Below are 288,358 nucleotides of genomic sequence, written 5' to 3'. Positions count from 1 at the left end.
CTGTGATTGCCTTTTTGCAGCACATCCATGGTTTAATTGTCTCTGCCTCTCCCACCCAGCTGCAAATTGTTTATCATCTCTTCAACACTTTATAGATGCCTCAGACTTGACAGCATGTGCTGCAGTGTTATTGCATGAGTCCTTGCATGAAGACACATGTCGCAGTTGCTCCTGCTGTTCCTGTGTTTCCAGTTGGTGCTTAGTCTTCTGTTTGTTTGGTACTTCCAGATTAGACCTGAACTTGCGTGCTCACTCCTTGATTCTTCAGATGGCGTGGTGTTATCCAGTTCCTGGCATCCTGGTGACTAGTCCTGACAGGGTTAAACAGCACCCAGGTTCCTGTGCAGGGCCACCCTTGTCAGGGTGAATTCTCTGCTGTTTATAGGCAGGGACTTTCCACCACCTGCTACCAGCAGAGGGCTAGATTCCCTGGTCACCGTCACATTCCAAGTCATGTTTTCAGCTGTGAGCATCCGGGCTTCCAGAGTCAGCTGTCTCCCCTGCCGGTCTGATCCATCTACTGGTTGGGCAACACAATGGATCCACATCCACTCACATAACATTTATGTTCATAGAGTTGAATATCTATACAAACCGTCTGATCACTTTCCACTGTATTTGGTGTTGATTTTGATGGTGGGGGTTTTGGTTTGCATAATATTTAGAGGTTAAATCCCTTTTGGTTGAACTTGTTTGATGGCTATGCTACAATGGAGGAGGCTCTAGTTGGATTGCAGTATGGAGAAATTGAGGAACATATCTTACTATATGCGGAGTATCTGATGTATATGGAGGGTGTGAGTAGATCAATGAGTCCTATTATGTCCATTTTGACTATATTTGGTAAGATGTCGGGTCTCACCATTAATTGGGGGAAATCTGTGATACGTTCTTTAGATCCCCTGCCAGTGGACTATTCACTGAAACATATGCAATTACAAATAGTGAAGAAATTCAAATGTTTTGGTATCTTCTAAGCCTCAAGACTACATTTTTGCCATAGGTAGGAAAGTTTAAGGGTAAAGTCAAGGTTTGACACAAATCCTTTAACCCTTTCCAATCCAATTTTGGATTCAGGGTTTCCTAAAAGGCTTTTTTCTTATTGCTGTTATACAACAGTGCCATCTGCTCGCTAAAGCCAGTGTGTGTGCGCCAGAGAGGCTCCGATAGCGGAGTGACTGACAATAGACGGTAAGAATACCCTGTCGGACGTCTTCTGACATTGGAGCTGTACAAGCTTCAATCAGAATGTAGAAAGACATCAGACAGTGGATTGGTAATGGTTAAATACGTCAAAATTCTTCTGTTTGAATTTGATAACAATACTTTTTTGGATATGTAATTTATTGTGGGATAAGAAATCCGCTAGAATTAAATTGGAGACCCTTTAAATGGATAAATGGTGTAGAGTGTTGAAAATCCTAAATGCTTGGATATATTTTCTGGCATCTCAATTAAAACAGATAAAGGGATGGGGAGAATAAATGGGGTGGGGTTGAATCACAAATTCAGTTCTAAAATTACAGGTTGTAGCCCTCCTGTAGTGGTATGTGGGAGAGGAATAAAAGGAGAACAAAAGAGACTATATCTAACAATTATTTTAAAAGTAAAACTATGCAATAAATGTAAGCAGATTTTGCAATTAGATGGACTTACTATAACAACCCCCCTCTGGAGGAACCCTAGATTGCAACCGTTTTTTTAGATTGGAAGGCTTTTTACTATACAAGAAAAGAAGGGTGATCTTTTTGAAACAGGTATATTCTGGGGGTCTTTTTTTTTACAGTTTTAACAATTTATTGAGCTTTTTGATGTTTCCCATAGTTATTTTTTTTTCAGTTACGACATGTATTTGCTGCTCTGATTGGCTGGCACCCGATCCAATCACAGCGCTCACTTTGCTAGAGGCGGGGTATTCAAAGCCCCGTCACCAGAAAGAAGAGGATTTCTCCGCGCAGAAGACACGGCAGCTTGCCGCAGTGCCGTGCCCGAGACCATCGTGAGGGACTCCGTGGGCCAGGTGTATATTGATTTTTTTTTTCATATACTTCAGCTAGGGCTTATTTTTTGGGGAGGGCTTATTTTTCAAGCCTCCCCCAAAAACCGGGGTAGGGCTTACTTACATGGTAAACCGGTAGATAATGCAGATTTAATGCATATAGTCTGGGATTGTGTAAGATTGCTTGAATTTTGGACTGGAGTACTAGAGATAATTTATATATATATATATATATATATATATATATATATATATATATATATATATATCTTGATGATATTGGTCTCCAAACTACCATCAAGGCTGGGGACTCTGCTAGGGTTTCATTTGATTTATTTTCTTTTTGGTTCTCTTATAAACAAACCTGGGCTTGGGTATTGAACAGGCAGTGGATGCAGACTATAGAGCAGCTACTATCAGGCAGCTTTAACCTATTTAGATGTGGTTTGCTTTTCCGCGGCCTTAGATGAGCTCAGGGATATCTGATTAGTTTGAGGCCAGTTGCATGCATTACATAGGTGTTAATCTGGGCATCCAAACCAGGGACACCTATTTTTGCACTAGAATTGAATCTGCATCATAGCACGTACAGGCATTATCCTCACTATAAGGAGACCTTTTTTAAAAAAAATCTTTTTGGTCCTCTACTTTCTACTCATAAGGCTCCTGATGAGTCGCCTTCGCGACAGAAACGTGTTGAGCCCTTTACCAGCCATAGAATGAACCACTTTCGAGCTAATTGATACTTGGAAAGTTGATTTGAGCGACCATAATTTTTTAACCTACTATAGGTCTATTTTTGGGTATTTCCATATGTATAACTAGACCCTATATAAGGAAACCAGATTAAGGACTACCCTCCTGACCTATTTTTGGTTCTTTTCTGGGAACTATCCAATAAACCAGTATATACTAAGATCTGACAAGCCTATTTGGTTTGGACATAGTACGCACCCTTTTCATTTTGTCGATAGGAGGCTTGAATCCACTGGTATTTATTGTTCCGGTGAATGACCTCCCGTGGATGGAACAGTCACAATGGGCCCTGAGATGAGCTAGTGAGCAAAAAAAGTATATAAATCACTGACATACTGCTCCCTATGTCCTCACGCAGGAATATGTATGGGCTCATTATCTGACTGACCACGGTGCCTATTATAATATTTTTAATATAAAAAGTTTTTCTGTTCATAAGGCCTTTTCTATTTTTTATTAAAAGTTATGTTTTAAGGAGTCAAGTCAGTGAAGGAGTTTTTTTTTTTTCAGTTACGACATGTATTTGCTGCTCTGATTGACTTGCACTCGATCCAATCACCGCGCTCGCTTTGCTGGAGGCGGGGTATTCAAAGCCCCGTCACCAGAAAGAAGAGGATTTCTCCACGCAGAGGACACGGCAGCTTGCCGCAGTGCCGGGGACCATCGTGAGAGACTCAGACGCCGTGGGCCAGGTGAGTATTGATGTTTTTTCATGTACTTTAGCTAGAGCTTATTTTTTGGGGAGGGCTTATTTTTCAAGCCTCCCAAAAACCGGGGTAGGGCTTACTTATGGGGTAAACCGGTAGATGGTGCAGATTTAATGCATATAGTCTGGGATTGTGTAAGATTGCTTGAATTTTGGACTGGAGTACTAGAGATAATTAAAATACATATATATATATATATATATATATATATATATATATCTTGATGATATTGGTGTCAATCCCAGTATCTGTGTATTGGATATTGTTGATGGGCTTGATGGACATATCCTTTTGGGAATTCAGAGAGCATTGAATCAGGTGAGGAAGCTGATTACTGCCCGTTGCATGCAGCATGCCCCGGGCAGTAGGTGATTTTGTCACAAAGATAAGAAAGGTTATATCTTTGAAAAGGGGGGCATATAAAAAAGAGGCTGTTTGACTAAGCTTGAGGAAATTTGAGGAAGATGATCTGATATATATATATATATAATGGATAGTTGATATTGATTGCTGGTTGCCTTGAAATATTATAGGAAAGCTCAGATTGTATATGTAAGGGCTGAGGGAGAGAGGTGAGAAGGTGGAGAAGAGTTAGGGTTTTATTTTTTTGTAGGTGCCTAAATATTTTTTTTTAGTGGGATGGCTGTGATTAGAGATGAGCGAGCACCAAAATGCTCGGATCCTCGTTATTCGAATCGAGCTTTCCGTAAAATTCAAGAGCTCTATTCAAGTAACGAACCCCATTGACTTCAATGGGACACTCGAGCATTTTTGTATGGGACCCGCCGGGTGCCGAGCTCTTCTTTTTTCTTTCTTCTTCTTCCTCTCTCTCTCTCTGTCTCTCTCTCGGGGGGCGGGGTGGAGCGGGGGGTGGGGGGGGGTAACGGGGGGGGGGGGAGAGTGAGAGAGAGATCACTCTCTCTCTCCCCCCACCACCTCCCCCCGAGCCTGCTCGGACGAGAATGCAGTTACTCGAGAAGAGCGATGCTCGCTCGCGTAACTACCTTATCTGAGCGTGCTCGCTCATCTCTAGTTATGATTGGTTGAATTGTTTGGGTGGTGGGGTAATGTTAAATTCTATGTATATTATAATTATGCATGTAAAGATGTCTTGAAATTAAGGGGTAATTGTATTCAAAAATATAATTTCAATAAAAATAATCTGATTGAAAAAAAAGAATTCTAACTTAGACCAAAAGGAAAGGGATGAGGTAGAGCTAGCAATCTTTGGGTCCTGAGATGTAATATCCTGCCAATGCTTGTAGTCAATAAGATTTCTATCCTATGCCAAAGCAAAGGGGTGGAGTAGACCTGGAAATCTTGGTTTCTTGAGAATTTAATATCGTGGTGAAGCTTGTGGTCAGTAAGATTTCTAACTTATGCCAAGGAGGAGGAGGAGACAAAGGTCTGGAGATCCTGGACACTTGAGATGTTTTTTATGATAACCCTTGTAAAAGTTTCTTTGGAAAAACTATAATTTGAGATAATTTGGGGTTTAATATATCAAAAAATGATGGTTTGTCCTTTTTCAAAACCTGTGAGATGTATGTCCACCTGCTTTTATAAAATGCCAAGTGCCAGATTGTCTTCTTCCAGTTTCTCCAATGCATATTTTGAATGATTACCATACTATACAAGAACTATAATACTATGTCTCAAGTGGCCAACCATCCACTTTTTATTGAAAGTAATTGGAACATAAGGGCTTGCTGGTGGCATCCAGCTCCAAACCTTACGTTCTTCTCAAAATGTTGTATTGATCCGTGGAAAAAAATGCCAAATATTAGACTAATACACCCCTGCTCATGGGTCATTATGGCTAGTTTTGGAAGAACTATAAGTAGCATTATGAGGGCTCTATAGCAGATATTACATGGACACTATGAATGGCATGGCATAGTCACTATGGCGGATATTACATATGTGTCTGGTATTATATGTACACTATGGTTGATATACAGTATATGCAGTATGGTTGGCATTTTACATATACTATAGCTGGCTAAAATAATATATACACTATCCCTGGCTTTGTTTGGGCACTATGGTCCATATTATACTACTAGAACATAAGCTGATAACATAAATAGAGCACCAGAATGAAGCTCAGTACATAAATACAATACCAGAACCAACCCTTATAACCTAAATAGAGCACCGGAACTAAGCTCAGAACATTAATTTAACACCAGAACCCAGCTCAGTGTATACATATAGCACCAAAACTATGCTCAGTACATAAATACAGCACCAGAACCAAGCTCAGTCCATAAATATGGCAACCAAACCAATCTCATAACATAAATACAGCACCAACTGAGTTCAGTATATAGAGTAGATACAATTCCAGAACCAAGCTCATAATATAAATACAGCACCAGAACCAAGCTCATAACATAAATACAGCACAGAAGCAAGCTTCTAAAATAAATACAATAGCAGAACTAAGCAATTGTGTTGTGAGGGCACCATGGGCTAACAGCAGTTCAGAACATCAGAAGGGAGGAGAATGATTTATGTAGCTCCATAGGATCCAGGCAGACCTAAGGTCGATTACTTTCCCTAACCTACATCTGCTTGTTGCCCCACCCCCTACAAGCTAGTGATAAGCGCCCTGTGTGACCACATGGATAGCAGCTAGCTAAGGCCCGACCATGGCTTTGGTATCTGAGGGGGCACAAATTTGTCATATGAGATGTCAGCTGTAAAAATGCATGTGACAACTGGGTTGCCCTGGTGCCAATTTTTTTTTTATATCCTGGCCCAGGAGCTTCCAGATATGCCTCTGCTTCATTATTATTCAAAATCCCTTACCAGCTGATGGTGCATATCTGTAGTGCAGGTGTATATGGGCACCAATTGCAGCTCAGAAAGTGACTTTTCATATAATGTTACTAATGGCATTAAGCTGAATGACAATGAGCCTAGTATTTACAAGTAATGCAGGGTCACAATTCTTGTACTTCAACTGACTGTGGATAATCAATCCAGCTGGAACCAGCCGATCACATTATAGATCTACAGGTCAGAGGACACATGACCTACAGGGAAGGAGTGCAACACTGGCAGAACTGGCCCGGTGACATGCTTGTGCACATTCAGTAAACACAGTTGTATGGTCTTGGTGGTGTCTTGTCAACATTGTGCTTCTTTTTGTGATGTCCCTTCCACTAGCTGACACATAGCATGTCCATTTCTATGAGAAATTCTTGCAATACTTTGTCACTAGAAGAGCAGCCTGATGTTCCTGGGCTCCTTAGCCCAAACTGATGGTGACGCAACACCTATTCGAAATGAAATCACCCATCTATATATTTCATGACGTCATGCTCCATGGCCTTTATCGGTACTAAGCCATAACATGGATAAAAGGGACATTGACCTCCACCCTTTAGGGGCCTCCCTACCACATGCTGCCCAATCAAAAGTCCTATAGCGTTTCCCCTTTCTCCACCTATGTGCTTAGTTGTAATAATTTTTTTAGGCATTGTAGAGGGCATTGTTATTTGGACTCTTATGTGTATTATTGTATATTACTATTATATGGGTACTGTATGTCACATTTATGTAGCAATTATATGGTTCTGTCATGTAGGAACTGTATGGCAGTACTATTTGGACACTGTAGAGCACTACTATATTTCCACTATGTGACACGATTATATACCATAAGCACTCTATGGTAGCATGATTTTTGCACCATATGGTACTTTTATGTGCTTGTGTATGACACTGTTATGTAGCCACTCCATTTCAGTATCAGGAGAGAAAAATATTTTGGTATTGTATGATGGTAGTATTTAAGCAAAAAGTCGGTATTATTATTTTGACAGTGTTGGTCTCTGTTTTCTTCAGTCAAAATATTAAAAGGGCGTGACGGGTCACCACAAACCTAAACAGCTATATGCATCGAAATGAAATATTCATTTTCATAGTAGGAACGTCCTATATAGAATGGTTTCATGATTGAAATACTGCAATATTCTATCCCACCACTCAAGAGTCCCAAACATCAGGACCCTTCCATCCCTACAGCTATTTAATCAACTACACCACTGATCTACTAATAGTAAAATTATATATATGTGGCAGTGAATAATTGCTAATTTATCTGTTTGTTTTATACCAGTCCCATTGGAAAATGTATGGATAGGTGACCACTTATGTATGCGGCTGTCTCCATTCTGTTCTATGGGGCTTATGCTAAAAGGCGAGCCAGCGTGTCCCTCTCCAATCAATCGCTCCCCGGAGGGAGCTGTATGTACAAGACATTTATCGCATAAATTATAGATACAGTATGCCATAAGTGTCTGGGATGAAAATACTCCTTTAAGACAGGTTCACCAACTCAGTTCAGCTGCATCTACTGGGATCTATGTAGTTCCATCACCGGCAGCTTAAGGAGGACTGGAAAACATCAGGAATTGTCTAGATGACCCTCAGAACTACCTTAGAAGAAGGTCATGTAGAGCCCTGGGGGTGGGGGGAACACGCGGCCAAACTACATGTTCTCCAAGTATGGTTTCCATTTTTTTTTCACTGACTTTGATATTTTTGCACATTTTTTTGAAGGATGAACTTTTACCCAATCCTTTTGGATCTGTTATAAAAGAAAAAATGAAATCACTACAAGCCTGAACTTTACTAATATCTAGGAGATTTTAGCTTTCGTAAGCTTTGGAACTAACCCAAAGCTGACATCTTCCTTACAGTATGACGAGATGTTTCCAGGATATCCCTTGGATTTGCACTTGACCCCGTGTACTGTACATTGAATGCTGAATGTTTACTCATAAACCAATCCAATGGATTAGTAAACACTAAAACTCGTGCTTTAATCAATTCAAGGGAGTGTCGGGGAATTTTCCACGCACCTAAAATACAAAAACAGTTTTCGAAATGCCTAGTGGAAAAAAAATATCATGTCCCAGGGGCATAGTTATAGGGGAACAGAAGTAGTAGTTACACTTGGGTTCAATGCCTGAAAAGGTTCAAAGGCCCCCTCTGCCACACACACAGGAAACACCAGTATTATAAATGACGCATGGTAGGTTGAGGGTTCAATTGTATTGGGGTCTAGGAGCTTCAAGTTATGCCACTGTCTGTTCCAAAAATTCACACCCATATACTGCGTACATATACAGATGCATTGGAAAAAAGCGCTTGACTTACTTATGTTGACCCATACCATTTCCATTATCTTTTAGAGCAGCGGCAAGCATAGAAGAGATGAGGCCTGGACTCATTATGGAACTGGGTTTTGCCCCATTAAAGAAAAGTCTTGTGTTTATTTTCCCCCTCAAATATCTTTCAGTTCATCAATATTTCTGGAATGCCTTGTGTGAATGTCCCTCTTCAGGTTTGCCACAGGATCTCTTTAGGGTTCAGTTCAGGACTCTCACTTGGCCATTCTTAAACACAAAGCTTCCTTTTTAACCATTTTTAGTTGATTTACCAAGTGTCTTTTCAGCTTGAGGTCATGGACTGCTTTTACATTCTCCCGTGAAATGCTTTCCTACACCTTAGAATTCATTGTTTTTTCAATGAAGGCAAGATGTCCAGGATCTGAGGCACCAAACAGCCCTAAACCATGATGTACCCTCCACCATGTTCGCAGTTGGAGTAAGGTTTTGGTGTTAGTGTGCAGTTCCTTTTCCTCCAAACATAGTGTAGTGCATTTGTGCTAAAAAGTTTCATTTTTGTCTCATCTGTCCATAGAACATTTTCCCAGAAGCATTGAGGACCATCCATGCGGTCTTGGGCAAACTTGCAACAGGCTGCAATAGTTTTTGGGGGGACAGCAGTGGCTTCCTTCATTGTGTCTTTCTATAAACACCATTTCTCAGTGTTTTTCTAATAGTGGACAGAAGGAGAACAGTTTTGTAGTTTGTGAAGCCTTCAGTAGGTATTTTGGTGTTTCTCTTCAGTTCTTTCTCACGTCTTTCAGGGTTTCCTGTTGTGTTCTTAAAGTGATTTTAACAGGACACCTGCTGCTAGCGAGAGTGGTAACAGTCCTGAATTGTCTGCATTTGTAGATAACTTGTCTAACTGTGGATTGATGCACCCTTAGTTCCTTAGCAATCCTTTGAAGCATCATGCATATATAACACATTTTCTGAGACATTCTGAAAGCTGTTTGCATCCAAGCATGTTTCACACAAACCAAACTTTCTTGAGAAGAACAGATCTGTCAATAACCAGGTTTTTTATACCTTTATTCAATTGTAAAGCACCTGAGAGACCAACCCTTCCAATCTCATCTCCTTAATTGAAACACATTTTACCAGTTAGTTCTTGGAGGCGTCACTAACACAGAGGTTCACTTACCTTTTCTCCCTGTATTGTGGATGTTTTCTAAATGTGCTCAATAAAAGACATGAACGGTACAGTTTTTTGTATATCATTAGTTTCCCAAATTGTGTTCCTCTATAATTGTGACTACATATTATTACTGATCAATGCAGAAATCCAAGGTACTTATTAAGGGTTCACTTACATTTTATTGCAGCTGTAGCACCAACCAGGATGGGACCAACCAAGGCTGAAACTCCTTTAGCTGAAGGGCTCATAACAGCCACATAGTCTGCTTCTCAACTGCACCACAACTTCATCAGATCAAAGGCTTTACCACCATTTCTTCCTGCAACCAGAGGTAAAACTTGAAGCTTCTGGTCCCCAATAAAAAACCTGTACCTAGGCCTTCCATATATTCACATTTTCAGTACTGTCCTCCTCTTTAGCAGAAGGGTCTGTTGGCCAACCCCTGCACCTCAATAGCTACAATAATTGGGAAAGGAAAAGGATGAACCAGAACAGATTCCTCAGGACATTATATGGTGAAGAGATAATGCTACATTTGCATTTTTGTTATGCTTTGCTCCCAGTTAAGATGTTACTTGAAGGCAGATTTTTTGGGAAAAATAAGATCGTCCAGCAGACAGCTATCTAGCGGTGTATGGCCATCTTATCAGCCAAGAATATCTACAATCTCCACAGGTTCTCCTGAAGATGGATTGTAATGCTGTGTAACCCACCAACATCTGTTTTGTTACATACTTACCTAGCCGTGTTCCAGCACCGCCTCTTCCTGTCAAGTGTTCCCACATTGAGTCTCAAGGCAAAACCGGCCCATTTGCAACACATACCCAGAAGGTATGGCCATCAAGCCAGTCAGAGAAGATTGGCACCGTATTTAAACATGTCTATGTGGTGTCCAGTTTGCTCTTTCCCTGCTATATTGTCTATTGCCTCCTGATTGGCTTGGGACTTCTCACACTACTGTCTACAGCAACTACATCGACATTCCCTTACTTTTGGTCTGGTTCCCCATCAGCTGATATTATCCAGAGTATAAACTACCGGACCAGCTACAGCCATTTAACCCTTTCATGACCATAAATGATTCAATGAAATTTGTGAGCAGTCTAAAACTATGGAACAAATACGGTATGTCCTTTGGTCCTCAAAGGAGTCAGCTGGGTACCTCTACCCTAACCAAAGTTGTGGGAAAGTTGGTGCCATTGACAAATTGTGGCACCTGGTTGGTTCTTCCTGGGGGTATCATAGCAATCAAATCATTACATGTTGCATATTCTGACCACAACAGAATCTAAGGGATAGTCACTCGGTGAATGGAGCTGGAGCGGGACGGAGATCTCTTCTTCCATTCATTGTAAAAAGGCAGTTGTCCTTGGATGAACCACTGCCTGTTTATAATGAGCGAGGATTTGCTCACTAGTTGTTTCACTTCGTTGAGCTGAAACGGAACGACTGGCAACTACCGAATGACTTCTTGCTCGCTACCCTGTCGGGGGCCGGTTTACACGGGCCGACGGTTGTCCGTAATCACTTGTTTGAGTGACTATTTGGGCAACTATCAACCCAAGTAAAAATACCCTAAATGGATTTGGACCATTTGTCAGTCCTGTGAACTGTGGTGTGGATGACCAGGCCAGCATTTTCTTAGCGGATAGAAGACTATGATTGTGTTTTAAAGGCATATGATTGATCATTTGGCTTGTACAGAACAGATGCAGCAGGGTGGAAGAGCACAGAGTAGCATAACGGCTCAGTCTGTTCCATACATGCTGCATCCTAACCCCTGATACTTTCCAGTGCTCTCTGTGTTTGTTTCTCTGTTTGAAGTTTTATCCTAAAATTGTCTCTTTTCATCAGGGTTGTGTTGCTTTGTCATGTGGCAATCATTGCGGGAGGAACAGCTGCAGAGCAGGCACACATTGCTGCAAATCTGCTCACACACAGATGCAGGGCAGGAAATCACTTCCCTAGACACAACAGAGAATTGAAGTAGCACTTAAAATACAAACAGAAAGTTACGTCTGTAGCAAAAATGCTCGGACCTCAAACAGCAAGAAAGGAAAGTGAAGGCATAAAAAAGGCAAAATTGCTCATATGTTTCCGACTGTTGTAATAAAACAGTGCTGTAATACTCATAGACTGAGCATACACGGCTTAATGATAGCTCAAACGTCTGGCATGGATTATATTATATTGTTATAGTGTACATTATATTGTTACAGGACATATACAGCCACGCTCTGAAGCTTTGCAGACTCTAGCACCCAACAAACAGAATGTAGGGGGTCACATACTTGGACTCTTCAGTATTAGGTTAACTCTGTAGGCAGTATTATTTGGCCATTCTTTGCGTTATTTCAGCACTGTATGGTTGTAATATTTAGTAACTATATAACTATAGTATTTGGTCATGTGTGGTGGTACCCGGTTTCCCCAAAAATAAAACCTACCCCGAAAATAAGATTTTTCAAGCTTTTTGAGGATGCAGAATGACTTTTCAGGATTTTTGAGAATGCCTAAAATATAAGTCCTACTCCAAAATTGAGCCCTAGTTACCATTAATAAAAAAGTCAATTTAAATAGTGTCCAGGCAGCTATACATGTAAAAAAGCATAATCATTTGGAGCAAAAATTAATATAAGACCCTGTCTTATTTTCAGGGAAACTGTACTATTTGGGTACTTTTTGCTATCATTTTTTGGGCTTGGTACAATGGTATCATTTGTGAACCATATGGCACTGTATTGAAATTATATGGCAAGGTTATTCAGTTGTGGTGTGGAATTATGGTTTAGGAACTGTGTGGTGGTATGCTGCACATACCATGGACAGAGATGTCACAAATAAGGCGATCCTAGGCCGTGTCAGACCAAAAGTATCACTAGAAAGCAAAATCACAAAACAACGGCCATGTCATACAAGCCAATTCTCAGGAAATAACATTAATGCTCGGCACTGTCAGTGGGTCCAGAAGAAGAGGACGCCAAAGAACACGATGGCTAGACACAATCAAGATTGACATGAACATGACTGTGTAAAATCTGAAGGAAGCGGCCAAAGACAGGGAAGCATGGGGTATGCTGATCCGCAAAGTGACCGAAAGTCGGCAACAACTGAACGGGTAATTGATCATCATCATGTTGGTATTATTTGGGGAGTGTATGGTGATATTATTCTGTTACTGCACAGTGGTATTATGTGAACTCTGTAGGCAGTATTATTTGGCTATTCTTTGGCGGTATTATTTGATCACGGTATGGTTGTATTGCTGCAGCTGATGGTATAACAGCGAAGGATTCAAGATACGATGCAACAGATGGAGTAACCAAAGTTTACAATATTTATTTATAAACACAGGAATACAAATGAGCAATAATATTATGGCTGTACTGGTTAGGCAATTAAACTTTTACTTCAGAAATCAGAACACATTGTCACTAACTACGGCTAACTAAATCCGAGGAATGATACTACTTTGTGCACAATACAAAATAATGCAAGAAGCACAGTATCAATAATGCTGTACAAAATCAGTGCTATAGAACAAAAAGACAAATCACTTAACACACAGTTCTTCTTTAAAGAGTTAACACTTTACGAGTATCAATACAGTATTTTGGAAACACAGCATTTGCACTCCAGTATATTATGTAGGCTCGCACCCCTGTAACACTGTCGCAGTTCATAACTGCAAGCATTGGCAATTTGCAAAATAGTCCAAGTCCCTTAGTGCGGTACCCACTATACAACAATCCTGTTGCTTGACGACTCACATCCCTAGAGGTGTGCACACCTAATGTTTGTATTGAGGCCGGCCTCACTTATAGTTTAGTTGTACAGGAAACGCCACTATGACTGACTCGGGTATATCACAAGTCAGAAATGCAACTCTACTGCACTGTTCTTGGTGCAAGCAGTTGTACCTAACAGGTTGTGGCTGTTATATGGCTACTTTCTCCCTCTTTCAAGCAGGCAGTCTCTGGTTCCTCTGGTCTGCCCACTTTATCGTCTTTGAACAGCCCTCTCACATTTAAGCTCTTTGTTCCTTCTGCTCTTCCTCTCACCAGCAGCAGCTACTCTGCATTCTATTGCGCCTTTCTTGGCAGTTGCCCAGCAGCACCCTAATTTACTGCCATAGTCTCTACACTCTCTCCTGTTGTGCAGCAAATATTGTCCTTTATATAACCAGTGCTCCAGCCACCAGAAGGTTCCCAGTGAGCATGCTCAGTTCTGCTTTCCCAAAATTCAGCACATGCTAGAGTCGATCATCATAGCAGCTGTTTAATCCTTTAGAGTGAGTCCCTTACAGCATTACTTAGTAACTACCAGTATATAATAGTTCTATTTGGTCATGTATTATTTGAGTTTAGCATAGAGTTAGTATTTGATAACTGTATGGTGGTATCATTTGAAAACCTAGTACATAGTTTTGCTGCGACACAGAAGCAGAGCATTTCCAACCCATAAAAAAGTCGCAATGGTGACCATAGCATTTCCAAGAACACCTATAACTAATATATATATATATATATATATATATATATATATATATATATATGGATATAACTTAACTTAACTAAACTAAAATAATCCATGTAGTCCCAAAATGGTCCATTCATCACTCTGTGATTGATATAATCCAGTGGGCTTCCCTTCCTCTTCTCGTTTTCTTCTGCAAAACAATCCCATTCCCTCGGGGAAGCATAGAAACATTTCCCTTTTCTCTTTTTAGGATACAATATGCATATGAATTCCTAACAAACAACGATGAGTTCTAATAAAGGTGGAACAGTCTGGTAACTGGGAGTACCGTGTATGTACTACTCCATGTCCCAATGAGAAAAACTTACATCTAAGGGCCATTGTGGACCCTAAATGGCATGTCATCTTCTCTTCACATTACTATGTTGTATTTTCCCTTGTAGATGTAGATTTCCATAAGTAATGCATTGCCTCTGGGCAGTCTGCAAGACAAGGACCCACTTTTCTGGGTGCTTCCAAATGATCCTTTATGGAATCCCATCTGGAAGCATTTGCATCATGCAGTTTAACAGCTCTCCACAGGCTGGTAACTGGGCTCCCAAAATACATTTCTCCCAACTATATCTTATCCCTAAGGCTTTGTTGTCAGACTATGGGACATGGATTTCAGTATTTGCTATGCAAACATACATTTTTCTGAAGGCATATTCTTCTATTGAGGATTTCCAACTCAAATCCTTAAGTAAATATAAAACATTGAAGTCACAACTTCTTAAAACCTCAAAGTATTATCTCTTTTTGGAAAGCTGGGTGACTGCCAATATAACTTACCTTTAAAGGCTACGTACACCTTCGCACACTTTTTTAAATCAATGTGTTTTTGGAAATGAAGAATTTTTGTAATTGTTTTTCCAAAAAATGTTTGATTTTTATGCTTGTGTTTAGAGATGAGCGAGTATACTCGCTAAGGCACATTACTCGAGTGAATAGTGCCTTAGCCGAGTATCTCCCCGCTCGTCTCTAAAGATTCAAGGGCCGACGGGTGCGGGGAGCGGCGGGGGAGAGCGGGGAGATCTCTCTATCCCTCTCTCTCCCCCGCTCCCCACCGCAACTCACCTGTCACCCGCGCCGGCCCCTGAATCTTTAGAGACGAGCTGGGAGATACTCGGCTAAGGCGCTACTCGCTCGAGTAATGTGCCTTAGCGGGTATACTCGCTCATCTCTACTTGTGTTGTTTTCCAAGTCACTGCAGATTGGAGGACTGAAATCTTGACAAATTCTGTGAGTCAGAGAAAAATGACTGATTCCTCCCCTAGCCTGCCCCCTGCTGTGAATATGCATTTGCTGCTTTCCACTGAGCTATTACAATGGTGGAGAAGATGGTGGAGGAGATCAAGAGGGCAGAGCAAAGAAAGCTACTATTACAGAGGGCTGCAATTCACTTCAGCTGAATTTCCTGCTGTTATCAGCAGTAAAAGGAACAACCACCAGCTACTCAGAGAGAGGATGAGAGATAGCTGTGTAGCATTGAGTGGGTTTGGTTATGCTACATAGCCTCTGAAAGAGGAAAGGGGAGGAGGAGCTGAGCTTGTGCAGATTGATGGGAGAGACCAGCTGATGAGTGTTAGGAATGTTTCTGAGCCAGACACTTGAATGTAGTAGGAGAGCCTGCAAACCACGTTTGAGACTTTCTAAATTCATAAGAAGAAAAACTCAATGCAGACAAACAGATAAAAGCATCCTTTTTTCCTGCAGAAACCTAGATTTTTTTTTTATGCGCAAAGGTTTCCATAGCCTTTAAAGACATCTAATAGCAGAGATTTCCTTATTATTGTTTCTGAACAATTAATAGAATGTAGAAGGGTTGACTTTTTCATTGGACTGTTGATTTTTTTGTGCATACCAGAGCAGGGAAAAGCTCTTTTTGGGGTCAAAGAGGCACAGTTTCCTCCCCTCACACAGTGCTCCCCATAATGCCATCTATTACATTAGAGCTTTATCTCCATTGCCTCATAATAGTGTCCACGGGGCCAAATTATAGGATACATGTTCAAGGTGCATTCACACTTTTGGGAACCTAGGGGGTCTGTAATACCTAGGATCCTCCAGATTTTTCAGATACTTCCAACAGTAAGACTGCTGATAACATCTGAAAACATTTAAAGCATACCCCAAGCTTGATTAAACCCAACGTGATAGCCACAGTGTCTTCATTATAGTGCACTGCACTCCTAGGAACCTAAGTAAAATGTTAACCATTATGTCCACATAACAGTGTCAGTAACAGGGCTCACATAGAAGTGCTGTGTCATGTTTTCCTCATAACAATGGTGTAACAATACCCCCCCCCCCCCTTTCCAATACCATTCCAATGGTAAGGGGCAGCCATATCTGCATGAGTGCTACTGTTGATCAAGCTTTTGCCTTAGGCTGCTGACAATCTTGCCTCTCCTGCTCACCCATCGACCTCTTTCTCGTGATGAAAGTGAGATCATAGACAGGCAGCAAGTTGCACTGGTCAACTACTAAGGCTTCAATAATGTACCTATTGGCATGCAGATGCACTCCATGCAACATTTGAATCCCCATTCACTGGAAATTTTAAGGCCCCTTTTGGAAATTTTACTTTTGATGACCTGTCCTCGGGATAGGTCATTAATAGTTGATCGGCAGGGTTGTGTTGCTTGGGATCCCCGCTGATCAGGTGATCCATATTGCAGCATAAATTAAATTCAATGGAAGCTGTGCCTGTACTACCAAATCGAACCTCAGCAATATGGACAATGCTATCTGCTTCTAGCACTGTCCATACTCACAGTGGGCCCAGGAATCAATGGATTGGTAGGGATCCCAAGGGTTTGATCCCCACCAATCAACTATTGATGACTTATCCTGTGGATAGGTCATCATTAGGAAAATTCTGAAAAGTTCTAGACAACTTCTTTGACTATTTTTTATCTATTTAGATTGTAAACTCCTATGAGCTCAGAGCAGATATCAAATTATAATATCACAGCATGTTGTGTCAAACTGCAATCTTAGTTCTGCTACATCTGCATGAGTGCACAACCCAGATAGTGTGTATTGAGTTGTTAATATTATTGCTACATGTCATCAAACCATTGACTCCTATCTATGTACATATAAGGCTGGGTTCACACGGGACTGAAATCCCACGGAACGACCGCACAGAAATGCCGTGAGATTTCTGCGAGAGAAATGCAAGGCCACTGGTTTTGGAGCGGCTTCACCGCCTGCATTTAGCTGTGGCCATCTCTCCCCACAGAGAAGAGAGATGCCGCCGCGAAAAGGGAAGTAATCAACATGCCGCGTCTTTGAATCCCGCATGGGATGTCAATTTCAGTGCGGCTTGGCCGCAACAGGTCGGCCGCAGTGTGTGGACGAGATTTTTGCTAATTTCGGCCACTTTGCTGGCTAATCCCAGGATTAAAGTCACAGGCGGAATTTCCATGCAGAAAGTCTACACAGAAATGTCATGGCAATTATGCCCCATGTGAACCCAGCCTAAAGGCGAAAGCCCTCACTTACTGACGCACTGACTGATTGACTGACTGACTAACTGACTCACTGACTGACTGACTGACTCGCCACTAATTCTCTAACTTCCCAGAACCATACAAACATGAAATTTGGCACGACCAATCTTTAAGTCCTAAATAGAAAAAGTAAAGGGGTCACAACTCGATTATTCAATGCTAAGTGCAAAAGTATTGGCATCCCTGTGTAATGTAACTTCCCGGTGTCGTACAAACATGAAATTTGGCATGACCAACCTTTAGGTCCTAAATAGAAAAAGTAAAGGGGTCACAGCTAGATTATTCAATGCTAATTGCAAAAGTATTGGCAGCCCTATGCAATGTACCTAATCTAATTCTCTAACTTCCCGGTATTGTACAAACATGAAATTTGGCATGTCCATTCTTTAGGTCCTACATAAGAAAAATAAAAGGAGTAACAACAAGATTATTCAATGCTAATTGTAAAAGTATTGGCTCCCCTATGTAATGTATCTAATTCTCTAACTTCTCATACAAATATAAAATTTGGCACAACCATTCTTTAGGTGCTACATAGAAAAAGTAACTCAATTATTCAATGCTAATTGCAAAAGTAAGTGCACCTTTATGTAATGTAACTTTCTGGTGTCGTATAAGTGTGAAATTTAATGCGAGTATTCTTTAGGTCCTAATTGAGGAGAGTTGGAGGGGTGGCAGATTCTGCAGAAGGACATTGGTACATGCAGCCTGAGAGAAATCTAGCACTCCTCTATGTGTATACATATTTTATTCCTCGGTTTCTCCAAAGTAACCACAACTTCATAAAAAATGTTTGTGCCAACAACACGTAAACAACTGAAGCCAGGTATATCAGTCAGTTTTCTATATGAATAGTAATTCGCCAATTCTTTTTTTGAGCTGTTATTCTTCTCAATGTTGCCTTAAAGGGGTTATCCAGTTGATGGGGGACCCTCTACCATCGCTCAAGACCCATGCCAATCAACTGTTTGCTGGGCTGGTACAGTTATACACTGAGCTGATTGCTGCAGAAAGCAGACAGCTGCATTCCTACTGCAGTGGCCAGGTTTAGTATTGCAGGCATTGGAATATATGGGAACTTGCCTTGCAACACCAAGCTGAGTCACTGAAACAAGAAAGGAGCTGTCTGCTTCCTGCAGAAATCGGCTCAGTGTATGTGTTCCTTTGGCCCAGACAATAGTTGGTCATGGAGGTTACCTGCCATTCCTATTAATGAACTATCCTAAGGATAGGCCATCAATGGTTTTCAGCTGATCAGCCCTCAAATTATTTCTAATATCTTCATCCATTTTTCTCTGATCATCATCTTCTACCATCCAAATTGTCCTTTTTCCAATGAGAGTTTTTTTTTTAAATAGGTTTTTTAAAATAAATTTCTAATTGTTCACATGCTATTCACAGACAATCCAAAAAACAAGAAAAAGTCAAATCCTGAGAACAGAGCTAGATGTGTCTCCAGCCAATGATCAGTGGTAGGTTTGACATCAGTTTGGTGATATTGGTGACCTCTCTGATGATGTTCTCATGCCAATTAATGCCCTTAAAATCCCAGTGGCCTCTATATTTAGCCTTGCTTTACTATTTCCATGTGATAGGAATTAGTATGTTTCCTGTGGACACAATGGTAGGATGCGGAGCCACCTCCACCGCTAATGGCAGAGCTATTTTTAGATAAAATATTTGGTTCAGCCAAACTAATAGTCTATGTGTTAATTACCACAACAATCAACTGGGAACAGAAATTTAACTCCAGTCTATAGGTACTAGATGTCTTCTGGTCACAAGATGGGTTTTGCATTTGTAATTTGAATGTAAACCTTTATAACCTTCATGAAATCTGGCCAATCATATTCTGATGTGTTTAGTATAAATAGTCCGACTGTCATGAAGTTAAAATAAGTCCTATAATAACATTTCAGTTAGGGCAAGAGTAATTTTACGGATCATAGAAATTAAAAAAAAAATCACACATTGTATGAGAGGGCACAATATCGCAACACATGCCTAGAGCACAACAGGGCAAAAATTGTGTGATACACTGGGTTTACAGGCTGAAATCTTGTATGGTGTAATGTAACTCAATGCAACATAATACAACAAAGTATGATCTATTCTGGGGGTTGTCCACTATTTATCCTAATTTTGCAGTAAATATATGCATAAAATCTGACTAAAAAGGTCAATAATTTTGTAAATCTTGTATTATACTCCAGAGCCGCACTCACTATTCTGCTGGTGGAGTCACTGTGTACATATATTACATTACTGATCCTGTACTGATCCTGAGTTACATCCTGTATTATACTCCAGAGCTGCACTCGCTATTCTACTGGTGGAGTCACTGTGTACATACATTACATTACTTATCCTGTACTGATCCTAAGTTACATCTTGTATTATACTCCAGAGCCGCACTCACTATTCTGCTGGTGGAGTCACTGTGTACATACATTACATTACTTATCCTGTACTGATCCTGAGTTACATCCTGTATTATACTCCAGAGCTGCACTCACTATTCTGCTGGTGGAGTCACTGTGTACATACATTACATTACTTATCCTGTACTGATCCTGAGTTACATCCTGTATTATACTCCAGAGCTGCACTCACTATTCTGCTGGTGGAGTCACTGTGTACATACATTACATTACTGATCCTGTACTGATTCTGAGTTACATCCTGTATTATACTCCAGAGCTGCACTCACTATTCTACTGGTGGAGTCACTGTGTACATACATTACATTACTTATCCTGTACTGATTCTGAGTTACATCCTGTATTATACTCCAGAGCTGCACTCACTATTCTGCTGGTGGAGTCACTGTGTACATACATTACATTACTTATCCTGTACTGATCCTGAGTTACATCCTGTATTATACTCCAGAGCTGCACTCACTATTCTGCTGCTGGAGTCACTGTGTACATACATTACATTACTTATCCTGTACTGATCCTGAGTTACATCCTGTACTATACTCCACAGCTGCACTCACTATTCTGCTGGTGGAGTCACTGTGTACATACATTGCATTAACATTGCATTACTTATCCTGTACTAATCCTGAGTTACATCCTGTATTATACTCCAGAGTTGCACTCACTATTCTGCCGCTGTAATCATTGTGTACATACTGTACATAACATTTTTTATCTTACATTCTTCCTCACAGGCTGTATTATACTCCAGAGCTGCATTCACAATTCTGCTAGTCATCACTGGTAAAAAATCAGCAAGCATATTAACAGACACACCCCTGAGCATTTGATCTGCGTTCCCATATGCTAATGGCTTTGGGTATTAAATAGATGTTCTTTGAATATTCAAGTAGTAGGTACAATTTTGCCTTTTATAAAGACAGAACCCTACTAAGTTTTCCTTCACTTAGGGCTTAGTATGCTGCCTTAGCCCTCTAACATATGTCACTGATACATAGCGTATGATGAACATGCCACAGTAGTTGCCTATACTGTATTCCTGACAAGGACCAAATGGAAGTTCCACATCACACACTTCTGTGTTCCGCCCCACTGTTAGGCAGTTGTACAAAGGCAATCCACCATTGTTTTTGGAGGACTTTACTAGGATGAATCCAGGTCAAGCACCCATTTAATGCACGCAGTCAGTTATTTCAGCCATTACTACAATTGACTGTGTCTAGTGCCCTGCTGGGGACAAGTAATATATAGTATGATACGTTACACTATTCATTGGAGTCAGAATACTGATTTTTGTATCCATTTTAAACATTTCTAAACTAATTTTCCTCTAGCAGATACTTTGTGTTGTACTCTACAGCATCCCAGCACCACAATATTATCTTTCATACATAATTGACCCCGCATTTAATTTAATTTCAAAATTAAATCAAGATTGAGCGTGTTCACAAATTCCCATTTAGAAAATCCAATTATTTCATTTCTGCTCGCAGACAAGTGGAGACACCTTGTTACAATTCTCCAATAAAAAAACGTACCTGCCTCCACATTCATTATTTGCTAATTGGATACAACATGATGTCATTGCAAAACCTGTTTGCTGTAAGCGACAATCTCCCCGACGGAAAGTTCTGTTGCAAAGAAAGAAAAAAAAATAAAATCAACAGAACTTTGAACTTTTTGAATTGTTTTTGATTTCCATCTACTATTTACAACTATTTTTAGGAGTACCTACCTCCCAGAAAAAAGAGCAAATTTTTGTAAAAAAAAAAAAAATTAATTGTGCGTCTCAAATTGTGTATTTCTTTGTTTTTGGCTTTTTTTTATATCTAGGAAGCAATTTAGGACCTTTCTTTAGGGACCTTTAACACAGGACGGAATATTCCACAACAGCGTAGCAGAATACAGAACATTCAGACCCCAAATCCGCACTGCTGGCGTGCGGAATTGAAAATAGCAGAACCCTGCCGGCAGTGCGTCATCAAAATCGGCAGTCAGCAGTGCAGATTTTGGTGCGGAATTGAGGGACAGCATATTACTAGAGATGAATGAGTGTACTTGCTAAGGCAAACTACTCGAGCGAGTAGTGCCTTATGCGAGTACCTGACCACTTGTCTCTAAAGATTGGGAGAGAGTGGTGAGTTGCGGCAGTGAGCAGCGGGGGGGGGGGGGGGGGGGGGTGAGAGTGAGAAAGAGATCTCCCCCTCCCCCTGTTCCTCCCCGCTCTCCCTTGTCGCTCCCTGCCCCCCGCCGGCACCCGAATCTTTTGAGACGAGCGGGCAGATACTCGCATAAGGCACTACTCGCTCGAGTAGCTTGCCTTAGCGACTGCGCTTGCTCATCTCTACATATTACACAAGGCTATTGCGGAATTTTTCATCCCGTGTGAAAGGTTCCTTAAAAGAAAAAACAAAAGAGAGAGAGAGAGAAAAAAGAATTAGAAACCAAGTCAATCGAAACTTTTTTAAGAAAGGTTTTTTGCTTTTTTCACCTTCTAAATATTTATGACTTTTTTGTGCGGAGGAGTTATGAAATTGCATGTCAAGATTTTTTTTTTAATATGTTTGTTTCCTTTTTGTTCATCTCCTAAATATTTGTAAAACCTTTTCTTGTTTTCTGATGGGAGCAGTTATGAAAGTACTGTAATAGCCAGAATTTTCTTTCTTTTTTTAGAATTCTTTTGACTTTTCTGCAATTTTACTTCTACTTAACATTTAAGAGCTTTTAGTGGGGGTTCTGGAACACAGCAGTTAAGAAATCAAATTCCATTTCTCTAATTCTTTTGAATTTTTTTTCTACTAAATATTTATACTTTTTTTTTGCAGTTTCGGACCAAAGCAATTATGCAAGTCTGTGCCAGAATTTGTTTCTGTTTTGTTTTTGTTTTTTAACTTTTTTTGTGCTTTTTTTTTTTGCCTCCTAAATATTTACAGCCTTTTTTTGTGTTTTCTGATCAGAACAGTTATCTTCTAGAGAAAAGGCAGATCTTAAAAGAAAAAAAAAAAAGCAAAAAGGGAAAAAAAAAATCAAATTATGTGCTTCACAATGAGCTCTGGTGCATCTCTTGGTGAAATGGTTTTAAACACAGAGTGCAGCTGCCTCCATAATGGGATTAATTGCATAGTGGAGCATGGAACAAAGTGCGGTGGGTAAAAGGAGCAGGATCATTGGCCACCGTTCAACAGTCTACACCTGCATCTTGTGAATGGTCATTTTCTAACAAGGAGTAATTACACCAAATATATTCAGCAGAGCAAACGTAATAACCGAGTCATTTTGACAGAAATTATTACATCTTTCATTAGGAGATGGACACGACGACACTTTTAATCTTCCTCTCTCTCTCATTTTCACCTTTCAGAGGTTTTTTTTTTGTCCATTCCTGCATTATTGCAATAATTGGTTCGCCTGGGTCGTGTCTTCATAATCACCCCTGTTTTTAAGTTCTTGAAATTACTATTCCAAACCACTGAATTTAAAAAAAAACCCTTTTCTGGGTAATATACAACCTGCTGCCTGCTTTGCCACTGTGAAGTTAACCCTTGCTTGCAGGGCAGCCACTTGTAAAATTTGCGGCTTTAAATAGCCATTCAAGGTGTATTATGTATGTAGCATATGCTTTCACAAGACTTGTCAAATTTTTGTATTATATAACATATTGTGCCCAGTGTTCTATAATAGCTGCAGAAGGGTAGGCCTGGGCAGTCTCAAGGTGGCCTACACATTAGATGAATGTTGGCCAATTTTTAGTAGGACCAGCCAACCATCTAGTGTGTATGGTGGTGTTCCGACTCTGCCCTGACAGTAGATGCCAGGTAAAAGGGTGATACAGTGGTATCATTGCATGCTGCTTATACTAACACATTAAAGGGGTTTTTCGGGTTCGTAATATTGAGGGCCTATTCCCCTCATCAGTGGAGTTTGGATTCTCAGCAGTACCATACATATCTACAACCAAAATGTACAGCATTGTGCTTGTGTAACTATTGAAAGGGATCATTATAACTGATCCATGAGGGGTGCCGAAGTTGGACCTTCACCAACCAGATAATTGGCCTAGTCCAAAAATATCTAAACAGTATTAAGTCTTTGTTGTTCATATTAGGGGTAGATTGTCCCATGTATGGGCAACTTGGCCCAAAATCTGAAATGTTTCACTCGTTGCTCAGGAAATGTGTAATTTTGTAAGCGCAGGTGCCCGGGCAGGTGGAAGTGTTCAGTATATATTAGATAATTCTATTTATTTTTATTTAAAGGGGCCTTGTGTAAATCAAATATAAATTCCCAACACTTGGGAATGGCTGCCAAGTTTAACTCAACAGCACTCTGGAACGCCGCCCAGAGCACATGTTACTGCAGAATCTGATCAGTCTGGCGGCTGTCACGCTTAACGCTCTCTCTAATGCTGGCAGCTTATTCTTGGGCCCTCATTAAAATGTTGTTTGCATCTCCCTTTACTGTGTTATTACTATAGAAAGTGAGTTTTCCAGGCAATTTATCGAGTTTTTTTTTTCAAATGTGGCCTAGAAATATCTAGTTTCCTATAGGTTTTATAGCACTTTATTTAAAGGGGTTGTACCAAGATAGACTTTTACCACCTATCCATTGGATAGGTGATAAAAGTCTGATCGGTGGAGGTCTCACCATTTTGATCCCCATCATTGCCAAGAATGGGGGGCCTATTTTTCCCATCCTCATTACTACAGGCTTACTGCATCACCTGCAGTGAGAAGGAGACTTGAATGGAGCTAAGGCCACGTATGCTCAGTACTGCTCCATTCATTTCTATAGGGCTTATGGAGATAGCAGAGTGTTTTATAGTTAGCTGTTTCTGTTAGCTTTATTGAAATGAATGGAGCAGTGGCTGCACATGCTCAGCCAGTGCTCTGTTCAGTCTGACAGCACTGCAGGTGGGAGAAGTGACCCCACAGTGGTGAGAAGAAGGGGACATGGGACTCCACTTCTTGAGATAGGTTGACGTTTCTAGAGTTGAAGCCCCCACCAATCAGACTTTTATCACCTATCCTATTGTGCATTTTGGATGATCCTGTCTGATACTGTTAGTTCAATTTCAGAAGGCTCCTCCCCTACATGCCAATTACGTTAAAAGGGTTCTTCACTTTGGATAAGCCCTTTTTGTTAAACGGCTACTCTGACAATAAACCAGACAAAGTTTGTTTCTTTCTTGGGCCCCCAGTGATCAGCTGTAATTTGTAGTGGAGAACAGAACAGAGTGTTCAATTTCCATGCAGTGCCACTTGTGGTAAAATAAAGCATTGCACAGTGTACACTGAAATCATTGGGTTGTCCATGTAATGCACATGGTTGGATTGGATCTGCAGAATCCGGGGCTGTCCCCGGATTCAACAGCAAATACCGCTAATTGAAACCTGAAACCTACTTGATATGTTCATTTTATGAGTCAAGAAATATGCCTTTCTCTATAACTCCCCAGAGGGGCTGCCACCCAAGTCCCGTTCCCAGTCCAGCTCATGTCTCCCACTCCCCTCTCTCACCTCCACTTGGCAAAGTTGTAGATATTGGTACCACGCTCCGGACAGGGAATCTCCTGCCCCCGATATATTTTCTGCAGAGACTTAATTCTTGAGCTTGCCAGCAAATCTCGAACCCAGGAGACCAGATCCGCCATCCTGGCTGTCAGGGACATACCCCCAAGAGAACTTCTCCTGCTCCTGCCCTGGCTGACCCGCACCCCACAGGCAAACAGATCTAACCATTATCCCTTTTGGGACCCACCAATTGTTTGTATGTTTTAAACATCAGCTGAACTGACGCAGGGGTTATTGCGTTTTCATAAGCTGATCACGTACTTTATTAAATAAAAGGAGAAGTTTCCCAAATGAACATCTATCAGCGTCCAAGATCTTATCCAGAGAGCAAGAAATTATCCCTTCCCTAGTTCTCCTCCTGCACCCCCACCCCCACCTCCATCCCACCCGTTTCTCTGCAAGGTTGTACAACCCATAGTAATATGTCTATCATTTTAGCATTGGTATGCACCAGCCCCTGTTTCCAAGATTGGATGGAAAAAAACATAGGTTTGTGGGGATCTTGGGTTAAGAACACTCGCCAGCCCCCTACTACACTTATTACCATACTCGTAAAAGCTCCCTCTTGCCTTATCTCTCTGGCAAAGCGAAGCCTGACCTTGTAAGAGAAGGATCTTATTATGAATGTCCGAGATCTCTGCTGCTTTGTGATCTGAGGGTGTGGCTTTTTTAGAAGTCTACAGGAGCCCCAGCCGGCAAAGGAGTCCCTCCAGGGTGTTGATTCTTCTTTTAGACGTGCCCCATGAAAAACAAAGATCCCCCTCAACATGCACTTAAGGATCTCCTATTTGATGGGTGCTGGGGCATTATCCAATGTGTGGTCTGCCTTAAAATGTTCTATCGTTTACTGGGCATCCTGCAAGCATAATGCGTCAAAGTTGTCGTTTAGCCTCCAGCTGTGACTAACTGCCTCTCTCCACCCACCTTTAGTGACCCCAAAACCAAAGTATGGTCCAACCATGAGAAAGACCCAATGAAGCACCTGGGGCCGCGATCGAGCAGCCTATGCAAGATAAAAAAGTAGTTTAGGCAGTGGCAACTGTTGTGGGCCAGTGAGTGGAAATTGTAATCTTTCTCCCCGGGATGCAAGATTCGCCACAAATCTACCAAGTGCAAACCAGTAAATACAAAGAGAAAAAAAGGTCTCAGCGCTCTGGCAGTATCCATAGTTGGAATTGAAAACATGATATGAAGTTGTATATCACTTACTTCACGGAGGTGCCTGTGCTCAGGCACCACCAATCCCGACAGGTGTATAGAAGAGAATCAGCAGCAGTAATGGTTCCACAGTTTAATAGAGTACAACGCGTTTCGGCCTTGGCAATATTAGGCCTTTTTCAAGTGCAAACCAGTGAGCTCCCTCTGCAATCTATGCAGGGCTGTGGGGGAGACCCCCGACTTACCCCTCTCCCTGCCGAGTCGAGGCCAGGATTTACTCCCAGATTGAAGTCGCCTCCCAGGATTATATCAGATCCGTCAGTGAAGGTTGCCAGAGCCCCCAGCATCCAGATCACAAACTGGACCTGTGCCTGGTTTGGAAACTAAGCATTTGCAATGGTGAGTATCTCTGTACTCAGCTGTATCTTCAAAAATATATAGCACCCTTCTGTATTTACTTCCGACGAGAGGAGATTATGCTGGAGTTGCTTATGGATGGCTATAGATGTACCTCCTGCTTGTTTCTGTGGATGGGGACTATTGCGCCAGATGGTATAGTGACGGTGCGTGCACTTGGGAACTAACTCAGCCTGAAAGTACATTTCCTGAAAGAGAGCTATCGTTATCTTTTGCTTGTGCATGTGATCTAGAATCTGCCCTCTCTTGGCCGGTGTATTCATGCCGCTTACATTGAAGGTGGTAAAAGAGAGACTAGCCATCATGTAACTGCTGTAGAATGATCCTTGGCAGCTGAACCAGGGGTGGGGAACAAATAAACAGAAAGAACAGAAGAGAAAAACTAAGAAAAATACACCGAAAAATGTCCAGCGCCATATAGCAGCCGTTGTTGCTCTCATGGTGAGTCTTAGGCTCTGGGGACTCACCAGAAGCCACACTCGCTCATGCGGCAGATCACCCCACAGAGAGTGGGAGTGCACAGCAGGCCCAAACACGGCCCCCGCTTGCACCCCCCCCCAACCATAAGGAAAACACTGCGACCTCTAGAAGGTCTCATATTTTAAACTAAGAAACTCCGGGCACCAGCAGCCCAAATGATTCAAGCTATAACTATATGGAAAGTCCCCCTGCAACCAGGAGACCCCTCAAACAAAAGCTGACATATGAAACTCAAACCCGCATAGCTCTCTGTGGGCCCCTCCCCCAACCTCCCCTTCCCCGGCAAGTGGCAGAAGAGGGGAAGGCAGAACAAAGACAACCCACTTCACGCCCACCCAAATAATAGCCCGATACCCATCCGGGCTCAGAGTCGGATAATGAAGATTCTTTTAACCCCCTCAGCTTCAGAAGTTCAAGTATTTTGTATGCTTTTCTTTTAGTTCTCCCATTGACACCTGGGCTGGGCCATCCACCACTGATCCTGTGTCATAGGGGTAAGCAGAGATGGGCCTTTAGGGTCAGTCAGACAGTGCGATCATCGGGAGCTCAGACACTCCCAGAAATATGGGGAGATCCCCCAATATGCGAAGAACAGCTGATCTGCCATCTTTTTTGATGCCCCATCTATACTGTATCCCCTGATCTTTGAGAGCGACCAGGAGAGGCCTTAGGGCTTTTCTAAACCAGAGCGTGTGGCATGCCAAGTCCTGCAATACGATGATAGGTTTGCCTTCATTGACAAGGATATTAGGTGCATCTGTGGCTTTGCAGAGTATAGTGTCTTTGCCCGTGTAAAAATGTATGCTACAAATTACATCTCTGGGACGATTGGCGTCGGACCTTCTGGGACTCAGTGTCCTATGAATTATATCAATCTCTATTGGGCGATCAGTCGGACGGCCCAATAGACATAAAAATAAAGTTTGTGCTCAGGTCTCCAGCTGACTTCCCTCAATCTCTTCAGAGAAGCCCCTAATACGCAACTTATTTCTTCTGTGCCTATTTTCTTGGTCATCCAGATACATTGTCAGACCTGCGATTCAGACCTGCGCTTGTATGGCTTACTTGTAGGACTCTAAAATGGCCTTCCCCTCCTGTGCTTCCTTAACCTGAAGGAGCCTGTGACTGATCTGGTGCACTTCCATATGGATCAAGTCAAGTGCCTGCTTGTTAGATGTTTCAAATCTCGCATAAAGAGTACTCAGTTCGTCCTTTGTAGGAATGGCCATTATGTGTGCCTTCTACACTTCCTCTCCTTCATCAATGTGGGCTGTCATGTTCCTCAAATATCCTGCCTAGTGGCTAACTGTGCCAGTCAAGGGCGAGGGTGCCGTGTCCCAGATGGGACTACTACTCCTTTCAGGAGTCTGGGGTTGAATCTCCTGTGCCTGGGGAGGGGATGATGTATTGCTCTGAACGGGATCTCCCTGTGTAAAGGAACCTTGTGCTGAAGAGCCCTCTTCCATCCCCTCACTGGCTGCACTCACCGCGGAGCCTCCTGGCTCTCTGCCCCCAGCTCTCTCCCTTGTAGTTTCAGAGGAGCGGGCGCCATATTGGCCGCATGTTCCAGCAAGCGCGGCGTGCTGAGGAAGCGCTCCATCCCTCCGCTAGTCCCCTTTTCAGCCGCCACTTCTGTCTTGCCTGTCCTCTGCATCCCCATTGTTTGCTGTTGGTGAATATTCAGGCTGTCTGCCGTTGCCCAGGGACTTCAAACAGGTGAGCACAGCGGGAGCTCACTGTAACAGTGTTTTACCCCACCATGCGCAGGCCACGCCGCCACGTGCCTTCCACATGAGATTAAAGCAGGAAGTTACTCCAATGTTTTTATAGTGAGCCTATATAATAGGAGCCGATATACCAAGAATGGGCTTGAAAGGGGAATTCACTTTTGTGACACAGAAATGTGCTCAGCGGGGGTAGGACTAGCTCTCTTGGTGCCCAATATTCATCTTTGGAGAAGATCCTGTATGGTGAATCCTCTAGACTAAGAACTAAAGAAATGTTCTGGATATATCAATTGGACACATTAGGGTCAAGAAGTTTCAATTTAACTTTCGAACAACTTTGCGGTCGATACCCCTCCCACTTCTGCCGATACTCTTCATCGCCCATGTCAGTTTTATACCTCAGTAGATTTTTCATCCGCTATTAATTTGAGTGTCATTTTTTTTCATTATTGCCTTATTTTATTTCAGGCTAGCACTATGGAGGGCTCTCTATTAACTTTTAATATGTCCATAAACTTTTACTGTGTTTCACATATTCTTAAATTTCATATATGTAATTCATTTTTTATCAAGTTTTAAGCCACTGTTTTACATTTTAAATACATTTTTAGGTTTTATTCGGTAGTTTTGTTGATTTTAGATCTGATTATTTTAATATTTCCCCTTGGAATACTATTTTATATGAACATTTTACTCACATTTACATTAATGTGAATTAATTTTCAGTCTACTAAAGCGATGGCTAGTTTCTGTATATATTCACTAGAACTAATGCATTTTCCTCTGGGTGTGCGCTTATGCGAATGCAGGCTGAGATTTGGTCTGTTCAGCACATGTCCACTTCCTATTATGCCACTTCCAGGCATTTTGGCGCTAATTCAGGGAGAGGCGTACCCATTGGCTGCAATGTGCTGGGAATGTATCCTATTTATTCTAGTTTTTACTTAACATTTGCAAATGTGGCAACTTGCTGTCAAAGTCCTCCAAAACCCATTGCTTTCCTGACTATGTCCAAATAAAATCCAGGCTCTTTCACCCTGAGAAAGTGTGGGTCTTATGTTCCACCCTCCAGATTTGAATGGCTATATGATGAGCAAACTTGGATATGGGGGGGGGGGGGGGTTGAGTGAACTATCACCCTCCACGAAGTAAGTGATATAATCTAACCTTTTCTATTTTCCCTCTAACCATTACTGTGATCGGTTTCACCCCTGAGCGCTGGTTTATATTTCCTCCTCCCATATACTATCTGTTGGTGCCCAAGACAAGGGTTGTTAGAATGCCCCCTCCACCACAATCAGTTCCTAATGTTCCGTATGTTGGATAGACAATTGTTCCAACTCCCTATGTTCCTCCAATGTCATCCACCGCTGGTGGGTTCCTCGGCTCCTGCAGTTTGTCCTGCCACTCCATCCTTCACCTCTTTTCTATAATATACAGTATTTATATATTCTGCATATACATACATTACAGCCTGGAGCTTACTCTCTTCATTAAACAGTTGGTTGTACAGAAAAATGTAGAGTATTGCCCTTCCTCTAGATGGCGTATTAAGTAGCTGGCTTCTTTGTACTTTCTTATATTTATACTTTTTTTTACATACAGTCTTTTACATATCCCTTGCCCTGTTTAAGGGAAATACTTAAGTGACTGTCTGTTTGTAGATGTCTGTATACATTTCTACTATCTATGTTGGATGTGACGTAAACTACATTACATGAAAAACCATAACCAAACTTCTTGTCAATTTTCATCTCTAAGGCACTTTTTCCCACGAGATAGGAGATCTATCTCACCACTGAGACCCCCGCCGATCTTGAGCACAGTGGTTCCATGTCTCCCGTCCTCCTCATTGCGGGATTACTGCACCCTCCACAGTAAGAAGGAGACTGAATGGAGCACTAGTCGCGCAAGCGCACTAGTGCTCCATTCATTTGCAATTTGACTGCAGAGATAATTGGGCAGCACCCATTTGGCTATTTCTGTCAGCCCCACTGAAATGAATGGAGTACTAACCACACATGCTCGGCCAGCACTCCATTCACAGTTATGTCCCTGAGTTGGGAGAAGCAACCCCCACAGTGACAGGCAGAGGGGGACACTGAAGTTCCATTCTAGAAATCGGAGGGGGCCTCAATAGTGAGACCCCCAGGATCAGCAAGTTATCCTTTATCCTGTGGATGCAAGAATTCTGATAATTAAGCCCCTCCGTGTCTTAAAATTTAGACCAAAACATGGGATAAACATGTTCATTTGTTTGGTGAACTTCAAAGGCAGAACACTGGGTTTTTTTTGTTTTAATCATAGCAACATACATATAAGGCTGAAACAAGACAAATGTCCATCCAGTTCAGCCTTTAACCCCTCAATGTTGATCGAGAGGAAGGCAAAAGAAACAATGAGCCATAAATTGCACCTCCTCTAAGGCTGCCTTCTTTGCCTACCCTTCCTTACAGCCAAGAGAACATTACATCTTTGTAAAGGGCATACGTTTGTACATTGATGTTTGTTTTGATAGGACTGTCACTCTAAGAGGAGGTGGGATCAAGGTTTCGGGACTCCGAGTGGGAAGTGCTTGGAAGTAGTTTTGGTGTGGCACAGCTGTGCTTCAGACGGAGGCAGAGTTAGAGGAGTCTGCTGGAGTTAGACTTCAGGGCTGAAGTACTCTACTTTGGTAGACATAAATGAAAGGACTCAGAGGTTCTTCTATTCCCCCTCCCAACAATGTTGGCTTGACTGCTTCACAGTAATGCCAGTAACCAAAATCTGACAATTTGTTCTAATACCGCTAACATGGAACTTCCAAGGCTGTCTGAGTTGTTATATGTGAGAACCCGAGTTATCTCAGTGATCGAGACACAGATTTACAGAGTTTCTTAGCATTTTTAATAAAGTTACTGTTTAAAACAACAAAGATGTCTCCAGAGTCCTACGTGAGTCACCCACAAAGCCTCGGGAAGTGGCCGTCCTGGCAGCGGGGTACTTCCCGCAACAGGGCATAAACGTACGTCCTGGGGATAGCACGAGATCACTTATCGGAGATGCGCTCCCCCCACTGTTAACTCCTTCCCTGCCGCGATCTATGTAGATCGCGGCATGGGAAGGGTTCACAGAGGGAGCGCGCTCCGTCTGTGCCATCACCAGGCTCTCGCGATATAATCGCAGAGAGCCTGGCTTGTTGCCCTGCCATGCCTTATCACAGCGATTTTCAGTGCTGTGCTGCAAGTCCCTCAGAGGGACTCAAATTGTGTGAAAAAAAGATTTAAAAAAACCCTTTTTTATGCTTTTTCTCATATTAGCATAAAAAAGGTTAAAAAAAATTAAAACCCCACATGTTTGGTATTTTCGCATCTGTAACGATGCGTACAATAAGTTGCACATGCTTTTGACTGTGCATGGAGAAAAGCGTTAAAAAAAAAAACGCTAAAAAACTGAGGCAAAATGCTAATTTTAGTATTTTGCCTCCCTAAAGACGCGACAAAAGTGATCAAAATGGTACCAATAAAAACTACAGCTTGTCTCGCAAAAAATAAGCCCTCATAGAGCTCCGTACATAAAAAATAAAAAAGTTACAGGACTTTGAATGCAGCGATTTAGAAAAAAAAAAGATTTCCAAAAAAAGGGTTTTTATTAGAGATGAGCGAACGTACTCGTCCGAGCTTGATGCTCGGGCAAATATTAGGGTGTTCGGGATGTTCGTTATTCGTAACGAACACCACACGATGTTCGGATGTTCGGGTTACTTTAACTTTCTTCCCTGAGAAATCTTTTCTATATGCGCTCAATGGGGCCGGCGGCAGCAGCGCCAACCCCATTGAGAACATATAGAAGACAAATCCTTCTTTTCTGCCACAGCTGTAACAGCTGTGACAGAGAAGAACGATGTTTGCCCATTGAATTCAATGGAACCGGCAATACAGCCGACTCCACTGAATGCAATGGGCTGCCGGCGATCGCGGGATGAATTGTCGGAAAGGGGTTAAATATATAAGCCCTTTCCTGCAATTCATCCAGAAATGTGTAAAAATAAAAAATATATATATACTCACCTGGTGCCGGCAGACGGAGTTCAGCGCGGCAGGCTGCAGTTCTCCTGAACTGCTCTGAACAGCTGTGAGTAGTATTCAGCAGCCGGGGATTTAAAATCCCCGCCTGCTGAATAAGATGCCTCTGATTGGTCACAGCCTGACCAATCAGAAGCCAGCCCTCACTCACACCCATTCATGAATTCATGAATGGGTGAGTGAGGGCTGCCTCTGATTGGCTCAGGGGCAGCTCTCCTGCTAACATCGTTCTTCTCTGCCACAGCTGTTACAGCTGTGGCAGAGGAGAACGATCGTTATGCTGACAGTGCGGGGGGGGGGGGAAGGGGGGGGTCTCACTCTTGCCGCTATTGTGGCTTAATAGTGGGACCTGTGAACTTGAGATGCAGCCCAACATGTAGCCCCTCGCCTGCCCTATCCGTTGCTGTGTCGTTCCCATCATTTTCTTGAATTGCCAAGATTTTCACACATGAAAACCTTAGCGAGCATCGGCGAAATACAAAAATGTTCCGGTCGCCCATTGACTTCAATGGGGTTCGTTATTCGAAACGAACACCCGAACATCGCGGGAAGTTCGTTTCGAATAACGCGAACCCGAACATTTTGGTGTTCGCTCATCTTTAGTTTTTATTGCAGAAAAGTGAAAAAACCTAAAGAAAATGTAAGAATTTTGGTGTCGTTGTAACCGTACCGACCCACAGAAAAAATGGATTGTCATTTATGCTGCATGATTAACGCTGTAAAAAAAAAAAAAAAGATCTATGGCAGAATTGATGTGTTTTCTCTCCCTGCTATCATAAAAAAATAATAAAAGTTTTACAATATAGTCTATGTACCCAAAAGTGGCACCGATAAAAACTACAGTTCGCCGCGCAAAAAACAAGCCCTTATACGGCCGCGTCAATGGAAAAATAAAAAAGTTACGAAAAAGGGAGAAGAAAATCCGCCAAAAATCGTTGCGTCCTTAAGCCCAAAATAGGCCATGTCATTAAGAGGTTAAGGACCAGACACTTTTTAACGATTTTACCTATGTGGTGGTTTTACTGCCCTATTTTGTTTCCTTTAGCTACCAAAATTATTTTTGCAGCAATTTTTTTTCCGTGACATACAGGGCGATTTTTTAAATATCTCTTTTTCACTGACTTTTTTTTCTTTTTCTAGTTTTATTGGGACTAAAATGCTAAAAAAAGATTTTTTTAACATTTATAGTTATTTTTTTAAATTTAGTATATTTATGCTAAAATAAGTATGGGAACGGGTTCCTCTATTTGTTTCAGATATTTTGATATATAATATGTATGGTTTGGGTTTACAGGGCGCATACGGCGATGGTTTGGGGTTATTTTCTTTCTTCTGTATATATTGTTGTTTTATTCTGTCATTTTTATTTACTTGTGTATGTAATATTTTTTTTACTATCTATGTCCCCCATGACGTCTTTTAAGACCTCTGGGGAACATTCTTTTTTTTTTTTATTTGACACTTTCCCACTGTAGCTGGGGCATCTATAGAAGCCCCAGTTACAGGGGAAAACAACCCCTGCAGTGACATTAGTCACTGGCAGAGCTGGCCAGGGTCTAGTATAACCTTCCAGCTCTGCTGTAGCAGGGAACCTCGGTGGTCACATGAGCCCCCGACTCCTGTAGTGGAAGACACCCTTCCACTTTCAGTTTCTAGTGCACAGCGCTCATTGTGCATTGTGTACTCGGAGAAGGAAAAGGCAGAAAGGGTTAAAAAAAAAAACCTCCTGCCTTCTCCTCCGGGTTATCAGCTCTTACTAACAGCTGATAACCTGTCCTTCCTCTGATTGAATGCAGAGGCAGGAGGCTTAAAGCGCCGCCGTAATTTTACTATCGGCAGGGTTTTAAGCCCAGGACCAGGCATCGTATATTTACCGTGTTTGGTCCTTAATGGGTTAAGACCTAGCTCTTTTCTGAACTGGTGTGATTCGAACCGGCCCATGAATCTTTAATGTTCCTTCTGCCCACACAGAAGAACAAGGAAACAATGACTTCCCTCAGGGTGCTTGGTGTGGCTCCTCCAATCTGGGAGCTAGACCCTTTAACTACCTGTCAGACTGTCACTGCTTACCATGAGGCCTAGGGGAAATCCCAAGCCTGCTATCTTACCCTTCATACATTGTTATCATATGGAAATGAACTGCTTTGCTCACTAGGGGGAACTCTTATAAATGTTTCCATTAGGATATCCTCATGTGCAACACAACTCAACATAAACCGTATGACAAGATACACAACTATCTCATTATAGCCTGAATAATAGTACATTATCACAATTACTTAAAAGTTCAAGAGTTCTGTGATGATCAGCCTAGGGTCGTCTAGGGCGAGGTTCAGGAATGAGGTCGTCCTTCTCAGGGTGTTTACCCCGTGTACGTAGGAAATTAATTGATATTTGATAGGGTCCCTATTTGCTGCTTTTAAAGTGTTAAAAGTTAAGTTCTATCTTCTAAAAGAGTGTCCGTTTTCGTAGTTAATTTTGAATAGACCCTTGTTTTGACTATTTGGTCGCAAACTCCAGTATTCAGTTTGTATTCATGTCTTGTAAGTTCAAGAACACGCCAACAGCATTTTACACCATCGTAAGTTCTCAGAGCCGAGCGCGCCCTCTAAAGAACACATCTTGCCATTGATTGATTGAGCCCTTCAGCCTCTGACTTATAATAAAAATGTGTCAAACTATCAACACCCCGGGTCTGACTTAAATGAAGACACATTGTGTGTTTGATATGCGGATTTGCTGCATTGCACTTAATCATGGCAGATGTTATTCATTAATATTTTCCAGGATTTTGTCCATATGTAAAAAAAAAACGAAGCTGGAAAGGATTTAAAGGAATATTTTTCTGGGTTTGTTTGAGCGTACATGTAGAAGTAGCCAGATCTGGCGTGTTCTGGAGCGCGCTCAGAAAGTAACATTATCAGCCTCCAGTTGGCCGTGCGTTGAGGTTACAGCTCGAACAAGACATCTTTTATTTCAGCATTATATTCACACCCCGGGGATGAATATTTCCTAGTGAAATGGCAATATTTTACAAAGTTGTTGATTTTCTTCACTGTATTTTAACTCCATGAGGGACTAACACAAGGCAGGCTCTTACCGTGTATCATAAATATGGGGTAATAATGAGAACAGGCCTTACAGAATACAAACGCTGAACCCAACACTGAAAAGGTTGTGATTACTTTTAGATTTCCTGATTTATAAGATGTTGGATCAGATATGAACATAATAGACCAGAGTGAAAACAGCATAGGGAGGAAGGATATAGTCAAAAATATCAAAATGTCTGATGGGTGGGGATCTCTCCTTAGGAACCCCAGCTTTCATGAGAACATTACAGTCTATAAGTTATGGAAATGGAAATGCCACAGTGAATTAGAAGGAGGCCGCGTGGGAAGAAGAAATACCTTCAAAAATATTTTAAAAAATTCTAAAGAAGTATTCCAAAACCAGGCATGGATTAGTCATTAATGTCCGATAAGTTGGTGTCTCAGCGTTTGGGAGAATAAAAGTCCCCCAGTGCTGTAATAGCTTGATGGTCACTGTAAATGAGAGTTGAAAGCAGCATAAGGAAGATGGATAAACTCAAAAATATTTAGAAAAATCTTAACCCCTCTGGTGAAAAAACATTTATTCATCTCTGCCCTCCTTACCTGTTTGCTTGCTACACTCTGAATGTCTCCTCTGCAGTGCAGCCTCCTTTCTGATGCTTTCCAGACACCATCTTGGTATTGAGAGTTGTCCCTGCTTTCTCTTTCACTATTTTGTTCCATCAATCCCATGATGCATCAGCACAACATCACATGAGCAGTAAGAGGCTGTACCATCTCTGCCTGCTGAGAGGACAGTGTGATTATCATAAGGCCTTAGTCACACGGGCATTTTTTCACGCGATTTGCGCATCGCATGACGGATGCGCATGCGCAAATCGCGTGACCGGCGCCGAAAAATCGCCCGAAAATCTGCTCCTAGCCGCGTTTCATTAGAAACGGGCCGGAGCTGTCCAGCGCATTGCATTCAATGGAGCCGGCAATACAGCCGGCTCCATTGAATGCAAGCGCTGCGGGCGAGTGTGGGATGAATTGTCGGGAAGGGGTTAAATATATAACCCCTTCCCTGCAATGCATCCTGAAAAGTGAAAAAATAAAAAAAATGTATGTACTTACCTTGCTCCTGGCAGCCGGAGATCCCCGCGGCCGTCCTGCAGTGGGTGTGAAGGGGGTGTGACTCAGGCTTGCCCCTGATTGGCTCAGCGCTGAGCCAATCAGAGGCAAGTCTCAGTCACACCCATTCATGAATTCATGAATCCACGTGTTCCTCACTGAACGAGACAGTACTGCAATCTTTTCTGTTGCGTCACAGTCATCCACACCTCAGCACCGTATTATATAGGTTGTAATTCTGGCGCTTGTATTTTATTCATCTAAACCTTGGCACATTCTGAGCAGAACAGTCCAATGGGTGGTCCTACCAGTGATTGACAGCTACTTCTGTATGTACAGTCATACTCAGCGGTCAATCACTGATAGGACCGCCCATTGGACTGTTCAGTTCAGAATGAGCAAAGGTTTAAATAAATAAAATACAACTTTTACAGAATATTTCCCCATAAACTATATATCAAAGTGCTCAGCATTTCCCGCAGAATGAATAGTATGTCCGTGCTGACAGATTCCCTTTAAATAGTCTATGGGAAACAGGTGAGTCAGCAATGCATGTGAAAGCAACATAGGAAAAAAGGATAAATTCAAAAATATAGAAACACCTGAAAGTGGTATTCAAAATACCGACATGAATATGCCATAAATGTCTGATAGGTGGGTGTCCTACCTATTGGGAGGACAGAGGTCCAGTGCCCCCTTCCCCTTTTTGGGCTGTATAAGCTTAATAGAAGCCATTGCAAAGGAGTGGTGAAGCAGAGAAAAGACATCCATGTGGTCGGAGCAAAGTTACCAAAACCTCTTTAACATGCCCAACAAGAAGCACTATCTTGGATGGAATGGAAGTGACGCATTACACTTTTGGCCATATACTTTACAAAGTTGTTGCTGGCAGATATCTCTTCCATCCCCCCATACACATGCACACTCGGCTCAGTGGAGCATAGATGTTCTGAATGTAGGGAGAGGAGTAAGCTGCTGTCAGACACGTCGGGGGGGGGGGGGGGTTGACTCCAAAAACAAAAGGATTGTGCATGCTGAAATCCAACTGTCCGATTCTTTTCTCTCCCGCCATCTGTTGCTGAGAAAGAGTCATGAGGCCACCATACTCATTAGATGGTCAGCTAAACCTGTTGAAATCGTCTAAATTAAAGCAACTCTCTGGTCCGGGAACAAAACTTGTTTAGGCATCGGAGGGAAGATTTATATTAACGGGTGTCACTCTTTTACCGGTTTGGTAGCCAATCCATCTGTTACTGGGACCATCTCCATTCTTCCCACATGGTCATGGTGCTCCTATCACTACTTGAAGCACACTGTTCGTCAGTGGACAGACACTGCATGCTGCTTCCTAATTGACCAGTGCTGCTTTTGTGACCAGCGCTGGCAAATCAGAGGTCCTGGAGTATCCGTGTACCCCCAGTGCTTAGTGTGCATCAGGTAATCTAAGTCTTTGGTAGTCTAAGAATCACCACAGCCATCCTGAAAGTATGAAGAAAGGCCCCAAAAACAGGCGGATTGGCAGCCAAACCTGAAAAAAGAAGGCACCAGGTAATATAACTTCCCCCCTTTGGCCCCAGAAGAAATTTTGTCAAGGGGCAATTCTCTATGATCTAATATATATAGCCAGATTTAGGCTTCCTCACAACATATCCCTCTATCCACGGAGAAGAGGACTCCATAGAAACCCCATTTTTTACTTTATATGCAGAAGGTAACACGTTATATCCAGGTTCGGAACAAACAGGTAGACAAGAGACGGTCATCATCTACATAGCTGTGCTCATATAATAGCAACAGCCTTACCAATACTAGTACCAATATTATAGCACCGGTCATATTTTCCACCCAGCACTTTATATAAATGTCTCCCATGGTTATATAACTTTTTGATGGTTTTTTTTTCTACTGGCAAGGATAGCCCCTTAAAATGTTTTTTTCCTTTTTCTTAATTAATTTATATCATTATGCTTTTATATTATAATTAGATTTCGTAAGTGATAATTTGCAGCAGAAAAAAATTCAAAAATTTTCAAAAAATGTCACCTTTCATTTCAACCTCTTTCAGTAAAGAGACAAAGCATATAACTTGTTATGCAGGACATTAACCCTTCTAGACGTGGTATTTGCATATCTCAATCTTTTCCTTGTCATAACAGTTTATTCTGGCGCCTTTATAGAAAACATAGTGACACCGCAAATTAAAATACAATATAATTATGTTCCACTGCACTTCTTCAATCCTGCGCTGTGCACGGTAGGAGTGATTACACAGACCCCTTATCTGTGCCGCCTCTATCCAAAGTTTGTTTTACCCAACATATTAAATTAACGCTAAATGGAAACAGATGAAGCTGAAAAACAACAAAAAATGTTCTTTTTTTTTTTTATGAGTGGAGGCGCTGCGTCACTCCCACACACAATAAGGGGGTGTTTGTTTCAGGGGTTGGTTCTGCACTAGATCAGTGCAATCTGCAATATCATGGATGACACAGTAGCCCCTGGGGTATATGCTGAGAAGGATTGAGGCGAGGATCCGTGTAGACGTTACACCATAGCATGTTACAGTCCTGCCATGTGCTGGAGAAAGTATTACAGATATAGGCTTGTTCAATTATAATACTGTAGGCTGCAATAAAAAAAACTGCTGTATCTAAGCCTAGTATGTGTGATACTATCTGCTGAGATGGTGTATCTAAGCCCAGCTTCTAGGCCCCGATGCAAAATTTGTCAAAAAGACCACAACCACCATGTGCCATTTATGATACTAAGATCTTCTTAAAGGAGATGTCCCGCGCCGAAACGGGTTTTTTTTTTTTTTAAACCCCCCCCCCCGTTCGGCGCGAGACAACCCCGATGCAGGGGTTAAAAAACCCACCCGCACAGCGCTTACCTGAATCCCGGCGGTCCGGCGTCTTCATACTCACCTGCTGAAGATGGCCGCCGGGATCCTCTGCCTTCGTGGACCGCAGCTCTTCTGTGCGGTCCACTGCCGATTCCAGCCTCCTGATTGGCTGGAATCGGCACGTGACGGGGCGGAGCTACACGGAGCCGCTCTCTGGCACGAGCGGCTCCATAGAAGACTACAGAAGACCCGGACTGCGCAAGCGCGGCTAATTTGGCCATCGGAGGCCGAAAATTAGTCGGCACCATGGAGACGAGGACGCCAGCAACGGAGCAGGTAAGTATAAAACTTTTTATAACTTCTGTATGGCTCATAATTAATGCACAATGTATATTACAAAGTGCATTATTATGGCCATACAGAAGTGTATAGACCCACTTGCTGCCTCGGGACATCTCCTTTAAGTAGCATGGGGGCCTTTGGGCCCCCCTAGACAACACTACACCCGCTATAGCTACATCTCCGACTAAGCCTATTACATGTAATGCTGTGGTGCTGATTCAGTGTATCCAAGCCCATCCTATGTGATACTGTCTGCTGAGTCAGTCTATTTGTGTTGCTTTGCTGCTGTGCCAGCTATTTAAGCCAATCGTGTGATACTGTGGCACTGAGCTGGTGTATCTAAGTCTATCATGTGTGCCACTGTAGTGCTGAGCTGGTGTATACGCTTATCACGTTTGAGTTGTGTATCTAAACCTACCATCTGTGATATAATATATGTGATACTGTCTTCTGAACTGCCGTATCTAAGCCATCATATATGATACTGTCTGTTGAACTAATGTATCTAAGCCAAGAAGGTGCGATACTGTCTGTTGAGCCAGTGGTTCTACATCTGTTATATGTGGCATTCTCTGCTAATCCAGTGTATCTAAACCTACCAGATATAATTCTGCGCTGCTGAGCCTTGTATCTAGTCCTATTATGTATCATGCTCCCTGTTGAGTCAGCGTTTCAAAGGCTAGCATGATCCAATGTATCTAAGCTTATCATGTGTGTTGTTGTCTGCCGGGCTATTTTATCTAAGCCAGTCATATGTGATACTGTGGAGCTAAACTGATGTATATAAGTTTATGGTGTGTGCTACTCTAGTGCTGAGCTGGTGTATATGTCTATTATGTGTGATACTGTCTGTTGCACCAATATACCTAAGCCTAAAATGTGTGATACCGTCCGTTGAGCTAATGCATCTATCATATGCCATACTGTCTGCTAGTTTAGTGTATCTAAGCTTATTACAATATATGATTCTGTGCTGCCGAGCCTTGTATCTTATCCTATCATGTGCCATGCTCTGTGTTGACTCACTGTTTTAAAGCCTATCATGTGTGATACTATCTGGTGCAACAGTGTATCTAAGCCTATCATGTGTGACACTATAGTTATTAGCTGGTGTCAATACATCCATTATTTGTGATATTCTCTGCTGTGTATCTAGGCTTACAATGTTTGATACTGTCTGCTGAGCTGCTGTACCTAAGGCCATCATGAGTAATACTGCCTATTGAGACAGTGCATCTATGCCTATCATATGTGATTCTGTGACGCCAAGCCTTGTATCTAATCTTATCATGTCCCCATCTGTCCTACTTTCTACAGAGTCGTTGTATCTAAGCCTATAATGTGTGATACAACTCCTCTGGACTGTTTTATCTAACTGATTTCGGGGTGTATAAACTCGATATGCATGATACTGTCTACTGAAATGCTGTATCTAAGCCCAATATGTGTGACACTGTCTGCCGAGCTGCTCTTTCTAAACCTAGATAGCATCTACTGAGCTGGTATATCCATCATAGGTGATGCTCCCTTGGAGACATCGCACCACATTCCTCTTACGATGGATTCGGAATTCCGGGATAAATTACAAACCCTGGGAAGAATTCCAGGACAAATCTGTAAAACCTTGGGCCATTTGGCAGCTTCGCCCGTGATGGACACATCCATTATAATAGGTAATTTACCACAGGACGTTGATCTTCCATTCCATAGATGATCAATTCCGAAGAGTTCGCCCGTCTTCCAGCGCAGTGACATCATGAGAAATACGGTTTAGATTGGACTGCAATGAATGGAGTTGAGATGTCTCCCTGATAACAAGAACTGTCAAGGTCTTCAACGTTAGACGTGCCCCAGGGACTTGGAGGAACAAAGATCCTCAGAGACGTCGAGAGAAAGCTGCATCCGTTCCCTTCTATCGGTGGAACCAACACTTATAGGGAACTTGGGATGGGATTTTTCCTTCCTTTTAACCCTTCATCTCATAGGTTCCTTACATCACAAGGGTTAAAGTAAACACGACTATGCAAGTGGTGAATTTGTGTTGTTCTATACGGTATGAAATCAACTTCCTTCCTCAAACAATCTATTCCAGCTCTACTTGCGTGCTTTACACATACAGGACACATATTGGGACCACATGGCCTTACTTGTAGATTCGCCTGCAGATTTGCTTATTCATAGACTGTTTGTTTCCAAATATTTTAGCTGTTTTTGACTAGCCTCCCATTCTGGTTTGGTGTTCTTCATCATGAAAGTTAGAAGAATTGCAAGAAGGGCAATTACGCAATAAGATGCCAGAAAAAATGCAGTGAAATTAGGTTTTTAAGAGGGTGGATCTCTCAGAGGGCCAATATATTTGAAATAGTAGGCCCTTTGGCGGTACTGCATTAAAAACAGGCATGATTCCGTAATGCGAATCATCGCATAGGCTCAGGAATACTTCCAGAAATCATTGTCTGTGGATGCAGTTCACCGTGTGATCCACTAATGCTGTATCATGCAAAGAAGAAGCCATATATCAACACAATCAATCCAGAAACTCCAGCGTCTTTTCTGGGCCAAAGATCTTTTAAAATGGACTGAGAAAAATGAAAAACTGTTCTGTTTGAAGCACTTTTTGGAAACCACAGACGTTGTGTTCTGTGGACACCAATGTTCTAACCAGAGATGAGCCAGCACGCTCAGATAAGACAGTTACTCGCAGGTTACATCGCTCTTCTTGAGTAACTGCATTCTCATCTGAGCAGGCTCGGAGGGGCAGCGGGGGGGGGGGGGGGGGAGAGAGATCTCACTCTCTAGTGAGAACACTGGCTAGCATGCTCATGGCAAGGCAACATGACTTGTCAAAGTTGAAACAAGGCATGATAGTAGGTGCCAGATGGATGGAACATTTCATTTCTGAGGTTGTGGTTCACCTAGACAGATCATTGACCAGTGCCCACAGGGTTTTACTGCTTGGTGGCTATATGCAGCGCTTCATGAACTTCATGCACCCCCACAATGATGGGATATTCCAGCAGGATAATGCACCGTGTCATCAGGCCCAGGTTGTTCAGAACTGGTTTGAGAAGCATTCTGGAGAGTTCCTAAAAATGGTGTTCGCCCATCATAAGCCCAATTGAGCATTTATGGGAGGTGGTGGAGAGGTCCATTCAGACCTGAGATCCTGCACCAACAAATACCACAGAACTGTGGGTATCTATCCAGATGGCATGGCTCAACATCCCTCCAGACATCTTCTATCGACTTGTAGAATCAATGCCATGTTGAGTTGCTGTAATTTACCGGGATAGAAGGGTCCTACATGATATTAGCTTCTGTCCGATGACTTTTGGCATGTCAGTGTAATATGAACACTGAAATCTGGCCATGTTCCCTCATCTTCCCATGCTTTTTAACCGTTTCCTTCCACACTTTACAATTTATGATGACACAAAGAGGAGGAGTTTGCTTTCCTACTTCCCAGGATGGATGTCGGCTATCACGAGTTTGTCCCTACCTACAGTAAGTATGAGAATGCCTTCACCTTGTATACTATTTCAAGCAGACAAAGAAGGTACAACAGCTTTGGAGAACAAACTGCCAAGTGAAATACTGAGCAGACCAAGAGGAGAGGGATATTCATGCCCATACAGTATGGGACTCTTGGGTGGAGAGTTGCGAGATCATATTCTACAGCTTAATTTTATAGGAAGCCAATGACCTGTGTTTTCAGAGTAAACCTATGCAGAAATAAGACACAAACTACATGAAGACATTGCATTGGTTGGATTGGCACCATTAAGGGGCTTTCCCAATGGGAACCAGTTGAAACTGTAGTCAGCCATTTTGAAGGTTATGAAGAACTATCTTTGGTATCTTAGTCACCAAATACAGTATATACAACTGCACACAGATGCCTGCTGCTGTTTCTTGCCCTTCCCCTTTAGTCTTTCCATGTTGGCCAATATAGTGTTGACTACCCCAGTGCTGGAAAGCAGGCTTGTTAATCATTGAGCACCCATGCATCAGAAGGTTAGCTTTTTTAGCTGACAACACAAGGTCTGTAAGAAGCTGCACAGTCAAGGAAGCATTTCTAAAATATATATGTAAATATCCTTTATTTTGATAGACGTATAAGTCTACAAATCTACATTTTTGTCTCCTGATTTGCATCCCTTCCAAAGTTCTGTAAATGGAATTTAGGTCACAAAGAGGCATCACTTCTAAATCAACTGAGAAGGTCCATTTCTTTTGTCCAGATGGTTGCCAGGTATTATATTTTTATAGTTTGGAGACAACATGTGGAAATCATTTTCTTGTGTTTTCTATGTGTCAAGAAAGAATGGTCTAAGCTATTTCTAGTCTCTGCAATGGGTTGTTGCCGCACACTCAGCCCCCTTGGCAGCTTAAAGAAGAATGCATCTTATGGCCAGAGTTTGAGTTGATGAGGGTGGGTCCTATAGGGTACAGTTCGGTGTTGTAATATTAGGCTGGTTAGCATACTCTTTCTAAAAGCCTGTCATGGCATCCTTCCTTCACGGCTCACCTGCTCCTGCAGCCACGAGGGGTCACCGCCATGCTCTTTCCTCTGCTCACTCCGAGATCTGCCCATAGGGATAGTGCATGCTCCTGCCCAGTCTCTTGAAGGGTCGGTGCACACTCCTATAATTCATCTCCCTTCAATCCTGTTCCTGCACTTCCCATACTAGCCACATCCTAGGGTTGATGCTTAAGCAATTGGTCTCATTAGCCATTGGGACAAAGCCCCCAGTGCATGTGTATTCCTGGTTCTGACCCTTGTCTGATTATTGACCATTCTGACTTCTGTGCTCCCTGACTTTGGCTCTGTATTCTAGACTCTGCTTTGTCTGCTGTCTACCCTGACCTACAGCCTGGACCTATTATATACCTGTGCTGCTAGACCAGCACAGGTACATAAACTGGGTCCCTGTGCTGCTAGCCCTGACTCAAACCTGTTTCCTGCACTTTGCTCCTGTTCACACCATCGGGTACTGTGCCTTGGCCTAGTGCAGCATCAGCAGCCACCCAAGCAGGGCTATCTGTGTATATAATGGCTTGGGGACCACACAGCAAAACCAATATTTCACCTGGAGGGGTTAAGCGTGACAACCAGGGATCCCCAGGTGCTGCCACCTCAGTTAGTCCACAGCCAAACAAATGTGTGGCAAGGTGGATCCACATCCTTCTGGTATATTCATCTAATGAAGAGGAAGTAATACTATTTTTTAGTTATTACTTATTTCAGATATTTGTAAACTGTTTGTATGAACTATTAACCCTTTGCAATCCAATTTTGGATTCAGGGTTTCCTAGGGGGCTTTCTCTTTCTACCATTATATAATGGCACCATCTGCTGGCTAGAGCCAGTACTGTGGTATGGGACATGCTGGAGAGGTCCCTGAAAACAGAGCGGCCAGTAATATACAGTAAGAATACCCTGCCGGACGTCTTCTGACATCAGAGCTGTACAGCATTGAGGGCTTAGTCACACGGGCGTTTATTGCCGCGATTTGCGCATGCGCATGCGTCCGGCGATTTTTTAAAACCATTGCTTTGCAATGGTATCGGACACATGAGCGCTTTTTATGCGCTCGTCCGATAAATTAGAGAACAGAAATCGCAGATCGCACCTATCTGCGATCTGCGATTCCTGTTCTCTTCTCTATATGCGCTCAATGGGGCCGGCAGCAGCAGCGCCGACCCCATTGAGAACATATAGAAGACAAATCATTCTTCTCTGCCACAGCTGTAACAGCTGTGACAGAGAAGAACGATGTTTGCCCATTGAATTCAATGGAGTGGCAATACAGCCGCTCCATTGAAAGCAATGGGCTGCCGGCGTGCGCGGGGTTAATTGTCGGGAAGGGGTTAAATATATAACCCCTTTCCTGCAATGCATCCTGAAAAGTGAAAAAATTAAAAAAATGTATGTACTTACCTGCTCCCGGCAGCTGGAGATCCCGGCCGGCCTGCAGTGGGTGTGAAGGGGGTGTGACTCAGGCTTGCCCCTGATTGGCTCAGCCTGAGCCAATCAGAGGCTGATCTCAGTCACACCCATTCATGAATTCATGAATGGGTGTGACTGAGACTTGCTTCTGATTGGCTCAGCGCTGAGCCAATCAGGGGCAAGCCTGAGTCACACCCACTGCAGGCCGGCCGCTGGGATCTCCAGCTGCCGGGAGCTGGTAAGTACATACATTTTTTTTATTTTTTCACTTTTCAGGATGCATTGCAGGAAAGGGGTTATATATTTAACCCCTTCCCGACAATTCATCCCACACTCGCCCGCAGCGCTTGCATTCAATGGAGCCGCTGTATTGCCGTCTCCATTGAATGCAATGCGCTGGACAGCTCCGGCCCGTTTCTAATGAAACGCGGCTAGGAGCAGATTTTCGGGCGATTTTTGGGCCGATTTTTCGGCGCCGGTCACGCGATTTGCGCATGCGCATCCGTCATGCGATGCGCAAATCGCGTGAAAAAACGCCCGTGTGACTAAGGCCTCAGGGCTTAGTCAGACGGGCGTTTTTTGCCGCGATTTGCGCATGCGCATGCGTCCGGCGATTTTTTAAAACCATTGCTTCGCAATGGTATCGGACACATGAGCGCTTTTTATGCGCTCGTCCGAAAAATTATAGAACAAAAAATCGCAGATCGCACCTATCTGCGATCTGCGATTCCTGTTCGCTTCTGTGTATGCGCTCAATGGGGCCGGCGGCAGCAGCGCCGACCCCATTGAGAACATATAGAAGACAAATCATTCTTCTCTGCCACAGCTGTAACAGCTGTGGCAGAGAAGAACGATGTTTGCCCATTGAATTCAATGGAGCGGCAATACAGCCGCTCCATTGAAAGCAATGGGGTGCCGGCGTGCGCGGGGTTAATTGTCGGGAAGGGGTTAAATATATAAACCCTTCCCTGCAATTCATGCTAAAATGTGTTAAAATAAAAAAAAATTGTATACTCACCTTTCCGCTGCAGCCGGAGTCCAGCCGCGGCCGCTGTCAGTTCTCCTGAACTGCTTCTCGGCACTATTCAGCCGGCGGGGCTTTAAAATCCCCGGCTGCTGAATGATCTGCTCTGATTGGTCACAGCCTGACCAATCAGAGGCCGGTTTCACTCACACACCCATTCATGAATTCATGAATGGGTGAGTGACTGCTGCCTCTCAGCGCTGAGCCAATCAGGGGCAGGTCTGACTCACATCCATTCATGAATTCATGAATGGGTGTGAGTGAGGCATGCCTCTGATTGGCTCAGCCCTGAGCCAATCAGGGGGCAGGTCTGACTCACACCCCCTTCACACCCACTGCAGGACGGCTGCCCGGAGCTGCAGGCAGAAGGTGAGAATGCAATTTTTTTTTATTTTAACACATTTTAGGATGGATTGCAGGTAAGGGCTTATATATTTAAGCCCTTACCGACAATTCATCCCGGGCTCGCCCGCAGCGCATTGCTTTCAATGGAGACGGCTGTATTGCCGTCTCCATTGAATGCAATGCGCTGGACAGCTCCGGCCCGTTTCTAATGAAACGCGGCTAGGAGCAGATTTTCGGGCGATTTGCGGGCGACTTGCGCGCACCGGTCACGCGATTTGCGGATGCGCATCCGTCATGCGATCCGCAAATCGCGGCAAAAAACGCCCGTCTGACTAAGGCCTCAATCAGAATATCTTCAGATGTCAGACAGTGGATTGGAGAGGGTTAAATTGCTTTAATTTACCCTAAAATTTCATATCACCGTAGCTCTACCTGTCTGATCCTTTCATTAAACAAAGTAGAAATCCTAAGAGTAGAATTTTGCATTGTACTCTTGTAAAGTGTATGTGGACTGTCATGTGGGTGTTTATACAGTACTTCGAGGCTATTTCTGATTGTTTGATTCCCATTCTTCTATTGTTTTCCAAGGCAGTGTAGACTGGAGGACTGAAGTCTTAGCAAATTCTGTCAGAGTAAACTGACAGCTCCTTCCCTAGCCTGCTCCCCTGTTGTGAATGTGCATTCCCTGCCTTTCTATCCAGCTATTACAGAGGGCTGTAGGACAGTGCCAGCGAATGGTGGGAGAGATCAGAAGGACAGAGAGCAGAACAGAGAAAGCTACTATTACAGAAGGCTGTAATTCACTCTGGGTGAATTTTCTGCTCTTATAAGCAGTGAGGGAGAACCACAAGCAGCTATCCAAAGAGATGGTAAGATAGCTGTGTAGTGTTGAGAGGGCAGGTTATGTTACACAGCCTCTGAAAGAGGAGAGAGGAGGGGGAGCTGAGCTTGTGCTCCTTCATGAGAGAGATCAGCTGATCAGTGCCTGAAAACCGATTATGAGGCTTTCTAAATGCATGACAAAGAAAACTCAGTGCAAGAAATTCAGATAGGTGCATCATTTTTTTGCAGGGACTTAGGGCGTCTTTACACGGCATGACTATCGTTGTAATTGCGGGAATCTGAACAATATCTGAATTGGCCTCCATTCACTAAGGAATCATCACTCCTGTGTAAAAGCACAAGATCGATTATTGCAAGGATGACTGTTGGGCACAGAAACGCCCAACAATCATCCCATGTAAAGGGCCCTAAGTAAAAAAATTTGTGTAGTGATTTTTTTTATGCACAAAGCCTTTCATTACAAAACCTAGATGGTAATTTAAGTAGGTACAGAAGACATAAAGCTGACTTATAGGATCAAAGAAGAGGGAAAGAACAGAGGACCAGGAAGTGGCTGTATATATAGCTATACACGTGTGTGACTGGATAACCGAAAGCAGCTCTCCTTAGCCGCCAAAAATGGTTGACAGTGGTTACAGCTTTCTTAGCAAGAGTATTAATCACATGTAATAGGTTTATAAGCTCAGGCATATAATTATATGCACAGGACATATCACTGATAAGGTTTAATAGGGTATTTGTGAATCATCCAATAAGAAATAAACTCTATTAACATTTTGGCTCCAGACTCACCTCCAAATGGGGCTGTCTCCAGCTGGACCCACCAAAAGATCCTGCAAGTAAGAACCCAGAGAGCCACATATGACCCTATGACTTGGGCACCAAGCTATTAGGGAGCCTTTTTGGCTTTTTTAGGACTTCATAAAAAGACAAAAATACAGGAAAACCTCCCACCCCCCAGTTAGCATATGCACATATATATCATACTATAATATAAAATATACTCAACTCACCAGCTTCATCCACAGCGGAACACTTCCATTAAAAATGTATTTCCATTCTATGTTTCACGTGTGAGCATGAGAAACGTTAAGCCTTGTTACTCGTTGATTAATTGTCACATCCTGCAATAAAGATGTTATCATGCATCCAATCAACTACTTTAAGTCCAAACATAGCAAACACTCCATCTTCCAGCTGCTTGTAGGAAGTCCCTCTGATCGACTGCCTAAGGGAAAGAGCTTGCTAGGAAGTAACTCATTAAGGATTGAATAGAAGCATTCCTCGCCATAGACTTGGATACCGTAGTGAAATATAATATTAATAGCAGTACAGTGTACACAAGCTATTATACAAGGCAGCATGCTCTGCGCTAATTACACCATCACAAGCAGAAATTTACTGTACTTTCTAAGTCCCAGTAAACATATGTAGCCTGTGGCATCTTTAATGTAGGAACAGCAAAAATTTCTGTAAGACATTATAATGAAATATTAATTAGATCCACAAATTCTGATTAATTTCAAAACATATCTTTATAAGGGATGAATCTCTGCTTTTCTGATACAGAGCTCCAAAACCCCTAACGTAATAGTAATATTCAGGCTGCATGTAGCCACCACTAGAGGGAGCTTAAGGGTCTACTGTATACGGTTTAGAATGCAGTCAACTCCCTCTAGTGGTGACTGCGGGCAGCAAGAATATTTTCCTTTAATACTTTGTGCAGGACATTTGGAGCGCTGATTGATTCCTTCAATGCCTGTCTGCACCCCTCTCTATAGATGACCCTTAGAGACATCGCTGTGAGCTGGAGATGCAGAACTTGCAGCACATGTCTCGGTGATCCTTCTCCAGCTGGGCTGTTTGTTTTAGCAATGGTTGTGTCAGACAGCCATCTGTGGAGTGTTTGTGCAGAGACGTGAAATGGGAAAGAGTCACAGGTGCACATATGGCAATAGTATATAATCATTTATGTGTTTTCACATCATTTTTCTCCCTCAAAATGCCTTGTCCTGAGCTAGTAATAGCCTTGACCAGTGCAAATTCCCTTAAATACAAAGAAAATGCAGTCTGACTATTATTAATGTATTTACTATTGTAGTATGGAACAGACGCACATCAATGTTTGGAGCACAAATTCCAGACAGGTTAAAGTTGGTATGGTGCATATCTATCTATCTATCTATCTATCTATCTATCTATCTATCTATCTATCTATGTATCTATCTATTTATCTATCTATCTATCTATCTATCTATCTATCTATCTATCTCATATCTATCTATCTATCTATCTATCTATCTCATATCTATCTATCTATCTCATATCTATCTATCTATCTATCTATCTCATATCTATCTATCTATCTATCCATCTCATATCTATCTATCTATCTATCTATCTATTTATTTATCTATCTATCTATCTATCTCATATCTATCTATCTCATATCTATCTATCTATCTATCTATCTATCTATCCATCTCATATCTATCTATCTCACTCATATCTATCTATCTATCTATTGTATGTCTATCTATCTCATATCTATCTATCTCACTCATATCTATCTATCTATCTATCTATCGTATATCTATCTATCTCATATCTATCTATCTATATATATGTCTATCTATCTATCTCATATCTATCTATCTCATATCTATCTATCTCACTCATATCTATCTCATATCTATCTATCTATCGTATATCTATCTATCTCATATCTATCTATATATCTGTCTATCTATCTATCTAATATCTATCTATCTCATATCTATCTATCTATCTCATATCTATCTATCTATCTATCTATCGTATATCTATCTCATATCTATCTATCTATATATCTGTCTATCGTATATCTAGCTATCGTATATCTATCTATCTATCTATCTCATATCTATCTATATATCTATCTCATATCTATCTATCTATCTATCTCATATCTATCTATCTCATATCTATCTATTTATCTATCTATTTATTGCATATCTATCTCTCATATCTATCTATCTATCTATCTCATATCTATCTCACTCATATCTATCTATCTCTCATATCTATCTATCTATCTCATATCTATCTATCTATCTATCTATCTATTGTATATCTTTCTATCTATCTATCTCATATCTATCTATCCATCCATCCATTTATACAGAGTATCCCTTTAAATTAAGTGCCTGTGACATTCCGTAGCTGAGAAGCACTTGGTGCTTATAATATGTAATATTTGTATAATGGGTGTATTAATTAAATTTAGAAAATCCACTTTTGGAAAAAGCAATAAGATTTATTTCTGAAAGTTCTTACAGGATATTTGTACTCGTGAAAATAGCCAACAAACATTGTCAGTACAACATGAGGCTTGTGTCATAGTGTTGGCTACAGAAACCCTATTCCGATATCCACAAATGCTGTCAGACTCTAAATATACTAGTACGGTAATATCCTTTACACCAGAATTAACCGGACCTTGTTGGTACCAGATCAGGAATTTTCTGGATTATTGAACTGCCACAGAAAACTATATAAATGTTACTCGTTAGTACAGGTAGAGAACCACCTGGATAGCCTTTAATAAAATACTAATATGAAGATTTTTTAAAGAAGTTTTAAGAATTTTTTAGGCTATCAGATATAAAACCATGAAGCTGCTATGGGGACCTTGAAGAGAGGAGGCCCAGTCCAGGATGGCTGCAGCTATTATTTTGAAAGGTATTAGGAACCAATGCAGGGATCGCCTCTTCATAGGCCCTACAGCATGTGTTAAAGTTAAGGTCTTCCACGTCATTTTATGTTGCCCGCAATGACCCGACGCAGAAGGACCGGCTCTATATTTTGCCCAGAGTGCACAGCCAGAGCTTGGCAGAGAGGGTGGCGCCAGGACATGGAGCAGGTGCCATCTTGGATTCTGAGGTCTGGCGTGCACCTCCACACCACTTTGTTCAGAAGCTCACAGTTGGTTGCACAGCTCTGCCCAACCTACCCAGCATTCTAACCACTCTCCAAGGTTGGAAGCTCAATGCTAGAGAGGTGGAAGGCGCTGGCTATTACTAACCTGGTTTTAAAGGACATCTTGGCCTCCTACTGACCAAGTGGCGCACCATTACATCTCGGGTGGAATGATTTGGACCGCTATATCAGCAACCTAGAAAAAAGGTACATACACCACAGAAAGCTTGTTAGGCCACTTCAGTTGGCCATATCTGGGCTGCCAAAATTGAAGAAATGTTTCTTGAAATGGCCTGCTCTAAGAACTAATAAATTATTTAAAATTATTTATGGACATTGTGTCCTTCATCTCTGCTGGAACCCAGGAGCGCGGGGGAAATTTTTCTATTTAAATACAATTTCTTGAAATGGCGTCATTTAAGACAAAAGTTTCAAATAAATGCAATCTCCTTTCAATGGCAAAAATAGAAGTTTTGTAACCGTTCCTATTAAACGGACCGTTCGATAGCATGGGTTCCAGGTCTACTTCACAGTCTTTGCAAATGCTTCAAGTTACTGATGTTCACTTAACTGCAGGTTCTCTGGAGCAAACCCAAGTCAGGAGGACCCAAAAGCACAACAGACTCTGGCATAGTGCAGAATTGGCAAATCGTAACAGTGCCAATCTGGTCATGGGTTGTGTCTTGCATTGCAGCTCATGCTGCTTTGAAGGAAATAGGGCTGAATTGCAGTGCCACATACAACTTCTGAACATATGTAGTGCTGTTTTTGGAAGAAAGTTGCCATACTTTTATAAATCTCTACAACCCCTTTAAGGCTTGGGGAGAAGAATCCAAAATTCTAGACAATAGTTTTCTATAAAGAGCCAAGTCCTTCTGGTGTGACAGATTCTCTTGTCCGATTTAGATAATCGCTTTTAGCTATAAAAGTCTTCCAATGATTATGCAATCACAGGGTGATCAGCAATCAAATATAATCTGTGCTGGAATTCTACAGAAGGTGTTTTATTCTCCTACAGCACCACCGCAGGGGAAGTGAAGCATTGCATGATTCCCGTTGAACTAAATGGGATGTCTGTGTAATCCACAGATGTGTCAGGTCCTCCAGAGCTAAGGGTCTTTTTCTCGAACCGATAATCGCTCATATTCCCACAATCCAATGGGAATCTGAAAGATTATTGTTTAATGTAAATGCATGCCCCAATTGAACAACGAATGAGAATTTATCCGCTTCTTGGTCGCTATTCAGTTTGAGCATACAGAAAACTGAATGATGGATCGCTCCATGTAAACAGGCAGTAATAAACTTATGAACGACTGCCTGTTTGCTGTTAATGGAAGTGGGCGGGCCAGAATGGTCCTACTCCGCCTCCATTCACTAGCCATGATCGTTCCTGTATAAAAGCACAGGAATGATTATCGCTGAGATGGCCTGCCAGGTATCATCCCAAGTAAAAGTACCCTTAAGCCTCAAGCACACAAGCGCTGTTTCGGCGCATTAGAGGCGCGCAAAGAAAACGCTTCAATTAGAACCAATGGTTTCCAATAGAAGCGTTCAGATAAAGGAATTTTAGCTGCGCAAAAAACTTGCACATAACAAAGATAGGACATGCGACTCCAAACTTGCATCTAAGGTCTGTGGTGCAAGAAAAGATAGGACCTGACCTATCTTTGGTGCGTGCTTACCATAGACATCTATGGGAGCTGGATACCACGCACCTCGGATCTTGTGAACAGGCTAACCTGGAAATCACTTGTTCCTGCGATCATTAGTGCAGTGTAGCCGCAATCTTTTCACGTGCCTATACTGCGCTAAAACAGCGCTTGTGTGAACAAGCCCTTAGAGATGCTCTTTGGCTGCTCTGATCGTGAACTGCAGATCCTACGTTAATAACTCACAATTTACTAATATCCGAACATTTATAATTGGATTTTCTAAATTAAGCGTCTCCTTTAGTTTCTTACGATTCTCAATTTCATCTTCTTTTAATCAATAGAAGACTCAATAGATTTCTCCCAACCTCTTTTATTCGCATTTAATTCATGTTTTATATATACCTCCATAAATCTTTTAAAATATATATACTGTATATATATGCTTTTTAAACTTTTTTTGTGCCTACTATATTGGGCCGCTAAGTAAATTTTGCCTTTACGCTCTTTGCAAATACTTAGCCCTGTGCTTTTTATCAAAATTCCTAACCTGACATGTTCTCAGTACTAACATTTATGTTTGCGTTGGCCAATTTGCTGCCTTCACACAAGAATTTCACCGATCAAACATCCTGTGTTACATAGAGACTAAGAAAGAGAAGCTTATTTTAATTACTGAGCGGCAATTGTTTTTTTTTTTTTTCAAAGCATGTACTGAAGGGAGGACATCGGTGTTATAAAATGAACTAGTTTGCCAACAAAAAAAAAGAAAACATATTTTTAGCTAAGTCAACTTTTGTAGCCTAAATTTCTGTGATGCGTCAGTGACATTTTCCAAAAGGAAGTGGATAAATGCCCAAATGGGAGTGATCTGAGATTAAGAAACAACACAGACATCTTGAAGGCAACTGAGTTGTAAGATCAAGACGACAGAGAACGTATAGCCCCCCGGGGCATTTTTCCAAAATGTCTACTCTTTTTCTGTGCCAGCCATCTGTGTTCATTTAATGTCTTTCTGCTTGTGTATTAATGTGGAAGAAGGGCAGCAAACAAATGTTCTCATATTGCAAGACAAAGTGTGGCTTCTATTGTACAGTAAACCTTCTTCCTGGACCTTCTCAAGTCAGACATAATAATCCAATGGTCCCAGAAGACCGGCAATTTCAACAACACCAGCTGTAGGGGAGATGTTCTGGGCAGATTTTATTCAAATAAAGACGTAGCAGAAAGTTTTCAGAAATTCACACTTTTTCTGTAGTAAAAGTATAAACAAAACAGATTGATGGAGGACAAAAAGACGGAAAAGGAAGAAAGCTTTAAAAGGTTGTTTGATTGTTTCCAATTGGGCAGATATTTTTTTCATTTTTTTTAAATTGAACAACAAATTAGATTTTCAATCCAGTCATAACGATAAATCTATCCTAATGAAGGTCAGTTGTGGAAAATAATGCACTAGATGTTTTTGAAAAATCCAAAAAGTTGTCTATTGATATATTAGTACATCGAGGGACTAAGGTACAGTAGTATTGACACATTGATGTATTATTCATGATCAAATATGGCTGCAGAACTGTACAAGAGTGGGACCCTTTCCTTCTTGTGGTGGCAGTCATCGGCCCTGTTGGCATGATCACTAGGGCTGATGGTTATATGGAGACTTGACGGTTCCCTGAGGTTGTCTCCAGTGGTATGTCCTAACAGGTGCCTGCACATATTCCTGTGCACAACTATAATTTACTGTTAGTTTATGCCAGTGTGAAAGACAGTGTTAAGGTAAAGGAGTTGTCTGGGTCACAAAGAACATATTGATATATCATATTAATAAAATCAAGGGTTAAAAGAAGAAGGTTACCTATTCAGGACTCTCAATTATTATCCAGATTTGAGAGCAGCTACAAAGAGTTTCTACCTCTGGAGGACCCAACATCTCCATATATTACACCAATAGATGTTTTCAATGACAACAATGTCATGCTTAATTTCTCCTGAGGTGGCGCTGCAGGGAAACTGAATACTTGCTGCCAGATTCCAGATTACATCTGATCACTGGAGATCTGAGCATAAGGGAAACGGATAGCCATGCACAAAGAGGCTGTTTTGGAGGTTCTGCCCCTCATCTGTACAGTAAGTTTCTAGCTGGCTAGGTGAAAAGTTATATTTTATCTGAAGAAGACTCTGGCTTTGGCTTATATTCCCAGTCGTGTTACAAGGCTTGTTAAGAGGTTGAACATTGACTTGTAGGAATGCACGTTAAGAGGAGCATTATGTGGCATTTTAAGTCTCCTCTCGTCTACTAGGTGGTCCTCACAAGCAGAAACTGTTCCATCCCGACCCACATCATACACCTCCCACCCAGCCAGCTAAAAACCTACTCTACACTGATGAGGGGTAAAAATCCCAATAGAGCTTTCTCTATATGGTTATGTTTTCCTTCTTGAGAAGGTTTTGGCTTATATTTCCAGTCATGTGACTGTCGCAAGGCCTGTTAAGAAGTTGAACATTGACTTCTAGGAATGTTACACACCACCGAGGCATTGTAACATATCCTATTTGCATACCAGCTTTCCCAGAGGAGTATTGTATGGCCTTTTAAGTCTTCACATGCGTGGTTGGCAGTCTCCACAAGGGCAAACTATACCCCTCCATCCACTGTAATACAATGCACAAAAAGGTTTTTCCCTACAATATATAATCTTTAGAGATGAGCGAACGTACTCGTTTCGAGTAATTACTCGATCAAGCACCGCGATTTTCGAGTACTTCCGTATTCGGGTGAAAAGATTCGGGGGGCGCCGAGGGGCGGGGGAGGCATGGCAGAGCGGGGGGTAGCAGCGGGGAACAGGGGGGAGCCCTCTCTCTCTCCCTCTCCCCCCCCCACTCCCCGCTGCAACCCCCCACTCACCCACAGCGCCCCCCGAATCTTTTCGCCCGAGTACGGAAGTACTCGAAAATCGCGGCGCTCGGGCGAAAAAGGGGCGTGGCCGAGTAGGCTCGCTCATCTCTAATAATCTTTAATGTCTATATATGCTCACGTACCGTCTTACATAGTGACATTAGTACCGTTCAATTCCGATGGTAGCGGGTGGTTTTGCAACAGCAGTGGATTAGTGCTCTTGTAATGGATTGTCTCGTAGGCCATTGTAAGCGGTCATAGCTGTATTAATTCATCTCTTCATGGATAGATTGTATAGTGCTGACTGACACATGCTATGGCCATGGGCCACCATCAGATATGATGCCACTATGTGCCAACGTCACTTAAAGTGCCATACAAGTTGCAGTGAAGCCCAATGTTGAAAATACAAAGAATGACAAGGTAAAAATAGAGTAGGGGTGTTGAAAGACTCTGAAGATGCCTGGGAATTTAATATATTGGCATGAGGGCTCTGAGACGAATAGGAGATCTTTGGTACCAAGAGACCTGGAGCACCCGGCAAAAACCATCTGCTCCTGGTACCATTTACTAGCAAGGGCACTGATTTGAAGCCTGGGGAAATTTTTTAATCAAAAATGTGCATAATATACACAGATTTTAGCTGAATTTTCACATTATCAATTTTTTTAGCTTATTTTTACACCCATGCAAATCCTAGTGAAGATTTTACAAGTGTCACCTCAGCATAGGGATTCCTCACCTGCATTTAAATATCGTATATGTCAGTCTTGTTGAGTCTTGGGTCAGCTAATGTGTGTACAGCCAGGTAGAGAGGCGAACCCACTTCGGTCAGTCAGGCGGTTCACTTAATAAGTCCCTAGAAGATCAAAGCTCCCCTAATACCTCTGTGATAATGAATCCCAAATCATCCCAATAACATGGAAGGCTCTGGGCTTTTGATGTGATGAGAGTGCCATGTTTGAACCTTCTATTAATTCAAGGAGCAGCAAGTCATCAATTCCTATGATGTGCTCAGTAAATGAAGAATACACAACTTAGACTACAAATGATGGGTCACCTCTACTGTTATTGATGTCCCATACACATCAACAACAGAGGGCCCCTGTGAAGTATATGGGCCCTTTACTTTTAACAACTCATTTGATGACAGTGGGATTCTAGCCATAGACCACTGGCTGAAGTGCCATTGCCAGGGGAATTGTTTGGAACTAGTACTTAGCTGATGTACATTGTACTATTTTCCCAGTTTATGGTGGTGGCAGCACTGTATGCTATTGTTATTGAGCCTTGTGTGGTGCAGTGTGTTAAGGCAGCAGTCCTAAGTTCTCACTCACGACCTGAAAGTTGCAAGTTCAATCCCCGCTAGGTTCAGGTAGCTGGCTCAAGGTTGACTCAGTCTTCCATCCTTCTCGGGTCAGTAAAATAAGTAGGGGGAGGGCAGTAATAAATAAAATTATTTGAAAGCGCCAACTTATTCTGCAATGCTTTCAAGTAACAAGATTATTACAATTCAGTGTAAATGCAGCCCCTTGCTTTTAGCGTGTGGGATGGGCCTCAACAGTGCGAGTTCCAGCGCTAGTGCCATTACCTCTGCCATTCTACGACTCCATTGAAACATGAGAACATATCTATCCTCTGTCCCTGGAGACAGATTGCTACAGCTGTTTGAAGTAGCTACCTTATTTGACTTGTAGTAACATGGTGTGTCAGACCTGACCTGTGATCCTTGTACCCAATAGGGTCTACTCTTTGCTTCATATGGACCACCTTTACTAGGAACCTTGTTGTAGCATGTAAAATAACTTACTCTAACTTCGTTTGGTACATGCCGATCACGAACAACATCCGATGGACCCAATTCACATTTTCCTGGGAGAAATAACTGCGCTATTTTGTTTGGGATTTTGTGCCGAATCTGCACTGGAGGCTGTGAATGGAGCCTCCTACAAGTATGTGAACATGATTTAAACCTGAGGGTATTCTGAGGACAGAGTGACATTAGAATACACTTTATATAACTTGCATTCTGTAGACATGGTGTTTATGCCTTTTATGACCAAGGACGTGCATGTTTTGGTTGCTGGGGGATGTATGAAGCTGAGAACCCACCCATCCCCCCACAAATGCTGTGATAGGAGCTACCGTAGCTCCAGTTGTGGCCATCTAACCACTTAGATGTTGTGGTCAATGCTGTTATTGAAGATCTATCCTCATGTTGGGTCATCAATGGCTGATTGGCTGAAGCTCTGATCCCTGTGTAATGGCCTGCGTTTGTGGAATAACACTGCCATTGATTTCAATGGGTCCTCGCAAATATGTTCTTGATCGTGGCGCAGGAAGGCGCTTTCCAGCACCACGATTTTTGAACGCTGTCTGTTCTATTTTTCCACGTTTACCACACCTCATCACCCCTCACAATGTGTTGTGTGGCGCTGACAGTGGGCGCCGGAATAGCTGTTCAGCCTGAGTCCTAAGCAGTGGACCCCAGCCAGGCAGCTATTAATTAACTATCCTGAGGATAGATCTTCAATAACAATTGCCTGAAAACCTCTTTTATATGGGTAAAACAACGACAGGTACTACAGTACAGAAGAACTGCAATATATTGAAAAAGTGATTCCCTAGCGGGACTGAAAATGCATAAAAATAAATAATACAATTTTTTAAAATATAAAATAAATATTGAAAGTAAAAAAAAACCTTTTACCATTTTTCAGAGAATAAATCTAAACAGAAAAAATTTTAACATATTTGTTATTTCCGCATCCATAAAAGTTGTAACTATTAAAATATCACATTATTTATCCTGCACAGTGAATGCTGCAAAAATAAAAATAAAAAAGAGTGCCAGAATGATATTTTTTCATGTTTCAAAATATTTTATTGAATTATTTGCAATTTAACATGTTGGAAAGCTTCAATAAATCCCCCACGCAGGGGGTAACTAAAAACATTCAAAAATAAACTAAACATTTAAGATCCACACACCTTGTCAAAGCATACTATGATAGAAAATGTTTATTCTCCCCTCTTCCCTTCCCTCTCCTGATCTCCCCCTCTTCCCTCCCCTCTCCCAATCTCCCCCCTCTTCCCTCTTCCCTCCCCTCTCCCGATCTCCCCCCTCTTCCCTCTTCCCTCCCCTCTTCCCTCTTCCCTCCCCTCTCCCGATCTCCCCCCTCTTCCCTCTTCCCTCCCCTCTCCCCATCTCCCCCCTCTTCACTCTTTTAAGATGTGTTATATGCGCTATAAATTCCATCTCCCCTTCCCTTCCCTGCCCTTTCCCATTTAGCCCCAATCACTGATTATGTCCTTCTCGCTTCTCTTTCTCTTTTTTATTTTTTTGGTTTCGTTTTCTTTTCCTCCCCATTAAATCTAGTGATCATCCTGGTCTGGTACCTCAGGTGCTGAGAAGTCTGTTCAGGCCAGGTATGTCTAGGAAATCAACCCATGGCTACGAGGTTTTGAGGAATAGCTCCGTGTTATCATTCTCGATACTAACTCTTGTCATAAATGGGTTAAGTGAAAGAGTGGGTGACAGCCATTGGGAAGCAATATGAGATTCTAGTGGCCATGCAGATATGCTGTGAAGGCTTATGTTGTTGGTTATTAAAGACCAGGGTTTGTCAACTAGGAGACAAGTTGACGGAAAAAGGGGGAATGTTTTAACCAGGACTTAAGACATAAGTCTAGTCACCTGTCTCCAGAGAGACCCCACCAACGGGCACGTTCACTGCGTATGGGCTGTTGATCCCAAGCTATGACATTCCCTAAAGCAGTTTAGAGAGGTGCCTGGAGAGTATTTATGGATTGCTGAAGGGATGAGCTCTAGTCCTCATTTATCTAACTTTTTGGAACATGTAAAATTTTGATCGCTTTTTATTCCATTTTTTCTAGGGGCAAGAGTAACAAAATCTGTAATTCTGGCATGTTTTTATTTCTATTTTTCACTGAATTCTCTGAGCAGTATAAGTAATATGTTCAAGTAATTCTACCGGCCGGTACGATTATGCCCATACCAAATTGTAATAGTTTTTTTCTTTTTCACTATTTTTTCACACTTAAAAAAAAATAATAATTTTTTATAACTATATTCAAAGACCGCTAGCATTTAAATTTTTTTCATCATCGGAGCTGTCTAAGGGTTTTTATTTTGCGGGATGAGTTGTACTTTTTATTAGTACCATTTGTTGTTCCGTGCAGCATTTTGATCACTTTCTATGCCGTTTTTTGTATGGTGAGAGGCTAAATTAGGTATTTTTACCACGTTAAAAAAAATTGTTTTCCATGCCGTGCGCCCTGCATATTAAATAATCTACTCACTTCCTTCTGAGAGTTAATTACGAACGCAGGAATACCACATGTGTAATTTTGCTTTTCATTTTTTACAAAGTAAGGCCTTAGTCAGACGGGCGTTTTTTGCCGCGATTTGCGGATCGCATGACGGATGCGCATCCGCAAATCGCGTGACCGGTGCGCGCAAGTCGCCCGCAAATCGCCCGAAAATCTGCTCCTAGCCGCGTTTCATTAGAAACGGGCCGGAGCTGTCCAGCGCATTGCATTCAATGGAGACGGCAATACAGCCGTCTCCATTGAAAGCAATGCGCTGCGGGCGAGCCCGGGATGAATTGTCGGTAAGGGCTTAAATATATAAGCCCTTACCTGCAATCCATCCTAAAATGTGTTAAAATAAAAAAAAATTGCATTCTCACCTTCTGCCTGCAGCTCCGGGCAGCCGTCCTGCAGTGGGTGTGAAGGGGGTGTGAGTCAGACCTGCCCCCTGATTGGCTCAGCGCTGAGCCAATCAGAGGCATGCCTCACTCACACCCATTCATGAATTCATGAATGGATGTGAGTCAGACCTGCCCCTGATTGGCTCAGCGCTGAGAGGCAGCAGTCACTCACCCATTCATGAATTCATGAATGGGTGTGTGAGTGAAACCGGCCTCTGATTGGTCAGACTGTGACCAATCAGAGCAGATCATTCAGCAGGCGGGGATTTTAAAGCCCCGCCGACTGAATAGTGCCGAGAAGCAGTTCAGGAGAACTGACAGCGGCCGCGGCTGGACTCCGGCTGCAGCGGAAAGGTGAGTATACAATTTTTTTTTATTTTAACACATTTTAGCATGAATTGCAGGGAAGGGTTTATATATTTAACCCCTTCCCGACAATTAACCCCGCGCACGCCGGCAGCCCATTGCTTTCAATGGAGCGGCTGTATTGCCGCTCCATTGAATTCAATGGGCAAACATCGTTCTTCTCTGCCACAGCTGTTACAGCTGTGGCAGAGAAGAATGATTTGTCTTCTATATGTTCTCAATGGGGTCGGCGCTGCTGCCGCCGGCCCCATTGAGCGCATATACAGAAGCGAACAGGAATCGCAGATCGCAGATAGGTGCGATCTGCGATTTTTTGTTCTATAATTTTTCGGACGAGCGCATAAAAAGCGCTCATGTGTCCGATACCATTGCGAAGCAATGGTTTTAAAAAATCGCCGGACGCATGCGCATGCGCAAATCGCGGCAAAAAACGCCCGTCTGACTAAGCCCTCAAGGAAGAAAGGTGGGGTTTTGGCATTTTTATTTTTTTACCATTTTTTTACTATTTTTTAACTTTTTTTTTAACGTTTTTGTCCCTTTAGGGGACTTGCATAATACTTTTTTATTATTCTTCTAATACTCTGCTATGCTGAAGCATAGCAGGGTATTAGGCAGGCTATGACGCTCAGACTGAGCGTCATAGCCTAATTTAGCTGGCAGACCCGGAGGCTATATTCAAGCCTCTGGGTGCCACAGAGACCCATCAGGATAACCTGATCACATTAATGTTTTTAATCAATGATACGTCCGGGCGTTGTTGGTTAGCTATCTCCAGCAGAGTGAGGCATCTCTCCAAAGCTAGAAAAGCCTGGGATTTTCCCCTCTTTTTAATGGAGGCTATCCAAGATTTGGCCTCTCATGAATGCCTTATGTGCCTGCCAGAGCCACACGGGTTGTGCGTCTTCATTTTTATTTGTTGCTAAAAATATTGCAACAAGATCTGGGCAAAGGTTATGGGATCTTTTACTAGAGATTTGTTAAGTCTCCATCTCCTAGAGAGGGGCTGAGGGAAATGGCCCACGAAGTGGGTTAAGACAATATCATGGTCTGACCAGACACAAGGTATATGTCTCACTTGAGCAAAAGCGGGGAGTAGATGAGTGGAAACCAGTGCCCAATCAATACATGAATATGATTTGTGTGGGGCTGAGAAAAAGGTGTATCCTCTGCTTGAACCATGGACCTCCTTCCAGAACGACATTTTTTTGATCACCCTGTGACCAAAAATTTGTTTAAAAAGTTGTGCATACGCCATAAAGGGGTTGTCCCGTTGCAATCTCTCCACGGGACGTCAGCTTCGCAGACACCCTTCTGGTCAGCCTACTTCTGGGTGGTGCGCTTGTGCACTGAGCTGATTTCTGTGGGAAGCAGACAGCTCCATTCCCATTGCAATGGAGACGTTTGATATTGCAGGCATTGTTGCCATTGAAGTGAATAGGAACATTCCAAATCCCTGACTTGGGCTTCATTGACATCAGCGTTCAGTGCTCCATCATCGAATCCATTAATACGCAGGATCATATAGCGCTATGCAATGCTATTTTGTCCTATAAAATACCGGATGAAAACCAAACATACTGCATTATAGGTAATGCGGTCTATTCAGCACCAATCAATTCCATCATAAGACAGATCCATCTGTATTGTTCCTTCACAGAAATGAAAGAACAACCCACTTGCATTATGAGTCTACTAATTGCATGTGAAATATGTTCCTTTGTCCCATTCCCATCATACCGCATGACGCTGTAAGCACAGCATTCATCTATCTGGCAGCTATCGCTGGACGGACAGGTGAAACGAGTGCATTCCTGACACTAGGATACAAAGCACAAGTCGGCACTTGCTACATTGGCAATACTTCATCCATGCCAACTCCACCTTATGACTTTTGCTGGCATGTCAGTGCGCTCACCTAGAACATGCAGAGTCACAGTAGATGCAGTACATGTAGATGCAAGTTCATGCAAAGTGTTGGCAAAAATGGAAACTGTAGAAAGTTGCTGAGAATGAATCAGGATAATGTCTATGGTCCTAATCAAATACAATGCAATTATAAAGGCTGCATACAATTTTGCAACGAATGTTTTTCTTTCTCCAAGTCTTCCAAAACTATTAAAAGAACTTTGGACAGTTTCAATTTTAAAACATTCTACCATATAGGGGTCACAGCTTCTATATGTCTCCATGGTTACACACTACAAACAAACCCTATGTAGTCTGATCCTGTAGGCACTCTTCCATTTGTACCTTTTCTATTATTTCTAAGTTAATAAGAAGTGTAGCTTGACCTTCAATTCACATTGGTCTGATAGTTTGCAATAGTACTAACAGGCATCTTTGCAATGAATATTCTTTCATTCATTATAAAACATTAGTCTGTTGCTAACTGGAAACCACCAGTAAGTTGCTGTTAACTGATTCACTGATCTTCGGCCTCTTTCCCACGAGCGTATATCAGGCATCCGTTTTCATGGCTGGCCGATACACGCTGTGATCTGATGTATTATATTCCAATGCATCAGATCACATGGCCGTATGCCTGAGACGTAAAAGCGCCTGGCCAGGCCAATATAGCGCCGGGTATTTTTACGTCGGGCCCAAAAGATAGTCCTGGAATTATCTTTTGGGCCAGAATACGTCGGCCGCTGCATGAGCTCCTATGGGAGCCAATGACAGCGTACGGAGGTGGGAGGGAGTTTAGCAGCATGGCTGCTAAACTCCCTCCCTCTGCTCTCCTCCCCGCTTGCAGACTCACCTCTGCTCACTGGTGTAACTATAGAGGGTGCAGGGGATGTGGTTGCACCCGGGCCCAGGACCCTTAGGGGGCCCATAATGCCTCTCTTCTCCGTATAGGGAACCCAGTACTATGAATAAACCATTATAGTTGGGGGCCCTGTTACTGGTTTTGCATTGGGGCCCAGAAGCTTCAAGTTACGCCTCTGCCTCTGCTCTCCTCTGCGCTGGCTCTTTGCAATGGGAGGGGGCACGGTGGGGGCGGAGCTAAGCTCTGTCCCCTCCCCGCCACTCGCCTGCAGGCAGCAATGGGAGGAGGCTGGATGGGGCGGCGCTTAGCTCTTAGGAGAGCAGAGGTGAGCCTGTGAGAGAGAGGGAGGGGAAAGGGGCGACGGCATGGTGACCTCGGCGCATATGCGCCGGGTCCCATACCATTTGTGCACCTGTTCATGTGCTTCTACGCCCCAGATGATAGCGTATATCAACCGGCCGTGAAAACGCCAGCCGATATACGCTCATGGGAAAGAAGCCTTAGTATGTATTTTTATTGACTACATTTAGTAGCCTTCTCTTTAACCCCTTAAGGACCAGACTGTTTTGAACCCTAAGGACCAGAAAATTTTTAGGGATTTTACCCATGTGGTAGTTTTACTGCCCTATTTTTTTTCCTTTAGCTACCAAAATTAATATTTTGCAGCGCTTTTCTCCCATGACATATAGGGCTATATTTTTAATATCTTTTTCACTGACCTTTTTTTCGCTTCTGAGGCCTTAGTCAGACGGGCGTTTTTTCGCGCGATTTGCGGATCGCATGACGGATGCGCATCCGCAAATCGCGTGACAGGTGCCCGAAAATCGCCCGAAAATCTGCTCCGAGCCGCGTTTCATTAGAAACGGGCTGGAGCTGTCCAGCGCATTGCATTCAATGGAGCCGGCAATACAGCCAGCTCCATTGAAAGCAATGCGCTGCGGGCGAGTGTGGGATGAATTGTCGGGAAGGGCTTAAATATATAAGCCCTTCCCTGCAATTCATCCAGAAAAGGGTTAAAATAAAAAAAATATACATACTCACTCAGCGCTGAGCCAATCAGGGGGCAGGTCTGACTCACACCCCCTTCACACCCACTGCAGGCCAGCAGCGTGGAACTCCGGCTGCCGGGAGCAGGTGAGTATATATATATTTTTTATTTTAACACTTTTCTGGATGAATTGCAGGGAAGGGCTTATATATTTAAGCCCTTCCCGACAATTCACCCCGCGCACGCCGGCAGCCCATTGCTTTCAATGGAGCGGCTGTATTGCCGGCTCCATTGAATTCAATAAGCAAACATCGTTCTTCTCTGCCACAGCTGTTACAGCTGTGGCAGAGAAGAATGATTTGTCTTCTATATCTTCTCAATGGGGTCGGCGCTGCTGCCGCCGGCCCCATTGAGCGCATATAGAGAAGAGAACAGGAATCGTAGATCGCATATAAGTGCGATCTGCGATTTCTGTTCTATAATTTATCGGATGAGCGCATAAAAAGCGTTCATATGTCCGATACCATTGCAAAGCAATGGTTTTAAAAAATCGCCGGACGCATGAGCATGCGCAAATCGCGCGAAAAAACGCCCATCTGACTAAGGCCTTAGTTTTATTGGGGGTAAAAAGCTAAAAAAATAATCTCTTTAATGTTTCTAGTTTTGTTTTTTTAATTAGTATATTTACGCTAAAATAAAGTATACGAATAGGTTCATTATTTTGTTTCAGACATTTCGATATATAATATGTACGGTTTTGGATTACAAGGCGCTTATAGCGTCAGTTTTGGATTATTTTCTTTCTTATGTATATATTGTTGCTTTATTCTGTAATTTTGTTTTACTTATGTATGCAATTATGTTTTTGACTATCTATGTCCTCCATGACATAATATAAGACCTCCGGGGGACATTCACATGTTTTTATTGTTTTTTAATTTGATACTTTCCCACTGTAGCTGAGGCGTCCATAGGAGCCCCAGTTATAGGGTAAAACATCCCCGTAGTCACTGGCAGAGCTGATCAGGATCTACTAGGACCCTGCAGCTCTGCTGTAGCAGGGAATCCTTGTGGTCACATGACCCTTGGGCTCCCGTAATGGAAATTATACTTCCACTTTCATTTTAGTACATATTGCTCATTGAGCGATGTGTACTGAAGGAAGGAGAAGGCAGAAAAGGTTAAAAAAAACCTTTTCCCTCATCCGGGTTATCAGCTGTGACTACCAGCTGACAACGCGTCCTGCTGCTGATTTATTACAGAAGCAGGAGGCTTAAATCTCTGCCATAACCTTGCATACAGCTGGGCTTTAAAGGGGTTGTCCCGCGCCGAAACGGGTTTTTTTTTTTTTCAACCCCCCCCCGTTCGGCGCGAGACAACCCCGATGCAGGGACGTACAGAAAGCTTACCGGAGCGCTTACCTTAATCCCTGCGCTCCGGTGACTTCTATACTTACCTGTGAAGATGGCCGCCGGAATCCTCTTCCTCCGTGGACCGCAGCTCTTCTGTGCGGTCCATTGCCGATTCCAGCCTCCTGATTGGCTGGAATCGGCACGTGACGGGGCGGAGCTACACGGAGCCTGCATTCTGCACGAGCGGCTCCATTGAAGAGAGCAGAAGACCAGGACTGCGCAAGCGCGGCTAATTTGGCCATCGGAGGGCGAAAATTAGTCGGCACCATGGAGACGAGGACGCCAGCAACGGAGCAGGTAAGTAAAAAACTTTTTATAACTTCTGTATGGCTCATAATTAATGCACAATGTATATTACAAAGTGCATTAATATGGCCATACAGAAGTGTATAGACCCACTTGCTGCCGCGGGACAACCCCTTTAAGCCCGGCACCAAGCGCCGTATGTTAACAGTGCTTGGTCCTTAATGGGTTAAATAGGTTGTGGGTATTATTGTCACAATCTACATTAATATTAGCATCTTAGGTTAGCCCTACATGACAAGTTCACCTGCGACAAGGGTCGCACAACCAAAAATCACTATGTAGTCCTACGACCTCACCCTGCCATTAAATTCAACAGGGTTGCTAAATGACTCACAAAGGGTAGGATTTTTTGCAATCTGTGGGTCATTGTCACGGCAACCTGCAAGTTGCACTGCAAATTCATTGACCTCAATGAGAGTGTAGGGCTACACAGCAGTCTTTGGTTGCGTACCCCATGTCACAACAAATGTGTCATGTAAGCATAACCTTAGAGGGACCCTCCAGTTTCAAATTTTGTCCTAGGACACAATAGGGTATATTACCTACAGTTGTTCGTCTCTGCTGTCCCTAAGATCCACTTGGTTTTGGGCCTGTTTTTGACTGTCCAAGATGGCTGCAGCAGTTCTAACTACCTAATGCAAACTCTTTCCTGCTTTCTGATTGGCCAGTGTTGATCACATGAGCAGCTTCGGCCAAACAGACAGCAGGTATAGTGCATTAGTAGTCCAACACTACCAATGCATTGTAGGGATTAGGTAGTCCAAAGATTGTGCCAGCCATCTTGGACTCCTGAAAACACGACCCATAATCGGCAGATCGGGGGGATGGCTGCGAAGAACAACTGCAGGAAATATACCCCCCACCCCCTTTGGCCCTGAAAACGGAGGGTTACTTTAACTGGCTTGAATATTGACATCTATGTTTGTACAAATGTACAAATTGATATAAGTGACTTCGATACCCATATTTTCCCTATGTAAAAAAGAGCAAGGCCTCAACAGCACAGACAGGAAGTGTTGTCATGAGGACAAAACATTAATGCAAATTAAAGCAATGTGTCTATATTGCCAAGCATTCATATGTCAACAGTTGCTATTCATGAGTCTGGAAAAGCTGCAGGATCTATAATGGCAGCCATATTTATTTATACACAGGTTTCCTAGTTACAGATATTACTAACGGGTGTATAACAACTGGGATTTATACTTACTTGGATTAGGTTTTTTAATGATATTCTATATTACATTCTAAAAGTTACCCATTAATGGCATAGAAAAAAAGTTATATTATGCACTGCAAAAAAAAATTGGCACAATGATATAGGCCAGGTGTGAAAAAAGACCACATTGGCATTAATATATGGCAACATAGAAAATAAGCCTGGGCCGCCACACAGAACAATTGTCAATTGATTTGTTTGGCTGAATTGCCAATATATAAAATTAAAATATTTCAATATGCAAAGGACAGCAGAAAAAAAGGACCTTTCATCTCTCCCAGCGCCTGGAAATTCATCTGTTTAAACAATGAGTAGAGAAAATATGCGACCATCTGAAAGTTATTACTGGCCTATTCCAGCTCTGTGTGACTACACAATAAAATCATCAGCCGAGCTGGCACTTTGACATGTAATTCATAGAGAATAACGTACAAGCTCCATACAAGCAAATTGAATATTTGTGAATGCTAGAGAAAATCTCATGACGTCACTGACATAGGATTCTATGGTGGCAACATATAGCAGACTGCCGGAGCGTGTGTCCTGATGACAGGTAGTATAATACTCTATAATCTGTTGTAACAATAGAATCATTATATGCATATTGTACCTGTGATCTGTACCATAACCACTTAAAGAATAAATGAAATCTTTAAAAAAAAACATACAAGCAAGAATTTAAGTTCTATAATACTGCCCATATGTACAAAAATATAACTACTATAATACTGCTTCTATGTATAAGAATATAACTAATATAATACTGCCTTCTATGTACAAGAATATAACTACTATAATACTGCCTCTATGTACAAGAATATAACTACTATAATACTGCCCCCTATGTACAAGAATATAACAACTATAATACTGCCTCCTATGTACAAGAATATAACTACTATAATACTGGCCCACTATGTACAAGAATATAACTACTATAATACTGCCTCCTATGTACAAGAATATAACTACTATAATACTGCCTCCTATGTACAAGAATATAACTACTATAATACTGCTCCTATGTACAAGAATACAACTACTATAATACTGCCCCCTATGTACAAGTATATAACTACTATAATACTGCCTCCTATGTACAAGAATATAACTACTATAATACTGCCTCCTATGTACAAAAATATAACTACTATAATACTGCTTCTATGTATAAGAATATAACTAATATAATACTGCCTCCTATGTACAAGAATATAACTGCTATATTACTGCCGCCTATGTACAAGAATATAACTACTATAATACTGCTCCCTATGTACAAGAATATAACTATTATAATACTGCCCCCTATGTACAAGAATATAACTACTATAATACTGCCTGCTATGTACAAGAATATAACTACTATAATACTGCCTCCTATGTACAAGAATATAACTACTATAATACTTCTCCTATGTACAAGAATACAACTACTATAATACTGCCCCCTATGTACAAGTATATAACTACTATAATACTGCCTCCTATGTACAAGAATATAACTACTATAATACTGCCTCCTATGTACAAGAATATAACTACTATAATACTGCTCCTATGTACAAGAATACAACTACTATAATACTGCCCCCTATGTACAAGTATATAACTACTATAATACTGCCTCCTATGTACAAGAATATAACTACTATAATACTGCCTCCTATGTACAAAAATATAACTACTATAATACTGCTTCTATGTATAAGAATATAACTAATATAATACTGCCTCCTATGTACAAGAATATAACTGCTATATTACTGCCGCCTATGTACAAGAATATAACTACTATAATACTGCTCCCTATGTACAAGAATATAACTATTATAATACTGCCCCCTATGTACAAGAATATAACTACTATAATACTGCCTGCTATGTACAAGAATATAACTACTATAATACTGCCTCCTATGTACAAGAATATAACTACTATAATACTGCTCCTATGTACAAGAATACAACTACTATAATACTGCCCCCTATGTACAAGAATATAACTACTATAATACTGCCTCCTATGTACAAGAATATAACTACTATAATACTGCCCATATGTACAAGAATATAACTACTATAATACTGCCCCCTATGTACAAAAATATAACTACTATAATACTGCCCACTATGTACAAAAATATAACTACTATAATACTGCCCCCTATGTACAAGAATATAACTACTATAATACTGCCTCCTATGTACAAGAATATATCTACTATAATAATGCCTCCTATTTACAAGGACATAACTAATATAATACTGCCCTCTATGTGCAAGAATATAAATAATATAATACTGCCCCCTATGTACAAGAATATAACTACTATAATACTGCCTCCTATGTACAAGAATATAACTACTATAATACTGCCTCCTATGTACAAGAATATAACTACTATAATACTGCCCCCTATGTACAAGAATATAACTACTGTAATACTGCCCTCCTATGTACAAGAATATAACTACTATAACACTGCTCCCTATGTACAAGAATATAACTACTATAATACTGCCTCCTATGTACAAGAATATAACTACTATAATACTGCCTCCTATGTACAAGAATATAGCTACTGTAATACTGCCCCCTATGTACAAGAATATAACTACTATAATACTACCCCCTATGTACAAGAATATAACTACTATAATACTGCCTCCTATGTACAAGGACATAACTACTATAATACTGCCCCCCATGTACAAGAATATCACTACTATAATACTGACCCCCTATGTACAAGAATATAACTGCTATAATACTGCCTCCTATGTACAAGAATATAATTATTATAATACTGCCTTCTATGTACAAGAATGTAAGTACTATAATACTGCCTCCTATGTACAAGAATATAACTACTATAATACTGCCTCCTATGTACAAGAATATAACTACTATAATACTGCTCCTTATGTACAATAATATAACTACTATTATACTGCCCCCCTATGTACAAGAATATAACTACTATAATACTGCCCCCAATGTACAATAATATAACTACTATAATACTGCTCCCTATGTACAAGAATATAACTATTATAATACTGCTCCCCTATGTACAAGAATATAACTACTATAATACTGCCTCCTATGTACAAGAATATAACTATTATAATACTGCCCCCTATGTACCAGCATGTAACTACTATAATACTGCCTCCTATGTACAAGAATATAACTACTATAATACTGCCTCCTATGTACAAGGACATAACTACTATAATACTGCCCCCAATGTACAAGAATATAACTACTATAATACTGCCCCTTACGTACAAGGATATAACTACTATAGTAGTACCTTTTATAAACAACCTGGAATGCACTACCCTATTGATGATCCCCCATCCATGTTTTCTATACAGAGTTTTTCAAGAAACACATAACTACAGAGGAGCTTACAAGTATAAAACCCTGGAATCAACCACAGTCAAACTACTGCCATAAATTATCATCTTAATTTTCACTGGCAAACAGATTCAATTACAAAACCACAATGTAAATGCTCTAAAGTTGTGTCATCTGTACAAAAATACCACTACTAGTTGTTATAACATAAACCGCGGATATTAATGTATTATTCATTAGTTATACAGATAATAGAGCAGGATTATATCATTTGATGATAGTAGTACACGGGGTGGAGCTGTGATAAACTGCAATTCAAGTTTCATTAAAAGCAAAAAAGAGAAGCTGTGAGCATGTGATGGAACAGTAGTGATTCTCACCCAGTATTCAATAAAAAATATTTGGCTAAACTTTGACAGTTTAATTCTCACCTACATAAAAACACACTGAGTTGGGAGTTTGGAAACCCATTTTTCAATTTAAAGGGGTTGTCCAGCTTTGAGTGAGTGCTGACCCAACTTTTACAATAGGTCATCAGTAGCTGATCATCGGAGGTCTGCCACTTGGGACCCTTGCCAGTCAGCTGTTGGCAAGGCAGTTGTTTTGGTGTACATAGCAGGAAGTAGATAGCTCCTCACACTTTGAAGTGGCCCAGCATGGTATTGCAGGCACAGCTCCTATTCACTGCAATGGGAGTTGTGCCTACAATACCATGTTGGGCCACTGCAAAGCATATGGAGCTGTCTGCTTCCACCTGGATTCAAATGCATCAGATCACATGGCCGTATTCCTGAGGCATGAAAGCGCCTGGCCTGCCAATATAGCACCGGGCGTTTTTACGTCGGGCCCAAAAGATAGTCCTAGAACTATCTTTTGGGCCAGAATACGTTGGTCGTTGCATGGGCTCCTATGAGAGCCAATCACAGCGGCCAGAGAAGCGAGGTGGGACTCCCTCCCTTTTCTCTCCTCCCCTTTGGCTGATCGCAATGGGGGGCGGGACCGGGCGGAGCTAAGCACCGCCCCATCCCGCCTGCTCCCATTGCTGCCTATGGACAAGGGGTGGGTGCGGAGCTAGGCTAGATTTATGCGCCCGGTCACGAGCTTTAACGCCACAGATGCTAGTGTATATTGGCCGACCGTGAAAACGGCGGACGATATACACTCGTGGGAAAGAAGCCTTACCTTTCGGATAGATCATCAATCTTTTAGAGATAGACAACCCCTTTCAGGAAAAACAAAGGTGGGGCAGTTATGTAAAACTTAGGCAAAGTGGTGATAACTTTCCATTAAATTTCATGAAGTAAGGGAGTGAGACTGACAGCTTTCACTATAATAAGCAGTGCATGGAAAATTTGGGTTGGGACTATGACAGCAACTCATTAACATAACAAGATGGCAACAATAGATAATAGACCTGCAATCCTTCAGCTCTTTACTTCATCTAGCTTCTGCTGCTCCCCATCCAGATTACATCTTTAGGACCCACTGGTGATCAACTGATCACTGAGTCACCTATGGCAGTAGGGATTATTTGGGAAATATATAGACAGCTGTCCAATTCTTCTGTAGTGGCCTTTACAGAAGAAATGTGGTAGTACATAGCCCTCATTCAAATGGGCAACTGCATAAGGCAAATATGCTCTGAGTCCTCCAGATTGGGTGTCGCCCATAGAATGGGATCCTGAGCAGAAGATACCCATCTATCAAGAACCTCAACCTTTTGTACCTTGCAAACTACATTCAGATTTGGGTGATGGTTCGAAGCCACATTCAACTCAAAGGTTGATAATAATTTTTTAGGTTAGAGCTATATGGCGACATCACATGGCCAAAGCTCACATTATGGGCCTTAAACACCACATCCTACTATAAGTAAATCCAGTTACATTGCAACTTACAAATTGTTGGGATTCTGACCCAACAGTCTAAGAAACCCAAACCTGATGGATTTCTTGTGATTATCACGGTGCGGCAACTAGAGTGTTACAATGTGATGACATTAGGATACATTAGGATGCAATAGGGTAGGACCATTGTACGATGCTTGGATGTGTCGCGCCCAAAGTTGCTTTGTAGCCTTAGTCTTAATGTGAAGAAACACAATATTCTGAAATTGCAAGCATTTGTTAATAAATATTCTAGTGTGATATTTGACACTAATATTATGCTATCCGAACGGGCGCTATAGGGTGGTTAGGATATGTCAATTGCAAGTACATATGCTCAGTAGAGATGAGCGAGCGTACTCGCTAAGGCAAACTACTCGAGCGTGTAGTGCCTTATGCGAGTACCTGCCCGCTCGTCTCTAAAGATTCGGGTGACGGCGGGGGGCGGGGAGAGGCGGGGGAGAGCAGGGAGGAACGGGGGGGAGAACTCTCACTCTCTCCCCCCCTGCTCCTCCCTGCTCACTCCAGCAACTCACCGCTCTCCCCCGCTGGCACCCGAATCTTTAGAGACGAACGGGCAGGTACTCGCATAAGGCACTACTCGCTCGAGTAGTTTGCCTTAGCGAGTACGCTCGCTCATCTCTAATGGTCAGACCTTAGGACTGTCATAGTCACACAGGTAGTGAACCACATTTGGCTCCTGAGCCACTGGTCGGGGACCACTGCTGTAATATAAGACAACCCTTGTAATTCAAAAGCAGTTATTTAATGTACATATGAGAATGTTAAATAACCCCCACTAAATATCTAACCAAAGACTATAATTTTGATACATGATATGTGAATGTATCATTTTATTTCTACAACCAAACATATCATCCCTCAATACCACAAACAACATTCGGAATATACTTAAGTTTGTAACTCTGACTACTTCTGGACTCAGCATTTTTGTTTTGACACTATGTCATATACAAACAGACATTGGTCCCCAAGAGGTGGGGGCGGGGGACATCAGCTAAAGTTTGCCTAATTAGGGATAAGCACAGCAATTAGGTTGTCAACATTTGAATCAAAAAGGTCTCCGAGGAAAATTATAACTAGGGGATTCCTATCATGGTTGCGATTGACCTTTCAGCCCCCCTCACACTTTTGGCATTGATGTCTAAAGGAGGCACACTTAGCATGTCAGCCTAATAACACAGATAATGAAGCCAGATCACTTGTCTGTTGTTTCATTACTAATTTTAGAAAGTTAAAAATAGATTAATAGACTGATTGGGATTAGGCTATAATTAGTACATATATATATTTGCTCCCAGCAACAAAACTCCTTTCTTACCACCATGCTGCTGCAATCTGCGCCAATGATTGTGGCTGATCGCATTGATTGGTATTTGGATAAATTACTCGGTGTGGCTGTGATTGAGAAGGGGCCAATGATACCATTGTTTCATCTATTTACGGATCTCAATTCATTAAACTTTATTGGCAAAGATAAACAATCTCAGAATTCCCTTCAATTATTATAACCCCCCTCCCCCCCCCCCAAAGATCCGTAATTCATCTTCAACTTTTTTTTCATCCGTTATTAATCAAATTTAATTTTTACTTAATATTTATTTACCATTTCTAAAGAATTAAGAAAATCACCTCGTGGCTGATTTCATAAAGTTTATTTCTGCACAAAAAAACAAAACAAAGCTCACTTTTTGGCGCTTTGACACAGCGGCATTTTTTGCAGGTCAATAAACACTGCATCCATCTGTTTGCTGTGGTTCAATAGTAAAATATCAAATGCCCTACAAACTTAGCATTTTTGTAAAGGCATTTGTTTCTCATTTTTGAAGCATTTTTTTGGAGTTCATGGCATTTTTTGCAAATGACAGCATGCTCCCGGTATGGCGTCCTTTTCAGAGATTTTTCCATAGGCATCTCTGTCTAAGGGCCTATATACACGGACATAGGCGTTTTACATGCGCCGGCCCGCACCGTAAAAACGCCTGAACAGCAAAGGGACCGGTGCATATATGCTCGATTAAAAACCTCATTAAAAATGCCTGTATAGTCAGACAGTACATGCAGTTTTTAACAATACACATGTTTTTAATTATTGTTAAAGATCACAACAAGAAACGCCATATGTGAATGCAACCATAAAGGCACCAACCAAAAAAGAGTGTAAAAAACGTAGGCATTAGTTAATGCTAATGATTTCAATGTCTAAAGGAAGCTGACGGCTGCCTTCACACGAGTGGCCTATCACAGCAATTGTTGCTGCAATAAAACGCTAGCCGAAAATCTCGACCATCTGATGCATTGGATTCCAATGCGTCCGTTCAGATGGCCGATTTTCCATTGCGTAAAATCGGCCAGCCACAAAAGGTAGCGCATATGGAGCTTTTACACTGGCTGGAAAAGATAGGTCTGGACTAGAGATGAGCGAGCGCGCTCGTTTAGGACAATTACTGGATCGAGCATTGCTTTTTTCCAGTAACTGCCTACTCGGGCAAAAAGATTCGGGGGGCGCCAGGGGGCGGGGGTAGCAGGGGGAAACAGGGGGGAGCTCTCTCTCTCTTTCCCCCCCACTCCACCCCGCAACCCCCCGCTCATCCCCGGCGCCCCCCGAATCTTTTCGCCCGATTAGGCAGTTACTTGAAAAAAGCGATGCTCGATCGAGTAATTGTCCTAAATGAGCACGTTCGCTCATCTCTAGTCTGGACTTATCTTCCGGCCGGAATACGGCGACCAGTCCCATAGACTCCTATGGGAACCTATGACAGCTGCAGGAAAAGAGAGGTGGGAGGGAATTTAGCAGCGTCTCTGCCTAATTGCCTCCCCCTTCCCTGCCCCTCTCCGCCCCTTGCTGGCTGCTGGCAAAGGATGCTGGCACAGGGCTGCACATTAGCACACTAGCTTTGCTAAGCTCCAACCCCGTCCCGCCCCCTCCCATTGGGGCGGAGAGGGGGGTGGGAGATTAGCATACTAGCTCCTACCCTGCTTCGCCCCATCCCTTTGCTGACAGCCAGCAAGAGGTCAGAGAGGGGGAGGGAGTTTAGCACAACTAAACTCTCTACCCCTGCCAGACGGTATCTCGGGCTGTGGCGTATACACTCCACACCCAGCCGTCGGAATAGGCGACAAAACATGAGATGCAGCCGTGACTTAGTCATGCCTGCCTCTCGCTCATGCGATTTTCAGCCACGACGCAGTGATTTTTGTGGCCGTGACGCGGGTGGCTGGAAATCACAGTGCCCCGTGTGAAGGAGCCGTATACCTCCCCTTATAATCACTTTATATTTATCTTGCATATTAGCATTTAGTTAATTTATTACCAAGCTGGGTACTCATTTTACCGATCTTGGAAGGTAGAAGGCTGAGTCACTGTTTTCAAATGTTGCAAAAAACAAAACAAATAAAGGCCTAAACAAAGAAAAAAAATAGAAAAAAAGAAGAGATCAAATAGTTCTGCAGGGTATTTCTCAGAATCTGTTTTACTTTATTATGATTAATAATAAAAAGCAATAAATGCATTTACTCCAATTAATTCATGTTTCTTTGATTGCCATGAAGGACAGGAAGAAAAAGCGAACAATCATTATGCAAATAATGTTTTGTAAAAAAATATATATTAAATGGCCTTTAAAAAATATAAATAAGACTGTTGAACAAATGTAGACATTTTTCCTACTCTTTAATCATATTACAATGTATGAACAGCACTACAGAAGACGTATGTGCTATATAAATGAGAAAATAAATAAGCGATAAATATTAAATTAAACTTTATTTTAATAATTAAAAAAATACAGATTTTTCCTAAGTTTTTCTTACTGTTAATATTAGTACTGTGAAACCACTTTGAGACAACTACAAAAAAATTGACTTCAAAATTGGTTTTCATGGGGGGTGGGGGGGTGGTCTTCTCAAAGAAGAAGTCCAGATGCATAATACATGGCTGAATGAATAATAAATCTGGTCTGGATAAAGGGGTCTTCTCAAAGAGGTGCTCTTTTGGGGACGTTTCTCTATAGTTGTATTATTATTAGTATTAATATTACTATTTTAATATATTTGTAGTTAGGTATTTATTTATGGTAACAGTAGCGGCATTAGATTTTACTAATTACGTGTGCATTAAATCTCTTTCCACAGATTGTTTCACTAGTAAATTTAATTTTCCACATTTCTATATTAATATATTCAGAAACAAATGCCATTAAAGCAACAAGTATTTGTTAGGGCTTATTCACACGAGCGTATATCGGCCGACGTTTTCATGGCACGCCGATATACGCTAGCATCTGGGCTGTCTTCTCCTTTCCTCACCCTTGCTGGCTCACCTCCTCTCTCCTCCTCTCTGGCTGTTTGCAATGGGAGGGGGTGGAACTAAGCTGTCGCCTCCATCCAGTCCCTGGTCTGTAGCCAGCAATGGGAGGGGCGGGACGGGGTGACGCTTAGCTCTGCCTCCTCCCTTTGCAAACAGGCGGAGGAGAGAATAGAGGAGGTGAGCTGGCAAGGGGGAGGGAAGGGGAAGACAGCTCAAATGCTAGCGTATATCGGCTGGCCGTGAAAACGGTGGCCGATATACACTCGTGTGAAACAGCCCTTAGACTTATGCTTTTTTGCCCTCACTGAAACGTGGATACAGCAGACCGATTCCACCTCCCATAATGCATTGTCCTATGATGGCCTGCAGTTCTACCACACACCCCAGATCGGATGACAGGCGCAGCGGAGGAGTAGGCATCCTCCTCTAGCCAAACTGCACCTTACAGGTCATATCCTCAGTTCCCTTGCTCACTTTCCAGTCATCTGAAGTGCATACCCTATGACTCTTCCGTCCACTATCCCTGCACGTCACAGTTATCTACCGGCCCCCAGATCCCACCCACCTGTTCCTAGGGCACTTCGATGATTTGCTTCTCCAATTCCTAACCTGTAAAATCCCAACCCTCATCCTTGGTGATTTTCATATCTCTACTAATGATCCCAGCTCCTCATCTGCCTCCCAGCTTTTAACACTCACCTCCTCCCTCAGCCTATCACAACTCTCAGATTTCCCCACTCACAGAGATGGCAACACTCTTGATTTAATCTTCTGCTCTGCCCCCTACTTTACTAAACCCCCCCCCCTTTCACTCTCAGATTACAACCTCCTCTTTTTCTCCATCGGGCACCCTAGCATCTCCTGTGACCCTCCTATCTATCGCACCTCTAGGAGCCTCCAGACAGTCCACATCCATCATTTCGCCGAGCCCATCCAGTCCTCCCTGTCCCCTATCTCTCTCCTCTCCTGCCCTAACCTGGCTGCCAAACACTACCACACCTCCCTCAGACGTGCCTTGGATGAAGTAGCACCCCCTGTGACCTGAGCAGACCACGGCAACCTTGGCTCACTTCCCAAACTCGCTTCATCCGGCGGTGCTCTAGGTGCGCTGAACAGCTGTGGAGAAAATCAAAGCAGCTTGCAGACTTCCTCCACTTCAAACTCATGCTTAAAACTTATAACCTCACCCTTCACCACACCAAACAAAGTTTATTTCACCTCCCTTGTCTCCTCACTATCCCACAACCCCAAACGACTCTTTGACATCTTCCATTCCCTCCTTAGTCCCAAAGAACAGGCCCCCATGACAGATCTCAGTGCTGGAGAACTAGCCACCTATTTCAAAGAAAAAAATCGACCACATCAGAAAAGAAATCTCCGAAAACTGCCTGGCTATCCTTGATCCCAGTCTCCTCAGCACTGCATCCATCACGCACTCACTATCTATACTAGAACCAATGACAGAGGAAGAAGTCTCCAGACTGCTTTTCGCTGTTGGCCCGACCACCTGGGCTAGCGACCTTCTTCCCTCTCACCCCCTCTGGTCCCTTTCCCCAGCTGTCATTACCTACCTCACCACCATATGCAACCTCTCCCTAACCTCTGGGACCTTCCCCTCCTCATTCAAACACTTCATCATATCCCCTCTGCTAAAAAAAACAACCCTTGATCCGACCGATGCTGCCAGCTATGAACCCATCTCAAACCTCCCCTCAGTCCCCAAATTACTAGAACACCTGGTCTACTCCCGCCTCACACGCTTTCTTTCTGACAACTTTTTCCTTGACCACCTCCAGTCTGGTTTCTACCCCCTACACTCAACCGAACCACCCTCACAAAAGTATCAAATGACCTGATGACGGCAAAGTCTAGAGGTGAATACTCCCTAATAATCCCCCTTGACCTCTCTGCTGCATTTGACACTGTCGACCATGATTTCCTTCTCACTATGGTTCGCTCTATCGGCCTAAAGGACACTGCTCTCTCCTGGTTCTCCTCCTACCTCTCTGACCACTCTTTTAGCTTCTCCTATGCTGGCTCTATCTCCTTTCAACTTCCTCTCACTGTCGGGGTCCCCCAGGGCTCGGTCCTTGGTCCCCTTCTCTTCTCTATCTATACAGCCCCAATTGGACAAACCATACGCAAATTCGGCCTCCAATACCATCTCTATGCTGACGACAATCAAATATACACCTCTTCCCCTGACACATCAGCATCATTCCTCCAAAATCTCACCGACTGTTTTTCTGCTGTTTCGAACACCATGTCCTCCCTCTTTCTCAAACTTAACCTCTCAAAAACTGACCTCCTCATCTTTCTGCCCTCAACCAGCTGACCTCCCCCCAACATCTCCATATCAGTATCTAGCACCATCATAACCCCCAAACAGCAAGCCCGCTGCCTTGGGGTCACACTAGACTCTGACCTCTCCTTTACCTCCCACATCCAATCTCTGGCCCGAACATGCCACTTGCACCTCAGGAATATTGCTAATATCAGGCTGTTCCTCACCACGGACATGCTAAAGACACTCGTTATCGCCCTGATCCATTCCTGACTCGATTACTACAACTCGCTGTTCATTGGCCTTCCCCGCACCAGACTCTCCCCTCTCCAATTCATGAGCTAGGCTCATTTCTCTATCCAGCCATTACTCAGATGCCTCTGCACTGTGCCAGTCATTGCATTTGCTGCCCATCCACTGAAGAACTAAATTTTAACTCCTTACCCTTACCCACAAAGCTCTCCATGGTGCCACGCCACCATATATAGTTTCCCTCCTGTCTGTACACCACCCAGCCCGCACACTCCGATCCGCTAACGCACTCAGACTAAACACCCCTCTAATATGAACCTCACATGCTCGCCTACAGGACTTCACCAGAGCAGCACCGATCCACTGGAACATTCCAAGGCATCCGGGCAATCCCCGATGCACCAAACTTCAGACAAGCCTTAAAAATGCACCTTTTCAGGGAGGCATACCAAATCTCCTGATCTAGTCCCCCTGCACCTCCCTATGGCTCCCCCCACCTTCCACCTTGCCTATCGCGTACAACCTCTACCACTGCACTTCCTTAACGCCCCCACCCCGTTTGCTTCCTAAAAACTGATTTCCACATGTAATTCCTGTGCTGCCTGTGTTCCCCCGTGCCTTATCTCCCCCCCTTGTAACTCCTGTATCACCCCAACCCCGTTTGTTTTTAAATCGACTGTATATCACATGTTATCGTTGTATTGTCTGTGTTCTCCCATGCTTAACCCATTGAGTGGCACGCCCGGAAATTTTCCGGGACGAGCTCCACTGCTCATAGCGACATAGCCCAGAAGATTTCCGGGCTATGTATCACTATGGGAGCTGCAGAGCACAATGCCACAAGCTGTGGTGACAGTGTGCTCTGCCTGCACAGACCCACAGAGAACAAAGCAAGGGCTTTGAAAAACCAGCAGAAGATATTGCCGATATGCCGGCAATCTCCTGCTTTGTTTACAGGTTGCCATAGAGACCATCGGCTTGTCAGAAGCAAGCCGATGGTCTCTGTGGCAGGGAGGGCTAGTGCTTGGCTGTCAGAGGACAGCTAGGTACTAGCTCTTACAGCAGAGATCAGAGAAAACCTCCGATCTCTGCTGTGTTAACCCTTTACATGCTATAAAAAAAATTATAAAAACACTTGTCTCCCTTTACTTGGTAAAAAATCAAAAATACAATCACACATGTGGTATCCATGCGTCGTAATGACCCAGAGCAGGAAGTTAATGCATTATTTAACCCCTTAATGACATGGCCCCTTTTTTCTTTTTTCCCCATTTCTTTTTTTCCTCCCCCCTGTTTAAAAAAATCACAACTTGTCCCGCAAAAACAAGCCCTCATATGGCCATGTCAATGGAAAAATGAAAAAGTTATGGCTCTTGAGACGCAACTGCAAAATTAGTTGAAATTCAATGATTAGACCATTTTAAAAAACCTGCCCTGGTGGGCACGACAGGGTGGTAGGAAACCCGCCACTCAAGGGGTTAAAAGAGCTGCAGGTTAAGTTGGCACTATACAAATAAAGATTATTATTATTAGGACTACTGGGGCTGGCATTTCTAATAGACACTATTATAGCTAGCATCGGTAATGAGGACTACTATGACTGGTGCTTTTGATCTCCACTTCTATGGCTAGTAATAGCAATGACAATCGCTCCTTCTGGCACTCCTAGTGGATATTTCTGGGCATGCACTACAAAATGTTCAGTATTCCAGCTGGCACTACTAATGGGACCTACTATTGTTGTCACTATTAATCCACACTACTAAAGTTGGTAACATTAATGGACGCTACTAGAGGAAGTGCTGTAAATTTGCATTATAAGAGCAGGCATTTTAGTGATAGCTACTATAGTTGGCCCTACTAATCCACATTACTAGAACTGGCAATATCTATGGGAATTACAGTACTCCTTATGGCCCTCCACATAAACACTACTAGGGCAGGTACTACTAATGTGCATTACTAGTTCTGGTATTATGGAAGTCACTTGGGTTGGTACTATGACTCTACACTCCTAAAGTAGGTACTATCAATAAAAACTACTCCTTCTAGTAAACATTATCACAGTTGGTTCTATTAAAGGGGTTTTCCAACACTACACTTTTGTTGAGCTATCCTCATAATAGGTAATCAATAGTTGATCAACAGGGGTCTGTCATTCAGGATTCCCGCTCATCAGCTAATTGAAGTAGCAGCAGAGCTTCGTTGAGTGCTGGTGTCATTGCAATCTGTACCAGGTACAGTGCCATACATTGTATAGTGGTTCTGCCTGGTATTGCAGCTTCGTCCCATTTACTTAAATTGGACAGAGCTGCTCTCAAGTCATGTGACTGGTGTACATGACATTGCAGGATTGAGAGGAGGCTGCAATGCTCACTTGAGTACCGTGGCCTCTTCAATCAGCTGATCAGCAGGAAATCTGCACAACAGACCCCACTGATCAACTATTGATGACCTATCCTGAGAATAGGTCATCAATAGTATAATCCCGGAAACCCCTTTAATTGAAGATACTATGGATGACCCTAGTAATTCTCATTACTCTAACTGGCAAAATTAATGAGCCTCCTTCTGGCACTACTAATGGGTTTTACCAGGGCAGGAACCCTTTGTGTGCATTATTAAAGTTGTTTCAATAGTAAAAATTAAAAAACCACATCACCCTCGCATGCAAACTGCAAATCGACTATGATGTGATTTTTTCACGCAGCCTAAGGAATAAATGGGCGATATCGCCCAAAAATAGGACATGCTACTACTAGAAATGTTACATTGCATTGTATGGCTGTGATTGGTTCATCGAGCGCTGCAGTGATTGGCTGAGCTGTGGTGCTCGAGAACCAATACCAGCTAGCGCTTCCTGAAGGCGGGATTTTTGAACCGCTAGCTGAAAACTACAAAGAAGTGCCGCAGAACTGCCGGAGGAGAAGTGTGGCGGAGCGGACAGCGCCTGTTGGATAATGTACTTTTGGGTTTTGTTTTTTTAATGCAGCTAGTGCATATTTTAGGGACAAACAGTAGGACTACCTACTGTAAATGCTGCATCGCACCACACAGAAACCACAATTTCCTGCGATGCAATGCAACTCAAAGGAAGGCTCCATAGGGAAACATGGGCTACAAAACATCGCAAATCGTGGCAATATTCAGCAAGCCACAATTTTTTTTTCTCAGAATGTAGCAGCCTACAAAACATCGCTAATGTGAAGGAAGGAACCCATTGGAAAACATGGGCTTCACATACATGCAGTTTGTTTCCCTGTCACGTCGCGAGAAAATCGTGCGATTTTCTCGCCCTTGTGAAAACAGCCTTAAACTAACATAACCACAAAAAGTTATTTTCAAACCCTATAAAAAAGTGATCCAAAAACACTTTCACAATTTGTCTTGATACTGTTGATTAGGCTTTGATGATATCAAACTGTTGAAGTAGAGATATGTATAAGATAATGGAGAGCATTCAGGGGGTGAGGTCGGTAGGGAAGTTTAAACTAAAAGTGAAAATTCAGCTATTTCTGGGAAGATCAATGGTTGATGCCAATGACCTGTATACTACTGAACATAATGCGCTCTGTCGTGCTGTCCTCAGTGTCTTGAAGGTCGTAGACTCCACCGTAGTCATATTTTCCTGTTGCAAGTACAACTGTCTCCAGATCAAAGAGTCAGGCCTGTCTTCATCGTCAGGGTGAGTGACAGGCCGGCGATGGGTAATTCCAATGATGAACCCTCAATGCAAAAATAATGATACCTCTCCTCTAGTGGGATCGGTGGAATCAAAGTAATAGTTTAGAACAACTTAATTTCATCCTTTAGGGAGAAGTCCTGCTCAAACCCATCGTAACTTAAGAGGATTTTCTTTCCTAATTGCTTCCTGTTTAACTCTTCCATCCCTCTTTTTATGTATGTTTTGTCTTACTGTTTCTAGAATAATTACATCAATATTGGACACAAAAATAACATTCTGCGGCCCAGGTATTATCTGGAATAACAGAGTAGATGCATGCAGAGAGATTCGTTCTATCCATTACATTCTGCAGGACGTTTCTTCCCTGATGTATCGTATACTTTATGTGTTTGTTTCAAGTTGTACAACTTACTATTTTTTTGACTGTACAACAGACTTTATCTCAGCATTAAACGTCTTCTAAGAATTCCTACATTGCATAATATTGGTAAGATCAAGAGGACAAGGCAATTGTAGTAATTGTTTAGAGAACCCTTCATGGACGTCACCCTCAACACGTCAGACCAAGATGTAATTAATGTCTGCAATGGGCAAATATAGGCATGTATTATATCACCAAAATGTGGGGAACACAAAATGGAGCAAGTAATTGTAACAGAAATATGGGGATGGTAAAGTTATCTCTAACTTTGATGTGGCAGACCCTGCCTAGAAGCAGAGCAATCGCCCCGAAAGGGGCGGGCCCTAGTCAGGAATCTAGGGGGCCTAATCTGTCCCTAGATGGAGGATAGAGAAGATGTATAGTGCAGAAGGAAATGTATATAACACAGTATAAGGCAGAAGTGAATAAACCCACACAGAATAAATAGCCACATGTACTTAGCTGACAGGAGTTCGTTGCCTTACCAAATACCTCAAGCAATACAATAACCGGCGCCCATGTAGAGGCGGGCCCAGAATAAATACACTTCTATTATAGCTGATTGGCCAAACACCACAGATGTTGTATCAGGGCTGTAGAGAAGGGCACATTATACACTGAGCCCACTGAGGGATTTCCGACAGACGACACTTTAGGGGCCTTCTGCAGTGACAGGAAGAAGGCAGCATAAATGTCTGTCATTTGTAAGTTCATGTGAGTCTTCCACACAGGGAAGTGAAGTCTGTGGAAGCTTGTAAGCCATTGTGCATTACATTCACTGCAAGTCATAAAACAGGATTAAAAAACCTGTAATACATCTGGAGCAAAGGCATTCATCAGCGCCCAGCATCGTAACAACACCCCGGCTCCACTTTCTGATTATGGCCAGCGCACCCCACAATTTCCGTCCATTCGCCTATGTATAGATCTGTTCTTTTTATTCATTTTCACCCTCATAATTGCTTGCCCGCCCAGTCTTCCCTTTTTGTCATAAGGGCGGTTTTCAGACCGCGTATGCTCAACTAAGCTCGCCATTACGGAGCGTAGTTGCGCATGAGCAAGGTTTTTTTTTTTCTTTAGCCATTCAAACTCTGCACGATAGCACAGGAGTTGGAAAAAAAACTGTGGGAAGATAGGTCCTGCCCGATCTTTCTCCCACGTATGTGCGGGAAAGATAGGGCTAGTCCTATCTTTTCTAGCCCGTACAATTAACGGGCAAGAACCCAGATAGTGAAAGCGAGACCCTTGAAATCAATGGTTACGTTTTGTCCCATTATATGGCCGTAATTAATTATCATGGTCATATAACGAGAGATAAAACATGCCTATCTGTTTAAGACTTATGGAAGAATTGGTCTATCAGACTTTTCGGGCTATGAGATGGCACTTTGATAGAATGTGACTGTATACACAGGCAGAGCTGCATTTGTAACTCATCTCTTTGGGGGCTGCATTGTTAGAGCGTCACGATAGCTGAGTCACACCAAAGTATTAGCTTTATCTGCCATCCTATGGAAGACAAAATGATTATGTATAGCTCTGCTCCGTGTGACAAATCCAACCCGGTTCCATCCCTACTCTATGTGGTTCCTGATTCTCCCCAGCATCCTCGCATGTCCTACTTCTTTGATTCCATCATGTAGGACACAATTAATTATAGTTGGTGAATCAGCAGGGTCACAATCCTGTTTGCTGGCATTCCATTCCCAAATGAGTGCAACTGATGATATCACGCGCACAGCTTGTACAGCACTGCCGGCGGGTTATTGTTGTCCCACAGGTGAAAGAAGAATTTCAGAGCTGGAGAAAGGGAACAAATCATGATCTGAACGTCAGTAATCTTCCATTGTTCAGTTTATGCTAGTAAACTGTTATATTGTTTATGTGACATGTAGTATTATATCTCCATTGTCTGCCTGACTGCTCCTTCCACTGAAATGAATAGAAGACTCATAGAAGTTATGCATAAAGTTAGACAACTATTCTACAACAAGTTACAGCAATTAGGGGTCTCTGTAACTCCCATTAGCAACAGTGGAGCGCGGCTGAGCTGGTGGAACTACGGCTACACTGAGAATGGGACGCTGCATCCCCTTTTTCTAGGGATCAGCAGGGCGTTCACCAGTCACGCCTTTTTGAAATCTCCGACTGACATGTCAAAAATGTGAATTTATAACATTCCTTTTAAGGGTTTATTCACACGAGTGATTTTTGCGCACAAGTTCTGTCCGATCCTGAGATGGAAAGAACTCCCACAGGAAAAGAACCCATTCATTCAAATAGTGCTAAGGCAGCAGAAAGGCAGTCCCAAGCTCTCGCTCACGACCTGAAGGTTGCAAGTTCAATCTCCGCTTGGTTCAGGTAGCCGGCTCAAGGTTGACTCAGCATTTCATCTTTCCAAGGTCAGTAAAATAAGTACCCAGCTTGGTGGGGGGTAATAAATAAATTACCTGTAAGCGCTGTGGAATAAGTTGGTGCTATATATTTTTTTAATGGGGTAATTCAGACAAGCGATTTTTCACTCAGACTGATAGTTTGAGTTTGAAAAAACGCTGCATGTCCTATTTTTGGGTGGTTCTTGGTCAAGAATCGCCCATTATTTTCTATGGGAGGGTTAGAAAAAAATGCATTGCACTTGCATGCTATATGATGTTTTAATGGGTTCATTCACATATTTCCTTTTTTGCATTTCTCATGCATGCAAAAAATAGAACATGTTTAACTTGATGCGCACCAAAGGCCCCCATAAAAGTCTATGGGAGGGGGAATGCACAAATGCACACACAATACGCAATGGGATGCGTGAAATATAGTGTAGAACGAAGGGGAAAAGAACACATCTGGAACTCATTAGGCTAAATAGACTTTTAAATCAGGAGGGATGGTGTTGCGTGCGCATATTAACAGGCTCTGCATGTGCAAAAAAAGTTGATTTCAATGGGGTTAGGGCAAAAACACTTGGCCACAAAATGAGGTAACTGCATTGATTGTTATCCCCTTTCCCAACAATTTGGGTACAAGACTCTTTAAAAATTACAGATGATTCATACAGTTTTAGTTCTTGAAATCTAGATGGACATGATGGTTACTAGAGATGAGCGAACGTACTCGTCCGAGCTTGATACTCGTTCGAGTATTAGCGTGTTCGAGATGCTCGTTACTCGTAACGAGTACCACGCGATGCTCGAGTTACTTTCACTTTAATCTCTGAGACGTTAGCGCGCTTTTCTGGCCAATAGAAAGACAGGGAAGGCATTACAACTTCCCCCTGCGACGTTCAAGCCCTATACCACCCCCCTGCAGTGAGTGGCTGGCGAGATCAGGTGTCACCCGAGTATAAAAATCGGCCCCTCCCGCGGCTCGCCACAGATGCATTCTGACATAGAGGAGGGAAAGTGCTGTTGGTGCCGGAGCTGCTATAGGGAGAGTGTTAGGAGTATTTTAGGCTTCAAGAACCCCAACGGTCCTTCTTAGGGCCACATCTAACCGTGTGCAGTACTGTGGAGGCTGCTTTTTGCAGTGTTGCACTTTTTTTTTTTTTGTATATCGGCCGTGCAGAGCATTGCACCCTGCAGTAATTATACATACTCCAGGGCCAGTAGTGGTGGTGAGGCAGGGACAGAAGACATATATTTATTGAATATAGGCAGTGGGCCTTTCCAAAAACATTTGGGGAAAAAAATCTATTTGGGCTGCCTGTGACTGTCCTCAGTGTACTGGGTCTGTGCTGGGTGTAGTTGTCCTCCTAATTCATACGCAGCCAGCTAAGTGTTACAGCAGGCTTGCGCAAAATTATTTCCTGGCTCTGCTGTGCGTTCGGTAGTCAGCCTCCAACCACAGGCCAATAAGCGGCACATTTAATTACAGCGTTCTGTTTCTGCACTACTGGTAATACACCATGCTGAGGGGTAGGCCTAGAGGACGTGGACGCGGGCGAGGACGTGGAGGCCCAAGTCAGGGTGTGGGCGCAGGCCGAGCCAGTGCGGTGGCCAGGGGTAGAGGCAGGGCCAGACCGAATAATCCACCAACTGTTTCCCAAAGCGCCCCCTCGCGCCCTGCCACCCTGCAGAGGTCAAGGTGCTCTACGGTGTGGCAGTTTTTCACAGAGACGCCTGACGACCGACGAACAGTGGTGTGCAACCTTTGTCGCGCCAAGATCAGCTGGGGAGCCACCACCACCAGCATACGCAGGCATATGATGGCCAAGCACCCCACAAGGTGGGACGAAGGCCGTTCACCGCCTGCAGTTTGCACCACTGCCTCTCCCCCTGTGCCCCAACCTGCCACTGAGATCCAACCCCCCTCTGAGGACACAGGCACTACCGTCTCATGGCCTGCACCCACACCCTCACCTCCGCTGTCCTCGGCCCCATCCAGCAATGTCTCTCAGCGCAGCGTCCAGATGTCGCTAGCGCCACTGTTTGAGCGCAAGCGCAAGTACGCCGCCACGCACCCGCACGCTCAATCGTTAAACGTGCACATTGCCAAATTGATCAGCCTGGAGATGCTGCCGTATAGGCTTGTGGAAACGGAGGCTTTCAAAAGCATGATGGCGGCGGCCCCGCGCTACTTGGTTCCTAGTCGCCACTACTTTTCCCGATGTGCCGTCCCAGCCCTGCACGACCACGTCTCCCGCAACATTGTACGCGCCCTCACCAACGCGGTTACTGCCAAGGTCCACTTAACAACGGACCCGTGGACAAGCACAGGCGGGCAGGGCCACTATATCTCCCTGACGGCACATTGGGTGAATTTAGTGGAGGCTGGGACAGAGTCAGAGCCTGGGACCGCTCACGTCCTACCCACCCCCAGAATTGCGGGCCCCAGCTCGGTGCTGGTATCTGCGGCGGTGTATACTTCCTCCACTAAACCACCCTCCTCCTCCTCCTCCAACGCAACCTCTGTCTGGCAATCAAGATGTGTCAGCAGCAGCAGCACGTCGCCAGCAGTCGATGTTGCGCGGCGTGGCAGCACAGCGGTGGGCAAGCGTCAGCAGGCCGTGCTGAAACTACTCAGCTTAGGAGAGAAGAGGCACACGGCCCACGAACTACTGCAGGGTCTGACAGAGCAGACCGACCGCTTGCTTGCGCCGCTGAGCCTCCAACCGGGCATGGTCGTGTGTGACAACGGCCATAACCTGGTGGAGGCTCTGCAGCTCGGCAGCCTCACGCACGTGCCATGCCTGGCCCATGTCTTTAATTTGGTGGTTCAGCGCTTTCTGAAAAGCTACCCACACTTGTCATACCTGCTCGGAAAGGTGCGCCGGAACTCTACGCTCCACATGTTGGCCAGGCTCTATGAGCAGCGTAGAGCTATAGTGGAATACCAACTCCAACATGGGCGGCGTAGTGGGAGTCAGCCTCCTCAATTCTTTACAGAAGAGTGGGCCTGGTTGGCAGACATCTGCCAGGTCCTTGGAAACTTTGAGGAGTCTACCCAGATGGTGAGCGGGGATGCTGCAATCATTAGCGTCACCATTCCTCTGCTATGCCTCTTGAGAAGTTCCCTGCAAAGTATAAAGGCAGACGCTTTGCACTCGGAAACGGAGGCGTGGGAAGACAGTATGTCGCTGGATAGTCAGAGCACCCTCATGTCTATATCTCAGCGCGTTGAGGAGGAGGAGGAGGGGGAGGAGCATGAGGAGGAGAGGGAAGAGACAGCTTGGGCCACTGGTGAGGGTACACATGCTGCTTGCCTGTCATCCTTTCAGCGTGTATGGCCGGAGGAGGAGGAGGAGGATCCTGAAAGTGATCTTCCTAGTGAAGACAGCCATGTGTTGCGTACAGGTACCCTGGCACACATGGCTGACTTCATGTTAGGATGCCTTTCTCATGACCCTCGCGCTACACGCATTCTGGCCACTACGGATTACTGGGTGTACACACTGCTCGACCCACGGTATAAGGAGAACCTTTCCACTCTCATTCCCGAAGAGGAAAGGGGTTCGAGAGTGATGCTATACCACAGGACCCTGGCGGACAAGCTGATGCTAAAATTCCCATCCGACAGCGCTAGTGGCAGAAGGCACAGTTCCGAGGGCCAGGTAGCAGGGGAGGCGCGGAGATCAGGCAGCATGTACAGCACAGGCAGGGGAACACTCTCTAAGGCCTTTGACAGCTTTCTGGCTCCCCAGCAAGACTGTGTCACCGCTCCCCAGTCAAGGCTGAGTCGGCGGGAGCACTGTAAAAGGATGGTGAGGGAGTACATAGCCGATCGCACGACCGTCCTCCGTGATGCCTCTGCCCCCTACAACTACTGGGTGTCGAAGCTGGACACGTGGCCTGAACTCACGCTGTATACCCTGGAGGTGCTTGCTTGTCCTGCGGCTAGCGTCTTGTCAGAGAGTGTGTTTAGTGTGGCTGGGGGAATCATCACGGATAAGCGTACCAGCCTGTCAACCGACAGTGCCGACAGGCTTACACTCATCAAGATGAACAAAGCCTGGATTTCCCCAGACTTCTGTTCTCCACCAGCGGACAGCAGCGATACCTAAGCAATACGTAGGCTGCACCCGCGGATGGAAGCATCGTTCTCTATCACCATCAAAAACGGGGACATTTTTGCTTCATCAATCTGTGTATAATATTCCTCCTCCTCCTCCTGAAACCTGACGTAATCACGCCGAACGGGCAATTTTTCTTAGGCCCACAAGGCTCACTCATATAATTTTTCTAAACAATTTTTATACGTTTCAATGCTCATTAAAGCGTTGAAACTTGCACCTGAACCAATTTTTATTTTAACTGGGCTGCCTCCAGGCCTAGTTGCCAATTAAGCCACATTAACCAAAGCGATTAATGGGTTTCACCTGCCCTCTTGGTTGGGCATGGGCAATTTTTCTGAGGTACATTAGTACTGTTGGTACACCAATTTTTGGGGGCCCTCGCCTACAGTGTAATCCAATTAATTTTTAGCCCACCTGTATTACAGCTGACGTTACATCAGCTGTGTTGGGCACTGCAATGGGATATATTTATGTGCCGCCGGTGGGTTCCAGGGAGCCACCCATGCCGTGGGTCCACACGGAGTTGTAACTGCATGTGTCCACTTCTAAAGAACCCCAGTCTGACTGGGGCATGCAGTGTGGGCCGAAGCCCACCTGCATTTAATCGGACGTTACCTCAGCTGTGATGGGCACTGCAATGGGATACATTAATGTACAGCCGGTGGGTTCCAGGGAGCCACCCATGCTGTGGGTGCACACGGAATTCCCATTGCGGAGTTGTACCTGCCTGTGACTATTTATTAAAAAAACGCGGTCTGACTGCGGCATGCAGACACCTTGACAGAATGAATAGTGTGTGACACATAGGTTCCCCATTGCTATGCCCACGTGTGCAGCTCCTGATGGCGGTGGCACAGGATTATATTTCTCATTGCTTCTGTACAGCATTGTGGGCTATCGCCCCGCCCCTTTTAAAGAGGGTCACTGTCTAGCCGTGCCAACCCTCTGCAGTGTGTGCCTGCGGTTCCTCCTCATGGCAGACGCACTTATAAATAGACATGAGGGTGGCATGGCATGAGTGCAGCTGAAGGCTGCGCAGGGACACTTTGGTGTGCGCTGTGGACACTGGGTCGTGCAGGGGGGGTTGGGCAGCATGTAACCCAGGAGAAGTGGCAGCGGAGTGTCATGCAGGCAGTGATTGTGCTTTGTTGGAGGTAGTGTGGTGCTTAGCTAAGGTATGAATTGCTAATGAGGGCTTTTCAGAAGTAAAAGTTGTTGGGGGGGGGGCACTCTTGCCGCTATTGTGGCTTAATAGTGGGACCTGGGAACTTGAGATGCAGCCCAACATGTAGCCCCTCGCCTGCCCTATCCGTTGCTGTGTCGTTCCCATCACTTTCTTGAATTGCCCCGATTTTCACAAATGGAAACCTTAGCGAGCATCAGCGATATACAAAAATGCTCGAGTCGCCCATTGACTTCAATGGGGTTCGTTACTCGAAACGAACCCTCGAGCATCGCGATAATTTCGTCCCGAGTAACGAGCACCCGAGCATTTCGGTGCTCGCTCATCTCTAATGGTTACTAAGTACATGGGTGATTAAACCGGCGCTCATGACTTCATTAAAAAATAGCTGGACTATGGGTAAACAGGTTTCATGTGACGTTTTTACTCATTGCCTATTGGTTACAATGAAGGAAGGAATCCAGGTTTCACATTCCACTTCTGTACAGTCAATGACAAGGTTTGTAATTAAAAATGTTAATCTCATCCATCATTGCAACATGGAATATTCCACAGCATGTTACTGTACTCCTGCCTAGAGATGAGCTGCTCCTTCTGGTTATTCTTCCATATGTCTTAAGTGATAAAATGTTGGTTCAGAATGTTGCACTCACTGAGGGCTTAAACAGATGGGTGTGATTTTGCCCCATTTTGTGGCTGTGAAAATAAAAAAATGGGACCAAAAGAAACCATTGATTTCACACTCATCTGTTTAAGCCCTAAGTTCCCAAAAATCCTTTTTAATATATGTGTAGAGAGCAAAAAATGGGTGCAACGCGCCTGCATACTGGAGAAAGTCGGCCGTCAGGGTTAAAATATATCAAAGTCCCAGACTATGTTTAGGGCGCTGTGCTAGATGCTGCAAAGAAAAGTGTTGGTGTAATGTAAACCAGTAGGAAGACAGCAAAAGAGACAGTAATGGCACAACGTTCTGTAAGAGTAAAGAGTCCAGATGTAGGAATAAATATACCGACTATTGTGTGGGTGAAATGTTTGAAGGGTTTCTAAGAGATGCCAGCCTGGAGGACCTCAAGAAAAAATAGCTGTATAACTCCATATCAGTATGGGTTTACGAGAGATCGCGCCTGTTACCCCCTCGTAGAAGCTGATCAGGTTGGTTAAGTCCTAGACTGGACCGGGGAGAGTCACTGGATCTTGTGTATCTGGACTTTTCCAAAGCGTTTGATACTGTGCCGCATAAAAGGTTGGTATATAACATGAGAATGCTTGGTCTGGGCGAGAATGTGTGTAAGTGGGTAAGTAATTGGTCAGTGATAGAAAGCAGAGGGGGGTTATAAATGGTGCATACTCTGATTGGGGCAATGCTACTAGTGGAGTACCGCAGGGGTCGATTTTGGGCCCTATTTTTTTTAGTATATTTATTGACCTGGTAGAAAGATTAAATACATCTCACGATTACACACTAAATGGGAAACTACTGGGTAACAGTGACATGGAAAAGGACTTGGGGGTTGTAATGAACTGTAAACCTAACTGGAGCAACTAGTGTCAGGCAGCTGCTGCCAAAGCAAATAAGATCATGGAGTGCATCAAAAGAGGTCTAGAGGCACATGACGACAACATTGTTCTTACAAGTGACTGATCAGACCACACATGGAATATTGTGGACAGTTTTGGTCAAAGGTACTCAAGAAGGACACATCAGAGCTTGAGCGGGTACAATGGCGGGCAACTAAAGTAATAAATGGAATAGGTGGACTACAATACCCAGAGAGGTTATCAGAATTGGAGTTATTTAGTTTGGAAAAAAGATGGCTGAGGGGCGACCTAATAACTATGTATAAACATATCGGGACAATACAGAGATCTCTTCCATCATCTCTTTATACCCAGGACTGTGACTTTAACAAGAGGCACCCTCTACGTCTAGAGGAAAGAAGGTTTCTATACTAACAAAGAAGGGGGGTCTTTACTGTAAGAGCAGTGACACTATCAAACTCTCTGCCTGAGGACGTGGTCATGGCAAATTCGATAAAAGAGTACAAGAGGGGCCTGGACGCCTTTCTTGAGTGTTGCAATATTGAATTATAGTCACTGATTATTTCAGAAGGGTTGGTAACCCAGGGATTATTCCGACTGCCAGATTGGAGTCAGTAGAGAATTTTTTCCCCTAAAATGAGGAAAATTGGCTTCTACTTCATGGGTTTCTTCGCCTGCCTTTGGATTAATTTTGGGAATAATAGGCTGAACTAGATGGACAAATGTCTTTTTTTCAGCCTTACACACTATGTTGTTATTACTTTTCTTGATGACTACAACCAGCAAAACAGACACGTTTTGAGGCATGAAAGACTCTTCTTCAGAGACAAGCTGGAAGAGAACCCTTATAACTTCCTGCACAGTGGTAACTCACAGTATAATAGCTTCCTCTTCTCTTCCCTTGCTGGCTGTATTAATAAAGAGAAGTTGGGTTATCTCTTTCTTCCTCTGGACTTTCTTCACTCACAAAAGGTTGTGCCGTTACTGGCTCTTTTGCTCTCTTCCCATTTTTTAATGTACAACACTATTATTTCGATACTATAAGGCAATATTATGCAGCTTTACTTTAGTATTGCTTTTGGTTATGTTTGGTGGCATTACTCAAGCACTGTTTTTAGATAGTACCATGGCAGTATAAGGCCACTCCACATGCCGTAATTTCACCTGTTTTGGTCAAGGATTTGCCACTAAAATCCATGCTGAAATCTGTGCCATTTTAGCATTCTATTGAATGCTACGGCAGTCCAAGCAAGAATTCAGACTTTGTAAATTTTTTCACAAGCTGAAATCCAATTGTGATTTTTGCTATAGAATTGTTGTTGCAGATTTGTTGGCATATTCTTACACCACATGTGAATCCATCATTACTGTCCATTTTCCACTTGGATCTCATGTATGACAACTCAGGGCTCAGTTACACAGGTGCCAATCCGCCCGTGTTTCTGCACGATAAGACAGGCAGCACCACGTGCAGATGACTCTCTGCATGACCGGCTCCATTGCCGGCCATGTGCTCTTTCTTCGGGCCGGTCCAGAGAGTCGTCCGCACCTGCAGTGCAGCGGTCCCATCGTGCAGAAGCACGGGCGGATCGGTGCCCGTGTGACTGAGCCCTAATGCAGACCAATATTTATAGGGTTTTACTGGGCAAAAACTATCGATGACCTATCCTCATGATGGGTCATGAATAGTTAATCGCTATGGACCCAACGCTCAGGATCTCCATCGATCAGCTAATTGCCTCACATCATCATCAGGAAGAGGAGCGGAAGTTCCATAACCAGATTCCCTCCCATTGATATCACTTCACTTTCATGTCTGCCCCTGGTGTCACAAGGCCAAAGGGCCTGAAGTGTAATAGTCGATTCAGCTCCTATTGATTTCAAAGGGAGTGAATTTGGCTATGGCACTTGACTTTAATCCCTGATGATGACTTCTTGCCCCGCTGCCCTGACAGCAGGTAGGCAATCAGCTGATCACCAGCGATCTTAAGTGGCAGATCCCCAATGAATAACTGTTGATGATGATCTATCCTGAGGATAGGTGATCAATAGTTTTTGATTGGAAAACTCCTTACATTTTTGTACCTGATCTGGTAGATTGAAAGCTTTAGTATTACTGGTTATTGTTATTCCCCAACTTTGCTAATGTCATGATGTCTTTGTAATATATGTTACATACATTTCGCTTCAACGGTGATCAGAGATGAACCGATAAATAACCATGGATCTGGTTTATGTTCCATCTTGGAAACTTTCATATTTCCTATTCTGTCCCTTTCTACACGTGTCTGAGATGTTCATAACTAGAGATAAGCGAGCCTACTCGGCCACGCCCCTTTTTAGCCCGAGCGCCGTGATTCTCGAGTACTTCCGTACTCGGGTGAAAAGGTTCGGGGGGCGCCGTGAGTGAGTGGGGAGTTGCAGCGGGGAGTGGGGGGGAGAGGGAGAGAGAGAGGGCTCCCCCTGTTCCCCGCTGCTACCCCCCGCTCTGCCACTCCTCCCCCCGCCCCCCGAATCTTTTCACCTGAGTACAGAAGTACTCGAAAATCGCGGTGCTCGATCGAGTAATTACTCAAATGAGTATACTCGCTCATCTCTATTCATAACCCAAAAATGTCAATTTTCCGAGCAGTTGCCAACAAAAGGTATGTACTTTAGGGTGTCGCTTTCAAAGCAAAGGGAAACTATTATCTCCCTTGAATAACACTGAAATCCATTTGAGGAAAGAAAAATCTGATCATTTGGATAAACTTTGAAAATAAAGAGCTTTTGATTTGCGTTATGACGGATCTCTTTAAATATTACTTTCTTTTACCTCTCTCGCCGTTTTCAGCCAGGATCCTGTTTTCACTAACATTTTTTGAAGGAAAACTGAAACAAAAAATTAAAATGAGTAAAAATCCTAAATGTATTGCAATTATTTTTTACTACTACTATCATAAGGTAAGGAAAGGCTGACCTCAGGGTTTGGGATTATGTTTGGCAGGACTGTTCGAAACGCTCTACTGAACATGTGCCCCAGGCGTATGCCCCATTTTCCACAAAACAGTATTTTCTACGCTGTGGCTTTGGACACTGGAATGAAATGTTTTTTGCAGTGAATGTTTTGTAGGTATTTGAATGATTTTGGCTATAAGATGTAACGAATGATGTAGTAGGCATCATGAAAAGTACAAAAATAAGACCCAGGATCCATTTAATGGCACTTTAAAGTGCATAACAAATCTCAGTATGAGGCCTCCTTCATATGACCGTGTGAGTTTTTAAAAATCGCTGCAGCTGCATTTTTTTCATCCAAGCACCTGGGCGGCTGTGGTGTATCGGCATGAATCTTGCGAGAGTATTGTGCGTTGCGTGTGACACAAAACTGGCGCGAATATGAACTCCATTCTTTTGAATAGAGTCATACATATGAGTGATTTATGATTTTTCCTCAAATGATGCTTCGAGGTAAAAAAAAAATCACTGCATGTACTATTTTTTCACGTCCCTCTTGCCCATTGTTTTCAATGGGACAGTCAAACACATCACATGCCGTGCGATGTACACGCTAGTGTGATGCGATGTTTCCCATTAAAATCAATGGGAAACATTTGGTGATCCTCAGATGTATGTGAAACAAGCATATATTATCAATATCATCTGATTATTGGCATCCTTTTCTACTACTAATTTTAATTCTTCTTTTAATCTTAGCTACGGTACTACTAATGACGATAATTACAAAAATAAGAAAAATGATATAGAATAAGGCTTCATTCACACGAGCGCATCAACGGCGCGTTTTTTTGGCCGACCGATATACATGACCATCTGAGGCATTGGTTTCCAATGCAGTCATTCATATGGGCGAATATGCGGCGCGTAAAAATGTCACACCATGAAAAATGGAACATATGTGACCGAAATAGGCGCCGACGCATATACAGCGGGCAGAAAGATACTTCTGGAACTATCTTTTGCCCGATATACAGCGGCACCTCCCATAGACTCCTAAAGAAAGGAAGGGCGAGGCATTTTAGCAGCGTCCAACACTGCTAAAAGCTTACAGGTGCCTCTATATAGGCATTGGAAGGCATCCTGAGGATTTTTGCAGAATGAGAGTTTTCTAGGATGCGACGCATTTTTTTTTTTTGTTAAAAATGTCACTCCTAGTCGTGTGATTCCATTAACAGTGATAAGTCTGTATTATATCTGCTACTACAATTATAAGTGTTATTGCTATCATGAATATTGCTAGCAGCTGCTGCTGCTTCTCCTACCCTGTTTCCCCTAAAATAAGCCCTAGCATGATTTTTAAATAGTTCCCAGGCAGCTATACATGTAAAAAAAATATATATTTTGGAGCAAAAATTAATATAAGATCCTGCCTTATTTTTGGGGGAAACCCAGTAATTGTAAAAGTAACAAAAATATAATAAAAACAATCAACTGTATTTACCGCACATACCTATTATGCAGCAACATTTAATATTAGCGGTTTTGCCCCCAATAGTTTTTTTTTTATTTACCTATCAGCATGTTTTAGGAGTGTGGGAGGAAACTCATGCAAACCCGGGGAGATCATACAAACCCCATGTAGATGTCATCATTAGTCGGATTTGAACTCACATCACCAGTACTACAAACCAACCCTGCTAACCACTAAGCTGCCTCTACTACTAAAAGTGTTATTACTACTACAGAACACAGTAACAATAATGATCATAAAAAAACCCTTAGATATGTAATCTAATCGTATCTGCGTTTTAGTTGAATGACAACATACGATAGGCAGCGGTCATTATTTTTTCTGAAGGAACGCCCCCTCCCCCACACTATAAAAAAAAAAAAAAAGATCTGTAAACTAAATAGCGGATTACAAACATGTTTATGACCTTTAACATTCATTAAAATTTATTGGAAGGGTAATAAATCTCCAGCGACGTCAGACAGAGTTCCTTTGCTCTTAATTTAAAAAGCCATGTTTGAAAGATCTAAAGGCTGAACCCCCTTGTGAAAGTTTTCGTTTTTAACTAGAGCTGTTTTTGTTTCTTGTCCCGTAAAAGGGTGTTTACGGCGTCTTCTGCTGCGTTCTGAAAAAAGAGGACGTATAAGGGAAGGAAGATTATGTAAAATCTACAGGTTGTTAAACTAAAACCCTTTTGTGAGCAGCTTTAAAAAAAAAAAAAGCGAATTCAAAAAATTCTCGACGAAGTGAATGTAAATTCTGGTTTGGAGTTTTTTTATGTTCGGCCTGTTTATTAAGTCCATGCCAAGTTCTATAGGTTCTACTCTACTATTAGGCTGATGAAAACAGGCTGACTGTTGAATGGCAGGAACTTCAGAAAACCAGAGCAGTGTATGCAGACTAGTAATATTACAAAGGAGACTCCGACACAAAAATAAAATAATTCTATACCTCTGCTAGTGTTTAACTTCTACACAGTAATTACTATTATAATAGCATTGTGGAGCACATAATGGAGACAAATAGAACAGTAAGATAAATACTATTTACTTAGCGCCTAATTGCTCCAGTATTTATGTATTACAACAAATTACAGCCAATGAGTTATCTGCATTTTATGTTTTTTTATTATTTGGGTATACCATATTTATTCTACTAAGAATAAGGCAAATAATAGCAAGCCATGTTAAGACTTAAAGGGGACGTCTTGTGTGTTTTATTTTAGCTCCATTTATTAGAATAAACGGGAAGAAGAAAAATAATGTTTTTGTTCTTTTTTTATTAAATGTATGATTTTTGATTTTTTAAATCTTTTCTTAAGGCAGCCATTTGGAGGCAGTCGCTTTCTTCCTGTTTTATCTTTTTCAACAGTGCAGTGAAGTTTGTGTGCTTTATGGCAGCTGCAATGAATGGGAGTCGATTGACAGAGAAATGTCCTAGATTATTATAGTCCCCATGAAGTGGCTGAGGAGCTGCATAGAGAGCCTTATCTGTGGGTATAGCATGACTATCCGGCTCTATCTATTCAATAGAGCTGAAAGCCCCCAGGACCCCAGTTTATAAGCCAGAATGGAATGGCATTCTGTAAAACTTGATATCTGAATGGCCACTGTGTAATACCAATTTTCCCCTACAGAGATTGTGCTGATCTCCGGGGAGTGCACTACTCGAGTCTTTACAGCGGATTTCAATGGTTGGCACTAGAGATGAGCGAGCATGCTCGCTAAGGGCAATTACTCGAGCGAGCATTGCCCTTAGCGAGTACCTGCCTGCTCGGAAGAAAAGATTCGGCTGCCGGCACGGGGGAGCGGTGAGTTGCGGGAGTGAGCAGGAGGGAGCAGGGGGAAGAGAGGGAGAAAGAGAGATCTCCCCTCCATTCTCCCCTACTCTCCCCCGCCGCTCCCCGCCCCCCGCTGGCACCCAAATCTTTTCTTCCGAGAGGGCAGGTACTCACTACGGGCAATGCTCGCTCGAGTAATTGCCCTTCGCGAGTATGCTCGCTCATCTCTAGTTGGCACCCTAACAGTCTACCCTTCCGCCATGGCACAGTTGGCAAATTGCTTGCCAAGTTTCACCACACAGGTTCTGTGTCTCCATATCTTTGGAACACCCTGTACATAAGTTGACAATAGAGCTATGATTAATATATGGATATTCTGAAACATTACAATACAAAACTAATGGCACTCTCCTAGTTGGCCTGGTAACACACTAGCCTAACCTAGTAGACACTAGGTTAAAATATCAATTCACATGAGTAAGCTACACAGACCCTATTATTTTATACATTTGCAATGTTTTATCTATGTAAGCTATCGCATGCAGTCCCTAAATAGACCTCTCAATTTTTCACTTGTGAGGCCAAGAAATTACTAGCAATGTATGTTAATTCACAGACACAGCGTGGCTTAACTTTATGAGGGGCAAATATTCAGTTTGCTGCCCTAACCCTGTTTCTAAATACTCTGGCCAAGGCAAAGCAGGATCTTGGTATACCCCTTGGCACTTAGCACCAGCAGCACATGACCCTACATCCAACCCACCTTCCTGGTAAATGATCACCCTAGACACTATTAACCAATCACAATCGGTTCTCAAGATTTATTCATAAAGGGAAAAATAGATTTTTTTGCAGGGTGTTTCAGGAAATATCCTCGTTCACAAAACTTTTGTCAGTATTATTGGGCCCACAAAAGAACCAAAGTCCATTTCATTGGGCCCAGGTTCTAATATAATAGTAGAGCCAAAGTGAGGACTGCCAAAAGACAACCCCATCTGAAGATGGGTCTATCTAGGTACATAATTTGGTTGAAATTGTTCATAGAACTACAGTGGTCCTTCGACATACCAAAGTGTTTGGTTTTGGGTTGACCATTGCTTCTTGAAAATATTGAAACTTAATTCTATGCAAAACAGGTAACAGGCTCCAAAATGTCAACTAAAAGTAATATAAAAGAACATTAAGCAGAGAACTAGTACAGATAAAGCAAGTCCTTATATATAATAGTCAGGAAGAGCCGCTGGAAGCAATAAATCACTTTCCGTGTAAAAAACAGGCGCTTCTTCTGGGTCCTGTACAGCAGTGTTCCCCAACTCCAGTCCTCAGGGACCGCCAACAGGTCATGTTTTCAGGATTTCCTCAGTATTGTACAGGTGATGTAATTATTGTCGGTGCCTCAGACATTGCCACAGGTGTTCTTACCATAGGAGATCCTGAAAACATGACCTGTTGGTGGTTCCTGAGGACTGGAGTTGGGGACCCCTGCTGTACAGTACATAGCATACCAGAAAAATAAGATGGAGAAAGCCATAGGATATGCCATAAATGTCAGACGCTTGTCCGACCACTGGGACCTGCACCTATCTCTAGTTGTAGTCCCCACTGCCCCCAACCAGGCTGTATAAGGGTGGCCGGGATGATCGGAATTATGGAAACAGCTAAGAAAGCTTTGCTATGCTGTTTTCATAGCAATCAATGCGAATTACGCAAATAGAGTAGCCTGTGAGCTAGGTATTTCCGTAGCTTCCAAATTACGGAAACAGCGTTGCAGTGTTGCTCGCTGTGCTATGCTGTTTGCACAAGTCCCATTGACTTCTATGAGACTTACAGAAACTGTATAGCACATCCATGCTGGGCTGTTTACGTCTTCCTGGCTACCTGGTTCTGAGTGGTGTTCCCATTGTGCCATGCTGGGATGGAAGTATTCCTTAAGGCCTCATGCCCACGGCCACGGTTTTACGCTGTGGGGATAAACAAAAAATTCCCCACTGGCGTTTTTCCGTGGTCTCCATTAATGCTATATTATTGGAGACCTCCTGCCACGGAAAAACACGGTAAAATAGAACATGCAGCGATTTTTTTCCCCTGCGGTGTAAATCCGCAGCAGAATCCCACATGTGAGGACTGAGCTATTAGGTTCAATAGAAGCTAATAGCTGCGTTATTCCGCCGCGGGGAACGCGGCATAAATGCGTCCGTGGGCATTAGCCCTTAATGTATCATTATGACAATAATCTCTGCAGATTCACTTTTGAGAAATACTTGTTTTATTATTATTTCTATATTTATTTGCTATTTATTCATTGCTGGTATGTCAAAAAAACAAGAAAAAAATGACAAGTGACAGCAATAATAATAAAATACAAATTATTGGAAGGGAAATAAAACATCTAAAACATTCTGTAAAATGAAGTGTTCTCTCACCGGTGATTTGATTCCATCTAAAGATGTATTTAAAATCTTAGAGCTCTCAACAGACTGTTCATTCAACTTCATTTTTCATTAAATTAATCAAATGAAGAGTCACCTATCTTAGAACTGATCTGAAATGTGATATGTTCTCAATGTCAGCTTGACATTAACTCGTTCTCTAAGGAGGCATCTACATTGTACAGTTGTACACAAATAATATCTGCAGAGCATTTCCCCTGGAAAAGCCCCAAATTGTCTGTTAACTGCAGGCTAAGTTGCGACTAGAGATGAGCGAACGTACTTGCTAAGGCAAACTACTCGGGCGAGTAGTGCCTTATGCGAGTACCTGCCCGCTCATCTCTAAAGATTCGGGTGCCGGCAGGGGAGAGCGGTGAGTTGCGGGAGTGAGCGTGGGGGAGAGAGAGAGAGATCTCCCCCCCGTTCCTCCCCGCTCTCCCCCGTCGCTCCCCGCCCCCCGCCGGCACCCAAATCTTTTGAGACAAGCGGGCAGGTACTCGCATAAGGCACTACTCGCTCGAGTAGTTTGCCTTAGCGAGTACGCTCGCTCATCTCTAGTTGCGACCCACCAAGCATCCTCTTACCATGCTGGCGTGGAGCGGCAGACACTGCCAGAAACAGGACAGAAGAGTCTTTTTTTCCGATAGGAAGCTAATTAATAGAGATGAGTGAGCGTACTCACTAAGGCAAACTACTCGAGCGAGTAGTGCCTTATGCGAGTACCTGCCCGCTCGTCTCTAAAGATTCGGGTGCCGGCGGGGGTGGGGAGCGGCGGGGGAGAGCGGGAAGGAACGGGAGGGAGATCTCTCTCTCTCACTCTCTCCCCCCCGCTCCTCCCTGCTCACTCCCGCAACTCACCGCTCTCCCCTGGCGGCACACGAATCTTTAGAGACGAGCGGGCAGGTACTAGCATAAGGCACTACTCGCTCGAGTAGTTTGCCTTAGCGAGTATGCTCGCTCATCTCTACTAATTAACTTACCTTGTATTTTTGGAATGTGGAGAAAAACAGAAAACCTGAAGGACACCCACCCAAACATGTGGAGAACACCCAAGCCCCAAGCAAATATTGTACTTGGTTGGATTTGAACCCAGACTCCTGCAAGGCATTAGTGCTAACTACTGAGCCTTTGCCCTACACCCCTGGCGATTACTTGTCTCTAGCCATGTTCACATGATGGAATTTGCATGCAGATTTCCATGCCAAAGTCCGATTCCCATTGATTAGTAAGAGAAAACTGCATCGTTGTTCAAATGGTGCAAATTTTTTGTTGTATATTTGAAATCCACGTAGCAAAAAAAAATACCAGGTCCCTTATAGGAATGGGTTCTGCACAAGCAGATCCGCGGCATATCAATCTTCAAACCTGCAGTATAAGGGCTTATTTACACAAGCGTATATCGGCCGGCGTCTTGACGGACGGCTGATGTACGCTTCCATCCAAGCAGCTCCCTCCCACTCACCAACTCTCTGTCTCTCTCCTCCCCTCTGTGGGCTTTGCAATGGGAGTGGGCAGGATGGTGCGGAGCTAAACTCCCGCCCACTCCCCATAGCCAGCAATGGAAGTGGGCGGGACAGAGCAGAGCTTAGCCCCGCCCCCATCCTGCCACCTCCCATTGCAAACACCGGACTGGAGGAGAGAGGCAAAGAGCCGGTGAGGGGAAGGGAAGGGGGGAACTGCTTAGATGGAAGCGTATATCGGCCGGGCGAGAAAATCCGACCGATATACGCTCATGTAAATAAGTCCTAAGGGCGGTTTCACACGCATGCCTCACTGAAACATATTTGCGCTATAAACGAGATTGACTTGTACTCGTTTTGGCACATTTTAATGTACTTTTTGCGCACACAGGGCATGTCCATTTGCCTGCGGCAGACGAACATGCTTCAACTTAAATGGCTATTTAGCCTAATGAGATCCAGATGTCTTCTTTTCTTCATGGAATTGCGTAGCATATTGCACACCTCCCATAGACTTCCACGGGGACATAGTAACATAGTTCGTAAGGCCGAATGAAGACAATGTCCATCTAGTCCAGCCTGTTATCCCCCTGTGTTGTTGATCCAGAGGAAGGCAAAAAAACCCAAGAGCAGAAGCCAATTAGCCCCTTTTGGGGAAAAAATTCCTTCCCAACTCCCTAATGGCAATCAGACTGTTCCCTGGATCAACCCCTAATAGATCCTACCAGCCTGTATACGCGGATTAACAATTAACCTAAGATTTATAGCCTATAATATCATTCCTTTGCAGAAAGACATCAAGTCCCCTTTTAAAATCTTCTATGGATTTTGCCATCACCACTTCCTAAGGCAGAGAGTCCCACAGTCTAACTGCTCTTACAGTAAAGAACCCTTTTCTATGTTGGTAACTATTGGTGCACAAAAAAGTAGAGCAGGTACTTCTTTTTGTGTGCACAAGAAATGCTGCGCACAAAAAAAGGAAGTCAGGGTTCTATTCTCTGTGTATTGTGTGCACAAATTTGGAGCGCGCGAATACGTCCGTGTAAAGCTGCCCTAAATGAGAAAGTGAGTCTCATATTTCTGTCATTGATTTTTTTTTTCAAATTTGTGTTCAGTTTTTCCATATCTGTCACATGAACATGGCTTAAATGAAAAATGTTTACACCTTTCAGGTATGTGGGGGTGAAAGTATAGAAGAGGTGGCTACCCTTTTTTCATTAGAGTCTTATGGAGTCACTGGCTTACCTATTTCTGTAACTCCCATAGATTTAGTGGAGAGGGCCATCAAGTGGAGTTGGGTCCCAGAGGTGGAAAGGGGCCCCCTACCAGATATTTTACCCAGGGCCTTCACCAAACCTTAATTTGGCTCTGAGAGTAATAAGACTCAAAAAAGATGCCATGAAAAATCAATGCCTTGTGTCACTGGCCTGCAAGTAAGTGTCGTTCTCTAAATCTGATGTCTGCAGGAAATGTCCTACAGCAGTCAATATTTTCCTGTCCGTAGAGTAGGCGTGGAGGTGACAGTCCTCGGAGCTCACATAAAAAGCTTCTTCAGGATTACACAAGTCCAACCAGCTGTCAATCATCATCACTTTCTTCCCTGCTATTTTCTGAGAAAACACAGCAAGAATTACTAATAAAAGTTTCTCAGCCAAATATAATATTTATTTATATATTTTCTATGGATTCCAGCTTTCAGCACGAGAGGCTCCGCTTCAACATGGTGATGTCATGGGTAGAATGTCTCGAAAACCCCAAACTTCATTCTTTTCTTATGAAATCACCCATCTTGTCAAATTATAGGAGATGTATTCCTCAGATATTAAAAAGAAGGCAAAATACTAAAAGTATAAAAATAACGTGCTTTTATTTTGATAGGTTAGATGTGAAAAATCCGTGAAAAATGTTAGATGTGAAAAATTCTCGTTGGTATGTTTGTGATCCGTCTCTAAGAATTTGAGAATGAGCCTTGGGAAAGTCCGATTCGTAAAGCACCTCCTTAAAAATCTAGTTGTGTTGAGGACATGTCTGCATTTTCTCTTCATGTCAACCAGTTTTCCTCTCCTTGTAAAGTACAGCACACAGCAGGTACTTTGGGATTGTTGCAGGGAAAGAGACGCATGAGGCAGGAACTTTCTTCAAACTTTTTACTGAAGCAAAATAACCCAACGAACGCTTGGGAAGGAATCAAGGGACTGTTTTGGAGACCTAGGGACAGTCTTATTCCTGCAGCAGTATACAAGCAGAAGAGGCTTAATAGTTGCATTACAAGAGGCTCTATTGTGCACTATTTCTCATGATGATGGCTCAGTGCAATCTTGGCTCTTCCTTTGGGAGTCAATAGCCTCTCTCTGCTCCACTGTCTCAGAAATGGTGCTCGCAGCCATGGTCATGTCCAGTCAAATCTGGCCTCTCCCAGACCAATTTTTGGTAAGTCTTCTATCCAACTCTTAATTTTTCCACTTGTTCAAGGGGAGGGTGCCCGTTCAATAATGGGCATCAACCTGCATGAGCATCACACTTTTGTCTACATCTACCACAACAATGTTTTGATTAGAAGCTACCTATAGGGTGGTCACCCAGCTGGTAAACCACCAGTCCGTAATTCACTCTGGAGGCTGGTATTTATTTTTTTACCAGCTAATGGCTGGCAAAAAATAATCTGATGTGAGCACCTCTTGGCGGCCAGCAACCCTGTCATCAAGCCCTATTACTCACTGTGAAATCCCTGTTGGGACAGGACGCCGCTGTATGGTGTCTGTATTCCTGCACATACTGTATACAGCACAGATGCCGGGGGATGAGTCAGGATCGGCTGCAGCAATGTCCTGTCCTGATCGGAGCTTCACAGTCAGTTACAGCGCTTGACAGAGTTGCTGCTTGGGTGGAGGTTTGGGTTGGGAAGGAAAGCAAAAGGGTGCGCTATTATTAATCGGATCACTAAAGGGGGCACTATTACTACTTGGGCCACTGGGAGAGGGCACTATTAGTACTGAGGCCACTGGAATAACGGAGGTTAAAACATATGTCTTGATAAGCCATGCCCCTAACCACACTCCATATCATGCCTCATTTTACCTTGGCTGGTATTTTTTTTTTTGGTGACAAAGCTACCTGTATTAGGAAAAGTTGTCATGGTTGAATAAAGTGAAATGCATATTTGCATTGTAGGAAAATGTTAGACAAGTAAAGGAATGTATCTAGTAAATGTGTGTGTATGGCCGCAAATATAGGAGTATATCTGTAATTCAGGAATATTATGGTACTAATGAATGTTAGGGTGGCATCACACAACCAGGCTTGTGTGGGTAGTTGCACATGCAAAATCTGCATGCACTAAACACAGAGGGTATTAGTGCAATATCTCTCCACTGGAAGTATGGGTTGGCCGGTCTCAGCTACAGGTAACGCCCAGGTCACACCTGAAAGCTCCTGATTGGCTCCCACACACACCTTCCCAGATTCCACGAGCTGACACGCCCACATGGAGCCCGTGCAGTAGCCGCCTTCCAACCCAGTCCTCTGCTCTGTGCTGTCCGTCCGTGCAGCCGCCATACCCCTCAGTACTCTGCTCCGTGCTGTCCACCTGTGCAGCCGCCCTCCCCCCAGTGCTCTGCTTCATGCTCTGTGCTGTCCGTCCCCGGGCTACCGCCATCACCCCACAGTGCTCTGCTCCATGTTGTCCACCCGTGCAGCCACCGTCCCCCTGCAGTGCTCTGCTCTGTGCTATCCGTGAGGAGTCACAGCTGCGAGGTGACTCTGGCCGGGCGCTGCTGTCCTGCAGGGAAGTGAGTGCATTATTGCAGCGCCAGAAATAGCACAAGATGAAACCGCTTCCCTGCACCAGCTGCGACTTTAATTTCTGCTTTATTACATGTTTGTGTGCCTGGAGAAGGAGAAAAAGATGACAAACCCAGAATACACAAGGGGGGTATTAGTGTAGTATGTCTCCACTTGGGAGATTTTGCCAGCTTTAGCATGACCTGGGCTTTACCTGTAGTTCAGCCCGACCAACCCATACTTCCGGTGGAGACATACTACACTAATACCAACACCATAATAGGCTCGTTCTCATGAACACGTTTTGCGCATGCATTTTTTGGGGGGGGGGGGCAGAGAAAAGGCAGGACCTGCTCTATTTTTCTGTGTTTTGCGCAGCAAAGGCCCCATAGAAGTCTATAGGAGGTGAGCAAATACGCAAGGGGAAGAGTGCAACACTGCACAAAATGCAGGAAAAAGAACGGATCTGGACCTCATTAGGATAATTAGCCTTTTAATCCATGGAAAGGGTGTGTCGCGCGTGTGTGAACTGGCCAGAAATGTGCACAAAACAACGTCCTCCCTAGCTCATGAGTACATATGTTGTGCTGCGCAGTTATGCGCATATGCTTGTGTGAAGTTGTCCTTAGAGTGTGATGTCCAGGAATACCTTTATATATAAAGTATAATATGTAAACATGCCTACGTATCGTAGCGTGTAATAAATGTATACAGGTTCTCCATATGTAGTGTATTATGTAGACGCCATATTATAGTGGGTAGATATTGCAGTGAGGGATAAATAATACAAAACTGCAGACTTGTTATAGGAATGTCGCTAATAAATAATGTTTACTGTATAGATGCTATAGGGATAGTGAAATAGAGTGTAACAGACCAAAACTAACAGTACTTTTATTTTCCAGACCTGTAGTTACTATGATATTGTGCAGGAAGCTATGGCAGGTGTAGTACTGTTTAGATACATGACAGATATGTGTAGAACGATGACATAATTTCACAATGTTTGGTGATTATGTGTAACCGTGAAACAGGTTGCAGATGGAATTTTGTGATGGCACAGTGATAACAGATAGTGGCAGAGAGATAGTATTCAGATTGCAGCACTCCACAGGGGGGGCTCATAATTAAACATTACAGAACATTCTACGATACAGTCCGACTATTGCCCTCTACTGTGGCTGTCTCATACACAGGGCTAACAGCCCCAAAAGATACATTATCTATATAGCCCCCCCCCCCCCCCCCCCCCCCCCCCAGTGCTCTTATTGGTTTCTCTTTCTCTCTTTCAGTTATGAACACTCATGGCCGCTCTTGAATAGGCAACTTCAGTAGACAGTAGAGGAGTAAGAGATGAGCCGAACTTACAGAGATATTAATGCTCAGTTCAGCATGCATTCGGCTACTTCAACTTTCCACCAGCACTCAGTCAGTACTTTTCATGGCACTCGGGGCACTTTCTTTTTCCCTTCTGCCAATCCAAAACCACCACGTCACTACATTCTTACTCAACAGTCTCTGCATCTTATGGCAAGTTTTCGCATAGGTTTCACTATACACTGGACAGGACAATATATTTTGAGCTCACACTTGTAATTCGGCTGCTCCATCACTAAGCTTCACTCTTTGCAGCAGCTGTTGCTTCTTGGCGTTGGGAACTGGCAGGGAGGAAAACTCACTCTCCTACCACACGTATCATATTTGGCCCCATAGTCATCTGGACTCATAGTTTGCCAGTCTTCAGTTGCTCAGGCAAGGAGGGATCTTCATCTGCACAGTAGTCGCTGCGCAGACCTTTCTCTGTGTCTCTTTTACAAGTCTCTGGCCACTTCCCCAACATAGGGATATCACTGTGTGGGTGGCTTGCACCACTACTCAGTCTTTTGAAGGGCCTACTGGCCCTGGTCGGCTGGGCAATCATGTAATGCACGCTGCTTCTTTTTACTGCGGTCTCTACTACTTCACAGTACTTTCCCTGTGCTGCGTCACAGTCCTTTTATTTTATATGTCCAAGATAGTGCTCCTTGGTGCTTCAAACCTCCTCTGGGGAAAGGGCTTATATTCCCCTCATGCAGGCATGAACTATTCCTACATGTGGACATGAACTACTAGGCTGTAATGTACTAGCTGTCTTATGACCTACATCATTAGGTAGGCACAGCCTCCTGTCTCCTTATCCCAGATAACAGGCCGTGTCTCCTAAGTGGTAACACGCTAGCCATGTTACCACCATGTCAGCCAGAAGGCAGGCCTCCTCTTGGTGTTGACAAGCACCCTTCTTCATCCCCCCTCTGCCACACCACTGGCAGGGGGTCCGACCAAGTCACGGTGACCATCACTACGGCTATCAGAGTAGCTCGGCTGCTTATTTGTGTATGGTGGTAGAAAGAAGCACTCCCTGCACCCTCCTACAACTGTTTAATAGTATACATCATGGCCCATTTGGATGAGTTTGTGAAACTTCAAAAAGTCACAGTGACAATTGGTAAATGCTGGGTGGATCTTGTACATGTGTGAGACAATCAGAGGACATATAATGCCTCACAAGTTATAACCTGAGTGAAGTATAAAAGGTGGTGTTGTGCATGTGACATTATTGGAGTGTTGTTGTAGATATTATATGCTGCAGAGCTAGTGTGTGCTGTCATAGAAGAGAATATACAATGACGAGTGATCAGTCGGAGCAAAGCAGAAAGCCTGTGCACGAGAGGTTGAGGGAACTTGTCTAGAAGAAGGGTTTTGGGCAGTCAATCGCAGAAGAAAGTACTGGTCATAACACTGCTGTTGGGAATGAGAAACACTCATAGGAAAGACTAAGTTTTTACAAATAAACCGGGTGTCATGGTTTGTGCCCACGGAGCCATGAGAGGCCTAATAATAATTATGATAGACTAAGTATTTCATGAGAAGTATGTAGAGCATTCCAAAATTTGAGAATAACTAAGTGGCTGAAGTGTAACAAAGTGCCTTAGCTCAGCAATATGTTCAGGACATCCTGCACCACGTGTTCCGATCATGGCGGCTTCCAAGAGGCATTTCCAGCTAAATAATGCCTGGACGCACACACAAGGAAAGTTACAGGAATGCCTCCACTACATTGTCACACTTCTGTGGCTGCTCGATCTACAAATTTATCACCAATAGAACATGTATGGGACCATCTGGGACGCCGACTTCGACAGCCGGCGAGTGTGCACAATCTGGAGGCTCAGTTACAGCAAATGTAGACTGATATACCCTAGGATACCATATAGAACTTGTATGCCTCCATGCCCACCCATATCACATCTTGCATCCAAGCTATAGGCAGCCCCATAGGGTACTAAAGCCTCTATGTCCACCTATATCACATTTTGTATCCCAGCTAGAGGCGGTTCAACAGGGTACTAGAGCCTCCATGCTCACCTGTATCACATCTTGTATCCAAGCTAGAGGCGGTTCAACAGGGTACTAGAGCCTCCATGCCCACCACTATCACATCTTGTATCCAAGCTAGAGGCGGTACAACAGGGTACTAGAGCCTCCATGCCCACCCGTATCACATTTTGTATACAAGCTAGAGGCGGTACAACGGGGTACTAGAGCCTCCCTTCAAGTGTGCAGTTTTCCGTAATAAATTATATTTTGCTCTGATATTGTAATCACATTACAATCACACAGAGAAAGTTTCATTCGATTCTGACAACTTCTTCTAGGTGCTTTTTTGTTTTACAAAGTGTGTTTACAAAAATGTACAAAAGGGATAAAATGTATATTAATTATGTTCTTCACTGAGTATTGATATACATAATAGGAAACTGTTAAGAATATTAAGGGTCTCCTTTCTTGTTAAATGGCATACTCTGTTAAAATCATTAGTAACAGCCATCTTTTTATCCAACCTATGTGGTTCAATTAAAGGGGTTGTCTATTCTGGAAAATTGATTTTCAAACACCCTATTAGGAAATGCTGAGTTAAAAGAAAGAGCCCTTCCCCATTTAAGACCCTCATCTATAAGCTGGAGTAGAAGGCATCTACAAAGAGTGACTCTTGCTGTGGAGGACCCAACGCTTTTTGACTTTAATGGGAATTGTGCAATGCTTTCTTTTCCCCATGGGGGCACTGCAGGGAAATGAGACAGAAACACTTGTTGCCAGGTTCCTCTACATATCACAGTTGGTCATTACAAGTCCCAGCAGCAGACAACCAGATCCTGCAATAGTCTAGTTCTGTTTTCTTCCAGTTGCTCCATCCGTCTCACTGGTTCAGAGCTCTGATTGGCTTCAGGTTAGTTTATCCTGTCATATTCTGTCTTCTAGTTGACATCTCAATAAATGGTACCTTAAAACCATAATATAAGAGCAGCTTTTGCTGTAAATTGAGGGCGACAGGTACACTTTCATTTTGTATCTGCAGGCGGATTTTACGACATGTCAATCACATGCTCCCATTTACATGACAAGCAAACAGATACCATCTCAACAGTTGCAAGAACTCAAAGCTGGAGATTAACTGCTTGCAAGCTGTAATTCCTTGGTTCATGATCAAGACATGCACATCCCAAATTAAAGATAAGTAATAAAGAAAACAGAATGTAAAGTCATGTAAAATGAAAAGTGTCTTAATCTAACCGCAAGATAATCAGCGAGTGGCGGAACCCGGCATTATAATCATGCAGCAGAAATCATTAAAAGCCGATCGACTTTGATCTATTTTTAGTATAATGGAATTCTTTTTTCCCCGGGGCCGTATACCTGAACCGCTAGTCATAAAAACAGGTTCATTCAAGTATAGTGCAAGCAAAGGGATGTCAGCTCATGTCAGTAAGTTAATCAGGTTTGAAGCTGTAATTGTTCACTATAGATTGTAATGTATTGTTTTATAGATCAGATGACTTTGTTTTATCAATAATGTTCCAAGTTGTTACAAACCGGAATGGAATCATATAAACTCACCACCCCCCGTGGTAACCTGTTCCACTCATTGATGACAGTGAGGGTGATCAATGAGTGGAACAGGTTACCAAGGGAGGTGGTGAGTTCTCCTTCAATGGAAGTGTTCAAACAAAGGCTGGACAAATATCTGTCTGGGATGATTTAGTAAATCCTGCACTGATCAGGGGGTTGGACCCGATGACCTTGGCGGTCCCTTCCAACTCTACCATTCTATGATTCTATGAAAGGGGGCAGTACATATATTGTTTGCTTTTGTCTTTATGTAGGGTGTGTTGTGCCTTTAACTAACACTAACTCAATCCTGCTGTCATAACTAATGGCCCCCCAAACCATGACTCCAGGGGTTAGACTTGTGTGGCACTTTAAAATCACAACAGGGTGGGCCCTTTCCCCAAAACGCCGATGAATACATTAACAATTATCACTTTTCCCCAGACAGAATCGGACTGTTCAAATGACCGAATGTGAGCGATAATCGTTACATGTAAACACCGGCATCGTACCCTTTTCATCTGAATGATGATTTTAAGGTGAACTTAAAATCCATCCTTCAGACGCAGAGAGATAAAATGTCTCTCAGTAGACCGCATGCTGTGTTCTCCACGGGAGTCGGGAGATTACATTGTCATTTGCTGGCAGATGCAAGGAGAACAATGCAGCTGTGCGCACAGCTGGGTGTGTGTTTAATCGCAGGTTGGGTTCTGCAAACAGCTCATGGACACCCATTTACATGCAAAGGAAGATGATAAAGTGTTAATGGCCATCAGTGACCAATAACACTTTATGCAAAAAGATCGCAAAAACTTTCAATCGTTTAAAAGATTATCTCTGCGTGTCAATGTGGACCTTTACACTAGATCGTCTTAAAATTTGACAGATTTTTGATTCAGTAGAGCTACTGTGATATTGTGTGACGTATTTTAAAACTGTCTAGTCTAAATTTCTAACCTTTGGACAGTATTAGTAAATAAGCCCAAATTATCTCAAAATGTCATTTGTTTCCACCACACTCCACTCTACTATTGTATAGTGGATATGCCCTTTAGGCCTCATGCCCATGGCCGGGTCGGATTCTGACTGCGAAATCTCGCAGTGAAGTCAGACCCTGTGCCCCGGCATTGACCCCCGCATACCTGTCTTGAGGTCTTCTTTCTGCTCTGTGGATGTGCCGGCTGGCGCGTCGCTGCGCAGTGCAGAGAGTCGTGCTGGCGATAACGCGGATCCGCTGCGTATCGCAGTGGGACAGATGGCTTCCATTGACTGCAATGGAAGCCGTCCGTGCGAGGCTCGCACTAGAATAGAACACGCTGCGATTTTCCCCTGTGATTGGAAAAATGCAGTTGATTCCCGCTTGTGGGCATGGAAAAGCGCTTTCCATAGCATGTGCTATGGGGAATTTTTGCTGCGGGATCCAGAGGTGAACTCTCGCTCCCGATCCTGCAGTGCAAATACGGCCGTGGGCATTGGGCAGTAATTTCTGCCCACTTGGAGATGGCTGACTAATCATTTTACACATACTCAACATTCACAAAGAGCTGTAATTCTCTGTATTTTCCATCACACATCACCTTATACCATTTCACACGTCTGGTGATGAGGGACCGGATGACTAGAGAGCTTGTTATGTCAAGATGTGTCAGCATCGCTATTAATTTGACATTTGGACATTTGCGTTTGACTTATAGTTTACATGTAGGGAAAATATCCTCTAATGATTTATGTTCGTCATAGTTTTCTTTTGTGTTACAGTTTGATCTGAAGATGCCTTATAGGAAGAGTGCAAACAGCTGTCTGAACTTGCAGAAGTATGTACACCTCATCCTTTCATGATACAATTGTATCGAGGGAAACAATGCCTTTCAAGTCAGATCTGTAAAGGTCTCCAGTCTCCTTAATGTTCTGGCGGGTAAACCAAATATTACAGAATTCACTAGCAAGATATTTATGGCCTCCTCACACGACCGTATTTGTGCACAATACACAGAGAATAGAACCCATCCATTTCAATCGGTTCATTCTCATCACTTTTTTTTTGCACGTCCGAGAAAAAAATGCAGCATGCTCTATGATTGTGCACATTTGACACTCAATACCTGTTCAATTGCACAATATGCTGCCCATTTCCATGGGGAAAAGAACGCATCGTTCACAGCGCAAATGCATGGCCCTTACATGAGTTTTTTTACGCATACATTCGTGTGAAGCCACCCTTAAAGGCCTATTTAGACACAACGATTCTCGCTCAAACTTTGCTTAAAGCCATTATTTAAGCGATAACTTTTGCGTCTAAAAGTGCAGTTTTCATGCATGATTCTCACTCAATTCTAGAAAACTAACTCTTATCAGCGGTGCAGGCTGTTATCACAGTCGGCAGCACTGATAAGATTCTTTCAGCTTGTGTCCCACTGGTAGTTCACAGTGGGACGCAAGCTATAAGCACAGAGAACAATGCAGCGGTTTGCTTATGCAAAACAGCTGTATTGTTTGCCGAGTGATAGCGGAGGTGTCCTGCTCTGCCTGCATAGCTCTTTAGTAGCTAATTTGCTACTATAGACTATGCAAAGATGATCCCTCAAAACTGTCACTCATGTCGTTTGAGCGATTTTTGAGCGATCATCTTTCAGTGTAAATGGGGTCTTAAAAGGACAGGTATATGTCTCACTGACACTCAAAACATCTATGCCCTACAAACATACATAAAAATTTAAATGAATTTGTGCAGATATAACTTATACAGCTAAATGTCAGCCTTTATACTTCAGAGCTGCACTCACTACTCTGCTGGTGGAGTCATTGTGTACATACATTACTTATCCTGTACTAATCCTGAGATACATCCTGTATTATACCCCAGAGCTGCACTCACTATTCTGCTGGTGGAGTCACTGTGTGTACATGCATTACATTACTTATCCTGTACTGATCCTGAGTTAAATCCTGTATTATACTTAGAGCTCCACTCACTATTCTGCTGGTGGAATCACTGTGTACATACATTGCATCCTGTACTGATCCGCAATTACATCCTGTATTATACTCCAGAGCTGTACCCACTATTCTGCTGGTGGAGTCACTGTGCACATAGAGTACTTATCCTGTACTGATCCAGAGCTGCTATTCTTCTGGTATTCTGTACTGTACATTATATTACTTATCTTGTACTTATCTTGAGTTACTCCAGAGCTGCACTCACTATTCTGCTGGTGGAGTCAGTACATACATACATTGCATTACTTATTCTGTACTGATCTTGCGCTGCACCCTATATTATACTCCAGAGCTGCATTCACAATTCTGCAGACTTCAGAACTGGAGTTCTCCAGCATTATTTGCTGGATATGAGTCTGCGCAGAACTAAGCCTGATGATTTCCATTTTAGAAAGTTCAGTATATACATCAGCAGCTGTTCAATAACCTGGTCCCTTGCATTACAGAATCTCATCTAATCTGCTTGGGGTATGCCTTAGAGCAGGCTTGCTGGCTGTTTCCAACAGTAACCAGTGGAATTGTGAATGCAGCTCTGGGATATAATAGGTTGTAACTAGAGTTGAGCAAACGTACTCTGCCGAGCTTGATGCTCGTCGAGTATTAGCATACTCGATGGTGCTTGCTACTCGAGCGAGCATCACGTCGTGCTCGACCCCGCCCCAGTTTTGGCCCCTCCCCACTGTGACGTGTTAGTTTTGCCCCCTCCCCACTGCGACGCTGTACACGTCAACGGTAGTTTATGGCTGGGTTTTGGGGGAGGAGAGAGAGAGAGAAAGAGAGAGAGAACAAAAAAAAAAAAAGCTCAACAATCGGCGGGTCCCATACAAAAATGCTCGAGTCTCCCATTTGAAGTCAATGGGGTTCGTTACTCGAATAGAGCTCTTGAATTTTACGAAAAGCTCGACTCGAATAACGAGGACCCGAGCATTTGGGTACTCGCTCATCTCTAGTTGTAACTCAGTATTAGTAAAAGATAAGTAGTATAATGTGTTTAAAATGTTACTTAGCTTTTAGATTATACTTTTATGAAGTATAAATTGTACAATGGTGCATTTTTCTACTTTATAGCTTAGATAAAGCTCTAAGCTCACTAATCACAAATCACTGCCTCCTACAAAATTAACATACTCCTACACCGCTGCTGTCATCATTTCCAAATTTCCCTTGCTCCAGGGTGTTCTATCAGGGTCATGGACTTAAATACAAGCTCAGGGGCCCGGGTGCAAAAATTCAGCTCGGTCCCCACCTCCACCCCACCCCCCACACACACTCGTACCCATACCTAAACCATGCTGCATACAGCTGCAAAATTAATTTGCATACATGATCTAGCCTTTTGGCATAAGCTTTCCAAACATGATTCATTTCCTGGACTACGTGAAAATTTGTTTGTAGCCCCTTAGGCTGCTTTCATGTTTTTTATTGCATTTTAAACCACAATTTAAAAAAAAAACATATTAAAAAACTGCATACAGTATTCAAAAACCACATGTGGATTTAAACAATACATGCATTTTTTTAAACCACATGCAGGCTTTTGCTGCTTTTTTAAATTGTGTATAAAGTGTGCAATTGTATGACCAGCAGGCTTAGGAGACTTGCAGTTTCTTTAGGTTCTGGTGCCTACCAGTCTTTATGCCTTTTATAGCACATGCAATTCTTAGTACACACAGTTCTCAGGGTTCACAACCCACAGGGTCTCCCTCACCATCCCCCACCCGGGGAGTCTAGAGGTGTCCCCTTCTGACAGACTTGGGACAGGCCACAACTGGTCCACACTGGACCTCAGGCTCCAAGTTCCTGATGTGGCTTCTTTTCAGTGTCTCTCAATCTGGCCGCCAGCCAACTTCCTCTTGAGTGTGGCAGGAACTGACACCTTTATGTTGCTTCCTGCCACACCAACAGGTGTTACCTCTTGTTTCTGAAGGCTGAATGTCTGTCTACCACCCTCTGCAGGCTATTCTGTGTACTGCAATCCTACACACTACATACAGGAGATGTATACCAGCTGTATATATAAAATCATATATAGGAGATACTCAGGTTATATCAGCATGATCCATATTGCAAATCTGACTACAAATGCTGCAAGAAGAAGCGCCGCATCGCTTAAATCAGCCTGAAATTCTGCATCAGAAAAGTTGCTCTACAGATTTTGATGTGGGATTCCACAGTAGCAAATTCTATTGCGTCCCGGTGGAAATATTCCACTTCCCTGTGAAAGGCCCCTATCAGATACATTACAGAATGTCACATCCATACAGGGTGACCAGCATAAACTGGACAAATGGTCAACAAAATGGCAGATGAAGGTAAATGTTGATGTGTTAGCTATGTTCACATGGGCAGAATCCATATTGGAATTTTCCAAACAGATTCTACCTCAAAATCAACATCAGAAATCCGTGGCTGAGCCGTGGATTTCTAACAAGGTTTGGCACTTGTAGTACCTGCAGATCAGCATGTGAATTTAGCTCATGGCCTATCAGTTTCACGACATGGGTTTGAAGTGCGTGTGGATGGAAAAATTCACACTGTGTAGACTACAATGCAGATTCCCAATGAAATTAGTGGAGAACTTTAGAACACAGATTTCGCTGAAGATTTCTTATTGGTCTTGTTGGTCTGAAGATGCAACTCTTCAGAGGTCTTTGAGAGAGCGCATACACAGCAGGTTGAAAAGAGTCCGATTTTCAGACCGCACAGGGACTTCAGGACTAGTGCATCCCCTGGCTCCTCGTTACCTCATTGAACAGCTCCACAACTTAGTTTATGGTGCTGTTCGGAAGTGACAGTTTCTCTTTTAACATACAGAAACATACAGCTTTACATTTCTATATATTTCCTATTGACTGTAATGCACTTAAGACGTATACATAAACCTTTTGGGGGTAAATCGCGGTAGGCTGCTTTTGTATCTCACAAAAAATGTACACAAAAGTAAGGGAAGTCAGACGTAGTGAAAAGTATGCACTTTTTACTCAATAAGAATTTTTATTGAAATTTTTTTTAGGTGCATACAGAAATAAGAAATTCACAAAATTAGTCAAATAAGTATCTATAGTTGCCACACGTGAGTCAGAAGTTCCATCAATAACATTAAAGTACAAACTTGAAAGCATAAACCAATAGAAATAATAAGCAACGTGAAATTAAAGAGAGAAGTAATGAATCCAAGAGTTCCACATTAAGTAGTATGTGTGCAGAATATTTTAAAGAAGGGCATAGATTCTTTCATAACCGTCCTGTTCGGAGATCATAGAGACCAACGTATTAATAGAAGGAGACATGGGAGGTTTCTAGAGATGAGCGAACGTGTTCTTCCGAGCTTGATATTCGTGCGAATATTAGGGTGTTCGGGATGTTCGTTATTCGTAACGAACACCATGCGGTGTTCTGGTTAATTTAACTTTCTTCCCTGAGACGTTAGCGCTTTTTTTTGGCCAATATAAAGACAGGGAAGGCATTACAACTTCCCCCTGCAACGTTTAAGCCCTATACCACCCCCCTGCAGTGAGTGGCTGGGGAGATAAGGTGTCACCCGAGTATTGAAATCTGCCCCTCCCGCGGCTCGCTATGGATGCATTCTGACATGAGTTTAGGGAAAGCGCTATCGTGTTGGAGCTGCTATAGGGAGAGTGTTAGGAGTATTTTAGGTGTCAAGAACCCCAACGGTCCTTCTTAGGGCCATAAATCTTCTCTATATGCGCTCAATGGGGCCGCGGCAGCAGCGCTGACCCCATTGAGAACATATAGAAGACAAATCCTTCTTCTCTGGCACAGCTGTAACAGAGAAGAACGATGTTTGCCCATTGAATTCAATGGAGCGGCAATACAGCATGTTCCACTGAATGCAATGGGCTGCCGGCGATCGCAGGATGAATGGTCGGAAAGGGGTTAAATATATAACCCCTTTCCTGCAATTCATCCAGAAATGTGTTACACTAAAAATATATACCGGAGTATAAGGCGACGGGGCGTATAAGACGACCCCCCAAACTGTCACCTTATACGCCGGTAATACAGTGGAGCAAAGAATAAAAATCATTACTCACTTTTTCAGATGATCTGCGGCGCTCCTGCAGGCTGTCGCTCCTTCCTGGTTCCCGGCAGACTATTCCTTTCTCCACGAAAGGCTTTAAATCCACGCCTCCAGAAACACATGTGCCTTCAGCCAATCACAGCCAATGACAATGATGTCATTGAATGGCTGTGATTGGCTGTGTTTCTGGAGGCGGGGATTTCAAGCCAATCACAGCCATTCAATGACATCATTGTCATTGGCTGTGATTGGCTGTGTTTCTGGAGGCGGGGATTTCAAGCCTTTCGTGCAGAAAGGAATACTCTGCCGTAGATTAGGAGGGAGCGACAGCCTGCAGGAGCGCCGCAGATCATCTGAAAAAGTGAGTAATGCTTTTTATTCTTTGCTCCACTGTATTACCGGCGTATAAGGTGACAGTTGGGGGGTCGTCTTATACGCCCCGTCGCCTTATACGCCGGTATATATTTTTAGTGTAACACATTTCTGGATGAATTGCAGGAAAGGGGTTATATATTTAACCCCTTTCCGACCATTCATCCTGCGATCGCGGGCAGCCCATTGCATTCAGTGGAACCTGTTGTTTTTCTGGCTCCATTGAATTCAATGGGCAAACATCGTTCTTCTCTGCTACAGCTGTTACAGCTGTGGCAGAGGAGAACGATCTTTATGCTGACAGTGGGGGGGGGGCACTCTTGCCGCTATTGTGGCTTAATAGTGGGACCTGTGAACTTGAGATGCAGCCCACCATGTAGCCCCTCGCCTGCCCTATCCGTCACTGTGTCGTTCCCATCACTTTCCTGAATTGCCCAGATTTTCACACATGAAAACCTTAGCGAGCATCGGCGAAATACAAAAATGTTCTGGTCGCCCATTGACTTCAATGGGGTTCGTTGTTCGAAACGAACCCTCGAGCATCACGGGAAGTTCGTTCCGAATAACGAACACCCGAACATTTTGGTGTTCGCTCATCTCTAGAGGTTTCCAATTTTTGGATATTAAAAGTTTAGCCGGGAGCAGAATATGACAAATCAGCCTACCATGGGAGGGCGAGGCTGAGGCAATGTCGAATAGAAAAAGTGCTTTCATAGGATTACTGGCAATAGCTACACTCGTTATTCTTCCTATGAGGGTAAACACCTCTCTCCGGAAATTTGACAAAACTGGACAATTCCAAAAAATGTGAAGAAGGCAACCTGTTTATCCACATCCTTTCCAACACAGGACATGAGAACCAGGAAAACATCTAGTAAGGCTGTCCGGAGTAAAGTACCATCTGAATAGTAATTTATAATGAACCTCTATAATAAAGGAACCTAGAGAAGATCTATTGGCCCAGTCAAGTGTTGAGAACTTTTGATGTAAGGAAAAATTATTAGACAAATCTCCCAATTAAACACAACAAAAAATCATTTAATGTTCCATATTGGTCGAACAGTTGAATGATTTTTTGTTGTGTTGGCAAACAATGCGAAATATAATTTGAGTGAAATTGCAACTTCATAAATATGTAGGGATTTAAGGAAAGAACAAATTTGGGTATGCCTAAGGGGTCCTTAAGAGGGACTACATATTCTGCCTTAAAGTAGGGAAGGACTTAGCTTTACCCTCCAACATATAGGCTGATAAAATTTTAAAAAAGAACTCCTCCTCAACCATCTTCCAGGATGCAGGAATAAAATGTTCTACTCCACTGGAAGTATAACTGGTATCTTTCTAGTGTTGAGTGATCCATTTTAGAGACAGAACTTCCAGGAGTGTATCAAGGCCAACATAGAGGGTGGGAGTGGAATCTTGCAAATTAGTAAGGAGACTTAAATTTGTATTCTCATTGGCTAAAGGCCCATTTAGACAACAATTATTGCTCAAAATTTACTTAAAATCCATCTTTTGAGCGATAATCGTTGCGTCTAAATGTGCTGCTATCATGCACTGTTCGTGCACTATTCTACCAAGCTAGAAATCACCAATGACTCTTATCAGCACTGCACGTTGCTTTTCTCAGCGGGCAGCGCTGATAGCATTCTTTCAGCTGGTATCCCGCTGGGACTTCCCAGGGGAATACCAGTTGAATGCTCCAAGGACAAAGGAGCTGTCAGCACTCCTGCTATTTCTGGGAGCTATCAGCTCAGGCGGACACCGCTGATAACTTTGAGAACAAAGCAGCTGTTTTGTATATGCAAACAGCTGCTTTGTTCTTGCAATCAGTGGTGTCCTGCTGCTCCTGCATTTATAACTCTTTAAGTAGCTAATTAGCTACTTAAGAGTTATGCAAAGATGATCGTTTAAAACTGTCACTCAACTGCTGTTTGAGCGATTTTTGAGCGGTCATCTTCAGTCTAAATGCACCTTAAGGCATGTACTAATAGAAGAGAGTTAAATGATCTCCCTTCATTTATATAGTATTCAGTAGTAGGTCAACTGGAATTAGGAAATTTTAAGTCCCAAACTTTTAATTGGTTAAGAGCGATAAAATGATATAGGACCAAAGATTTGGTACACCTAGTCCACCTTGTTACTTTGAAGGTAGGTGATAGATGAAGCATACCTCCTACCGTTGCAGACATTTCTTGAAAGCTATCTTTGAAATTTGACTATGATCGAGTGAGGAACAGGAAAGGCTATGGTACGAAAATAGCATAACATTTTTTGAAGAATTAGCATTTTATAAAGTACTATATTTACCAATTGGGAAAGTTCATGTTTGGAAAAAAGTATGCACTTTTTAAGTACATTTGAAAAGTCATAGTCTGTGGGTACATAAAGCTATAAGTTTTAACACTTTTTTTGTATTAAAACATATGTTCTCAACGAATGGCGAAGATGTGATGTGCATGGTCTCTAAGTAGTGCTCAAGGAACACGCTCTACTTAATTAGGGAGCTGCAAATCAACAAGTTGCTGTAGTCGCAGGCAGTACCCAAGCCTTAACCCCTTAAGGACCTGGGTGTTTTGGTCCTAAAGGACCAAACATATTGGGGGGCTTTTACCTATGTGGTGGTTTTACTGGTCTATTTTTTTTTTCAGCTACCTATATTATTTTTGCTGCATTTTTTTCCGTGACATATAGGGGTATTTTTTATATATTTTTTTCACCGACCTTGTTTTCCGTTTTTTTTCGTTCTATTGGGAGTAAAAAGCTGGAAAAAAAAATTTTTAATTTATTTATTTTTTTTCAAATTAGTATATTTACACTAAAATAAAATATAGGAATGGGTTCCTCATTTTCTTTTGGACATTTTGATTAGAGATGAGCGAGCGTACTCGTCGGAGCTTGATGCTCGTTCGAGTATTAGGGTGTTCGAGATGCTCGTTACTTAGAAAGACATGGAAGGCATTACAACTTCCTCCTGTAACATTCCAGCCCTATCCCACCCCCTGCAGTGAGTGGCTGGGGAGATCAGATGACACCCAAGTATTTAAATCTGCCCCGCCCGTGGCTCGCCACAGATGCATGGTGACAGAGATCAGGGAAAGTGCTGTCTTGCTGTAGCTGCTATAGGGAGAGTGTTAGGAGTTATTTTAGTCTTCAAGAACCCCAACGGTCCTTCTTAGGGCCACATCTAACCGTGTGCAGTACTGTTGAGGCTGCTTTTAGCAGTGTTGCACAATTTTTTTTTTGTATATCGGGCGTGCGGACCATTGCGTCCTCAGTCTGCAGTCATTGTACAGAGTATAGGGGCAGTACTGGTGAGGCAGGGACAGTGGGAAAGGTGAAAGAGATATACTGTCTATATAGCTCTGCTGTCCAGGGCACTGCAATGGGATACATTTATGTACAGCCGGTGGGTTCCAGGGAGCCACCCATGCTGTGGGTCCACAGGGACTTCACATTAGGGATTTGTACCTGCCAGTGTCTATGTATTAAAAACCTCGGTCAGACTGGGGCATGCAGTGTGGGTCGACGACCACCTGCATTTAATCGGACGTTACCTCAGCTGTGATGGGCAATGCAATGGGATATATTTATGTACCGCCGGTGGCTTCCTGGGACCCACCCATGCTGTCGGTCCACACAGAGTTGTAACTGCATGTGTCTACTTATAAAGAACCCCAGTCTGATTGGGGCATGCAGTGTGGGCCGAAGCCCACCTGCATTTAATCTGACGTTAGCTCTGCTGTCCAGGGCACTGCAATGGGATACATTTATGTACAGCCGGTGGGTTCCAGGGAGCCACCCATGCTGTGGGTGCACACGGAATTCCCATTGCGGAGTTGTACCTGCCTGTGACTATTTATAAAAAACCCCGGTCTGACTGGGGCATGCAGACCCCTTGACAGAATGAATAGTGTGTGGCACATGGGTTCCCCATAGCTATGCCCACGTGTGCAGCTCCTGATGGAGGTGGCACAGGATTGGATTTCTCATTGCTTCTGTACAGCATTGTGGGCTATTGCCCCGCACCTTTTAAAGAGGGTCGCTGCCTGGCCCTGCCAACCCTCTGCAGTGTGTGCCTCGGGTTCCTCCTCATGGCAGACACACTTATAAATAGACATGAGGGTGGTGTGGCTATGAGGCCAGCGTGTGGCATGAGAGCAGCTGAAGGCTGCGCAGGGACACTTTGGTGTGCGCTGTGGACACTGGGTCGTACGGGGGGGGGGGGTTGGGCAGCATGTAACCCAGGAGAAGTGGCAGCGGAGTGTCATGCAGGCAGTGATTGTGCTTTGTTGGAGGTAGTGTGGTGCTTAGCTAAGGTATGCCTTGCTAATGAGGGTTTTTCAGAAGTAAAAATTGTTGGGAGGGGGGGGCCCACTCTTGCCGCTATTGTGGCTTAATAGTGGGACCCGGGAACCTGAAATGCAGCCCAACATGTAGCCCCTCGCCTGCCCTATCCGTTTCTGTGTCGTTTCCAGCACTTTCTTGGGTTTTGCAGATTTTCACAAATGAAAACCTTAGCGAGCATCGGCGATATACAAAAATGCTCGGGTCGCCCATTGAATTCAATGGGGTTCGTTACTTGAAACAAACCCTCGAGCATCGCGATAAGGTTCGTCTTGAGTAACGAGCACCCGAGCATTTTGGTGCTCGCTCATCTCTAATTTTGATGTTTAATTTGTATAGTTTGGGATTACAGGGCACATATGGCGACGGTTTTGGTTAGCTTTGGCGGTGGGTCCTTTTCTTTTTTATGTATATATTTTTATTTTAATCTGTAATTTTTTGTCCTTATTTTTGTTGCCATTTTTTTACCATCTATGTTCCCCATGACATCATATAAGACCTCTGGGGGTCCTCCACAGGAGCCCCAGTTACAGGGAAAACATCCTACTGTAGTGGCAATAGTCACTCATAGAGCTGATCAGGGTCTGCAAGGACCCTGCAGATCTGCTGTGCCAGGGAGCTCCCGGCGATCACGTGACCGCTGGGTCGCATAGTGCAAGTAATACTTTAGCTTTCACTGTTTACTACATAGTGCTTAATTAGCTCTATGTAGCCTGGGAAGAAGAAGGTGGAAGCGGTTAAAAAACACTTCTTTCTCCTCCGGGTTCTCGGCTGTGTCTGACAGCCAAAGATCCGACCTGCTCCTGCTTGATTGCAGGAGGAGAGGCTTTAATCCCACGCCGTATTTTTGCTATCGGCCAGGATTAAAGCCCAGGACCAAGAGCTGTATATTTACCTTGCTTGGTCCTTAAGGGCTTAAAAGAGTTTTCCAACCCCCCAAAAATTACATGGGCAACTAATGGTGTAAAAGAGAAAAAGTAATGCTGAACTTTCAAATGGCTTTCCCTGTCTAGTGTGTCGCCACTCTGATGTCAGAAGTGACTGCAGTGGACACATGCCATTCATCACTCACATGACTCTTTAGCCAATCACTGGCATCAGCAGGCATCAGATTGGCCGGAACTGAATTTTTGGCACTGGATGAGAAAGGCCACTGGATAGGTGAGAATGTTTTTTTTTCTATTTTTCACCATTATTATGCCTGCGATTGGTTGTTTTTAATGTCAGAAAACCTCTTTCACGCAACCCTCTACTTTAGCCAGGCATGGAGACTCTCCATTGCAGTGGTCCCATCTGATTAGACATCACGAACTCTGCCACTTTCTAAAACTAATTTTTTTTCCCGTCAATAAACTAGCGGAGGTGATAAATAATGATGTTTATTGTTTGTATATCGACCCAGGGGATCACATACAGAAATATAGACAATACTACCTGTAAAGCTTTTATTGTGATTGATTCTCACAAAATATCAGACAGTAATGGTGCTATAAAAGGGAAGCCGCAGTCCCACAGGGCTCATTGTGTTACATGCCTTTAGTGTACACAAATAATTATGCACTCAGGGAACAGGTAAGAAATATGAGCAGGTCTTTAATTAGGGCGCGACCAATACTCGTTATTACTGCAGACTTCTTCTGGGAGATCAGAGTAATTTATTAACTTCAGCTTGGATCTCAATGTCTGTAAATACAGAAATGACTTCATTAACTACATTATGTTTGAATGGTTTTTTTTAGCTCCTGGACAGACGGCAAAGCTGCAAAAGAAAAAAAAACCTTCTACAAGACTATTGTTGATCGAGGGTTAGCATTCCCGATAATGGAAAGCTTGGATGGAGCTAAACTCCACCAATCTATCTATGCCATGCTTTTCCTGCCTGACCTGCTCATACAGAGAACATGGACCCAGATATAGGCCATCTATCTGGGTCCATAGGCCATCTATCTGGGTCCATGTTCTCTGTATGAGCAGGTCAGGCAGGAAAAGCATGGCATAGATAGATTGGTGGAGTTTAGCTCCATCCAAGCTTTCCATTATCGGGAATGCTAACCCTCGATCAACAATAGTCTTGTAGAAAAGTACAATTCTGGTGCTCCATCACCACCCCTTGTCTCACGGCAGGAGGGTCTACTGCTTGCAGCCCCCCACAACCCCCCAAGACATTCCATGTTCGTATGCATATGAGCATAGAGGGCAGACTCATCCCCCCTCTTTCCGTCTTGCAACACCCCCCGACATGAGCCAGGCAAATTATTAAGAGCAGCTCCCACATATAGAACTATATTTCCTTTGCAATATACAGTAAGTCCAAACAACTTATCACTGTGGGTTCCAGGATCAGGAAATATGATGGTCTACTGTCTTTAGAGAATGGGTTGTTACCAAGGAACAGCCATGTTAAAGGGGTATTTTTCTGTTCCTCCCATTGGCCTCAAGGCTTCTCAGCAAGAATTAACTCTATAAAAAAAGAAAAAAAAACATTTTAACAAATTTGGGGAGATTAAATTTAAAAAAAAAGCATTATATCAAGGGATTAAAACAGAAAATAACATACGGAGATAAAACACAACCTATTACTGAAAATGTGCTAAAACAAAAACATCAGAACTTTAAAAAAAAATTAATGATTTTCTTGAAAATATTAGCAATTAAAATAGATAAAAATAAGAAAAACAATAATAGATAAACAATGCTCATATTTTATAAACAGTTTACTGTGATACTATAGGGCAAATATATTATATATGTATATGTAAGATTTAGTGATTGGTAGCTTGGAGAAGAAAATCTATAATTGCTTTAAGGAAACAATAATGTTCTGACGCTGCAGTCCTCTGAATTTACGCAATAAACTTTTTTTTTTTTCGTTTAAATGTACAGATTCCTCCTGACACAACTAAGTGGGAGAAAGATATTGTGTTAACCAGGTCTAATAAACTTCTCACTCACTTCATTACAATTAATTAAAGATGTATAAGTCTGTTAACCAGCAATAAAAATGTCATACAGTTCATTAATTGTTATCCCTTAAAAGTCAACCAGAGTACTCAGCACTTCCAGATTTACTGTTTACACGTTCACTCTCAACAAGTCATTCTGTAAAACCACCCAGAATTGTGTTTTCTTGCTTTATGCTAAAACAATTATTTAATTCCATTATTTTCCAGATAATACAGATTGTTTATTATACTTAATATAGTATTATATAATTGATTATTTTTCATTACTAGTATCAAGCAATTATGATTTTTTTTGATAATGTGATTTTCATTATTGACATTTTGAATGTTTTACGGATACATTTATTTATTCCATGATATATGCATACCAAACTTCTAGATTATTTTTTTTCCTGTTTCCACTATGTTGTATTTATTGTCTTACAATCTCAAAATCTAAAAAATGACTTAAGCAACAAGATAAACAGTAGAGACTGTAGTAGCATTTTAGTTGACATTTTTATATCTTTTAGTTTGTATTTTTGAAGTGTTTCACAGGATATGCAAATTCACCTGCACAGAAAATCAAATGTTTAACTGATTTTTTTTTTGGTTGGTTAGTACTAAATTACAGGTATCATATACTCAATCAAGTTTTATTTTGCTTTATAAAAAAAAACGTGGTGCATTTGATGTATTGCCACCTAGAATATTTGCTGCTTTCAATGCAGAAGAATTTGATTACTAAAATACTACCACAATGTACAAGAATATAACTACTATAACACTTCCCCATGTATAAAAATATAACTAACATAATACTGTCCCCTATATAAAAGAATATTGCTAATAAAATACTGACCTCTATGTACAAGAATATAACTACTGTAATACTGCCCCCAATGTACAAGAATATAACTACTGTAATACTGCCCCCTATGTACAAGAATATAACTACTATAATACTGCCTCCTATGTATAAGAATGTAGCTACTATAATACTGCCACCTATGTATAAGAATATAACTACTATAATACTGCCACCTATGTATAAGAATATAACTATTATAATACTGCTCATATGTACAAGAATATAGCTACTATAATACTGCTCTTATGTACAAGAATATAACCACTATAATACTGCCCCCTATGTACAAGAATATAACTACTATAATACTGCCCCCTATGTACAAGAATATAACTACTATAATACTGCCCCTATGTACAAGAATATAACTACTATAATACTGCTCCTATGTACAAGAATATAACCACTATAATACTGGCCCCTATGTACAAGAATATAACCACTATAATACTGCCCCCTATGTACAAGCATATAACTACTATAATACTGACCCTTTGTACAAGAATATAACTACTATAATACTGCTGCTATGTACAAGAATATAACTACTATAATACTGCTCCTATGTACAAGAATATAACTACTATATTACTGCCCCCTATGTACAAAAATATAACTACTATAATACTGCCCCCTGTGTACAAGACTATAACTACTATAATACTTCCCCCTATGTACAAGAGTATAACTGCTATAATACAACTCCTATGTACAAGAATATAACTACTATAACACTGCCTCCTATGTACAAGAATATAACTACTATAATACTGACCCCTATGTACAAGAATATAACTACTATAATACTGCCCCCTATGTACAAGAATATAACTACTATAATACTGGCCCCTATGTACAAGAATATAACCACTATAATACTGCCCCCTATGTACAAGAATATAACTACTATAATACTGACCCCTATGTACAAGAATATAACTATTATAATACTGCCCCCTATGTACAAGAATATAACTACTATAATACTGCTGCTATGTACAAGAATATAACTACTATAATACTGCTCCTATGTACAAGAATATAACTACTATATTACTGCCCCCTATGTACAAGAATATAACTACTATAAGACTGCTCCCTTTGTACAAGAATATAACTACTATAATACTGCCCCCTATGTACAAGAATATAAATACTATAATACTGCCCCCTGTGTACAAGAATATAAGTACTATAATACTGCTCCTATGTACAAGAATATAACTACCATAATAGTGCTCCTATGTACAAGAATATAACTACTATAATACTGCCCCTATGTACAAGAATATAAGTACTGTAATACTGCTCCCTTTGTACAAGAATATAACTACTATAATACTGCCCCCTATGTACAAGAATATAACTACTATAATACTGCCCCCTATGTACAAGAATATAACTACTATAATATTGCCCCTATGTACAAGAATATAACTGATATAATACTTCCCCCTATATACAAGAATATAACTACTATAATACTGCTTCCTATGTACAAGAATATAACTACTATAATACTGCCCCCTATGTACAAGAATATAACTACTATAATACTGCCCCCTATGTACAAGAATATAACTACTATAATACTGCCCCCTATGTACAAGAATATAACTACTATAATACTGTCCCCTATGTACAGGAATATAACTACTATAATACTGCCCCCTGTGTACAAGAATATAACTACTATAATACTTCCCCCGATGTACAAGCATATAACTGCTATAATACAACTCCTATGTACAAGAATATAACTACTGTAATACTGCTCCCTTTGTACAAGAATATAACTACTATAATACTGCCCCCTATGTACAAGAATATAACTACTATAATACTGCCCCCTATGTACAAGAATATAACTACTATAATACTGCCCTCTATGTACAAGAATATAACTACTATATTACTGCCCCCTATGTACAAGAATATAACTACTATAATACTGCCCCCTGTGTACAAGAATATAACTACTATAATACTTCCCCCTATGTACAAGAGTATAACTGCTATAATACAACTCCTATGTACAAGAATATAACTACTGTAATACTGCTCACTTTGTACAAGAATATAACTACTATAATACTGCCCCCTATGTACAAGAATATAACTACTATAATACTGCCCCCTGTGTACAAGAATATAACTACTGTAATACTGCCCCCTGTGTACAAGAATATAACTACTACAATACTGCTCCTATGTACAAGAATATAACTACCATAATAGTGCTCCTATGTACAAGAATATAACTACTATAATACTTCCCCCTATGTACAAGAATATAACTACTATAATACTGCTCCTATGTACAAGAATATAACTACTATAATACTGCCTCCTATGTACAAGAATATAACTACTATAATACTGCTCCTATGTACAAGAATATAACTACTATAATACTGCCCCCTATGTACAAGAATATAACTACTATAATACTGCTCCTATGTACAAGAATATAACTACTATAATACTGCCTCCTATGTACAAGAATATTACTACTATAATACTGCCCCCTATGTTCAAGAATATAGCTACTATAATACTGCTCCTATGTACAAAAATATAACTACTATAATACTGCCTCTTATGTGCAAGAATCTAACTACTATAATACTGACTCATGGGTAGAAATAGAAGGCCAATTAGATTAATGTAAGATCTGTTTGGGGTCAAGCAGCTGACACCATGGGTAATAGGGTTTTCCTTCTCTACATGTTTGTTCACTCTCTGTTGAGTTGGGGAAACCTACATTTGAGGGCACTAGTTTCTATTTATGACTGATATGAATCTGATCAGCCAGTCAATTAGCCCTATGCTTAACCCAGAATACACTGCAGGCAATGAAGCAGAGAGTATTGAGTCAGCATACATTATTTCTTCTTGTAATACATTCAGGACAAAATAAATGTATGTCAATGCTCTTAGACACAGATGTCAAGTATCACTGCAGTTTACAAACAATGTAATTGAAATGCTTTCAAAAACACCAAGAGCATGAGTGCCACCTACAGGCATCAATATGCTACAACACTATGAAAAGTAAAACGTCTACAGATTTTATGTCCTGTTAGTAGGCCCGATGGCCCAGGTATAGAGGGTGCCAGACACAGTTACAACTCCTACTCCTGGTGGAGGTGGGGGGGATTACAATGATCGTGCCTCCATGCAATAGAGGTCTATGCTGTGGAGACTCCATGACATAATTTTAATTTCAGAGTCTTATAGGCATCACCTACTGGATGATTACTTTCTCGAATACTTTCTCTAATGACCTGAAGATGGTGGGCCCAGGGAAAGAGTTTGCATGGCCGTACAATGACTTCCCTAAAGACGTATATTAAATATATTGGAGTATAGCACCTGCTGGAGACCATCAGGTTCCTTAAGCCTATGAAATAAAGATGTATTTTCATTATATCTTTTTTTCCACAGACACTGTGACCTGTGAGCTGATTGCGTCTTCTCATGTTAGACATGTTTACCTGGTTCTGAAGCCTCAGGGAGTTTAATATTTGAAAGAACCTCTTAGCAATAGATTTATCCTTTAATTCCTTCAGAAAATCTATAAAAGGTATGTCTGAAATCTCTTAAGCCCATGATAACCTGAAGCCACGGCACTTAATCTTCAAAAAAAAAAAAGTTAGAGCTAAAGACAAGGCTCTTGAGATTTCTGTAAATCAGCGTTGGGTACATCCAGTGCGATGTCAGATCAATGGTCGCCTCTCTGGAAGTGCATGCCTCAACAGCGAATACCAAAATGTCTTGATTGCATTCCTCCTTCAACTTGGCTGCTCTGCTTGTCCGGTTCTGTTTCTAAACAGATGGGTACAAAAACACAGATTGTTACCAGGCTACATGGGGAAAAAACACAGCAAGGTGTCTCCATGGCCGTCTAGTCAAAGCTACAAGAGCAAGACTTCAATCAGAGGCATTTTTTCTACTTCACTTCATTTAACTAGTGTTCAGCTGCCCTTGAGCACATAACAACACTTGGGAAATGATCACAACGCTGTGTATTCAGGCCTGGATGTGACGCACTGGTGCATATATTGTAACCTTGCTATATATATATAACCGCATAGAGCATAGTGTATAATATGGTAAGCCTAATATGTTATTGAGAAAATTGTAAGCGCTACAAGAACGTCTTCTATTGCCTGGTAGGGAATACACTGTTCATAGCAGAGACAGAGTAGGTTAAATGCCTATATATACAATTCCAATTTCTAAAAAGTTGGAACACTGTGTAAAATGTAAATATGAGGCCTTCTTCACACGGGCGACAAAGTCGCACGATTTTCACACGTTGCAACAATGCTACAAATTGCATGTACGTGAAGCCAATGCTTTCCTATACGTTCCTTCACATTTGTGATGTTTTGTAGCATGGGACATTGCGAGTCAAAAACCTAGCGGGTCCTGCGATATGCAGGAGACACGGGAGATTTTGTAGCCAATGTTTCCCTATGGAGCCTTCCTCTCTGTTGCATTGCATGAAAATGCGATGCAACTTTGACAGCAGAAAATCCTACTGTCAAAGCCCTAAAATAAGCCCTAGCTGCAGGAAAAAAAATGCATCGCCTTAGAAGCGCTGTCTGACTCCACTGCATCTTCTCCCCGGTCCCCGTCACTGTTCTTCATTATCTCTTTTGGCTGGGAATTAAAAAATACCTGCTTTCTGGAAGTGCTGCCTCTGATTGACTGAGAGCTGTGATGCTTAGCCAATCAGAGCCAGCGCTTAAAGGGGTTGTCCCGCGGCAGCAAGTGGGTCTATACACTTCTGTATGGCCATATTAATGCACTTTGTAATGTACATTGGGCATTAATTATGAGCCATACAGAAGTTATAAAAAGTTTTTTACTTACCTGCTCCGTTGCTAGCGTCCTCGTTCCCATGGAGCCGACTAATTTTCGCCCTCCGATGGCCAAATTAGCCGCGCTTGCGCAGTCCGGGTCTTCTGCTCTCTTCAATGGAGCCGCTCGTGCAGAATGCCGGCTCCGTGTAGCTCCGCCCCGTCACGTGCCGATTCCAGCCAATCAGGAGGCTGGAATCGGCAATGGACCGCACAGAAGAGCTGCGGTCCACGGAGGGAGCAGACCCCGGCGGCCATCTTCAGCAGGTAAGTATGAAGACGCCGGACCGCCGGGATTCAGGTAAGCACTCTCCGTTTGTTTTTTTTAACCCCTGCATCGGGGTTGTCTCGTGCCGAACGGGGGGGGGGGGGGTTAAAAAAAGAAAAAAAAACCCGTTTCGGCGCGGGACAACCCCTTTAATGAATGGCTTTGATTGGTTCATCGAGTGCTGGCTCTGATTGGCAAAGCATCACAACGCTGAGCCAATAAGAGGCAGTGCTTCCAGGAGGTGGGGATTTTTCAATCCCCGGCCAGAAGAGTTGCTGAAGACCAGTGCTGGGGACCGGGAAGGAGATGCAGCGGAGCCGGACAGGGCTTATAAGGTAATGTATTCTTTTTTTTTTTTTTAATTCCTGCAGCTAGGGCTTAATTTTCAACTTTGTAGCACCACAAAATCGTGGTGTCGCCGCAAGAAAACATAGCGATATCGGATGGACCACGGATGCGATATCGCTGCGATTTTCTCGCAACGATGTTGTCACTCGTGTAAAGGAGACCTAAATGTTAAGAAATGAGAATGCAGTGATTTGGTAACCTCATACAACTATATTTTATTTACATTAGAACATAGAACATATCAAAAGTTGAGGGTGAAACATTTTTCCATTTCATATTAAGAAACATCACTCATTAAGATATTGATGGCAGAAACACATCTCAAAAAAGCTGGGACAAGGGTAACAAAAGGTTGGAAAAGTAAGATGTACTGATGAAAGACGACTGGAGGGTCAAGTAACATGACTGTGTATAAAAAGAGTGTGTTAGAGAGGCAGCATCTCTCAGAAGCAAAGACAGTCAGTGATTCACCAACCTGTGAAAATCTGCAACTAAACGTTGTAGAACAAATTCAGAAAAATGTTCCCCAAATACAAAAATTGTGAAGACCTTGAATATCCCACCTTCTACAGTACATAAGTTCATCAAAAGATTTAGAGAATCTGGGGAAATTCATGTGCACAAGAGATAAGGCCGATGGTCAGTCTTGGACACTTGAGATCTATGGGATCTCAGGTGTCACTGTATTAAAAATAGGGGTTATTCTGTAATGCAAATCACTGCACGGGCTAAGGAATACTTCCAGAAATCATTGTGAACATAGTTCGTCTTGCATTCCACCAGCGCACATTAAAGCTGTATCATGCAAGAAGAAGCTGTATATAAACATAGTCCAGTAAAGCCAGCATCTTCTCTGGGTCAAAGCTCATTTAAAATGGACTGAGGCAAAATGAAAAACTGTTCTGTGGCCAGATGAATCAAAATTTGAAATTGTTTTTGTTAATCACGGAGCCATGTCCTGCGGACTCAAGAGAAGAGGGACCATTCAGCATGTTATCAGCACACAGTTCAAAAGCCTGCATCTTTGATGGTATGGGGCTGCCTATGGTATAGGTAGCTTACACATCTTGAAAGGCAATGTCAATACTTAACAGGTTTAAGAACAACATATGCTTTCATCCAGGCAAAATCTCTGTTAGGTCTGCTACCTGTGTCTGCCACCCTCTTGCTACTCCCGGCAGACATGCACATTGCTCTGCTTCTTCTGTTTAAATGTACTCTTTGTTCTATTTTCTACCAGCAATGAGGGATTTAACCTCTGTCAGTGCTCACCGCCCAGTTGCAATTTAAATAGCAATTATCCTCCTATTTAAGTGAGCTGGGGACCCTCCTTTGCCTTAGAATTGATGTGTGTTTGCTTCAGACACCCAGCACATCTAGGTCTGTCATTTGTATGTTCTTTGCCTTATGCTTTAGCCTGTGTGCGTTTGTCCATCTCTGTCCAGTCTGTGCATTGTTCCTGTTTATGTGGCAGTCTGTCCTATTCCGTGCTTTGTATACACTGTCCCTGTTTCCTGTCAGGGATAGTCAGCCCCAATGTTCCAGCACAGGGTCGTTCTTATCAGAACGCCTACCTTGCTTATAGGCAGGGCAAGTTACCCATCTAAGTTTTCCCTGCTTCAATACCTCTGACCACTGGGATCAGCTGCCAACCATACCAGGTCTGGTCTAAAAGCCAACTTTGGTTGGTTAGCATGGTAGGTCCACACCCAGAGCCCTAACAGTATTCTGAGACCATGGATTAAACTGACCCTGCCTGCGGGGAAATCTCAGACTTATTACAAGAATTGGTTCAGCAGTAAGATCGCCAAGAACAGATCCTGTCATATTTGTACAATCAGAATGCTTGCTTGAACTCTATAATTTTTGAGGCAGCGATGCTGCAGTCTTCTGCAGCAGACACAGATCCATTCCCAAAGACAGTTTCTGCGACTGGATCTGGTCCTTGATTATGTGCACCCCATGTTATGAGGGAGATCCTAGACTATACTGTGGGTTTATTAATCAGTGCTTGCTACACTTCGAGCTGTTGTCTTATCTGTTCCCTACTGACCATGCCAAAGTGGCTTTTATTATGTCTCCCCTATCTGGACAGGCATTGGCCTGGGTAAACAGTCTCTTGGAACGAGATGATCCTGTGGTCAATGACCTGAATATTTTTGTGGAAATGTTCTGGAGGGTGTTCGATGAGCCTGGTTGTAGCACTTCGGCTGCCTCCTCCCTGTTACATCTTCGCCAGGGTAGTCTCACCGTCGGGCAGCATGCCATTCAATTCCAAACCTTGGCCTCAGAGTTGGGATAGAACAATGAGGCTCTGGTAGCAGTGTTTTGGGAGGGTCAGGCAAGTCGAATTAAGAACGAGTTGGCAGGGAGCGAAATTCTGTTTTACCTGGATGCCATGATCTCTCTGGCTACAAGAAAGATCTATGTTTTTAGGAAATAAGCAAAGAGATAGCATAGGAGAAGAGAACTTACTGACCGACACCCAGATTTCAAATGCCGCTCTCTCCTTCCCCGACTACCCCCTCGGCTAGTGACCCAGAGTCCATGCAGATTGTTAGGCCTAAACTGTCAGAGGAGGAGTGTATATGCAGATACACCAATAATTTGTGAATGCACTGTGGGGCCCAGGGGCATAATGTCCGTAGCTGCCCTCGTAAACCAGAAAAACTCTTGAGCCTACGGTCAGTAGGAGTAGCTAGCCTAGGTATAAACCAGTCCTCTGCAGGCTTGTATTTATCTGTGACATTGTCTGTCTCTGGTACACAGTTCCCCATATCAGCCTGTCTGGATTCTGGTTTGGCAGGGAATTTCGTGCATCAGGTCTTGGTGGATGACCACCAGATTCCTACCCGATGTCTGGAGAGACCTCTGGTGGTGACAACTGTGAGTGGAGGTACCCTTTCTAAGACCATCCAGTTTGTCACAGAGCTGCTATATCTAGAAGTAGGTCCTCTCCACTCAGAGAAAATTTATTTGCTGGTTCTTCCGAGATCCACCAGTTCCCTGTTGCTAGGCCTGCCCTGGCTTCTGCATAATCCCACCTTGGATCAGAGCTCTGGAAGGGTGTTACATTGGGGGTTATTCTGCCGTTCTAAGTGCCTGTTTCCAATACAACCTGTTTGTCTCTCCTCAGTGCTTCACAACCTCCAGGGTCAGCCAGAGAGGTCTTCGTTGCTACAGTATCCTGCAAAGGTGACGCAGAGATCATTGGTCAGTCATGACGATGTTTTGTCTCCTCTTCACTCACCTAATAGGAAGCAACGATCTGACGATATCACTCCTCCCAAGCAGCCGAATAGCTCCACCTGTCCCCTTGTCCACAACAGGCATCAAGAGTGGAGTCATGGATGGTTCGATTCCAGACAAGGTTCTCTGTCTTCAGGTGAACATTGCGAGACTAGCTACTTGAGTTCTGAACGACAAGCCGTGGACTCTCTCCAGAATTGGTCTACTGTAAAAAAAAAGTCGCATTGAGCATCGGCAAGATCATACTTCATTCTCTGAGTACACAATTTCTGATATTAGTAAATCTATAGCCCCAGGAGACAAATCTGGAGCTTATAGATCCAGGAGGAGGAGGGGGCGTGAGGAGTGAGGTACTGTTAGATCTGCTACCTGTGTCTACCACCCTCTTGCTACTCCCGGCAGATGCGGGCATCACTTTGCTGTTTCTGTTTAAATATACTTTTTGTTCTATTTTCTACCAGCAATGAGGGAGTTAACCCCTCTCAGTGCTCACAGCCCAGCTGCAGTTTAAATATCAATTATCCTCCTATTTAAGTGAGCGGGGGACCCTCCTTTGCCTCGGAATTGATGTGTGTTTGCTTCAGACACCCAGCACATCTAGGTCACCTGTCTTTAGACTCTTCTGTCTTTTGAGCTGGTATCTGTATCTGTTTATTTTGTATGTTCTTTGCCTTATGCTTTAGCCTGTATGTGTTTGTCCATCTCTGTCCAGTCTAGGCATCGTTCCTATTTCTGTAGTAGTCTGTCCTGTTTTGAGCTTTGTGTACACTGTCACGGTTTCCTGTCAGGGATAATAAGCCCCAAGTTTCCAGCGTGGGGTCATTCTTATCAGGACGCCTACCCTGCTTATAGGCAGGGGTCTTCCTGCTTATCTAAGGGCAAGTTACCCATCCAAGTTTTCCCTGCTTCAATACCTCTGATCACTGGGGTCAGCTGCCAGCCATACCAGGTCTGGTATAAAGCCAGGTTTGGATGGTTAGCACAGTGGGTTCACATCCAGAGCCCTAACAGTCTCTTTCAACTAAACTACATACTGTATTCATCACAATAGCATGGCTCTCCCAAAACACCAGCTATTGGTTTCCTGACTTTCCAGATGTTTACAGACTGCTGTAAGAAGAAGAGTGGATGCTACACATTGGTAGACTTGGCCCTGTTCCAATTTTTTTGAGATCTGTTGCTGCCATCAATTTCTAAATAAGTAATTTTTTTTAATGAAAAAAAAATGTCTTTCAACTTCCAGCACGTGTTTTATTGTGAATAAAATGGGTATAGAGGAGAGGTACTGTCTATGGGCTCTGGTGTGAGTCAACACTTTTGCAGAAAACAGAGAGACTCCGTTTGTGAGAGCTGCAGCAGAGCTGACCTGTAGCTGGACTTGTATACCTGAGTAAGAGAGGAAGACTCGGGTGATTGAAATAGCATTTGCCAACAGATACAGTCTGGGCTCCAGGGACAGAATCAGCTGGCATGGGAAGAGACTTCACTTGCCCAATTGTGGTAACCAATAGTAGGCTCTGAGATTTAAATGAGATAAAGGATGACAGTGGTGATGCAGAGAATGGCAGCAACTATCTGAACAGCTATATTTGGGAATTGTGCACAATCACAAGTAAAGGTCCATTTACACAGGACGAATGTCGGGCAAACGATGCCCGACACTCGTCCCTGGGTTTCCGCGCTCCCGTCCTCCTGCACGGGAGCTAGCACAGCTGGCTGGTTCACAGAGCAGCCAGCAGGGGTGCGGGGCAGTGCAGGAGATTTCTCTCCTCTCCTTTCCCATCCCCTCTTCATTGAGATACACAGCAGCTGTTCGCTACTGAATGGCGTCTGTTTAAACTGCACGATGAGCTTCATCGCTGATCTTTAAGGCCTCATGTCCACGGAATAATTAGCATTTAAAATCCTCAGCGTTTTTCCTGCACGCAGATCCACGCCCTATAGGGATGCATTGGACACCTGCAGGTAGTTAAATACCTGCGGATGTTATTTTTCCCGTCAGGCGCGGATCCGCGTGCGGGAAAAAAAAACGCGACATGCTCCATTTTAGTGCCGGTCTCCCGCGGGGACGGCTCCCGCAGGCTTCTATTGAAGCCTATGGAAGCCGTCCGGATCCGCAGAAAACCCGTACCAGAATTAAACTCACCTGTCCTGGACACTGCAGGTCTTCCCTCCGTCGCGGCCGGATCTTCTTTCTTTGGCCCGGCGGATGTGCCCGGCGTATGCGCGCGGCACGCTGCAAGCGTGCCGAGCACATCCGCCGGTCCGAAGAAAGAAGATCCGGCGGCGACGGAGGGGAGACCCGCAGCGTCCAGGACAGGTGAGTTTAGTCTTATTTTCAGGCCTCATGTCCCCGGGAAAGGAGGGACCCGCTGCGGATTCTGCATGGAGAATCCGCGGCGGCCTGATTTTCCCCGTGGACATGAGGCCTAATGCAGCAGGGATTTAGGACTTTTTAACCACACTCCTACACCCTGAACCATTGTCTACAAATTAGTGTCAAGCTGACACACTGGTGCACTTTTGTGTTCCACATCTACTCCAAAATGCAGTCTGTGCCAAGTTTTGTTAAAAAAAACCCACAATAAAACCTTTAAAAGTGCAGAGAGTGTGGGGCGAATACTTTTTCTAAGAACTGTATGTGTTTATAAATTGTAAATAATGTACAGTAATTGACATTTCAATTTGAAACTTACACATTTCTAAATGCATTTGTAAAGAACATCCATTATTCCATCTAGCGATAAGCATGTGTTATAATGTTGTCAGAGTGATTGACAGCCATAAAATGTATGCGAGCGCATATGGGTCACTGGCCGATTTATCAGCCTTTATTTTCCAGATAACAAATCTAGTAGAAATTATTTGCTTCTTGGGTGTGAAAAGACAAATGATACAAACAGCTGATACCGCTACTTATATAAAAATAATATTCCTGCGTATTATAAAGTATCAATATGTATCACAGCAGCTCATATACACCAGCGGTGAACACCACTCTAATTATCATACACAATTGTAAGAAATCATAACCATGTATTTGGCACCAATGTAAGAATTTTCCAAGTTCCATATGCCACCAACTGAGACCTTAAATACAATATAAAGAAAGCAAATCATAGTTATTTTGAGACATAGTCAGTGAAATGTGAGGTTAATCCTTTCTGGCCTGACATCTGGTCCATATCCTTGAGTCCATCCCAAAGGTCCGCAGTAATTGAAGTATTGTATCCAGGTTACAAAATGTCTTTTTTAAGGACTCTCCTACCTCTCATGGCCAAAATACGAATATCCATGGCCGTTCTCTGGGGTGTGCAGCCTATGTGGTCACACAGGGCACATCATCCTTTCATTAGTAAAGCTAGAGGTATTGGCCCTGATGAGCTGGGCACCTGGAGCTTACACCCGCAGTAGCAAGCTTGGAAAATTGGGCAGTGTTATGTTGACACCAGGGGCGTAACTAAAGGCTCAGGGGCCCTGATGCAAAACGTGAGCTGGGGCCCCCCCTCTATCTGTATCTGTACCCGTACCCATACCTAAACCATGCTGCACAGAGACATAGCTTGAAGCTTCTGGGCCCCAATGCAAAACCTGTAACATGGCCCAACTATAATGCTTTATTCATAGTACTGGGCTCCCTATATGGAGAAGAGAGTCCTTATGGGCCCCCTAAAGCTCCTGGGCCCAGGTACAACTGGATCCCCTGCACCCTCTATAGTTACACCCCTGGTTGACACTACATGGAACACCATAAGCGGATGTTGATAGAAGGTTCTGCACAGGGCACAATCCAACTTAAAGGGATTCTGTCACCAGGTTCATGCTGCCAGAAGAATGGCCAGCATGAATCCAGGACAGCTATGCTCATTAATCTCGTGTATGTTTCATTTTGAAACACTGTAGCGTTTCAGAATAAACACACTTTGAAGTTTGACTCTGAGCTGAGCTCCAATCCACCGAGGTGAGTCATGCCGAATTCTCCCTGCCTGCATGATGCAGATTGACGGCTGTCACTCTATACACAAAAAGGTAAAGGGCTGTCACTCTACATAATGCGAGCAGGGAGTGGCTGACACGGACCACCTCCGTGACTCAGGGTAATGAGCATACCTCTCCCGGGTTCATGCAGACTGTGGTTTGGGTAGCATGAACCTAGTGACAGAATGCTTTTAGAACCAGCCCTGTCTGTATCGACCTATAGAAAGGGATCATGCATTACAGACTTCGATGAGTGCAGACTTGGTGGTAGTGGTGTTGTTACAACACTTATCTCTCTATAATTCAATACTGATGAAAGCTCCAGCTCAGATTGGGTGGAAGTCTTGTAAGGAGTCTTGGGATGTCCCAAGACTTTTTTGATTCTAAAAGCCCTACGCTGTTGAGATTTCTTGTGCAACTTGACCCTGATCTTGTTGGTTTGATCTTTGGTCCATTTTCCTCACCATTTTGTGAGATACGCACTGCAACTGCGTGCCATATTGTGCTTCAGCATTTTTGAGTATGCATTCTTGGCTTCTGCTGAAGGGGATTCAGCAAAAGCCCTGGAATCTGAGACTTGCATCCACCACAAATCTTAATAGTAATTATATAGCAGTATTATTTAAGCATTGTACAGCACTATTAATAGATTACTTGATATATAGAACTGTTATTTAGTCACCGTATGGTGGTATTATATGAGCATTGTATGATCGTATGTACATTGTATTGCACAGCTTAGTCACTATTTACAAAATTATTTTTGCAGAACATGGTGATGACAACATTAAATAGCATTGCTATCTAGGCTGCTATATGAAAGTGTTAGGCTGGGTCTCCAAGGGCCCGAAATCCCGCGGCTTGGCCACACCGAAAAGCCGCAAGATTTCTGCAGGAGAGCCGCAGCTTCAAAACTCGCGGCATTTTGCGCGGTTCGGCTGCCGGCATTCTGTTGCGGCTTTCTCTCCCCATAGAAAGAAGAGAGGTTGCAACAGAAAAAAAAAGAATTGACATGCTGCAGATGTCAATTCCGCGCTGCATCGCTGGTTCCGCCCAGCTTTGCCGTGACGGATTGCCCGCCCCGTGTGGATGAGATTTTTGCAAAATCTCGTCCACATGGCTGGCTAATCCCGGGATAAGGAGCCGCAGGCGGATTTGCCGCATAGAAATTCTGCACGGCAAATCCGTCCCGTGTGAACCCAGCCTTATTTGGGCACCATAATGTATGTTATGTATAATTAGGTATTTTATCATGTGGCCACTTGTACACTGTGTAACTGTTTACTATCTATGGGTGCAGGGGTACCAACAGAAGGTATCATACAGGTCATCATTGAATATAAGTCACAATGTGTATCTGTGGACTCACCTCTATTGGCGATGGCGTCATGCACTCCCCTCTCCCTTTTCACAGATAACTGGCTCTGGCATTATCTGCAGCATTGAATCTGGCCTAGAGGGCACTCATCTGCACTCTTGAAGGTCCAGTACGTCCCAGGCTGTGTCCCCCCTCCAAATGTAATTGAGCCCTGGTTATATTAAGCATCCTCTTGATGGTGCCGGAGTATTATGGAGTTTCTGGTATTACTCAAGGTGCTATGTGTGTTCTGATTGTCTGGTCACTGACTTTGCCCATGTCTACTCCTGACCCTGGCTTGTTATACTGACTATGCATCTATCAGCTACCTGCACTAACCTCTGGCTCACCTATCCATACTGAACCACCTGCTCTCCGTGACCCAACCTTTGGCATGATCTTTGAACTGAAGTCTGCTTCCTCCCTTGACTCCAACTGTCTGACTATGCTGTTATTCACACCCTCAGGTACCGCTTCTAGCCCTAAAGTAGCATCACCTGCCACAGTAGTGGAACTATGTTTTGAGTAATGGCCCGGGGATCTCACAGTGAAGCCCACATTCCCGATTGTTGGGATTAAAGAAAGGGTGAAGACCGAGGTACCTTCAGGATTTAGACTAAAGCCAAAACCAGACTGTGGCATAATGGATCTATGTCTGCTGACAGTAAGGTTGGCCGTGGCTCCAGTTGTCTCTGCATTCCAGCTTTCTATAGGCTCCTGACATATGGTTCTACTCACTCAGCTCCTATGTTTGCGTATGTGTGCAAGATTATCCTAGGAGTCACTACTCTGCCATTGCCCTCCAGACGTTGGCATCTTTCTAAATACAAAAGAAGTGTTGCCCAAAACTGCACTGAGTCCTCTAGAGGGAAATGCTACGCTGATTGGGCAAATGGGCTGAGGTTGTCTTAAGTGTATAGTACTTGAAAGAAATTTACAGTGTGCCTGAAACAATGATTGAAAATCGACTTTTGCTTACCTCATAGCTGCTATTCCAGAAATCGTCCCTCATCTTGTATGCTACAACTGAAGCCTAATAGGAACTATTCCGAGTATAATGCAGAGGAATTATTTCCTATGCTAAGTCCCTAGTCTTTCACTTGTCTCCCAAAATTAGGGACAACCTCTTGGACTCTTAGCAAAGCAGGCAAGTATCCGAAACAGCCTTAAGAGCTTGGCATTGCTGCGGGGAGCCACAGCCCCTGCAGAATCATATACTACCCTGTTTCCCTGAAAATAAGACAGGGTCTTATATTAATTTTTACTCCAAAAGCTTTTACTTTTTTACATGTATAGCTGCCTGGACACTATTTAAAATGCCTTTTTTATTAACTTGGGCATACTTTAGAAGTACGGCTTGGGGGGCGTGGCCAGGCTATGGGAGAGTGAAGGCGCACGGCACTGAGCTCCGCAGCTGCTGACTCACAGAAAGCCAGGAATCAGCCACCAAGCCGCAAGAGAAATGCTTAAAAAAGCAGGAAAGAAGAGGGGAGAGCCTCCGGCAGCCGCCGGGACCCAGATGAAGCGCTACCTGCACGGCGCGGGTGCCGCGGTCCAAGCCACAGCAGAGAAGTCCCCAGCCAACATGGCGCCGGGAACACACGTGGAGCAGGCACACCGGAGTGGAGGAGAAGAAGGGAGCCCGCGCGCACAGGAGTCTCCACGCTCCATCAATAAGGTCAGTGCCGGGGACAAGGAGCAGAGACCAGGGGCAGCACTAAACTCTCCCCCCGCATTAGCAAGCAACACAGCCAGCAGAGACTCCTACATGAGCCCAGATAAGCCCTGCAGCAGTGGAGGAGATGCTGTTCAGGGCAGACAGGAAGAAGCCATGCAGCAAACGTACTGCACCCCCACGGGCCCCATATGCACCCCAAATAAAGAGGGCACAACCCCTGCACACCATTATGCAGCACCCCCAGGGGAAAACCTAAACCAAAGACCCTCCTCCCACGTCACAATGACCTCACAGCCTGAAAGCGGAATGCCAGAACGCAAGCTCCCAGAACCGCCCTTAGATGACTCCCAGACCCTGCAGGCGCTGTGGGTCATGGTCCGTGCCCTCCCAACGAAAACGGACCTAGAATCACACCTCCAACGCCTAGAAGAGAAACACGAGCGGGCCATCTCAGCAGTTAGTCAGACCGTGCAGACCTTGTCGGACCGGGTTACCGCTCTGGAACAGGCTCCGAGCGAATCCTCTATGGACTTTCAACAACTTAGCATCACGGTAGAAAAGCAGCAAAAACAGCTGAGAGACCTAACTTTTCATCTTGACGACATAGAGAATAGAGGAAGACGCAACAACCTAAAGTTAAGAGGCATCCCCGAGAACGTACCAACAGAGGCGCTGCACGAGTACGTGACAGTCATCTTTAACAAACTACTGCAACATCCCGAAGACAGACCCATAGAAATGGACAGAGTCCACCGCCTGCTGGGCGGGAGAACACGAAACCCCAACACCCCGAGGGACGTCATATGCCGCGTCCACTTCTATAGGCAGAAAGAAGAGATTCAGCGACTTGCCTGGGAACAGGGCCCAGTGAACCTCAATGGGGCGGATATTACAATATTACCGGACGTCTCAAGATTGACCCTCAACTGCCGGAGGCTCATCTGTCCGTTGCTGGAGGCCGCCCGAAGAGCAGACGCAACATACAGATGGGGCATCCATTCCACCTGGTCCTTCGCAGACACGGCCGCCTCTTTACAGTTAGATCCCCTGCAGATCGTGAGGGAGCGTTCGCCCTCCTGGAGGTACCAGCATTCCCAGTCCCGGATTGGACCGCCCCGATGGACTTTGCTCCCTCAAATGCCTGACTCCTAGGACTCCGTCAACGCCCAAGGCTCCAATGCCAGCACGATCGCCAGCACAAGGCTCGTCGACGAGACACGACACACCAACTAACCCCCCCCCCCCCCACTGGAATGGACTTCCCCGCCATTCCTTCCCTCGCGCAGGGAAGCAACAAGATGGACATCATCATCACTATAACCACTCTTTCTCATCCCAGAGTAGGTCACGCAAATTGCGGCCAAGCGGCTAGGCCAAGCACTTAAATTGTTTTTTTTTGTTACACGACACCAAGATAGGAAAGGACGTTACCTCTTCTGTCTTACACTGCACGATTTTGGAGTGCCGTAGCGCCGTTCCGGACCCTACGCACTGCCACGTTACCCCAAGTAGGGTCTCAGGGGCACTGGTCTCTCCTAGAAATTTGGAGGAACAGGCCCTCTGAATAGTTTATAGTACCCTGCTGGCTTTACGCTAGCAGTTAAGTTTTTAGTGTACGTCTTTGTCTCCGTGAACCCCCCCCCCCTCGTTCCCTTCCCCCTCTCCCCCCACAGACCCTTACCCAGGGGCATACCTCTGACCGCAGAGACATCGCAACAGTATCCTACTGGCACACCATTCCCAAATATGTCAAAAATGTCGCCCGACTCTGCTAACCTTACGATTGTGTCCCTAAATGCACAGGGATTGAACGTTCCGGAAAAAAGGTCCTCCATTCTCCATCTCCTGTGGAAAAGAAAAGCGCATGTGGCCTTCGTCCAGGAGACACACTTCCGGACAGACGCATCCCCCAGGTTCTGCGATACCAGGTTCCCGAACGCTTACCATAGCACGAACCACGAATCCAAATCTAAAGGGGTATCGATCCTTATCGCCAATTCGGTCCCGTGGGAACACGTGAAGACGCACGCTGATGCAGGAGGCAGATTCCTCTTCATTAAAGGTAAGCTGGCCGACACTCCAGTCACACTCGCAACAGTCTACCTCCCTAACTCCAACCAGGTGAATTTCTTGTAAAGGACCTTGGAGGACCTAGAGGAGTTCATTGAGGGCACCCTGATACTGGGGGGAGACTTCAACCTGCCACTAGACCCACACATAGACACCTCCAGGGGGAGTAGCAGCCTATCGCTAGTGGCGCACCGTAGAATACGAAAAACACTCTACAAATACCAACTAGTGGACGCGTGGAGGATCCTACATCCCTCCACCAAAGATTATACGTTCTTCTCCGCGCCCTACAACACATACTCCAGGATAGATTACTTTCTACTACATCATTCAACCCTGCCCGCTCTAGTCACGGCAGACATTGGCAACATCCCCCTCTCAGACCACGCCATGATCACCATGTCCATAACGCTTCCCAATATGTACGTCAGAGCATGGCACTGGCGCTTAAATGAATCCCTGATCAACGACCCGATTACCTCCAAAGAAATCAGTAAGGCAATACAAGACTACTTCACCCATAACAACACCACAGATGTAGATCCATTAACGATATGGGAAGCCCACAAATGTGTCATCCGCGGCTTCTGCATCAGCCTCGGATCCCGCATCAAGAAAGCGCGAAACGCACACCTCCAGGGACTGCTCTCACAGATCCAGACACTAGAACGCACCCACAAATCCTCAAGTAACGACAGGGGGACGGAACTAACACAGCTCAGAGAAAATTTGGGGACAAACCTAGCCGCACACTAGCCCGTGCACTCCGCACCACCAGATCTAAGACATACATACCACATATCACAAACGGTGGCGGACATACGCACCATACAGCTCAACAGATAGCCGAGGTATTCAGGGACTATTATCAGGCCCTATACAACTCGGCCCCCACCCTGTCAGAGCAGGAGAGGACAGCCAGGCAAGCAAAAATGAAAGACTATCTCCAGCACTCAAACTTAGGCAAACTCCCACAAGAGGCCATAAAAGCAATGGAGGCCCCGATCACACAAGTAGAATTAGCAAACGCCATAGCAGACTCCAACACAGGGAAAGCACCAGGACCAGACGGCCTTACACTCACATATTACAAAAAATATACAGAGATTCTATCCCCCCATTTTACCCGGGCATTTAACGCAATTACCTCAGGGAACAACCTGCCAAGGGATACCCTAAAAGCCCACATCACCGTAATACCAAAAGAAGGAAAGGACCCATCGCAATGCCAGAGCTACCGCCCCATCTCACTGCTAAATGCAGACTTGAAATTATTCGCCAAAATTCTAGCCACAGGATCTCCCCATACCTACAGGGCCTGATCCACGGAGACCAAGTGGGCTTTGTCCCACTCAGGGAAACAAAAGATAATACGACAAAGGCCATAAATCTGATCAACATAGCAAAAAAAGCTCGCTCCCTATCAGCCTACTCTCCACTGACGCGGACAAAGTGTTTGACAGAGTAGACTGGGACTTCATATTTACCACGGTCGCCCACGTGGGGCTGGGACCTAACATGCTCTCCTGGCTTGCAAGCTTATACTCCAACCCCTCAGCATCGGTCAAGGTGAACGGCCAGCTCTCCTCCCCATTCACGATCAATAACGGCACAAGACAGGGCTGCCCCCTATCTCCCCTGCGGCGCTTAATGTATCACTACCGCAGACCACGGCAACAGAGTTAGAGGGCTCCTTCCCCTTTTCATGGAAAAATGACCATATACAGTACTTACAAACTAAACTGACACCAGAGGTTGAGGGACTCTACGCGGCTAACTTCCCAGCACTCCTGAACAAGGTGAGACAAGACCTCAACGCCTGGACGAAAGGCCTATTCTCGTGGTTTGGTAGGGGGGCAATTATCAAGATGAATATCCTGCCCAGAGTGTTGTATCTTCTCCAGGCCCTCCCTATCCAAATCCCGAAACAATTCTTTCAGCACCTAAACTCCCTGATGACCAAATTCGTGTGGGCGGGTAAACCTACCCGCATCGCACGAAATACTTTATCCAGACCAAAAAACGAAGGGGGCATGGGGCTTCCCAATTTTACGCAATACTACCAGGCAGCGCATCTGACGCGGATCATAGACTGGCACAGACACTCAGCATCCAAACAATGGGTCACTATTGAACAGCACTCTGCAACAGTCCCGCTCACAGTCCTACCCTGGACGCAAACAGGAATCCCCTCGGAAATAGCAAGACACCCCACGATCGGCCCCACACTGGCAGTAGCGGCAAAAACCTTTTCCAGAGCAAACATCTCCCCTAAACCCTCACCAATGTTCCCAATCCTGGGCAACCCTGCCTTCCCCCAGGCATCGAAGACAAGGCACTGAGAAACTGGTTCTCTGGGGGCATGTTCAGGGCAGAGCACTTCATACAGGAGGGCCAATGGCTCTCGACGGACGCACTATTAGCAAGAGGGACAGGCAGAGCTCCACTGACACATTGGAGGGCGATCCAAACACGCCACTTCCTCACTTCCCTCCCCCGACCCAACACCTTCATGCGCCCCAAAACACAATTCGAATCCACCTGTAATCAGGAGGGACCTTCAAGACACACACTCTCCAGAATGTACAACCTACTTAACTCACAACCAGAGACACCGCCCCCGGGATACATACAGAAATGGGAATCAGAGCTTGGGATCATGCTCTCCACAGAGGAAAGGGAAAGAATATACAACATCACGCACTCTTCCTCAATATCGAGCAAGATCCAAGAGTCAGGATTTAAAATCCTCTCGCACTGGTACATGGTGCCCTCCTTCCTCAACACAATATTCCCATCCGTCTCACACCTGTGCTGGAGATGCGGCGTAGAACAGGGCACGTTGTTGCACGTGTTCTGGGAGTGTTCGGCATTAGCAAACTTCTGGTCCGAAGTCTGGCGGATTATTTCAAAGTTCACAGACTATTCGGTCCTGAAATCCCCGGCCTTCTTCCTCCTGCATCATAGCGACATACCGCTGGCAAGATACAAAAATTCAATAGTGTGCCACCTGGTAAACGCGGCGAAATCCTGTGTCCCCAGACTGTGGAGGCAGACTACGCCACCGACCTTAAACATGTGGCTTAACACAACCAACTGGATCATGGAGATGGAGGACCTCACGGCATCTCTGAAAGGGACACAGGAAAAATTCAGGAAGACCTGGTACCACTGGATAGAGTTCCAGGGTTCAGAGGAATATTGGCAATTACAGCGCACTTAAGGTATCAAGTACCCCGCCCCACTAACCCCTGAAACCCCCTCTCCCCCCACCCTTTGCTCCTACTGTTTTCCCCTTTGTGAGATGTTTGTAAGTCATCCCTGCATGTCCTGTCATTCGGCAAACGCACATGAGAGCACACTAGCAGAAGTCCATGACTACAGGTGAAACAATCGGTCACTGGACACAACCTCGCATTGAGACATAAAACCCCCGGGGGGTCCGTCTATCTTTATGCACATCACCCCTCTGCTACTGACCCACCGTTGCCATACCTAGCCAACGGTTTCACACATAGCAGCCCGGCAAAGAACACTAGCGAAACCGGATCCAGTGGCGAGAGAATGACTGTTCTGACTGTACTCGCCGTTCCCAGGGCGGTACCCCGCCTGAGGAGGGACGAGCGCAGGAGCAATCTAAAACACCACACTACACATAACAGCTGAGACAGGACTATGTAAAGGATGTCCAAGTTATGTTCAGACAAAAGTTTGAAAAATGTTTAATGAAAATGCAATACTTTTTCGATACTATGTCACTGTAATTGTAAATGAAAATTGAAAATGAGAAAATAAAGAATAAAAAAAAAAAAAAGAAGTAGGGCTTATATTTTAAGCATCCTCAAAAATCCAGAAAAATCATGCCAGGGCTTATTTTCAGGGTAGCTCTCATTTTCAGGGAAACTGGGTACATAAAATGTCATACGGTATCCATAGAGTCCCACTGTAATATAATGCTAACTACAGGGTTTAGTGTTTTTGTAGTGTACACAACTGTACAGACAGTGCAGCAGACTATGCTTTCCTATATAGTGAAAATAACATCCCCCCCCCCCCCCCCATAGATGATATGTGAACAAAACCTTACACACAAGCTGCATGACTACAAATACCATGGGGCAGTTTGCTACTTAAATTCCATCCCTATTGAATATTTTTATTTTTAATTTTCCGTGCGTTCATACCTTATGGTTAATATAGCTTTTTTTGTGTAGTTTTTGCAAAATGTGCCAGAACCCTAGCTCAAATTGTGCCAAACAAATCTAGCGTACATGTCATGTACCACATTTATTATGTGTTTTAGACGCTTTTTACGCCTCACTAGACAGTTTTGAAAAGTGTCTAGAAAGGGTGGCGTGGCTAAACGGAGTTGTAAAATGTGCTAGATTTTATTAATGGCGTGTGCCATTTTTTTAGGCGCAAAATATTAATGTAAAACAAGCCAGCCAAGAGGTGGCGTAAGGAAAAGTCTCTAACGCATCTAGCGAGATGTGCCAAATTTATCACCCAGTTTGCACCATCGTGATAAAGTTGGCACAATTTCCTTGCCTGTCTCATCGAGTTTTATGCTGCCTAAATTTAGGACAGTAATAATAAATCTTCCCCTATATTGTTTGTCCTGCTCTATATGAAAAGACTAAAATACACAATGATGACAGACCATGACTTGACAGCTGCGGAGGAATTGAAAAAAAAAAACCTAGCTATCACTCCCTTCTTTAACACCCTGGTGATTAATCATCTGCAACGATTTTTTTTTTTTTACAGAATAAACAATTCTGTTACACATGGGCAGTGATTATATTTCTGTCAGGGTATAAAAAGGTAGCGAGCAGCTTACTCATGCATGTGGTACACAGGAATCATTTCCACCCATGAAGAAACATAATACCCTTCATAGGAAACGCAGCTTCTCTATAATCCGTATCCACAGGGGTCCGTAGAGGGAGGTATACTCATGTCTTCCACCCTCAGAAATTACTATGCAGCTGTCATGACCACATGCATTGCTTCTGTCACTGGATTTAAATGTGACAAAAAAAAAAGCTTCTTCTAAACTCTTCATTTTCAGCTTTCTTAGTCCTTTTTTAGGGTGCCAGGCTGCTAAACAATGCCCGATTTCACGTAGACATGTAAAAACAAGGCCAGCATCATGTTGCTGTTGAATATATTGTTGCAAACTTGATGCAACAGATTTCGCTACATTGAATAATGGAGAGATCCTAATAAAAACAGACCGGGACACTTTTATTATTTCTGTCTTTAGTTTAGAGCGCTGTTTTACTCTATAAATTGTGACAAATTTTGACCAGAAATCGAATAGACCCCATTAAAGTCAATGGGGTCTGTTTAATTTCATCATAGGATGGAACCGCTTGGCCAGGGGGTGCTGTTTTATTGCTCCCCGAATAATGGAGGAAAACGGAACTCCCTACTGCTGATGTGAACGAGTCCGTATAATAAGGGTGGATTCAAACGAGGCTATGTGCAAAAATGTTTGCCGCAGCACATGAACAAGGTTTGAAGATGTACATAATCTGTGGGTTGAGCTTGTCTGCGCATAGTACTGTACTTTTTGCACACGCAAGACCAGTTCGGTATTAGTGTATCTTGACACCACTGGAAGCTAGGGGTTTGACAGGGAAAACGCTCCTGTCACACCTCCAGCTCCTGATAGGGTCAAGAGCAGAAGGTCCTGGAAAGTGCTAAAGGGCTGCTATGTGACAGAGCAGCCCTCCGCATCAAAACTTCTGTCCCCCAGCCCTGAAGCTGTGGCTTCCCAGGTGGGGTCTCACTGGAGCTGTATACGTCCACTGGCTTTGTCTGACATTGGCACGGCGCTGTAGCCTCCAAGGTTTCCTACTCCCGGAGGTCTATGCGGCCGCAGCCTGTAACTGTCAGTCAGCCGGCGCTGTAGCCTCCCTGCTCTCCTAAGGCAGTGTGTGTGTGTGTGTGTGTGTGTGTGTGTGGGAGGGGGGGGGATTGAAGGATGTAAGCGACTGTCACACGCCATTGGCGGGTCCCTGCACCTGTGTGTGTGGACGGCATCTTTCAGTTAAGGGAGGGCCGTCTCTCTGTCCTCCCTGCCCACATTACGGCACTCTGTTTCCTCACTAATGACGACCCCGCTCTGTGCTGTTGCACAGAGCAGGGTGGCGGCTTGTGGTCCGACACCGGTGAAGGTTTATTACGCTGGCCCAATCCTCCCCTGCGACCCCGATCTGCGCTTCAAAACAGAGCGGGGTGGCGCCTTTTGCAGCGCCGCTGGGGAAAGGGGGTTTCTGCTGCTGCAATCCTCGCCTGTAGCGGCGGCCCCGAAGACCCATAGCTGCAGGGCGCCGTGCATTCCAAAGACTTTCAGTTGCAGCATTAGGTTAGTGGGCTGCCAGAACCTTGGCTGCAAAGCCAATCAGCCACAGGCCCCCGTCAATCTTGACTCCACCAGGACTTCCTGGTGGCGTCAAGATACACTAATACCGACCAGTTCACTCATGTGCATTACACGCCCCCTTTCCACAGATTTAATTAGCCTAAGGGCGCCCACCCACTGGCGTTTGCGATTTTCGTGCGTGAAAAACGCAGAGTTTTCGCGGCGTTTTTCCCGCGTTTTTCGCGGCGTTTTTTGCCGCGTTTTCGCGGCTTTTCCATTAATTTCCATTGACTTTCATGGGTGCATTAGGAGAAAAATAAGGACACATATGCAACTGACAGTTCCTATGTTAAAAAACGCAACGCAACGCAAAAAAAAAACGCCAGTGGACAGGAGTACATTCAATTCTAATTGCTCTTGAGAAAAAACGCAAAACGCAAAGAAAAAAAAATCGCCAGTGGGTGGGCGCCCTAAGGGTGGTTTCACGCAGGCGAGAAAATTGCACAATTTTCGCCTGATGCGCTAGTTAGTAAAAAAAACTGATTAGGAAACCAATGTTTTACAGTGGTTTCCTTTCCATCTGTGATGTTTTCACTGATGTGGTGTTGAGAGAATAAAAAAAAAAAAATCGCAGCACGCTCTATCTTTCTGCGATGTGCGATTTTTTTTTTTTAAATTCCCATGTTTTCCTATGGAGGCCTCTTTTTATCTCATTGCTATGCAATAAATGTGTGTAGTGATGCGATTTTAACATTTGCATTGCACCTGCATTAAAGGGAACTTGTCACAGCGCTGCTCTGCTATTGGTCAGCAATCCGATCCTGAGAGCTGAAGAGAAAAAAAAGCCGGCCCTAGTCCTTCCTTCTGAGCAAGTCCGAGCTGTAGGGTTGGGATGTCTACAAGTCGTACCCAAGGCAAACTGTGAATAAACACTTCTGAAGTGCTGAGAGGAGGTGATAGTTTCTAGGCTTCTTTCATACGAGCGTATGTGATTTCATGCTGGCCGCACACAGATAAAAACTGCGATAGTGAAGAATAGTCGCGATCTAATTCCGACACTAATTAGTTTTTTCTCATCTATTTACACAAGGATATTGCATGAAAGAAAATGTTGCAGCGTGGAATTCTGTGGGTCATCAGGATGTCTTCTATTGGCTTAAGTAGCTACAATAGAGCTAGTCGTCTTCTCCCGGCACCGGACGCAGGTAAACTCCCCTTTTTTCAGCTGTCATAGGAGTCTATGGGAGCCTCCAGCGTAAAAAATAAAAAAATTAAAAAAATTTAAAAAAAAAAAATCGCCCATGTGAATGAATGCATTGGAATCTAATGCTTCCCATGGTAGTGATTTTTCAGCCAACAAGTCAGGGTACTGGGGTCCAGGTAAGGAAGTCTCTAGTCCTACTTGCAACCCCTGTCCCTACATACTTGCCCCCCCTGGGCTAGGCCCTATGGCGACAACTGGGCGACAGTCCCTAGGCTCACTAGGGATGCGGGGCAGGAGTCAGACACACAGACAAATACAGGAAAACACAAAGTCAGGTCAGGCAATCCGTGTCAGTAACAGGAGAGAACGAGGTACAAGGGGTCAGACGAAGGCAAAGTCAGGTCCGAAGCAAGCGAGTCAAAATACAGGGAATCAAATACAGGTAACGCGGGTGTAGCTGGAGACCAAACATTCACTGGCAAGGTAGGAGGAAAACTGAGCAGTTTAAATGCTGTCAGAAGTCCCGCCCCAGCAGCTGATTGGGGCGGGGAGCCTGACAGCAACAGGACGCCAGGAGTGAACAGCCCCCGGCGCCTGCTAAAGACAGGCAGCGACAGAAGGAACGCGCCCGGGTGTCATGGCAATGGGGACGTGGCATGGGGCGGTAACCCACTGTGTCCCCAGCAACCCGGCTAACTAGGCGCATACTCCCTGCACACGGAAGCGCGCGCCTGGAGCCAGTGTACCAGATCATGGTGGCCAGGTGAGGTCACCAAGACCGGGGCTCCTTTGCGCCACACCCCAGCAGCCCGGGTAATAGGACCGGTAGTGCGCGCATGGAGACCCCCAGAGCCACCAGACCTGACACAATGTTTTATCGCTTATGAGCTCTTTCACACTGGCTAGCGCAAAATCGCTGCAATATCGCATTTGTGCCCATGCGATGTCTGAGCGTTAGCGATACTTTTTCTCACATGATAGGCAAGCAGTTTCTAATGTTAAAAAACACATTGCAGAAACACTGCATGTTCCTGCGTTGCAATGCAATAAATAAGAGGCTCCATAGGAAAACATGGGTGAAAAAAAAAGAACGCAAAACGCAGAAAGATAAGGCAGGCAGCGATTTCCAAATCTCACAACATCGCATCAGAGGAAACATCGCAAGTGGAAATGAAGCCATTGAAAATCATGGGTTTCATAATTCATGTGATCGGTGAGAGGCCTCCGCATTTGAACCCCAATGCAATACTCCTCCACGGACTTCCCCGGCTTCTGCGCATGCGCCTGCCAGCAAGATGCCGGACACATGTGCAGGAGCCGGGGAGCCCAGGAAATTTAAAGGGGTTGTCCCGCGCCGAAACGGTTTTTTTTTTTTTTTTTCAATAGCCCCCCGTTCTGTGCGAGACAAACCCGATGCAGGGATAAAAAAAAAAAAAACGGGTAGTACTTACCCGAATCCCCGCGCTCCGGTGACTTCTTACTTACCTTGTGAAGATGGCCACCGGGATCTTCACCCTCAGTGGACCGCAGGTCTTCTGTACGGTCCATTGCCGATTCCAGCCTCCTGATTGGCTGGAATCGGCACACGTGATGGGGCGGATCTACGAGGAGCCCCTCTCTGGCACGAGCGGCCCCATTCAGAAGGAAGAAGACCGGACTGCGCAAGCGCGTCTAATCGGGTGATTAGACGCTGAAGATTAGACGGCACCATGGAGACGAGGACGCTAGCAACGGAACAGGTAAGTGAATAACTTCTGTATGGCTCATAATTAGAGATGAGCGAACGTACTCGTTACGAGTACTTACGCACCCGAGCACCGCCATTTTCGAGTACAGCGGTACTCGCGCGTAAAGATTCGGGGGGCGCCGTGGCAGCACGGGGGGTAGCAGTGGGGAGTGGGGGGGAGAGGGAGAGAGAGAGGGCTCCCCCCTGTTCCCCGCTGCTACCCCCCGCACCGCCGCGCCTCTCCCCGCCCCCCGGCGCCCCCCGAATCTTTACGCCCGAGTACTGAAGTACTCGAAAATGGCAGTACTCGGGTGCGTAAGTACTCATTACGAGTACGTTCGCTCATCTCTACTCATAATTAATGCACAATGTATATAACAAAGTGCATTAATATGGCCATACAGAAGTGTATAACCCCACTTTGTTTCGCGGGACAACCCCTTTAAAATCTCCTTGCTCCCGGCTACCAAAGATAGACGAGAGCCTGGAGCAGTAACCAGAGGCCTCATTGAGCGGTCCCCGGTCACATGATAAAAAGGTACCGATCTACCTCAGGCCGGTCTCACACGACCGGAATAGAAATTGCAGATTCCGCATGCGTTTGATCTGCAGTAATACACAGATCAATCAAATGCATTGGATTACACAATTCCGCTCACATTAGCAGGTCGGAATTACATAATACACTCGTAGAAACAGAACACAGCATGTTGTAATGTTGTATTTTACCAAGGATATCCATGACGTAGAGCCCATTGTGCTCCATGGTCATGGATATACCTGCAGCCCATATGTAACTACATTGTGTACTGGCTGCGGGTACCCGTGTCATCGCTAAGCAACGTCGCGGGACATAAATAAGAAAAAGGTGTACTGCGCATGACCGCCTGTGTGCAGGACCACAGACGGGCTCACAACTGGGATCCCCTGTGGGTCCTACTGCAAGCGGATTCCACATACGGCCGTGTGAACCCGGTGTTATTCAAGTCGCTACTTGTAATACGTAATTTACAAGAAGCCCTGGGAACGCTCACAGTTCCAGGAGCAGCTTGTTGAGCGCCTTCTGTGTGAGACCGCCGCACTTCAGCAAGATTACGAAGCCTCACAGAGCGCCACCTTTTGCATCCCATCCCTGCTGCTGAGGTCAAGAAATACTCCCCAAAAAGCATGAGAGGAGGAGGAGGGATTATTTTTAGGGAGTCAATTTTTTTTCTGCACAAGTGAGCAATGGGGCCTGGAATTTACTCAATTGTGCCCGGAAATCAAATGTGTGTTCCCTCCATTATAGGCCTAGCCATGTGTCCTATAGGTAGATTAGGGGCACAAGGGGTATGTTTCTGAACACAGGACAAACAGGGGGATCCATTTTGGGGTGTAGGTCTTCATTCATATATGTGCTGTACAAAAAAACCCCTATTTTTAAGTTGACACAATTGCCAAAAAAATAAAGATTGTAATTTTTCCTTCTGCTTTGCATAGATCCATTAAAAAAACTGTGGGATCAAAATACGCATTACACCCCTAGATGAATTTACTAAGGGGTCTAGCTTTCAAAATGGGGTCATGTGTGGGGGTTCTCCATCATTTTGTCTGCTCAAGGGCTCTACAAATGGGCGATGGGGGCTAAAACACCTTCATGCTAAATTTCTGTTCCTGAAAGCCACCGGCTGCTCCTTTCGGTTTGGGCCTCGTTGTCCATACGGGCATAGGATTAGGACCACAATAGGTATGTTTCTGAACATAGGACAAACAGGGGTATCCATTTTGGGGTGTAAATTCCCATTTTCATGTGTACTATAGAAGGAAAACCTGCCTTTAAAAAGACATATTTGCAAAAATAGGAAATGTTATGTTTTCTCCTTTAAAATGCATTAACTCCTAAAAAAAAACTGTGGTGTAAAAATACTCACGACCCCCTTCAGTGAATATATTAAGGGGTGTAGTTTATAAAAATGGGATCATTTGTGGGGTTATCCATCATTTTGACACCTATGAGCCTTTGCAATCTTGGCTTGGTGCAGGAAAACAAAGTGTTCCTCAAAATGTTGATATAATCAATGTTAAATTTGTACGTCTCCTAAATGGTTAAAAAAAGAAAGTTTTTCAAATGTGCATCCAGAATAAAGTAAACAGATGGAAATATATATAAAAAATGTATACAGTATTTTTGCACATATTTGAGGTATTGCAATTGAAAATGTGAACAAATGACAATTTTTAAAAACTTTTCCCAATGTTGTCTCTTTTAATAAATATACACAAATTCTAGTGGACTATTTTTACCAGCTAAATGAAGTACAATATGTGGCGAAAAAGCAACGTCAGAATCACTTGGATATGCAAAACCTTAACAGAGTTATTTTATGTTAAAGTGACACATGTCAGATTTTCAAAGTTTGGCCTGCTCATTATGGCGCAAACAGGCTTGGTTACTAAGGGGTTAAGCAAGGTTAATGGTGAGCCTACAGGATTAATTGTATAGGCATATTTTCAAAAAATAAAGTACAACCGCAATTGAATTACATTATTCCCCATAACTGGAAAACCTTAAGTGGCAGAAAAATAAAAAATCGGATTATGATGATGATTATCCGATCAGTCGCATCCGACCTTTGGTCTCTCTATGGATCAATGTTCTCCACACATTCCTGTCTTTCACCGCTTCTTTCAGTTCCGTGATTGACATGTTCGTGGTGCCTTGATTGTATCCAGCCCTCTTGTTCTTTGTCATCCTGATCTTCTCTTCCCACTGACCTTGCCAAGCATCAGTATTGTTTCCAGTCAATTAGTGTGCATCACAAGCCCAAAAAAAAGGGCCGCTGTTTGATGATTTTGCTCTCTAGTGATATTTTCGGTTTGATGCGATCTAACACTACCTTGTTCGTTGTCATGGCGGTCCAAGGTATCCGTAGCATTCTCCTACAGCACCATAGTTCAAAGGCATCAATTTTTCTTCTGTTTTCCTGAATGTCCAACTTTCGCAACCGTATGTCGTTATGGGAAAGACGATTGCATTGACCAGTCTGGTTTTTGTTGCAATGCTAGTATCTTTGCTTTTTCAGATCTTTTCCATTCCTTGCATTGCAATCCTACCAAGTGTAATCCGTCTCTTGATCTCAGGTCCAGATTGCCCGTTGCAATCGATTTTGGATCCAAGGAAGATGAAATCTTGAACCAATTAAATTTCTTCGTTGTTAATTTTTATGTTCACTGTACCGTTGCTTACCGTGGTCATGACTTTGGCTCCTGGGCCCGGGTGCAACCGCATCCCCTGCACCCTCTATAGCTACGCCCCTGGCTGTCTGAATTCAATGATGCTGCTCGTTGCTTTAGCTGTTCGTTACCTGTTTGCAATTCTGATGGATTCATCCGATATCCATTGCGGTCGTTTTGCTGATTTTTTGAAGGGGATGATTTGTTCAGATGGATTTGATTTCCTCCCATAATTCGTCAGGGTCTTTTCCAATGGTGTTAAGCGCTTCAAATCTGTTATTTACTTCGACTGCGTATCGAGAAGGGATGTTGTCTACATTGAAATCGCGTATTGCTGGTGACCTTTTAATGTTGCTGAATCTGAGCTTGATTTCTGCGACTAGGAGCTGATGATCGGAGCCACAGTCTTCATGCGGAAGTGTTCTAAAGGCTAGAATTGAGCCTTTCCAACGCATTTCACATAGGAAGTAGTCGATTTGGTATCGGTGCACATCATTTGGGGCCGTCCATGTGTTTAAACTGTGTTTCCGCTGCTCAAAGCATGTGTTCATGATCAATAGGCAGTTTTCTGTGCAACATTGGACCATTTGGTTGCCTGCATTCTTCTGTTCACCCAATCCGAATTTGCCAAAAAAATGGATATCATATTTAAATTCAGCACACTAAAGCTACCCATCTCATTGAATCACAAAATGGTAGAGTTGAAAGGGACCTCCAGGGTCATCGCGTCCGACCCCCTGCTCTGCTTATCTGTTACAAAAATTGTATTGCACAATCATTCAGTGTAAACATTGCCAACGATTGAATGATAATTCGTTTGCCTATCGCTTGTCATTTATTTTATGCTGGCATAAAAATCATTGTTCATCGCTTGCCAGTTGTTCCGTATAAAAGACAATCGCTCAGTCATTCGCAGACAATTCCCAGGTGTTTCCAGACTCCCCTGACACACCAATAACGGACTGAACAATCTATGAGGGGAAAAAAAAAGAGGGCGAAAAAAATTTAAGCGACAATTATCTAAACGGACATCGTTCGAAAGGAAATGACTCGTTTGCTTGTGTCAGCAATTAATTTGCTCCATGTAAAAGGACCATAACGATGTTTTCACACAGGCTGGATTAGCACTAGAGATGAGCGAGCATACTCGTCCGAGCTTGATACTCGTTCGAGTATTAGGGTGTTCGAGATGCTCGTTACTCGTGACGAGTACCACGCGGTGTTCGGGTTACTTTCATTTTCTTCCCTGAGAAATTTGCGCACTTTTCTGGCCAATAGAAAGACAGGGAAGGCATTACAACTTCCCCCTGCGACGTTCAAGCCCTATACCACCCCCCTGCAGTGAGTGGCTGGCGAGATTAGGTGTCACCCGAGTATTGAAATCTGCCCCTCCCGCGGCTCGCCACAGATGCATTCTGACATAGTTCAGGGAAAGTGCTGCTGGTGCCAGAGCTGCTATAGGGAGAGTGTTAGGAGTGATTTTAGGCTTCAAGAACCCCAACGGTCCTTCTTAGGCCATAGAAATCGCAGATCGCACCTATGTGCGATCTGCGATTTCTGTTCTCTTCTCTATATGCGCTCAATGTGGCAGAAAAGAACGATGTTAGCCCATTGAATTCAATGGAGCCAGCAATACAGCAGGTTCCACTGAAAGCAATGGGCTGCCGGCGATCGCGGGATGAATTGTTGGGAAGGGCTTAAATATATAAGCCCTTCCCTGCAATTCATCCAGAAATGTGTTACAATAAAAATATATACCGTATATACCGGCGTATAAGGCGACGGGGCATATAAGACGACCCCCCAACTGTCACCTTATACGCCGGGAATACAGCGGAGCAAAGAATAAAAATCATTACTCACTTCTCCTGGCGTTCTGCGGCGCTGCTGCAGGCTGTCGCTCCCTCCTGGTCCCCGGCAGAGCATTGCTTTCTGGACACAGGGCTTGAAATCCCCGCCTCCAGAAAACACACGTGCCTTCAGCCAATCACAGCCAATGACAATGATGTCATTGAATGGCTGTGATTGGCTGAAGGCACGTGTGTTTCTGGAGGCGGGGATTTCAACCACTGCGTCCAGAAAGCAATGCTCTGCCGGGGACCAGGAGGGAGCGACAGCCTGCAGGAGCGCCGCAGAACGCCAGGAGAAGTGAGTAATGATTTTTATTCTTTGCTCCGCTGTATTCCCGGCGTATAAGGTGACAGTTGGGGGGTCGTCTTATACGCCCCGTCGCCTTATACGCCGGTATATATTTTTATTGTAACACATTTCTGGATGAATTGCAGGGAAGGGCTTATATATTTAAGCCCTTCCCAACAATTCATCCCGCGATCGCCGGCAGCCCATTGCTTTCAGTGGAACCTGCTGTATTGCTGGCTCCATTGAATTCAATGGGCTAACATCGTTCTTCTCTGCCACAGCTGTTACAGCTGTGGCAGAGGAGAACGATCTTTACGCTGACAGTGCGGGGGAGGGGGGGGCTCACTCTTGCCCCTATTGTAGCTTAATAGTGGGACCTGGGAACTTGAGATGCAGCCCAACATGTCGCCCCTCGCCTGCCCTATCCGTTTCTGTGTCGTCCCCATCACTTTCTTGAATTGCCCCGATTTTCACAAACGAAAACCTTAGCGAGCATCGGCGATATACAAAAATGCTCGGGTCGCCCATTGACTTCAATGGGGTTCGTTACTCGAAACGAACCCTCGAGCATCACAAAAAGTTCGTCCCGAGTAACGAGCACCCGAGCATTTTGGTGCTCGCTCATCTCTAATTAGCACCCATTATGCACTTTAAGGCCCTCCTCACACAGGTGCATGTTCTTTTTTTGGGCGTTTCAGCGTTTTTTAACGCTGTGCATCTCCCATTGGTGCCACTTTTTTTTACAGCGCTAAACACCCTAGCTACACTACGTGAAAAAAAAAGCAATACCCAGCAGGCGCCGTCCGGGTCCCTCCCGCTGCTCTCCAGCAGGCTTCTGTATAGTCCTCCATTGTGGAAGTCGTCAAATAATGCGGAATGCATCCTGTGGAACGCTTTCCAGAATTTCTTGCATTTTTTTCCGCAGATTTTATTTGCGGAATTACATCTCCTGTACGTTTGAAATCTGCAACAACAATTCTATGAGATGGCAGTAACCTTTTCTGCTGTGGATAAAAAGACGAGCAGCTTTCAAATGCTGCATATATCAAGTCCCGCTGTCTTCCTCTGGGCCATGACCATCGCTATACGAACGCCTGGAGAGATGGACTGACACAGCAACGCAAACAATAAAGGTAACCAAAATACAACTGACAGGATACAGCAGCATCTACAGTATCTGAAATGGGAGCTTGTCACCCAGGCTAGAGACTCCAACCAACCTCTCCTCTAGTGAACTTAATAAGCAGCAAGGAGGAAAGGAAGGGGTATGAATATAAAGCTCTCCACACCTGTCCATAGGAAGAGCAACTAGAGAACCACACCCCCAACCCTCCACCAGGAATGACTAATAGTCAGCATGGAGAGAGAAAGCAGCAAGCAATCACTGCACAACATGCATTAACCCTTGTCCTGCATAGCAACAGGGTGAAGGGTCTGACCCTGCATTGCGGCCACCATGCCACGAAGCTGTCATGACCGACAAGCCGCGACAGTGTGGTTTTATGCCTCTGGGACACAAACACGCCCAATAAAATGGCTATTTAGCCTAATGCTTTTCAGATGTGTTCTTTTTCCTGCTGAGTTGTTTTTTCACGCATCTGTTTCCGTATTGCACCCCCCCCCCCCCATTGACTTCTATGGGAACCTTTGCTGCACAACATAGTACGCAAGGCCGAAAAAAAGACATATGTCCATCCAGTTCAGCCTATTACCCCCCAATGTTGATCCAGAGGAAGGCAAAAAAAGCCCCCAATGAGGTAGAAGCCAATTTTCCTCATTTTAGGAAAAAAAAAATTCCTTCCCGAATACCTTTCCTTCCAATCTGGCAATTGGAATAATCCCCGAATCACCGACCCTTCTGATGTAATTAATGATCATAGCATATAATATTGTATCACTTGTACTCTTTTATGTTTAATATGTTTTTGTTGAATCTTTTGTAAAATTTTTCACAGTAATAACAAACAGACAAAGAAAAAAGAACGTAACAAAGTCTCGCAGGACTGCATTAGTTTAAAAACTAAGGCCTCATGTCCACGGGGAAAATCAGGCCCGCTGCGGATTCTTCATGTAGCGGGTCCCTCCTGCCCCGCGGACATGAGGCCTAAAAATCAGAATAAACTCACCTGCTCCGGACGATGCGGATCTTCCTTCCTTCGCAGCCGGATCTTTATTCTTCCGCCCGGCGGATGTGCTCGGGCACATCCGCCGGGCCAAAGAAAGAAGATCCGTCCGCGAAGGAAGGAAGATCCGCATCGTCCGGAGCAGGTGAGTTTAATTCTGGTACGGGTCTCCCGCGGATCCGGACGGCTTCCATAGGCTTTAATAGAAGCCTGCAGGAGCCGTCCCCGTGGGAGGCCCGCACGAAAATGGAGCATGTCCATTTTTTTTCCCGCACGCGGATCCTGACAGGAAAAATGACATCCGCAGGTATTTAACTACCTGCGGGTGTCTAATGCATCCCTATGGGGCGCGGATCCGCGGGTGGGAAAACACTGTGGATTTAAAATAAAGATTATCCCGTGGATATGAGGCCTAAAAAAACGACAATTCGTACCAATATTTGCCAAAACTCCCAAATGCTAAATGCCTAGCAAACATCCCTTCAATAGTTATACCTAAATAATGGAGCATTCGGGAACCGGGCCCACTGAAATAGTTGGCCCCTATAGACATAAATCTCCAGTTTTTGAACAACTGGGTCTTCAGAAACAAAAAATACCAGAAAAAACTGGAACAGAAAAACCTGGAACAAAGACAGACAGAGAAATGGGGGATAAAGAGATAACAGAGAGCAGCGCCAATTGCGGGTTGACCTCCACTGTGCTACGAGACACACCCTCAAACAGCTCGAAAACCTTCCTCCAGAAAGGCTGGATAAGCGGGCACTCCCACCAAATGTGCAGCATGGTGCCACGCCCGCACCCACATCTCCAGCAGGAATCTGGCACTGAAGGGAATATGCAGTGAATCAGGTCTGGACATCTGTGCCACCTTGAAAGGAGCTTAAAGTTTTTCTCATGTGCCACACAGGCCAGGGGTAATTTGTGATAAACCGTGAATGCTCTCTCCCAGTCCTGCAGCAGTGAGTTCGCCATTACCACATCCTCAGGCAAAAAGTTCCAGTCTCACTGCCCTTACAGTAAAGAACCCCCTTCTATGTTGGCGTAGAAACCTTCTTTCCTCTAGATGAAGAGGGCGCCCCCTTGTTACAGTCACAGTCCTGGGTATAAGGTCGGCTGCACATGGGCGGGTTGAATTCCACATGCGGAATCCGACCATGTGCCCAGCCGGCATCCGCGTGTACCCGGCTTTCTTTAATCTTCTCTGTACTGCGGATGGTCCGCACTCACTGCAAGCCATCGGACGTGCGCAGCACAAATTTTTATTTTAAACCTCTGCTTTGTCATTGTGGAAAGGTCGTGGATTGGACGGACGCCATTGACTTCAATGATCGCCGTCCATGCAGATTAGCACATGCTGGGATTTTTCCTCCGCGAGCAGAAAATCGCAATTCATTTCCGCTCGTGTAGAGGAAAAAGCGTTTGTCAATAGCATGTTCTGGGCGGTATTCGCCGCGGATTCCAGAGGCGGACGCCCACTCTGGATGCCACAATGCAAATCCGCCCCGTGTGCCGGCGGCCTAAATAGATGATGGGAGGGATCTCTGTATTGTCCCCCGATATATTACACACAGTTATTAGGTCGTCTCCTTTTTTCTATATATCTCTAATTTTGATAACCTCTCTGGGTATTGTAGTCCGCCCATTCCATGTATTACTATAGCTGCCCGCCTGATAGATATCAGTGGGTTCTATTATCTGCATATCGCACGCGCAAATCCTCTGCATGCAAACACACGCGTGTGAAGCTGCCGCTGCCAGCTTATACAGGCGGGTACAGCGTTGGGACGAAAAACCATCGGCGGCTCACATTCGCTGTATAAGTGAATGAGAACGAATGAACGAGCGCCGTCTAAACTGAGGTACATAAACCGAACGATTAATGATGGAGTCAATCATTTTTATGCCTCCATAAGAGGAATGTTTTATTGTTTGACCGCCGGTCGCCTTCACACTGAACAATTATCGCTTGTAACATGGCCTGGGCACACTGGGACTAGTAGTGCTACACCTGTCCTCCTCCCATCACAGTTATCTCGTCTCTACAAGCAGGACGAGCTGGACTTTACACGGCTGGCAGGTGAGGACGCCGCCGGCGCCCAGATCACCTCACACTCTCCTCACACAGTTCTCCTCTAAACACAAGGACGTCTGGTCACGTGACCGCTCGGAGGGCGGGAAAACAGCGGGAGCCAATCAGCGGGCGCCGTTCGCTGAGGGCAGCCGTGACGTGCCGGGGAAGCGGCTGATGGGAAGTGTGTGTGAGTGGGGCTCAGCATGGCTGCCAAGGTATGTGCCCGCTGCAGGGAATGGGGGTGACAGGGTAGCCCGCCGCCGGGACGGACTGAACGACAGACGTACCGGAGCGGAGGGAAGACGCAGCGTGTGTCCTGTGACAACAGAGCTGTGAGGCCTCGTCCCAGTGATGACCTAGGGCCTGTCCTTGCCTGTGGGGCTATACAGCTGCTGCCATAGGATGCGTCCTGTGTGGTCAGGAGGATGATGGTGGTTGTAGCCCTACAGCCATTCCCTATAATGGTGCTGTAGTCACTTTACCTGGGACTGTGGAGAGAGCGGAACGCAGTAATATTTCTGTCAGCCCCGTTGAAATGAACGCAGCGCTGACCGCACGTGCGCCATTTATGGAGGGAGAAGCGACGGGCAGGGGAGACATGAGACCCCTGCCGATTGGCAAGTTACCCCGTGTCCTGTGGGCACGACTTGTCATCCCGGTACAATCCCTTTAAAGGGCCACTAAACTTTCTAAGAACTTTTTTCTTGTGTCATCCTGGCAGTCAAACGTTTCGATTAGTGGGGTCCGGCTGCTGGGACCCCAATTAGCCGCTAGAATGGAGAGCGGAAGCTCTCGGTATACAGGGCCAACTGGGCACAGCATCCACCGAGCGCGTCTGCCCATCGCTTTAGCCATTGGTGGGGATCTCAGCATCGGGACCCCGCTAAACAAACCTTATGGAATCATTATCAGAGGTTTTCTAAAAGTTTGAGATATATATATAATTATTTTTTTTTCATTTTAAAGGGACCCTGTCCTCTCCAGCAACCCCAAAACTAGGTTTTGTGCGTATAGACCAGGTCCTGAGGAGTCCTCAGACTTGCGCTGCTCGCCGTTCCTGCGCTGTCGGCGGGTGGACAGTAGATCGGCCTGGTATCTGCAGACTGTGCGCACACAGTGATGACCGGGTCCCTTTTAAGGCTGGGTTCACACTGGGCGGATTTGCTGCGGAAATTCCGTCTGGAATTTCGCCACGGCAAATCCGCTTGCGGCCGCTAATCCCGGGATTAGCCAGCCATGTGGATGAGATTTCTCAGAAATCTCGTCCACACAGAGCGGCAGAAGTTGGCGCGGATTCGCGGGCCGCAGCATGTTCATTTTTTTTCATCTTCCACTGCGGCCGCGCTCTCCTCTATGGGAGCGCCGGCTGCAGCGGAAAAGCGAGCGGCCAGGCCGCTTCAAAACCCGCGGGGTTTGAAGCAGCACTTTTCCCCGCGTAAATTTCGCGGTTTTTGGCTGCGGCCAAACTGCGGGATTTCCGCCGGGAATCCAGCATGTGAATACCCAGCCTTAAAGTACCTTTAATCCCAGGGAGCCGCACGTATGACAATAAGGGTTAAATACACTACATGTATGAAACGACAGGAACAATAAAATTCTAATAAATAATTAAAGCTAGCTTCACATATGCACAACTGCGTACACATTAGCGCAACTTTTTATCGTTTAGAATGAGACTTTTCTGCACACGTGTCGGCGTTGCTGCCGGTTTTCTGACCGCCGGTCATGTTTTTGTGCACAGGACGCAAATCCACAATGATGGAAACGGCTAGTTCCAGATGTGTTCTTTTTCCAGCACAATTGCGCAGTGTTTCACGCATCCATTTGCGTATTTGGCACGCATTTATGCCCCCTTTTTGACTTCTATGGGGATCTTCAGTGCGCAAATATGACCAAAGATGATGGAGAGAGTTTTTTGTTTTTTTTTCTTTTTGCGTGGCTGAAATGCGTGTGCCAAAGCACGTTCATGTTCTATTCTCTGCGTGTTGCATGCACAAATGCGTCCGTGTGAATTTGACCTAAGGCGATATTAACATGGGTGAGTGCGATGTAGCTTAGTAAAAACCTGACCAATTTTCATGCGTGTTTTTTTTTTTTCACTGCTTTGCAATTCCTAGATTCTTCTCATGTGGTTCCCGTAGTAACCTGCGTATAAAATGCATCGCGTTCGCATGCCATGCAAGTGCGATTATTTATTTATATATATACACTGTGAGGACCGGAGATTACATGTAGGGAGATATCGGGATATTAGGTCACAGATGTATGGAGGGGACTGGTTGTGGACCACATCCTATGCCATTGATAATACCTGGAATTGGATTCTCTGACAATGGGCTCCCAGGGAAGGGATTGACAGAGGGGCACTGAGGTGGATGAGCTGGGCAGCAGAGGATGCCCATTCATTTTACGCTGGCATAAAAACCATCGTCGGCTCGTACCCTTATTGTTCGGCTTAAACAGCATTCATTCAGTCCCTCTTGTTTGCTTATATGGCAAATATGAAAGACTGAACAATGTATCTACCTGTCTAAACAGGCCGCATGAGGGCAAGCGATCTAGCGGTGACGTCACTGGCTCCTTATAACGATAATCGGCTTGTTTAAAAGCCCCCTAAGACTGAATGCGTGCCTATCTTAATTCTATGGATGCCCCAACCCGACCCATGCCAGGGTGAGTATTTTCCCATTGAAACCTATGGGAGATGTATGATATACTGTTCAGTGGTTTCCAAATGTTAGCAAATCCCTCCAGATCTATGTGGTCCTGTCATCTAATAGAGGATTTTGTTTCTCACAGTATATCTAACTGGTGCCCTTCATGGACAGTAGGTTCTTCTCCCAGTTGTGGGGGCGCCACCAATCTAAGGGTCTGTTCACATCTTATTTTTATAACACATTTGGCCTTATCCATAAGTCACCCCTTGCACTTAGTGTATGCCAAAAGAGTGTCTATTTAACATGCTGGACCAGAATGTGTTTTTTATTTTACTGTATAGGGAACAGAGTGTGTTATGCATTCTTAATATAGAAAGTCATATTGACTTCTGCACTAAAAAATCGTGGCAAAATTGTGTGAAAAAATGTGCGAGATTACAAGTGGCAGCGAAGTGTTTTGCGAGAAAAAGCAGTGCTGGCGCTCAAAGTTGTGGGAACAAAAGTTGCGATTTATTTGCTGCGCTTTTCTTGCACCAATATCACGATCGCCAGTGTGTAGGAGGCCTTAGGCCTCATGCCCACGGCCAGGTCAGATTCTGCTTGCGAAATAACGCAGCAGGATCAGACCCGGCGCCCCCCTCCTCCGTGAGTGTCTCACCCGGCGCGCATGTGCAGCGCATGATGCGCTGGGCTGTGATGTGGATTTTGCGGTACTTTGCGCTAACTGCAATGGAAGCCGTTCACGCGGTTTTTCGTACAAAATAGAGCATGCTGCGATTCAACCCCCACCCCCACCCCACCCCTGAGTGGAAAATCGCAGTTCATTTCCGCTCGTGGGCAGGGGAGAATCGTTTACCCCAGCATTTCTATGGACGGACATTGCTGCTGAATTTGTGGCGGGCGTCTGACCATGAATTCCGCAGTGATAATCTGTCCGTAGGCATTCAGCCTTAGTCTCACCTGTATGACCTACACATGACCTTAAAGGGGTAGTTACTGTTTGAGCAAACTAAGGCCATCCTTTATATACAGAAACATTATTTATGATTTTCCAATATGCTTTCTATATCCATTTCTCATGGTTTTCAAGATCTGTGCTTGATGCCATACATCATCTTCCATGTGATGGACGCGCAGGTTGGCTCACTGCAGTCGTTTTTCGTTCCGTTCTCATGCAGCACTGTTTTTTTCCATAAAAGTGACACATGGCCAACACACAGAAGTATAGGAAAGAACACGCAAAACAGACATCAATGCGGATTCAAATTTTTCACTGACCAAAATCAGATATGCTCATTTGAATGAGCCATAAGGATATATATTTAAAGGGGTTCTGACGAGAGATGAGCGAACGTACTCGGTAAGGCCGATTTCGCAATCGAGCACCGCGATTTTCAAGTACTTCACTACTCGGGTGAAAAGTACTCGGGGGCGCTGTGGGGCGGGGCGTGGCGTGGTGGAGCCGGGGGTAGCAGCGCGGAACAGGTGGGAGCTCTCTCTCTCCCACTCCCCTCTGCAACCCCCCGCTCACCCACAGCGCCCCTGAGTACTTTTCACCCGAGTAGTGAAGTACTCGAAAATCGCGGTGCTCGATTGCGAAATCGGCCTTACCGAGTACGTTCGCTCATCTCTAGTACTGACATAAAAAAAAAATTGTACTCACCTTGCCTGGGCAGGACCGATCGCCAGGCATGTCCCCTCCAGCCGGCATCTTTTTCTGTGGCTTGTAGAAGCAGAGCAGGAGCGGTCAAAATGACCGCTTCCTGTTCCGCTCCGTCCGTCAGCCACTTCCGAGGTGAACGGCGGGCCGCCCACAGCAAGCACGTCACAAGCAGTGCTTGCTGTGGGCGGCCCGTCCGTCCTGGCTGAACTCCAAGATTCTGCGCGTGCGCAGTGGAGACGCGGCCCGTCCTGACTCCTGTCAGAGGGCACGGCTCCACTGCGCATGCGCGCGATCCCGGAGCAGTGCGGCTCGTGGAGGAAGAAGAGGAAGAGCAGCGTCTGCTGGGAGATGACCCCCCCCCCCCCCCCCCCCCGATGTCAACAACAACAGGAGACAAGGTAAGTGTTATGTTTTTATGTTTTAACAGCCATTAAACCGTGGTTTCCCCGTGTCCATTAGACAGACCAGGGAACAATGGCTGCTAAAGCATAAAAACATTATTCATGTCAGAACCCCTTTAAATGCAGTAAATTGGTTGCAAGCATGGCTGTGCCTGTCCCATTCATCCTGAAGAAATCCATGTACTGCGGAACAACATTCAGCATTGGAAAAGAAATTTTTGGATCTGATTTGCTTCTTGTGAATATATCCAAAGTATCCAGGAATGTTCAGATGCATTCACAAGCTGTCTTGGCATGCTGGGACTTGTAGCTTTACAAGCGTTGAAGAGCCTCTTGTTGGAGTCCACCGTCCTATGGTGCGATATAGTTCAAACAACCTTCAAAAATCTCATTGACCTAGTAGGGCTCGGCTGTGACTTTGGTTGCTGGATCCAAGTTGGGGTCCGTTTACACCCAAACTATTTCTCGATTGAACGAGCTAACAATGTTCATACAGGCGGATACAGCATTGGCGTGTTCAAACGAAAAATCGTCCAGTTGTTCCCATGCACTGTATAAGTGAATGAGAAGGACTGAACGATGGGTGTTTATCCTGAAAGATTAGTAAACGAGCCAACGATGACTTTTATGCCAACGTAAAATGAACAAAAAGCAAATGATTTATCGTTCGTCAGCTGATCATTGGCTGTGTTTACACTAAATGAGTATCTTTCATCTTTGCTTGTTTTGACGAATTTTTGAATGATAATCATTCCGTGTAAAAGGATCTTTAGTGGTGAGTTTATGACTCAAATCCAGTGACTCATCTCCCATATACCCCAGTATTCTCCACTGAATGTCATATTATTCCATCTTATTCACCACTAAGCACATTTTTAATACAAGCACGCAGATTGTGACGGGTCCGTACTGCAAACTTCTCCATGCAAGTCTTGTATCCATGAGACTCAAGGATTCTTGTAATGTTTTCATTGTAAGATTGCCTATTGAGTCAATGGAAAGAGAAAAAAAAGATCTAAAACAAACTGCAAATTACTTTCAAAGCAACATAACATTAATTCGCTGCAATCATTTTTTTTATAGTGAGACGAATAGGATGCCCCATGTGCACGCTGCCTCGGGTCTCATATACACATCCATATTCTGTAATATGGGGCTTGTTACTTGCTTTTGGCCCTTAGCGTACCTCCGATTAGATATGATTCTGAGTAAATCCCTTAAAGGGGTTGTCCCGCGGCAGCAAGTGGGTCTATACACTTCTGTATGGCCATATTAATGCACTTTGTAATGTACATTGTGCATTAATTATAAAAGTTTTTTACTTACCTGCTCCGTTGCTGGCGTCCTCGTTCCCATGGAGCCGACTAATTTTCGCCCTCCGATGGCCAAATTAGCCGCGCTTGCGCAGTCCGGGTCTTCTGCTCTCTTCAATGGAGCCGCTCGTGCAGAATGCCGGATCCGTGTAGCTCCGCCCCGTCACGTGCCGATTCCAGCCAATCAGGAGGCTGGAATCGGCAATGGACCGCACAGAAGAGCTGCGGTCCACGGAGGGAGCAGACCCCGGCGGCCATCTTCAGCAGGTAAGTATGAAGACGCCGGACCGCCGGGATTCAGGTAAGCGCTGAGCGGTTTGCTTTTTTAACCCCTGCATCGGGGTTGTCTCGCGCCGAACGGGGGGGGGGGGGGGGGTTTAAAAAAAAAAAAACCCGTTTCGGCGCGGGACAACCCCTTTAAGGAAAAAAATGTGTTGTGCTCCAGTTCCATATTATGGAGCCATTGCTTCTAGGAAAGAATATAGGATCTCAGAGATAACAATGTGGGGACCACTATATGGTCTTGTACTGTAAGTGTGGATATAGATCCGATGTGTCGGGTATCTTTCCTGCAGTGGCTCTAGTAGTATATTGTCCTCAGGAGGAGTGACTATGGTTTATCTATAGGTCAAGTGCCTGGTGACCCCAGTCTTGTATGTAAGGGCTTCTGACTTTGACATTAAGCAGATGAGCTTCTGAGTGACCCCCCCCCCCCCCCCCCCCCCCAGGTCTGTGGGACCATTATGTTATATCAGGATAATCAGAATTTGTCTGCAGTGATTGCAGTGAGTTCCCTGCTCTGCTCTATGTCCACCACACAATTACAATGAAGCTTAATTGATTGTCAGGTAATGTCATTTACCCGTCTGGGATTTTTTTTCCCTTTGCTTGGTTGTTTGTTGCTTCCAGCAGGTTTCCTGGCCGTTTAGTCCCTGATGCTGACTTGATGTGACGTTGCTCAGTTTAGACAGCTCTATTCATGTTCTTTCTGTAATCCGATGAGGTCTCCTTGAAGGAAAGGTTACTTGTATTTCCTGTATGACCAGGCAGCTGCAATGGGAAACCTGTTAATTTGTTTTAATCGTAAGCTACATTGTAACATTTTTGTAAATCAAGTTACTCTGGTTCCGGAAAGTAGAAGCCCCTGTTGTCTTGTCCCCACCATAGGAGCCACCAGATGGGTGTCTATACTGGAGACAGACATGTAAAGTATCCAGAAAGAAAGCACAATTTATTCATTTTATGAAAGTTTCACGCCAGTTACAGGAAAGACAGAACTGTTGTGCGAAAGTTAGGAGCAGATTCATCTGTGGCTGAATTTATTCTAATGGCGGTGCAGTATAAGGGCTTATTCAAACGGGCGTACATCGGTCGGGTTTTCACGCCTGGCTGATATACGCTGCCCCTCTCTGCAAGGGGAGGGGGCGGGATGGGACGGGAGCTAGTGCACTGAGCTCCCGCCCCCTTTCCGTCCCTCATCGCTGTTTGCAATAGGAGGGGTGGGATGGGGCGGAGCTAAGTCCCGTCCCGCCTCCTACCATTGCAAACAATGGCGAGGGGCGGGAGCTCAGTGCACACTCCCTGTCTATAGAGGCGCTCACAGCGGGACTCTGCTCAGCTTATTGGCTGGAATCCCAAGCGGCAGATCCCGATAAATCAGCTATTGATGGCCCGTTCTTAGGATTTATCGCCAATAATATGGCAAATCCCTTTAACCCATTAATGACGCAATCCCCCTGTTTTTTCCTCCCCACTTTCAAAAAATCATAACTCTTATTTATCTATTGAGATGGCTATCTGAGGGCTTGTTTTTTGTGAGACAAGTTGTATCTTTCAGTGGAACTATTAAAGTGAAATGGAAAAAAAATCTTTGTAGGTGGTCTTGTTTTTACTGCATGCATACTGCGGAAAAAAATGACATAACTTTATTCTATGTGTCGTCATTATTACAACAATACTACATTTATATAGGTTGACTTTTGTTTTTTTTTGCTGTACTAGTTTTAAAAATTAAAACTTCTTTAAAAAAAAATTAATTTCTACTGCTATCTGCTGAAAAACATAACTTTTTTTTATTTTTCCATCAAAATAATTGTGTGATGGAGGTCCTGTAGTTTCTATTGGTACCATTTTGGAATACATATGACGTTTTGATCGCTTATCATTAAATGGGTTCTGACATGGAAAAAAATTTTTTTTACTTACCTTGCCTGGCCAGGACCAATCGCCAGGCATGTCCCCTCCGTCAGGCATCTTCCTCTGTGGCTTCTAGAAGCAGAGCTGGAGCCATCAAAATGACTGCTCCGTTCGTTAGCCACTTCTTATGTGAACAGACGGGCCGCCCACAGCAAGCACGTCACAAGCAGTGCTTGCTGTGGGCGGCCTGTTCGTCCTGGCTGAATTCCCGAGTGCTGCGCATGGCCTCAGAGGGCACCTGTCTTCTGCGCATGCGCGGATTCCCGGAAGGGGGTGGCTCGTCGGAGGAAGAAGAGGAGCCTGCTGGGAGATGACCCCGCTGCACAACAACAAGAGGAAAAAAGGTAAGTATAATATTTTTATGCTTTAGCATGCCATTAATCGTGGCTTCCCTGTGTCCATTAGGCAGACCAAGGAACAATGGCTGCTAAAGCATAAAAATCTGATTTGTGTCAGAACCCCTTAAAATTTTTCCTTGAGACGCGGTGATCAATAAAGCATAATTCTGGTGTTGTGTGTATTTTTTTTTATTTTTTGGTGACTATGCTCATCATATGGGATAAATACCACCTTATGAAAATGTTCCTTTCACTTTTTTAACTATTTTTATTTTTTTCTTATAATTTGTAAAAAATATTTTTACTTATTTGTACTTTTAAAAATTTTTTAGTTCCTCCTAGGGACTTGACCTTGCGATCGCTTGATCACTCACTCAGCCTAATGCAATACCACAGTATTGCATTATACCATGTTGTGACAGGCAGTCTTTAAAGGCATCCCACAGGCATGGCTTGATATGCAATTAGTTATGGGGCACTTTCAGAAGGCCCCAGGCTGCCATGGCAACTGAGTGGCATTTTGCTATGCCATCGAATACCGATCAGGGCATTTAAAGGCCCACTTACATGCAACAATTATAATCTAAAATCCCTTCAGATTAACGAATTTGCCTGATACTCGCTACGTGTAAATGCGAAGCCATCGTGCACTATTTGTTCACTTATCGCTGAGTTTCTTCCTGTATAGACCTAGTCCTTTGTTCATTCACTTTTCGCTTGGTTTAAATGACATTTATTCAGTCCTTTGAAAGTCTAAAGGACTTGAGGGGAGGGGTGATTGTTTGCCCTGCTAAAAGCAATGTCTTCTTGTTTACTCATGTGGCAGAAGACAATGGCTTTTCACACTAATTAAAAACCTACTGGCCAGATATTCCTCGCATAAACACACGCCCACCGGAGCAAACAACATATACAGTGTTAACTTGAGGGAAATGGAGAGGATTTCAAAGTATATCTCTTAAGTGTAAATGCTGAGCATTTGTTTGCAAAGAAGTTGTTAATTCTTTCGTTCAAGCACTGCGGAATAAGTTGGCACCATACGATTAAAGATTATTAAATGACAATCGTCGTGTGTAAATGGGGCTTCACAACTATGATGATAATCGGTGTTCAGTTGTCACCCGCTCCTGATCCCGATCCATTCATACCCCGCTCGTCCAGGATGTACCTGTATGCCCTTGGGTGTGAAGAGGTTAAAGGTATTAGGCCTCCTTCCCATGGACGGATTTCCGCCGCGTTGCCCGCAGCTATCAGGTTCTATTGAACCTAATAGCTCAGGGCTCACGGTGCGGAATTCCATCGCGGAATTCCGCACCGTGAAATCACCCGTCCTCGCCCGCGGCATGCTCTATTTGCCGCGGGTGTACACGTGGACGGCTTCAATTGCAGTCAATGGAGGCCGTCCGTCATGCTATCTTCCGCTGTAGCACAGCGGAAGATAGCGTGAAACCGCTTCCCTGCCTACCGCCGGCGCATCATGTGACACACCGGCCGCGTCACATGACGTCACGGCCGTGTGCAGCCGGCCTTAGCTCACTTTTAGCAAACAGCTGGTTTTGCGGGGAAGCTGCGGCCAGTAGTTTTACATAGTGGCTAGTCAGATGACTGGTCATCCATATTAAGGACCACTCAATTCTGCCAGAAAGAAAGCTACTCATACAGGGCGGCTCATTGTGGCTTATACAGGGGGCTGAAAGGAATCGAGATATGCCGAAAAGTGCAGCTGTTCACTGTAATGTCATCCTAAAAGGTGAAATCTTAACGGGGAAAAAACACAGTAAAAAGGCTTCATTACTGTAAAAGTAGTGAAACTGTGAAATAGTTACATCTTTTCTCAGCAGATACAACTGTCTGCTTCAGGGTGCCTTCATACTGGCGAGGAAATAGTACGAGATTTGAGCATTGCGAAATGCACAAATATGAAACCCATTTTTTGAATTAACGATGCAATGCCAAGCAAGAAAAAAATCGCAGCATGGCCTATCTTTCTGTGATATCGCCATTGAGGCGCCGACCCCATTGAAAGCAATGAGAAAACTCCACGATCCTCTGCTGCGGCTGTCACGGGGGATTCCTTCAGCCCAGCAGTGATGCGAGGCGGTTTTCATGTGAAAACGCCTCACATCCATGGGTTTCACATGAATGGCTAGGGCGATATCAGATCGTGATTTACGGCCCACTATAGCCCATGCCAGTGTGAAGGAGCCCTCAAAGGGACGATCGCCTGTAATTTTCAAATAATTTTTTTTTTTTTTTTTAGTAAGACTCAATAGTGAAATAGAAGGCAATTTTCTAATTTGTTTGTTTGTAGATTTATTTCTATTTTCTGTCCATGACTATGGGACGGTCATCTTGCCTGAGCTTCAGTTAATAGCATTTAGAGTGATGCTTTATAGCAGAAATCATTGGAGAGTCACACAGTGGAAAGGAGCTGACTTCTATGAGAGATTGTTTTAGGCATGTTCTGTAACCTGAACAGAAGTCATGCAGGGAGGAGGAGGAGGTGAGCTCTGACAACTACCTGTTATGATCCTGTTTCATATATATTTAGACGTTACCTTTCATTGTAATCCTGCCTGTGATGATAATGAAAAGTTTTCTCTATAGAGCAGGAAGTGTCCAGAGTATTAATAAGCTTGGTAGTCAGGGTAAAAACGTAAGAATTTTAGGAGGGTCTTTTTTTATATAAACCATGACATTGAACATTTAAAAGACAAAAAAAACCCATCCATCAAGAGGCGACAACAAGAAGCAGCGAAGACAGCCGAAGGGGCACAGCGCTCGGGTGAGCGCTGTAGGCTCCTCGTTCTAGCAATCAGCGGGTCTCAGCAGCGGGATGCCCACTGATCAAAACTTTTGACATGTCTCTCTGATGTCAAGTTTGTTAAAAGTGGAGTTACTGTTTAAAGGTGTTCTCCTACTAAACTGATACTTCTGTAGAAGATGATACAGAAATCCTATCTTTGAGCCTGTGATCACACACCCGACGTACTTATGCAAATTCTGTCTCTGTCCGTCGCAAACAGGACTGGCATGCAGAACAAACCCGTTCATTTGCATGAGTGATCTTTCACTTGGACCGATGGTCTGAGATTGTAAAATTGCTGCATGCCTTATTTTCTAGCGACTTTTGTATTTGTTGAAAGGTTCTTTTTATGCGCAGAATTCTGTAATAGGATGTTCAAAAATGGTTTTTCTGAACTAGACAACCTTTTTAAAAGGTCTCAAAGGTGAAGGAACAGGGAGTCCGAAGAGCTCAGTGTTTCATATGCGCTGGGTTCTCTGTTCCAGCGGTATGTCCCCACAAACTTGCCGCACGCTTACAATGTGATGCTCTGCGTGTGTTCGTCCAATCACCTCTAAGAGAGAGCGCACATAGACTAAGAATCACGCTGTGTGCATGTGGCAACTTTGTGGGGACACAGAGCTGGAATGGGGCACTTGGTGAGGATGAAACAACGCTCCCCGGACTTGGTTCCCTGAGCTTTTGAAGCTCCATAATGTAGTTTATGGGCCTCAAAGATGATGACAGGTTCCCTTTAACATAACCAACTGTATTTTTCTAGCTGAGTCACTTGTGATCACTTTATTTTAGGAGACACTGATTGTTTGCATGGCTGTAGGTTTTTTTTTCTGTCTAATGACCTGCCTGTAAGTTACTGTTATCTGCAATCATGTATCATTGTGTAATGTTGCACGTGGTCGCTGACCTGCAGTGTATGAAATCACATGCCAAGTGCATGCTTGGCCTTATTTTGTTACCTGCTCGTACTCGTGTTTGTTCAGGAATACAGGCATGCGGCCAAGATTAGTAAATGATTTCAAGGTGCAGAGAGCAGGAAAGTCGAGGTTATTTAGGGTATAATTGGGTTCCTTTTCTGTGCTGAATTTTTAAATATGTATTTTGTGTATTTTTTATGACCGAAGATGAAAACAGAATACATAAAACAAAAGTGCAAGAGAAGGGGGCGCGAGCAGAGAGGCGCCAGATATAGTGTAATATTTCTCTATAATGGGACCCATATCTCTGTATATGAAAAGGTTGTCTGCTTTTTACGATCCCTTTTTGTCAGAAGGCACCAGTCTGCCTTGAAAATTAGATCATCACTTGGTGTTCTGCTGCTGAGACCTTCGTCGATCAGCAGCTGTAATCTGTGGGGGAACCTTACAGCTAGTGTTCAATATCCCTACAGCGCCATCTCAGGGCAAATGAAGCATTACACTGTATCCATTGGAATCAATAGACTGTTCATGTAATGTATGGGTGTGATGGGTCCTGCTGTGATAAAAACTCTTTGCACCTGCTCTACTGTGTGGCTAAGGCCTCTTTCACATGGGCATCTGTACGATATTGCTGCGTTTTTTCACAGCGATCATGTAGTGCTCTTTTGCCGGGATTTTCGGGCGGGGGGCTTAAAATATAAGCCCTGGCTGTAGTAGAAAAAAAAACCAGTGCTAATGACCACTTGTTTGTCTGTCCGTCCGTGTGTGCTGTGTGAGTTACATGCAGAGCCTGACAGTGCCTGTTATGTCAGTTACTGGTTCTTAGCTCCGCCCCTGATCACATGACCGCGACGTGCAGTGAATTATTGTGCAGTGAATGAGAGATTATGGGCGGACTACATCCACCACAAACCCCTACGGACTCAGTTGTTATGAATACAGCAGTACTCAGTCTGGCAGTTTGTAGCTGGTTGTGAGACAGCTGCACACCTGTGTGGAGACACCAATAAATGATACCTCACAAATTAACACATAGCTTGTGTGCTGACAGGACCTTTGATGATGTCACCGTCATGTCATCAGTCACATGGTCTTTGAGCTGAATGAGGGATTATGTGCAGACTACATCCTCCACAAACCCCCGTGGCCTCAGTTGTTATGGCTACAGCAGTACTCAGTCTGGCAGTTTATATGTTGTGAGACAACTGGACACCTGTGTGGAGACTCCAATAAATGACACCTCACAAATGTCCACATACATAGCTGGCAGGGCATATTGACCAACAACATTGAAGCATAGTCCTTCACCACTATCTCCATATCTCCAAGTGCTAATGGTGCCAACACCAGTCCAGCCTTCCTCTAATAGTCAACCGTTGGCCAGTTTTAGAACTAAGCATCGCTGTCGTGCAAACATGGCACCACAAAGGGTTCAACGATGCCGTGAAGCTAATGCAGCTTACATGACACAGTGACAAACCACCATTCCACCTCAGTGAGCTGCTGAAGTGCGTACAGCTGATATGCGAAAGCAATGCAGCATAGCTGTGTGGCGCAACCAAAAACATTGGTACCATAATTTCCTAATCACTACTAATACATCATCTACAAGGTGCTGTCCGGCTGTGCCGCACGTCTCCTCTGCAGCTCCGGCAGACTTGCTTGTAGTTTTCACCCAGCGCTTCCCGGTCAGTGGTTCAAAAGCCCCTCCTCCAAGAAGCGCTGTCTCTGACTGGTTCTCGAGTGCTGCAGCCCAGTCAGAGCCAGCGCTCGATGAACCGCATTGAATGGCTGTGATTGGTTCCTAGATTACAGGATTGTGTAGATTAGAAACAATTAGAGCAAATTCACAGTTGTTTGAATAAGTATTAGACCTCCCCACTTTCAAAAAGCCTAGCTATCTGAGGGTTTGTGTTTGCTGGGACAGTTGTATTTTTCATTTGTACTATTTAATGTACTGAAAAAATTCCGAAGTGGAGTGAAATGGGGGAAAAAAACAAAATTCTGCAATCTTGGACGGAGGAGGAGGTCTTCTTTTAAAGCACACTATGACAAGAATGACAGGTTTATTCTCTGTCAGTACAATTTACTTTTAAAAAATACAATTTCTTTGTAAAAACATAAAATTATTTTCTGACGCCATCTTCTGACAGCCATAACCTTTTTTTATTTTTCCATCGACTTAGGTTTGGGAGGGCTCATAGTTTGTGGGACGTCCTGTAAATTCTATGGATGGGACGTCAATAGGAAAAATGCCTTATGTCGCAGACCCCTTCTTTTAATTATACAGTTAATAAGCTTTAAAGGCATATTCCCATCTTATAAAGTGAAGAAATATGGCTAGGATGTGTATCACTTTATGATACACATCCTACTGCATGTGGTACTGCATGTGGAGGGAACGGCAGCACCCCTTTAAGTGATCATAAGCACGGTGTGCAATGAAACCTGAGAAGGTGGTATAGTGCTAAACCAGCGCTGTGGCCCATCATTCTCTCAGGATTGGTGAAGATTCCATTAATCATTAAATGGGTTGTCCCGCGGCAGCAAGTGGGGTTCGGCACTTCTGTATGGCCATATTAATGCACTTTGTAATATACATCGTGCATTAAATATGAGCCATACAGACGTTATTTACTTACCTGCTCCGTTGATGGCGTCCCCGTCTCCATGGCTCCGTCTAATTTCGGGGTCTTCTTGCTTTTTTAGACGCGCTTGCGCAGAAGGGTCTTCTCCTTCTGGTCGGTCCGGGCACGAGCGGTGTTCTGGCTCCGCCCCTTCTACGCGTCATCGCGTAGCTCCGCCCCATCACGTGTGCCGATTCCAGCCAATCAGGAGGCTGGAATCGGCAATGGACCGCACAGAGCCCACGGTGCACCATGGGAGAAGACCCGCGGTGCATCGTGGGTGAAGATCCCGGCGGCCATCTTGGAGAAGGAAGAAGTAGGAAGAAGTCGCAGAGCGGGGATTCGGGTAAGTAATATTTTTATTTTAACACATCCCTTGGGTTTGTCCTGCGCCGAACGGGGGGCCTATGCAAAAAAAAACAAAAAAACCCGTTTCGGCGCGAGACAACCCCTTCAAAACGCATGTATGTGAAGCCCATGGTTTCCAATGCGTTCCTTCATATTTGCTATGTTTTGTCTGATACTATGTTTCTAGAAAAAAAAAATTGCGGCATGCTCTATACTGCCGCGATTTGCGATGTTTTATAGTCCATTTTTCCCTATTGAGCCTCCTTGTTTATCGCATTGTACGAACTTGGGATTTTCGTGCAATGCATTTTAAAAATTATAAAGACCTATTAATTTTCTCGCGGATAGCGTCGATGCGAGACTTTTTTTCACAAGAAAAAGCATCACTGGTGCTACAAAATCGCGTGTACAAAGCTGCAATATTGCCGTGTTTTTGTAGCGCTGATATCTCTGTTGCAAGTGTGAAAGAGGCCTAAAGGGATTGTCCAGTTGTAAACTATTGATGGCCTTTTCACAGTATATATTGATGGCCTTTTCACAGTATAGGCTATCAATAATCCATCAGTGGGGTCTGCCACCCGGGACCCCTGCCAATCGGCTTTTCTCCAGTCTCCTTTCTCATTGTAGTGGCCAGGCTTGGTATTACAGGCAAAGTTCTCATTGAAGTGAATAAGAGCTTCAATGCCAAGCCTGACCACTGCAGAGAGAATGGAGCCGTCTGCTACTTGCAGTAATCATCTCCGTACACAAGCTGATCGGGGAAGGTTCCAGGTAGCAGACCCCCACTAATTTACTACTGAGGGTCGGTCTTTCCTGAGGATAGACTTATCAATTAGTGGACTCCTTTTAAGTGCTGGCATCTCCTAGCTATATGCAATCTCTTTATAGGATGGCAATAAACCTTTGAATTACATAAAACACAACACCTGGCTCATCATTTTTAGAAGAACTTTTGCATTTCCTGAGCATTATTGTATATTCTTGTCTCACAACTTGAAATCTCACCATACGTTTTGGATATTACCATTTATCCCCTATATAAGCTGTGACTTTCATATGTCCTGCTCCTGTAGATCCACGCTCCATTTTCTGTCACTTTCATTCTCGGCATCCCTGCTTTTTCCCTATTGAGTGTCCCAGTAGAGCGATTATCTCTTGTAGTTCAGCAGGAAAAAAAAGTCTGATGACAGATTGCAGCATTTCTAAAAAACATGCTTCTTAAAATACATTCTGCATCTTTATCGTTCTTCTGTCCATTAGCTTTATGAGGAGTAAAACACTTACACCCCCCACCTGCTGCAGCGACAGCACCTCTGGATATCACATTGATCCAGATTTAAGGCTTCTTTTGAGCTTTCCATTTCCCTTGAATTTCAAGTGCTCCGTGTCAAGCTCTCTCCTCCTTACCCCCAAGGAATCTCTGAATGGTTTGGTAATTGAAACCCTTTATGTCTGGGGTAAGTGACTTCCACAAACGGATTACAGTGCCAACTTTTCCAATATTTCTTCACCTGGTGGTTTCTCTTTAACGGATTATTACTTAGAGGCTTCAGCTGCAGCATTGACTTCTTTATTTTAAGCATTTAAGTAGCGGAGAGGCATTTGCAAGATCAGATCCAAGTTTTTGTGTATAATTTCTGCGCCTCATATGATCGCACTTCAGAATAACACTAAATTGTAATTTTCTAAGAGGATTTCTTTGTGCCGTAGGTCTTCAGCCAGCAGTAAATATCCAGTTCCCACTAACATTTAAGTTATGCATGGCCTATTGTTGTATATTAAAGGGGTTGTCCCGCGCCGTAACGGTTTTTTTTTTTTGCATAGGCCCCCCGTTCAGCGCAGGACAAACCCAAGGGATGTGTTGAAATAAAAAAAAAAATTTTACTTAACCGAATCCCCTCTCTGCAACTTCTTCCTTCTTTTCCTCCAAGATGGCCGCCGGGATCTTCACCCACGATGCACCGCGGGTCTTCTCCCATGGTGCACCGTGGGCTCTGTGCGGTCCATTGCCGATTCCAGCCTCCTGATTGGCTGGAATCGGCACACGTGACGGGGCGGAGCTACGCGATGATGCGTAGAAGGGGGCGGAGCCAGAACCCCGCTCGTGCCCGGACCGACCAGAAGGGAGAAGACCCTTCTGCGCAAGCGCGTCTAATCGAGCGATTAGACGCTGAAATTAGACGGAGCCATGGAGATGGGGACGCCAGCAACGGAGTGGGTAAGTGAATAACTTCTGTATGGCTCATACAGATGTATATTACAAAGTGCAATAATATGACCATACAGAAGTGCTTAACCCCACTTGCTTTCGCGAGACAACCCCTTTAAGAGTTGTAAGATAAGTTTAGATCAAAAATGGGGGAAAAACGTTTTTCACTGAAGTCCCCTGGTGGTTCGGAGTAGTCAAGGATTTAGAGGGATTTTTCTGGCTACTTTTATTGATGACCTATCCTTAGGATAAGTCATCAATAGTTGATCAACTGATTCTGCCGGTTGGGCCTCTGACCGATCAGCTGTTTGGGTGCCTGCTGTCGGCAAAACATGCGGGGACGAGTGTCGGGTATCGTTTGCCCGACATTTGTCCCATCTAAGGGTGAATGCCCATGAAGGGATTTCTTCCGCTTTTCCCACAGTGGACATCTGCTCATAAATTCCGCAGCTATTAGGTTCTATTGAACCTTATAGCTTTACTGCCTGCCAATGCTCACCTGTGGAATTCTACCGTGGATTTTCGCAGCGGGAAATAAATCGCGGCATGTTCTATTTACTATTAATATAGTATTAATGGAGACCGTGGAATTCGGCGATCACCAGCAGGCACTTTGTTGTTTATATCACGATACCCCTGTGCCGTAAATCCGCAGTTTAAGCTGGAAGAAGGGTCCATAGAAGATCCGAAAGCTCGTACTAAAATCGTGTATTTTTGTTAGTCATTAAAAGGTACCATATCTACAAGATTACTTGATTTCTCTTAGGGCTCCCGCACACGTGTTTTTTTAACGCAAATGTGAATGGGTCTTTCTAATTTTAAAAATGCATCGCACAAAAATTGCAAAACGCAAACTTACAATCCGTTTTTAATATTGGATGTGATGTTTTACATGGAAATCAATGGGAAACACTTGTCAATCTTTTGACGTGTGCGAAACAAACGCCGAAGGATCACAATTTCACAGCAGTGATGTGAGACATTTTTTACGGGTATAATGTACGTTGACAAGCGTGATATCAGGCCGGGTTTCTTGGCCCAATAGCATGCTCGCCTGTGTGAATGCAGCCTAAGGGATAATGGGGGACAGAGTTTGACAACTAGTCACATCTGTGACTGAAATGACTACCATGTAAACCTTCACAATATCAAGAACAATGAAAATTGCCCACTGAAATACTCGCCAGACATGGAATCAGAGAAATGGGCTTTTTCAAATCTGAGGATGCACCTGTTTTCTTACAAAACAAAAAAAATGTTTAAACTTCATGGATGTGACAAGCACGTGGCAAAACTTCTCACTGATGGCCGCTATATTGGAATTGTTGGTCACTGTTGCCAGATGTGAAGTCGACTCATCCCCAACTTGATGTCTGGTAACTTTTTTCCTTAAACTTTCCATACAAAATTATCAAAAAAAATCAAAGCTGATGTAACGTCCGTGGCGTTTTTTTTAGCATTTTCTGTAAGGCCACATGCACACGGTCGGATTTTTCCTGTGGAATCCGGGGCGAGCGCAGTAATGACCCTCCATAGCATGCTATGGAAAAATGATTCTTCATGTTCACGAGTGGAAACCAATTGCCGTTTCCGCTTACGGATGAAAAATCCCAGCATGCTCCACGGTTCCCGCACAGACGGCTTGATGGAAACTGTCCGCAATTGACATTGCAGATGGGCCGTGGGGAAAGCAGGAGTTAAAAAAAATAAATAAATAAAATCTGTGCTGTGCATGTCCGACAGCGAGCCGTGTGGACCATCCACAGTAATGATAAAGGTCAATGAAAGCAGGTATGCGCGGACACCGCTGCTGCCGTGGCCGGATTTTGCTGCGGGCTTCCGCATGCAGTATCTGGCTCTGCCGTGTGTATGCGGCCTTAGGGCTTATTCACATGAGCGTATGTCTGCTAAGCTGTCTCCCCCTTCCCTCCTATCTCCTCCCCTCCGGCTGTTTGCAATGGAAGGGGGTGGCATGGGGCGGAGATAAGGTCCCTTCCAACTCTACCATTCTATGATAACGGAATTTAGAATAATCCCTGGGTCAACGTTTGAAAGTTCCTACCTGACTCCAAGTCCCTGATTAACAACCCCGCTGGTTATTTAATGTCTATATCCTACAATGTCGTAGCGCTCCAAGAAACGTATTTGCTTATATTTAGGATAGGTCAGATTGGGGAGGTCTGACTCGCTGACTGAATGGACTACGGTGGTGAGCACTACAGCTGCTTCATGATTAGTAGGCGCAGCGTGGTCCACACCGCACGTAGTGTTGCAGCTGTGCCTGGATTTGCTCAGTCCCATTCATTTAAATAGGATCGAGTTGCAGAAAGCCCATGTGCTCAATGTATGTGACAGACCAAAGACGAGGCAGAAGGGGATGAAATCATGACAACTGATAACCTGCAGTACTACCAATCTTATATTGATGACTTATCCTGAGGGCAGGTCATTCATATTCAGGTCTTGGGGGAAAAAAAACTTTTAAAAGTCCGTAAACAACTTAGGAGGCATTTTTTTTCCTTTCACTTAAATGTGTGTATTGAGCGATCCTTTTTGCAATTAGGTTTAATTAATGTTGCACTTTAACTTCTGTAGCCTCTACATATCCCTGTATATAGACACTGCAGTCTGTGCCTCAGTAGCAGATCTGTCAGTGTGATGGACTGACTGTTTAGGGCCCTTTCACACCGGACGGCATTTCGGGTACAGATCGCTAGTGAATGAAGGCGGAGTGGGCTGGAGATTGTTTTGGTATGCCTACATTCACATTCATAGATGAACGAGTGCCTGTTTACATGGGCCGATCCGTCGTCAGTTTTTATGCATGCAGAAACTGAATGACAAATGAAGAATGAATGAATTCTTGTTTAGTTGGGGCATGCATTTACACAGAGCGATAATCATTCACATTCATGCTGGGAGTGGAAATATGGACGATTTATCGGCCTGTGTAAAAGGACCCTTAGTTGTCCTCATCTCTCTTCTCTCCTTTCTTCTGCATATTCTTACTGTGTTTCCCTGAAAATAAGTCCTACCCCTACATGAAAAAGAACAGCAATACTCACTTAGCCTGCGTTGTCTGAGTCCCTCACGCTGGTCTCCGGCGCTGATTGGCTGATTTCATGCTGGGACAGCGCTGGAGCCTCTGATGCAGATATGAATAGAGCCTTGAAGACATTACAGCTTAGTTATATTAAGCCATTTACAGAGCTTTGTGTTTATTCAAGGATATAAAGCTTTCAAGAGACTGTCACCATTTTTTTGCACCCCTCTCTGAGCAGCACATGCATGGAGGAAGTCATGAGCTGCAGGCTAACTTCACCAACCCCAGTCCTGCAGCCAATGATTGACACTCTATGTACAGTAATAAGCAGAGGGCTGCCAATCATTAGCTGGCGAGTGGGTGTGGCTAATCCGCAGCTCATGAATATGCAGGACTAGTTCTGTGTCTGGCTGCTTCTAATTAAATGTAAATTCCTCCAAAACTACTGCACAGATCCACACAGCAGATGTATCAATAATCAGTGTGACAGACACTACTTTATGGTGCTCTCAGTGAGGGATGCAAAAACATGGTGACAGATTCCCTTTAAGGGCTCCTTTAGACACTGGTTTCGTGCACGTCATACGCTGTACCACTCGGCCATAGGCCCCCATGTTGCCGCTCACACATTGTGTGCGTATTCCGTGCAATAAAGATCGCATGTAATGTCATTGTGTACTTGCTGCGTGACGATCTCATGCCGGCGGCACGCAGCAAACTACACTTGTTTTAAGCCGCCAGAACAGTGATCATGTAAGGCAAGAAATGTGCTTGTTAGGAACGGCACAACTGTGTGTGTGACTGATGGTGCCCTGATGAGATTTCACCAAGTTACAGAGGCCTGGAATCTGCGGCAACATTTGTATTTATTACTTATTGCTTTGGTTGCCAGGATCATAATGCGGTTTCCTGCATATCGGAGTCTGCGTATAACACGTGCGTTGAATGGACTTTCATTGCAGACCAGCGCGTGGACACATGGCATTCGGGCAGCGTTTTTATAAGCATCCCTGCTCTGAATGGGGGGGAATCGCATTGCCCGTGTCCATGACGTCCGATTCCCGCGCATGCGTAGTGCCATACTCAGCCTTATGTGGTATGGGCTGTGTATGTGTAAAACGCTGCGGGTTTACACATATGCCTGCGGGCATGAGCCCACAATTGCGGTTTTTTTGGTGACGATAACACACAAAAAAACCCTGCAGTTAAGGCCGTCTTCACACGGGTGTAAGCGCATTCGTGCAATGGGCATTGCGTTTTTGCATGCTCCTGTGTGTGTTTTACTGCACTTTTTTTTCTTGTTTCCACAAAAAAACATACAAGCACACTCCCGTTGATTTCAATGGCCAATTGAATTAAATAACTTTTTAATATGTGCTGTTGGCGCGCAATAAGCACGAAAATATAACATGCTGCATATTTTTGCGCAAGATATGCTCATGTGAACAAACCCACTGAAGTCAATGGGTTATATTCACTGCCTATAGTGTGTGCAATCTGCTGCGTAATTGTGTAAGTGTGAATAAGCCTACATTTCTATATACTGTGTGTATGTATGTGTAATATATGTGTGTGTGTGTGAGATATATATATATGTGTGTGTGTGTGTGTGTGTGTGTATATATATGTGTGTGTGTGTGTGTGTGTGTGTATATATGTATATATGTGTGTATATATATATATATATATATGTCTCCATTTCTGACTAGTTGTGCTGCTGTAGCTGGAAAACCAATCCCTTCCTTTCTGCCTCTTGGCCTCCTGTCTATGGGTGGGTCGGATTCTGCATGCAGGAGCTGGCAGAGTAATCCGAACCTTGCCCGCAGCCGAGGACCCTGCTTACTTGTCCGGGTCCTCTTCTTCTTTTTTTTTTTTCTGTACTACGGATGTCTGCGGAAGCGCCGGTACACATGTGCAGTAGAGTGTTGTTTTGTTTTGTTTTTTTTTTTCCCTTCAAGCTGTCGCTTTCCCGCGGAATCCGACTTGACTTCAATGGAAGCCGTCCGTGCGGGAATCGCAGCAAAATGGAGCATGCTGCGATTTCTTATCTGCAATTGGTTTCCGCTCGTGGACATGAAAGGTCGTTTTACCACAGCATACTTTGGAGGCTTATTGCTGTGGAATCCGATGTGGACCGCCCGCTCCGGATTCCGCAGCAAAAATCCGCCCGTGGACATTGGGCCTAACAATCTGTCACCCTGCTGTCTGGAAGTAGACAGGCTAAGGGACCTGCGGTGACAGATGTGGGCGGAGCAGGGCATGTGGTGTGTAGGAGCCATGGCTGCCCATGTGTCTGTAGCTCCTGCATGTGGGGACTATGCGATGTACGAGGAAGGGGTGGCTGGTAGTTAGCAGAGAGATGTTTCTCCATGCTTTGCTGCAGTGTCTATTAGCAGCTTGTTACATCTTGTGACTACAGAACTATACCATAATACATGCACCAGGCTAGAACAGATACCCTATTTCCCCGAAAATACGACCTACCCCAAGAATAAGCCCTAGCATGATTTTTCAGGCTTTTTAAGGATGCAGAATGACTTTTCAGGATTTTTGAGAATGCTTGAAATATAAGCCCTGCTGCAAAATTAATCCCTAGTTACAGGTAATAAAAAAAGTCAATTTAAATAGTGTCCAGGCAACTATTTAAGTAAAAAAGTGAAATCTTTTGGAGCAAAAATTAATACAAGACACTGTCTTATTTTCGAGGAAACAGGGTACAAGGTTCTCGGGCTATACATAGTGAGACGTGTTTCTTTTGCCAGGCTTAATAAATAGTGCGCTAAAGCAGAAAATGCTCGTGTAAGTGCGGCGCCTTTGCACTGTGAATGATGCGCTTTTGGACTCAGGACTTTTTGGGCTTGCAGAACCATTTCACAAGGGTGTGGGACCCCCCCCCCCCCCTATCACCCACTATGATTTAAAAGGCTATCTAGCCTAATGAGTTCCAGATGGGGTTTCTGCTGTGGAACGATGCAGCCTATTGCGCAATCTCGCTAGTATTGAGTGAACACCTCCCATAGACGACTTTGGGGCCTTGGTGCACAATTGTGCCAAAAAATAGAGCAGGCTGCTGTTTTTTCTTAAGTGAATTCAATGGGTTCTATTTTCTGCATATTGTGCGCACAGATTTTGTGCGCACATATACGCGGGCAGACGCTCGTGTGAAGCCGCCCTTAATAAATTAGGCACCTCTCTGGCTGCCCATGTGACACAACCTGTAATTTGTGCCAGCTAGCAGCTGGCATAGGTTTCCACTAGAATTTTGCGCCAACTGCTGACGTAAATGATAGTAAATCTGTAGGGGTACGGGAGGACATCTCTTTTTTTTTACTATTTAAAAAGTACAATTATTGGCGCAAACATGACACGTGCCAAAATATACAACTTTTTCCACAAAAAAGAAAAAAACTGATGTAAAACAGTTGATAAATTCCCCCCAGCATGCTTTGGGAAGGTTACATAATTCTATTAGGGACTGACATATACAGCAGTATAATAACATTGTCCGCCTCTGCAGAGAAAATGCTGCTGTGGAGGATAATGATGGAGCAGAACCATGGGGGCCTGAATATATAGAAATATAGGAAGCCTCCCGCCCAGAATCACAAGTAGTTTTCAAGTTCAGAACTTTATGGCGTGTGCACACGTCGCTGATTCATTAATGGTTTTGGTGCGGATCTGCAGAAGGTTTCACCCCTTTTATGTGAATTCAATTGAAAGCTTGGAAACGGCTGCAATAGGAGTAAAAGCGGCTGCAAAATCTGCAGTAATTCAACGACATGTGAACGCACTCTTCACGCGTCGGAAATCTGCGGTGGTTCACCACAGCTATTAGGTTCTGTCGAACCTGATAGCTCAATGTACATGCTGCGGAATTCGCCAGCATGAAATTACCCGCAGCATGTCCTATTTTCCGTGGGCATATGGGCGGACGGCTTCGATTGTAGTCAATGGAAGCCGCCCATCATGCTATACTTCTGCTGTAGCACAGCGGAAGTATAGCGTGAATACGTGTCCAGCCCACCATTGGCCACGTCATGTGACGCCGCCAGCAGTGTCATGCGGGAGCTACGCAGTGGATCCGGAGGTGCGTATGGGGTCTTTGAGGGGGCGCCGTGACGGACTCCGCTGCGGTATTCTGCTTGCGGAGCCTGTCACGGCCGTGTGCATTAGGCCTTAAACTGGAAAATAAGGAATCTGAAGGAGAGTGCTGCGGCACTGCACTCAGTAAGGACTTATTCACATTGGCATCAAGGTTTCCACACTCTCTGGCTTTGGAAAATAGAATCTCCCCAACGAACAGATGTCTTGTGACCGAATTGTCTGGCGCCAAACAGGCTCCGTTGTCTAATGGGGTCGGTTCTGTTCCCGCCCTGTATTTTTAACAGAATGCAGCTCTGAACAAAACCTCTGACACCGATGTGAACAAACCCTTAGACCACTTTCACACTTTGATTGCGGCGCATTGCTGCGATTTTACTGTCGTTTTTGGCCGCAGGTTGCTGAGATAGCGTGTTTTAGCGCACCCCATCATTGTGATGGGGGATGAGGTGTGCTAATTGGTGAAAAATAGAGCAGACAGCACTCGAAAATCGTCAAATCAATGGGAGCATTATACTGCGATTACCGCGTCGTTCAGAATGCTGCGGTAATCGCAGTAAAAAGCACACGTGTGAGAGCGGATTTATAGTCTTTTTTATAACTTTATATATTTACATTTGTCGACTCGTTTTGTTTGATACGCCGAAGTATTTGGGAAGTATTTTCTGCGTCTCCTACATCTACTATAATGATCTGATATTTATTTTGAGTTTTGGCATCATAATTTACCTTGTTACTGAGCTAATGTTTGTGAATAAAGGTAACACACATCAAAATACTAATGACCATCTGTCCATCTGTGAATATAGTACATGCTCCACCCATGATCATATGTGTGTGTGTGTGTGTGTATGTGTGTATATATATATATATATATATATATATATATATATATATACCGGCGTATAAGGCGACGGGGCGTATAAGACGACCCCCCCAACTTTCACCTTATACGCCGGGAATACAGCGGAGCAAAAAAAAAAAATCATTACTCACCTTCCCCGGCGTTCTGCGGCGCTGCTGCAGGATGTCGCTCCCTCCTGGTCCCCGGCAGAGCATTGCTTTCTGGATGCAGGGCTTGAAATCCCTGCCTCCAGAAAACACATGTGCCTTCAGCCAATCACAGCCATTCAATGATGTCATTGAATGGCTGTGATTGGCTGACGGCGTGTGTTAGCTAATCACAGTATTAGCTTTCTTGAGGCGGGGATTTCAAGCCCTGCGTCCAGAAAGCAATGCTCTGCCGGGGACCAGGAGGGAGCGACAGCCTGCAGCAGCGCCGCAGAACGCCGGGGGAGGTGAGTAATGATTTTTTTTTTGACACTTTCTTTTTTTTGTATTACTGGCGTATAAGACGACCCCCGACTTCAGAGCAGATTTTTCGGGGTTCAAAAGTCGTCTTATACGCCAGTATATACGGTATGTGTATACACACGCACGCACACGCACGCGGCCGGTTTCACATCTGAGTTGTAACCTCAGGTCGGTCTGAGATCCAGCTCAAAATACTGGAAGAAAAAGTTGAGCGGAATACGGATGGACCCTATTCTAGTCAATGGGGTCCGTTTGGCGCTGTTTGGCTCCATTGGAGCTTTTTGAGACTGAGCCGTTCAGCTGTGGGGATTTCCCTTTCCTGCTCCCCGAACGGAGCAGAAAAATTGAACTCCCGATGCAGATGTGAAACCACCCACATATTTGTATGTATATAGATATAATTGTTTTTTAATTGACGATATATATTATGGATACTAATTTGGCGCTTATGTGTATAAATGCATGTACACTAGACTTTAGACACATTATAATCTCTTTTGTACTATCCTAAGGCCACTCTCACACATGCGTTCAGATAAACGCCGCTCAAAACCACGGCATTTTAAAGCTATTCGAGCAGCGGTTTTGAACACCTGGTTCAGCATTGTGATAGGTGATGAGGTGCGTTAGACACGAAAACCCAGAAAAATGGAACAGGCAGCGCTTGTAAATCACGGCATTTAAGTGCATGTCTGCGAGGCCCAATTGAAATCAATAGTAGCGGTGTACCGCGATCAGCGCGGCATTTGGGAATATGTGAGCGCGGCCTAAGGTTTATATATGTAGACATCGGTTTGATGCTGTATGTGTGTTAGTATATGGACACCATTGTTATGTTTTGGCTCATTAGGTTCATTATTGCAAGTTGTTAATATAAATATAATCTATGATAATGGCAGAACAGCGCTTCCGTATTCCTATAGGATGAACTCAGTACTGTTTGTGATTGGCTGTTCCTCACAAGTTACATAGCTCTTCATTGGACTGCCATTTAGCCCCAAAACTCTGACGTCACTGAGGTGGGGAAACGTTGGGGGGATTGCTTTTGTTGATTTTTTTTTTTTAACTAGTAAATTCAGCAATTGCAGCTAGTACGCAATAATAGTTGTAGGATTTCTCCTTCTTTATATACCTACCTATTTAGGAAATATGGAAATAGCTAATATCCATTACAGCAGCATGTGGAGGATACTGGGCTTTTAAATACCCCATTTTGCTGCATATAGATTTTACTTTTTTAGTGAACGAATACCATAGTTTTGGTTATATTGTCTCAGGCAAACTGTGAATTGTCAAAGTTTTATTTGACTCCTACATTTTTTTTTTTAGTCTGGAGCAGTGTGTTATGAAAAAAATATATATAAAGATTAGATATATATATTCTAATATAATTATGATATGGGTTTTCGAGAGGTTCTGCTAGTATAGAGGGGTGTTCTGGTTACCAGACAACATTGCTGCAACTAAATTAAATTAATGAAAAGAGCTGTGCTTGCCCCTTCTCTGCGGCGGTGGTAACGCACCTCATCACTCATCACAATGATGGGGTGCATTAAAAAGCGCTGGGTGTTTGTTATGGGAGATGGTTACCAGATGTCAGGTGTCCGCTGCAGTGTCGCCACCTGTTTTCCTGGCATCAGCGCTCACGCTCTAGGCGTCACGATGCCAGGAGTTCAGAATGGTGACCCAGCAGCAGTCAGGTGGAAGACTATGTCACAGGAAGTCGCAACAAGCATCGGGAGTTCGGCGGGGCTACAGCGCTGGATCTCTGCGCCAGTGGAGGGGTAAGTACAACGCTTTTTGTTGTTTTATTGCAGTTACAGCTATTGGGGGAATGTTATCCGGTAACCGGACGACCCCTTTACTCTCCACAGCACTGAATATTATGGTAAACCTGCTTGTTGTTCAACATCTGCTACTCGCGCCGTACCTTTCACTCACCAGTCGTTGCCTCTCAGCAACCCCAACTTCTCAGCATCTCCGTTCGTTTCTGTACTATTTCATACACCCAGCTTGGCTTCGATAAGGGTGCAGTTATAAACATGCGATTTCTTCAGCTCCCAAGTGCTTACTGGGGGCCACAAAGACCACTCTTTCTGCTTACAGAAGAGAAGTGATCAGTCAGCCATAGACACGGCGGCCAGCCAAATAGCTATCGTTAACCAGACACTGCAGACTGCCATGCAGCATGTTGGTGGCTGAATTACCTGCAAAGTCAGGGCTTCTCTTTATTAACTGGATGGTTTCTGCCTGATGTAAGTGCTGGAACAAGAGATGTTGCCGTTACTTAGTAATTGGGAAAAGACTTGAGAATTTTAGTTGACCTGAAACTTAGAGACCTATATAATAATAATAATAAACTTTATTTGTATAGCGCCAACATATTCCGCGGCGCTTACATAGACAGGCGGGATACAGAAAGACAAAATACAAACATTACAGAACCACGGTTACATAGTAATCAGTTGATGGAAACAATAGGGGTGCGGGTCCTGCTCCAACGAGCTTACATACTACGTATAGTGGGGGGATACAGAAGGTAAAGGGGCTGGAGATGTGCCCGGTATGGCGAGAGTGAGCGATGTTGTACACATAAACAATGGTCAGACATTTATCCATAATAAGCATATTTGTAATCATTTTGCTTTTAAAAGTATGTATGATTACGCCGATCCCAGTTACAGTTTTGCTGAACTTCCATTGACGTTGCTTACACTAGAACTATGAGCGTGAGCGACTGTGTTCAGGTACATCAGTATGTGTGGACAGCCCTTTCATTCGGAGGTGCTGCACGTCTGGACTTTTTTTCATCTGAATGTCCATCCTATAATACTACGTTTCCCTTACCGCTGCAGGGATAATGCCTGGCTGGCGGCTACTTCCCCAGCAAAATCAGCTTGTTTGCTGGAAGTGGAACAAGGTGATCAGCTGTTTTTTGCCTCGGGTGCTGCATTCTCTGAGGGCGTCTTGTGCCTGATTGCACAACTCTGTTAGCAACCAGAGTCAGGCAGCTGCTAGCAAATAAGATCAGTGGATGCATCAAATGTTATATAGATGCACATGATGAAAACCTTTTTCTTCCTCTTTACAAATCATTGATCAGACCGCGCATGGAATATAGTTTACAGATTTTACCAGTGCAGAAGAAAGACGCATTGGAGCTTGAGTGGTATAAAATGGCACAAATGGGCTGCACATGGATAAAAGTTCTATAGGTGCTAGTAAAACTAGGTCAATTTCGAGAACCCATGGCGATATATGCCCCACCCATAGCACCTTCCATCTTGCACTCCTATTGCAATATGCATTATTAACATCCAGATAGCTGATATGATGTACTAAGCAGAGTCAAGTCCTAATGCATCGTAGGCCGTATACCGAAATACACCTTCCATCCATCAGTGGCCGGACGTTCCTGGTTTTACGCTGAGTAGCACTCCTGTCTTCTGCAGCAGTCGTAAAACCTTGGTGCAACCATGTAGTACATGGTTGCTCATACAGTTGCACAGGGCATCATGTAATACCACAGTTCACCTGTAGTGGCCGCAGCTTTCCCAAACAATGACAGCAGGAGATCATGAACCACTGATCTTCAGTGGACCTTTTTGATTGGGACAGTCTGTCCCTTTAAGATCACACGTTCCTGTCTTCAGCCATTTTTGCATAGCATTGATACAAGTGGACTGCCGGGACTATTCAACGGAATGGCTTTTGTCAGTTATCGCCAGATTATAGAGGACTTTTAGGAGATGTAAAGAATTTCAGAACAAGAACGGCCTTTTAAATATTTTTCCTATCTCAGGTATTTGTTTACCGCCGTATTTTGTTATATGACATTTTTTTCTTCTGTGGCTTTCTGCACCGGCAGTTATACTTACACTTAAAGTAATTTCTGAAAGTGTGTCAAAAATAAATGTTTTTGCATAGGAATGTAGGATAATGTCACTCTGAGTGATTTTGATTTTCAAGCCTGCTTGAAACAATTTTCCGGCGAGCTGTAGGCTCAGCAACGTCGGCTCCTTAGAATGGATTTTCTGTACATTTCACAACCGCTGCCGTTCTTTTTTTTTTTTTTCTCAATTGTTAACATCTCAAACTGAATGATTGCAGTCGAAGGGAATTTGTATAAGATATCTCTAATCATAGAGGAGAGCATTAAAACTCTGTTTCCACTCAATAGTTGTAAATATAATTGACATATGTTACAGCAGCAGTTTCTTAAGAGCTCATTAATCGGTCATTTGCTTCACGTCTTGCTTGTTCTTTTCTTGCCACTAACCTTTCTGATAGACTTTGTAAAAGAGCAAATAAAATTATTTCTGCTTGGAGTGTACGAACTGCTGACATGCGCTACACACCGGAGCTTTTTATTTTCATAACTTGCTTTTTCTTTTTTGTTTAGTTCCATTGTAAAACTGGTATCAGATTCGCTTTTTGAAGGCACTTTGCCCCGGTTACTCTGCCCATTCTAGACCGCTGCATGACCATGTGCTGCAGGAGCATTTAAAGGGGTATTCGAGACTTCATTGGTGATCTGTCAGTTATCAACAGAAAAAAATTAGGCTGGGATCCGCTAATTAGTTGAATCCCTGTCACTGCGGTAAGCGTAGGAAGTAGAATGCGCTGATCATAGTAGAGCGGCCTGGGCTTGTATTGCAGACGCAGCTCCCGTTGCATTCAGTAGGAGCTGCACCTGCAGTACCAACCCGGGCCACTGTGCTATGGTCAGCGCATTCTACTTCCTGCATTGTCCACAGTGATGGTGGCTCTGGGAATCGGCAGTGGATACACACATCTGTTGATGACCAATAGGTCATGGAATACCCCTTTTTGGGACCTATGGGACATCATCCTAGTTAGAAAAGCTGGAGTTACAGGGAATATGTTTGACAAATGTGGCAGTTACATTCTAAGTGTGTGTTTACACATGGATTTGCCGCGGATTTCTTTGCTGTGGAAAATCCACTGCAGATCCTTGACGTGGGTGAATACACGCTTAAGGGTCTGTTCACATGCCTGAATCGGACGCAATTTTTTAAAATGGGGATTACGCCTTTAAAAACTGTGGCAGAAATCTACAACTAATTTCCACCCCAGATTTTACCACCGATTCAAATGTTGATGTCACTAAACGCGGATCCCACTTTAGAATTTCCACACGTGGATTTTGCCTATTCACAGGGCTAAATCTACTGTAGAAATTAGTGGTTTAGTCCAGTTTTTCAGAGGTGGAATAGAAGTGAAAAAACCCGTAAAATGTGATTTATATAGTCTACAGCTGGGTCACCGGTATCCTGGTTGCTTTTGGATGCAACCTTGCCAAGACTCATTCCATAGACTTTAGTGGTTCTCTGTAATACAGCGAGACAGATTTCAGTACAGGGCCTGCTGTGTGATCCTCCCTTGCTAGATTGTAACTCAAGAGAGCTCTATGCAGACCCTGAACAAGCAAAGGCTGCTGGGAGATTGCAGTTCTGAAGCCTGCTGAATTGCATATAGAGCTTTGGATTATTACAAAGGCTGTCACCCAGGATCAGCACAAGATATGTGGCAAATTTTAACTTAATGAAACTGAAAGGTTAAACAAATTATATAATCTAGCCAAAGATAATATATTGTTAAAAGTTGGTTCCTGTCGATTCAACTATTGGTGTAGTGCTAGGATATGCCATTACTTCCTAAGCGGTGGGGGTCAAATTATGGGAACCACCACTAGTCCTCAAAATGAAGAAGGGGCTGCGGTGTTGACTTGTTTCATTCTGTTCTGCAGTTCCCTGAAAAGTTGTGATGAAGAAGTTTGCTGTGAAGGGGACACAATGCTAGACCAGCGCTGCAGTTCCTTCATTCTCTACCTCAGTAGAGTCGCAGCAATCAGACCCTCAAGGATCATAAAGTTGATAGCATATCCTAACCATGCAAAAACCCATTAATGAATAGTGCTGAAAATTAAACCGGAACGTTCTGTATATAATATATAACTTTTGAACCCAGAACTAATGTTTTGCGCCATTAATCTTCAGGAACTCATATGTTCTTTCTTGTTTCCAGGTAGCATTGACCAAGAGAGCTGATCCAGCTGAGCTGAAAATTATATTTGCGAAGGTAAAGTTTTCTATCTCTACTCAGTAATGTAATGAACATAAAATGCATTTTAAAAAGCAAAACTTCAAATCTAAGGCTTTTTATATGTTTGGGCCTCCTACAGTATGCCAGCGTGGAAAAGAATGGAGAGCGTTTTATGTCTCCAGTTGACTTTGTCAGACGTTACCTGAACTTCACAGGAGATGGAGAGCCGAACCCCAAAACTATCCAACTTTTGGCAGGTGTTGTGGATCAGACTAAAGACGGGTAAGGGCATATTTTAATTTTTAGCATTTATCAGTGGTAAGTTTTTAATTAAGACTTACTGAAAAGTTGCTTACATTTTTCATTTTAAAAGCATTGTGGCAATAAAAAATGTGGTTGTGAAGTTGGACATACCCCTCAAGTGTTTTTGTCTCAGTCGTTAAGATTTGCTTGTTATTTGGTGAAAAATGTAGGTACTATCTTGCCAGGACCTTCCTCCTCAGAGATAATTAATATTACTACAATGTCATGCACACCTGTTAAGTCAGGGCCTTTCCTGCACATTGAGGGCTCTGGTGATCTCTCTTTATATGTCCAGCAGACATGCTGATGTGGTCATGCAGGCTTTTAGTTTGAGTTAAGGCCCATTTACACGCAAAGATAATTGTTCAAAAGGTAGGTTTTGAGTGATTGTTTTGCATAAACTGCTAATGGACACTAATGTCCATTAGCAGCTTATCACCCTCATTTGCATGTAAATGAGCCTCTGGGACCTATATGCAGAGAACAGCAGGTGGTCTTTTCACTGCATTCAGCTCCTTTTGTTCTGCCTCAGGGCTGCAAGCTGAATACAATGTAATCAGTGCTCCTGTGGGGAATACAGCACCATGGACAGCAAACACAGCATGTGGTCTGTGTTGTCTTCTCTCCTGCTGAACAATGGATTTTATGCTCCCCTAAAAATCATCATTCAGCCAAAGAGTGAAAGATGGGAGCATTTACAAACAATGATTATTGCTCAAACGATGGCTTTTAAGCATAATCGTTGCGTGTAAATGGGCTGTTGGGCTAGAGCTACTTGGCAAGTTTGCTGTGACAGTGGTCGAGTGACCAAAGATGGCTGTGTAACCAGTCAACCTTGCATTGTCATTGAAGTCAATGCATTGTTGCAGTTGCAGATTACCGTGACCCGTGGGGTGCTAGAAATCCAGCCTTAGTGGATTTTTTTTTTTTTTGAGTTTAGGTTGCAGCAACCTGCGACTCGCACCATGACCCCATTGACTTCAATGACAGTGTGAGGCTGTAGGGCTATACAGCAATCTGCAGTTAGTTGTTGTCTTGGCCAAAAGTTGCCATGTAGTCCTAGCCTTAGGGGTAGTTTTCCTTTTTAATTTAGGTGGTGTATCCTAGTCTGAAACCACTGCGCTGCTTTGTGCACACTGGTCCTACATTCCTAAACGTTTGAAGTCATATGAATGTCTTTCAGCATAGGCACACACAGTGTCATGTGCTGTAAAGATAAAGCATAGCATGCGTTGGTTGCTGATTTGCGGTTTAAAATTCCCAATAGAAGCCAACGGTGATCCAAATATCCTGCATTCACTATATGGATCTGCAAAAAAGATTCAATTCGTAAGCCTATACATATTCTGGAGGAGAACACAAATTGGACTTTTTTTTCCCCCTTTACAGTTATGTGGATTAGCCCTAAATTGTCCAATTCGGTATCTGCCTTGATCTTCAATCCCTGTAATTAACATCGACAGGTCTGGACAGGATTTAATTTACTGCAGCTCAAACATACGGCTGCATTACTGCTCCGCGCACCAACCAAAGCTTTTGTCCCAACAATGGGATTGGTCCGGAATGAGAGGAGTGCGAAGGACTTTTGTGATCTCCCAAGAGTGAATCCCATCCTGAGCACAAACTATGAGCTGCCGTTCTCCTTCACGTTGATGGCTCTAGCAAAGAGAAGCCATTCATTAGTTGACTGAAGAAGATTCATGGTTTTCCCCAATGATCAACAAGGCTAGCGGTTCTCATCCATTAAAATTTATCACTGCAAAAATTCTCCATAGACCTGTCCATAGAAATTGTAGCATTGGCCTACGTGTGGATTGGCCTCTTATAGTCCTCTGAAAATTCATTTCTCCCATCTAACACTTTTCGATATCATCCACTTTTAGTTAACATTTCATATTTATAACAATCGTCGGGCACATATTAATCTCCACATTATATGGTATTTCTTTCACCCCGGAAAGAGAAGAAAATATTGTGGTGGGGTTAGTGATGAATGGAGTGGGAAAGGCCGTACATGAAGATCTCCTGATGTAGACATGGCTCAGAAAATGGTTGCTGGGCTCCGGGTGTCAGCGCCGTTAATTGTTCGCTGACACATAATTCTCTTGTTGCCGGGCAACCCTGCACTTTGAAGCCTCTACGGATGCACTAAAAGATGACATTATATAATGGAAAGACACACAGAACCTACTTTGAAAGGCATTAGAAGTCATTGTGTGACATGCTTCTGGCCCCACGTATAGTCTATTGTGCAAGTTACAATTATTTGTCATTTGGGCAAAATATTTCGTTTTTTTTTCTGGACAACATTTTTGAAAATAATCATATACTGTGGAAAAAGGCATTCTCAGTATATTGGCCCAAAGACCTAAAGACACAACACTGCTATTTTCCAGACGTGATCATCTTAAATGTCGGCATTGAAAATAATTGTTTGTTTTTACGGTTACCTTGTTAGGAAGGTGACGTTTGATTTATTTATTTTTTGGCATTTACAGTAGTAAAGGCAATAATCAGTTTGCAGCTAATGTGGAGGAGCCGGTACAAGAAATGATGTCCTTAACTTATAATAGGTTAAAGGGATTGTCCTTTTTGGACAGCACCTAACTATGTTTTTTTTTTATGTTTCTGGAGGTAAGTGAAGAGACCTTTAATATTAACCCATCCCACTGTATTAGAGTTACAGCATTGAAGTCTGGAGGACTGTGTGCATTCATGCGTTACAGAGATGGTCCATTGATTTCAGTGGGGTACAGCAGAATGGTTTTTTGCTGAGTGAGGCTAATTTCATACAGGCGAGTGTGGTATCGCACTCAGAAACATGCCATTTACCCTTGGAAAGTAGCGATCCTCCGGATCAGCAAGTGTTTCCTATTGTTGATAGCAATGGGCAAGACGTTCCGAGGGAACGCATAAATGGGAAATGCCGTTCATATATATGATGACCCCAGTCGAAAAAATTGGGTTCATATTTGTGCGTCTTGCTATGCACTAATCTTGTGTGATTTTGTGGGCTGTGTGAAAGTGGCCTAAAGGATATGCCCAGTGATAACCTTGGGATGTATTCTATCTCGCACTCCCCACCATTGATCAGCAGGGCAGATGTTGCTTGAAATGGGCCATTTTGAAAGGGTTGTCTCCTCAAGACAGTCCTGTTACTAGTTTGAAGCCAGCTTGGCATCACCAGGAAGGCTGTGGAGGGGAATAAATTTTGCACTGTCCTATTACACATTAGCCATTAATGTGAACGGTTGCCCACATAATACATGGACAGGCCAACAAACCTTCCCGAATTGTGGCATGGCCGTCTGTCGGTGGCTGTATAAATGCAGACCTAGTCCTTTTTATTGAGTCGGTGCTACACCATGGAATCTGTCAGGAAACCAAAAAATCTTTTGTCTCGTATAAAATTGAAGGCATGTGGAACTACAGCAAAGCCACCTGCATACCTGTAGGTGCAGTTACAGCTCAATACAGAAGTTGTCATTCATTTTTCCACACACCTTTTGAAATGCTTGATTAATACCACCATTAAAATTACAGAGCATTGAATGATGCACTGCCTTTTTTGCTTTTATACAGCTTTTAATCTGAACAAGCTGAGCTGCAGTATAAAGTATGGGGTAGCACAGAACACGTGCCTTTGTTGAGACAAGAAGTGTGTTCCCAACTAAAACATAATCTAGTTGAAAATACATAGTATGTAAGGCCGAATTAAGACAATGTCCATCTAGTTTAGTCTGTTTCAACCTCCTTGTTGTTCCAGAGGAAGGCAAAAACACCCAAGAGGCAGAAGCCAATTAGCCTTCTCGGGGAAAAAATTCCTTCCCGACTCCCTAATGGCAGTCAGACTAATCCCTGGATCAACCTCTAATAGTTCCTACCTGTCTATAAGACCTGGATCAACAACCCACTGGTCACCTATTGTCTATATCCTGTTATATCCTTCTGCTCTAGAAAGACATCTAGTCCCTTCTTAAACTCCCCTATGGATTTTGCCATCACCACGTCCTCAGGCAGAGAGTTCCACATCTGTGCTGCTCTTACAGTAAAGAACCCTTTTCTGTGTTGGTGATGAAACCTGCTTTCTTCTAGACGTAGCGGATGCCCTCTTGTTACCGTTGCAGTCCTGGATATAAACAGATCATGGGAGAGATCCATGTATTGTCCCCTCATGTGTTTATACATAGGTATTTGATCGCCCTTTAGCCGTCTTTTTTCCAGGGTAAATAATCCCAGTTTTGATCGCCTCTCTGGGTATTCCAGTGCTCTCATCCTGTATATTAATTTAGTTGCCCTTCTTTGAACCCCCTCAAGCACTGTAACATCTTTCCTGAGCACCGGTGACCAGAACTGTGCGCAGTATTCCATGTGAGGCCTGACAAGTGCCTTATATAGTGGGAGGATAATGTTCTCGTCCTTCGCCCCTATACCTCTTTTAATGCACCCCAAGACTTTATTAGCTTTTGCAGCAGCTGACTGGCATTGGTTACTCCAGTTTAGTCTACAATCCACTAGTACCCCCAGGTCCTTTTCCATATCACTTTTCCCTAGCTGTACCCCATTTAGTGTATATTGGTGACATCCGTTTCTTCTGCCCATGTGCATAACCTTACATTTATCAATATTGAACTTCATTTGCCATTTTTCTGCCCAAGCCCCCAGTTTATTTAGGCCCATTAGCAGCCGCACATTGTCCTCCGTTGCATTGATTATATCGTATAATTTTGTATCATCTGCAAATATTGATATTTTACTGTGCAGCCCCTCTATCAGGTCATTGATAAATATGTTGAACAGGCCCATAACAGCTATATATGCCCCATGCATAGTGAGCATACAGCAGAATAAATGACAAATAGAGAACAAGTGATTGTAGGAAGAGAAGAATAAGAAAAGTTATTCTCTGTTCTGCTGTAATCACTTTTTGTGCATAGACATCCTTGGGCTTTAACACAACAACCGTTCTGAACAAGCAAGACTACAGTGTAAAATATGAAAGGACGGGCAGCTTCTTGATGAGACAAGGTTTGATTTCCGTTTACAGCCGATGTTAAGCTGGCTTCATAACATAACCAGCTTCATTACCCCTTTCTGAATATTATGCAATGCTGAAAGCCCAGTGGTTTCTTTTGGGCCGCTCACACTTGTGCTTTTTCACACGCGTTTTAAAAACCCCACAGCACGTCCTATATTGGTGCATATTACGCAGCATTATGGGCTATGAGGATTTTACATACACAGTAAAAATGCGTATAACATGCTTATTTGCTGTGTACTGCATATTACTCGCTTGAAAAATATGCCTGTAACACAAGGGCCACATACGCCCATGTGAGTGAGCCCTTAAAAGTATACCTATATTAAAGGTACACAGACTTCCAGGACTACTACTTCTTCACTTAGAGACCCTCCAGTTTCAGAACAAGATTTGGGGGTGTTTTATTACCTGCATTTGTTCTTCTGTGCCGTCCCTTTAATCCACCAGTTCCTGGTCCCGGTGCAGCTTACTAACTAGCTATTGCACACTGCATTTCTCAGACTGACCTCCCTTCCCCACATCTGGTCCTGAGGCAGAATTTTCTTTGGAAACTGGAGGGTCACTTTTAACTTTCCCCTCCCTTAACCACCTCCTTTTCTTCCCTTAAAGAGATTGTACCAAGTTTACAAGTGATTCACTATTTACAAGATAGGGAATAACTTACTCATTAGTGGCAATCTCACCGCTGGGATAAGTCGTGGAAAAACCCCTTGGCCCTTAGCCACCGCCTCCTTCCCTTGGCCCTTAGCCACCGCCTCCTTCCCTTGGCCCTTAGCCACCGCCTCCTTCCCTTGGCCCTTAGCCACCGCCTCCTACCCTTGGCCCTTAGCCACCGCCTCCTTCCCTTGGCCCTTAGCCACCGCCTCCTTCCCTGGGCCCTTAGCCACCGCCTCCTTCCCTGGGCCCTTAGCCACCGCCTCCTTCCCTGGGCCCTTAGCCACCGCCTCCTTCCCTGGGCCCTTAACCACCGCCTCCTTCCCTCGGATCCTGTTTTATCTTATATGGCAATTAAATCAGCAATATCCCAGAAGATCGGCCATGTCCGTCGTTCCGCTCAGTGCAATGTGTCTGCAGCAAGGAATCCTTTCCTGTCTGCAATAAGGACGAGTTCACACACTGCAGAATTATGATGGACTTTCAGTAGCAGACTGCATGCCGAAAATCTACAACAATGTACAATATAAGTGAATGGTTAACAAACCGCATTCACTCATAGCGAGGAAAACCCCACAGTGGAAGATAGGCTACAGCTGTACAAATCCTCAGTACGCACGGCCGCAGAAAACCGAATTTTGGTGCGAATTTACGCTGCAATATGTGATCATACACTAAAGATTAAGCTCCACCCACTGACTAAGCCCCACCTCTTGGCAGTTTCCCAGTTGAATATGGAACAGATCAACAGGAAATTTACCCCCTGTGGTCCTTGCAGAGTTTCTACAAGACAGATTGTTACATTATGTAAAAAATCCTGCAGACTAACAAACCGTGAGGACAAGATCATCCCCTGTTCACGGTTGTCATTCATGTCTAGGTTTCTCTGAAGGCGATCCACTATCACGCCTCAGTCACTTTCACAGACCTGCTCTGTCTTTTTGTGCCAGTATTATGTTAACGCCGCCATATGAAGCCAAGGTTTTTAGTACGTATTTAAACAGCAAAGGTCCAAAAATAGGACCGTCTGCAGAGCCTTTATTAAATAAAATGGCAGATATTGAAGTGACGTTTTAATCAGATCAGTAAAGGGGACAGCCGGAGGATCCGCTGCATCAGCTGCATTTAAATTAACCCAATTTTTACAAGTTAATTAAACCAGCTATTTTCATCTTATTGTATTTCAGGCTCTTAGATGGGCCGGCCTCGCCAGTAAATCACAACAGATTTACTCCCCTAATAACAGTGACGTATTCGCTTACTCAAATTATGACCCACACAATAAAGTAACTGAGCATCAATTTTACACAGTCAATTACATGTGGCGTTCTTTATGTCTAAAGAAGCCTAAGTAATTCGAAGCACACAGTCCGTGTTCTCAGCCCCGAGCGGCGGCGCGGAGGGCAGTTTCCGTGGCAACGAGCTCTCTTTCAGGATTAGCCTAGCCCCCGCCCTGATTGCACATCATTAGGTGTCATTAAATAAAATTTAAATATGAACTTCAACATACTACTTAAAATGAGTTCTTTTCATGTGCGGAAAAACAGGTGTTCCAGCCTACGATGGGCCGGAATACATTATCTGCCTGATAACTTTCTCCAGATAATGGAGTTACCCTCCATGGAGCACAATGTGTATGGGAATAATCACTTGCACTACCTTCCATGCCTAATTAGAGCATCGAGATACGGGCAAAATGCACAAAACTGAGTCAGGATACATTTTCGAAATTTTTGTTTTTACTTTTTTTTATTTTTTCTTCTTTTTTGTATTTAAGTTCTATTTTATGTTTTTTACTTTGTCATTTGTTTGCTGTGTGGGTAATTAGGATACATTTATTCATTGGATTTAATTCTTTGCTGTTCTCAACTCAATAAAATTGTTCCTTTTTTATCCGTGGTTGTTTTTTAATCTCTTCATTAACCTTTTAAGAAGTCTGCAAGTGCTTGAGAGGTTTTTTTTTCCCCCACAGACAAAAGACCGGGCTGCAGTTTTCATCGCATTAACTTAATTCTTAAACGATGGTTTAACCTCCAGCGACCAATAAGATTGCGACGGCGTTATTTGTGTATTTCTTTCATTGGTTTATATACAGTTTAGAAAAAAGAAGTAAAAATTTTACGACTTGAAAATTATTTTCAAAGCATCGGGGATATCAAAATCAACAAATTCGCAACTTCTTTCACAAATGTGAGGTTATATTGTTGCTCAATCGTTTACTTATGTAAAAATATCTGTAAATTTACAAATTTTAAACCTATACTAGTCGAATTCTATCGCTGGATTACTGTATATCCTATGGAAGGCCAAGATCATATCCTGCATTTGGAGGTCCTGCAAATTATTCTTAGATGTGCTTCTATGGGAAAGTGTGATGGGGTGCTATACATCCAGGTTTTTTGTGGCCATGATAAAAAGTGACGCACATGAACCACGGACGGGTAATGCTGCGGTTTTGGATAATTGTTACCATGACTTGGCTCGAACATGTCCCGCCCCCATATATATGTACAGATTGTTCTTTATAGAGCCTTCTAAACAGCAGTTGTAGGACTTCCCCACGTTAATGTTTGTGTAACTGGTGCAGAATAGGACACCGTTCATGGAAAGACTTCACAAAGGTTTATAATAAAACAGTACTATTCTGAACATTGGATAACGAAATAATATCGAGAATAATGTTCCTTTTATATGGGAGGATTCTTGTACAGATTCCTGCCCTGTCGCGGGAATCTGAGCGATAATCGTCCCGTGTAAACGTACGCAGCAACCGAAGGAGAATTGTTCAGTTTCTGCATGCAGAAAGCTGAGCAACGAGCCATTCAGTGTAAATAGCAGTCGCTCACTTCTGAACGACTGCTTACCATGAATGGAGGTGGGTGGGGGAAGAGCGCTCTTCGGCCCACTCCGCCACTGTTCTGACAGCGCTATGGGCGATGCCAGCGAAACTTGCTCCATACCTGGGACGAGCTGCCAGGCTTGGTTTGCTCAATAGTTCATCCTGTGTAAAGGGACCATAACTTGTACAATCGCAGTTACAAACAATAATAGTTTTCTAGAGCTATATGTAAATATATATCGAGCAGTGCCCTGTAATAGGTGCTCACCCTCAAGTGATAAAACACCCACTTGTGTTCATGCACAGTTTGTCCACAGTCTGCTCTGCCAACCCATGCAGCTGCAGGTCTCTGAGTGCACAGTAAGTTATTTCTCATCCACGGTCCATATTGTTTATCTCTTTCCCATTTTGTGACCTTGTTTATAACTTTGTAAAACAGCTGCTTCACACTAGAGCCCTGCAATAGGACCTTCATTTACAGCCAATCAATGTGCAGCACAGATCCCGTCAGTCCATAGCAACAAAGTCATGTGGCCTCTCTCTAAAGGTCCTGTCCAATAGATATATTCAATGTCACTTGCACTGTATGTACTTAACTAGGGTTTAAGCCCTTACATGCGGACATGAATGGGTGATCACTGTATGTCTAATGTAAAGGGGAATTTTCAGAGAAAATACGATTGATGACCTATCCTCAGGATAGATCATTAATAGTTGCTCGTCCGGGGACCATGGCCAAACACCTGATCGAGCGCCCGCTGACAGTCGCAAATACACAGGGATCAGAGTGGAAGCTTTTGCTCCGACCCCTGTGTAGTGGCCGACACTTGTAACTGCAAGCATAGCTCCTACTGATTTCAATTAGAGATACAGTTGTCCGTTGTGTGGGGGCCCAAAAATTCTTAATGCCAACCCTGATAAATGGTTCCTGTAACTGCGTGGAACCTGTATTAACTAGTGGATGCTTTCCCCTGTAGTGAAGGAAATACTCATTTTCAGGCAGGGAGTAGAGTGACTAATGGGAAAGGGACCTCCCCTGAAAAGCCAGCGCCACACACCGTTTTGTGCATGGGCCAACCTGCAGGTCTGTAAATGGATAGTGTTCAGCATCATCTGACAAGGCAGACCTGAAATCAAAAAAAGTTGATCATTCCTATTTTAAATTGTGCCTTCGCCTTTAGAAAGCAGTGCAGTGAAGTTTGTAGTGATCATGATTGCACAATTTCTTTAGTCCAGACCTTCATTCATAAATCTGCCGATTGTTGTAGGAAACTGCAAGTTTATCAGACACATGTCCAATAGCTTAGCTGTTACAGTACAAGGCAATTAGTTTTCCATCTCATCATCATAATACTGGACATAATGCAAACCATCAGAGAAAGCTCTGTGCAGACACAGCTTGCAGAACTATGAATGGAGCTCTAGAGTAGAACACTTTGTAATTCTGCATAAGTCCAGTATATGTCATGTATTTACAATGCGACTTAAATTTGTTTATAGATTAATTTTGGGTAAATATACTTATGGGTTTGAAAAGTTTTGATTTATTCAATTTTTACTAAAAGCTCTTCTTTTCTGTCTCATAATTTAAACTTTCATTTGTTTTTACAGGTTAATCTCCTTCCAAGAGTTTGTGGCGTTTGAGTCGGTCCTGTGTGCTCCAGATGCTTTGTTTATGGTGGCTTTTCAACTCTTTGACAAAACAGGAAAAGGAGAAGTAACTTTTGGTAAATGATTTTTCTGATCTATACTTAAAGGCGGAGTGCTATAATTGGTAAGGGTACTTTTACACATGACTACTGTCAGACTAAGCTTAAAGGGGTTGTCCCGCGCCGAAACGGGTTTTTTATTGTTTTTTTTTTTAAACCCCCCCCCCCCCTTAACCCCCCCCCGCCCCCCCGTTCGGCGCGAGACAACCCCGATGCAGGGGTTAAAAAAACAACCCGCACAGCGCTTACCTGAATCCCGGCGGTCCGGCGTCTTCATACTTACCTGCTGAAGATGGCCGCCGGGATCCTCTGTCTCCGTGGACCGCAGGGCTTCTGTGCGGTCCATTGCCGATTCCAGCCTCCTGATTGGCTGGAATCGGCACGTGACGGGGCGGAGCTACACGGAGCCGGCATTCTACACGAGCGGCCCCATAGAAGACTGCAGAAGACCCGGACTGCGCAAGCGCGGCTAATTTGGCCATCGGAGGGCGAAAATTAGTCGGCTCCGTGGGAACGAGGACGCCAGCAACGGAGCAGGTAAGTATAAAACTTTTTATAACTTCTGTATGGCTCATAATTAATGCACAAATTACATTACAAAGTGCATTATTATGGCCATACAGAAGTGTATAGACCCACTTGCTGCCGCGGGACAACCCCTTTAAGTACCCAACAGCCATCGCAACGATTATCACTCCAATGCTTCCACACAGGAGCAATGATCAGTCGCTGAATAGTAGCAGAGCCCGCCGGTGATCCCTTCTGGCCACCCGCCTCCGTTCAGAATAAATGGTAGTCAGACGTTCATAGATGGGCAACTGCCCGTTTACATGGACCGACAATCATTTGTTTTTTAGGGGAGCTGAAAACCAAGTGACTCTTGACAGGTAAGCGATTCTCACTCACTTGCCCTGTTGTCGCTATTTTGAGTGATCACTCGGGTGAATATCGGACGGTCTAAAAGTACCCTAAGCAAGGAAGAGACCTCTATTAATCTGTTTTATAAACTATACTTACTGTCATTGCTTGGTGAGAGACACTTGGTCTAATCTGACTAGAAATCTGCTAGTGACTGCCTCTGAAAATATCAAAAACATTTAGCAAACACATTGGAAAATATGTTTATAATTCCATCACCAACTTCAAATATCTCTTTGCACAAAATTCCAGCTTATTAATGGTATTGCCATGGAAAATCCCCCTAAGTTATTCCCTACCTTGTGGATAGGGAATAACTTTGTTGGGTTTGAGCAATCTGATCAGGAGAAACATCAGTTGTGCCCTGAAATCCAATGTGTGTTCCCTCCATTATAGGCCTAGCTAGATTGGGGCTGCAATGGGGGTATTGCTGAACACAGAAGAACTAGTACTATAAAATTTTGGGTGCGGCTCCACAGTTTTCCCTGCTTGAAGCAAAGAAAACTGTCATGAAAGTGATATTTTCTGAAAAACAAAACAAAAACAAAGCTTTAATTTCATTTATTTTTCACCTGCTTTATAATACTTTTGGGGTCAGAATGCTCAGTACTTCATGGCTCTACAAGTGAGCAATGGGGCCTGGAATTTATTCAGTTGTGCCCTGAAAGCCACAGGGTGTTCCCTAAATTACAGGCCTATATGCAGATTGGGGCAAAAATGGGTATGTTTCTGAACATAGGACAAACGGGTATCCATTTTGGGGGTCAAATCCTCATTTTTATGTTCACTATAGAAAATACACCTGTCTTTAAAATGACATATTTGCAAATATATGAAATTTTATTTTTTCTCCTCTAAATTGCATTAACTCCTGAAAAAAAACCATGTGGGGTCAAAATACTCCTGACCCCCCTCAGTGAATATACTAATTAAAATGGGGTTATTTGTGGGGGCATCTATCATTCTGGTACCTAAGAGCCTTTGCAGTCTTGGCTTGGTGCAGGAAAACAAAATGTTCCTCAAAATTTTTAATAACGAGTGTCTCCTAAATGGTTAAAAAAAAACGACAGTTTTTCCAGAAGAAAGTTAATAGATGGACGTATAAATCTCATCAAAAATTTATACAGTATGTTTACAGATATTTGATATTGCCATTGAAAATGTGAAAAATTACAATTTTTTTTCAAGCTTTTCCCAAATTTGGCACTTTTAGATTTTGTCTATTATCGGTCTACTTTTACTACCTAAATGAAGTATGTGGCAAACAAACAATGTTAGAATTACTTCAATGTGCAAAACCTTTACGGAGTTATTCATGACATACATGTCAGATTTCCAAAATTTGGCCTGGTCATTAAGGTGCAGACAAGCTTGGTCATTGGGGTGGGGGGGTTAACAGGAAAGAAGTGTTTCCTTTTTTTTTATCTGTTTGACCTCTCTTATCACCTGAAGGGGTTGTCCACACAAATACTATTGATGATTCATCCTTAGGATAGGTTACCTATAGTTCATTGGCTGAGGCCCGCATGGGATCCCAGCTGATCGGGCGCTCACTGTCAGTGCAGCAACACACTGGGATCGGAGCAGAAGCATTTGGCTTTGACGCCTGTGTAGTAGCCTGCACTTGTAACATAGTAACACTGTCTTTATTCAGCCTGACATACTATGTCCATCTAGTTCAGCCTGTTTCATCCCCCCCCCCCCCCCCCACACACACACACTTTGTTGGTCCAGGGGAAGGCAAAAAAAACCCCTAATGAGCCAATTTAGTTCATTTGGAGGAAAAAAAAAATCCTTCCTGACTCCATAATGTCAGCCAGAGTAATCCCTGGATCAACATTTGAGATCAACAACCCCGCTGATCACCTAATGTCTATATCCTGTAATATCCTTCCTCTCTAGAAAGACATCTAGTCCCCTCTTAAAGTCCTTATGGATTTAGCTATCACCACATCCTCAGGAAGAGAATTCCACAGTCTCACTGCTCTTACAGTAAAGAACCCTCTTCTGTGTTGGTGATGAAACCTGCTTTCTTCTAGACGTAGCGGATGTCCTCTTGTTACCGTCGCAGCCCTGGGTATAAACAGATCATGGGAGAGATCCTTGTATTGTCCCCTCATGTATTTATATATAGTTATTTGGTCGCCCCTTAACCGTCTTTTTTCCAGGGTAAATAATCCCAATTTTAATAGCCTCTCTGGGTAACTGCAGGCGAAGCTGTTGATGAGCTGCACCTGCATTTACAAGCATCGGTCACTGTATAGGGGTAGTGGCTGGACAGGTCATCAATAGTCATTGCTTGGAAAACCCATTTAAACATAATAGTTTCCCCTTGTCTTTGTTTGCTATTGGCAGTCATGTTAAAAAGCAGTAAGCTTCGTTCCCTTTCGGTTTTTTCAAAAGTCCTGCAGGTCAGTTTTTATTCTTTTTTTTTTTTTTTTTTTCTCATGTCAAATAGACAGAATTCCAAGTGGAACAAAGGTGAGCGGAGAAGGAAAAAAGACCCACTGAAATGAGTAGGGATTTTACAGGAGGCATCATTTTCTGTTCTTCTCTGCTCTTAGGATGGAACAGGAGAACTGTAAACTGAGCCTTAATGTGAACTTACCTGAATACACATACGTGCCTCCGGGGCGCCAGAACGGGATCTGCTGTTTGTTAGCTGATCTTTGCAGCCGTATGGCAAGGTGTTTATTGTGATTTTTTTAAATTTTTTTAATCACTTTTTGTTTTTGTTGACCAACTAACCCGAGGCAACGTAGCTATTAGTTTACATTGGAGCAGAGAAGTATTAGTTTTGAAGCGGCTTCTGTGAAAAGTTGACTTCACATGTCCGCCTACAAAACTGAAACACATTGAAAAGTGAAATCAAACAGAGACTGAAAGAAATCTGCATTTCAAAGACCCATGTTGTCGGCATTACACCTAGTAGCAACATAAAAGAAGCCTTCATGTCACAGTCTACTGTTTAGCTAATAAGACTTGTATGGAGAGGGCGAATCGCCTGACAGACCGCCATTTTATACATGAATATCTGCTTTGCTTTTATTGTACCAGTTGCTGTGGTAACTGTGATGTTAGACTATTCGGGTATGACTGCTTTATGGTTAATTCCCCCATAAACTTGTGTGTGTTTTGGGTACATTTCTACATCAAACGCATTCTTTCACTAGCCCTGATATGGAAACAGTTAGCCGCCAATCAATAACCTGTTTGTTGCAAAATAATACTGCATCTGGCTTCGTACAGCAGCTGAATTTTTCCTGCACCTATAAACCATTGATGCCCACTCATCCGGCACAGGGATCAACGGACCAGAACATCATTATATGCCCTCCTACAGTGTCGTGCCAGGTTAGCATAGCCATACAAGGTGAGCATTCACACCTGAAGTTTCTATCATCTCTCTTATCCCAGTGATCTCTGCTCCATCCAGCACATTTGTTTTTTTCATGTATTTCTAGACAACTGGGTCAGAGCATTTCTAAAATGTCAGATCTTGTGGGGGTGTTACTGACAAAGTTTATCATATACGCCCCTCCCCCTATGAGCCCTCTAACCGAGAGGTCCCAACTCCAGTCCTCAGGGATCACCAACAGGTCATGTTTTCAGGATATCCTATAGTAAGAACACCTGTGACAATGTCTGAGGCACCGACCATAATTACATCACCTGTGCAAGACTGAGGAAATCCTGAAAACATGACCTGTTGGCGGTCCCTGAGGACTGGAGTTGGGGAACACTGCTCTAACCCATTAATTGAAGTAGAGAAGGGTCATAGGACACTTTCCTACTTTGTAAGAAATTTGAAAAAGTTTGAAGCCAGACTTTCTGGTCCCCTTATCACTTAAGGAGACCAAGTAGTGGACAAAATTGTACCCACTAGCTCAGCTTTGATTGGACATCATACAGATGCTCTAATCTTTTCAGTGCCTGGGATACATGTAATATGTCATGGCATTAAACCTTGTCTTGTAAAGACTAGCGCTTTGATCTTGTTTTTTTTTTATTAATGCTAAGATTCTTAGCTTTCATGTGCACACTCATTTGAAGTCTGCGAGAAACATGAAAAGTTTCACTTTCTGTGTCGTTGTAGGGGAGGAGGGAGCTGCAAAGTATCTGCAGGAAGAGAGATCACAGCCCGTTAGGGTACTTTTACACCAGCCAACTATCAGCCGAAAAATCAACCAAGCAACTTTTAACTAACCTTGTAAACGTGGGACACAACAGGGTACTGTGCGAGAAATCGTTCAGTATGTTGTAGTAAGAGATGAAGCAACTTCAACGATGCAACTAGTGAGTGACTTCTCGCTCCGTATAAACAGGCAGTTCTACTTTGAACGACTGCCTGTTCACAGTGAATGGAGGTGGGCGACTGCAATTGATCTCCGATGCGGCTCCATCTCCATTCGCTGAATTAGTATCGTTCCTGTGTGAAAGCACAGGAGTCCTAGTCCTTGTCTAAAATACCCTTAGCCTCTGTCAGTCCCATAGAGGTAAATGAATACACAGCATAAATGCTCAACAAGTTGCTGCATTCAAAAGCAATACTCACATTTTGTTCTTGTGATTGATGAAGTACCAGTGGTTGGACCCCCACCCATCAAAAACACTTGTCACCTATCCAGTGGATAAGTAATGAGTTCCAGATTTGATCCAACTCTTTTAACCCCTTAAGGATGCGGCCCTTTTTTAAAATTAAATTTTAGTTTTTTCCTCCTCACTTTCAAGACATTATAACTCTCTTATTGAACAACATAGCCGTCTGAAGACTTATATTTTGTTGAGGAGTTGGCACAAACCATCCTCATATGCCCCGCATCAATCCCTCCACACTAGGGCCTTCCACGGGCTCCACAGCTGAATAAATTCATCATGTTTTCCTCTTCCCCAACTTGCCAATTCTTCTATGTTGCAGATTAGGTCAACTTTTTTCCCTCCATTGATTCAATAAGGGGTGGGGGGGACTCCTTTAGCCACAATAGAGGGATCATGGCCTTCACTGCATCAATGGTTAGGGCGACTAGTCTGTTCCTCATAGGATGGAAGGCTGCAGAGGGTCTCCAAAGAAAGATCAGGTCAGCACTGAGTTTTAAGTTTGGGGACATGCCTTTTAGTATTTTTTCTACTCCCTTCCAGAATGGGATAATAGGGCATTCCCACCATATATGGAGGTATGAACCTACCCCCTGGTTGCACCTCCAGCATTTATCTTGGGTGGCTAGCTTATAGGCGGCTAACCATTGGGGGGTTTTATACCACCGTACCAAGAGCTTATAATGGCATTCTTGCATTAATATGCATGGGGAAAGGCCAAATGCTGTTTTCAATATAAGTTTTACTTCAGCTGGGGAAAGTGATATATTTAGCTCTTTTTCCCACAAAGCTAAGAATGCAGTCTTGGTAACCGTGGCTGGGGAGATGAACTCTCTCCTTAAATTAGATATTTTTCTTGGTACAGTGGACCCCTCTCCCAGGATCTTTTCAAAGGGGGTTTTAGGTCTTGTAGATTTGTAAGTGTTCAGAAATTTCCCTATAGAGCCGATGGGCTGTCTGTAGGAAGGAGAATTTATGATTGGGTAGTAGGTTCTGGAGGACCTCCTCCTATATAACGCAATTTTGTCATCTTTGTGGAGTGTTTTTTTTAATTCTTTATGGCGTACACACTGCCGCAGAAATGACCTAACTTTATTCTATGGGTCCGTACGATTGCGATGATACTAAATTTATATATTATATTTTTTTCTTTTCTTGCTGCACTCCTTTAAAAAAATTACCTTTTGAGAAAAAAAACTTCTGCTCCCACCTTCTGACGGCCATAACGTTTTTTGTCTTTGTCAATATAGTTGCGTGAGGGCTTGTTTTTTGAGGGATGCCCTGCAGTTTCTATTTGGTACCATTTAGGAAAATGACCATGGCCAGATTTATGCAGCTTTCCCCCCGGCAGAATAACGCAGCTATTAGGTTCTATTGAACCTAATGGCTCAGTTTTCACATGTGGGATTCTGCCGTGGATTTACGCCACGGCAAAAAAATAACGGCATGTTCTATTTTAGCACGTTTTTTCTGCGGCGGAAGATCTCCATTAATATAGTATTAATGGAGACGTGTTTTTCCGTGATCACCAGTGGGGACCTTTTTGTTTATCCACGCGGGATTCCCATGGTGGAAAACCGCGGGCGTATCCCTCTCCGTCCATGGGCAGGAGGCCTTAGGAGTACTTAAGACTTCTTGATTATTTTTTATTAAACTGTTCCTTGGGGACAAGGTGACCAAAACAGCGCAATATTGAGGCATAATTTCTTTTTTCTTCATGAGGATCACTGTGTGGGATAAATAATGCATTACTTTGATAGTTGGACTTCTACAAATACAACTGTTTTTGTTATTTATTGTTTTTATATTTTTTACAACGGACATGGCAACTGAACGGCATCCTGTGACTTCATTGTGGTAGGACCGTTCAGGGCTGAACTCCGATTCGGGCATTTAAATGCTGCTGTCAGAACTGATGACGTCATTTAAAGTGTTAATAGCTGCGATCAACATAAGCGCTGATCGCAGCTGTAGCGGCAGGTGTCAGCTGTGGAAAACAACCGGCACTCACATTGCATGGAGAGGTGTCTGCTCCCAATCTCCCTCCATACATACCCCGGATGTAACTCTTCCTGTGTCGTCCCCCCATTGCCTGTCACTACGAGGACCATTTCTCACTCCGAGGTGACATCCAAATGAGTGGAGTGCTGGCCGAGCGTGTGAAGTCGGTGCTCCATAAATTTCAATGGAGCTGATGGAAGTAACCGAGCGTTTTCCACTCGGCGGTCCCATTGAAAGTGAATGCAGTGCCAGTGTATTTGCGCTCCGTTTAGCCACCACCTCGCTGCAGTGAGCTCGCAATATGCGCGACAAGGGTTTTACCTTGTGACCACCGCTTTAATTTAAAGGGGTTCTGACATGAATAATTTTTTTATGCTTTAGCAGCCATTGTTCCCTGGTCTGCCTAATGGACCCAGGGAACCCATGGGTTAATGGCTGCTAAAGCATAAAAATCTTATACTTACCTGTTCTCCTGTTGTTGTTGACATCGGGGGGGTCATCTCCCGGCAGCATATTAGCACTTTCTGCTTAGGTTAAGCAGCCTGACTAGAGCCACCTGATTGGTGCACGCTGTGCAGTCACGTGGTGCCGAAGAGCCAATCAGGTGGCTCTAATCAGCAGCGCTGCTTAACCTAAGCAGAAAGTGCTAGTATGCCTCCCGGCAGGCAGTCTTCTTCCTTCAGCAGCCGCGCCGCTCCGGGATCGCGCGCATGCGCAGTGGAGAGGTGCCCTCTGACAGGAGTCAGGACGGGCCGCGTCTCCACTGCGCATGCGCAGCACTCCGGAGTTCAGCCAGGACGGACGGGCCGCCCACAGCAAGCACTGCTTGTGACGTGCTTGCTGTGGCGGTCCGTCCGTTGACCTCGGAAGTGCCTGACGGACGGACCAGAGCAGGAAGCGGTCTTTTTGACCGCTCCTGCTCTGCTTTAAAGGCACAGAAGAAGATGCCGGCTGGAGGGGACATGCCTGGCGATCGGGCCAGGCCAGGCAAGGTGAGTACAATTTTTTTTTTTTCATGTCAGAACCCCTTTAATGCTACTACAGTGGGAGTCCATCCTGGTGACTGGTCCCTTTACATAACACTGACGTGCGGTTTACAGCTTATGTGAAGATGTATTTGATATATTTTTATATTTGAATGGCACCAAGTATGTGACTCGGGAGGCATTAGACATCCGTAATTGTCTTCATGGGTTTGGCTGTACTTTGCAAAGAACTTTGTGTAGGAATCCTTTGAAAACAGCTTCTGCTGTACATGTATAATTCACTCCAGTCAGTGTCAGATCCAGGAGAGATGTGTCACTTTGAATAGAACAACACTAGGGCAATTTCCTTAGCGGTATACAAAAGTGATCTTCCCACACAAAATTCAATAAAAACCTCAGCAATTGTGCTTTAAGTACAGTGCTCATGTAAATAAGGTGCGCTAATTGTCTTCACTTGCACTCAGCTCCTTAAAATGTAAAGTAAAAATCCGGGTGTGCGCTCACGTTCATATGTGGTGACAGCATACCTTGTACATGTGTAGATCTACAGTTTAACCCCCTAACAGACATTGACATAGGAAAAAACATCTAGATTTTTTTTTTTTTGTAATTGTCTCAAATTGCCACATAATTTAGGTCTTTTCAGTGCTTATTAACTCCTGTCCTTTCTGGCCTTGCACACCAGTAAGCTTTTGGCCCCATACATTCAGTCGGATAGATATTTTTTTTCCTTACACGAATGAACCAGATTGAGGGCTTGTTTTTTGCAGAATGAGCGATCGTGTCTTTAGGAACCGCGAGGGGTGGTTTGGGGATTTATAAAATTATTTACACCAGATTCTGGTGTAAAGAAAGACGCAAAGCCCGCTTGTGCAAAAGGTTTGTGACTTTTTGACAGGATGTGAACTCGCACTGGTTTCACAAAAAAAGGGTGTGGACTCCTCTGTCTTAAGACGTGTATAATTTATGCTTAAAACTGGCGTAGATGTGGTTGTGGGAGTATGGAGTAGCCGAGAAGTGCCTAGTATGTGAAGTGGTGTGCACTAGAGATGAGCGAGCGTACTCGGAAAAGCACTACTCGCTTGAGTAATTTGCTTTATCCGAGTATCGCTGTGCTCGTCCCTGAAGATTCGGGTGCCGCTGCGGCTGACAGGTGAGTCGCAGCGGGGAGCAGGGAGAGCGGGCGGGAGAGAGAGAGAGAAAGATCTCCCCTCCGTTCCTCCCCGCTCTCCCCTGCACCTCCCCGCTCCGTGCCGGCACCCGAATCTTCAGGGACGAGCACAGCGATACTCGGATAAAGCAAATTACTTGAGCGAGTAGTGCTTTTCCGAGTACGCTCGCTCATCTCTAGTGTGCACCTTTTCATATATTGGGTACATTGTCCACCGACGGGGATAAAACCCACTTAGCGTAAGCCATGATGCCTGGAGAACAGCACCTGATTGCTGCGGCCTCTGATCCTCAACAAGGACCGGAGGGTTGCAGCGCTCGTCCAGAGGTAAGGAGGGGTGAGCACCGCTGCTTTTGTTATTTTAATATATTTACAGCTATAGTTAAATAAGTACAACATCTGTATAACCTCTTTAAGAACTTTCAGCTTGTTCCTGCAGCTCCCAGACAACCTAGTTCATGTATAAGGTGCTGCTATCCCCACCCATTCACACTGATTGATGGTTTTCTAGCTATTACTCTGCATATTAGGAAAGCTGCCAATTGCAGAGGATGGGCACGGCTAGCAGCATCTCATGAATAAGCTAGTCTTCTATCTTGCCAGGAGCTGTAAGTTCTTAAAAACTACTGCACTTTTACCCGTAAGTGACAGACCAATAAAATCAGCAGGGCAGATTTATTAATACAGTCTAACAATTAGACAATGCAAACTTGGACTAGACCGTCTTAAAAACACGCCAGATTTATCAGTGTCTCTGCTGAATGTGAATCTGGCGAATTTCTAGTCTGACTTTATACCACCTATTAGTTGGCTCAATTTTTCGACAAACATTGCGCACTAACATTCTAATGCAATGTCACATTTAGGCCAGGCCCTCCTTTTCCATGAAGGAACTTCCCTTTGCTGGACAAGTCGTGTTTCAGGCACTTTTTACAAAGTAAATATGGCGCAAAACATGTTTGACAGCTTTGTGGCATAGTTTGCACCAGAAAACTGTCGAATTTTTATTAGCAAGTCTGCCCTTGTGTGTATGTCACAACCTTATGCTACTCGCCATGAGGGCAGCATAAAGTAGCTGATGGGTTTCCTTAAATAAAGAGGCATCTTCTGATCAAGATCCTTATCTCTTGTCCAGAGTGGGGAGCGGTTATAAGGAGCAGCAATGTCTTCTGTTTGTTCTTGAGGGTTTTTTTTCCACATATATTCCTTGTGCATGTTCTCGATAGTAGTATTGCTTAGTTTGGTTCCATTACGCCCGGTAGATGTCTCTCTCTGAATAGGTATACTTTAAGGGGTTGTCCAGTTGCAAACGTCTAAAGGGCGGATCAACGGTGGTCCGCCGCCTGTAATTCCTACTGGTCGTTTTTTTCCTAGGTCAGCTCAGTTGAGCATTTAGCTGCTTTCTGCAGAAGGCAGACAGCTCTGTTCCCATTGCAGTGGCTAATTTTGGTATGGCCGGTCAAGTTGCCATTGAATAGGAGCTTTGCATGTAATACCAACAGCAGTGGGAATAGCGCTATCTGCTTCCTGCAGAAATCAGCTCATTGTATAGCCTAGAAAACAGCTGATCTGCAGAGGTTCTGGGCAGCAGAGCCCTACCAATCTACCATTTATGTCCTATCTTGCAGACAGGTCCATCAGTAGTTTGCAACTGGATAACCCCTTTAATTATGATCACCCTTTACAGCATATTAGATTAAGAGGAATTTCACTATAACAGGAAACGTCTGATCTTGCACAGTGGTGTGCAGTGAAGAGATAATCTACTTTGTGTACCAATTCCCTACTGTTATCTCTGCTTTCTGAGTGAATGTACTTTTATTAGGGTAGCTTTACATGGAATGAATATCAGGCACTTAGGTTTATACCGGCCAACAGTGTCTCGGTTTTTAGGGGAGCTGAAAACTGAGCAACTCCGACAAGTGAGCAAAAGTGCTCCAAATCTGCGAAGGCATCTCGTGTAGCGCCCTCTTCAGGTCTACTCAAAGATTGGATTCAGTTTTGGGCTATGGTTGGACCATTCCAAAACCTTCACCACTTTATGGTGAAGCCATTATTTTTGGTGATTTGCAGGTATGCTTTGGGTCATTGTTGTGCTGAAAGGTGAAATTCCTCTTCAGCTTTTTAGCAGAGGCCTGAAGATTTTGTGGTAAAATGAACTGATATGTGGAGCCGCTTATTGCTCCCCCCCACTTTGACTAAAGCCCCAGTTCCAGCAGCAGAAAAACCGCCCCAAAGCATAATGCTGCCCCCACCATCTTCACTGCGGGTATGGTGATCCTTTGGGGATGCGCAGTGCTGGCTTTGTGCCAAACATACCTTTTGGAATTCTGGCCAAAAAGTTCCACCTTGCTGTCATCAGACCAGAACAAGTTCTCCCACCTACTGTTGGCAGACTTCATGTAGGTTTTTGGCAAAACATATCCAGGCTTGGATGTTTTCTTTGTTAGAAAAGGCTTCCATCTTGCCCTCCTACCCCACAGCCCAGACGTATGAAGAATATAGAAGATGGTTGTCACATGCACTACAGAACCAGTACTTGCCAGAAACTCCTGCAGCTCCTTTAATGTTGCTGTAGGCCTCTTGGCAGCCTCCTGCATCAATTTTCTTTCCTTTTCATCAATTTTTGAAGGACATCCAGTTCTTGGTAATGTCTCCGTTGTGTCAAATTTAACCCACTTCTTGCTGACCGTCTCCACTGTGCTCCATGTTATATTTAATGCCTTGGGAATGTTTTGGTCCCCTTCTGACTGACCGATACCTTCCAACAAGCAGATCCCTTTGATGTTCTGTAAGTTCTTTATGGGCCAACTAAGAAAATGTCAGAAACATCCTAGAAGAGCCGAACTTTATATGAGGGAAATCAGAACCCCTGTAAATAATGGCAGCGGAGTACTGACTACTGTTTATCATGAGCTTACATGTGATTTGGCTAATTCTGAACACAACTACATCCCCAAATATAGGAGGGTGTTCACACTTAAGCAACCACATTATTTTAGTTATTTTTTTCACCCTAGATGATTTCAGTTTGTTTTTCAATGGAACTGCACAGATAACGGATAACTATAGAGATGACATAAATAGGAAATTATTCATCTTTGTCAGGTGTTTAGACATGACAGAAACATGGCATTTTAGCAAGGGTGTGTAGACTTTTTATATCCACTGTACATGGACCGACAGTTGCCTGTAATCACTTGTTTGAGCGATTACTGGGGCGACTGTTCACCCATGTAAAACTACCCTTCCTTATCTCCAGAGGCTACACAGCTGCCCTGATCAGGTGATGGACACACAAGAGCACAGCTCTGATAACTGTACTGTAACAAGCCATGTATCCAAGGAGTAAACAGATGGTTTCCAGCTCGATAAAACTGGAAAGTTCGGGCAGAAAAGTGGCAAATGTGGTTTAACACTTACAAATGTAAGGTTATGTGTATACATGTCACCATTTAACACTGTAGACCCAAAGTGACATCCCTATAGATGATGCTATGAGCACGTGACTTCATTTGAACGAATTTTGAGCGATAATCGTCAGGTGTAAATGGCCCATTAGCGTAGGCCATCGATATCCGGTTGGTGGGGGACCGACCAACCAACTCCCAGCACCACCACTGCTTAGTTGACTGATGGTGCCTATGAGTACAACTTTACCTTTTATGCTATACATACAACTTGATCGTGCCTGGTCCTGCAGTTTCCTGCTGCTCAGTTGCATTGAAATAAAAGACACTGAGCTGCAAATACCAGGGACGGCCACAACCCTCATGTACGGTGCTATGTCTTCTAATCTATGAAGGGAACAAAACATTTACCAGAGTGCCGTTGCCGCTGCAATCAGCTCATTGGTGATGGCTTTTGGAGCCAACCAATCATAGCAAGTCCTAGAAAACTTTAAATAATCTTACGATGCTACAGTCAATACGGAAAGCTTTGACAAATCGCTCCATTGTTTTCTACATATTTTGACCCAAAGCCGCAGCATGCAAAATGCAGTGATTTTATTCTTGTACCTTACTTTGTCTTCATAGAGGATGTAAAGCAAGTCTTTGGCCAGACCACCATTCACCAACGTATACCATTCAGTTGGGACTGTGAATTCATCCAGCTGCACTTCGGCAAGGCCCGGAAGAGGCTTCTACCTTATGCTGAATTTACTCAGTTTTTGCTGGTGAGTGTTGAAGATGAACTTGTGTTTTAAGGGGCATTCCAGCCATCTTGGGTTATGTTGTTGCTTGCTGTTCAGTGGAGGTCCAACTGCTGGGATCCCCACTAGCTGCAAAAAGAAGGATGAATGAATCTTTAGAATATTTTCCAGCACAACCATTCCAGTCGCTGTGCAGGTACAGCAACTCATCCCCCTTCATGTGGTCAAGTGGGCGGTCCGATCAGTGATTGACAGCTATCTGAAGGACTGAGCATAGCGAAATGGCTGTCAATCACTGATAGGACCGCCCATTGGACTACTGTTCAGAATGAGTTAAGGTTTAAAAAAATAAAATGAACTGAATCGTTGGATGTAAAACTATTAATCTGTTCAGATCCTCCTTCCCTATAACAGGATGCCTGTAGTTTGGACAGCTTGTTCAAACTGACGGATTGCCTTTAAATTGCCGATAGATGGAGGGGACTCCGTCAGTTATTCGAACGACTTGCATGCGACAAGATCGTGGGTTGATGTTCGAAATCCAGGCCTTGAATAGGCCCCATGCTGCCAAGCTAACCTGACTATTAAAGGGTTTTCCCAGAAACTACTGCCTATTCCGTTGGCTCCCCGCCCAACACTGCAGTCCTGGTGCCTGCCACACGGAGCCTTGAAGAAGCAGCGGGCCGTCACATGCTGTCCATTGTGCACATGACCACTCAGCCACTCAGACTTCAGCGGCCATAGAAGAATTACCGCTGAAGTCAATGTGTGGCTGTGCAGACACGTGAACGGCACATGTCCACCCACTGTTTCTTGCTCGGGTTCCATGCAGCGGTCACTGGGGCTGCAGCCCTTGGCGGGGAGCTGCCGGGATAGATGGGTATTCAATTTTTCCTTATTCTAAGGCTGTTTTAACTTATTTTTTTTTATAGTACAGCATTAAAAAAAAATAAAATTGCATTTTGGTATTGTAGTAATTGGGCTGAACAAGAAAAAAAAGTTAACATGTCACTTTTACTGCACTGCAAACTGTGGAAATACACAACCCCCTAAAAATGGGGTTATTGCGGGTCATTTACAACTCATCCTGCAAAACCAAGCCTTTATGTAGTGTTGTCACCAGAAAAATTAAAGTTATGCGTTTTGAAATTGGCTATGGGAAAAAAGTAACTGAAGCGCGAAAGGGTTAATTTTTGTCTTTTTGCATTTTTATTTTCCGCTATGGTCTCTCAGAGTTGAAAAAGATCGTTGAGTGACTTTTTTTATACTATACTTTTCCACTATAGTAACATAGCAGTTAGAAATGTTTTTTGTTGCTTTGGAGAACATCGCCTTTCCTCCCCCCCCCACTACTTCCTCATATGCGACATACACAAGGATGAATGGCTTCTACAGGCTTCTTCAAGATGTCACTTAAAGAAAGCCCCCAGTCCTGGCCAGGAATCTGGTGCGCTGTGCATGAGTTATGCTCTCGTTACAATGTCTAGACCTTGGGCTGTAGGCAGCTGGAACCCAAGTGTATGCGGAGACGCTTGTTTAACTTCACTTTCTTTTCATGTCGCTTCTTAACCTGGACCAGATGGGGACCCAAACGCGTTTTATGTTCTCCTTCCGTACACTGTTCCATCAGCTGGAAAGCTTAAAAGCCACCGCTAGCAAGAAGCCGGCACGTTGCATCAGCAGCACTAACATTTCCTCCTTACAGCACGCTGCGGTCAGGACTCCCGAGGAGGAAGCTGAAACATCCCATATCCTATTTCTTGAAAGATGTGCAGCCACATGAAAGCTGGAGTGCTGAACACGTCTATAAACCTGGAGGTTTCATTGGCCCTTCCATAAACATTCCCCTTCTTTTTCCAGACTTCATTATTTTACTTCCATCGAATCTTTGACAAATAAAGAAAATTTCTATTTTTCCAACATCTGATACTCCAGAAAACAAAAAAAAAAATAACATTAAGGCATCTCTGCACGTTTTTATTATCTGGAGTATTTGAAAGCCTGCTGGTATTCTGTTACTTATATTTTGTCCCTAATTTGGTATTGGATGCATATTAGTGGGATATACCCTCAGTTACTAAACTGTGGGAGTACAACCACAGCCCCCCCCCTTCCCCACTGGTCATGGGAATAAAGGACCCAGGTTACCTTTTGGAAACTTTCTGGGAGAGCGCCCCTCTTGACTGAGTATGGTGTGGGGAGTGCAGGAGGATGTGTTGCAGCACCTGCACCTGCCCTGGAGCAGTGCTTACAGGTAAAAATTTGAAAAGAACTGCATTGTTCAGTAGTTCCAAACCACCTTTATTTTAGCAATCCTTGAGAGGCCTAGTGGTTGGACCACCATAGCTAGCAGTATTATGTCGCTTGCTTTGGTTAACCCTTCCGTTCCAGATTAAGGGAATTTGTAACTGTAGTTAAAGGAGAACTTAAATATGCAAAGGGTGCATGCTGACGGGGCTTTAACAAGTAATGTATAGCACTCCATGACTTAAAATATAGTAAAGTACCAAGCTTGGTAGTCACAGTCAAACTCCTTAAACCAGCTTCAGTGGGACCAGATCGATGGTGGGTTGTTAATTATTTTGGATTATTGGGTGATTAAAGAAAAGTAGAAAGTAAAAAACTCATAGAAAAGCCCACAACACGTTGTTGTCCATAGAAGTGTCACTCAGTAGTATCACATGGCTGGTCTATATGTTTGTGTTCCCGGACTATTGTGCCTATACAGATGTGCCCCTCTGATTTTCGCATCATTCTCATGACCATACAGTTGTCCTTGTGTAAAGATGCCAGGATGAAGCGTGAAAGCCTTTTTTTTTTATTCTCTCTCATTTTTCTTTTTTTTTTGTCTTGGAAGGCAGTTTCCCTGACCCCATTGTCATCTTTCATTGTAGGAATTACAACTAGAGCATGCAAGACAAGCTTTTGTACAACGTGATACAGATCACACTGGAACGATCAATGCCATGGACTTCAGGGATATCATGGTGACTATCCGTCCACATGTCTTGACACCATTCGTGGAGCAGTGCTTGGTGGCTGTAAGTAAATCTTTTTAGACTTGGCGTATTACTATATAGGGCAAATTTAGAAGTTAGATAAAATAAAACTATTTAATAGCTAAAAAAAAACTGTTAGAGGGATTGTTCAACATTAGGAGGGGGTGAAATAGTGCCACTCTTGTTCATGAGTTGTATCTGGTATTGCAGTTCCAGTCCATTCAGGTAAATACCTAATGCTCTGCATCGTCAAGTGTAGCATTATCTTGGGAAGCAAATCTTTTTTTTCCATACTATGTTATAACCCAGTTTTTCACCCTCTATTAGAGAATCTTGAGCTAATAGAAGGGGGGAGGGAGAGTCATCTGTAGCAGTTTTCTACTCTGGATGATCCTGAACAAAGAGAGAGCATCTCTCGATCTGGAGGACCTGTGCTGTTCTTTATTACACAAACAACTCGATGTGAATTGGCACTGTGTAATGCTTCATTTTTTCCTCTGGAGGTGCTGCAGGAAAAGTGAACAGCTACTGAGAGTTTCCCCAAAAATTACAACTGATCACCACTGGAGCACATCGTGCATCAACACTTGCAATCATCGCAAAGGCCTTCGGGTCGGCCATCTTTGTACACCCATAGGCCCTGTGTTATGTTGATGGGCATAATACATTGCAATACCGAAATGAGCAAGAACAATGTCATTGTTTCTAATAATAAGGAACTTTTGTTATGAAGAAAAATGTATACAGAAAAGATATTACCACGTTCACAATAATGCAAAATAGAAGTTATTTACACCATGCTGTGTTTTTTTCTTTTTCTTTAATAAAACAATTAATTTTCCCTGGACTAAATAGCGCAACGTACTACGCTATTTCAAATGTTGCAGAGGCTACGAATGGAGCATCTTGGGCAGATGTGAACATGCCCTTTAAGAATATTTTTAAGGATCCGCTTTAATTGTGGCCTTCTGAGCGTTCTAGTCTAGAAATGTTGCTGTGCCCAGTGTAAGCAATGGAGGCTAATGAAGAAATATGTTGTAGTAAACTATTCAACCTCGTTTTTAAATCTTTATTAAGAAACATCATGGAAAATATCTTTCCTGTCTCTATTCTCTGTGGAATTTTTTGGGGGAGATCGTAAGCGTTTGGTTCTCTTTTATCGTCTCCTTCGGGGCACATTATATCGTGATGTTTCTACATTCATTACCTTAAATAAATAGACTTGTAAAACATTTCTGACCCCGGCAATATTGAAACTTTAGCCTTGTAAATCAGTGCAGGCCGAGCCGCTGTAATCCGCCGCCATATGTATTTGTTTAGGTTCTCGGCTTGCGCTTTCATGGAGTTTATTAGCAGGAGAGAAGTATTTTCTTTGACAGCTCAAGTTGTTGTCTTCATAAATCTTTTGCTTGGTCTTTTTTTTTTCTCCAAATGTATGACTAACCATTTCTTCCGCCTTTCCCCGTGTTTCATTGAAGGCTGCTGGAGGTACCATATCTCATCAAGTCAGCTTCTCCTACTTTAATGGATTTAATTCCTTGCTTAACAACATGGAGCTTATTAGGAAGATCTACAGTACCTTAGCCGGCAATAGAAAAGACGTAGAGGTCACCAAAGGTCAGTCCTTGTGTCACGTGACAGTTGTGTTTTTTTTTTTTGTTTTTTTCCCCAATCTTTATTACTTTACGAAGTTTGTACTTTTCTTCATGTACTGCTCTTATTTTATGTAGCCTCACCCCCTTCGGTCCGCCTTCACTCCTCCTCTGCCCATAGGGTGACTGACAATTGGAGGTATGTGATCATAGATGTCGCCCAGCCTCCACTCCATGTAGGCATTGTGGTGCAGGCTAGGGAACATCTGAGGGGACTGATAATTTGGCTCTAATTACTAACTAAGGAACTTACATCCCAACGATTATCGCTCCTGTGCTTTCATGATGGCTTATTGAATGGAGGCTGAGTGCATTGGAGATCTCCTCCGGCCACTCGCCTCCATTCAATGTAGACAGTCGTTTACACAGTCGCTTGGTGTTCAGGTGAGCTGAAAACCTAGCAATTCCGGCAAGTGAGCAATTCTCACTCCCCTGCCCTTTTGGGTCCCGTGTTTACACGGGCTGACAGTCGCTCTTAATGGCTATTTGTAGCAATTGTTTGGGTGACAGCCAATGAAAAGTACTATATTGTCCAGTTTAGACGGGACGACAGCCGTCTAAAGGACCGCACGAGCACTGATGTCATTGCTAAGGTTGTTAGCGCTCGTGCAGAGTGTTTTAGAAAGGCAGAGTTTACCGTTGGATTGCAAGCTTCTCGATCAACACTTCGTTCTATGTAAAGCGGGGAGCATTTACACTCAGCGAGAATTCCGCAATCCAGCAATGTTTTTTAATGTTGCCTGAAAGTCCGCAATAACAAGAAGTGAACAAATAGTAAAAGATTTTCACATTTACACAGGACTATTAGCACTCAATTTTGTTCGATAATGGTCCCGGGTAAATGGCCCTTAAGGCCTCATGCCCACGGCCGGGTCGGATTCCAGCTGTGAAATCTCACGGCAAAATCAGACCTGGCGCCCCCCTGAGACACTAGACTCGCCTGTCTGGATCTGCTTCGAGTGTCTCGGCTGGCACGCATGCACATTGCAGCGCATGGCGCGGCACCGCTGGGCTTTGACGCAAATTCTCACAATACTTCTACAGTGCTCATAGCAGAAGTATTGCAGGACGGACAGCTTCCATTGACTGCAATGGAAGCCATTAGTGTAATTGTTAATTTCAATGTGAGCTGTGCCTGCACTACCAAACTGGGCAGCTGCAATAGGGTCAGCGCTATCTGTTCACAGTGAGTCAGCGGAATTGTGAATGCAGCTCTGGAGTATAATATTTAGAGCCTTTTTTTTTTTTAAGAGATACAATTAAAGACCTATCCTGGCCAATCAACTGATCGGGCACCCGCTGTCAATGCCGCTACACATGGCGATACGGAATGGGAGCTGCTGTTCCAAACCCTGCGTAGTGGCTGATATTTGTAACTACAGGTGCAGTTTTCATTGATTTTAACTAAACTTGTAGTTACAAGTGCTGGCCACCACACAGGTAGGCAGCAGTTTCCGCTACATACGCTTTTGTGTTCCGAGCAGTTGACCTCAGCTGATAAACTTATCCGGAGGATAGGTCATCAACAGCATTTCCCTGGAAAACCCCTTTAACTCAGCATCAGTGCAAGATAAGTAATGTATGTACACAGTGACCCCACCAGCAGATTAGTGAGTGCAGCTCTGGAGTATAATACAGGATGTAACTTAGGATCAGTACAGGATAAGTAATGTAATGTATGTACACAGTGACTCCACCGGCAGAATAGTGAGTGCAGCTCTGGAAGATAATACAGGATGTAACGTAGGATTAGTACGGGATAAGTAATGTAACGTATGTACACAGTGACTCCATCAGCAGAATAGTGAGTACAGCTCTGGAGTATAATACAGGATGTAACTCAGGTTTAATACAAGATGGGTAAAGTAACGTATGTACACAGTGACTCCACCAGCAGAATAGTGAGTACAGCTCTGGAGTATAATACACGATGTAACTCAGGTTTAATACAGGATGAGTAAAGTAATGTATGTACACAGTGACTCCACCAGCAGAATAGTGAGTGCAGCTCTGCAGTATAATACAGGATGTAACTCAGGATAAGTAATGTATGTACACAGTGACTCCACTAGCAGAATAGTGATTACAGCTCTGGAGTATAATACAGGATGTAACTCAGGATCAGTACAGGATAAGTAATGTAATATATGTACACAGTGACTCCACCAGCAGAATAGTGAGTGCAGCTCTGGAGTATAATAAAGGATGTAGCTCAGGATCAGTACAGGATAAGTAATGTATGTACAAAGAGACTCCACCAGTAGAATAGTGAGTACAGCTCTCGAGTATAATACAGGATGTAACTCAGGTTTAATACAGGATGAGTAAAGTAATGTATGTACACAGTGACTCCACCAGCAGAATAGTGAGTGCAGCTCTGGAGTATAATATAGGATGTAACTCAGGATCAGTACAGGATAAGTAATGTAATGTATGTACACAGTGACTCCACCAGCAGAATAGTGATTACAGCTCTGTTGTATAATACAGGATGTAACTCAGGATCAGTACAGGATATGTAATGTATGTACACAGTGATTCCACCAGCAGAACAGTGAGTGCAGCTCTGGAGTATAATACAGGATGTAACTCAGGATCAGTACAGGATATGTAATGTATGTACACAGTGATTCCACCAGCAGAACAGTGAGTGCAGCTCTGGAGTATAATGCAGGATGTAACTCAGGATTAGTACAGGGTAAGTAATGTAATGTATGTACACAGTGACTCCACCGCACAAAAGTGAGTGCAGCTCTGGAGTATAATGCAGAAAGCAACTCAGAATCCATACAGAAAAGTAATGTATTTACAAAGTTAATCTGTTTTATGTAAGTTTTAGCTGTTTATGAACTGGAAAATGGTGTGTGAAGCTGGATGTACAGCTACTAGACCTAATATTTGAAATCATTAATTTGCTTATCGACTGTGATGCTTAGCCGTTAATGTTTGCTCTTCTCTATTCTCTTTTTATACAGAGGAGTTTGTGTTGGCTGCTCAGAGATTTGGTCAAGTTACACCCATGGAAGTTGACATATTGTTCCAATTAGCCGATTTATATGAGCCGAGGGGGTAAGTAAGACGCTGCAGCCTTGTTTTATAAGCCAAAGGAAAACAATAACCTTAATTTAGTGGCTTTTCTTACCAAATCTACATTTGCCTATCTCTTATGTATGTATACGGTATACCATTTATTGGGTATTCTAGGGTATTTTTCAGGGTCAGTAATGAATATCATGTTTGTTTGTTTTTTACTAACAGGCGTATGACGATGGCAGATATAGAGCGCATCGCTCCTTTAGAGGAGGGGGCTTTACCTTACAACCTGGCAGAAGCTCAAAGACAGGTAAGAGTATAGGCTCTTCGTCTTGTTACTAGGTGGAATACAGTTGGTAATGGCTAACTGCTCATGCTTTATGTTAATGTCTTTCTATCTTTTTTACCTTTCTATCTTCTTTTCATTGCCTTCTTGTACAATGTTGTCCTTGCAGGGCGGCGGATTGGCTTCTCTAATGCCGGTATCTTAGGCTTGTTACATTATATGACCGGTGAATATACAACTCCCTATAGATCTCCACATAAAAGCAGAGAGCAGTAATTCAGCATTTGAAAGGCTGTGGCCCCTTTTTATGCCTGTCATCCACAGTGGCCCCGAAGACCTGACCGGGAGATAATAACCAAATGACTTGAATCCTGTTTTGCCTCCAAGTTAGGTCGACGACGTGCCTATTCCTATGTTCCCGGCTGCCTTTGATCTCTCTGGCTGTTTTAACTCCGTGTGCGCTGAGACTTCATACGTGTTTCACTCATGTCATTATGCTGTTCTATAGCATTCTGGGCCCGTGTTTAAGGCTTTTTGCTCTGTAGGAAGCCATTTCACACTGCGCGCAATTATCTTCAAGGGCCACGTCTTTTCATTTGAAAGCACAGCAATTATACATATACATCTCTTCAATTACATCCATTAAAGGGACACAGGCCGTATTTTTAACATCTTTCATAATTGGCGCGTTTAGAAGCTAGGAAGAAGCTCTTTTTACTAAAAGACATGGTTTTCTTATTCAATGGATGGTTGATTTTAAGAAAATATATAAAATCTTGTATAGCCACTAAAGGCTTCTTTTTGAAGAGTCATTTTAGTAGCTTACAATTCATTTTCTAGTATCCAGTGGGTTTTATGAATGTTGCTAGGGCCAAAGTCAGAGGCTCCTAATAGTAGCTCTTTCTTATTTTTTTAATTTTTTTTATTTTTATTACCTAGGCAATTCATGGAGTTGTAAATAGCAGATTTTGGAAGTAGTTGGCAATAGAACCAAAGTAGCAACAGTAGAAACTCTGATAATGAGATTCAACAAGAATAGTACAAGCCATATTTCCTGATAGTCTAGCACCTTCATGCGGCCACCACACTGTTCTGAGCAACCATCAGAACGCAGTCTATTCCTGTCTGTGACCTGATGGTTCAGAAAAAGAGGGCTGGTAAAAGACCATCGTGTTCTTGTAATGCGCAGTTTTGAGTGCTGTCACCTCACGTAGCCACCTCATTTCTGGCACTCGGGACAGTCTTTCCCAATAAGCGCAAGTCCCCGAAGTTCAACTCCATCTATCTGTTGTTTATTGAATATACTACCATTGTCCCTCAAAAAATGGTCTGGAAACCAGACAACCTCATTGAGTATTGCTGCAATTATGTTAAAGTAACCTAAGCAGCTGTATTTGTGTGTCCGCTTTCCCCAGCAATGCAGCCCCATAGCCCTCCCGGTGTGTTAGGAACACATACCGTTTGACTGCTGCAGCCAATCAGAAGCCACAGTAGTCTGATACTGTTCTCCTGCCATCATGGCTCTTAGCATCTTAGGCTTTGTTCACATTGCTGTCTGGAGGCTTCATCACAAATCCAGCATAAAGTGACATTTGGTCTCATGGAGTTCATTACGTCTACGGCCTTTGTCACCCACCGTCGTCTCCTTTTGCAGTGGTGTGTTGGGAGCAATGAAACTGGACCTCTATGCAGCGGAACAGAGTTGTCTTAACAACAAATCCAGGTTTAGTTTGGGCACCGATGACGGCCGCGTTTGTTTCTGAAGACCTTGGGGTGAGCACCTCAATTCTGACTTTGCTGTTGAGCGGCACACTGCCCCCTGCTGGTGTGATGGTATGGGGGGGAGGGCATCACATACAACAATCGGTCACCTCTAGTAGTGGTATGAGGGACAATGACAGCTCAGCGATATGTTCAGGACATCCTGTAGCCACATGTGTTCCCCTCATGGTGGCTTCCGAGATTCATCTTCCAGCAGTATAATGGTGTCACAGGAATGTCTACAGATTTGTGGCGACTAGAGCATGTATGAGAACATCTGGGATGCCAACTTCGGCAGACTACAAGTTTGCACAATATAGAGGCTCAATTACAGCACACATGGACTGATATGCCGCAGGATACCATACAGAACCTGTATGCCTCCATGCCCTATCCCGTATCACAACTTACATCCAAACTACAGGTGGCCCAACAGGGTACTAGAGCCTCCATGCTCACCTGTATTACATCTTGTATCCAAGCTAGAGGCGATACAACAGGGTACTAGAGCCTCCATGCCTGCCCGTATCACATCTTGTATCCAAGCTAGAGGCGGTACAACAGGGTACTAGAGTCTGCTTGTCCGCCCGTATCACATCTTGTATCCAAGCTAGAGGCGATACAACAGGGTACTAGAGCCTCCATGCCTGCCCGTATCAAATCTTACATTCAAGCTACAGGTTGTACGACAGGGTACTAGAGCCTCCATGCCTGCCCGTATCAAATCTTACATTCAAGCTACAGGTTGTACGACAGGGTACTAGGGCCTCCATGCCCGTCCATATCACATCTCATATGCTTTTGGCCAAGCACTCTAAAACACAACTTTCCCTGTATATCTGTATAATTAGCTAAACATGCAGGTAAAAGGGAATAGCTGCTGCCAGCGGCTTACCTCCTGTGAGACCAAAGGATTGGACATATTGAAATCCATCATGCCTGATTCTCCATGACATCTGCCGTCAGGTGAGCGTTAAGGCGCTCCCATACACATTAGATGGTCAGCCAAAATCAATAGTATTAAAGAGCGATGCTACGAAGCATGGGAGAGAGCTAGTTATATGCTATAAGTATATATGCCAAAGTTATATTGCTATCCAAGGGAGACTTTTATTTGATTATTACATCCCAAGATCTAGTCTCTTGCTTTATGCTTCATATCCGACGTGGAGAGCCTTGTTGAACTTGTCCTTTGTGCATATATTCACTGACTTTAATAATGATGCATTTTATTTAGATTTATTTTAGATCTATTTTGTGTGTGTATTTAATTTTTTTCTCCTAATTGGCTTTTTATGATAAAACCACAATTGTGGGGGCCAAGTCTGCTCTGAGACGCCTGCTCAAGACCACAGAGGGTTGATGCAGGCTACATTTTGGCAGGCAGGCCTCAATCTAGACCTCCATCCAAGGGTTTTGCTGTGCGGTTGTGTGTGTGTGTGGGGGGGGGGATCATTACCTCATTTTGCTTTGTATATGCTATGATTTCTGACCTGATGTCTCTGTACAGCAGGCGGCGGCGGCTGCTGCTGCCTCTTCAAGAAGAGCAGAGAAGCTCAAGGGCCGTTCCAGGTGTGTCAGCTTCCAGAAGAACAGCTTGCACTTAGAGTGAAATGATGGGGCTGAACCCTTTTTTGTTTTGCAATGTTACAGCTGCTTTTGTTGCCATGCACGATCAGCTATGTGGCGTCTACAAAAACCGTCTGAATCTGTTCGCCGGGCGGCAGGAAATGGGCTTTTTTTTTTTTTCCTTTTTTAAATTTACATTTTCTAAAATTTGTAAGCAGAGCTCCGAGGCCTTGTGTGTGAATGTCCATCTCTGAACACTGGTTTACAAACAGGATTTATCTACTTGCTGCCTTAAAGTCCAGCAATTGTGTTATTACATTATTTATCAAGGTGCACCTTACATTATACCCCGGAGCTGCATTCACCAATTTGCAGGCTTCAGAACCAAAATCGTCTGACGTTTCCTTTTTAGTTAAGTGTCTGCACTTGTGATTTGCATTGGGAGAAGGTGTAAACTTTATACTAAACACGGCTGTAAAAGCGAAATGTGTTGTAGAACTTATTAGGCTACCCTAATAAAAGGGATGTCAAGCTCTCTGATGGTTTCCAGTGACCTCTGGCAGAATAGCAGCTGCAGAGTGTAATAATACAGGATGGAAGGGTCCTCTTAGATGAGACGATACTCGTTTGAACGAGTGAATGACGTCACCGCTAGCTCATTCGCTTTCGGCCAGCCTGTTTAGTTAGGCAAATGCATTGTTGGCTCGTTCCCATGAGAATCATTCCCTGTATAAGCGAATGAGAAGGACTAAACGATAAGCGAACGAGCGGTGATGGTTTTCTGCCTGCATAAAATCAATTACGAGCAAAAAGCTAACGATTCTCGTTTGTCATTCCGTTGTTGGCTCACAGTGGGACTGAACATTTTATCATTCACTTTCACCCATCTGAACGATTTTTGAATGATCGTTCCGTCTAGTAAAAACTCTTAAGGCCCATTTAGACGTCTTCTGAGCAATAATCGTTGTGTCTAACTGCACTGACATTGTGCAGTTTTCGTTAAGACGTCGCTCATCGTTGTCTTTTAGCGTGCTGAAAGATCAGCGATCAGTTCTCAGGAGTTCACAGCGGGATACAGCTGATACTATTGTTTCAGCTGTATCCCACTCCCTGAACACAGGCGGGGTCCAGCTGTGTTCTGCATCCCCCGCTCAGAACGCACAGCTGTATACCAGTCAGGCGCTCCAAGCAGAGAACACAAGGTGATCGCTCAACATTTGAGCAATCACCTTGCACTGTAAAGGCACACGACTATCACTCAAGTCGTTTAAAAGACATCTTTTGAGCGATAATCATTGCGTCTAAATGGGCCTTTACTCAGATTAGGTACAGGATAAATTACGTAATTTATGTACAGTACACAGTGATTCCACCAGCAGAATAGTGAGTGCTGCTCTGGAATATGATACGGGATGTAACTCAGCATCAGTACAGGATAAGTAATGTAATGTATGTACACAGTGACTCCACCAGCAGAATAGTGAGTGCAGCTCTGCAGTATAATACAAGTGTAACTCAGCATCAGTACAGGATAAGTAATGTAATGTATGTACGCAGTGACTGCACCAGCAGAATAGTGAGTGCAGCTCTGGAGTATAATACAGGATGTAACTCAGGATCAGTACAGGATAAGTAATGTATGTACACAGTGACTCCACCAGCAGAATAGTGAGTGCAGCTCTGGAGTATAATACAGGATGTACTTCAGGATCAGTACAGGATAAGTAATATATGTACACAGTGACTCCACCAGCAGAATAGTGAGTGCAGCTCTGGAGTATAATGCAGGATGTACTTCAGGATCAGTGACATACCTGGTCAAATTGGTCACAATAGTTTAATCAGCGTTCTGGCTTTGACAAATTGTGATAAGCATCTGACCAGATACCTTAATAATCACATCTTCCAACTGCTGAGAGTACAGCTGTTATGTAGACTGAACTTCTCAATGGTAACTGACAACGGACTCTGTGTAGTCTGATCCTGCGGTCCCCCGTACTTCTGTCCCCTTCTGGCTATATTACCAAATGGGCATTAGCACAAAATAAGAGTCAAATGATAGAAAGTATAAACCTGCAGGATCGCACTACAGCAGGGGTGTTAAACTCTTTTTCACCGAGGGCCACATCAGCCTTATGGTTAATTTCAAAGGGGCGATTATAATTGTATAGGAAGGGCTCGTTCACAGAAGTGTATATTTGTGCAGCGTATTACACGCACAATTTGTAGTGAATGAATCCCATTGGAGTCGGGTAGGAACTATCAATACGTTGATCCAGGGATTATTCTGACTGCCATTTTCGAGTCGGGAAGGAATTGTTTCCCACAATAGGCTAATTGGCTTCTGCCTCAGTGGTTTTTTTTTTTGCCTTCCTCTGGATCAACAAGGGGGGATGGAAGCAGGCTGAACTGGATGGATGTTGTCTCCCTTCAACCTAACATACTATGATACGATGTTCAAATGAGCGTACTTCTTTCACACGATGTGCAATCGCATGAAAAAATATGCGGTATGAACTATTTTGGTGCGTATTGCATACCGCAATAGGCCATTGACGTAAATAAGCAGGTGCAAATACACAGTGAATACGCAGGAAACCTGCATACTCGCTGCATGTTTCTGCACTATATCGATGAGCGTGTCTGGTTTTTTTTAAACTTGCGCACAAAAAAACCCGCCGCAGCAGCTATAAAACGCGGGCGTAAGCTATTTTTGTCGCACAAATACGCAGCGTGTTTTTACAATTGAAATGCGCTTACGCCCACGTGAATGAGCTTAAATACTGACCTTCATAGTGGCCACAGTAGTAACAGTGGCCTCAATAATAATAATGATGACCCCCATTGTGGCCTCAGTAGTAAGTGCCCCCATAGTGGTCTCAATATTAATACTGAATCCAATAGTAGCTGCAGTAGTAACAGGGCCCTCTTCGTGGCCTCAATAATAATAATGACCCCACATAGTGGCCGCCATAGTAACGGTGCCCTGGATAGTGGCAGCCAATGCTGAGTCTGTGACCCCTGGCCTCTCACCTCAGCACAGACGTCGGCATTCAGACTCTGCACTGCGCCGCCGGAGCAGAGCTGCAGACAGAGTGAGTAGACTTCCAGGATACACTGGGCCAGAACAGACCGTCCAACCTACAGCAAAGTCACCCTCCTCTGCAGCAGTTCTGCACATTGTGGCTATCCCTGGACGTTCTGCAGGCGCCGTGCTCCCTCATGTCATTGTCTATGTGTTTGCTCCAGGTCTAGCTCACCAGGATTAGAATGCATGCCGTAGAAGAGAGGATGCAGCCACAATGCTGTGATGGGGTGAATACTAATCTTTTTATGTAGTGTCAGTAGATTCTGCAGAACTGCGCAAATCAGACATTTCATACAGTGTTACAATAATAAACCATTTGAACAATAGGAATGAGGGCCCTGTGTGCAAGAGCTTACAATCTATAGAGAGAGGGTACAAAAATACCTTTTTCTGTACGATGGTCCAGCCATCTTTTAAATAAATATGGCTGTTTACATAAAGCTATATGAGATATGAGCCACCAGTCGGTATGTATGTATGTACAGATATGAAGTGCATTAAAGGGGTTATCTGGGTAGCACCCGCCGTGACACACACAGAGGTTGGAGCCGAAGCACTACTTGAACCGCTGTGTAGCGATCGGTGCTCACAATTGCAAGCGCAACTCTTGCTGAAAACAATGAGACCTGTGCTTGTAATTGTAGACTGGTGTCCCGTTGAATATAACGCCTTTAAGGTGAAGGAAATGTCAACGATACAGATGAAGGGGGTCCGGTTTTAAGGAACAATGATGACTGAAGAGAAGTCAATTTATGAAATGCAGTAGCTCTGCCTAAAAGTAACTTGACATTCAGTCTCCTATTACACGTGACGACTGTTAGGCGTTTAAGTGCTTGACGGTCGTCCCAACGATTATTGCCCCCATGCTTTCACACAGGAACCAATCGCTCCCTGAATAGAGGCGAAGCTCGCTGTAGATGTTTTTTCGGCTGCCTCTGTTCTTCATAGATGAATGGCCGCCCATTTACACGGGCTGTTCGTTGTTTGGGTTTTGTGGCTGCCTAAACTGAATGACGAACGAATAAGCAAACAAATTATCATTCATCATTCAGTCGCTGGCAGTGTTTACGCTGAACAATTATTTAGTTTCACACAATCCACTAGTAAACTGAACGATATAATCATTTTATGTAAAAGGGCCCTCAGCTGTTTAGTTAACCATTATGGTGGATATGGGCGATTAACCTGATTTTCTGGGTAGTGGATTCTTGAGATCCGTGAAATGTCTTGGAAGACAGGAGTAGAAGGTTTGGATTATGGAGGAACTTAGTCTTAAATCATTAGCAAAACTTCAAGCTCATGTAGGGTGGTAGAGAGGAGATACAGGGAGGTGCAGCTTTGTGGAGAGCTTTATGGATGAGTGAGAAGTATGAATTGTCTTCTGTAGTGGACGAACAACCAGTGTAGTGACTGGCATCGAGGGTACAGACATTGGTATAGTGGTTGGACAAAAAGATGAACCTGTCTGCGGCATCGTGGATAGGTTGCAGATGGGAGTGTTAATCCTTTTTTTTTTTCCAATCGCTGGGCAATATCTAGTTACAGCTCTATCAAGCTTAGGCCCCATGTAGTCTAAACAGTGCCTGACATAAGTCATTGCTCCATCCTCCTTGATGGGGTTTTCTGAGACTAAAATATTGTTTACCTATACTCTAGCCATTGATGACTTGTCCTATTGGTGGGGGTCTGCTGTTTGGGACCTCCGCCACTCAACTATTTGTAGAAGTCTGGGTGAGCACCGCAGCTCTTTCTGGGGCCAATGATGTAATGTCATTTGTCACGTCGCCTGAGAGCCGAGTCAATGAATGGGATTGAGCCTCTAAAAAAATGCGTAGCGCTGTGCCTGGTGCGCAGTGAAGAAGCTGCTGCAGGGCTCATCCGAGTGTCTCTGCAAACAGCTGAACAGCAGGGGTCCTGGCAGACCTCCACCAATTAAATGTTGATAACCCATCCCAAGGATACCGGTAGGTCATCAATATTGGAGTTCTGGAAAACCCCTTTTAAAGAAAATGGTGAGCTTAGTTGAGTTACATGTGAAGCACACCACCCAACTGCCTGCCCAAATGTATTGTTTCATGGGGGTCAGATGACAATATGTCATTTATATGATACTCTTATTAGTTTAGGGGAAGGCGAGGGAATTCAAGTGTAATATAGCTAGAAATGACACTGGACCTTGACGGGCCTTAATCAGGTGTAGGGTGAGATCTTCACTGGAAAGGTTAGTCTCGCAAAAAAAAAGTCTGTTCTTTAAACGCATGTTAAACGTATGCCATGGTAATGGGTCAGAGGGGTCATTGAAAGCTTAGGGATTTCTTTGCAACTCTGCCAGGGACACATTTTTGGGCAGAATTGTATTTCAGTAGAAAAGGAATTCCTGCACCCAAATATTGCAAAAAAATTAAAATGTAACATTTTATTGCAGCAATATTAAAGGGGTTGTCCGAGTTCTATAAAGTGCCTCTCACAGCATCTATCCGCTCCCCGCTCGTCCCTCACTGATATGTTTACAGGCTGCAGCTAGCCTGAGCCATCTATGAACAAACTGCGGCAGTCAATTCCGTGCTCATCGATGATTGCTGAGCGCTGCTATTGGCTACAGCAGCAGGTTTACGGGACGTCGCAGGGAGCCGAGACTGGAGCTGGCAGTGGGGGACGAGCGGAGAGTTATTCGCTGCCCATATTTTTAGAATGATGGACATTGAAGTGAGAGACCCTTTCATATAACTCAGACAATCCCTTTAAAGTGGTTATTTGAGCTAAAGTATATTGGTAAATCAGAAACCATGCGGAACTACAGCTGTCAGCAGGGACTGTCGTAGGAGCAGGAAGAGGTGAGTATATGCTGATTCGTCATGTTATTACCTGCAGAAGGGTTTTTACCAATATACTATAACTCGAACAACGCCTTTTTAAGGGTATATTTACACGTAGCGGAACATCCTGCAGCAAAAGCCCCGTCAGAATCCGCATCTTACGGATTTGCAGCTGATGTCAACCTATGCTGCGCTCCTCTTACCTCCGAATAGTGCATGCTGCTGTACCCAGACTGCGGCGCACACCCGCAACTACTACTGAGCGCCACAGTCATGTGATGTAGAAGTGCATCACATGACCAGCGCACATGAACGTTCGTGGCAGCGCTCACTAGCAGTTGTCGGTGTGTGCAGTCTGAGTATAGCAGCACACAACGTTGGGCGGTGAGAGGAGAGCGGCGCAGACTGAGATCTGCAGCAGATTTCATGTCAAAATCCGCTCAAGTGGTGCAGATTTTGACAGGGTTTGCAATGCAGAAATGCTGCGGATTTTGCTACGGGAATTTTCACTGTGCAACCTCCCCGCAGTAATTCTGCAGCGTGCGTTCGCGTACCCTAAGAGACCCATAGTGAAAAGTTCTGCAGCTTGACCCACATATTTTAGATGAACTCCTTGGTCTTTAAATTGTTTGTTAATTTTTTGGGCTTGGATGGACCTTTAACAATATGTGTTAGCGTATTCTAAAATTGGTGATCTAATCTTTAGCACTTTAGTATTTAACACTTTCTTCCTAAGATTTTCCCTTTTCATATGCCCATCATCAGGAACAGAGAGCTGCTAATTAGGAACTGCTTTTGCATGGATTACACTGACAGCCATACATTTGAACGTCCAGCATGAAATAACATTTGTGCTGCTGTGGCCGCTGCTGAAGATTTGTATACCAGGCTCAAGTTGTAAAAACCATTCTCTTCCTAAGCCGACCAATATAGAACCCATCTGGGTCTGTTCACACAGGCGTATATTTTACTGACTGAATACAGACCCATTAAATTAAAATTGGTGTATTCAGATGTGCACTGTTCATGCATATCTATGTTGCGTAATAAATTCCTGTTTTGGTCCATATTCACGGATCCAAATTGCCTATTAGAGTCTATATCTGTGTTTAAAGCGCAGTGAATATGCATTAACATCTGTATTCGCTGTGTATTTTTGAGTGCCCTGTTTTCTGAAGGTTGTGACAAAACTGGCATCACTCGGATCTTTTTGTGTTTTTGGGCATGTGAAAAACATAATGCAACGTGGACATAAAAAAGCCCCATACGTCCCAAAAACGCACTTTTACCTGCGTTTTATATTGCATTTTTCATACACAATAATTGCATATGCCGGTGTGAATGAGAGCCCTAAGACCAGCACTTCTGGCGTTAGATGGTACTACTTAATAAATGTGACTAGTTGTCCATATATCATCATATTAAAGCCATAACTTGTATTATCCAAATTTCGATATGTTCCCATATGGAGCACGTGTTACTTTTACGAAATACGGTTTTGGGCTTGATAGTCCGAGCACAACCTTTTTACGTACACCCCCCCCCCCCCCCCTCCCCTTTGTATTGAAGCTTGTGACTGCCGTTCCAGGTAATTGATACGTGCGCTCGTGACTTTGTGTTGCACAATAGCAGGTGTCTTATGTTGTCCTTTTTCTTTCAAGCATCAAGGCTCAGCAGATGTGTCTCGTACTATCCTTGTCCAAGTGGCTGAGTCGGCGTACAGATTTGCTCTTGGTTCAATCGCTGGAGGTTAGTCATGGTTGACTGTAGCCATCTTATCTTCATGATCGCCCCCCCTCCCCTGTCTTGACAGGGTGCACAATGCTCTCCCTGTCTATTCCCACAGTAGCTTTGCTTCATGGGTCACTGATCCTGTCAGTATTTTATGCAGGATCCATTGTACTTCATGACTATTGGAGGGTTGCGAGTTGTTTTGAGAGAGACAAGGCATAGGTACAAGTTTATAAAGTTTATTAAAACAGAACAGTAAGTTGTTCTACATTTAATAAGTCTCCGAGGAGCCTTTTATGTAACCTCATTAAGTTTTATGAAACATGTGCACTTAAGGTAATTGTATCTTGTAACTATTGAATCATCTTTTTATTCTTTCCCTTTTCTCCCCGATCAGCTGTTGGCGCCACTGCCGTCTACCCCATCGACTTGGTCAAAACGAGAATGCAGAACCAGAGATCTACTGGATCGTTCGTAGGGGAGCTCATGTACAAGAACAGTTTTGACTGTTTTAAGAAAGTACTGCGGTACGAAGGCTTCTTTGGACTGTATAGAGGTCAGTCAACCCCCTTTCATGGACTGCAATTTCAATCGCACTTTTGGGGCCATGTTTCCTTTTTACATGTCTCGCCTTGTTAAAGCTGGCCATAGAGGATGGGAAGTCTCTTGGCGACCACCATAGAACATGTTAATACTATGGAATTTGGACTAGAGGCTGAGAAATTGTTTTTCAAAGGGCATAAATGCCCTTTTTTTCTCAATTTCAAAGCCAAAAAATGTGGGGAGTATATAGATGACCTATCCTCAGGATAGGCCATCAATAGTTAATCACCGATGACTTGCCACTCAGGATCCCCAATGATCAGCTGACTGTTCAGCCCGCTATCAGTACAGCAGGATGGACGTCATCATCAGAGTTGGAGCAGGAAGTCTATGAGGTGGCTTCACTGCCATTGAAATCGATGGGAGCTGAAGCCTCCTATGACACTTCAACCTCTGACTCCATGGTCGAACAGGAAAGTGTAATAGGACGCATTGAGAATCCAATCGGTCGCTGCGGATCCAGAGTGGTGGATCCCCACCGATTAACTATTCTGAGGATAGGTCATCAATAGTTAATCAATAGAATTTGCCCGGAAAACCTCTTTAACTACAATGTACTACAATCCTGTAAACTGAATAATAACAATGTGCCAGACCATTTTACAATTGCTACATCTGTAATAGGCTCCTTTGGCATTAAAGGGGTTGTCTCACGCCGAAACGGGTTTTTTTTTTTTTTCAATAGGCCCCCCGTTCGGCGCGAGACTAACACAAGGGATGGGTTAAAAAAAAAAAAAAAAAGTTTAGTACTTACCCGAATCCCCGCTCTGCGGCGACTTCTTTCTTACCTTACCAAGATGGCCACCGGGATCTTCACCCACGATGCACCGCAGGTCTTCTCCCATGGTGCACCGTGGGCTCTGTGCGGTCCATTGCCGATTCCAGCCTCCTGATTGGCTGGAATCGGCACACGTGACGGGGCGGAGCTACGAGGACCAGCTCTCCGGCACGAGCGGCCCCATTCACCACAGAGAAGACCGCACAGCGCAAGCGCGTCTAAAATCGCCAGAAGACGGCGAATTTAGACGGATCCATGGCGACGGGGACGCTAGCAACGGAGCAGGTAAGTGAATAACTTCTGTATGGCTCATAATTAATGCACGATGTACATTACAAAGTGCATTAATATGGCCATACAGAAGTGTATGACCCCACTTGATTTCATGAGACAACCCCTTTAAAGTTTCATATGCTTGGATTATCAATTCCTCTTCTGTAGGACTCAATTAGACTCTGATCACATTACAAACCCATTGAATCTCATAAAGATGCCATTACCATTGGATTGAAGATCTGCAAGCTAAAAACGCAAAGACCTTTGTTCTTGAGAGGCTACCATAGGTTCCTTTCTGATTAGTGGGGCGCAGCAGCTTATAGACCCTCAGCAATGAATTTTTTGTGGATGATCTGTAAAAAGACAGGATTGTTTGGCTTTTTGGAGACTTTTTTTTATTTTCTTGTCCTAAAAGATATTCACAAGTGTATTTCCCATTGGGATACGTCCTATTAGTATCCAGCTGCAGCCTGCGGGGGATGAATCCTACTTTCTCTCAAATAAAAAGTAATTGATGTCCCAGGAAACCTTTTTAAAAGTGAAAAGGTCATTTTAATTGATGACATCAGAGAAGTTTTCCTCCCCATTACGTGTCCCCTGTTAATTTCTAGAAGTGTGATGTGACCTATAGATCTGTATACGATGAGCTCTTTAATTGGCTTGATGTAATCTAAATAAAAATAGGTCGTCATGCCAGTTGGTGAGCTGGCGGGGAATCTGCAGACACCCACATTTGAGTAAACTTTACAAGATGTTACGTAATACAACGGCAGAAATAATTTGAAACCCTCCACCCAGTAACAAAAATTAAAATTGCCCATGAATAGTTACCTTTTAAAACCCACCCTATAAAGAAAATAGAAATTAAAGAAAAAAATAGTTCTATTCTGCATCTGTAGCGAGTCCATAAAGTAAATGAAGTAAGCAAAATGATGAAAAATGTCATAAAAAAAGCTTTAATGAAAACTAAACAAAAATGTTTAAATCCCATGAAAATACAGACGTGAAAAGGAAGTGACATCAGAGGGGGGGGGGGGTTGAGGTCTCCATGCAGCTGATTTTATGTCCCTTAAATCTGTCACCCCCACCTCAGCTTCTCAATTATTCATAATCTGCATTCCTTGCCAAAGTGTTTGGATTATGAAGATGATGGGATTTCCTTTGCTAAATATTTCATTTTTTTGCTTCCTGAGCCTTTAAGGCCGACCCTATAATTTCCTTAGCTCATTTTGTATTGGCCCTCTTTCCGGACGCTCTTCTCTAGACTTTGCCGACACGTATCTGTACAGTTACATTTTAGTTGCCTGGCAGAGCAGAGGTTGACTTCTGTTTTGCATAGGCCTGCAATAAATAAGGTGTGTATTGGAGGTAGTGGGTCTGGAGTCATAAAATACCAACACGTTCTGCAAGTTCACGAGGTCAGAGCTTTGGCATCTTACATCAGGGAGGTCATAGTGATTAAGGGCTGTGTGTGGTTACCTTTTCCAGCACCAAGGGGATTAGCACCCCACATGCATTCAGTTTGCTGGATAGAGGGACCATGGTCACAGGTATACTACCAATTCACTGTAGGGAGGCTGTGGTTGGGATCACCTGTTGACCTCCCGTTAAATGAGCGTATCTGGATTTATAAATCTGTGAACAGATCAGTATTAGGGTACTTGTATAGTTCGTATGATTTACCTACTCTGCAATGTCTTGGTGACCTTGTAATTGGGAAGACTGCTCATGATTTTCAAAGGAAATTTAGTTTTTTTTTTGTTTTTTTTTTACATTTTTTGGGCAGCTGCACCTTTTTGTCTGTTTTAGGGTTAATATATTAATTTTTGAGAAGCCTTATTATTTTTCTTAAAGGAAAAAAAAAAGTGAGGAAATGTATGTACATCACACCCTTCCCACCCACAACTTTCCTAAACTGCTGACACTACTGGGTCTGCGAGGTCTCCACGGTTATACCTCTGGTATTACTCACTAAACTGCAGCAGGACGGCCTGGAAGGGCGTGTGTGCCCAGCACCGGAAATTGGGCTATGCTCCCAGTGTGTGGGCTACAAGGCAATACATGGAAATATTTGATTTTTTTTCACCTCCTTAGTATTGTGCAGACAGTTGTGATTCCTTGTAAGGTCAACCCGGTCAGTTTGATGCTCTGCATACAACAAACTGAATGTCTGCCCTTGCTAACAATTTTTTGCACCTATTTGTACAATATATACCTATTTTAGAGGATAAAAACCTGTCTTTCAGTTACAGATTTCCAAATCCACCTTGCAAACATGCTTATACAAAAGAATTATGGCTGACTGTTGCCATCAGTGGGGAAGCTGTACTGTATTCAGTGAGCTCCCCCTAGTGGTGGCCGATGGCAAACAGAATTTTATAGTATACCGCAGTCTTATGTAGGAGATCTAGAGCTCTTAATTAAAATCCCTTATTATATTTTATCAAGTTAAATGCAGACTTAAGTGATGTTAAAAGGGGATAATAGGTTTTTAATCTTAACAGGTCTTCTGCCTCAACTGCTGGGAGTTGCACCAGAGAAAGCTATTAAACTAACAGTAAGTAATGTGTTTACAAATATCTATATTTTCTAATTATTATGATTATTGAAGCTTGTCTGGGCAGTGGGATGTCACAGCATTGGTTCCTAATCTACAGATATTTTCGAACAAGGGGTAAATGGGCTGAACTGTTTGATGATAATGAATGAGATCTTTCCTTTTGTGCAATATTAGAGAAGAGGAGCCTTGGGCAATCACATTCATGTAATGGCTGTGTCAACCTCTGCAAACTAGTTTTGCTTCAAGAAATCTAAACTAAGAAAAAGCAATTTTGCAAATAGTCTTGCTTAAAAATTTACCATCTTTGGGTATACAGCTCATATGTATCCTAATGTCTCCATGGCTACAGACTACAAACAAATATGTGTGTAGACCTGATCTGATTCTATTCCCTTTTCCACGCTTTCCTATTCTCTGTAGATGGTGAGATCAGACTACACAGGGTTGCTTTGTAGTCTGTAACATGGACACACAGATCTGCATAGGTGCTGTAGACCTAATACAGCAGAGGTTTTGTTTTTACTTTACAAGCATTATGGAAATGAAATAAAAAATGGCCACATACCATGTTCCCCGAAAATAAGATGTACCCCGATAACAAGTCCTACCCGCATTTTCGGGGGTGGGCTTGAAATATAAGCCCTTCCCTGAAAATAAAACAAAAAACAATACTCCCCTAGCAGGCGCCATTTGGGTCCCTCTTGCTGCTCCCCGGCCCTCCGGCAGTCTTCCGTGTAGTCCTTAGCGCTGAGAGCATTCTCTTCCTGGAAACGGGGCTTGAATAAACTGCCTCCAGCAAGAGATTGCTGTGATCGGCTGAGGCGGTGTTCCTGAACCAATCAGAGCCGGCGTTTGATGAATTAATTAAATGTCTGTAATTGATTCATTCAGTTGATTCATTGAGCGCCGGCTCTGATTGGTTCAGGAACGCCGCCTTAGCCAATCACAGCAATCTCTTGCTGGAGGCGGGGTATTCAAGCCCTGTTACCAGGAAGAGAATGCTTTCACTACGCTGAGGACTACACGGAAGACTGCCGGAGACCAGCAAGAGGGACCCGACCACACGCCTGCTAGGTGAGTATTAAGACACTCCCTGAAAAATAAGGCACTGTGCCTCTTTTGGGGCAAAAATTATTATAAGACTGTGTCTCATTTTCAGAGGAATCACTGTAGTTGAACGCATCATTTAAGTGATCAAATCGTCCATTTTTAATGCCCCTTTGAATAGAATAATAATTTTCTTTCAAACCCCTTCTCACAAATAGATTTCAGTCGTCTTCATTATCATCATTGCAGAATTTTAGCTCTGGGCTGTGATTGAGAAACATTGGTAGATTCTTATGCACGAATTGCTTTCAAAACCATCACTGCGATTAGGACACAGTAGGGTGGTGACAAATATGGCTTCAATTTATTGACTGCTACATTCTCTGATTCTGTATGACATTATGAAAATGGGACCTTTCCAGAAATGAAAATACTTTCTATTGTGTTTGCGTTTCAGGTAAACGACTTTGTAAGAGATAAATTTAGGCATAAAGATGGCTCCATTCAGTTAGCCGCTGAGATCCTTGCTGGTGGATGTGTAAGTTCTACATGTATACTATGTTTTTAAAGCCATTCTCTATTTTGAGTAATTCCTACTTTTTTAGAAGGGTCCCCTAACAATAAGCTGATCACAAAGTATCATCCTGCTGAGTAAGTGTTTAAATTCCCTGCAGCGCCTCCACAGGGGAAATAGAAGTATTTGCAGTGGCATTCAAATCAAAACTTCTCCTGCTCAGGCCTAAAGATGGGAATTCTGAACAGAGGACCCACCTGCTTTCTCATACCACATCTGGGAATTCAATTAATAGAGGTTTTCTAAACTGGAGAACCCCTTTAAAAGGAGCCTTTTTACACACATGGAAATCCTCCCCTATCCACAGGGAAGGGGGTAACTAGCTGACTAGTGGGTGTTTCTCTCCCATCCTGAGAACAGCGGTCCCCATTAAATGCAGGGGCAGTTGATGCACATGGCTGCCACTATCTGATATCGCCAAGCACTTCAACTCTGCTATATCCAGCAGGGCCATTGAAATGAACAGACTTGCTTTCATTGGTTGCAGTACAGGGAACTTGATTGTAGTAACCACATAAATGGATAATAATTCACCTTTGGGCTGACAGATTGGCTGTCTGACTGACCCATAGAAAAGTCTTGTGAATAAAGTAAAAGTTTTGCTACTTTATAATACACTTTCATAGACAAGTGTAGAAAATTAGTCGGCTCCATGGAAACGAGGACGCCAGCAACGGAGCAGGTAAGTGAAAAACTTCTTATAACTTCTGTATGGCTCATAATTAATGCACAATGTACATTACAAAGTGCATTAATATGGCCATACAGAAGTGTATAGACCCACTTGCTGCCGCGGGACAACCCCTTTAACGGATTTCTGCCAGAATTGTGGCATAGAAAGTCGCAAACATTTAGTAACTTTACTTCTATCTGCTTCGGCTTTACCACTTTTCCGAAGAGTGGGCGGGATGTGGCCGCCCCAAACTGACAGATTTATGTATAATTCTACCGGAAATGTACGCCAGTTCGGACCTATTGTACATTTCTGTGTAGGCGCATGGAGGTGCCGGTATGTGCCTAATACATGAAGAGGTGTGAGCCCTGGGGAAAGTCTACTAAGACGTAGAAATGCTGGCCTTGGTAAATTTCTCACTTTGTGTTTAATTTCCTCCCCATTTTTAAGTTTGTGTGTTTTTACTCTTGCTGTCAGTGAATGGCAACATTCTTGTTTACATCCAGAAGTATCCAGGCTGGACAGACCTCTGTGAGCTAAACACATGAGCAGCACAAATCTCTCTCCTGTGCTAGTGGTTTGTTACAGTGTGGATAAAATGTATCCGTTTGGAGTCCACATTATCTCCTAGATGATTGTCTAGACTGGATGCTGCTGTGACAAACCCACAGCTGTGAGAAGTATTAGATCTGCCCAGTTTTCACCCCTGCACAATGTTAAAGCTCCCATTCCATATCAGCAAGCAGAGATCTTGAAAATGGTAAAGGAATTGAAAGCATTGTATAATGAAACACATACAAGTAAAATAAGCCAAATTGTGCCTGTTTTTCTTTTTACAATGATTTAAACTTTATAAAGAATGAGAAAAGCCCTAAGGAAGCGGCAGAAATCTGGAGGTGTTCTGCTTAAACTGTGCGATTACTAATAAAGTATGTTTGATAGAGCATACTATCCCTTGTGGAAAGATCAATGCACTCAATTCTACAAGAACGCTCCTAATAACCGGCCCTCTGTGATCAGTCATGTCTGACCATCTTCCCTGCCTTCTCCTGCTCAATCTCCAGTAGAGGCCAATTGACCTCTCTATTGCACTAAAGGCTGCTCATCATCATCTCCGTGGACCGGTTTGATAGGCATAAGCCGTAGAGTTACCGGAACGCTCTATTTACTTTGTGCTCTTTGGAGATGTCATGTGCTGATTTGGCCCCTGACTATCAGGTTTGTTTGATCGCTGACCTTTGTCTGAATTCCAGGTACTGTCCCTTGTTCTGTAACCTCTGCGACTCTTCCTGGAAGACAGATAATAAAAATAAATAAAAATTGGAGTTCTTTGATTATTCTGCATTTTTTTTTAGGTATTAGGTTTCCCTGCTTCTATGTAACGAGCATTGATTGTAGTGCTTTATCTGGACAAAATAGTCTAGACCGTCGCCTTTAAACACAGTGGATTATATGAAAATTCTATACGTTGTTTTATACCTTGCAGGATTTGTTTCGCATATGGATCCAGGGATGTAGCTGTATGGGTACAGGGGTAGCACTTGCACCCATGCTCAGGTGTCTCATGGGGGTCCAAAGGTCCCTCTGCCACTTAAGAAGATGGCAAAATTATAAATGGCACATGGTAGCTGGGGAGCCCCGTTACAGAGTTCGCATTGGGACTAAGGTTCAAGATTAAGGTTTTGTAGGGATCATTTAAAGGAACACTAAACCTAGAAATGAATGAGGACTAAAATAAAAAAACACCGAACAATGAAGATGTTGGTCAGTGTTCGTCTTCCATGCTGGTGTCTCAGAAGGGGCAGTGCTTAAAGGGCTTGTGCCAAGTTATAAAGTTATTCTTTATCCACCGGGCTAGGTTTTTGATTGGTGGAGCTCTGACCGCTAGGACCACCATTGACCCCAAAACAGGGGCCCAGTTGGTCTTGTGCACCATTCACTTGATCGTCAAAACTGGAGATTTCTGACACGCTTGACCTCTGTGATCCGTTAACTCGGGGATCGTGGGGGTCCCAACGGTCAGACTCCCACTGATCCTGAAGTTATCCCCTATCCTGTGGATATTGTTTGTATATTTTTAGAATATTTTCCAGTCATTGAATAATACCTGTGTAGTTGTTGGGCCCCAAAACATCCCTTTGCTATAATAGCTCGCTTGTTTGCAACTCACATTCGTCACTCATTGCATCCCTGGCCCAGCTTAGGCTTTCTTCTTAGAGAAAGATTCCTAACTAGAGATGAGCGCGCACGCTCGGATAAGTCAGTTACTCGAGCGAGCCTCACTCTTCTCGAGTAACTGCACTCTTGTGGGCGGCGGCGGGGGGTGGGGGGGGGCGCAGCGGGGGATAGCGATCTTGGCATGATGCTTCTACATAGGAAAGCATAGTTAACTATGTTGTCTTTGCAGTAGAGGGGGGAAAAACACAACTTATATCACCCCCTTCGTGGTAAAATGGACACTCTTTTGGCCCCCTTTGGGAGAATGAAGCTGTGTAGATACTTTTGGTGTAAATGTAGGGCTCTAACATTGTGACCAGACCTTACAGTGACACATTAGGAGGTACCACCAACCGGATGTCCGTTACTGTTGTGTAGCTTGGCATAGCCGCTAAATACCCTTTTGTAGCTAATAGGAGGTTTCTCACTGGGCCTATCTGATGCTAATTCTTATGCCACGCTATTGTTTCGCTATATTCCGAAAGCCACAAATGTGCCTACTTTCCTCCTTGGTACGCTCTCATAAACTCTCCAATCCAATCTTTATTTAAAGCGTCTTTGATTTAGCACGTTGAACACATGAATATAGTGTGATTATTCTACCGGCAGTACTAGGATGAATAGGTTTATTGAGACCATAGTTACCATGCACTCTTCCTGTAATTACTATTATCCATGCCAACCTCACGATCCGTGCCACTCAGCAAACTTTTGTGCCCATTGATAACATTCCAAAGCCTCTCATAGGGTCTGTGTCACATGATCCTCTCCACTTTGCTCTCTAGTCAAGCGTCACCGGGTGCTGACTCCCGAGACCCCGCGGAGTTCACCTTGCATGGTAATTACTGGGAATTAGTGCGCATGGCTAATTTTGTCCACTTCTCCATTGTGCAATTTTCTGTTTGTAAATTTGATTCTCCCCTTTTAAAAACCCATAAGCCTCGTGACCCCGGTTTAGCTAACAGCTTTTTAGCCGCTTTTATTGCATTAAATGGATGCAGTAAATGTGTCAGGTCTTTGTGGTGAGAATACACAAACAAAGCATGGCCTTAGGAGGTCAACACTAAGGAGGCAGACCAGAGGTTTGATCTCAGCGGAGAGAGATATCATTATTAGCCAACAAATTATATTTAATTTTGCAAAAGTGTAACTTAGAAGACCGGAAAAAAAAGACTTTCTGCCCCGTTGTTGTGACCCACAGAGTGAGCCTCTTATTTCAGCCATTGTTAATGAAACCAATCTCAAGATGTTTTCCTGAGCTAAACTTGTAAACAAAGCCAAGATTCTAACGCCTCAGCATCACCTCATGTACATTTCTTAATCTGCACGGAAGAGCGATTTATTACTAGATCTTGGGGAATAGTTCAGGCTCCTTAGAAGCAGAGCTGATGCTTTTATGGCTGTAATGGGCTGTATAATTGGTGTCTGTTTTAACCCATTCATCCTCCCCTCCCTATGTTCTAGGTTCTGACACACACACACACACACACACACACACACACACACACACACACACACACACACACACACACACACACACACACACACACACACACACTCTGTGTTGGCTCTCCAAAATACAGTGAAACCGCTGCAAAAAAACCCACCCCTTTGAGAAAACCACCTTCCATTTAGGCTACCTTAACACAGGCAAGCGCGATATTGGGCAAGAAACCCGTCTCGATATTGCACTTGTCAACATGTGTTTTACCTGTGGATGTGAGGGGGGCTTTCATGTAAAAACCCCTTGCGTCATTTCCAATCCCCCCCACTCGTGTTTCACGTGCGATGCACGTGTTTCCATTATTCTAAATGGGAAACCTAACATCACATTTGCGTGCGCATCACACGGCATGTGAGGTTTGACTGTCCCATTGAAAACAATGGGCGATGCGGTCCAAGGGATGCGAAAACAAAGGACTTTACAGCAATTTTTCTAACTCGGACTGTTGGTCTGAGGAAAAAATTGCTGCTGTGTATTAACCCATTGAAATGAATGTTTTTGTTTTTTTTTACCTTCACATACAAGTTCTGTCCAACTAGCAATCGGACAGAAGTCATGCGTGAAAATCGTCCGCAAGAGTGCAGCCTAATACACAGGCGATTTTTCAATTGGACTGATAGTCTGATCAAAAAATTGCAGTATGTCTTCGTTTTCTGACTTTCTGCTGCATGAATCGCCCATTTATATTTAATGGGAGTGTGAAAAAAAAAATGGATCGAACCCGCGTACGAGTCTTAAGCGGTTTTCAGTCATTCTGCTACTGACATCACGTGGTTTTGTGTGTGTTGTTTTTTGTTCCATGCATGAAAAACGGGTGTCAATGGATGCATTGTGCATTTTTATCTCTAAAAGCTTTTTAAAAAGCATGCAGCATGATTAGACATATTTAAAGATGTGACTAATATAGAGATGTCTTGTCGCTTCACATACCGCACACCAAGTCCCAATTCTTAAAGAGAATGTGTCCTCAGACAATTGTCCATTTATATAAATCACATTTCTGTGTTTTATACAGATTTTAAAATCTTTTTTTTTTTTCTTTTTTTTTTTTACATTAGACCACAATCTATGTATAACTATATAATCCTGCATTTTTCCCACTGCCCACAGAACGCAATACTAGTCTATCACTTCCTGATCTGTAGAGAAAGCTTTGTAGCTGTCATCTCACTAACCTCACAGGCAGGATTACACTGAGGGGTAACACCTATTTGTAGATAACAGAGGATCTACCATTCACAATGGGCATAAACTGTGACTGTCTACTCCACCTCCCTGCAAAATGACCACTGCATCGGTCACAGAGCATGTCTAGAGCAGTCTTCATACAAGTCAATGGGTGTCCTCCTATCCAGTGTATGAATGGCCCACGAAGCTGCTGTAAAAAATCTCTAAATTCTTTAAAGCTCTGGAAAGGTGTTCGCCCTCATAGTTCTGTATAGGAAACAGAATAAAAAAAAAACAAAAAAAACAATCCTACAATCAGAAAATAAAAACAAATTAGAAAACGGAAAACGCTTCACTATCTGTTTTAATTTTTTTTAAAAAGAGAGAAAATGGTGATCTAGTCCCTTGAAATGTCTGAAAACCTCACACCACACAAAACATGCCCCCTTTTTTGCTCCACTTTGGAAAAGTGGCATGACCTGTATGAAACACCAAAAAGTCACAAAATTCACAATCCAAATAAACCTACCCATTTTGTTTCTTGGGGTGTGGGTGGCTACTGGTGTTTTGGGGGAAAACCCACCAAAACACTGCAAGAACATAAAAAATCCATGTAGGTATTGCCCTTGATGGTATTTGAATCCAGAACTCTAGTACTGCAAGGCAACAGTGTAACTACCAATCAAAATTCTGTTGCCCACACCTCATCTGATCATACACTGCCATCAGTAGAGGAGGCTTGTCAGAACTCGGCCCTCTGAAATAAGATACAATTTTGTGATCTTAGTGATTCACCGTTTTTACGGGCTCTGCTTGATGGTGGGGAGCAGGAACATATGTTCTGCTTACAGGCTGCAACTAAACGTCTGTCCTTATCACATGCTGCTCACACAGGTGCAACATCTTGTTACAATGTATCGTAACGCTCTCCTAATGAGCTGTGCACATGTATGCCACTGAATGCCAGCACTGAATGATTCATTCACTGATAGCTGGCAGAGGCTTTGGAAACCGAGGAATTAAAATATTTACATCGAACTAGAGTACCCATTTAATGGCATTTTACATTAAAAAAAGAGATGAATAGAGATGAGCTAGCGTACTCACTAAGGCAAATTACTCGAGCGAGTATTGCCATTTTCGAGTACATGTCCGCTCGGCCAAAAAGATTCGGGGGGCAGCGGGGGAGATCTCTTCCCCCCCCCCCCCCCACTCCCCCATGCTCACTCCCGCAACTCACCGCTCACCCCCGCCGGCCCCTGAATCTTTTGGCACAAGCGGGCATGTACTCGAAAAGGGCAATACTCGCTCGAGTAATTTGCCTTAGCGAGTACGCTCGCTCATCTCTAGAGGTGATGTCTGGTTTAAAGGGGCCCTATATTTTTTTATGGAGGTTGTGTGCTTTTTCAATTTGGACTTATTACAAGTGCAAATGAAAAAAAAAATGTCTATTTTGATTTTGGGTTTCACAATCAATCTTTTTTGCGTGCTTTCTTTAATGCTAAATTTTGAAAGGGAGATTAGAGGCAAGATTATCCTGAAACGCCCTCTTTCGCTAGGTTCACTTACAGGGAGCTGTGGTAACGGCTAGTCTTACTGAACACAACAATGTTACTCAGCACAGAGAAAATGGAACGACACATCAGACAGGTTTAGGACGTAATTCCTCGGTCAAATGGGTTGTTCTGCAACTTGGCCGAACTTCTAAGCACTTCGCCACACACGTGAAGATGAAACGCTGCGCGCTTTTGATATTCTTCTTTTTTTTTTTTTTTTCCTCCTGAACATGGCAATGCTGATTACAACCTGTGAAGTTTTTATACTAATCTGTTTCTACCAGTCAGAACGTCTCCTTCTGTAAAATTCCTTTCCACACTTCGGTTCACGTGTCGTCATATTCTCACCACAAATTGATCAAACCTAAGACTCGATAAGCAAGCAGTAGTAAAATATGGCTGAGTGTATTTTAAAAGTGGTGATTTATGATTTAGGTTGAGGTGCACCTTACTGTTGAACAGTTTTTACATCCGTGTAATTAGACATAAGAGTTATATTATAGTAGCTTCATATATTGGACTGTACGTAGTGAGCAGTATTGTAGTAGTTATATTCGTGAATTGAACATGGACGGCAGTATTATAGTAGTTATATTCTTGTACATAGGAGCAGTATTATAGTAGTTATATTCTTGTATATAGGAGGCAGTATTATAGTAGTTATATTCTTGTACACAGAGGGCAGTATTATAGTAGTTATATTCTTGTACATAGGGGGCAGTATTATAGTAGTTATATTCTTGTACATAGGGGGCATTATTATAGTAGTTATATTCTTGCGCATATAGGGGCAGTATTATAGTAGTTATATTCTTGTACATAGGAGCAGTGTTATAGTAGTTATATTCTTGTACATGGGAGGCAGCATTATAGTAGTTATATTCTTGTACATAGGGGGGCAGTATTGTAGTTATATTCTTGTACATGGAGTACAGTATTATAGTAGTTATATTCTTGAACATAGAAGCAGTATTATAGCAGTTATATTCTTGTACATAGGGGGTAGTATTATAGTGGTTATATTGTACATAGGGGGCAGTATTATAGTAGTTATATTCTTGTACATGGGAGGCAGTATTATAGTAGTTATATTCTTGTACATAGGGGGTAGTATTATAGTATATTGTACATAGGGGCAGTTTTATAGTAGTTATATTCTTGTACATAGGAGGCAGTATTATAGTAGTTATATTCTTGTACATAGGGGCAGTATTATAGTAGTTATATTCTTGTACATAGGAGGCAGTATTATAGTAGTTATATTCTTGTACATAGGAGGCAGTATTATAGTAGTTATATTCTTGTACATAGGGAGCAGTATTATAGTAGTTATATTCTTGTACATAGGAGGCAGTATTATAGTAGTTATATTCTTGTACATAGGGGCAGTATTATAGTAGTTATATTCTTGTACATAGGGGCAGTATTATAGTAGTTATATTCTTGTACATAGGGGTAGTATTATAGTAGTTATATTCTTGTACATAGGAGCAGTATTATAGTAGTTATATTCTTGTATATAGGAGGCTGTATTATAGTAGTTGTATTCTTGTACACAGAGGGCAGTATTATAGTAGTTATATTCTTGTACATAGGGGGCAGTAGTATAGTAGTTATATTCTTGTACATAGGGGGCATTATTATAGTAGTTATATTCTTGCGCATATAGGGGCAGTATTATAGTAGTTATATTCTTGTACATAGGAGCAGTGTTATAGTAGTTATATTCTTGTACATGGGAGGCAGCATTATAGTAGTTATATTCTTGTACATAGGGGGGCAGTATTGTAGTTATATTCTTGTACATGGAGTACAGTATTATAGTAGTTATATTCTTGAACATAGAAGCAGTATTATAGCAGTTATATTCTTGTACATAGGGGGTAGTATTATAGTGGTTATATTGTACATAGGGGGTAGTATTATAGTGGTTATATTGTACATAGGGGGCAGTATTATAGTAGTTATATTCTTGTACATGGGAGGCAGTATTATAGTAGTTATATTCTTGTACATAGGGGCAGTATTATAGTAGTTATATTCTTGTACATAGGGGCAGTTTTATAGTAGTTATATTCTTGTACATAGGAGGCAGTATTATAGTAGTTATATTCTTGTACATAGGGGCAGTATTATAGTAGTTATATTCTTGTACATAGGAGGCAGTATTATAGTAGTTATATTCTTGTACATAGGGAGCAGTATTATAGTAGTTATATTCTTGTACATAGGAGGCAGTATTATAGTAGTTATATTCTTGTACATAGGAGGCAGTATTATAGTAGTTATATTCTTGTACATAGGAGGCAGTATTATAGTAGTTATATTCTTGTACATAGGGAGCAGTATTATAGTAGTTATATTCTTGTACATAGGAGGCAGTATTATAGTAGTTATATTCTTGTACATAGGAGGCAGTATTATAGTAGTTATTTTCTTGTACATAGGAGGCAGTATTATAGTAGTTATATTCTTGTACATAGGGAGCAGTATTATAGTAGTTATATTCTTGTACATAGGAGGCAGTATTATAGTAGTTATATTCTTGTACATAGGGGCAGTATTATAGTAGTTATATTCTTGTACATAGGGGCAGTATTATAGTAGTTATATTCTTGTACATAGGGGTAGTATTATAGTAGTTATATTCTTTTACATAGGGAGCAGTATTATAGTAGCTATATTCTTGTACATAGGGAGCAGTATTATAGTAGTTATATTCTTGTACATAGGGGGCAGTATTATAGTAGTTATATTCTTGTACATAGGGGGCAGTATTATAGTAGTTATATTCTTGTACATAGGGGGCAGTATTATAGTAGTTATATTCTTGTACATAGGGGGCAGTATTATAGTAGTTATATTCTTGTACATAGGGGGCAGTATTATAGTAGTTATATTCTTGTACATAGGGGGCAGTATTATAGTAGTTATATTCTTGTACATAGGGGGCAGTATTATAGTAGTTATATTCTTGTACATAGGGGGCAGTATTATAGTAGTTATATTCTTGTACATAGGGGGCAGTATTATAGTAGTTATATTCTTGTACATAGGGGGCAGTATTATAGTAGTTATATTCTTGTACATAGGGGGCAGTATTATAGTAGTTATATTCTTGTACATAGGGGGCAGTATTATAGTAGTTATATTCTTGTACATAGGGGGCAGTATTATAGTAGTTATATTCTTGTACATAGGGGGCAGTATTATAGTAGTTATATTCTTGTACATAGGGGGCAGTATTATAGTAGTTATATTCTTGTACATAGGGGGCAGTATTATAGTAGTTATATTCTTGTCCATAGGGGGCAGTATTATAGTAGTTATATTCTTGTCCATAGGGGGCAGTATTATAGTAGTTATATTCTTGTCCATAGGGGGCAGTATTATAGTAGTTATATTCTTGTCCATTGGGGGCAGTATTATAGTAGTTATATTCTTGTCCATTGGGGGCAGTATTATAGTAGTTATATTCTTGTCCATAGGGGGCAGTATTATAGTAGTTATATTCTTGTCCATAGGGGGCAGTATTATAGTAGTTATATTCTTGTCCATAGGGGGCAGTATTATAGTAGTTATATTCTTGTCCATAGGGGGCAGTATTATAGTAGTTATATTCTTGTCCATAGGGGGCAGTATTATAGTAGTTATATTCTTGTCCATAGGGGGCAGTATTATAGTAGTTATATTCTTGTCCATAGGGGGCAGTATTATAGTAGTTATATTCTTGTCCATAGGGGGCAGTATTATAGTAGTTATATTCTTGTATATAGGAGGGCAGTATTATAGTAGTTATATTCTTGTATATAGGAGGGCAGTATTATAGTAGTTATATTCTTGTATATAGGAGGGCAGTATTATAGGTGTTATATTCCTGTAGATACAAAGCAGTATTATAGGAGTTATATTCTTGTACATTGGGGGCAGTATTATAGTAGTTATATTCTTGTACATTGGGGGCAGTATTATAGTAGTTATATTCTTGTACATTGGGGGCAGTATTATAGTGGTTATATTCTTGTACATAGGGAGCAGTATTATAGTAGTTATATTGTACATAGGGGGCAGTATTATAGTAGTTATTCTTGTACATAGTGGGCAGTATTATAGTAGTTATATTCTTGTACATAGGGAACAGCATTATCGCGAGGGATCTTCATGTTCTACTGCCTCATGCTGTCTGTAGAAGTCTTTGGAAGTGGGGGGAGGAGGAACTGCTGGAAGGAAATGAGAGACTTGCAAAGAAATTTTCTCTTAGTAGGTGTCTTACACAGCTGCATACTGCTGTATAATGTCTTCCATGCTGCTGCTGCTTTTCTGTATTGGGTATAGGGGAGCAGGATCTTCCCTTCTTGATGTTTAAAGTGTATGGGAGATGACACAGCAGCTTATCTACACCTGCCAACTCGTGGAAAACAGAATTAGATATGCAGCCTGCAAAGGGGAAAACTGGTGAAAAATTCCATTAACAAGTTATCTATTGGCCAGATAGTGTTATTCCTCATGTACAGACATGACAGCTTATTCTGAAAAAGTCACCTGAATTGTTTTAAGTACTCCAGTGTGCAGCATGGGCCAAAATGACAAATAAAAAAGCCCGCTTCCTTGAAATTATGATAGTATGACATTGTAAGTGTTTTTACTTGACCACTGGTCAATATAGGCACAGAGATGCCACCAGTTTTCACAAATGATAACAATCTGACTTGTATTTTCAGGCTGGAGGCTCACAAGTGATATTCACCAACCCTTTGGAGATTGTGAAGATCCGCTTACAAGTGGCAGGAGAAATTACGACCGGCCCTCGTGTCAGCGCCTTAACTGTTCTTAAAGATCTGGGCTTCTTTGGACTTTACAAGGTATTATATGCTCCTTGGAGAATGCTTGTCATCATCATTCCACTCTTTGAAGGACTATCCAGTCGCTTCTGACCTTATCTTCATGTAGAGTTGACCTGCACATAGAAGTGTTAAGATACAGGAAATCTCATCCTAGAAATCAGTGGAGCTGTATTACTGTACATCTACATTTTTAGTCTCCATTGATTCCTATGTGATCTGCATTATGCATTTTGCCGTTTGCTCCTTGGCTACCATTTGAATTCCTTTTCTGACGAGCTGTAAAGAAAGAAAAAAGAGCATTTGTAAAAAAAAATTTTGGAATCACTATACTGTCCTCTTAATGTCTTATGATGTCAATTAACTTTGTTGCAATAGAATTTGTATAGGGAAGCTTTCCTGATCTGAACACTTGGGGAATGTTCAAGTGAGGTGCAATAAAGCCCCCTTGTGTCGTCTCTGGGTAACTGCTGACTCAGGTGATGCACAGGTATCCTGCTACCTCAGCATAGCTCTACACAGTGAACACACTGTGCAGATGCACCTGCTGAATAGCTCACTTATAGAGTAGCTATGCCTGCCGGCATTCTATTGCTGCTTTACTTTGGATTGTGCTGCTGCTATTTTATTAATGCAATACCTTGGATTAAATCTTTGCAAGTAAAAACATGCGGCAACAGCACTCCGACACATTTAGTATCTGGATGAAAATGCAGAACTGTTCGTATATGTAACTGCATGATATTGCAAGTTTCAAAGACCTATTTTGATTAAAACATGTTTTTCTTGTACTGCATGGCGTACATGCACCCGCACATTTAATTTATTTGTTAGAGGTGCTGATTTTTTTTTTCTTGTTGCATCAATCCTGATACTAAACTGCAATTCCAGAGACTTTCTGCCCAAATTTCACCCATGCCTGGATGAAAAGTTGCCATTTTGGATCAGCGTTAACGGTTTTCCCCATTTATTAGGGAAATGCGTGGAGAACCAGTCAGTCAGACATCTACTGATCAATTTTATTTAGTATCTAGTTGATATGAAAGTATTATGGGTTCAAACCTCTCTGATCTCTCTGCTCTGGAGTCCCTACTAGTGCCTTATTGCTGTTAGCAGAATTTCCTGTTGTGAGACATGAGGCTACACAACAGATTTTGATTTCCCATGCTCCTCTTGTTCCTGTCGGGTGCAGTGTTCACACCTATACGCATGACAATAAGTAAAATATAGATATTTATGTGCATGGTGCAACCTCGGGATTTGGGCCCATAACCAGCGATCATATCTCTGCATTCAAATATGGTGAATCACTGAACAATAGTAAAATGATTCTTAATTAGTAAAACTGATTATTCGTTAAAGGCATTCTGTGACTAGGTTAGTGCTGCCTGAACTATGGGATGAATGAGCCCAGGACAGGGATACTTGTTGCCCATGTGGGTGTTTTATTCTGAAACCCTGCAACATTTCAGAATAAATACACTTTGAAGTTTGACTCAGCTTCCAGTCACGGGAGGGGGTTAAGGAGACAACAGTCATACCTGTGCCGGGTTCATTCAGTCCATGGTTCAGGGTGTATGAACCTGGTGACAGAATCCTCTTTAACCCTTTCCCACCCCAGGACGTAAATGCACGTTCTGGCTGGGAGGCTGTACCCAAGAATGTGCGTACACCCTATGGATGGTGCGGACTGGGAAGCAGAGCCCGTTCCATCCGCAGCAGGAGACGGCTGTGGCTGATAGCCGACCTTCCAGTGCAATATTGGGGATCGGTGAGAACACTGATCCTCACCGTTACGCTCTTACATACCGCAATCAATGTTGATCTCAGCATGTAAAGGGTTCACAGAGGGAGGGCACTCCCTCTGTAAAGTCATCAGCTCCTTACCATCTAATCACAGTAGGCTGATTGGTTGCCATGGCAAACAGATGCCAGTCAATGGTGTCCAGGTGTGTCATAGCCTGTGATCGCTATTGTAAGCACCAATGCATTGCAGTGCAGAAGTACTGCAGTGTATTATCTGACCAATCATAGCATTGTAGATTCAAGTCCCCTACAAGGACATAAATTAAAAAGAAGCTAAAATGCTTTTTTTGTTCAATTCACCTCCCAAAAAGCGCAATAAAAGCTATGCTCTACATTATATGCATGTCCTTCGTATTAAACAAGCCCTCGTATGGCGATGTCAACCGAAAAATAAGTGTTATGGCTTTTGACAAGTGGAGATGAAACTCTCCCCTTCCCGCTCCAAAAAAAAAGTTTCACATCCTTAGGTCCGTAATAGGCCGTGTTTTGAAGGGGTTAAGCCCTATCCAGGTGTTTCCTGGCTTCTCAATGTCCACATATTTTTGCAGTTTTTTTTTGTCAATTATCAGATTTTGTTAGATTATTTGAAGGTAAAGTAAAAGACAATTTTTTTTTTGTTTTTTTTTATTTAAAGTTTATCTCCTCGTCACTTTGCATCTGACACCCCAGAAGCAGGGCGACGTAACAAGATAGTTACCATTACTGGTATAACAGAGCAGCCCTATGTAAATTGACTTTAGGAACTTTGCATACTTCTGAGAGTGACCATTGGGTCACCTCACTGCATGTCTTACAGGTAATTCATGGGTTAATGAGTCCATCATGTAGCAGCGGGGAGGGGGCAAAATTGGTGAATCAAGAAGTGAATTGCTGCCTATTGTTTACAGCCGTTGACTCCAAATAACAATTACAGATGCCAAATCATTTCTAGACCTGTAAGGTATAAGGGAAGGGGGGAAAAAAGTACTTAAGAGGGGGTGGGAGCATATACAGGTGCCAGAAGCATTAAATAACCCCAGCAGACAAGGTGCACCTCTGTCTTCTATAGATGAAGGTTTCACTCCCGCCTGGCATTTCCCCCCTACACGAGACAATGTGCATTCACTGCAGGAGACTGGGTTAAGCCTACGTCTCCCAGACGTGCTGGCTCCTTCTGCCCAACCCGACACAGAGGTGCCTTTGTGAGTGTAATTACTCTCCCCTTGTTGTAGAAATGGCTGTTTTAGAGCCTTCACTTGCAGGTAGGTTTTGGAATATGCAAGAATTAGCATGCTAAAGAAAGTCCTCCAGCCTTCTGGGTTTAATGGCCATGCCATGTTAAAGATTGGGAGTACTGGGAAGATACCTGAAAGCTCAGGTGGAGGGGCAGGGGTTAAACCAAACGTTCTTAATGGTTTACATAACATCCTAATGAATTAACATTTAATGATACATTCATCATAGACCTAAGGCAGCCTGTAGTTCAAGTTAACACAATAGGTGACACCTGACTTGGTGGCTCATCATTATTTATTTTTCTAAATACCAGTAATTAAGATAAAATAGCCTTATCTCCGGATGATTTGTGTTATCCCAGGTAATGTAAATAAACAGCCTTGTGCTTTTTTTTGGACAAGCAAAAAAAAGAGGGGGGGGGGGGGGGGGCGAATGAAGAAATTTATTGCAGGCTTGAGGGGGGGAATAAATGAAGGAGCATTCTTTATGTTCACTGGAATGCCAAGCGGCAGGGTGAATTGGTACGGGGTGGTTTAATGGCACGGTGGCTTTGTATTGAAGGGAAATGATCATTCTTGTGTATACCTTGTGAATTAGCGGAGAGCTGGTCATTTTTTGTATTAATATTCTAAATTGGTGCAAATAGAGCAAATTTTGCTAAATATATCAAAATAGTAGAAATGCCACATCCGTTTTTTTTTTTGCCACACTTCCCTATTCTGCTTTTTTCCCCTGGAATTTCTTAAGGGGAAAGGGATAAGGAATGATTACACTTGAATCTTATACCTTAAAGAGGTTTTCGGGGACTTTTACCCTCTGTGTTTGATGACCTCTTATCAGGATAAGTCAATAGTTGATCGGCATTGATCCTCCGCTCAGGACTTCGGTGATCAGCTGATTTCAGCCCCCGCACTTTGTGTCTTGAGTCAGCTGTTGACAGCTCCATCCGCATTGCGACTTGTCTCGCCTGGTCAGTTGACTAGGCCGCTGTCATGGTGTACGGAACAGGAAGCAGATAGCACCATACACTGTGACTACAGTCCTCACACATCAGCTGATCGGCGGGTGCCCCTAATGAGCTATACTAAGGCCTGCTCAAGGGTTCCCCATCCCATATCGTGTCCTTTTGGGAAACCTTGTAGGCTGATTAAAGAGAATTGAAGGGAGAAGTCCACTTTGACCGTGTTGTGGTCACTCTTGACCTTGGAGATTAAAGGATTAGACAGTCAAGAATTTGCACTTTGGAAAATTTGTGGAAAAAAAAATTTCAACAAGACTTTGTGGAATTCTTCTAGCAATCTTAGACTGTGCTGAGTTGTCTTGTTTTGTTTCTTGAACAGGGTGCCAAGGCGTGTTTTCTCCGGGATATCCCCTTTTCAGCCATCTACTTCCCCTGTTATGCACATATGAAAAGCGCCTTTGCTGGAGAAGACGGCAGAGTTAGCCCTGGGTATCTGCTGTTGGCTGGAGCCATCGCCGGTAAGTGAACAAGTTTATAATTGTGATCCATAACAATAGATATATTTTTTTTAGGTATACAGCATGGAATTTAAAGAGAATCTGTCGGCTCTCCTGACAAGTCTATTTTTATCATGTTCCTTCACTCCACATAAAATGGCAATAAATTGACAGCTTTGTGTTCCTATACTCCTTGTGGCATGTCTGGCAATGTCCGGTCAGCGAAGGAGAATGTGACTCTTTAATTGTCAATTTATTAATGAATTTTTTACGAGGAGTAACAGAGAAATGGCACCTCACACACTTCTAAGAAAAGATGCCCCAGGGTTGTGAGTCTTTGTCATACCCATGGCTTTAGCAGGTTTTGTTTCTACTAGCAGTCTGTGAGTTCAACTCCATAAAAAAGTTGATCCGTGAACTGTTTCTAAGTGTGGATTCATTCAGGAGGTGATTTGATGCGTAAGTCTATGTAGAGGAGATGGGAAAACTCACAGTGACATGCTGCAGCATCTAACTGGTAAGACTTCACCTTCTCTGACAGCTACTGAAGTCACATCTACGCTGCTCAGTCCTGCTGTGTAGTGTCCTCCATGATGATTTGTATTATGAGTGTGTGCTGTACAGAGATGGAGCAAAATTATATCCTTCTCTTTGTGTAGTGTCTGGAGACATAAGTCACCACCCATCAACTCAGGACAACTAAGAATTAGATGGATGCAAGCAATAGAATGGCAAAAAATAGTGCTATTCCTCAAGTGCACACATGACAACTTATTCTGAAAGGTCAGGTACACTTTTCAAAGTGTTATCCAAATTTTTACCTGATCCACTGGCGCCACACTTCCAACCCGGTCCTGACACTGGGTCATGTGGTTGCAGGTTTTCCTGCTCCTTTCTATTGTCTGTGATGGCAGACAGCAAAGGAGGTGGCTTAGTTATTAAAATGACTTGAACAGGCAGCGCCTTGTAAGGATGTCACCGACAATCAGAAGGAAGAGGTGCAACCATGTGACTCGGTGTCAGGACCGATCTAAAGGTCATGGTGACAGCACCACGGGATCAGATTGGATTAGGTTAGTATTTTGGCTGCATGGGTAATCCCTTTTAATGCATACATGTTCCAAAAAAAAGATGTATACTGTATGTGCTTCACCAAGAAAGGTATGTTTAACTTGTCTTTTAAGGTCAATTTTCCATCCCTTTGCATGGGTTTTATGAGTATTTTCTCTGTTCTTGATGTGATGCCCAATCTGTGCCCAGTAGTCTGATCTCATCAGATGTCTTTCCACTATTGTTCTCTCCTTCCTCCCCTCTCACAGCTTTCTGTCACAAAGCAGGAAAAGCTGCAGCCGCGTCCCCATCCTTCTATGTACTGTATACTCTTAAGTGGAGTTATATTAGTCTAGGATCTGTCTACACATTTACAGAAAGGCTGCAGACAGGGAAAGATGCGCTACAGGGTGCTGAAAGGTGTGAAAGGTATTGCTTTCCCTTAAAGGAGTTTTCCAGGGAAATAATATTGATGACCTATCCTCAACATAGGTCATCAATAGTGGATCGGCTGGGGTCTGCTCCCCGGGATCCCAGCCAATCAGATTGGGCACTTGCTGTCAGTGCTGCTCCAATCCCAGCATAGTGACCAGCGCTTGTAACTACAGGTGTGGCTCCCAATGAGAGCTGAACCTGCAGTTACAAGCGGTGGCCACTACGTAGGGATCGGAGCAGCAGCCTCTGCTCCGTACCCCTGTGTATAGCATTGCTGATGGGCTGGAGTCCTGGGCGGTGGCCCCAGCCACTACACTATTGGTAAACTATCCTGGGGGCAGCTCCTCAAGTAGGATTTGCATGGAAAGTCTCTTTACCAAATTTTATGCCTAAGCTTGTGTGGGTCTTAATGCCCAGCTACATTTTATTCGTTTTTGCGCCTCTACAGTTCAGCGGGAATAACTTTCTTTTATTTTTATTAAGCTAGCTGTGTAAGGCCTTGTTTAATGACTAACCTGTGAAGCTAAATATTCAGGTCATTACGTCCGTCTGGTTAGCCAAGTGTAGTATATTTTGTGTGTGTTTATGGAATTTATGCCCAATGAAATGTATTTCATACTAAATTAAATAATTACAGTTTTTGCAGACAATTTTTATTTTTTTAAAATTTAATATATATTTTTTTTACCAAGTTAAGGGATTATTTTTTTACAGGTTTATTTTATACTTCTTTAAGCACGTTTCTGTAAAATATATTATGATCTGTATCCCTGACGTAAGCTGCTATTAGTGCAACACTTACTGCGCTCCAACAATATGCTTAGTGTAAAAACTATCCCAAGGTTCTGTCTAGGTCCCCTCGGCTGACTGCATAGGGGTTCCCCAGTCCCTGATCTTTTCACTGGGAAGCCCTAATGACCCAGTCAGGGGGTGGAGCCCTCTTGTTTTTACTGCCACGTGGTTTTTGTGTGATGCGAGTCAGTAAAAAAAGACAGATTATGAAACCAATGATTTACAATGGTTTACTTCCCATCTGCGATGTTTTTACTGATGTGATGTTGAGAGAACAAAAAAATTACAACATGCTCTTATCTTTCTGCGATGTGCCTTTTTTTTTTTTTTTATTTCTTCTTTTTTTCCCTATGTTTTTAACGCAACAAACGTGCACTTTTCATGCGATGTGATGCGTTTTTAACATTAGAAGCTCCTATTGGCGTTCGCACAATAAAATTGCGGTTGGCAGTGATGCGAGATTATTCTCAGGATGAAGCACGGCTGACGCTCAGAAATCGTGGGGACAAAGATGTGATTTTGCAACGATTCCCCCCCCCCCCCCCCCTCCCTTCCTCGGTCAAAATCGCAATCGCCAGTGTGAAGGAGCCCCGAGTTCCGGCGATCCAGAACTGCAGCATTGCAGATCCTTTGGTCTCTGACAGGTGACAACTAGCAGCCAATCGGAGGCGATAACGTTGCCATTGCCAAGAGATTGGGTGGTGACGTTGTGGCCCCTGATTAGCAGGCAGCAGTCATCTGACTTCCGTTATCATCAGAGAATCGTGAAATTGCTGTGCTGCAGCGCTGGATCACCGGGAATGAGGAGGGTAAGTACTGCTGCTATAATATAGTTACTGCCGGGATCCCCCTGATGCCTGGCGGGATTATAGATTGGTGACCTAGAAGGAGACGTTTGCAGCAAAAATGAACTTCCCTAGCGTTTTACAGTTACATCTCAAGATCCTCAGCTCTGGGTCTACAGGGACTGGAAACTCCATCAAGAAAATGTATCTTATAGGGACGGGGTCAAGCATGTAGAAATGAAAAGAATCCACTTAAAAAAAACTAAACAAAAACTAAAAAAAACCCGAAAAAAACAAAGCAAAAAAAAATTATATATATATATATTATGTATGTATGTCACCGTATTTGACTTAAAGGAAGAGGAACTGCAAACCCTTTTCCCAACTACTCGATCAGATACAAACGTCTTTAGACTTCCAACCGGTTTCATTGGAACAAAACAAGCCTTTAACATGGGAGCCTGCGCGCCGACGTGAAATGCAAGCGTACATCGACAAGCCAAACAATTTCTGAGATTCAGTCGTCCCCCTTTGAAAGCCGCTGATGTGATTGCAGACCGAGATAATTCCCCTTTTGAAGTTCAGTCACACAGGCGGCTTTCATGCTTTCATTTATGTCAGGCTGGCGATCTACAACGCTGCGAAAAATCTACGTTCGGCTGCACGAACACATCTATAGATATGATACAATACATTCAAATCCTGCAGGCGGGGGGGGCAAGCTGCTTTTTTTTTTTTTTTTTCCGGCCTTTTACTGTAATGTAATAGGTCCTAACCCGCCATTGTCAACCTGTCTGCTACAAGATTGTCATCTGCTCTTCAAGGGCTTGTGCCATTACTGGGATCCCGGAACACCGAATATGACACCTGAAATATAAAACTATAGAACCAAAGTTTATAAAAAGCGGCCGTCGCATAGATAAAATTCCTGTAATCCAGCATTGATGGGACTTGATTGGTGTCAGATTAGCAGATACTCTGGATAAAAGGAGGTTTCCAGGCTCAGAAAAAGATGGCTGATTTATTCTAAAGCGCTGCCACACCCGTCCACAGGTTGTATGTGGTATTGTAGATCAACCCCATTCACAACAGTTGAGTTGCAATGCCACCCACAGCCTGGAGAGAGATGTGGCGCCGTTTCTAGAAGAAGAAGAAAAAAGCAGCCATGTTTTTCTAACCCTGTACAAGACCTTTAATCCATCATAATGCCGGACTCACACGAGCGTGCCCAGTATCGCGCTTGCCAACGTGCGTTTTCACACCAATGAGAGATGTTTTCCATTCAAAAGTGCCTCGCGCCAATTCTGTGCAATGGCGATCCTCGGGCACGTATTTCAGGCGCATCAGAAGATCGCAAATGTTTCTCATTGATTTCGGTGGGAAACATTACATCGGACTTGCATGCACATCACACGGCATGCGGGTGCCAAGTGATGTCTCTTAAGGTACCATTGAAAGTAATGGGGGAAGCGTTCTGCGGGACTGCCAAAAGATAAAACATGCTGCGAGATATATATATATTTTATTTTTTCCTCGCAGCATCGCTGTGAGGGAAAAAAATTGCTCAGGTTAAATAAGTCCATCAAAAGAATGGAGTTCACATCCATGTGAGTTTTGCACATTTTGCAACGCACAAAACTCGCACGAGATTCTCGCTTGTGGGAATGTAGCCCAACACTGTTCAGAAAAACTGAATTGTGAGGATAGAGAACCTTCAGGACGAAAACCCAAGAAAAATTGTTAAAGGAGTCATATGAGATTGCAGTAACCTTTAAGAACAGTGCCGTCTCTGTTCATGGGTTGTTCCTGGTATTACATGCACAGGAATATTGCTGAGCTGCAGTACCACACACAACCCATGGATGAGGGTGGTGCTGTCTTTGGAAGAAAGCAACCATATTTTCCTATTCTAATATAAACCTTTTAACACAATTGGCGCTTAACACGTTATTTATTTTTGTCACTTTTTGTCACTCAGATTAAATTATCGGACTTTTGGTATTCTCAGATTGAATTTTATTTTTTACTATTCTTATATATAAAAAAAACTGTCCGCTTAAGAGCGAATGCCCACGGCCGGATTTCAGACGTGTTTTACGTGGCGGGAATCTGCGGCGTTATGCCGCAGCTATTAGGTTCTATTGAACATAATAGCTCAATGTTCACGCTGCGGAATTCCTCAGCGTGAAAGAAACTGCAGCATGTTCTAATTGCCGCTGGAATACGCGCAGCAGGCTTCCATTGTAGTCAATGGAAGCCGGCCGCCACACTATACGTCCGCTGTAGCACAGCAGAAGTATCGTATAAATACGCGTCCCAGTCGTCTGCGTCATCACGCACTGCTGGTGCGTCACGTGCTGTACTGCACTGCACATGCGCGCAGACTTGAGGGACGGGAATAACACGGCGGATCTGGGAGGTAAGTATGAGGGTTGGGGGGGAGGGGGGGGGCGCTGTGGCCGACTCCGCTGCAATATTCCGCTAGCTGAGTCCGCCACGGCCGTGGGCATGAAGCCTAAATACAGGAGTGTGTATTGGCCGTTTTTTGTAATGGATCATTACTGGACTCCAGCTAGCGATGACCACATGGTCTGAAGTAGGAGAAATTAGATTGTCCATCCCTGATACCCCTGTACTTGTGGGCAGCTTGAGGCCTAGTCATGACCCCACCCTCCTTTATGTCTGCTGTGTATATACCTCTTAGGCTGAGTACACAGAGCGGATTTGCTGCGAAATTCCGTACGGCTGCTAATCACGGGGTTAGCCAGCAATAGGGGTGGGGGTGCTGCTCCAACGAGCTTATTTACTATAGATAATGGGTTGACACAGAAGATAAAAGGGCTGGAGATGTGTGCCATATGGTGAGCTGGAGAGTGTGGGATGCTATATAGTGGCTGAATCGGTATGACAGCAGATGGTGGTTGATTACGGCCGGCAGGGATTGCAGTCGATAGGACAGGGAGCATGTTCTCAGAAGGAGTACAGAGGGTTTGGTTTAGGAGATGTAGTATACCTCTCTGAAGAGGTGCGTTTTTAGAGCACGCCTGAAGTTGTGTGTGTCAGGAATTGGCCGGATAGTTTTGGGTAGCGCGTTTGGGTGCCGGCAGGGGTAAGCGGTGGGTTGTGGGAGGGAGCAGTGGGGAGTGGGGGGGTGGTGGGGTTAAGAGAGAGATCTCCCTCCCCTCCGCCGGACCCAAATCTTTTCTGACGAGCAGGCAGGTACTCGAGAAGGACGATACTCACTCGAGTATTGTCCCTTAATGAGTATGCTCGCTCATCTCTCTAATAACATCCTTAAAAAGTGTCTGGTCCTTTAGGACCAAACCACCCCGGTCCTTAAGGGGTAATTTAGGATTTCTCCTAAGGTTAAACCAATGGATATCTGACATTATCTGCAATATTATCACAGTTGTATAAAACTTGTGCTCAGTTTCTTAGTGAAGACCGCAAAGTCAGCAGAATATCATTACTAGAGTTATAAGCTTGGGACCAAATTTGGGGATTTAAAAAAATTTTTTTTTTTTAGTGTTTTCTTGCTGCCACTCAGTGCAAACAGATTTGATGACAAATCTCCTCCTGGCTTGTGTATACAGCTCCGCTGCAGATAAATGTGTGCTCCATGGCAATAGACTACAAACCAACCTTATGTCTGATCCTGCAGTCTTCTCTCTGCCCCCATATCCTATTGTCCGTAGTTTATGAAGGAGTAGGGGTGGAGGAAGTAATGCATGATTGCACAGACTACACAGGGGTTGTTTGTAGTCTGTAACCATGGAGACACATCTACGGGGAGCTGTAGACTCAAAACGGTAGGAGATTTTTATCCGGGCTATTTGCAGAGTTGCATCATTTTTTTTCATACGTATTGAAATGATCAGTAAACAAAAGGTTGTAAAGGCATACATACTGGTCTAAACCCCCCTTGTAGGTCCGTATGGGCGCTCTGCTGCCCCTGCAGATGCCTGTAAAGGGGGGGGGGGATCAATGGGCCCTCTAGATAGCGAATTAATGGAGGTTTATTGTACATTTTGGTATTTTACTAGTTTGAGGGTATGAACATTGTCAGTTTCAGCTCTAAGTATCAGTGCTGTCCAATCTCCATCCTGGTAATTAGTGGTCACTGCTCATACACGCTGGTCTATTCTGGTAAGTTCTTAGTTTGGGCCGTTGTACCGCCGTCTGCAGATTGACGGGATGATTTGCTGCGCCCCGTGTTTTGCTTTGACCGCATGTTAGAGACACTCTATTTTTATTTCCCATCTCTCGGTGCCTCCTTAAACGTATACACTGTCTCCTGCACGCGGCTGTTTACGGCAGTCTCATTGGGATGGGGCAGGCGCGAGGAGCCAGACCATGCTGGTTTGGCTAAAACTCTCAGGGACTTAATAAACTACAAGAAAAGATTTCACGTTTCGCTCGGAGACTTGTTTGGTTTGGAGCTTGCAGCAGAAGCTAGGAGTAATCGAATCAGTGGGCGTAGCGTCTCCGCAGGTTTACTCCCAGGACACGGGCTGCACGTTGTGGTTACACAGGATGGAGGACATTTATTTAAAGGGGTATTTCCGTCATTAACATTTCGGATATATCGGCAGGGTATGTTATGAATACTGATGGATCCCATGTTTGGGACCCTAACTTGTCAGAGTGGAGGTCCTGTGAACCGTGTTCGATGGGGTTTCAGGCCAACTACAATGCAGTCAGTCTATCGAGAGATGGCTGCACTTGCGTGCAAGTCTCTAGGTATGTTCACACATCAAATTTTAAGCAAGGTAGGTATCGGAGGTGACTCTTGATCTACTACAAATATACTGTGAATGTGCGACTGTTTTGTGCAGCAGATCCGTCAACTCTCATCCAATGGAACTAATTCTTGGCGTTGTCCTCTGAAATCAGCAGCTAGTTGTGTTCGCAGGAGACTTTTCTTTCTGCTACACAGTCAAAAATAAATCTGCGCAGAAGTTTTACGTTGCATCTGTGCAGTCCTGCCGAAGCCCTGTTCATGTGTATGGAGATGCCGATTGTCAACGATCTTGTATAGAAATCTGTGTCAAATCTGACAGGTGTAAAATGGGTCTATTGCAGCTGCTTGCGCTAATAATTTGCATCAGTAAATGTGACCGCCTCTCCATTGATTTCTATAGGAATTTCCTTCAGCGTCTATCATACCTGTCAGCAGACTGCAAAAAGCAACTTCGGAATAGGATGCTTTTATGAAAGCAAGGCCCATTTCACATCTGCGTTGGATCCTCCAGCCGGAGGTTACACCACAGATGCAGCTGAAAATACCGGAAGAAAAGGCATTGCTTGCAGAGCTTTGTCTTCCATCCAGAAGCCAGGTAGCTGGGCACAAAGCGATCGGACCTCATTATAGTCAACGGGGTCCAGAAACGGAACCATTCGGCTGGGGGGATTCCCCTTTCCTGAATGGAGCGGAGTCCCCAACGCAGATGTGAAAGCATCCTAAAGCTCCACTTTGTATTTCAATGGTGCCGCTAACTGGAAACCATCAACAGGCTGCTGTTAAGGGATCTTATTATGAGCTTTAACTTGATGCTTCTATTGTCTTGTGTGTCTGTTTAGATCCTCTGTACGGTACTGAATAGGCAGTGGGTTTCTACAGATAACTGCACCTAACTTTCAGACGTCGTATGCTCATTTGATAGCCCGTCTGTGTCTCATCAGTTTTGTAATATTCTTACTTATTTTTATATTATTCACTGAAAATCAAGGCTGAAATGCAGCCTTTCTGCAATCTCTTACTTGTCATCGGGCATTCAGCTTCTCCAGCACCTGGGACATTAGTAAGTTGTCTTAGCTGTGGGGAGGCTGTCTTCACAGGCCCAGCTTCCCTGCACTCACACTGCTCTCAGATCTGCAGTCAGTGTGTGCACAATTCCTGCCTCGCCTGCTATATACACTTATCTTTATGTTGTAGGCGTTATGTCTGTTTCCAGTTTGCTGTGGAATTCTTATTAGACTGATCTTTATTAGCTGCTTTACTGGCTCTTGTGTGTGCACATAGCCACAGCATATATAGAGCATATTCTGAGACTATACAAACACACAAGACCCAGTTAATTAATAAAGATCAGTCTAATAAGAATGATCTAAAAAAGCACTTGTAAAAAAAAATAAAAAGTCACACGTTGGGGCTGTGTGGGCAAGAACGTTATCATGATGGAAGAACCAGTCACCTGTCTGCCCACACAGCGCTGAGTGTTAAGGAATTTTTGACAAAAAATGGCATGACACCCTCTTTACGCCCTTCATATTCACCTGAACTCACTCCGTGCAACTTTTATTCACGAGTGTTTTGAGCAATGGAAAAAAATACATTTCCCAGCGCACCTTGTTTTATGAATCGGCCATCACAAAATAGGCAAAAAAACGAACCACTTATTGAGAATAACAAATAATCACTAGAACCAAACGCAACCTTCCTCAACAACAAAGGGTTCGCAGACATTCACCTACTACTACGTTTCCCCAAAAATAAGACCCTGTCTTATATAAATTTTTGCCCCAAAAGAGGCACAGGGTGTTATTTTCGGAGATGTCTTATTTTACTTATCTAACAGGCCTGGTCCTCGTCCATCACGCTGCTCTCCAGAAGTCCGCGCTGTTCTTCAGTTCTAGCTGCATGTACATCATCACTTCCTGGTTAAGGGATTCATAAACCCCGCTTCCAGGAAGCATTGGCTGAGTGTGGCATTTGAGAACCAATCACCGCCATCACATTGGTTCGTCCAGCACTGCATTGATTGGCTGAGCCGCAGTGATCGAAGAACCAATTAACAGCCATCGTGTTGTGGAGGCGGAATTTATGAGTTGGCTAGCCAGGGCTCAGACAGTCAATGTAGTGCTGGATGAACAATGTGATGGCTGTAATTGATTCATCGAGCACTGCATTGATTGGCTCGAGAACCAACCACAGCCATCGCTTCCTGGAGGCGAAATTTATGAATCCTGTCACCAGGAAGAATGATGGCGGCTAGGACTGCAGAAACAGCGCAGACCTCCAGAGAGCAGCGTGAGGGACCCGGACCGCACCTGCTAGGTTATACATTCCTTTTTTTTAATGTAGTGCAGCTACAATCAGGGTAGGGTTTTTTTGGGGGGAAACATGGTAGTAATACCCATCCGCCAGAAGAGGATTCCTATTTATTTTGGGTTCCCATTCATATATTACAAGATTGATGAGGCACACAGGCTTTATGAGTAGGAGTTGTCTGAGAAGTTGGGTACGCATTGAATGACAGACTCTGTTGCCTTAACAGACTCCACTCCATCAGTAATCACTTCTATGGGTGAATTTGCATGCAACGGAGAGACATTTCTGAAGATTGGTTCCATACATGTGATGCGCTGCTGTTCCTATAGCAGGCACCTGGTTTTCTGTAAGCCCCATTCAGATGGAAAGGACAGCCACGACAATTACTGCAGCAAATTTGCCATTTGTTCGTTCACCCTGATGCCCCTAGCATCCCCAGGCTAATCAAAGTTACAAAATGATACTCTTCCAGATGGAGAAAAATTGTCTCTGATGCCAGCTATAGGTAGCTACCCTGTAAGTCAGTGTCTTACCCGTTAGAGCCTTTCAACATGACGAGGGATATTGGGCAAACCAGATGCACCCATGTGTATACAGCACTGTTTCAGATTTTGGCTCCTCACCGGGGTATGGAGTATTCCTAGTTGGCTGGGCGAGATTCTTGGGTTGAAGGTACCGCTTCTCCTTATGGAGAATCAGCTGATGGGTGGAGTCTTCCTTGGAAAAACCATGCAAAATTGCTCTACTCCAGAAGGAAGAAAGCCACCTCTCTAGCGCCACCTGTAGATACGTAATGAGACCTGCATCAAGTAAGGTTTTGATTATGAGAACAGGGGTCCTGAGTCTCCCCGTATGAATGGAGTGGCGCTCGCGTGTGCACACTATTGCTCCCGTTCATCTCTGTGGGACTGCAGCGCTCGACCTACAACGCCATCTTCATAGGTACGACAGGACTCAGGACCCCCTTTCCTGTGGTTGGTGGGCGTCTGACCAATAGGATCTTTTAAATAGGTGTGGGTTGCTATGGTGTTCCAACCCCCTTAATGAAGCATTGAGATATACATCCCATTGTAGAATACACGGTTTACTCAAAGAACTGACAGAGTGAAATCTGTCAGCAGAATATAACCTGCTTATTGACAGTTTCCAGGTGCAAAAGGAATAAGCAATGAAGACCTATTACAAGATCCTAATTTTTTTGATTTACTAGCTTTGTTAATGAAAGTTGGATTTTCTCCTTAAGCAGCTCCCTACGATAAGTAAAGTAGTTCCAAGTAGTTTTATTGTAGACCGTCGTGAAGTTCCATATCTGAAGGCACTTCTTAGGTCTGCATGCTAATTTCCAAGTACTCTGGCATATGTTCTTGATTTCCATGTAATAGAGTGAATGTGACCCACCTACATGGATATAGTATGCCAGGGTAAGACATCTGAGCGAGGCGCTTGTACTGTGCAGAGCGAATGCATTGGGAGAGATGAAAGTTTTCGGAGGGGGGTTTTCCCCTGTCTCCTGAAATCTTAGCTGTATTTGGTTTGCTGATTTTGCACAGAAATGTTTCTTTGCAGGGATGCAGAGTTTACATAGGGTTATTTAAGGTGGTGGCAGACAGTCATTCTTGCGCGCGCCTGTGGGTAAGTGGTGGCGGCAGCGGTGGTGAGTTTGAAGACTCTGCTTTTCAGCTCGCTGGGTGTTCCTTGCCAGTAGCCACAAAGAGGCGTGAAAAAAAAAGAAAAGCAAAAGGCCAAACGAGCTTTCACCTCCCAAAAATCTGAATTTAATCATGAAACATGTTGGGGATTGTGGGAGATGGATGCTGGATGTTCTGAGAGGGCCACAGCCTGAACATTAGGCAGGTTCCTTGTTATCAGGGTGGTATACCTCTCTCATGGGGTGAGGGTCTGAGTGTCCCACTGCGCACCAATATCATATCATGTATATCTTTTTTCTCTTTGAGGCGGATATGGAAAATCTCTCGGTATCCTTTCATAGCCTCTAATTTAGGTTTTTTTTATATCAGAAAACCTCAAGAGATGATGGCACTTTTTGCCATGAGATAATTTCCTCCTGGGAAACATGAGGTCAATCATATTTCTGAGATCTCTGCCGCCCTTCTTACCATACCATTGCCAAAAATATAAAATATGGAGTCATTCTATAAATTGAAAATTGTGGGGTTTTTTTGTTTTTTTTGAGATTTTGTTTCTTTTATGCTTGTAGAACTCTTTTTCTCTTGAGCTGAGCAGTTTGAAGGTGCAGAAATGCCTCAGAACTTGGTGACCCTAGTATGCCAAAAAATGCTGAAGAGGAGATTGAAGGAACATTTTCCACAAGCTTCACTTTCACTCAATTGAATGCACCATCCCCATTTGTCAAGCTTTCTGGCTAGCAAATATTGAGAAATGTTTAATTTCACCAAAAGTCTGGGCTATTATGACACAGCACACATCTTTGGGCAGAGCCTAATTAAAGGTGCCAAGGTGGCAGACCTGGGGCGGGGCATTCATTCCTAGCTGCCGTGGAAACCCATCGGCAGCCCATAATCACGTGGGTGCAAATAGGATAACGGGAAGAGGTCCCTTCCTTAAGCTTAAAGGGGTTGTCTCACGCCGAAATGGTTTTGTTTTTTTTATTCAATAGGCCCCCCGTTCGGCGCGAGACAAACCCAAGGGATGGGTAAAAAAAAAGAGTTTATTACTTACCCGAATCCCCGCGCTGCGGCGACTTCTTTCTTCCTTTACCAAGATGGCCGCCTGGATCTTCACCCACGATGCACCGCGGGTCTTCTCCCATGGTGCACCGTGGGCTCTGTGCGGTCCATTGCCGATTCCAGCCTCCTGATTGGCTGGAATCGGCACACGTGACGGGGCGGAGCTACGAGGACCAGCTCTCCGGCACGAGCGGCCCCATTCACCAGGGAGAAGACCGGACTGCGCAAGCGCGTCTAAAAACGCCAGAAGACAGCGAATTTAGACGGATCCATGGCGACGGGGGCGCCAGCAACGGAACAGGTAAGTGAATAACTTCTGTATGGCTCATAATTAATGCACGATGTACATTACAAAGTGCATTAATATGGCCATACAGAAGTGCTAAACCCCACTTGATTTCACAAGACAACCCCTTTAACACTTAGACGCCATAATTGCTATCAACCTCAGCATCTAAGTGGTTTACCGTCCAGGATCAGAGATTTCTCTTATCCCAACTGTTACCATGGGAACCCAGCAGCCAATCAGTGCTGGTCTTCAACGATGATCACACAGGCACAGCTTGTGATCTTGTGTGATCACCACCATGTACTTCACAAAAGTGGGAAAAGGACTTCTCTTCCAAAGTACATGTGCGTGATAGTGTGGGAAGGAGTTAAAGGGGTTGTCCCGCGGCAGCAAGTGGGTCTATACACTTCTGTATGGCCATATTAATGCACTTTGTAATGTACATCGTGCATTAATTATGAGCCATACAGAAGTTATAAGAAGTTTTTCACTTACCTGCTCTGTTGCTAGCGTCCTCGTTTCCATGGAGCCGACTAATTTTCGGCGTCTAATGGCCAAATTAGCCGCGCTTGCGCAGTCCAGGACTTCTTCTTTTCTCAATGGGGCCGCTCGTGCAGGATGCCGGCTCCTGGCAGCTCCGCCCCGTCACGTGCCGATTCCAGCCAATCAGGAGGCTGGAATCGGCAATGGACCGCACAGAAGCCCTGCGGTCCACCGAGGGAGAAGAATCCGGCGGCCATCTTCACAAGGTAAGTAAGAAGTCACCGGAGCGCGGGGATTCAGGTAAGTGCTGTGCGGGTTTTTTTTTAAGTCCCTGCATCGGGGTTGTCTCGTGCCGAACCGGGGGTCGGGGGGGGGGGGGGGGGGGTGGAAAAAAAAAACCCGTTTCGGCGCGGGACAACCCCTTTAAAGAGGTTATGTCACAGAAAAAAAAATACTGTCTGGGCGTGAGATGATAAAAAACCAACCATATACTCGCTTGTCTTTTGCCCTTCTACAGGGACAGAATTGAACGGTACCTGGTGTAGATGTCCGACAGAAGTCGGGTGTCCACTGTGACCAGTCAGAGGCCACAGCGTCGCTGTCCAAACTCCTGGTATCAGCACTCGTATCCTGGGTGCCAGAAGGCTTAGAGTTTGGGGTGGTGATGCTGCGGCTTCTGATTGGTCGCAATCATCACCTAACTGCAGATGCCTTCACCGGGGACAGGACAGTTTGAGTCACTTAGCTGTGTCTCGGGGGGCCAAAGACAGGTGAGTATGCTGTCTGTTTTATCCTGTGCCCAGCCTTTTATTTTTTTTGTAAAGACACAACTCTTTTAAAGTCACAACAGCCTCTATTCACAGGTAAGATAGTAAGATGTCCCAGCAAGCAGCTGGCCGCTGTGGGTTTGGCTCCTGGAACTGTTGGCAATGGGTTGGAAGTTGTAGTACTAGTGCAGTATGACATAACCGCTATTCAAATGAACAACATCCCCTCCAAAACCCTTTGGATTTATTGGGGAATATTCGGGGAAACCAAACAAGTTGAAACGTTTTACTTTTAAGCTGCTGTAATGGGAGGTCATTATATGGATTGTGGTAATTCCCTACAGGTATGCCGGCGGCTTCTCTTGTGACTCCTGCTGATGTAATTAAGACTCGACTACAGGTCGCAGCACGAGCTGGGCAAACCACTTACACTGGCGTCATAGACTGCTTCAGAAAAATCCTGCGAGAGGAAGGACACCGTGCGTTGTGGAAAGGCGCTGGAGGTGAGATGTGGCCATTTATATGGAAGGACTCGTCCAGTTTATAATGTTATGACACTTACCGATTCTGTGACTCACTCGATCCCCCTCCATGTCTTTCTATCAATCCCCTTCCATGGCTCTGTCTGTCTCAGGATGTTTCCAAATATGCAAGTTCTAATGTCCTGTCTCCTTGCAGCCCGTGTGTTCAGGTCTTCTCCACAGTTCGGTGTGACTCTGGTGACCTACGAGCTATTACAACGATGGTTCTACGTGGATTTTGGTGGAGTGTAAGTGTCTGCCTGTCCTGGTCTTCCTTTAATAACACCTTCCACTTTAAAAGGGGTTGTCCACTAAGTTAAAAAGTAATTCAAATGTTTATATGGGCGTAAAATAAATTATTCATAGGGAGTCCATCTTACCTTTTGGGTTTCAAGTTCTGATCTCTCCCTTAAGCCTCATTTAGACTGGACGAATGTCGGGCAAACGATGCCCGACACTCGTCCCCGCATGTACTGTGGGCCTTTAGTCACATGACATCCAGTAGTTCGGTTGTTCCTAAGACTGTGTGAGCCAATCACGATGAGTTTCCTTTTAGCCCCACAGACAGAATGTTATATGTGACATAGCTATCAGGAGGCCACACTAGTGTGTCACCTGTGTTTTTGTAACTTTCCAAAACTACTTGCATTTTTTTAAAGGCGCCATTACAATATTTCTGGCGTTGTTTATAGATTTTGTCTTTACAGTTTTCACCATGTAGTATAAGTCATCCAATATACAACACTGATCACAGCACACACTTCACCTTCGAATATGCAGGGAAGACAAAGACTTGATAAAGACCCTTGGATGGAGGGCTGAAACGTTGTGTGGGCACAATAAAGATTTATTCTTTTATTTAACCCCTGGAGTGCTGCTCTTATACATACTTTGCTGATGTAGTATAAGTCACATGTAAAAATTTATTTTTGCATGTAGTTACGATTATGGTGATTCAAAATGCACGTATGTTATGTTTTCTGCCAATTTTGCACAATGCTTTTTCTTAAAAAAGCTCTTTTTGGGTTGCCCCATCCAGAGAGACAAAAACCTATTTTATAGTCAACGGAGATCTTGGAGGGCTTGTTTTTGGGGGCTGAGCCATAGTTGTCATGGTACCATTTTAGAGTACATGGGACTTATTAATTAAAGTGTAATTAACTTTAAAATTTACCTGACTTTTCATAGAACCTATGGTCACCTAATAGCCTGTGTGTCTCATCAATGTTGTAGTATACTTTCATTTTTTCTGTTTTTCCACTGTAAATCAAGGCTGAAGTGCAGCCCCTCTGTAATCCGCTGCTTGTTGTTAGGCATTCAGCTTCTGTAGTAACTGACAAGTTATGTTTTCTTAGCTGTGTGGGAGGGGTTATCTTCACAAGCTTCACTTCCCTACACTCACACTGCTCTCAGATCTGCAGTCAGTGTGTACACAATCTCTTCCTCTTCTGACATTCTAGATTTACGCTACCTGCTTTGTGCATTTATCTTTGTATGAAGCAGCGGTGTGGATTTTGACTAGGACCAGCTGCGGATCTGCAGCTGATTTCAGCCTTTCAGCAACTGCTAGGACCTAACAGGATCACGTAAAGACACAGATCGACATTCACTGCCTGCACGAAAAGCGAAGTGCACACCGGCCCCTGCTGCTCAGTGTATCTTTCACTTGGTGACAGGCAACCCGCTTCTGCATCACCTGACCAGCGACTGTAGCTGTTGCTGGGTGACTGCGTGCGCCGAGCTCTTGGTGCAGGAAGTCAGTGGCGATTTGTAAGTGTCCTCACATTACGTGTTAGCGCACTCGAAAAACCTTTAGGGCCAATGTCCACAGGCGGGTTTGATTTGCGGAATCTGTACGGGGGAACCTGCGCAGACGATCCGCAAATCAAGCCACCCGCAGGGGATGCATGGGCGTCCGCAAATGCATTAAAGCATGCAGATTTGATTTGCGGACCTTTTTAGTCCAGGAAAACAAATCACAACATGCTGCTTTTTGCGTCGGATCCCGCACGGACGGCTTCCATTGAAGTCAATGGAAGCCTTTCAATCCGCGGCCCACCTGCAGCTGACAGCATGGATGGGCTGTGGATCCACGGGAAAGCAGGAGTTAAAGAGGAAAAAAAAGGAACTGCGCATGCACACCCGCACACATCTGCAAGGCAGAAGAAAGAAGATCCAGCCCGGGACACACAAGACCCGGACAGGTAAATAATTGTCCTCTTCCGATTCTGCTGCGCGCTCCTGCAGGCGGAATCCGACCTGCCCATGGACATACAGCCTAAGAGCCCATCTTTAATCTCTTTTGACTCGTGGGGAAAAAGCGCTCCAAAGTATCAAATACTAAAGCTGTTCTTGGTCATCCCAGTAACACAAGGATGTTTTCTTTTCTTTCTATTCTAGGAAACCAGTCGGTTCAGAGCCCGTCCCGAAGTCTCGGATCACTCTGCCTGCACCCAATCCTGACCATGTCGGCGGATACAAACTAGCAGTGGCGACCTTTGCAGGAATTGAAAGCAAATTTGGACTCTACCTGCCTAGATTTCAACCATCATCAACTACCTCTAAAGCCACCTAAAGCCATTAGCTGTTAATGCCTGAGAGTGCAGGCGAGGAGGAGAGAGGCCATTAGATACATTCCTGCCATCTGTTACAATGCATCAGCGCCTCTTTCACCTTTTATTCCACAATCGGTTTCCTGGGATCTTATGTTTAGATATTTAGTCTCCTTTTTCCTGTGCAATTATCTCTGTTTTTCCCTTCCTTTCAGCCTGTGGTACTAAGGTGGTTGTGTGGGATCCCCTCGTACCAACATCAGCAGTTAGGGAGGCTCAGGGTTGCTTTCTATTATGAACTTGTGTAGCATCCTGCACACCCCATGAATGTAGGTTATGGTATGAGGTAAAGCTTCATCTAAGAGGTCAAATATAACAGGAGCCCAAATTAATACGTAATTATTGGTGCTGGGTTGCTCAGAATTTTTGGTGGACTAAAAAACAAATAATATAAAAAGTACTTAAATTAGATTATGTAGTAATTAAATGAATGGGTATCTCCAGATTTGAGCTACATTTTATATATAGAGTCTACTGTGAATAAAAGTTGAGATAATTTATAATTACATTTCCTAACTTATATTTTACTTTAGAGCTGCACTCATTGTGCTGGAGGAGTCACATTACTTAGCCTGTATTATACTCCAGAGCTGCCCTCACTGGTCTACAGGTGGAATCACTTTGTGCATACATTACATTACTTATCCTGTGTTATATCCTGTATTATACTCCAGAGCTGCACTCACTATTCTGCTGGTGGAGTCACTATGTACTTACATTACTTATCCTGAGCTACATCCTGTATTATACTCCAGAGCTGCACTCACTATTCTGCTTGTTGTCATTGGAACTGGTCTACAAGCTTGATTTTAGTCACACACCTAACAGAGTAGTGGAGTTTCTATAATTTGGGGGGTACATAAGTATTTCCTACATAAGAGTATTGTACGGTGTCTGATGTCTTTAGGTTATAAAGCACCAGAACATGTTCAGACACTGAAGTAGCAGGGAATGCTGACTCAGAACTCTGGCGGACTTGGATTGTAGTTGTGTAGTGTAAAGGCCCATTTAGACCCAACTATTCTCGCTGAGCGATAATCATTGTGTCTAAATGGGCCTTAATACAGGTTGAAACTTGGAACTAGCAAAGCTAATGTAATGTATGTACACAGTGACTCCACCAGCAGAATAGTGAGTGCAGCTCTGGAGTATAATACAGGATGTAACTCAGGATCAGTACAGGATAAGTAATGTAATGTATGTACACAGTGACTCCACCAGCAGAATAGTGAGTGCAGCTCTGGAGTATATTACAGGATGTAACTTAGGATCAGTACAGGATAAGTAATGTAATACATGTATACAGTGACTCCACCAGCAGAATAGTGAGTGCAGCTCTGGAGTATAATACAGGATGTAACTCAGCATCAGTATAACGAATATAAGTTATGTAATGTATTTAGTCTTGTCTAACTTTTTATTGAGATTGTATCTATATATGTTTCAAAATGATGCTGGAAGGTGAAAGTTTTTCTTTAAAGAAACAGCTGGCTTGTATTTACATGGGCATCTTTTGCCAGTGAGTTCTGCGCAGTGCGAGGCACACAGAACTTACAAGTGAATAGACCCCAATTTTACTTACATGTTTCGCTCGCACCAATCGTCCAATGTAAATGTGATTTTAATGAGAGTGCAATGGAGGTAATTTTCCCCAATTTTTACTGTTGGAATGCATCAAAATCATGTGGGGAAAAAAATTTGCACGTGAGTTACGGGGGCAATTTTCTTGGACTGATACTGCACTCACCCGTGTAAATACAGCCTTACAGGGGTTGTGTGAGCTTAGAGGACAGGATCTTGCCTGTTCTCCATAAACAGCGCCACCGTTGTCCATGGCATTGCACTTATGGAAAGCAAGGAGATCCTCTATTTTAATCTCTCGACAACCCAAATTAACTCGCACATGGAGTAATAATAATAATCTTTATTTGTATAGCGCCAACTTATTCCGCAGTACAAACTTTATAGATGTGTCCGTGGCGCTGGAATGTGACCGCTGCACAGCAGCCATTACTTTGCAATCCCAGCACTTATATGAGATCAGTGGTCTGTATTTCCTAAGTGCAAAGGGCCTTCCATGTTTCCAGACTCCCGGGAGAGAGAATGCATTGGAAATCTTGTGGGCCATGTGATTATTTCATATAATGGCACTTGTAGCTAAAATATGTTGTAGCAACAACCAAACACTGGATGCCACAAAGTGGCGCTCGTCATCATGGGGATCGCCTTCAGGAACTTTATCCATGCTGCACTTGGTTTTCTGAGGACCAAAGCTGTATTTCCACCACAGCAAGTTATTCATTCCACAGGTTTGGGGAGAGCTTGATGATTGGTGTGAACACTGAGCCCCCCAACACCTGCCGAAGTGTGTGAAGTGGAGGATATGTGCGCACCTCTGCTCCAGTCACTTCAATGCGACCGCCAGAGATAGCCATTGAAGTGTGTGGCTTACTCTAGTGGTCCCATTGAAATAAAGGTGTGTGCGTCTTCTGCTGCCCATACTTCAGGACACGCTGGGGCTCTAGATTCACTATCAGTTGGGTTCCCAGTGGTCAAGCTCTCACCGGTCAGCACGGCAAGTACAAAGTAGCCAATAACTGGCTGTTGTGGGACATCTCCTTTAAGCCTGCAAATCATGTAATAAATATCCAATATTTTTAAGACTCCTGCTTACGATGCGCAATCCCATCCTGATCATGTATCCCTCACAAAGGTGGACAGTTTGTGACCAGGCGGTGCTTGGAAATACCCGTGCACCTATAATAGTAGCATGTTATTGGGGGGAAAGTTGCTTCCATTCACTGACTGCAAGCAGAGGTTGTATGGAGAGTCATGTCTGTTTTCCTGATATGCCTTTCCATGAGATAACAATCCTGTGGTTTATTTTATTTGAATTCTGGTTTGCGCCGTTCCTCTCTTATTCCTCCTGGAAATAAACTAGGAATTCAACACAATCTGATATTGTCAGCATTGATATGACCGTGTGAGCCTGCCGGGACATGCCCCATTGACAACGCCCAGTATAAATGTATTCACTTTTCCAGGAAGAATAACAGACATTCCTGAGTTCTAAGGAAAACTCCAGAATTATTATTTTGGAGTAAATTCACACGTAGCCAAAAATGGTGCAAAATCCACATAAAAATAGCGTTGAAAAGCTTCAAAATCCATGCAATAAGCTTGGATTTTGATGCGGATCCGCAGCAAATTTCGTCCTTTGGGTGCATTCAGATGGCAAAATTTGCCGCCAAATTCCGCCTCAAGAACCGTGTCAGAATCTGCGAATTTTGATGCAGGGTTCACACAGAAAATTGAGTGTGACTATATCCTTCTAATTAAGGCGTGAAATCCGCTGCATCAGAATCCGCACTGACGGCTCGGATTTTGACACTGTTTTGGTGTGTATTTCCTGTACCACTCTCTGCTACGTGTGAGCGTGCCCTGAAGCTGTTCTGCGCCAATCTACATTCCCATCTTCTCCGATAAACGTACTTGCATATCAAAATCCACCTCGCAATAAGTTGTCACGTCTGCAGCTTCTCAGCTGTTAGAACTGTGCCATCTCCCAACATTCCAGTCCTGCCTGTGGTCATGCTGGTTGTTGTAGTCCTCCAACAGCTGTAAAGTACATACGCAGATCCTTTGAGCGTTCTCACATCAGACCCTAGTATTACAGTAAATCCTTTCCCCTCCGCTAGCAATAATTGTCATCTGTAGCCGTGAAGGTAGGATAATTGTAAAAGTAACGTGTGTTTAATAACTAAACCCCCTCTGCGGCCGTAGGTGATGTATAACGCACAATGACTATCGGGATTGTATCAGCGAGATCTTATGCCTCGGTGTTTATGTAACTGACACCAGGAGAATGTTGTGGTGAGAGCCGGATCAGTCCTTTTACTCCAGGTTGGGCTTTGCCAAGTCCCACATTATAAGGGCTCCAGCAGCACGGGGCTCCTTTCTATGTTGGACCACAACTCTCAGCAAGTTCTGATGAGCATCCTGAAGGCTGTATCTCCCCTGTAGATGGAGGGCCGAGGTGTGACTGGCTTTCCTTGGATTATGATGTGAAAGTATAAATGCAATGGAACTAAATGTTACAGGATTTTAGGGTATAAAAAAAGCTTTAAAACGTTTTATTTCAGCAGTTACATTCCCGTCACGACCAGTAAGTCTTCTGGATGTCATTGTTTTGTGTTGAGGTCCAAGAGTGGTCACCATGTAAACCTTTCACACGCAGGGTATCAATTCATGTATGTGCTTTACGTTAGACAGAAGCCACATGGCGGGAAAATAAGGGCCACGTACCCAGAGGCTTGACAATAGCTGTGGTCAAGAGATACATAAAGTAACCTTCGTAATTTCTACATTCGCCCAATTTTGGAAATTGATCAAAATTCGTACCAAATCTCATCTCTTGATGCGTAAGAACGTGTGTGTCACTAAAGAGGGTTACGTTTCTAGTACATTGCATATGCCATAAAAGTTTGATCGGTAGAGTTGGATCTGATCAGCGAGATTTCCAACACTCCTAGAATGGGGGTACCAAGTCTTCGTTTCTGGATACAAAGTGGTGGCATATAGTGCAGCGACTCTATAGTCCATTCATTATAGTGGAAACTGGTTGTAATCGAGAATGAGCGTTTGGGAAGGACCTGTTAACTGATTCTCTCTAGAAATCCTTCAACTTGAAGTGATGGTTGGGAGTCGCAATCAACTCCAAAAAATAGAGGAGAGATAGGTTTCACCACCAAAGTCACTCTTGTTTTAAAATATCACTTGGCCAGGAATCACATTATGGCCCGGCTAAACGACATCCTAATGTAAGTGAATGTGATCGAAACGTTGTAGATTTCTTGTGATTATTGGGTCGTGGCAACATGACTGCAGTGACCTACATTAGGATGTGATGGAGCAGTTTGATTTTTTGCGTTGCATCATGTGTTGCCACCAAGGCCGTTGTGTAAAGGTACTTCTTACAAGTCGAATAATTGCTTGAAAGGGTAAACTCAAGCACTTGTCCTTCTGCGTAAACACGGCCACCAACAGGGTGCCGAGGGTAAGTCGCTAGTCGCTTCATTTCAGCTTAACAAATATTAGTGGCTGGTTGATAACAAGTCATCTGGTGTGAAATCACAGTCCTTCGTATTTCAACGACAGTAACCCTAACGTAAAAGTGGAGAAACAAGGAATTGTGAAGCTCAAGACATTTGCACATAAATAGTGGTGTGGAATTTGACTCTAGCATTATGCCATCCAAATTGGCATGGTTACCTCCTTAGGATACGTCTGCCATAATGTTAATTGCCAGTGCATATGTTATAACTCAGGACTTGCATGATGTGCCAACGTAGCAAGGAGTCTGGCAGCAGCTTGAGGACCACTGCTCTAGATCTTTGGGGTCCTAGTCGCTTAGCATTAATCAAGCTTTTATGGCATCGGTCTGTTGTGGGAAACCCTCATTGAGTGTCTGGGCTGTATAGTCCCTCCCTAGAGTATACCCAACTGAGATCCAATCACAGTGATCCTTGAGTTTCAAGTTTGATATACTAAAGAGCCCATTCCAGGTGTATTATGTCCAGCAGTGACTTGTATCAATCCTCCTACTGGGTAAATATACAAAGAAAATAAAAGCGGGCAAAAAGAAAACAAAAAATTTGCATTGCCCATGGCTGCTTTCCTTTTCTAACTTCACTTCCAAATCGACCACTAAAGGTGAGATGTCCTGGCATCACGTTGCACTAGTGTTAGCACATGACCCCAAACTTAGCTTGAAAAGAAAAAAAAAGTCCACTTTTTGACAGAAGTGGACGTGTGTGATGTTTTTCTTGCACTATGATACTAGTAGCTTCTTATGTGGCACGGAGTACATGAGGTGACTGGGACCTAGTAGCAGTATTGAGGCATGTTATGTTACACGCATTAAGATGATCTACAGCTTCAAATTAATGGATTGGCTGTCTTGGTGAAGTCCACATAATGGGCTGCGTGAGACACTGCAGTAAGTCAACTTCTAGCAATAGGAAATGAAATCCAATGTGTGAATTCTGCACTTCTGTAAAATGCTGCTTCCATGAACCGTAGAGAATCCATTACTGTATTAATATCTGCCTTATTAATTAGTGACCTTACTATTTATGGCCGCAAATTGTAATAGTTGAGCAATTATTCTTCTATTGTGGTGATGAATGGCATTGGTTGTGTCCTGTGATCTACGGTGTCATCCCACCAGCAATTGTCTAGAAGAGGAGATGTTGTTAATCCTTCAGTATTCGCTGTAGAGATCGGTAATTTAATTTTCATTATTGCGATGCAATGTATTACAGATGTTATAATGTAGGTCTAATAAACTGAACCGGAGGGACCATCCGTATCATCTCTCATTTACTCTCCATAGACTAACAATAGTGATGAAATGTCAGACGTCGTTTCCAGCAAGTCTTTCGCATTTCTGGCCTACTGGAATGTATTTGGCTATTGGCAATCGCTATTAACGAGAAGAAAGTGTCTAGGAGAAACAACTACTCAGCTGCAAGTCGGTGACCATTGGAACCATTGTATGTATAGTCCTTGGCTGCAGATCTCACTAATCCATTCCAAACTGCCTTTTTCGGAAGCAATACAGGTACATATAACTCTCCAAGAGCTTTATGGACCAAATTTCCTCATCAACTGCACCCAAGATGGAAATCAAGAGCTTTCGCCGGAGAGGGTCTATAGCACTCAGTCATCGGATGGTGGAGAAATCCAAATCCGCCGTCTCCAGTGCAGTTTTACAGTTCCCGGTTCTAAATCTGAATGGCTTTTGAGCAATACCATCTGGTGGAGGGCTGGGCTATATGGCAATCTTGTCTGCAACTGAGATCCCGCTACCAAAGATTGCTGTGTAGCACCATCGTGTTACACTGCCATTGAATTCACTGGAATTACAGTGCGAGTTGCAGGTTGCTGCAATGTTGTGGTCATGAAAAATCCAACCTGGTTCGATTTCTTGCAATCATGATGTCATGATCACAGCAATCTGCAAATCACATTATGGCTCCATTAAGTTCAATGGCAATGTGATGTTGCAGTGCTACACGAGGATCATTGGTCACGACTAGAATCACCATGGCGCCCTAGCCATAGTAGTTTTAGGCTGCAGTTCAAGGTTCGTGCTGAGCCCCTTAATCTAATGGTCTTGGGCTGCAGATTGTTCGTGCTGAGCCCCTTAATCTAATGGTCTTGGGCTGCAGATTGTTCGTGCTGAGCCCCTTGGTTCCAGCGAAGGGAAATCCCAATCTAACAGCAA

At 43.6% G+C, this 288,358-nt stretch overlaps 1 protein-coding gene across 1 annotated transcript; it reads left to right on the top strand.

Moving 5' to 3' along the window:
- Positions 1-166,127: 166,127 nt before the first annotated feature.
- On the top strand, positions 166,128-287,432 carry SLC25A13 (solute carrier family 25 member 13). The gene is made up of 18 exons (XM_066585136.1): positions 166,128-166,212; positions 197,979-198,032; positions 198,136-198,278; positions 208,445-208,560; positions 222,252-222,391; positions 225,262-225,408; positions 226,845-226,983; positions 229,994-230,087; positions 230,277-230,361; positions 241,233-241,320; positions 241,700-241,858; positions 245,464-245,516; positions 247,024-247,104; positions 258,979-259,119; positions 263,460-263,598; positions 278,282-278,440; positions 278,616-278,706; positions 280,859-287,432. The coding sequence occupies exons 1-18, from the start codon at positions 166,201-166,203 to the stop codon at positions 281,031-281,033; spliced, it is 2,016 nt and encodes a 671-aa protein (XP_066441233.1). The 5' UTR covers positions 166,128-166,200; the 3' UTR covers positions 281,034-287,432.
- Positions 287,433-288,358: the final 926 nt, after the last annotated feature.

Source organism: Eleutherodactylus coqui, chromosome 12, assembly GCF_035609145.1.
Source record: "Eleutherodactylus coqui strain aEleCoq1 chromosome 12, aEleCoq1.hap1, whole genome shotgun sequence".
NCBI classification, from domain to species: Eukaryota; Metazoa; Chordata; class Amphibia; order Anura; family Eleutherodactylidae; genus Eleutherodactylus; species Eleutherodactylus coqui.
This window is presented reverse-complemented; position numbering and strand designations above follow the sequence as displayed.

What these genes read in the sequence shown, in the direction of transcription:
- SLC25A13 (XM_066585136.1), top strand. An exon ending in TGAAAATTATATTTGCGAAG is followed by an intron (nt 198,033 to 198,135) that starts GTAAAGTTTTCT and finishes GGCCTCCTACAG; the next exon opens with TATGCCAGCGTGGAAAAGAA. An exon ending in TCTTGGTTCAATCGCTGGAG is followed by an intron (nt 241,321 to 241,699) that starts GTTAGTCATGGT and finishes CTCCCCGATCAG; the next exon opens with CTGTTGGCGCCACTGCCGTC.